The 288358-nt window shown below is 45.4% G+C and overlaps 1 long non-coding RNA gene across 1 annotated transcript; it reads right to left on the reverse strand.

Moving 5' to 3' along the window:
- Window positions 1-5023: 5023 nt before the first annotated feature.
- LOC309797314 lies at window positions 5024-209739 on the reverse strand. The gene is made up of 3 exons (XR_014292581.1): window positions 209621-209739; window positions 127761-127865; window positions 5024-5124 (listed from the first exon to the last, which is right to left on the reverse strand). It is a non-coding gene; the product is annotated as an uncharacterized lncRNA (long non-coding RNA).
- Window positions 209740-288358: the final 78619 nt, after the last annotated feature.

Genomic DNA, 288358 nt, shown 5'->3' on the forward strand with positions numbered 1-288358 from the left:
TCTATTTCTTCCCTGCAAACCAGTTCATCTGTACCATTTTTAGGCTCCACATATATGCATTAATATACAATATTTGTTTTCCTCTTTCTGACTTACTTCATTCTGTATGACAGTCTCTCGATCCATCGATGTCTCTACAAATGACCCAGTTTCATTCCTTTTTATGGCCGAGTAATATTCCATTTTATATATGTACCACATCTTTATCCATTCATCTGTCTGTGGGCATTTAGGTTGCTTCCATTACCTGGCTATTGTAAATAGTGCTGCAACGAACATTGTGCTGAATGTGCCTTTTTGAAATACGGTTTTCTCTGGGTATATGCCCAGAAGTGGGATTGCTGGATCGGATGGTAATTCTATTTCTAGTTTTTATAAGGAAACTCCATACTGTTCTCCATAGTGACTGTATCAATTTACATTCCCACCAATAGTGGAAGAGGGCTCCTTTTGTCCACACCCTCCCCAGAATTGGTTGTTTGTAGATTTTCTGATGATGCCGATTCTAACAGGTGTGAGGTGATACCTCATTGTAGTTTTGATTTGCATTTCTCCAATAATTAGTGCTGTTGAGCAGCTTTTCATGTGCGTCTTGGCCATCTCTGTGTCTCCTTTGAAGAAACGTCTCTTTAGATCTTCTGCCCATTTTCTTTTGGGTTGTTTGTTTTTTTAATATTAAGCTGCATGAGCTGTTTATATATATTGGAGATTAAACCTCTGTCCATTGATTCGTCTGCAACGATTTTCGCCCATTCTGAGGGATGCCTTTTTCCATTCCCGTGTTTTTTAACAAAAAAGGAAAGAAAGGAAAAGAAGCAGAACACTAATGTGCGTAAAATATGCCTTTTGAAACGGTCGTTTTCAAATATGGACGTCCTTTGAATTTTTTGGTCGATATGTGACCCCAGGATTTGTTTTCAGGGCAGGTGTCATTTACAGGCCTGCAATGATTTTGAATATCAACTGATCATTAGCATTGGGATTAAAGCTGCTGTTGTGTGAAACGGCCACAAGGTGGAAGCAGTTCACCCTTACCAAATCTGGTTACTAGGGCAAGAGAGCCTCAGTGGAAGTGGTGTTCTAGATTGGAGTTTAGAATGGAATGTGCCAGGAGAAAGCCCCTCACGTTTGTCTCACTACTTCTTGTTCGTGTTTTTAATTTAATTTTTTATTTTTTTATTACAGCAAGTTTGATTACAATGTTTGGCTTGTTGTAGGTGTGGAAGATGTGGTTCTTTTACACATATACAGATGTCTGTTCTTCCTGGGATCTTTTTCCCATGTACGTTATGACAGAATGTTGAGTAGTCCTCTCTTGGTATTCTGTAGGTCTTTGGTGATTATATATGTCACCTGTGTTTGTATATGTCTGTTAACCCCGATATCGTAATGAAACCAATCCTCACACCTTTCCATTGGTGAACCATAAGTTTGTTTAATGAATCTGTGATTGCCCTTCTCCGTGGAAATATCTGCCCTGGTATCCATTTTTAGGTAACACCTATAAGTGATATGATATGATATGTGTCTTTCACTTTCTGACTTACTACAAGTCACGTGATTACTTCTAGACTCATCTACGGTGCTGCAAATGGCATTGTGTCCTTTTTTCCCTTGGCTTCTCTTCTGCCTTAGCGGGGTCCATTTTCAACAATGTGATTCCCTGAGGGTTGTGGATTAGCTGACCTGGGCAGCCTTACCCTGCCGGCCCCCCCTCCCCAGGTGTGCCTCGTTGAGGTCAATATAAACAGCGCTCCAGGCAGCAATAGCCCGTGAAGCTGTGCCTGACTCCATATTCTCTGCCCCGTCAGCAGTCTCTGGGCTGTGCTGGTGGGAGGGAGTGAGGGGCCACAGTTTTGTGGGTGGCCCGGTGTGAGTGGGGTTCTGCTGGCCTTTCTGCAGGAGTTGCCAGGCTGCCGCCTGTAAAGAAGAGGATGTGTCACCCATACCTTCCGCTGGAATTTCTCTCCGGACAGAGGTGAGGAAGGAAAAAAGCAGTGGGGTCCGGGACAGGAGGGGTATCTCAGGCAGGGCAATGGAAAGCTTCTGGAAGAGCGCCCGGGGCCAGGACCACGCTGGCTGGCCTGCAGGCACCAAGTTGGCCTGCGTGCTGTCGCTGGTGTGGCTCCACGGTCCTTCCTCTAGGCTTTCAAGCCCTTGTACATATTCAGGTGTTTTACCTGGAAAGGGTGGGAACAGATCAGCAGCAGCTGGCCTGGGGCTCAGCTCACGTTTACTCACAGATGCCTAGGCACAGTCCCCCAGCTTTTCAATGAGGACGCTCCTTGTGTGGGGAGTGGGTGGCTGGCTGTATGGGAGATGGTTCCCCACCTCTGACCAATTTCATAATTGTTTACCGCTGGAGCAAGTGCCTTGATAGGGTTTTCCTCTGTATAACTCGTGGGTTCAATTTTTTTTTCTTTTATGGTTCAAGTTAGATTTTATTCCTCTTTTATGTATTTATAAATATAAGCATGGAAATAATTCATTCCTATAAATACATCTGTGTGACGGGAAGAATTTTTTCTGTTTTATTTTTAAATTTTATTTTTTAAAATTTTGAAATTTAATTTTATTTATGTTTTTATACAGCAGGTTATTATTAGTTATGTATTTTATTCATATACATGTATACAGGTCAATCCCAATCTCCCAACTCATCCCACCACCACCACCCCATGGCTTCCCACACTTGGTGTCCATACGTTTGTTCTCTACCTCTGTGTCTCTATTTCTTCCCTGCAAACCAGTTCATCTGTACCATTTTTAGGCTCCACATATATGCATTAATATACAATATTTGTTTTCCTCTTTCTGACTTACTTCATTCTGTATGACAGTCTCTCGATCCATCGATGTCTCTACAAATGACCCAGTTTCATTCCTTTTTATGGCCGAGTAATATTCCATTTTATATATGTACCACATCTTTATCCATTCATCTGTCTGTGGGCATTTAGGTTGCTTCCATTACCTGGCTATTGTAAATAGTGCTGCAACGAACATTGTGCTGAATGTGCCTTTTTGAAATACGGTTTTCTCTGGGTATATGCCCAGAAGTGGGATTGCTGGATCGGATGGTAATTCTATTTCTAGTTTTTTTAAGGAAACTCCATACTGTTCTCCATAGTGACTGTATCAATTTACATTCCCACCAATAGTGGAAGAGGGCTCCTTTTGTCCACACCCTCCCCAGAATTGGTTGTTTGTAGATTTTCTGATGATGCCGATTCTAACAGGTGTGAGGTGATACCTCATTGTAGTTTTGATTTGCATTTCTCCAATAATTAGTGCTGTTGAGCAGCTTTTCATGTGCGTCTTGGCCATCTCTGTGTCTCCTTTGAAGAAACGTCTCTTTAGATCTTCTGCCCATTTTCTTTTGGGTTGTTTGTTTTTTTAATATTAAGCTGCATGAGCTGTTTATATATATTGGAGATTAAACCTCTGTCCATTGATTCATCTGCAACGATTTTCGCCCATTCTGAGGGATGCCTTTTTCCATTCCCGTGTTTCTTAACAAAAAAGGAAAGAAAGGAAAAGAAGCAGAACACTAATGTGCGTAAAATATGCCTTTTGAAACGGTCGTTTTCAAATATGGACGTCCTTTGAATTTTTTGGTCGATATGTGACCCCAGGATTTGTTTTCAGGGCAGGTGTCATTTACAGGCCTGCAATGATTTTGAATATCAACTGATCATTAGCATTGGGATTAAAGCTGCTGTTGTGTGAAACGGCCACAAGGTGGAAGCAGTTCACCCTTACCAAATCTGGTTACTAGGGCAAGAGAGCCTCAGTGGAAGTGGTGTTCTAGATTGGAGTTTAGAATGGAATGTGCCAGGAGAAAGCCCCTCACGTTTGTCTCACTACTTCTTGTTCGTGTTTTTAATTTAATTTTTTATTTTTTTATTACAGCAAGTTTGATTACAATGTTTGGCTTGTTGTAGGTGTGGAAGATGTGGTTCTTTTACACATATACAGATGTCTGTTCTTCCTGGGATCTTTTTCCCATGTACGTTATGACAGAATGTTGAGTAGTCCTCTCTTGGTATTCTGTAGGTCTTTGGTGATTATATATGTCACCTGTGTTTGTATATGTCTGTTAACCCCGATATTGTAATGAAACCAATCCTCACACCTTTCCATTGGTGAACCATAAGTTTGTTTAATGAATCTGTGATTGCCCTTCTCCGTGGAAATATCTGCCCTGGTATCCATTTTTAGGTAACACCTATAAGTGATATGATATGATATGTGTCTTTCACTTTCTGACTTACTACAAGTCACGTGATTACTTCTAGACTCATCTACGGTGCTGCAAATGGCATTGTGTCCTTTTTTCCCTTGGCTTCTCTTCTGCCTTAGCGGGGTCCATTTTCAACAATGTGATTCCCTGAGGGTTGTGGATTAGCTGACCTGGGCAGCCTTACCCTGCCGGCCCGCCCTCCCCAGGTGTGCCTCGTTGAGGTCAATATAAACAGCTCTCCAGGCAGCAATAGCCCCTGAAGCTGTGCCTGACTCCATATTCTCTGCCCCGTCAGCAGTCTCGGGGCTGTGCTGGTGGGAGGGAGTGAGGGGCCACAGTTTTGTGGGTGGCCCGGTGTGAGTGGGGTTCTGCTGGCCTTTCTGCAGGAGTTGCCAGGCTGCCGCCTGTAAAGAAGAGGATGTGTCACCCATACCTTCCGCTGGAATTTCTCTCCGGACAGAGGTGAGGAAGGAAAAAAGCAGTGGGGTCCGGGACAGGAGGGGTATCTCAGGCAGGGCAATGGAAAGCTTCTGGAAGAGCGCCCGGGGCCAGGACCACGCTGGCTGGCCTGCAGGCACCAAGTTGGCCTGCGTGCTGTCGCTGGTGTGGCTCCACGGTCCTTCCTCTAGGCTTTCAAGCCCTTGTACATATTCAGGTGTTTTACCTGGAAAGGGTGGGAACAGATCAGCAGCAGCTGGCCTGGGGCTCAGCTCACGTTTACTCACAGATGCCTAGGCACAGTCCCCCAGCTTTTCAATGAGGACGCTCCTTGTGTGGGGGGTGGGTGGCTGGCTGTATGGGAGATGGTTCCCCACCTCTGACCAATTTCAGAATTGTTTACCACTGGAGCAAGTGCCTTGATAGGGTTTTCCTCTGTATAACTCGTGGGTTCAATTTTTTTTTCTTTTATGGTTCAAGTTAGATTTTATTCCTCTTTTATGTATTTATAAATATAAGCATGGAAATAATTCATTCCTATAAATACATCTGTGTGACGGGAAGAATTTTTTCTGTTTTATTTTTAAATTTTATTTTTTAAAATTTTGAAATTTAATTTTATTTATGTTTTTATACAGCAGGTTATTATTAGTTATGTATTTTATTCATATACATGTATACAGGTCAATCCCAATCTCCCAACTCATCCCACCACCACCACCCCATGGCTTCCCACACTTGGTGTCCATACGTTTGTTCTCTACCTCTGTGTCTCTATTTCTTCCCTGCAAACCAGTTCATCTGTACCATTTTTAGGCTCCACATATATGCATTAATATACAATATTTGTTTTCCTCTTTCTGACTTACTTCATTCTGTATGACAGTCTCTCGATCCATCGATGTCTCTACAAATGACCCAGTTTCATTCCTTTTTATGGCCGAGTAATATTCCATTTTATATATGTACCACATCTTTATCCATTCATCTGTCTGTGGGCATTTAGGTTGCTTCCATTACCTGGCTATTGTAAATAGTGCTGCAACGAACATTGTGGTGAATGTGCCTTTTTGAAATACGGTTTTCTCTGGGTATATGCCCAGAAGTGGGATTGCTGGATCGGATGGTAATTCTATTTCTAGTTTTTATAAGGAAACTCCATACTGTTCTCCATAGTGACTGTATCAATTTACATTCCCACCAATAGTGGAAGAGGGCTCCTTTTGTCCACACCCTCCCCAGAATTGGTTGTTTGTAGATTTTCTGATGATGCCGATTCTAACAGGTGTGAGGTGATACCTCATTGTAGTTTTGATTTGCATTTCTCCAATAATTAGTGCTGTTGAGCAGCTTTTCATGTGCGTCTTGGCCATCTCTGTGTCTCCTGTGAAGAAACGTCTCTTTAGATCTTCTGCCCATTTTCTTTTGGGTTGTTTGTTTTTTTAATATTAAGCTGCATGAGCTGTTTATATATATTGGAGATTAAACCTCTGTCCATTGATTCGTCTGCAACGATTTTCGCCCATTCTGAGGGATGCCTTTTTCCATTCCCGTGTTTTTTAACAAAAAAGGAAAGAAAGGAAAAGAAGCAGAACACTAATGTGCGTAAAATATGCCTTTTGAAACGGTCGTTTTCAAATATGGACGTCCTTTGAATTTTTTGGTCGATATGTGACCCCAGGATTTGTTTTCAGGGCAGGTGTCATTTACAGGCCTGCAATGATTTTGAATATCAACTGACCATTAGCATTGGGATTAAAGCTGCTGTTGTGTGAAACGGCCACAAGGTGGAAGCAGTTCACCCTTACCAAATCTGGTTACTAGGGCAAGAGAGCCTCAGTGGAAGTGGTGTTCTAGATTGGAGTTTAGAATGGAATGTGCCAGGAGAAAGCCCCTCACGTTTGTCTCACTACTTCTTGTTCGTGTTTTTAATTTAATTTTTTATTTTTTTATTACAGCAAGTTTGATTACAATGTTTGGCTTGTTGTAGGTGTGGAAGATGTGGTTCTTTTACACATATACAGATGTCTGTTCTTCCTGGGATCCTTTTCACATGTACGTTATGACAGAATGTTGAGTAGTCCTCTCTTGGTATTCTGTAGGTCTTTGGTGATTATATATGTCACCTGTGTTTGTATATGTCTGTTAACCCCGATATCGTAATGAAACCAATCCTCACACCTTTCCATTGGTGAACCATAAGTTTGTTTAATGAATCTGTGATTGCCCTTCTCCGTGGAAATATCTGCCCTGGTATCCATTTTTAGGTAACACCTATAAGTGATATGATATGATATGTGTCTTTCACTTTCTGACTTACTACAAGTCACGTGATTACTTCTAGACTCATCTACGGTGCTGCAAATGGCATTGTGTCCTTTTTTCCCTTGGCTTCTCTTCTGCCTTAGCGGGGTCCATTTTCAACAATGTGATTCGCTGAGGGTTGTGGATTAGCTGACCTGGGCAGCCTTACCCTGCCGGCCCGCCCTCCCCAGGTGTGCCTCGTTGAGGTCAATATAAACAGCTCTCCAGGCAGCAATAGCCCCTGAAGCTGTGCCTGACTCCATATTCTCTGCCCCGTCAGCAGTCTCTGGGCTGTGCTGGTGGGAGGGAGTGAAGGACCACAGTTTTGTGGGTGGCCCGGTGTGAGTGGGGTTCTGCTGGCCTTTCTGCAGGAGTTGCCAGGCTGCCGCCTGTAAAGAAGAGGATGTGTCACCCATACCTTCCGCTGGAATTTCTCTCCAGACAGAGGTGAGGAAGGAAAAAAGCAGTGGGGTCCGGGACAGGAGGGGTATCTCAGGCAGGGCAATGGAAAACTTCTGGAAGAGCACCCGGGGCCAGGACCACGCTGGCTGGCCTGCAGGCACCAAGTTGGCCTGCGTGCTGTCGCTGGTGTGGCTCCACGGTCCTTCCTCTAGGCTTTCAAGCCCTTGTACATATTCAGGTGTTTTACCTGGAAAGGGTGGGAACAGATCAGCAGCAGCTGTCCTGGGGCTCAGCTCACGTTTACTCACAGATGCCTAGGCACAGTCCCCCAGCTTTTCAATGAGGACGCTCCTTGTGTGGGGGGTGGGTGGCTGGCTGTATGGGAGATGGTTCCCCACCTCTGACCAATTTCAGAATTGTTTACCGCTGGAGCAAGTGCCTTGATAGGGTTTTCCTCTGTATAACTCGTGGGTTCAATTTTTTTTTCTTTTATGGTTCAAGTTAGATTTTATTCCTCTTTTATGTATTTATAAATATAAGCATGGAAATAATTCATTCCTATAATTACATCTGTGTGACGGGAAGAATTTTTTCTGTTTTATTTTTAAATTTTATTTTTTAAAATTTTGAAATTTAATTTTATTTATGTTTTTATACAGCAGGTTATTATTAGTTATGTATTTTATTCATATACATGTATACAGGTCAATCCCAATCTCCCAACTCATCCCACCACCACCACCCCATGGCTTCCCACACTTGGTGTCCATACGTTTGTTCTCTACCTCTGTGTCTCTATTTCTTCCCTGCAAACCAGTTCATCTGTACCATTTTTAGGCTCCACATATATGCATTAATATACAATATTTGTTTTCCTCTTTCTGACTTACTTCATTCTGTATGACAGTCTCTCGATCCATCGATGTCTCTACAAATGACCCAGTTTCATTCCTTTTTATGGCCGAGTAATATTCCATTTTATATATGTACCACATCTTTATCCATTCATCTGTCTGTGGGCATTTAGGTGGCTTCCATTACCTGGCTATTGTAAATAGTGCTGCAACGAACATTGTGGTGAATGTGCCTTTTTGAAATACGGTTTTCTCTGGGTATATGCCCAGAAGTGGGATTGCTGGATCAGATGGTAATTCTATTTCTAGTTTTTTTAAGGAAACTCCATACTGTTCTCCATAGTGACTGTATCAATTTACATTCCCACCAATAGTGGAAGAGGTCTCCTTTTGTCCACACCCCCCCCCAGAATTGGTTGTTTGTAGATTTTCTGATGATGCCGATTCTAACAGGTGTGAGGTGATACCTCATTGTAGTTTTGATTTGCATTTCTCCAATAATTAGTGCTGTTGAGCAGCTTTTCATGTGCGTCTTGGCCATCTCTGTGTCTCCTTTGAAGAAACGTCTCTTTAGATCTTCTGCCCATTTTCTTTTGGGTTGTTTGTGTTTTTAATATTAAGCTGCATGAGCTGTTTATATATATTGGAGATTAAACCTCTGTCCATTGATTCGTCTGCAACGATTTTCGCCCATTCTGAGGGATGCCTTTTTCCATTCCCGTGTTTTTTAACAAAAAAGGAAAGAAAGGAAAAGAAGCAGAACACTAATGTGCGTAAAATATGCCTTTTGAAACGGTCGTTTTCAAATATGGACGTCCTTTGAATTTTTTGGTCGATATGTGACCCCAGGATTTGTTTTCAGGGCAGGTGTCATTTACAGGCCTGCAATGATTTTGAATATCAACTGATCATTAGCATTGGGATTAAAGCTGCTGTTGTGTGAAACGGCCACAAGGTGGAAGCAGTTCACCCTTACCAAATCTGGTTACTAGGGCAAGAGAGCCTCAGTGGAAGTGGTGTTCTAGATTGGAGTTTAGAATGGAATGTGCCAGGAGAAAGCCCCTCACGTTTGTCTCACTACTTCTTGTTCGTGTTTTTAATTTAATTTTTTATTTTTTTATTACAGCAAGTTTGATTACAATGTTTGGCTTGTTGTAGGTGTGGAAGATGTGGTTCTTTTACACATATACAGATGTCTGTTCTTCCTGGGATCTTTTTCCCATGTACGTTATGACAGAATGTTGAGTAGTCCTCTCTTGGTATTCTGTAGGTCTTTGGTGATTATATATGTCACCTGTGTTTGTATATGTCTGTTAACCCCGATATCGTAATGAAACCAATCCTCACACCTTTCCATTGGTGAACCATAAGTTTGTTTAATGAATCTGTGATTGCCCTTCTCCGTGGAAATATCTGCCCTGGTATCCATTTTTAGGTAACACCTATAAGTGATATGATATGATATGTGTCTTTCACTTTCTGACTTACTACAAGTCACGTGATTACTTCTAGACTCATCTACGGTGCTGCAAATGGCATTGTGTCCTTTTTTCCCTTGGCTTCTCTTCTGCCTTAGCGGGGTCCATTTTCAACAATGTGATTCGCTGAGGGTTGTGGATTAGCTGACCTGGGCAGCCTTACCCTGCCGGCCCCCCCTCCCCAGGTGTGCCTCGTTGAGGTCAATATAAACAGCGCTCCAGGCAGCAATAGCCCCTGAAGCTGTGCCTGACTCCATATTCTCTGCCCCGTCAGCAGTCTCTGGGCTGTGCTGGTGGGAGGGAGTGAGGGGCCACAGTTTTGTGGGTGGCCCGGTGTGAGTGGGGTTCTGCTGGCCTTTCTGCAGGAGTTGCCAGGCTGCCGCCTGTAAAGAAGAGGATGTGTCACCCATACCTTCCGCTGGAATTTCTCTCCGGACAGAGGTGAGGAAGGAAAAAAGCAGTGGGGTCCGGGACAGGAGGGGTATCTCAGGCAGGGCAATGGAAAGCTTCTGGAAGAGCGCCCGGGGCCAGGACCACGCTGGCTGGCCTGCAGGCACCAAGTTGGCCTGCGTGCTGTCGCTGGTGTGGCTCCACGGTCCTTCCTCTAGGCTTTCAAGCCCTTGTACATATTCAGGTGTTTTACCTGGAAAGGGTGGGAACAGATCAGCAGCAGCTGGCCTGGGGCTCAGCTCACGTTTACTCACAGATGCCTAGGCACAGTCCCCCAGCTTTTCAATGAGGACGCTCCTTGTGTGGGGGGTGGGTGGCTGGCTGTATGGGAGATGGTTCCCCACCTCTGACCAATTTCAGAATTGTTTACCGCTGGAGCAAGTGCCTTGATAGGGTTTTCCTCTGTATAACTCGTGGGTTCAATTTTTTTTTCTTTTATGGTTCAAGTTAGATTTTATTCCTCTTTTATGTATTTATAAATATAAGCATGGAAATAATTCATTCCTATAAATACATCTGTGTGACGGGAAGAATTTTTTCTGTTGTATTTTTAAATTTTATTTTTTTAAATTTTGAAATTTAATTTTATTTATGTTTTTATACAGCAGGTTATTATTAGTTATGTATTTTATTCATATACATGTATACAGGTCAATCCCAATCTCCCAACTCATCCCACCACCACCACCCCATGGCTTCCCACACTTGGTGTCCATACGTTTGTTCTCTACCTCTGTGTCTCTATTTCTTCCCTGCAAACCAGTTCATCTGTACCATTTTTAGGCTCCACATATATGCATTAATATACAATATTTGTTTTCCTCTTTCTGACTTACTTCATTCTGTATGACAGTCTCTCGATCCATCGATGTCTCTACAAATGACCCAGTTTCATTCCTTTTTATGGCCGAGTAATATTCCATTTTATATATGTACCACATCTTTATCCATTCATCTGTCTGTGGGCATTTAGGTTGCTTCCATTACCTGGCTATTGTAAATAGTGCTGCAACGAACATTGTGGTGAATGTGCCTTTTTGAAATACGGTTTTCTCTGGGTATATGCCCAGAAGTGGGATTGCTGGATCGGATGGTAATTCTATTTCTAGTTTTTATAAGGAAACTCCATACTGTTCTCCATAGTGACTGTATCAATTTACATTCCCACCAATAGTGGAAGAGGGCTCCTTTTGTCCACACCCTCCCCAGAATTGGTTGTTTGTAGATTTTCTGATGATGCCGATTCTAACAGGTGTGAGGTGATACCTCATTGTAGTTTTGATTTGCATTTCTCCAATAATTAGTGCTGTTGAGCAGCTTTTCATGTGCGTCTTGGCCATCTCTGTGTCTCCTTTGAAGAAACGTCTCTTTAGATCTTCTGCCCATTTTCTTTTGGGTTGTTTGTTTTTTTAATATTAAGCTGCATGAGCTGTTTATATATATTGGAGATTAAACCTCTGTCCATTGATTCGTCTGCAACGATTTTCGCCCATTCTGAGGGATGCCTTTTTCCATTCCCGTGTTTTTTAACAAAAAAGGAAAGAAAGGAAAAGAAGCAGAACACTAATGTGCGTAAAATATGCCTTTTGAAACGGTCGTTTTCAAATATGGACGTCCTTTGAATTTTTTGGTCGATATGTGACCCCAGGATTTGTTTTCAGGGCAGGTGTCATTTACAGGCCTGCAATGATTTTGAATATCAACTGACCATTAGCATTGGGATTAAAGCTGCTGTTGTGTGAAACGGCCACAAGGTGGAAGCAGTTCACCCTTACCAAATCTGGTTACTAGGGCAAGAGAGCCTCAGTGGAAGTGGTGTTCTAGATTGGAGTTTAGAATAGAATGTGCCAGGAGAAAGCCCCTCACGTTTGTCTCACTACTTCTTGTTCGTGTTTTTTATTTAATTTTTTATTTTTTTATTACAGCAAGTTTGATTACAATGTTTGGCTTGTTGTAGGTGTGGAAGATGTGGTTCTTTTACACATATACAGATGTCTGTTCTTCCTGGGATCTTTTTCCCATGTACGTTATGACAGAATGTTGAGTAGTCCTCTCTTGGTATTCTGTAGGTCTTTGGTGATTATATATGTCACCTGTGTTTGTATATGTCTGTTAACCCCGATATCGTAATGAAACCAATCCTCACACCTTTCCATTGGTGAACCATAAGTTTGTTTAATGAATCTGTGATTGCCCTTCTCCGTGGAAATATCTGCCCTGGTATCCATTTTTAGGTAACACCTATAAGTGATATGATATGATATGTGTCTTTCACTTTCTGACTTACTACAAGTCACGTGATTACTTCTAGACTCATCTACGGTGCTGCAAATGGCATTGTGTCCTTTTTTCCCTTGGCTTCTCTTCTGCCTTAGCGGGGTCCATTTTCAACAATGTGATTCGCTGAGGGTTGTGGATTAGCTGACCTGGGCAGCCTTACCCTGCCGGCCCGCCCTCCCCAGGTGTGCCTCGTTGAGGTCAATATAAACAGCTCTCCAGGCAGCAATAGCCCCTGAAGCTGTGCCTGACTCCATATTCTCTGCCCCGTCAGCAGTCTCTGGGCTGTGCTGGTGGGAGGGAGTGAAGGACCACAGTTTTGTGGGTGGCCCGGTGTGAGTGGGGTTCTGCTGGCCTTTCTGCAGGAGTTGCCAGGCTGCCGCCTGTAAAGAAGAGGATGTGTCACCCATACCTTCCGCTGGAATTTCTCTCCAGACAGAGGTGAGGAAGGAAAAAAGCAGTGGGGTCCGGGACAGGAGGGGTATCTCAGGCAGGGCAATGGAAAACTTCTGGAAGAGCACCCGGGGCCAGGACCACGCTGGCTGGCCTGCAGGCACCAAGTTGGCCTGCGTGCTGTCGCTGGTGTGGCTCCACGGTCCTTCCTCTAGGCTTTCAAGCCCTTGTACATATTCAGGTGTTTTACCTGGAAAGGGTGGGAACAGATCAGCAGCAGCTGTCCTGGGGCTCAGCTCACGTTTACTCACAGATGCCTAGGCACAGTCCCCCAGCTTTTCAATGAGGACGCTCCTTGTGTGGGGGGTGGGTGGCTGGCTGTATGGGAGATGGTTCCCCACCTCTGACCAATTTCAGAATTGTTTACCGCTGGAGCAAGTGCCTTGATAGGGTTTTCCTCTGTATAACTCGTGGGTTCAATTTTTTTTTCTTTTATGGTTCAAGTTAGATTTTATTCCTCTTTTATGTATTTATAAATATAAGCATGGAAATAATTCATTCCTATAATTACATCTGTGTGACGGGAAGAATTTTTTCTGTTTTATTTTTAAATTTTATTTTTTAAAATTTTGAAATTTAATTTTATTTATGTTTTTATACAGCAGGTTATTATTAGTTATGTATTTTATTCATATACATGTATACAGGTCAATCCCAATCTCCCAACTCATCCCACCACCACCACCCCATGGCTTCCCACACTTGGTGTCCATACGTTTGTTCTCTACCTCTGTGTCTCTATTTCTTCCCTGCAAACCAGTTCATCTGTACCATTTTTAGGCTCCACATATATGCATTAATATACAATATTTGTTTTCCTCTTTCTGACTTACTTCATTCTGTATGACAGTCTCTCGATCCATCGATGTCTCTACAAATGACCCAGTTTCATTCCTTTTTATGGCCGAGTAATATTCCATTTTATATATGTACCACATCTTTATCCATTCATCTGTCTGTGGGCATTTAGGTGGCTTCCATTACCTGGCTATTGTAAATAGTGCTGCAACGAACATTGTGCTGAATGTGCCTTTTTGAAATACGGTTTTCTCTGGGTATATGCCCAGAAGTGGGATTGCTGGATCGGATGGTAATTCTATTTCTAGTTTTTTTAAGGAAACTCCATACTGTTCTCCATAGTGACTGTATCAATTTACATTCCCACCAATAGTGGAAGAGGGCTCCTTTTGTCCACACCCTCCCCAGAATTGGTTGTTTGTAGATTTTCTGATGATGCCGATTCTAACAGGTGTGAGGTGATACCTCATTGTAGTTTTGATTTGCATTTCTCCAATAATTAGTGCTGTTGAGCAGCTTTTCATGTGCGTCTTGGCCATCTCTGTGTCTCCTTTGAAGAAACGTCTCTTTAGATCTTCTGCCCATTTTCTTTTGGGTTGTTTGTTTTTTTAATATTAAGCTGCATGAGCTGTTTATATATATTGGAGATTAAACCTCTGTCCATTGATTCGTCTGCAACGATTTTCGCCCATTCTGAGGGATGCCTTTTTCCATTCCCGTGTTTTTTAACAAAAAAGGAAAGAAAGGAAAAGAAGCAGAACACTAATGTGCGTAAAATATGCCTTTTGAAACGGTCGTTTTCAAATATGGACGTCCTTTGAATTTTTTGGTCGATATGTGACCCCAGGATTTGTTTTCAGGGCAGGTGTCATTTACAGGCCTGCAATGATTTTGAATATCAACTGATCATTAGCATTGGGATTAAAGCTGCTGTTGTGTGAAACGGCCACAAGGTGGAAGCAGTTCACCCTTACCAAATCTGGTTACTAGGGCAAGAGAGCCTCAGTGGAAGTGGTGTTCTAGATTGGAGTTTAGAATGGAATGTGCCAGGAGAAAGCCCCTCACGTTTGTCTCACTACTTCTTGTTCGTGTTTTTAATTTAATTTTTTATTTTTTTATTACAGCAAGTTTGATTACAATGTTTGGCTTGTTGTAGGTGTGGAAGATGTGGTTCTTTTACACATATACAGATGTCTGTTCTTCCTGGGATCTTTTTCCCATGTACGTTATGACAGAATGTTGAGTTGTCCTCTCTTGGTATTCTGTAGGTCTTTGGTGATTATATATGTCACCTGTGTTTGTATATGTCTGTTAACCCCGATATCGTAATGAAACCAATCCTCACACCTTTCCATTGGTGAACCATAAGTTTGTTTAATGAATCTGTGATTGCCCTTCTCCGTGGAAATATCTGCCCTGGTATCCATTTTTAGGTAACACCTATAAGTGATATGATATGATATGTGTCTTTCACTTTCTGACTTACTACAAGTCACGTGATTACTTCTAGACTCATCTACGGTGCTGCAAATGGCATTGTGTCCTTTTTTCCCTTGGCTTCTCTTCTGCCTTAGCGGGGTCCATTTTCAACAATGTGATTCCCTGAGGGTTGTGGATTAGCTGACCTGGGCAGCCTTACCCTGCCGGCCCGCCCTCCCCAGGTGTGCCTCGTTGAGGTCAATATAAACAGCGCTCCAGGCAGCAATAGCCCCTGAAGCTGTGCCTGACTCCATATTCTCTGCCCCGTCAGCAGTCTCGGGGCTGTGCTGGTGGGAGGGAGTGAAGGGCCACAGTTTTGTGGGTGGCCCGGTGTGAGTGGGGTTCTGCTGGCCTTTCTGCAGGAGTTGCCAGGCTGCCGCCTGTAAAGAAGAGGATGTGTCACCCATACCTTCCGCTGGAATTTCTCTCCGGACAGAGGTGAGGAAGGAAAAAAGCAGTGGGGTCCGGGACAGGAGGGGTTTCTCAGGCAGGGCAATGGAAAGCTTCTGGAAGAGCGCCCGGGGCCAGGACCACGCTGGCTGGCCTGCAGGCACCAAGTTGGCCTGCGTGCTGTCGCTGGTGTGGCTCCACGGTCCTTCCTCTAGGCTTTCAAGCCCTTGTACATATTCAGGTGTTTTACCTGGAAAGGGTGGGAACAGATCAGCAGCAGCTGGCCTGGGGCTCAGCTCACGTTTACTCACAGATGCCTAGGCACAGTCCCCCAGCTTTTCAATGAGGACGCTCCTTGTGTGGGGAGTGGGTGGCTGGCTGTATGGGAGATGGTTCCCCACCTCTGACCAATTTCATAATTGTTTACCGCTGGAGCAAGTGCCTTGATAGGGTTTTCCTCTGTATAACTCGTGGGTTCAATTTTTTTTTCTTTTATGGTTCAAGTTAGATTTTATTCCTCTTTTATGTATTTATAAATATAAGCATGGAAATAATTCATTCCTATAAATACATCTGTGTGACGGGAAGAATTTTTTCTGTTTTATTTTTAAATTTTATTTTTTAAAATTTTGAAATTTAATTTTATTTATGTTTTTATACAGCAGGTTATTATTAGTTATGTATTTTATTCATATATATGTATACAGGTCAATCCCAATCTCCCAACTCATCCCACCACCACCACCCCATGGCTTCCCACACTTGGTGTCCATACGTTTGTTCTCTACCTCTGTGTCTCTATTTCTTCCCTGCAAACCAGTTCATCTGTACCATTTTTAGGCTCCACATATATGCATTAATATACAATATTTGTTTTCCTCTTTCTGACTTACTTCATTCTGTATGACAGTCTCTCGATCCATCGATGTCTCTACAAATGACCCAGTTTCATTCCTTTTTATGGCCGAGTCATATTCCATTTTATATATGTACCACATCTTTATCCATTCATCTGTCTGTGGGCATTTAGGTGGCTTCCATTACCTGGCTATTGTAAATAGTGCTGCAACGAACATTGTGGTGAATGTGCCTTTTTGAAATACGGTTTTCTCTGGGTATATGCCCAGAAGTGGGATTGCTGGATCAGATGGTAATTCTATTTCTAGTTTTTTTAAGGAAACTCCATACTGTTCTCCATAGTGACTGTATCAATTTACATTCCCACCAATAGTGGAAGAGGGCTCCTTTTGTCCACACCCTCCCCAGAATTGGTTGTTTGTAGATTTTCTGATGATGCCGATTCTAACAGGTGTGAGGTGATACCTCATTGTAGTTTTGATTTGCATTTCTCCAATAATTAGTGCTGTTGAGCAGCTTTTCATGTGCGTCTTGGCCATCTCTGTGTCTCCTTTGAAGAAACGTCTCTTTAGATCTTCTGCCCATTTTCTTTTGGGTTGTTTGTTTTTTTAATATTAAGCTGCATGAGCTGTTTATATATATTGGAGATTAAACCTCTGTCCATTGATTCGTCTGCAACGATTTTCGCCCATTCTGAGGGATGCCTTTTTCCATTCCCGTGTTTTTTAACAAAAAAGGAAAGAAAGGAAAAGAAGCAGAACACTAATGTGCGTAAAATATGCCTTTTGAAACGGTCGTTTTCAAATATGGACGTCCTTTGAATTTTTTGGTCGATATGTGACCCCAGGATTTGTTTTCAGGGCAGGTGTCATTTACAGGCCTGCAATGATTTTGAATATCAACTGATCATTAGCATTGGGATTAAAGCTGCTGTTGTGTGAAACGGCCACAAGGTGGAAGCAGTTCACCCTTACCAAATCTGGTTACTAGGGCAAGAGAGCCTCAGTGGAAGTGGTGTTCTAGATTGGAGTTTAGAATGGAATGTGCCAGGAGAAAGCCCCTCACGTTTGTCTCACTACTTCTTGTTCGTGTTTTTAATTTAATTTTTTATTTTTTTATTACAGCAAGTTTGATTACAATGTTTGGCTTGTTGTAGGTGTGGAAGATGTGGTTCTTTTACACATATACAGATGTCTGTTCTTCCTGGGATCTTTTTCCCATGTACGTTATGACAGAATGTTGAGTTGTCCTCTCTTGGTATTCTGTAGGTCTTTGGTGATTATATATGTCACCTGTGTTTGTATATGTCTGTTAACCCCGATATCGTAATGAAACCAATCCTCACACCTTTCCATTGGTGAACCATAAGTTTGTTTAATGAATCTGTGATTGCCCTTCTCCGTGGAAATATCTGCCCTGGTATCCAATTTTAGGTAACACCTATAAGTGATATGATATGATATGTGTCTTTCACTTTCTGACTTACTACAAGTCACGTGATTACTTCTAGACTCATCTACGGTGCTGCAAATGGCATTGTGTCCTTTTTTCCCTTGGCTTCTCTTCTGCCTTAGCGGGGTCCATTTTCAACAATGTGATTCCCTGAGGGTTGTGGATTAGCTGACCTGGGCAGCCTTACCCTGCCGGCCCGCCTTCCCCAGGTGTGCCTCGTTGAGGTCAATATAAACAGCTCTCCAGGCAGCAATAGCCCCTGAAGCTGTGCCTGACTCCATATTCTCTGCCCCGTCAGCAGTCTCGGGGCTGTGCTGGTGGGAGGGAGTGAAGGGCCACAGTTTTGTGGGTGGCCCGGTGTGAGTGGGGTTCTGCTGGCCTTTCTGCAGGAGTTGCCAGGCTGCCGCCTGTAAAGAAGAGGATGTGTCACCCATACCTTCCGCTGGAATTTCTCTCCAGACAGAGGTGAGGAAGGAAAAAAGCAGTGGGGGCCGGGACAGGAGGGGTATCTCAGGCAGGGCAATGGAAAGCTTCTGGAAGAGCACCCGGGGCCAGGACCACGCTGGCTGGCCTGCAGGCGCCAAGTTGGCCTGCGTGCTGTCGCTGGTGTGGCTCCACGGTCCTTCCTCTAGGCTTTCAAGCCCTTGTACATATTCAGGTGTTTTACCTGGAAAGGGTGGGTACAGATCAGAAGCAGCTGGCCTGGGGCTCAGCTCACGTTTACTCACAGATGCCTAGGCACAGTCCCCCAGCTTTTCAATGAGGACGCTCCTTGTGTGGGGAGTGGGTGGCTGGCTGTATGGGAGATGGTTCCCCACCTCTGACCAATTTCATAATTGTTTACCGCTGGAGCAAGTGCCTTGATAGGGTTTTCCTCTGTATAACTCGTGGGTTCAATTTTTTTTTTCTTTTATGGTTCAAGTTAGATTTTATTCCTCTTTTATATATTTATAAATATAAGCATGGAAATAATTCATTCCTATAAATACATCTGTGTGACGGGAAGAATTTTTTCTGTTTTATTTTTAAATTTTACTTTTTAAAATTTTGAAATTTAATTTTATTTATGTTTTTATACAGCAGGTTATTATTAGTTATGTATTTTATTCATATACATGTATACAGGTCAATCCCAATCTCCCAACTCATCCCACCACCACCACCCCATGGCTTCCCACACTTGGTGTCCATACGTTTGTTCTCTACCTCTGTGTCTCTATTTCTTCCCTGCAAACCAGTTCATCTGTACCATTTTTAGGCTCCACATATATGCATTAATATACAATATTTGTTTTCCTCTTTCTGACTTACTTCATTCTGTATGACAGTCTCTCGATCCATCGATGTCTCTACAAATGACCCAGTTTCATTCCTTTTTATGGCCGAGTAATATTCCATTTTATATATGTACCACATCTTTATCCATTCATCTGTCTGTGGGCATTTAGGTTGCTTCCATTACCTGGCTATTGTAAATAGTGCTGCAACGAACATTGTGGTGAATGTGCCTTTTTGAAATACGGTTTTCTCTGGGTATATGCCCAGAAGTGGGATTGCTGGATCGGATGGTAATTCTATTTCTAGTTTTTTTAAGGAAACTCCATACTGTTCTCCATAGTGACTGTATCAATTTACATTCCCACCAATAGTGGAAGAGGGCTCCTTTTGTCCACACCCTCCCCAGAATTGGTTGTTTGTAGATTTTCTGATGATGCCGATTCTAACAGGTGTGAGGTGATACCTCATTGTAGTTTTGATTTGCATTTCTCCAATAATTAGTGCTGTTGAGCAGCTTTTCATGTGCGTCTTGGCCATCTCTGTGTCTCCTTTGAAGAAACGTCTCTTTAGATCTTCTGCCCATTTTCTTTTGGGTTGTTTGTTTTTTTAATATTAAGCTGCATGAGCTGTTTATATATATTGGAGATTAAACCTCTGTCCATTGATTCGTCTGCAACGATTTTCGCCCATTCTGAGGGATGCCTTTTTCCATTCCCGTGTTTTTTAACAAAAAAGGAAAGAAAGGAAAAGAAGCAGAACACTAATGTGCGTAAAATATGCCTTTTGAAACGGTCGTTTTGAAATATGGACGTCCTTTGAATTTTTTGGACGATATGTGACCCCAGGATTTGTTTTCAGGGCAGGTGTCATTTACAGGCCTGCAATGATTTTGAATATCAACTGACCATTAACATTGGGATTAAAGCTGCTGTTGTGTGAAACGGCCACAAGGTGGAAGCAGTTCACCCTTACCAAATCTGGTTACTAGGGCAAGAGAGCCTCAGTGGAAGTGGTGTTCTAGATTGGAGTTTAGAATGGAATGTGCCAGGAGAAAGCCCCTCACGTTTGTCTCACTACTTCTTGTTCGTGTTTTTAATTTAATTTTTTATTTTTTATTACAGCAAGTTTGATTACAATGTTTGGCTTGTTGTAGGTGTGGAAGATGTGGTTCTTTTACACATATACAGATGTCTGTTCTTCCTGGGATCCTTTTCCCATGTACGTTATGACAGAATGTTGAGTAGTCCTCTCTTGGTATTCTGTAGGTCTTTGGTGATTATATATGTCACCTGTGTTTGTATATGTCTGTTAACCCCGATATCGTAATGAAACCAATCCTCACACCTTTCCATTGGTGAACCATAAGTTTGTTTAATGAATCTGTGATTGCCCTTCTCCGTGGAAATATCTGCCCTGGTATCCATTTTTAGGTAACACCTATAAGTGATATGATATGATATGTGTCTTTCACTTTCTGACTTACTACAAGTCACGTGATTACTTCTAGACTCATCTACGGTGCTGCAAATGGCATTGTGTCCTTTTTTCCCTTGGCTTCTCTTCTGCCTTAGCGGGGTCCATTTTCAACAATGTGATTCCCTGAGGGTTGTGGATTAGCTGACCTGGGCAGCCTTACCCTGCCGGCCCGCCCTCCCCAGGTGTGCCTCGTTGAGGTCAATATAAACAGCGCTCCAGGCAGCAATAGCCCCTGAAGCTGTACCTGACTCCATATTCTCTGCCCCGTCAGCAGTCTCTGGGCTGTGCTGGTGGGAGGGAGTGAGGGTCCACAGTTTTGTGGGTGGCCCGGTGTGAGTGGGGTTCTGCTGGCCTTTCTGCAGGAGTTGCCAGGCTGCCGCCTGTAAAGAAGAGGATGTGTCACCCATACCTTCCGCTGGAATTTCTCTCCGGACAGAGGTGAGGAAGGAAAAAAGCAGTGGGGTCCGGGACAGGATGGGTATCTCAGGCAGGGCAATGGAAAGCTTCTGGAAGAGCGCCCGTGGCCAGGACCACGCTGGCTGGCCTGCAGGCACCAAGTTGGCCTGCGTGCTGTCGCTGGTGTGGCTCCACGGTCCTTCCTCTAGGCTTTCAAGCCCTTGTACATATTCAGGTGTTTTACCTGGAAAGGGTGGGAACAGATCAGCAGCAGCTGTCCTGGGGCTCAGCTCACGTTTACTCACAGATGCCTAGGCACAGTCCCCCAGCTTTTCAATGAGGACGCTCCTTGTGTGGGGGGTGGGTGGCTGGCTGTATGGGAGATGGTTCCCCACCTCTGACCAATTTCATAATTGTTTACCGCTGGAGCAAGTGCCTTGATAGGGTTTTCCTCTGTATAACTCGTGGGTTCAATTTTTTTTTCTTTTATGGTTCAAGTTAGATTTTATTCCTCTTTTATGTATTTATAAATATAAGCATGGAAATAATTCATTCCTATAAATACATCTGTGTGACGGGAAGAATTTTTTCTGTTTTATTTTTAAATTTTATTTTTTAAAATTTTGAAATTTAATTTTATTTATGTTTTTATACAGCAGGTTATTATTAGTTATGTATTTTATTCATATACATGTATACAGGTCAATCCCAATCTCCCAACTCATCCCACCACCACCACCCCATGGCTTCCCACACTTGGTGTCCATACGTTTGTTCTCTACCTCTGTGTCTCTATTTCTTCCCTGCAAACCAGTTCATCTGTACCATTTTTAGGCTCCACATATATGCATTAATATACAATATTTGTTTTCCTCTTTCTGACTTACTTCATTCTGTATGACAGTCTCTCGATCCATCGATGTCTCTACAAATGACCCAGTTTCATTCCTTTTTATGGCCGAGTAATATTCCATTTTATATATGTACCACATCTTTATCCATTCATCTGTCTGTGGGCATTTAGGTTGCTTCCATTACCTGGCTATTGTAAATAGTGCTGCAACGAACATTGTGGTGAATGTGCCTTTTTGAAATACGGTTTTCTCTGGGTATATGCCCAGAAGTGGGATTGCTGGATCGGATGGTAATTCTATTTCTAGTTTTTTTAAGGAAACTCCATACTGTTCTCCATAGTGACTGTATCAATTTACATTCCCACCAATAGTGGAAGAGGGCTCCTTTTGTCCACACCCTCCCCAGAATTGGTTGTTTGTAGATTTTCTGATGATGCCGATTCTAACAGGTGTGAGGTGATACCTCATTGTAGTTTTGATTTGCATTTCTCCAATAATTAGTGCTGTTGAGCAGCTTTTCATGTGCGTCTTGGCCATCTCTGTGTCTCCTTTGAAGAAACGTCTCTTTAGATCTTCTGCCCATTTTCTTTTGGGTTGTTTGTTTTTTTAATATTAAGCTGCATGAGCTGTTTATATATATTGGAGATTAAACCTCTGTCCATTGATTCGTCTGCAACGATTTTCGCCCATTCTGAGGGATGCCTTTTTCCATTCCCATGTTTTTTAACAAAAAAGGAAAGAAAGGAAAAGAAGCAGAACACTAATGTGCGTAAAATATGCCTTTTGAAATTGTCGTTTTGAAATATGGACGTCCTTTGAATTTTTTGGTCGATATGTGACCCCAGGATTTGTTTTCAGGGCAGGTGTCATTTACAGGCCTGCAATGATTTTGAATATCAACTGACCATTAGCGTTGGGATTAAAGCTGCTGTTGTGTGAAACGGCCACAAGGTGGCAGCAGTTCACCCTTACCAAATCTGGTTACTAGGGCAAGAGAGCCTCAGTGGAAGTGGTGTTCTAGATTGGAGTTTAGAATGGAATGTGCCAGGAGAAAGCCCCTCACGTTTGTCTAAGTACATCTTGTTCGTGTTTTTAATTTAAGTTTTTATTTTTTATTACAGCAAGTTTGATTACAATGTTTGGCTTGTTGTAGGTGTGGAAGATGTGGTTCTTTTACACATATACAGATGTCTGTTCTTCCTGGGATCCTTTTCACATGTACGTTATGACAGAATGTTGAGTAGTCCTCTCTTGGTATTCTGTAGGTCTTTGGTGATTATATATGTCACCTGTGTTTGTATATGTCTGTTAACCCCGATATCGTAATGAAACCAATCCTCACACCTTTCCATTGGTGAACCATAAGTTTGTTTAATGAATCTGTGATTGCCCTTCTCCGTGGAAATATCTGCCCTGGTATCCATTTTTAGGTAACACCTATAAGTGATATGATATGATATGTGTCTTTCACTTTCTGACTTACTACAAGTCACGTGATTACTTCTAGACTCATCTACGGTGCTGCAAATGGCATTGTGTCATTTTTTCCCTTGGCTTCTCTTCTGCCTTAGCGGGGTCCATTTTCAACAATGTGATTCCCTGAGGGTTGTGGATTAGCTGACCTGGGCAGCCTTACCCTGCCGGCCCGCCCTCCCCAGGTGTGCCTCTTTGAGGTCAATATAAACAGCTCTCCAGGCAGCAATAGCCCCTGAAGCTGTGCCTGACTCCATATTCTCTGCCCCGTCAGCAGTCTCTGGGCTGTGCTAGTGGGAGGGAGTGAGGGGCCACAGTTTTGTGGGTGGCCCGGTGTGAGTGGGGTTCTGCTGGCCTTTCTGCAGGAGTTGCCAGGCTGCCGCCTGTAAAGAAGAGGATGTGTCACGCATACCTTCCGCTGGAATTTCTCTCCGGACAGAGGTGAGGAAGGAAAAAAGCAGTGGGGTCCGGGACAGGAGGGGTATCTCAGGCAGGGCAATGGAAAGCTTCTGGAAGAGCGCCCGGGGCCAGGACCACGCTGGCTGGCCTGCAGGCACCAAGTTGGCCTGCGTGCTGTCGCTGGTGTGGCTCCACGGTCCTTCCTCTAGGCTTTCAAGCCCTTGTACATATTCAGGTGTTTTACCTGGAAAGGGTGGGAACAGATCAGCAGCAGCTGGCCTGGGGCTCAGCTCACGTTTACTCACAGATGCCTAGGCACAGTCCCCCAGCTTTTCAATGAGGACGCTCCTTGTGTGGGGGGTGGGTGGCTGGCTGTATGGGAGATGGTTCCCCACCTCTGACCAATTTCATAATTGTTTACCGCTGGAGCAAGTGCCTTGATAGGGTTTTCCTCTGTATAACTCGTGGGTTCAATTTTTTTTTCTTTTATGGTTCAAGTTAGATTTTATTCCTCTTTTATGTATTTATAAATATAAGCATGGAAATAATTCATTCCTATAAATACATCTGTGTGACGGGAAGAATTTTTTCTGTTTTATTTTTAAATTTTATTTTTTAAAATTTTGAAATTTAATTTTATTTATGTTTTTATACAGCAGGTTATTATTAGTTATGTATTTTATTCATATACATGTATACAGGTCAATCCCAATCTCCCAACTCATCCCACCACCACCACCCCATGGCTTCCCACACTTGGTGTCCATACGTTTGTTCTCTACCTCTGTGTCTCTATTTCTTCCCTGCAAACCAGTTCATCTGTACCATTTTTAGGCTCCACATATATGCATTAATATACAATATTTGTTTTCCTCTTTCTGACTTACTTCATTCTGTATGACAGTCTCTCGATCCATCGATGTCTCTACAAATGACCCAGTTTCATTCCTTTTTATGGCCGAGTAATATTCCATTTTATATATGTACCACATCTTTATCCATTCATCTGTCTGTGGGCATTTAGGTTGCTTCCATTACCTGGCTATTGTAAATAGTGCTGCAACGAACATTGTGGTGAATGTGCCTTTTTGAAATACGGTTTTCTCTGGGTATATGCCCAGAAGTGGGATTGCTGGATCAGATGGTAATTCTATTTCTAGTTTTTTTAAGGAAACTCCATACTGTTCTCCATAGTGACTGTATCAATTTACATTCCCACCAATAGTGGAAGAGGGCTCCTTTTGTCCACACCCTCCCCAGAATTGGTTGTTTGTAGATTTTCTGATGATGCCGATTCTAACAGGTGTGAGGTGATACCTCATTGTAGTTTTGATTTGCATTTCTCCAATAATTAGTGCTGTTGAGCAGCTTTTCATGTGCGTCTTGGCCATCTCTGTGTCTCCTTTGAAGAAACGTCTCTTTAGATCTTCTGCCCATTTTCTTTTGGGTTGTTTGTTTTTTTAATATTAAGCTGCATGAGCTGTTTATATATATTGGAGATTAAACCTCTGTCCATTGATTCATCTGCAACGATTTTCGCCCATTCTGAGGGATGCCTTTTTCCATTCCCGTGTTTTTTAACAAAAAAGGAAAGAAAGGAAAAGAAGCAGAACACTAATGTGCGTAAAATATGCCTTTTGAAACGGTCGTTTTCAAATATGGACGTCCTTTGAATTTTTTGGTCGATATGTGACCCCAGGATTTGTTTTCAGGGCAGGTGTCATTTACAGGCCTGCAATGATTTTGAATATCAACTGATCATTAGCATTGGGATTAAAGCTGCTGTTGTGTGAAACGGCCACAAGGTGGAAGCAGTTCACCCTTACCAAATCTGGTTACTAGGGCAAGAGAGCCTCAGTGGAAGTGGTGTTCTAGATTGGAGTTTAGAATGGAATGTGCCAGGAGAAAGCCCCTCACGTTTGTCTCACTACTTCTTGTTCGTGTTTTTAATTTAATTTTTTATTTTTTTATTACAGCAAGTTTGATTACAATGTTTGGCTTGTTGTAGGTGTGGAAGATGTGGTTCTTTTACACATATACAGATGTCTGTTCTTCCTGGGATCTTTTTCCCATGTACGTTATGACAGAATGTTGAGTTGTCCTCTCTTGGTATTCTGTAGGTCTTTGGTGATTATATATGTCACCTGTGTTTGTATATGTCTGTTAACCCCGATATCGTAATGAAACCAATCCTCACACCTTTCCATTGGTGAACCATAAGTTTGTTTAATGAATCTGTGATTGCCCTTCTCCGTGGAAATATCTGCCCTGGTATCCATTTTTAGGTAACACCTATAAGTGATATGATATGATATGTGTCTTTCACTTTCTGACTTACTACAAGTCACGTGATTACTTCTAGACTCATCTACGGTGCTGCAAATGGCATTGTGTCCTTTTTTCCCTTGGCTTCTCTTCTGCCTTAGCGGGGTCCATTTTCAACAATGTGATTCCCTGAGGGTTGTGGATTAGCTGACCAGGGCAGCCTTACCCTGCCGGCCCGCCCTCCCCAGGTGTGCCTCGTTGAGGTCAATATAAACAGCTCTCCAGGCAGCAATAGCCCCTGAAGCTGTGCCTGACTCCATATGCTCTGCCCCGTCAGCAGTCTCGGGGCTGTGCTGGTGGGAGGGAGTGAGGGGCCACAGTTTTGTGGGTGGCCCGGTGTGAGTGGGGTTCTGCTGGCCTTTCTGCAGGAGTTGCCAGGCTGCCGCCTGTAAAGAAGAGGATGTGTCACCCATACCTTCCGCTGGAATTTCTCTCCGGACAGAGGTGAGGAAGGAAAAAAGCAGTGGGGTCCGGGACAGGAGGGGTATCTCAGGCAGGGCAATGGAAAGCTTCTGGAAGAGCGCCCGGGGCCAGGACCACGCTGGCTGGCCTGCAGGCACCAAGTTGGCCAGCGTGCTGTCGCTGGTGTGGCTCCACGGTCCTTCCTCTAGGCTTTCAAGCCCTTGTACATATTCAGGTGTTTTACCTGGAAAGGGTGGGAACAGATCAGCAGCAGCTGGCCTGGGGCTCAGCTCACGTTTACTCACAGATGCCTAGGCACAGTCCCCCAGCTTTTCAATGAGGACGCTCCTTGTGTGGGGGGTGGGTGGCTGGCTGTATGGGAGATGGTTCCCCACCTCTGACCAATTTCATAATTGTTTACCGCTGGAGCAAGTGCCTTGATAGGGTTTTCCTCTGTATAACTCGTGGGTTCAATTTTTTTTTCTTTTATGGTTCAAGTTAGATTTTATTCCTCTTTTATGTATTTATAAATATAAGCATGGAAATAATTCATTCCTATAAATACATCTGTGTGACGGGAAGAATTTTTTCTGTTTTATTTTTAAATTTTATTTTTTAAAATTTTGAAATTTAATTTTATTTATGTTTTTATACAGCAGGTTATTATTAGTTATGTATTTTATTCATATACATGTATACAGGTCAATCCCAATCTCCCAACTCATCCCACCACCACCACCCCATGGCTTCCCACACTTGGTGTCCATACGTTTGTTCTCTACCTCTGTGTCTCTATTTCTTCCCTGCAAACCAGTTCATCTGTACCATTTTTAGGCTCCACATATATGCATTAATATACAATATTTGTTTTCCTCTTTCTGACTTACTTCATTCTGTATGACAGTCTCTCGATCCATCGATGTCTCTACAAATGACCCAGTTTCATTCCTTTTTATGGCCGAGTAATATTCCATTTTATATATGTACCACATCTTTATCCATTCATCTGTCTGTGGGCATTTAGGTTGCTTCCATTACCTGGCTATTGTAAATAGTGCTGCAACGAACATTGTGGTGAATGTGCCTTTTTGAAATACGGTTTTCTCTGGGTATATGCCCAGAAGTGGGATTGCTGGATCAGATGGTAATTCTATTTCTAGTTTTTTTAAGGAAACTCCATACTGTTCTCCATAGTGACTGTATCAATTTACATTCCCACCAATAGTGGAAGAGGGCTCCTTTTGTCCACACCCTCCCCAGAATTGGTTGTTTGTAGATTTTCTGATGATGCCGATTCTAACAGGTGTGAGGTGATACCTCATTGTAGTTTTGATTTGCATTTCTCCAATAATTAGTGCTGTTGAGCAGCTTTTCATGTGCGTCTTGGCCATCTCTGTGTCTCCTTTGAAGAAACGTCTCTTTAGATCTTCTGCCCATTTTCTTTTCGGTTGTTTGTTTTTTTTAATATTAAGCTGCATGAGCTGTTTATATATATTGGAGATTACACCTCTGTCCATTGATTCATCTGCAACGATTTTCGCCCATTCTGAGGGATGCCTTTTTCCATTCCCGTGTTTTTTAACAAAAAAGGAAAGAAAGGAAAAGAAGCAGAACACTAATGTGCGTAAAATATGCCTTTTGAAACGGTCGTTTTCAAATATGGACGTCCTTTGAATTTTTTGGTCGATATGTGACCCCAGGATTTGTTTTCAGGGCAGGTGTCATTTACAGGCCTGCAATGATTTTGAATATCAACTGACCATTAGCATTGGGATTAAAGCTGCTGTTGTGTGAAACGGCCACTAGGTGGAAGCAGTTCACCCTTACCAAATCTGGTTACTAGGGCAAGAGAGCCTCAGTGGAAGTGGTGTTCTAGATTGGAGTTTAGAATGGAATGTGCCAGGAGAAAGCCCCTCACGTTTGTCTCACTACTTCTTGTTCGTGTTTTTAATTTAATTTTTTATTTTTTTATTACAGCAAGTTTGATTACAATGTTTGGCTTGTTGTAGGTGTGGAAGATGTGGTTCTTTTACACATATACAGATGTCTGTTCTTCCTGGGATCTTTTTCCCATGTACGTTATGACAGAATGTTGAGTAGTCCTCTCTTGGTATTCTGTAGGTCTTTGGTGATTATATATGTCACCTGTGTTTGTATATGTCTGTTAACCCCGATATCATAATGAAACCAATCCTCACACCTTTCCATTGGTGAACCATAAGTTTGTTTAATGAATCTGTGATTGCCCTTCTCCGTGGAAATATCTGCCCTGGTATCCATTTTTAGGTAACACCTATAAGTGATATGATATGATATGTGTCTTTCACTTTCTGACTTACTACAAGTCACGTGATTACTTCTAGACTCATCTACGGTGCTGCAAATGGCATTGTGTCCTTTTTTCCCTTGGCTTCTCTTCTGCCTTAGCGGGGTCCATTTTCAACAATGTGATTCCCTGAGGGTTGTGGATTATCTGACCTGGGCAGCCTTACCCTGCCGGCCCGCCCTCCCCAGGTGTGCCTCGTTGAGGTCAATATAAACAGCTCTCCAGGCAGCAATAGCCCCTGAAGCTGTGCCTGACTCCATATTCTCTGCCCCGTCAGCAGTCTCTGGGCTGTGCTGGTGGGAGGGAGTGAGGGGCCACAGTTTTGTGGGTGGCCCGGTGTGAGTGGGGTTCTGCTGGCCTTTCTGCAGGAGTTGCCAGGCTGCCGCCTGTAAAGAAGAGGATGTGTCACCCATACCTTCCGCTGGAATTTCTCTCCGGACAGAGGTGAGGAAGGAAAAAAGCAGTGGGGTCCGGGACAGGAGGGGTATCTCAGGCAGGGCAATGGAAAGCTTCTGGAAGAGCGCCCGGGGCCAGGACCACGCTGGCTGGCCTGCAGGCACCAAGTTGGCCTGCGTGCTGTCGCTGGTGTGGCTCCACGGTCCTTCCTCTAGGCTTTCAAGCCCTTGTACATATTCAGGTGTTTTACCTGGAAAGGGTGGGAACAGATCAGCAGCAGCTGGCCTGGGGCTCAGCTCACGTTTACTCACAGATGCCTAGGCACAGTCCCCCAGCTTTTCAATGAGGACGCTCCTTGTGTGGGGGGTGGGTGGCTGGCTGTATGGGAGATGGTTCCCCACCTCTGACCAATTTCATAATTGTTTACCGCTGGAGCAAGTGCCTTGATAGGGTTTTCCTCTGTATAACTCGTGGGTTCAATTTTTTTTTCTTTTATGGTTCAAGTTAGATTTTATTCCTCTTTTATGTATTTATAAATATAAGCATGGAAATAATTCATTCCTATAAATACATCTGTGTGACGGGAAGAATTTTTTCTGTTTTATTTTTAAATTTTATTTTTTAAAATTTTGAAATTTAATTTTATTTATGTTTTTATACAGCAGGTTATTATTAGTTATGTATTTTATTCATATACATGTATACAGGTCAATCCCAATCTCCCAACTCATCCCACCACCACCACCCCATGGCTTCCCACACTTGGTGTCCATACGTTTGTTCTCTACCTCTGTGTCTCTATTTCTTCCCTGCAAACCAGTTCATCTGTACCATTTTTAGGCTCCACATATATGCATTAATATACAATATTTGTTTTCCTCTTTCTGACTTACTTCATTCTGTATGACAGTCTCTCGATCCATCGATGTCTCTACAAATGACCCAGTTTCATTCCTTTTTATGGCCGAGTAATATTCCATTTTATATATGTACCACATCTTTATCCATTCATCTGTCTGTGGGCATTTAGGTTGCTTCCATTACCTGGCTATTGTAAATAGTGCTGCAACGAACATTGTGGTGAATGTGCCTTTTTGAAATACGGTTTTCTCTGGGTATATGCCCAGAAGTGGGATTGCTGGATCAGATGGTAATTCTATTTCTAGTTTTTTTAAGGAAACTCCATACTGTTCTCCATAGTGACTGTATCAATTTACATTCCCACCAATAGTGGAAGAGGGCTCCTTTTGTCCACACCCTCCCCAGAATTGGTTGTTTGTAGATTTTCTGATGATGCCGATTCTAACAGGTGTGAGGTGATACCTCATTGTAGTTTTGATTTGCATTTCTCCAATAATTAGTGCTGTTGAGCAGCTTTTCATGTGCGTCTTGGCCATCTCTGTGTCTCCTTTGAAGAAACGTCTCTTTAGATCTTCTGCCCATTTTCTTTTCGGTTGTTTGTTTTTTTTAATATTAAGCTGCATGAGCTGTTTATATATATTGGAGATTACACCTCTGTCCATTGATTCATCTGCAACGATTTTCGCCCATTCTGAGGGATGCCTTTTTCCATTCCCGTGTTTTTTAACAAAAAAGGAAAGAAAGGAAAAGAAGCAGAACACTAATGTGCGTAAAATATGCCTTTTGAAACGGTCGTTTTCAAATATGGACGTCCTTTGAATTTTTTGGTCGATATGTGACCCCAGGATTTGTTTTCAGGGCAGGTGTCATTTACAGGCCTGCAATGATTTTGAATATCAACTGACCATTAGCATTGGGATTAAAGCTGCTGTTGTGTGAAACGGCCACTAGGTGGAAGCAGTTCACCCTTACCAAATCTGGTTACTAGGGCAAGAGAGCCTCAGTGGAAGTGGTGTTCTAGATTGGAGTTTAGAATGGAATGTGCCAGGAGAAAGCCCCTCACGTTTGTCTCACTACTTCTTGTTCGTGTTTTTAATTTAATTTTTTATTTTTTTATTACAGCAAGTTTGATTACAATGTTTGGCTTGTTGTAGGTGTGGAAGATGTGGTTCTTTTACACATATACAGATGTCTGTTCTTCCTGGGATCTTTTTCCCATGTACGTTATGACAGAATGTTGAGTAGTCCTCTCTTGGTATTCTGTAGGTCTTTGGTGATTATATATGTCACCTGTGTTTGTATATGTCTGTTAACCCCGATATCATAATGAAACCAATCCTCACACCTTTCCATTGGTGAACCATAAGTTTGTTTAATGAATCTGTGATTGCCCTTCTCCGTGGAAATATCTGCCCTGGTATCCATTTTTAGGTAACACCTATAAGTGATATGATATGATATGTGTCTTTCACTTTCTGACTTACTACAAGTCACGTGATTACTTCTAGACTCATCTACGGTGCTGCAAATGGCATTGTGTCCTTTTTTCCCTTGGCTTCTCTTCTGCCTTAGCGGGGTCCATTTTCAACAATGTGATTCCCTGAGGGTTGTGGATTATCTGACCTGGGCAGCCTTACCCTGCCGGCCCGCCCTCCCCAGGTGTGCCTCGTTGAGGTCAATATAAACAGCTCTCCAGGCAGCAATAGCCCCTGAAGCTGTGCCTGACTCCATATTCTCTGCCCCGTCAGCAGTCTCTGGGCTGTGCTGGTGGGAGGGAGTGAGGGGCCACAGTTTTGTGGGTGGCCCGGTGTGAGTGGGGTTCTGCTGGCCTTTCTGCAGGAGTTGCCAGGCTGCCGCCTGTAAAGAAGAGGATGTGTCACCCATACCTTCCGCTGGAATTTCTCTCCGGACAGAGGTGAGGAAGGAAAAAAGCAGTGGGGTCCGGGACAGGAGGGGTATCTCAGGCAGGGCAATGGAAAGCTTCTGGAAGAGCGCCCGGGGCCAGGACCACGCTGGCTGGCCTGCAGGCACCAAGTTGGCCTGCGTGCTGTCGCTGGTGTGGCTCCACGGTCCTTCCTCTAGGCTTTCAAGCCCTTGTACATATTCAGGTGTTTTACCTGGAAAGGGTGGGAACAGATCAGCAGCAGCTGGCCTGGGGCTCAGCTCACGTTTACTCACAGATGCCTAGGCACAGTCCCCCAGCTTTTCAATGAGGACGCTCCTTGTGTGGGGGGTGGGTGGCTGGCTGTATGGGAGATGGTTCCCCACCTCTGACCAATTTCATAATTGTTTACCGCTGGAGCAAGTGCCTTGATAGGGTTTTCCTCTGTATAACTCGTGGGTTCAATTTTTTTTTCTTTTATGGTTCAAGTTAGATTTTATTCCTCTTTTATGTATTTATAAATATAAGCATGGAAATAATTCATTCCTATAAATACATCTGTGTGACGGGAAGAATTTTTTCTGTTTTATTTTTAAATTTTATTTTTTAAAATTTTGAAATTTAATTTTATTTATGTTTTTATACAGCAGGTTATTATTAGTTATGTATTTTATTCATATACATGTATACAGGTCAATCCCAATCTCCCAACTCATCCCACCACCACCACCCCATGGCTTCCCACACTTGGTGTCCATACGTTTGTTCTCTACCTCTGTGTCTCTATTTCTTCCCTGCAAACCAGTTCATCTGTACCATTTTTAGGCTCCACATATATGCATTAATATACAATATTTGTTTTCCTCTTTCTGACTTACTTCATTCTGTATGACAGTCTCTCGATCCATCGATGTCTCTACAAATGACCCAGTTTCATTCCTTTTTATGGCCGAGTAATATTCCATTTTATATATGTACCACATCTTTATCCATTCATCTGTCTGTGGGAATTTAGGTTGCTTCCATTACCTGGCTATTGTAAATAGTGCTGCAACGAACATTGTGGTGAATGTGCCTTTTTGAAATACGGTTTTCTCTGGGTATATGCCCAGAAGTGGGATTGCTGGATCAGATGGTAATTCTATTTCTAGTTTTTTTAAGGAAACTCCATACTGTTCTCCATAGTGACTGTATCAATTTACATTCCCACCAATAGTGGAAGAGGGCTCCTTTTGTCCACACCCTCCCCAGAATTGGTTGTTTGTAGATTTTCTGATGATGCCGATTCTAACAGGTGTGAGGTGATACCTCATTGTAGTTTTGATTTGCATTTCTCCAATAATTAGTGCTGTTGAGCAGCTTTTCATGTGCGTCTTGGCCATCTCTGTGTCTCCTTTGAAGAAACGTCTCTTTAGATCTTCTGCCCATTTTCTTTTGGGTTGTTTGTTTTTTTTAATATTAAGCTGCATGAGCTGTTTATATATATTGGAGATTAAACCTCTGTCCATTGATTCGTCTGCAACGATTTTCGCCCATTCTGAGGGATGCCTTTTTCCATTCCCGTGTTTTTTAACAAAAAAGGAAAGAAAGGAAAAGAAGCAGAACACTAATGTGCGTAAAATATGCCTTTTGAAACGGTCGTTTTGAAATATGGACGTCCTTTGAATTTTTTGGTCGATATGTGACCCCAGGATTTGTTTTCAGGGCAGGTGTCATTTACAGGCCTGCAATGATTTTGAATATCAACTGACCATTAACGTTGGGATTAAAGCTGCTGTTGTGTGAAACGGCCACAAGGTGGCAGCAGTTCACCCTTACCAAATCTGGTTACTAGGGCAAGAGAGCCTCAGTGGAAGTGGTGTTCTAGATAGGAGTTTAGAATGGAATGTGCCAGGAGAAAGCCCCTCACGTTTGTCTCACTACATCTTGTTCGTGTTTTTAATTTAAGTTTTTATTTTTTATTACAGCAAGTTTGATTACAATGTTTGGCTTGTTGTAGGTGTGCAAGATGTGGTTCTTTTACACATATACAGATGTCTGTTCTTCCTGGGATCCTTTTCACATGTACGTTATGACAGAATGTTGAGTAGTCCTCTCTTGGTATTCTGTAGGTCTTTGGTGATTATATATGTCACCTGTGTTTGTATATGTCTGTTAACCCCGATATCATAATGAAACCAATCCTCACACCTTTCCATTGGTGAACCATAAGTTTGTTTAATGAATCTGTGATTGCCCTTCTCCGTGGAAATATCTGCCCTGGTATCCATTTTTAGGTAACACCTATAAGTGATATGATATGATATGTGTCTTTCACTTTCTGACTTACTACAAGTCACGTGATTACTTCTAGACTCATCTACGGTGCTGCAAATGGCATTGTGTCCTTTTTTCCCTTGGCTTCTCTTCTGCCTTAGCGGGGTCCATTTTCAACAATGTGATTCCCTGAGGGTTGTGGATTAGCTGACCTGGGCAGCCTTACCCTGCCGGCCCGCCCTCCCCAGGTGTGCCTCGTTGAGGTCAATATAAACAGCTCTCCAGGCAGCAATAGCCCCTGAAGCTGTGCCTGACTCCATATTCTCTGCCCCATCAGCAGTCTCTGGGCTGTGCTGGTGGGAGGGAGTGAGGGGCCACAGTTTTGTGGGTGGCCCGGTGTGAGTGGGGTTCTGCTGGCCTTTCTGCAGGAGTTGCCAGGCTGCCGCCTGTAAAGAAGAGGATGTGTCACCCATACCTTCCGCTGGAATTTCTCTCCGGACAGAGGTGAGGAAGGAAAAAAGCAGTGGGGTCCGGGACAGGAGGGGTATCTCAGGCAGGGCAATGGAAAGCTTCTGGAAGAGCGCCCGGGGCCAGGACCACGCTGGCTGGCCTGCAGGCACCAAGTTGGCCTGCGTGCTGTCGCTGGTGTGGCTCCACGGTCCTTCCTCTAGGCTTTCAAGCCCTTGTACATATTCAGGTGTTTTACCTGGAATGGGTGGGAACAGATCAGCAGCAGCTGTCCTGGGGCTCAGCTCACGTTTACTCACAGATGCCTAGGCACAGTCCCCCAGCTTTTCAATGAGGACGCTCCTTGTGTGGGGGGTGGGTGGCTGGCTGTATGGGAGATGGTTCCCCACCTCTGACCAATTTCATAATTGTTTACCGCTGGAGCAAGTGCCTTGATAGGGTTTTCCTCTGTATAACTCGTGGGTTCAATTTTTTTTTCTTTTATGGTGCAAGTTAGATTTTATTCCTCTTTTATGTATTTATAAATATAAGCATGGAAATAATTCATTCCTATAAATACATCTGTGTGACGGGAAGAATTTTTTCTGTTTTATTTTTAAATTTTATTTTTTTAAATTTTGAAATTTAATTTTATTTATGTTTTTATACAGCAGGTTATTATTAGTTATGTATTTTATTCATATACATGTATACAGGTCAATCCCAATCTCCCAACTCATCCCACCACCACCACCCCATGGCTTCCCACACTTGGTGTCCATACGTTTGTTCTCTACCTCTGTGTCTCTATTTCTTCCCTGCAAACCAGTTCATCTGTACCATTTTTAGGCTCCACATATATGCGTTAATAGACAATATTTGTTTTCCTCTTTCTGACTTACTTCATTCTGTATGACAGTCTCTCGATCCATCGATGTCTCTACAAATGACCCAGTTTCATTCCTTTTTATGGCCGAGTAATATTGCATTTTATATATGTACCACATCTTTATCCATTCATCTGTCTGTGGGCATTTAGGTTGCTTCCATTACCTGGCTATTGTAAATAGTGCTGCAACGAACATTGTGGTGAATGTGCCTTTTTGAAATACGGTTTTCTCTGGGTATATGCCCAGAAGTGGGATTGCTGGATCAGATGGTAATTCTATTTCTAGTTTTTTTAAGGAAACTCCATACTGTTCTCCATAGTGACTGTATCAATTTACATTCCCACGAATAGTGGAAGAGGGCTCCTTTTGTCCACACCCTCCCCAGAATTGGTTGTTTGTAGATTTTCTGATGATGCCGATTCTAACAGGTGTGAGGTGATACCTCATTGTAGTTTTGATTTGCATTTCTCCAATAATTAGTGCTGTTGAGCAGCTTTTCATGTGCGTCTTGGCCATCTCTGTGTCTCCTGTGAAGAAACGTCTCTTTAGATCTTCTGCCCATTTTCTTTTGGGTTGTTTGTTTTTTTAATATTAAGCTGCATGAGCTGTTTATATATATTGGAGATTAAACCTCTGTCCATTGATTCGTCTGCAACGATTTTCGCCCATTCTGAGGGATGCCTTTTTCCATTCCCGTGTTTTTTAACAAAAAAGGAAAGAAAGGAAAAGAAGCAGAACACTAATGTGCGTAAAATATGCCTTTTGAAACGGTCGTTTTGAAATATGGACGTCCTTTGAATTTTTTGGTCGATATGTGACCCCAGGATTTGTTTTCAGGGCAGGTGTCATTTACAGGCCTGCAATGATTTTGAATACCAACTGATCATTAGCATTGGGATTAAAGCTGCTGTTGTGTGAAACGGCCACAAGGTGGAAGCAGTTCTCCGTTACCAAATCTGGTTACTAGGGCAAGGGAGCCTCAGTGGAAGTGGTGTTCTAGATTGGAGTTTAGAATGGAATGTGCCAGGAGAAAGCCCCTCACGTTTGTCTCACTACTTCTTGTTCGTGTTTTTAATTTAATTTTTTATTTTTTATTACAGCAAGTTTGATTACAATGTTTGGCTTGTTGTAGGTGTGGAAGATGTGGTTCTTTTACACATATACAGATGTCTGTTCTTCCTGGGATCCTTTTCACATGTACGTTATGACAGAATGTTGAGTAGTCCTCTCTTGGTATTCTGTAGGTCTTTGGTGATTATATATGTCACCTGTGTTTGTATATGTCTGTTAACCCCGATATCATAATGAAACCAATCCTCACACCTTTCCATTGGTGAACCATAAGTTTGTTTAATGAATCTGTGATTGCCCTTCTCCGTGGAAATATCTGCCCTGGTATCCATTTTTAGGTAACACCTATAAGTGATATGATATGATATGTGTCTTTCACTTTCTGACTTACTACAAGTCACGTGATTACTTCTAGACTCATCTACGGTGCTGCAAATGGCATTGTGTCCTTTTTTCCCTTGGCTTCTCTTCTGCCTTAACGGGGTCCATTTTCAACAATGTGATTCCCTGAGGGTTGTGGATTAGCTGACCTGGGCAGCCTTACCCTGCCGGCCCGCCCTCCCCAGGTGTGCCTCTTTGAGGTCAATATAAACAGCTCTCCAGGCAGCAATAGCCCCTGAAGCTGTGCCTGACTCCATATTCTCTGCCCCGTCAGCAGTCTCTGGGCTGTGCTGGTGGGAGGGAGTGAGGGGCCACAGTTTTGTGGGTGGCGCGGTGTGAGTGGGGTTCTGCTGGCCTTTCTGCAGGAGTTGCCAGGCTGCCGCCTGTAAAGAAGAGGATGTGTCACCCATACCTTCCGCTGGAATTTCTCTCCGGACAGAGGTGAGGAAGGAAAAAAGCAGTGGGGTCCGGGACAGGAGGGGTATCTCAGGCAGGGCAATGGAAAGCTTCTGGAAGAGCGCCCGGGGCCAGGACCACGCTGGCTGGCCTGCAGGCACCAAGTTGGCCTGCGTGCTGTCGCTGGTGTGGCTCCACGGTCCTTCCTCTAGGCTTTCAAGCCCTTGTACATATTCAGGTGTTTTACCTGGAATGGGTGGGAACAGATCAGCAGCAGCTGTCCTGGGGCTCAGCTCACGTTTACTCACAGATGCCTAGGCACAGTCCCCCAGCTTTTCAATGAGGACGCTCCTTGTGTGGGGGGTGGGTGGCTGGCTGTATGGGAGATGGTTCCCCACCTCTGACCAATTTCATAATTGTTTACCGCTGGAGCAAGTGCCTTGATAGGGTTTTCCTCTGTATAACTCGTGGGTTCAATTTTTTTTTCTTTTATGGTGCAAGTTAGATTTTATTCCTCTTTTATGTATTTATAAATATAAGCATGGAAATAATTCATTCCTATAAATACATCTGTGTGACGGGAAGAATTTTTTCTGTTTTATTTTTAAATTTTATTTTTTAAAATTTTGAAATTTAATTTTATTTATGTTTTTATACAGCAGGTTATTATTAGTTATGTATTTTATTCATATACATGTATACAGGTCAATCCCAATCTCCCAACTCATCCCACCACCACCACCCCATGGCTTCCCACACTTGGTGTCCATACGTTTGTTCTCTACCTCTGTGTCTCTATTTCTTCCCTGCAAACCAGTTCATCTGTACCATTTTTAGGCTCCACATATATGCGTTAATAGACAATATTTGTTTTCCTCTTTCTGACTTACTTCATTCTGTATGACAGTCTCTCGATCCATCGATGTCTCTACAAATGACCCAGTTTCATTCCTTTTTATGGCCGAGTAATATTCCATTTTATATATGTACCACATCTTTATCCATTCATCTGTCTGTGGGCATTTAGGTGGCTTCCATTACCTGGCTATTGTAAATAGTGCTGCAACGAACATTGTGCTGAATGTGCCTTTTTGAAATACGGTTTTCTCTGGGTATATGCCCAGAAGTGGGATTGCTGGATCAGATGGTAATTCTATTTCTAGTTTTTTTAAGGAAACTCCATACTGTTCTCCATAGTGACTGTATCAATTTACATTCCCACCAATAGTGGAAGAGGGCTCCTTTTGTCCACACCCTCCCCAGAATTGGTTGTTTGTAGATTTTCTGATGATGCCGATTCTAACAGGTGTGAGGTGATACCTCATTGTAGTTTTGATTTGCATTTCTCCAATAATTAGTGCTGTTGAGCAGCTTTTCATATGCGTCTTGGCCATCTCTGTGTCTCCTGTGAAGAAACGTCTCTTTAGATCTTCTGCCCATTTTCTTTTGGGTTGTTTGTTTTTTTAATATTAAGCTGCATGAGCTGTTTATATATATTGGAGATTAAACCTCTGTCCATTGATTCGTCTGCAACGATTTTCGCCCATTCTGAGGGATGCCTTTTTCCATTCCCGTGTTTTTTAACAAAAAAGGAAAGAAAGGAAAAGAAGCAGAACACTAATGTGCGTAAAATATGCCTTTTGAAACGGTCGTTTTGAAATATGGACGTCCTTTGAATTTTTTGGTCGATATGTGACCCCAGGATTTGTTTTCAGGGCAGGTGTCATTTACAGGCCTGCAATGATTTTGAATACCAACTGATCATTAGCATTGGGATTAAAGCTGCTGTTGTGTGAAACGGCCACAAGGTGGAAGCAGTTCTCCGTTACCAAATCTGGTTACTAGGGCAAGAGAGCCTCAGTGGAAGTGGTGTTCTAGATTGGAGTTTAGAATGGAATGTGCCAGGAGAAAGCCCCTCACGTTTGTCTCACTACTTCTTGTTCGTGTTTTTAATTTAATTTTTTATTTTTTATTACAGCAAGTTTGATTACAATGTTTGGCTTGTTGTAGGTGTGGAAGATGTGGTTCTTTTACACATATACAGATGTCTGTTCTTCCTGGGATCCTTTTCCCATGTACGTTATGACAGAATGTTGAGTAGTCCTCTCTTGGTATTCTGTAGGTCTTTGGTGATTATATATGTCACCTGTGTTTGTATATGTCTGTTAACCCCGATATCATAATGAAACCAATCCTCACACCTTTCCATTGGTGAACCATAAGTTTGTTTAATGAATCTGTGATTGCCCTTCTCCGTGGAAATATCTGCCCTGGTATCCATTTTTAGGTAACACCTATAAGTGATATGATATGATATGTGTCTTTCACTTTCTGACTTACTACAAGTCACGTGATTACTTCTAGACTCATCTACGGTGCTGCAAATGGCATTGTGTCCTTTTTTCCCTTGGCTTCTCTTCTGCCTTAGCGGGGTCCATTTTCAACAATGTGATTCCCTGAGGGTTGTGGATTAGCTGACCTGGGCAGCCTTACCCTGCCGGCCCGCCCTCCCCAGGTGTGCCTCGTTGAGGTCAATATAAACAGCTCTCCAGGCAGCAATAGCCCCTGAAGCTGTGCCTGACTCCATATTCTCTGCCCCGTCAGCAGTCTCTGGGCTGTGCTGGTGGGAGGGAGTGAGGGGCCACAGTTTTGTGGGTGGCCCGGTGTGAGTGGGGTTCTGCTGGCCTTTCTGCAGGAGTTGCCAGGCTGCCGCCTGTAAAGAAGAGGATGTGTCACCCATACCTTCCGCTGGAATTTCTCTCCGGACAGAGGTGAGGAAGGAAAAAAGCAGTGGGGTCCGGGACAGGAGGGGTATCTCAGGCAGGGCAATGGAAAGCTTCTGGAAGAGCGCCCGGGGCCAGGACCACGCTGGCTGGCCTGCAGGCACCAAGTTGGCCTGCGTGCTGTCGCTGGTGTGGCTCCACGGTCCTTCCTCTAGGCTTTCAAGCCCTTGTACATATTCAGGTGTTTTACCTGGAAAGGGTGGGAACAGATCAGCAGCAGCTCTCCTGGGGCTCAGATCACGTTTACTCACAGATGCCTAGGCACAGTCCCCCAGCTTTTCAATGAGGACGCTCCTTGTGTGGGGGGTGGGTGGCTGGCTGTATGGGAGATGGTTCCCCACCTCTGACCAATTTCATAATTGTTTACCGCTGGAGCAAGTGCCTTGATAGGGTTTTCCTCTGTATAACTCGTGGGTTCAATTTTTTTTTCTTTTATGGTTCAAGTTAGATTTTATTCCTCTTTTATGTATTTATAAATATAAGCATGGAAATAATTCATTCCTATAAATACATCTGTGTGACGGGAAGAATTTTTTCTGTTTTATTTTTAAATTTTATTTTTTAAAATTTTGAAATTTAATTTTATTTATGTTTTTATACAGCAGGTTATTATTAGTTATGTATTTTATTCATATACATGTATACAGGTCAATCCCAATCTCCCAACTCATCCCACCACCACCACCCCATGGCTTCCCACACTTGGTGTCCATACGTTTGTTCTCTACCTCTGTGTCTCTATTTCTTCCCTGCAAACCAGTTCATCTGTACCATTTTTAGGCTCCACATATATGCATTAATATACAATATTTGTTTTCCTCTTTCTGACTTACTTCATTCTGTATGACAGTCTCTCGATCCATCGATGTCTCTACAAATGACCCAGTTTCATTCCTTTTTATGGCCGAGTAATATTCCATTTTATATATGTACCACATCTTTATCCATTCATCTGTCTGTGGGCATTTAGGTTGCTTCCATTACCTGGCTATTGTAAATAGTGCTGCAACGAACATTGTGGTGAATGTGCCTTTTTGAAATACGGTTTTCTCTGGGTATATGCCCAGAAGTGGGATTGCTGGATCAGATGGTAATTCTATTTCTAGTTTTTTTAAGGAAACTCCATACTGTTCTCCATAGTGACTGTATCAATTTACATTCCCACCAATAGTGGAAGAGGGCTCCTTTTGTCCACACCCTCCCCAGAATTGGTTGTTTGTAGATTTTCTGATGATGCCGATTCTAACAGGTGTGAGGTGATACCTCATTGTAGTTTTGATTTGCATTTCTCCAATAATTAGTGCTGTTGAGCAGCTTTTCATGTGCGTCTTGGCCATCTCTGTGTCTCCTGTGAAGAAACGTCTCTTTAGATCTTCTGCCCATTTTCTTTTGGGTTGTTTGTTTTTTTAATATTAAGCTGCATGAGCTGTTTATATATATTGGAGATTAAACCTCTGTCCATTGATTCGTCTGCAACGATTTTCGCCCATTCTGAGGGATGCCTTTTTCCATTCCCGTGTTTTTTAACAAAAAAGGAAAGAAAGGAAAAGAAGCAGAACACTAATGTGCGTAAAATATGCCTTTTGAAACGGTCGTTTTGAAATATGGACGTCCTTTGAATTTTTTGGTCGATATGTGACCCCAGGATTTGTTTTCAGGGCAGGTGTCATTTACAGGCCTGCAATGATTTTGAATACCAACTGATCATTAGCATTGGGATTAAAGCTGCTGTTGTGTGAAACGGCCACAAGGTGGAAGCAGTTCTCCGTTACCAAATCTGGTTACTAGGGCAAGAGAGCCTCAGTGGAAGTGGTGTTCTAGATTGGAGTTTAGAATGGAATGTGCCAGGAGAAAGCCCCTCACGTTTGTCTCACTACTTCTTGTTCGTGTTTTTAATTTAATTTTTTATTTTTTATTACAGCAAGTTTGATTACAATGTTTGGCTTGTTGTAGGTGTGGAAGATGTGGTTCTTTTACACATATACAGATGTCTGTTCTTCCTGGGATCCTTTTCACATGTACGTTATGACAGAATGTTGAGTAGTCCTCTCTTGGTATTCTGTAGGTCTTTGGTGATTATATATGTCACCTGTGTTTGTATATGTCTGTTAACCCCGATATCGTAATGAAACCAATCCTCACACCTTTCCATTGGTGAACCATAAGTTTGTTTAATGAATCTGTGATTGCCCTTCTCCTTGGAAATATCTGCCCTGGTATCCATTTTTAGGTAACACCTATAAGTGATATGATATGATATGTGTCTTTCACTTTCTGACTTACTACAAGTCACGTGATTACTTCTAGACTCATCTACGGTGCTGCAAATGGCATTGTGTCCTTTTTTCCCTTGGCTTCTCTTCTGCCTTAGCGGGGTCCATTTTCAACAATGTGATTCCCTGAGGGTTGTGGATTAGCTGACCTGGGCAGCCTTACCCTGCCGGCCCGCCCTCCCCAGGTGTGCCTCGTTGAGGTCAATATAAACAGCTCTCCAGGCAGCAATAGCCCCTGAAGCTGTGCCTGACTCCATATTCTCTGCCCCGTCAGCAGTCTCTGGGCTGTGCTGGTGGGAGGGAGTGAGGGGCCACAGTTTTGTGGGTGGCCCGGTGTGAGTGGGGTTCTGCTGGCCTTTCTGCAGGAGTTGCCAGGCTGCCGCCTGTAAAGAAGAGGATGTGTCACCCATACCTTCCGCTGGAATTTCTCTCCGGACAGAGGTGAGGAAGGAAAAAAGCAGTGGGGTCCGGGACAGGAGGGGTATCTCAGGCAGGGCAATGGAAAGCTTCTGGAAGAGCGCCCGGGGCCAGGACCACGCTGGCTGGCCTGCAGGCACCAAGTTGGCCTGCGTGCTGTCGCTGGTGTGGCTCCACGGTCCTTCCTCTAGGCTTTCAAGCCCTTGTACATATTCAGTTGTTTTACCTGGAATGGGTGGGAACAGATCAGCAGCAGCTGTCCTGGGGCTCAGCTCACGTTTACTCACAGATGCCTAGGCACAGTCCCCCAGCTTTTCAATGAGGACGCTCCTTGTGTGGGGGGTGGGTGGCTGGCTGTATGGGAGATGGTTCCCCACCTCTGACCAATTTCAGAATTGTTTACCGCTGGAGCAAGTGCCTTGATAGGGTTTTCCTCTGTATAACTCGTGGGTTCAATTTTTTTTTCTTTTATGGTGCAAGTTAGATTTTATTCCTCTTTTATGTATTTATAAATATAAGCATGGAAATAATTCATTCCTATAAATACATCTGTGTGACGGGAAGAATTTTTTCTGTTTTATTTTTAAATTTTATTTTTTAAAATTTTGAAATTTAATTTTATTTATGTTTTTATACAGCAGGTTATTATTAGTTATGTATTTTATTCATATACATGTATACAGGTCAATCCCAATCTCCCAACTCATCCCACCACCACCACCCCATGGCTTCCCACACTTGGTGTCCATACGTTTGTTCTCTACCTCTGTGTCTCTATTTCTTCCCTGCAAACCAGTTCATCTGTACCATTTTTAGGCTCCACATATATGCGTTAATAGACAATATTTGTTTTCCTCTTTCTGACTTACTTCATTCTGTATGACAGTCTCTCGATCCATCGATGTCTCTACAAATGACCCAGTTTCATTCCTTTTTATGGCCGAGTAATATTCCATTTTATATATGTACCACATCTTTATCCATTCATCTGTCTGTGGGCATTTAGGTTGCTTCCATTACCTGGCTATTGCAAATAGTGCTGCAACGAACATTGTGGTGAATGTGCCTTTTTGAAATACGGTTTTCTCTGGGTATATGCCCAGAAGTGGGATTGCTGGATCAGATGGTAATTCTATTTCTAGTTTTTTTAAGGAAACTCCATACTGTTCTCCATAGTGACTGTATCAATTTACATTCCCACCAATAGTGGAATAGGGCTCCTTTTGTCCACACCCTCCCCAGAATTGGTTGTTTGTAGATTTTCTGATGATGCCGATTCTAACAGGTGTGAGGTGATACCTCATTGTAGTTTTGATTTGCATTTCTCCAATAATTAGTGCTGTTGAGCAGCTTTTCATGTGCGTCTTGGCCATCTCTGTGTCTCCTGTGAAGAAACGTCTCTTTAGATCTTCTGCCCATTTTCTTTTGGGTTGTTTGTTTTTTTAATATTAAGCTGCATGAGCTGTTTATATATATTGGAGATTAAACCTCTGTCCATTGATTCGTCTGCAACGATTTTCGCCCATTCTGAGGGATGCCTTTTTCCATTCCCGTGTTTTTTAACAAAAAAGGAAAGAAAGGAAAAGAAGCAGAACACTAATGTGCGTAAAATATGCCTTTTGAAACGGTCGTTTTGAAATATGGACGTCCTTTGAATTTTTTGGTCGATATGTGACCCCAGGATTTGTTTTCAGGGCAGGTGTCATTTACAGGCCTGCAATGATTTTGAATACCAACTGATCATTAGCATTGGGATTAAAGCTGCTGTTGTGTGAAACGGCCACAAGGTGGAAGCAGTTCTCCGTTACCAAATCTGGTTACTAGGGCAAGAGAGCCTCAGTGGAAGTGGTGTTCTAGATTGGAGTTTAGAATGGAATGTGCCAGGAGAAAGCCCCTCACGTTTGTCTCACTACTTCTTGTTCGTGTTTTTAATTTAATTTTTTATTTTTTATTACAGCAAGTTTGATTACAATGTTTGGCTTGTTGTAGGTGTGGAAGATGTGGTTCTTTTACACATATACAGATGTCTGTTCTTCCTGGGATCCTTTTCCCATGTACGTTATGACAGAATGTTGAGTAGTCCTCTCTTGGTATTCTGTAGGTCTTTGGTGATTATATATGTCACCTGTGTTTGTATATGTCTGTTAACCCCGATATCATAATGAAACCAATCCTCACACCTTTCCATTGGTGAACCATAAGTTTGTTTAATGAATCTGTGATTGCCCTTCTCCGTGGAAATATCTGCCCTGGGATCCATTTTTAGGTAACACCTATAAGTGATATGATATGATATGTGTCTTTCACTTTCTGACTTACTACAAGTCACGTGATTACTTCTAGACTCATCTACGGTGCTGCAAATGGCATTGTGTCCTTTTTTCCCTTGGCTTCTCTTCTGCCTTAGCGGGGTCCATTTTCAACAATGTGATTCCCTGAGGGTTGTGGATTAGCTGACCTGGGCAGCCTTACCCTGCCGGCCCACCCTCCCCAGGTGTGCCTCGTTGAGGTCAATATAAACAGCTCTCCAGGCAGCAATAGCCCCTGAAGCTGTGCCTGACTCCATATTCTCTGCCCCGTCAGCAGTCTCTGGGCTGTGCTGGTGGGAGGGAGTGAGGGGCCACAGTTTTGTGGGTGGCCCGGTGTGAGTGGGGTTCTGCTGGCCTTTCTGCAGGAGTTGCCAGGCTGCCGCCTGTAAAGAAGAAGATGTGTCACCCATACCTTCCGCTGGAATTTCTCTCCGGACAGAGGTGAGGAAGGAAAAAAGCAGTGGGGTCCGGGACAGGAGGGGTATCTCAGGCAGGGCAATGGAAAGCTTCTGGAAGAGCGCCCGGGGCCAGGACCACGCTGGCTGGCCTGCAGGCACCAAGTTGGCCTGCGTGCTGTCGCTGGTGTGGCTCCACGGTCCTTCCTCTAGGCTTTCAAGCCCTTGTACATATTCAGGTGTTTTACCTGGAAAGGGTGGGAACAGATCAGCAGCAGCTGTCCTGGGGCTCAGCTCACGTTTACTCACAGATGCCTAGGCACAGTCCCCCAGCTTTTCAATGAGGACGCTCCTTGTGTGGGGGGTGGGTGGCTGGCTGTATGGGAGATGGTTCCCCACCTCTGACCAATTTCATAATTGTTTACCGCTGGAGCAAGTGCCTTGATAGGGTTTTCCTCTGTATAACTCGTGGGTTCAATTTTTTTTTCTTTTATGGTTCAAGTTAGATTTTATTCCTCTTTTATGTATTTATAAATATAAGCATGGAAATAATTCATTCCTATAAATACATCTGTGTGACGGGAAGATTTTTTTCTGTTTTATTTTTAAATTTTATTTTTTAAAATTTTGAAATTTAATTTTATTTATGTTTTTATACAGCAGGTTATTATTAGTTATGTATTTTATTCATATACATGTATACAGGTCAATCCCAATCTCCCAACTCATCCCACCACCACCACCCCATGGCTTCCCACACTTGGTGTCCATACGTTTGTTCTCTACCTCTGTGTCTCTATTTCTTCCCTGCAAACCAGTTCATCTGTACCATTTTTAGGCTCCACATATATGCGTTAATAGACAATATTTGTTTTCCTCTTTCTGACTTACTTCATTCTGTATGACAGTCTCTCGATCCATCGATGTCTCTACAAATGACCCAGTTTCATTCCTTTTTATGGCCGAGTAATATTCCATTTTATATATGTACCACATCTTTATCCATTCATCTGTCTGTGGGCATTTAGGTTGCTTCCATTACCTGGCTATTGTAAATAGTGCTGCAACGAACATTGTGGTGAATGTGCCTTTTTGAAATACGGTTTTCTCTGGGTATATGCCCAGAAGTGGGATTGCTGGATCAGATGGTAATTCTATTTCTAGTTTTTTTAAGGAAACTCCATACTGTTCTCCATAGTGACTGTATCAATTTACATTCCCACCAATAGTGGAAGAGGGCTCCTTTTGTCCACACCCTCCCCAGAATTGGTTGTTTGTAGATTTTCTGATGATGCCGATTCTAACAGGTGTGAGGTGATACCTCATTGTAGTTTTGATTTGCATTTCTCCAATAATTAGTGCTGTTGAGCAGCTTTTCATGTGCGTCTTGGCCATCTCTGTGTCTCCTGTGAAGAAACGTCTCTTTAGATCTTCTGCCCATTTTCTTTTGGGTTGTTTGTTTTTTTAATATTAAGCTGCATGAGCTGTTTATATATATTGGAGATTAAACCTCTGTCCATTGATTCGTCTGCAACGATTTTCGCCCATTCTGAGGGATGCCTTTTTCCATTCCCGTGTTTTTTAACAAAAAAGGAAAGAAAGGAAAAGAAGCAGAACACTAATGTGCGTAAAATATGCCTTTTGAAACGGTCATATTGAAATATGGACGTCCTTTGAAATTTTTGGTCGATATGTGACCCCAGGATTTGTTTTCAGGGCAGGTGGCATTTACAGGCCTGCAATGATTTTGAATATCAACTGATCATTAGCATTGGGATTAAAGCTGCTGTTGTGTGAAACGGCCACAAGGTGGAAGCAGTTCACCCTTACCAAATCTGGTTACTAGGGCAAGAGAGCCTCAGTGGAAGTGGTGTTCTAGATTGGAGTTTAGAATGGAATGTGCCAGGAGAAAGCCCCTCACGTTTGTCTCAGTACTTCTTGTTCGAGTTTTTAATTTAATTTTTTATTTTTTTATTACAGCAAGTTTGATTACAATGTTTGGCTTGTTGTAGGTGTGGAAGATGTGGTTCTTTTACACATATACAGATGTCTGTTCTTCCTGGGATCTTTTTCCCATGTACGTTATGACAGAATGTTGAGTTGTCCTCTCTTGGTATTCTGTAGGTCTTTGGTGATTATATATGTCACCTGTGTTTGTATATGTCTGTTAACCCCGATATCGTAATGAAACCAATCCTCACACCTTTCCATTGGTGAACCATAAGTTTGTTTAATGAATCTGTGATTGCTCTTCTCCGTGGAAATATCTGCCCAGGTATCCATTTTTAGGTAACACCTATAAGTGATATGATATGATATGTGTCTTTCACTTTCTGACTTACTACAAGTCACGTGATTACTTCTAGACTCATCTACGGTGCTGCAAATGGCATTGTGTCCTTTTTTCCCTTGGCTTCTCTTCTGCCTTAGCGGGGTCCATTTTCAACGATGTGATTCCCTGAGGGTTGTGGATTAGCTGACCTGGGCAGCCTTACCCTGCCGGCCCACCCTCCCCAGGTGTGCCTCGTTGAGGTCAATATAAACAGCTCTCCAGGCAGCAATAGCCCCTGAAGCTGTGCCTGACTCCATATTCTCTGCCCCGTCAGCAGTCTCTGGGCTGTGCTGGTGGGAGGGAGTGAGGGGCCACAGTTTTGTGGGTGGCCCGGTGTGAGTGGAGTTCTGCTGGCCTTTCTGCAGGAGTTGCCAGGCTGCCGCCTGTAAAGAAGAGGATGTGTCACCCATACCTTCCGCTGGAATTTCTCTCCGGACAGAGGTGAGGAAGGAAAAAAGCAGTGGGGTCCGGGACAGGAGGGGTATCTCAGGCAGGGCAATGGAAAGCTTCTGGAAGAGCGCCCGGGGCCAGGACCACGCTGGCTGGCCTGCAGGCACCAAGTTGGCCTGCGTGCTGTCGCTGGTGTGGCTCCACGGTCCTTCCTCTAGGCTTTCAAGCCCTTGTACATATTCAGGTGTTTTACCTGGAAAGGGTGGGAACAGATCAGCAGCAGCTGTCCTGGGGCTCAGCTCACGTTTACTCACAGATGCCTAGGCACAGTCCCCCAGCTTTTCAATGAGGACGCTCCTTGTGTGGGGGGTGGGTGGCTGGCTGTATGGGAGATGGTTCCCCACCTCTGACCAATTTCATAATTGTTTACCGCTGGAGCAAGTGCCTTGATAGGGTTTTCCTCTGTATAACTCGTGGGTTCAATTTTTTTTTCTTTTATGGTTCAAGTTAGATTTTATTCCTCTTTTATGTATTTATAAATATAAGCATGGAAATAATTCATTCCTATAAATACATCTGTGTGACGGGAAGATTTTTTTCTGTTTTATTTTTAAATTTTATTTTTTAAAATTTTGAAATTTAATTTTATTTATGTTTTTATACAGCAGGTTATTATTAGTTATGTATTTTATTCATATACATGTATACAGGTCAATCCCAATCTCCCAACTCATCCCACCACCACCACCCCATGGCTTCCCACACTTGGTGTCCATACGTTTGTTCTCTACCTCTGTGTCTCTATTTCTTCCCTGCAAACCAGTTCATCTGTACCATTTTTAGGCTCCACATATATGCATTAATATACAATATTTGTTTTCCTCTTTCTGACTTACTTCATTCTGTATGACAGTCTCTCGATCCATCGATGTCTCTACAAATGACCCAGTTTCATTCCTTTTTATGGCCGAGTAATATTCCATTTTATATATGTACCACATCTTTATCCATTCATCTGTCTGTGGGCATTTAGGTTGCTTCCATTACCTGGCTATTGTAAATAGTGCTGCAACGAACATTGTGGTGAATGTGCCTTTTTGAAATACGGTTTTCTCTGGGTATATGCCCAGAAATGGGATTGCTGGATCAGATGGTAATTCTATTTCTAGTTTTTTTAAGGAAACTCCATACTGTTCTCCATAGTGACTGTATCAATTTACATTCCCACCAATAGTGGAAGAGGGCTCCTTTTGTCCACACCCTCCCCAGAATTGGTTGTTTGTAGATTTTCTGATGATGCCGATTCTAACAGGTGTGAGGTGATACCTCATTGTAGTTTTGATTTGCATTTCTCCAATAAATAGTGCTGTTGAGCAGCTTTTCATGTGCGTCTTGGCCATCTCTGTGTCTCCTTTGAAGAAACGTCTCTTTAGATCTTCTGCCCATTTTCTTTTGGGTTGTTTGTTTTTTAATATTAAGCTGCATGAGCTGTTTATATATATTGGAGATTAAACCTCTGTCCATTGATTCGTCTGCAACGATTTTCGCCCATTCTGAGGGATGCCTTTTTCCATTCCCGTGTTTTTTAACAAAAAAGGAAAGAAAGGAAAAGAAGCAGAACACTAATGTGCGTAAAATATGCCTTTTGAAACGGTCGTTTTGAAATATGGACGTCCTTTGAATTTTTTGGTTGATATGTGACCCCAGGATTTGTTTTCAGGGCAGGTGTCATTTACAGGCCTGCAATGATTTTGAATATCAACTGATCATTAGCATTGGGATTAAAGCTGCTGTTGTGTGAAACGGCCACAAGGTGGAAGCAGTTCACCCTTACCAAATCTGGTTACTAGGGCAAGAGAGCCTCAGTGGAAGTGGTGTTCTAGATTGGAGTTTAGAATGGAATGTGCCAGGAGAAAGCCCCTCACGTTTGTCTCAGTACTTCTTGTTCGAGTTTTTAATTTAATTTTTTATTTTTTTATTACAGCAAGTTTGATTACAATGTTTGGCTTGTTGTAGGTGTGGAAGATGTGGTTCTTTTACACATATACAGATGTCTGTTCTTCCTGGGATCTTTTTCCCATGTACGTTATGACAGAATGTTGAGTTGTCCTCTCTTGGTATTCTGTAGGTCTTTGGTGATTATATATGTCACCTGTGTTTGTATATGTCTGTTAACCCCGATATCGTAATGAAACCAATCCTCACACCTTTCCATTGGTGAACCATAAGTTTGTTTAATGAATCTGTGATTGCTCTTCTCCGTGGAAATATCTGCCCTGGTATCCATTTTTAGGTAACACCTATAAGTGATATGATATGATATGTGTCTTTCACTTTCTGACTTACTACAAGTCACGTGATTACTTCTAGACTCATCTACGGTGCTGCAAATGGCATTGTGTCCTTTTTTCCCTTGGCTTCTCTTCTGCCTTAGCGGGGTCCATTTTCAACAATGTGATTCCCTGAGGGTTGTGGATTAGCTGACCTGGGCAGCCTTACCCTGCCGGCCCGCCCTCCCCAGGTGTGCCTCGTTGAGGTCAATATAAACAGCTCTCCAGGCAGCAATAGCCCCTGAAGCTGTGCCTGACTCCATATTCTCTGCCCCGTCAGCAGTCTCTGGGCTGTGCTGGTGGGAGGGAGTGAGGGGCCACAGTTTTGTGGGTGGCCCGGTGTGAGTGGGGTTCTGCTGGCCTTTCTGCAGGAGTTGCCAGGCTGCCGCCTGTAAAGAAGAGGATGTGTCACCCATACCTTCCGCTGGAATTTCTCTCCGGACAGAGGTGAGGAAGGAAAAAAGCAGTGGGGTCCGGGACAGGAGGGGTATCTCAGGCAGGGCAATGGAAAGCTTCTGGAAGAGCGCCCGGGGCCAGGACCACGCTGGCTGGCCTGTAGGCACCAAGTTGGCCTGCGTGCTGTCGCTGGTGTGGCTCCACGGTCCTTGCTCTAGGCTTTCAAGCCCTTGTACATATTCAGGTGTTTTACCTGGAAAGGGTGGGAACAGATCAGCAGCAGCTGTCCTGGGGCTCAGCTCACGTTTACTCACAGAGGCCTAGGCACAGTCCCCCAGCTTTTCAATGAGGACGCTCCTTGTGTGGGGGGTGGGTGGCTGGCTGTATGGGAGATGGTTCCCCACCTCTGACCAATTTCATAATTGTTTACTGCTGGAGCAAGTGCCTTGATAGGGTTTTCCTCTGTATAACTCGTGGGTTCAATTTTTTTTTCTTTTATGGTTCAAGTTAGATTTTATTCCTCTTTTATGTATTTATAAATATAAGCATGGAAATAATTCATTCCTATAAATACATCTGTGTGACGGGAAGAATTTTTTCTGTTTTATTTTTAAATTTTATTTTTTAAAATTTTGAAATTTAATTTTATTTATGTTTTTATACAGCAGGTTATTATTAGTTATGTATTTTATTCATATACATGTATACAGGTCAATCCCAATCTCCCAACTCATCCCACCACCACCACCCCATGGCTTCCCACACTTGGTGTCCATACGTTTGTTCTCTACCTCTGTGTCTCTATTTCTTCCCTGCAAACCAGTTCATCTGTACCATTTTTAGGCTCCACATATATGCGTTAATAGACAATATTTGTTTTCCTCTTTCTGACTTACTTCATTCTGTATGACAGTCTCTCGATCCATCGATGTCTCTACAAATGACCCAGTTTCATTCCTTTTTATGGCCGAGTAATATTGCATTTTATATATGTACCACATCTTTATCCATTCATCTGTCTGTGGGCATTTAGGTTGCTTCCATTACCTGGCTATTGTAAATAGTGCTGCAACGAACATTGTGGTGAATGTGCCTTTTTGAAATACGGTTTTCTCTGGGTATATGCCCAGAAGTGGGATTGCTGGATCAGATGGTAATTCTATTTCTAGTTTTTTTAAGGAAACTCCATACTGTTCTCCATAGTGACTGTATCAATTTACATTCCCACCAATAGTGGAAGAGGGCTCCTTTTGTCCACACCCTCCCCAGAATTGGTTGTTTGTAGATTTTCTGATGATGCCGATTCTAACAGGTGTGAGGTGATACCTCATTGTAGTTTTGATTTGCATTTCTCCAATAATTAGTGCTGTTGAGCAGCTTTTCATGTGCGTCTTGGCCATCTCTGTGTCTCCTTTGAAGAAACGTCTCTTTAGATCTTCTGCCCATTTTTTTTTGGGTTGTTTGTTTTTTTTTTTAATATTAAGCTGCATGAGCTGTTTATATATATTGGAGATTAAACCTCTGTCCATTGATTCGTCAGCAACGATTTTCGCCCATACTGAGGGATACCTTTTTCCATTCCCGTGTTTTTTAACAAAAAAGGAAAGAAAGAAAAAGAAACAGAACACTAATGTGCGTAAAATATGCCTTTTGAAACGGTCGTTTTGAAATATGGACGTCCTTTGAATTTTTTGGTCGATATGTGACCCCAGGATTTGTTTTCAGGGCAGGTGTCATTTACAGGCCTGCAATGATTTTGAATATCAACTGACCATTAACGTTGGGATTAAAGCTGCTGTTGTGTGAAACGGCCACAAGATGGCAGCAGTTCACCCTTACCAAATCTGGTTACTAGGGCAAGAGAGCCTCAGTGGAAGTGGTGTTCTAGATTGGAGTTTAGAATGGAATGTGCCAGGAGAAAGCCCCTCACGTTTGTCTCAGTACTTCTTGTTCGTGTTTTTAATTTAATTTTTTATTTTTTTATTACAGCAAGTTTGATTACAATGTTTGGCTTGTTGTAGGTGTGGAAGATGTGGTTCTTTTACACATATACAGATGTCTGTTCTTTCTGGGATCTTTTTCCCATGTACGTTATGACAGAATGTTGAGTAGTCCTCTCTTGGTATTCTGTAGGTCTTTGGTGATTATATATGTCACCTGTGTTTGTATATGTCTGTTAACCCCGATATCGTAATGAAACCAATCCTCACACCTTTCCATTGGTGAACCATAAGTTTGTTTAATGAATCTGTGATTGCCCTTCTCCGTGGAAATATCTGCCCTGGTATCCATTTTTAGGTAACACCTATAAGTGATATGATATGATATGTGTCTTTCACTTTCTGACTTACTACAAGTCACGTGATTACTTCTAGACTCATCTACGGTGCTGCAAATGGCATTGTGTCCTTTTTTCCCTTGGCTTCTCTTCTGCCTTAGCGGGGTCCATTTTCAACAATGTGATTCCCTGAGGGTTGTGGATTAGCTGACCTGGGCAGCCTTACCCTGCCGGCCCACCCTCCCCAGGTGTGCCTCGTTGAGGTCAATATAAACAGCGCTCCAGGCAGCAGTAGCCCCTGAAGCTGTGCCTGACTCCATATTCTCTGCCCCGTCAGCAGTCTCTGGGCTGTGCCGGTGGGAGTGAGTGAGGGGCCACAGTTTTGTGGGTGGCCCGGTGTGAGTGGGGTTCTGCTGGCCTTTCTGCAGGAGTTGCCAGGCTGCCGCCTGTAAAGAAGAGGATGTGTCACCCATACCTTCCGCTGGAATTTCTCTCCGGACAGAGGTGAGGAAGGAAAAAAGCAGTGGGGTCCGGGACAGGAGGGGTATCTCAGGCAGGGCAATGGAAAGCTTCTGGAAGAGCGCCCGGGGCCAGGACCACGCTGGCTGGCCTGCAGGCACCAAGTTGGCCTGCGTGCTGTCGCTGGTGTGGCTCCACGGTCCTTCCTCTAGGCTTTCAAGCCCTTGTACATATTCAGGTGTTTTACCTGGAAAGGGTGGGAACAGATCAGCAGCAGCTGTCCTGGGGCTCAGCTCACGTTTACTTACAGATGCCTAGGCACAGTCCCCCAGCTTTTCAATGAGGACGCTCCTTGTGTGGGGGGTGGGTGGCTGGCTGTATGGGAGATGGTTCCCCACCTCTGACCAATTTCATAATTGTTTACCGCTGGAGCAAGTGCCTTGATAGGGTTTTCCTCTGTATAACTCGTGGGTTCAATTTTTTTTCTTTTATGGTTCAAGTTAGATTTTATTCCTCTTTTATGTATTTATAAATATAAGCATGGAAATAATTCATTCCTATAAATACATCTGTGTGACGGGAAGAATTTTTTCTGTTTTATTTTTAAATTTTATTTTTTAAAATTTTGAAATTTAATTTTATTTATGTTTTTATACAGCAGGTTATTATTAGTTATGTATTTTATTCATATACATGTATACAGGTCAATCCCAATCTCCCAACTCATCCCACCACCACCACCCCATGGCTTCCCACACTTGGTGTCCATACGTTTGTTCTCTACCTCTGTGTCTCTATTTCTTCCCTGCAAACCAGTTCATCTGTACCATTTTTAGGCTCCACATATATGCATTAATATACAATATTTCTTTTCCTCTTTCTGACTTACTTCATTCTGTATGACAGTCTCTCGATCCATCGATGTCTCTACAAATGACCCAGTTTCATTCCTTTTTATGGCCGAGTAATATTCCATTTTATATATGTACCACATCTTTATCCATTCATCTGTCTGTGGGCATTTAGGTTGCTTCCATTACCTGGCTATTGTAAATAGTGCTGCAACGAACATTGTGGTGAATGTGCCTTTTTGAAATACGGTTTTCTCTGGGTATATGCCCAGAAGTGGGATTGCTGGATCAGATGGTAATTCTATTTCTAGTTTTTTTAAGGAAACTCCATACTGTTCTCCATAGTGACTGTATCAATTTACATTCCCACCAATAGTGGAAGAGGGCTCCTTTTGGCCACACCCTCCCCAGAATTGGTTGTTTGTAGATTTTCTGATGATGCCGATTCTAACAGGTGTGAGGTGATACCTCATTGTAGTTTTGATTTGCATTTCTCCAATAATTAGTGCTGTTGAGCAGCTTTTCATGTGCGTCTTGGCCATCTCTGTGTCTCCTTTGAAGAAACATCTCTTTAGATCTTCTGCCCGTTTTTTTTGGGTTGTTTGTTTTTTTTAATATTAAGCTGCATGAGCTGTTTATATATATTGGAGATTAAACCTCTGTCCATTGATTCGTCTGCAACAATTTTCTCCCTTTCTGAGGGATGCCTTTTCCATTCCCGTGTTTTTTAACAAAAAAGGAAAGAAAGGAAAAGAAGCAGAACACTAATGTGCGTAAAATATGCCTTTTGAAACGGTCGTTTTGAAATATGGACGTCCTTTGAATTTTTTGGTCGATATGTGACCCCAGGATTTGTTTTCAGGGCAGGTGTCATTTACAGGCCTGCAATGATTTTGAATATCAACTGACCATTAGCGTTGGGATTAAAGCTGCTGTTGTGTGAAACGGCCACAAGGTGGCAGCAGTTCACCCTTACCAAATCTGGTTACTAGGGCAAGAGAGCCTCAGTGGAAGTGGTGTTCTAGATTGGAGTTTAGAATGGAATGTGCCAGGAGAAAGCCCCTCACGTTTGTCTCACTACTTCTTGTTCGTGTTTTTAATTTAATTTTTTATTTTTTATTACAGCAAGTTTGATTACAATGTTTGGCTTGTTGTAGGTGTGGAAGATGTGGTTCTTTTACACATATGCAGATGACTGTTCTTCCTGGGATCATTTTCCCATGTACGTTATGACAGAATGTTGAGTAGTCCTCTCTTGGTATTCTGTAGGTCTTTGGTGATTATATATGTCACCTGTGTTTGTATATGTCTGTTAACCCCAATATCGTAATGAAACCAATCCTCACACCTTTCCATTGGTGAACCATAAGTTTGTTTAATGAATCTGTGATTGCCCTTCTCCGTGGAAATATCTGCCCTGGTATCCATTTTTAGGTAACACCTATAAGTGATATGATAGGATATGTGTCTTTCACTTTCTGACTTACTACATGTCACGTGATTACTTCTAGACTCATCTACGGTGCTGCAAATGGCATTGTGTCCTTTTTTCCCTTGGCTTCTCTTCTGCCTTAGCGGGGTCCATTTTCAACAATGTGATTCCCTGAGGGTTGTGGATTAGCTGACCTGGGCAGCCTTACCCTGCCGGCCCGCCCTCCACAGGTGTGCCTCGTTGAGGTCAATATAAACAGTGCTTCAGGCAGCAATAGCCCCTGAAGCTGTGCCTGACTCCATATTCTCTGCCCCGTCAGCAGTCTCGGGGCTGTGCTGGTGGGAGGGAGTGAGGGGCCACAGCTTTGTGGGTGGCCCGGTGTGAGTGGGGTTCTGCTGGCCTTTCTGCAGGAGTTGCCAGGCTGCCGCCTGTAAAGAAGAGGTTGTGTCACCCATACCTTCCGCTGGAATTTCTCTCCGGACAGAGGTGAGGAAGGAAAAAAAAGCAGTGGGGGCCGGGACAGGAGTGGTATCTCAGGCAGGGCAATGGAAAGCTTCAGGAAGAGCGCCAGGGTCCAGGACCACGCTGGCTGGCCTGCAGGCACCAAGTTGGCCTGCGTGCTGTCGCTGGTGTGGCTCCACGGTCCTTCCTCTAGGCTTTCAAGCCCTTGTACATATTCAGGTGTTTTACCTGGAAAGGGTGGGAACAGTTCAGCAGCAGCTGGCCTGGGGCTCAGCTCACGTTTACTCACAGATGCCTCTGCACGGTCCCCCAGCTTTTCAATGAGGACGCTCCTTGCGTGGGTGGTGGGTTGCTGGCTGTATGGGAGATGGTTCCCCACCTCTGACCAATTTCAGAATTGTTTACCACTGGAGCAAGGGCCCTGATAGGGTTTTCCTCTGTATAACTCGTGGGTTCAGGATTTTTTTTTTCTTTTATGGTTCAAGTTAGATTTTATTCCTCTTTTATGTATTTATAGATATAAGCATGGAAATAATTCATTCCTATAAATACATCTGTGTGACGGGAAGAACTTTTTTCTGTTTTATTTTTAAATTTTATTTTTTAAAATTTTGAAATTTTATTTTATTTATGTTTTTATACAGCAGGTTATTATTAGTTATGTATTTTATTCATATACATATATACAGGTCAATCCCAAACTCCCAACTCATCCCACCACCACCACCCCATGGCTTCCCACACTTGGTGTCCATACGTTTGTTCTCTACCTCTGTGTCTCTATTTCTTCCCTGCAAACCAGTTCATCTGTACCATTTTTAGGCTCCACATATATGCATTAATATACAATATTTGTTTTCCTCTTTCTGACTTACTTCATTCTGTATGACAGTCTCTCGATCCATCGATGTCTCTACAAATGACCCAGTTTCATTCCTTTTTATGGCCGAGTAATATTCCATTTTATATATGTACCACATCTTTATCCATTCATCTGTCTGTGGGCATTTAGGTTGCTTCCATTACCTGGCTATTGTAAATAGTGCTGCAACGAACATTGTGGTGAATGTGCCTTTTTGAAATACGGTTTTCTCTGTGTATATGCCCAGAAGTGGGATTGCTGGATCAGATGGTAATTCTATTTCTAGTTTTTTTAAGGAAACTCCATACTGTTCTCCATAGGGACTGTATCAATTTACATTCCCACCAATAGTGGAAGAGGGCTCCTTTTGTCCACACCCTCCCCAGAATTGGTTGTTTGTAGATTTTCTGATGATGCCGATTCTAACAGGTGTGAGGTGAAACCTCATTGTACTTTTGATTTGCATTTCTCTAATAATTAGTGCTGTTGAGCAGCTTTTCATGTGTGTCTTGGCCATCTCTGTGTCTCCTTTGAAGAAACGTCTCTTTAGATCTTCTGCCCATTTTTTTGGGTTGTTTGTTTTTTTAATATTAAGCTGCATGAGCTGTTTATATATATTGGAGATTAAACCTCTGTCCATTGATTCGTCTGCAACGATTTTCGCCCATTCTGAGGGATGCCTTTTTCCATTCCCGTGTTTTTTAACAAAAAAGGAAAGAAAGGAAAAGAAGCAGAACACTAATGTGCGTAAAATATGCCTTTTGAAACGGTCGTTTTGAAATATGGACGTCCTTTGAAATTTTTGGTCGATATGTGACCCCAGGATTTGTTTTCAGGGCAGGTGTCATTTACAGGCCTGCAATGATTTTGAATATCAACTGACCATTAGCGTTGGGATTAAAGCTGCTGTTGTGTGAAACGGCCACAAGGTGGCAGCAGTTCACCCTTACCAAATCTGGTTACTAGGGCAAGAGAGCCTCAGTGGAAGTGGTGTTCTAGATTGGAGTTTAGAATGGAATGTGCCAGGAGAAAGCCCCTCACGTTTGTCTCACTACTTCTTGTTCGTGTTTTTAATTTAAGTTTTTATTTTATATTACAGCAAGTTTGATTACAATGTTTGGCTTGTTGTAGGTGTGGAAGATGTGGTTCTTTTACACATATACAGATGACTGTTCTTCTTGGGATCCTTTTCCCATGTACGTTATGACAGAATGTTGAGTAGTCCTCTCTTGGTATTCTGTAGGTCTTTGGTGATTATATATGTCACCTGTGTTTGTATATGTCTGTTAACCCCGATATCGTAATGAAACCAATCCTCACACCTTTCCATTGGTGAAGCATAAGTTTGTTTAATGAATCTGTGATTGCCCTTCTCCGTGGAAATATCTGCCCTGGTATCCATTTTTAGGTAACACCTATAAGTGATATGATATGATATGTGTCTTTCACTTTCTGACTTACTACAAGTCACGTGATTACTTCTAGACTCATCTACGGTGCTGCAAATGGCATTGTGTCCTTTTTTCCCTTGGCTTCTCTTCTGCCTTAGCGGGGTCCATTTTCAACAATGTGATTCCCTGAGGGTTGTGGATTAGCTGACCTGGGCAGCCTTACCCTGCCGGCCCACCCTCCCCAGGTGTGCCTCGTTGAGGTCAATATAAACAGAGCTCCAGGCAGCAATAGCCCCTGAAGCTGTGCCTGACTCCATAGTCTCTGTCCCGTCAGCAGTCTCGGGGCTGTGCTGGTGGGAGGGAGTGAGGGGCCACAGCTTTGTGGGTGGCCCGGTGTGAGTGGGGTTCTGCTGGCCTTTCTGCAGGAGTTGCCAGGCTGCCGCCTGTAAAGAAGAGGATGTGTCACCCATACCTTCCGCTGGAATTTCTCTCCGGACAGAGGTGAGGAAGGAAAAAAGCAGTGGGGGCCGGGACAGGAGGGGTATCTCAGGCAAGGCAATGGAAAGCTTCTGAAAGAGCGCCAGGGTCCAGGACCACGCTGGCTGGCCTGCAGGCACCAAGTTGGCCTGCGTGCTGTCGCTGGTGTGGCTCCACGGTCCTTCCTCTAGGCTTTCAAGCCCTTGTACATATTCAGGTGTTTTACCTGGAAAGGGTGGGAACAGTTCATCAGCAGCTGGCCTGTGGCTCAGCTCACGTTTACTCACATATGCCTCGGCACGGTCCCCCAGCTTTGCAATGAGGACGCTCCTTGCGTGGGGGTTGGGTTGCTGGCTGTATGGGAGATGGTTCCCCACATCTGACCAATTTCAGAATTGTTTACCGCTGGAGCAAGTGCCGTGATAGGGTTTTCCTCTGTATAACTCGTGGGTTCACTTTTTTTTCTTTTATGTTTCAAGTTAGATGTTATTCCTCTTTTATGTATTTATAGATATAAGCATGGAAATAATTCATTCCTATAAATACATCTGTGTGACGGGAAGAACTTTTTTCTGTTTTATTTTTAAATTTTATTTTTTAAAATTTTGAAATTTTATTTATTTTTTTATACAGCACGTTATTATTAGATATGTATTTTATGCATATACATGTATACAGGTCAATCCCAAACTCCCAACTCATCCCACCACCACCACCCCATGGCTTCCCACACTTGGTGTCCATACGTTTGTTCTCTACCTCTGTGTCTCTATTTCTTCCCTGCAAACCAGTTCATCTGTACCATTTTTAGGCTCCACATATATGCATTAATATACAATATTTGTTTTCCTCTTTCTGACTTACTTCATTCTGTATGACAGTCTCTCGATCCATCGATGTCTCTACAAATGACCCAGTTTCATTCCTTTTTATGGCCGAGTAATATTCCATTTTATATATGTACCACATCTTTATCCATTCATCCGTCTGTGGGCATTTAGGTTGCTTCCATTACCTGGCTATTGTAAATAGTGCTGCAACGAACATTGTGGTGAATGTGCCTTTTTGAAATACGGTTTTCTCTGGGTATATGCCCAGAAGTGGGATTGCTGGATCAGATGGTAATTCCATTTCTAGTTTTTTTAAGGAAACTCCATACTGTTCTCCATAGGGACTGTATCAATTTACATTCCCACCAATAGTGGAAGAGGGCTCCTTTTGTCCACACCCTCCCCAGAATTGGTTGTTTGTAGATTTTCTGATGATGCCGATTCTAACAGGTGTGAGGTGAAACCTCATTGTAGTTTTGATTTGCATTTCTCTAATAATTAGTGCTGTTGAGCAGCTTTTCATGTGTGTCTTGGCCATCTCTGTGTCTCCTTTGAAGAAACGTCTCTTTAGATCTTCTGCCCATTTTATTTGGGTTGTTTGTTTTTTTAATATTAAGCTGCATGAGCTGTTTATATATATTGGAGATTAAACCTCTGTCCATTGATTCGTCTGCAACGATTTTCGCCCATTCTGAGGGATGCCTTTTTCCATTCCCGTGTTTTTTAACAAAAAAGGAAAGAAAGGAAAAGAAGCAGAACACTAGTGTGCGTAAAATATGCCTTTTGAAACGGTCGTTTTGAAATATGGACGTCCTTTGAAATTTTTGGTCGATATGTGACCCCAGGATTTGTTTTCAGGGCAGGTGGCATTTACAGGCCTGCAATGATTTTGAATATCAACTGACCATTATCCTTGGGATTAAAGCTGCTGTTGTGTGAAACGGCCACAAGGTGGCAGCAGTTCACCCTTACCAAATCTGGTTACTAGAGCAAGAGAGCCTCAGTGGAAGTGGTGTTCTAGATTGGAGTTTAGAATGGAATGTGCCAGGAGAAAGCCCCTCACGTTTGTCTCACTACTTCTTGTTCGTGTTTTTAATTTAAGTTTTTATTTTTTATTACAGCAAGTTTGATTACAACGTTTGGCTTGTTGTAGGTGTGGAAGATGTGGTTCTTTTACACATATACAGATGACTGTTCTTCTTGGGATCCTTTTCCCATGTACGTTATGACAGAATGTTGAGTAGTCCTCTCTTGGTATTCTGTAGGTCTTTGGTGATTATATATGTCACCTGTGTTTGTATATGTCTGTTAACCCCGATATCGTAATGAAACAAATCCTCACACCTTTCCATTGGTGAACCATAAGTTTGTTTAATGAATCTGTGATTGCCCTTCTCCGTGGAAATATCTGCCCTGGTATCCATTTTTAGGTAACACCTATAAGTGATATGATATGATATGTGTCTTTCACTTTCTGACTTACTACAAGTCACGTGATTACTTCTAGACTCATCTACGGTGCTGCAAATGGCATTGTGTCCTTTTTTCCCTTGGCTTCTCTTCTGCCTTAGCGGGGTCCATTTTCAACAATGTGATTCCCTGAGGGTTGTGGATTAGCTGACCTGGGCAGCCTTACCCTGCCGGCCCGCCCTCCCCAGGTGTGCCTCGTTGAGGTCAATATAAACAGAGCTCCAGGCAGCAATAGCCCCTGAAGCTGTGCCTGACTCCATAGTCTCTGCCCCGTCAGCAGTCTCGGGGCTGTGCTGGTGGGAGGGAGTGAGGGGCCACAGCTTTGTGGGTGGCCCGGTGTGAGTGGGGTTCTGCTGGCCTTTCTGCAGGAGTTGCCAGGCTGCCGCCTGTAAAGAAGAGGATGTGTCACCCATACCTTCCGCTGGAATTTCTCTCCGGACAGAGGTGAGGAAGGAAAAAAGCAGTGGGGGCCGGGACAGGAGGGGTATCTCAGGCAAGGCAATGGAAAGCTTCTGAAAGAGCGCCAGGGTCCAGGACCACACTGGCTGGCCTGCAGGCACCAAGTTGGCCTGCGTGCTGTCGCTGGTGTGGCTCCACGGTCCTTCCTCTAGGCTTTCAAGCCCGTGTACATATTCAGGTGTTTTTCCTGGAAAGGGTGGGAACAGTTCAGCAGCAGCTGGCCTGGGGCTCAGCTCACGTTTACTCACAGATGCCTCGGCACGGGCCCCCAGCTTTGCAATGAGGACGCTCCTTGCGTGGGCGTTGGGTTGCTGGCTGTATGGGAGATGGTTCCCCACCTCTGACCAATTTCAGAATTGTTTACCACTGGAGCAAGTGCCGTGATAGGGTTTTCCTCTGTATAACTCGTGGGTTCACTTTTTTTTTCTTTTATGTTTCAAGTTAGATGTTATTCCTCTTTTATGTATTTATAGATATAAGCATGGAAATAATTCATTCCTATAAATACATCTGTGTGACGGGAAGAACTTTTTTCTGTTTTATTTTTAAATTTTATTTTTTAAAATTTTGAAATTTTATTTATTTTTTTATACAGCACGTTATTATTAGATATGTATTTTATGCATATACATGTATACAGGTCAATCCCAATCTCCCAACTCATCCCACCACCACCACCCCATGGCTTCCCACACTTGGTGTCCATACGTTTGTTTTCTACCTCTGTGTCTCTATTTCTTCCCTGCAAACCAGTTCATCTGTACCATTTTTAGGCTCCACATATATGCATTAATATACAATATTTGTTTTCCTCTTACTGACTTACTTCATTCTGTATGACAGTCTCTCGATCCATCGATGTCTCTACAAATGACCCAGTTTCATTCCTTTTTATGGCCGAGTAATATTCCATTTTATATACGTACCACATCTTTATCCATTCATCTGTCTGTGGGCATTTAGGTTGCTTCCATTACCTGGCTATTGTAAATAGTGCTGCAACGAACATTGTGGTGAATGTGCCTTTTTGAAATACGGTTTTCTCTGGGTATATGCCCAGAAGTGGGATTGCTGGATCAGATGGTAATTCTATTTCTAGTTTTTTTAAGGAAACTCCATACTGTTCTCCATAGTGACTGTATCAATTTACATTCCCACCAATAGTGGAAGAGGGCTCCTTTTGTCCACTCCCTCCCCAGAATTGGTTGTTTGTAGATTTTCTGATGATGCCGATTCTAACGGGTGTGAGGTGATACCTCATTGTAGTTTTGATTTGCATTTCTCTAATAATTAGTGCTGTTGAGCAGCTTTTCATGTGCGTCTTGGCCATCTCTGTGTCTCCTTTGAAGAAACGTCTCTTTAGATCTTCTGCCCATTTTTTTGGGTTGTTTGTTTTTTTAATATGAAGCTGCATGAGCTGTTTATATATATTGGAGATTAAACCTGTGTCCATTGATTCGTCTGCAACGATTTTCGCCCATTCTGAGGGATGCCTTTTTCCATTCCCGTGTTTTTTAACAAAAAAGGAAAGAAAGGAAAAGAAGCAGAACACTAATGTGCGTAAAATATGCCTTTTGAAACGGTCGTTTTGAAATATGGACGTCCTTTGAAATTTTTGGTCGATATGTGACCCCAGGATTTGTTTTCAGGGCAGGTGTCATTTACAGGCCTGCAATGATTTTGAATATCAACTGACCAATAGCGATGGGATTAAAGCTGCTGTTGTGTGAAACGGCCACAAGGTGGCAGCAGTTCACCCTTACCAAATCTGGTTACTAGGGCAAGAGAGCCTCAGTGGAAGTGGTGTTCTAGATTGGAGTTTAGAATGGAATGTGCCAGGAGAAAGCCCCTCACGTTTGTCTCACTACTTCTTGTTTGTGTTTTTAATTTATTTTTTTTATTTTTTATTACAGCAAGTTTGATTACAATGTTTGGCTTGTTGTAGGTGTGGAAGATGTGGTTCTTTTACACATATACAGATGACTGTTCTTCTTGGGATCCTTTTCCCATGTACGTTATGACAGAATGTTGAGTAGTCCTCTCTTGGTATTCTGTAGGTCTTTGGTGATTATATATGTCACCTGTGTTTGTATATGTCTGTTAACCCCGATATTGTAATGAAACCAATCCTCACACCTTTCCATTGGTGAACCATAAGTTTGTTTAATGCATCTGTGATTGCCCTTCTCCGTGGAAATATCTGCCCTGGTATCCATTTTTAGGTAACACCTATAAGTGATATGATATGATATGTGTCTTTCACTTTCTGACTTACTACAAGTCACGTGATTACTTCTAGACTCATCTACGGTGCTGCAAATGGCATTGTGTCCTTTTTTCCCTTGGCTTCTCTTCTGCCTTAGAGGGGTCCATTTTCAACAATGTGATTCCCTGAGGGTTGTGGATTAGCTGACCTGGGCAGCCTTACCCTGCCGGCCCGCCCTCCCCAGGTGTGCCTCGTTGAGGTCAATATAAACAGAGCTCCAGGCAGCAATAGCCCCTGAAGCTGTGCCTGACTCCATATTCTCTGCCCCGTCAGCAGTCTCGGGGCTCTGCTGATGGGTGGGAGTGAGGGGCCACAGCTTTGTGGGTGGCCCGGTGTGAGTGTGGTTCTGCTGGCCTTTCTGCAGGAGTTGCCAGGCTGCAGCCTGTAAAGAAGAGGATGTGTCACCCATACCTTCCGCTGGAATTTCTCTCCGGACAGAGGTGAGGAAGGAAAAAAGCAGTGGGGGCCGGGACTGGAGGGGTATCTCAGGCAAGGCAATGCAAAGCTTCTGAAAGAGCCCCAGGGTCCAGGACCACGCTGGCTGGCCTGCAGGCACCAAGTTGGCCTGCGTGCTGTCGCTGGTGTGGCTCCACGGTCCTTCCTCTAGGCTTTCAAGCCCGTGTACATATTCAGGTGTTTTACCTGGAAAGGGTGGGAACAGATCAGCAGCAGCTGGCCTGGGGCTCAGCTCACGTTTACTCACAGATGCCTCGGCACGGTCCCCCAGCTTTGCAATGAGGACGCTCCTTGCGTGGGGGTTGGGTTGCTGGCTGTATGGGAGATGGTTCCCCACCTCTGACCAATTTCAGAATTGTTTACCACTGGAGCAAGTGCTGTGATAGGGTTTTCCTCTGTATAACTCGTGGGTTCACTTTTTTTTTCTTTTATGTTTCAAATTAGATGTTATTCCTCTTTTATGTATTTATAGATATAAGCATGGAAATAATTCATTCCTATAAATACATCTGTGTGACGGGAAGAACTTTTTTCTGTTTTATTTTTAAATTTTATTTTTTAAAATTTTGAAATTTTATTTATTTTTTTATACAGCACATTATTATTAGTTATGTATTTTATGCATATACATGTATACAGGTCAATCCCAAACTCCCAACTCATCCCACCACCACCACCCCATGGCTTCCCACACTTGGTGTCCATACGTTTGTTCTCTACCTCTGTGTCTCTATTTCTTCCCTGCAAACCAGTTCATCTGTACCATTTTTAGGCTCCACATATATGCATTAATATACAATATTTGTTTTCCTCTTACTGACTTACTTCATTCTGTATGACAGTCTCTCGATCCATCGATGTCTCTACAAATGACCCAGTTTCATTCCTTTTTATGGCCGAGTAATATTCCATTTTATATACGTACCACATCTTTATCCATTCATCTGTCTGTGGGCATTTAGGTTGCTTCCATTACCTGGCTATTGTAAATAGTGCTGCAACGAACATTGTGGTGAATGTGCCTTTTTGAAATACGGTTTTCTCTGGGTATATGCCCAGAAGTGGGATTGCTGGATCAGATGGTAATTCTATTTCTAGTTTTTTTAAGGAAACTCCATAGTGTTCTCCATAGGGACTGTATCAATTTACATTCCCACCAATAGTGGAAGAGGGCTCCTTTTGTCCACACCCTCCCCAGAATTGGTTGTTTGTAGATTTTCTGATGATGCCGATTCTAACAGGTGTGAGGTGATACCTCATTGTAGTTTTGATTTGCATTTCTCTAATAATTAGTGCTGTTGAGCAGCTTTTCATGTGCGTCTTGGCCATCTCTGTGTCTCCTTTGAAGAAACGTCCCTTTAGATCTTCTGCCCATTTTTTTGGGTTGTTTGTTTTTTTAATATTAAGCTGCATGAGCTGTTTATATATATTGGAGATTAAACCTCTGTCCATTGATTCGTCTGCAACGATTTTCGCCCATTCTGAGGGATGCCTTTTTCCATTCCCGTGTTTTTTAACAAAAAAGGAAAGAAAGGAAAAGAAGCAGAACACTACTGTGCGTAAAATATGCCTTTTGAAACGGTCGTTTTGAAATATGGACGTCCTTTGAAATTTTTGTTCGATATGTGACCCCAGGATTTGTTTTCAGGGCAGGTGTCATTTACAGGCCTGCAATGATTTTGAATATCAACTGACCATTAGCGTTGGGATTAAAGCTGCTGTTGTGTGAAACGGCCACAAGGTGGCAGCAGTTCACCCTTACCAAATCTGTTTACTAGGGCAAGAGAGCCTCAGTGGAAGTGGTGTTCTAGATTGGAGTTTAGAATGGAATGTGCCAGGAGAAAGCCCCTCACGTTTGTCTCACTACTTCTTGTTCGTGTTTTTAATTTAATTTTTTTATTTTTTATTACAGCAAGTTTGATTACAATGTTTGGCTTGTTGTAGGTGTGGAAGATGTGGTTCTTTTACACATATACAGATGACTGTTCTTCTTGGGATCCTTTTCCCATGTACGTTATGACAGAATGTTGAGTAGTCCTCTCTTGGTATTCTGTAGGTCTTTGGTGATTATATATGTCACCTGTGTTTGTATATGTCTGTTAACCCCGATATCGTAATGAAACCAATCCTCACACCTTTCCATTGGTGAAGCATAAGTTTGTTTAATGAATCTGTGATTGCCCTTCTCCGTGGAAATATCTGCCCTGGTATCCATTTTTAGGTAACACCTATAAGTGATATGATATGATATGTGTCTTTCACTTTCTGACTTACTACAAGTCACGTGATTACTTCTAGACTCATCTACGGTGCTGCAAATGGCATTGTGTCCTTTTTTCCCTTGGCTTCTCTTCTGCCTTAGCGGGGTCCATTTTCAACAATGTGATTCCCTGAGGGTTGTGGATTAGCTGACCTGGGCAGCCTTACCCTGCCGGCCCGCCCTCCCCAGGTGTGCCTCGTTGAGGTCAATATAAACAGAGCTCCAGGCAGCAATAGCCCCTGCAGCTGTGCCTGACTCCATATTCTCTGCCCCGTCAGCAGTCTCGGGGCTCTGCTGGTGGGAGGGAGTGAGGGGCCACAGCTTTGTGGGTGGCCCGGTGTGAGTGGGGTTCTGCTGGCCTTTCTGCAGGAGTTGCCAGGCTGCCGCCTGTAAAGAAGAGGATGTGTCACCCATACCTTCCGCTGGAATTTCTCTCCGGACAGAGGTGAGGAAGGAAAAAAGCAGTGGGGGCCGGGACTGGAGGGGTATCTCAGGCAAGGCAATGGAAAGCTTCTGAAAGAGCCCCAGGGTCCAGGACCACGCTGGCTGGCCTGCAGGCACCAAGTTGGCCTGCGTGCTGTCGCTGGTGTGGCTCCACGGTCCTTCCTCTAGGCTTTCAAGCCCGTGTACATATTCAGGTGTTTTACCTGGAAAGGGTGGGAACAGATCAGCAGCAGCTGGCCTGGGGCTCAGCTCACGTTTACTCACAGATGCCTCGGCACGGTCCCCCAGCTTTGCAATGAGGACGCTCCTTGCGTGGGGGTTGGGTTGCTGGCTGTATGGGAGATGGTTCCCCACCTCTGACCAATTTCAGAATTGTTTACCACTGGAGCAAGTGCTGTGATAGGGTTTTCCTCTGTATAACTCGTGGGTTCACTTTTTTTTTCTTTTATGTTTCAAATTAGATGTTATTCCTCCTTTATGTATTTATAGATATAAGCATGGAAATAATTCATTCCTATAAATACATCTGTGTGACGGGAAGAACTTTTTTCTGTTTTATTTTTAAATTTTATTTTTTAAAATTTTGAAATTTTATTTATTTTTTTATACAGCACATTATTATTAGTTATGTATTTTATGCATATACATGTATACAGGTCAATCCCAAACTCCCAACTCATCCCACCACCACCACCCCATGGCTTCCCACACTTGGTGTCCATACGTTTGTTCTCTACCTCTGTGTCTCTATTTCTTCCCTGCAAACCAGTTCATCTGTACCATTTTTAGGCTCCACATATATGCATTAATATACAATATTTGTTTTCCTCTTACTGACTTACTTCATTCTGTATGACAGTCTCTCGATCCATCGATGTCTCTACAAATGACCCAGTTTCATTCCTTTTTATGGCCGAGTAATATTCCATTTTATATACGTACCACATCTTTATCCATTCATCTGTCTGTGGGCATTTAGGTTGCTTCCATTACCTGGCTATTGTAAATAGTGCTGCAACGAACATTGTGGTGAATGTGCCTTTTTGAAATACGGTTTTCTCTGGGTATATGCCCAGAAGTGGGATTGCTGGATCAGATGGTAATTCTATTTCTAGTTTTTTTAAGGAAACTCCATAGTGTTCTCCATAGGGACTGTATCAATTTACATTCCCACCAATAGTGGAAGAGGGCTCCTTTTGTCCACACCCTCCCCAGAATTGGTTGTTTGTAGATTTTCTGATGATGCCGATTCTAACAGGTGTGAGGTGATACCTCATTGTAGTTTTGATTTGCATTTCTCTAATAATTAGTGCTGTTGAGCAGCTTTTCATGTGCGTCTTGGCCATCTCTGTGTCTCCTTTGAAGAAACGTCCCTTTAGATCTTCTGCCCATTTTTTTGGGTTGTTTGTTTTTTTAATATTAAGCTGCATGAGCTGTTTATATATATTGGAGATTAAACCTCTGTCCATTGATTCGTCTGCAACGATTTTCGCCCATTCTGAGGGATGCCTTTTTCCATTCCCGTGTTTTTTAACAAAAAAGGAAAGAAAGGAAAAGAAGCAGAACACTACTGTGCGTAAAATATGCCTTTTGAAACGGTCGTTTTGAAATATGGACGTCCTTTGAAATTTTTGTTCGATATGTGACCCCAGGATTTGTTTTCAGGGCAGGTGTCATTTACAGGCCTGCAATGATTTTGAATATCAACTGACCATTAGCGTTGGGATTAAAGCTGCTGTTGTGTGAAACGGCCACAAGGTGGCAGCAGTTCACCCTTACCAAATCTGTTTACTAGGGCAAGAGAGCCTCAGTGGAAGTGGTGTTCTAGATTGGAGTTTAGAATGGAATGTGCCAGGAGAAAGCCCCTCACGTTTGTCTCACTACTTCTTGTTCGTGTTTTTAATTTAATTTTTTTATTTTTTATTACAGCAAGTTTGATTACAATGTTTGGCTTGTTGTAGGTGTGGAAGATGTGGTTCTTTTACACATATACAGATGACTGTTCTTCTTGGGATCCTTTTCCCATGTACGTTATGACAGAATGTTGAGTAGTCCTCTCTTGGTATTCTGTAGGTCTTTGGTGATTATATATGTCACCTGTGTTTGTATATGTCTGTTAACCCCGATATCGTAATGAAACCAATCCTCACACCTTTCCATTGGTGAAGCATAAGTTTGTTTAATGAATCTGTGATTGCCCTTCTCCGTGGAAATATCTGCCCTGGTATCCATTTTTAGGTAACACCTATAAGTGATATGATATGATATGTGTCTTTCACTTTCTGACTTACTACAAGTCACGTGATTACTTCTAGACTCATCTACGGTGCTGCAAATGGCATTGTGTCCTTTTTTCCCTTGGCTTCTCTTCTGCCTTAGCGGGGTCCATTTTCAACAATGTGATTCCCTGAGGGTTGTGGATTAGCTGACCTGGGCAGCCTTACCCTGCCGGCCCGCCCTCCCCAGGTGTGCCTCGTTGAGGTCAATATAAACAGAGCTCCAGGCAGCAATAGCCCCTGAAGCTGTGCCTGACTCCATATTCTCTGCCCCGTCAGCAGTCTCGGGGCTCTGCTGGTGGGAGGGAGTGAGGGGCCACAGCTTTGTGGGTGGCCCGGTGTGAGTGGGGTTCTGCTGGCCTTTCTGCAGGAGTTGCCAGGCTGCCGCCTGTAAAGAAGAGGATGTGTCACCCATACCTTCCGCTGGAATTTCTCTCCGGACAGAGGTGAGGAAGGAAAAAAGCAGTGGGGGCCGGGACAGGAGGGGTATCTCAGGCAAGGCAATGGAAAGCTTCTGAAAGAGCCCCAGGGTCCAGGACCACGCTGGCTGGCCTGCAGGCACCAAGTTGGCCTGCGTGCTGTCGCTGGTGTGGCTCCACGGTCCTTCCTCTAGGCTTTCAAGCCCGTGTACATATTCAGGTGTTTTACCTGGAAAGGGTGGGAACAGATCAGCAGCAGCTGGCCTGGGGCTCAGCTCACGTTTACTCACAGATGCCTCGGCACGGTCCCCCAGCTTTGCAATGAGGACGCTCCTTGCGTGGGGGTTGGGTTGCTGGCTGTATGGGAGATGGTTCCCCACCTCTGACCAATTTCAGAATTGTTTACCACTGGAGCAAGTGCTGTGATAGGGTTTTCCTCTGTATAACTCGTGGGTTCACTTTTTTTTTCATTTATGTTTCAAATTAGATGTTATTCCTCCTTTATGTATTTATAGATATAAGCATGGAAATAATTCATTCCTATAAATACATCTGTGTGACGGGAAGAACTTTTTTCTGTTTTATTTTTAAATTTTATTTTTTAAAATTTTGAAATTTTATTTATTTTTTTATACAGCACATTATTATTAGTTATGTATTTTATGCATATACATGTATACAGGTCAATCCCAAACTCCCAACTCATCCCACCACCACCACCCCATGGCTTCCCACACTTGGTGTCCATACGTTTGTTCTCTACCTCTGTGTCTCTATTTCTTCCCTGCAAACCAGTTCATCTGTACCATTTTTAGGCTCCACATATATGCATTAATATACAATATTTGTTTTCCTCTTACTGACTTACTTCATTCTGTATGACAGTCTCTCGATCCATCGATGTCTCTACAAATGACCCAGTTTCATTCCTTTTTATGGCCGAGTAATATTCCATTTTATATACGTACCACATCTTTATCCATTCATCTGTCTGTGGGCATTTAGGTTGCTTCCATTACCTGGCTATTGTAAATAGTGCTGCAACGAACATTGTGGTGAATGTGCCTTTTTGAAATACGGTTTTCTCTGGGTATATGCCCAGAAGTGGGATTGCTGGATCAGATGGTAATTCTATTTCTAATTTTTTTAAGGAAACTCCATACTGTTCTCCATAGTGACTGTATCAATTTACATTCCCACCAATAGTGGAAGAGGGCTCCATTTGTCCACTCCCTCCCCAGAATTGGTTGTTTGTCGATTTTCTGATGATGCCGATTCTAACGGGTGTGAGGTGATACCTCATTGTAGTTTTGATTTGCATTTCTCTAATAATTAGTGCTGTTGAGCAGCTTTTCATGTGCGTCTTGGCCATCTCTGTGTCTCCTTTGAAGAAACGTCTCTTTAGATCTTCTGCCCATTTTTTTTGGGTTGTTTGTTTTTTAATATTAAGCTGCATGAGCTGTTTATATATATTGGAGATTAAACCTCTGTCCATTGATTCGTCTGCAACGATTTTCGCCCATTCTGAGGGATGCCTTTTTCCATTCCCGTGTTTTTTAACAAAAAAGGAAAGAAAGGAAAAGAAGCAGAACACTACTGTGCGTAAAATATGCCTTTTGAAACGGTCGTTTTGAAATATGGACGTCCTTTGAAATTTTTGGTCGATATGTGACCCCAGGATTTGTTTTCAGGGCAGGTGTCATTTACAGGCCTGCAATGATTTTGAATATCAACTGACCATTAGCGTTGGGATTAAAGCTGCTGTTGTGTGAAACGGCCACAAGGTGGCAGCAGTTCACCCTTACCAAATCTGGTTACTAGGGCAAGAGAGCCTCAGTGGAAGTGGTGTTCTAGATTGGAGTTTAGAATGGAATGTGCCAGGAGAAAGACCCTCACGTTTGTCTCACTACTTCTTGTTCGTGTTTTTAATTTAAGTTTTTATTTTTTATTACAGCAAGTTTGATTACAATGTTTGGCTTGTTGTAGGTGTGGAAGATGTGGTTCTTTTACACATATAGAGATGACTGTTCTTCTTGGGATCCTTTTCCCATGTACGTTATGACAGAATGTTGAGTAGTCCTCTCTTGGTATTCTGTAGGTCTTTGGTGATTATATATGTCACCTGTGTTTGTATATGTCTGTTAACCCCGATATCGTAATGAAACCAATCCTCACACCTTTCCATTGGTGAAGCATAAGTTTGTTTAATGAATCTGTGATTGCCCTTCTCCGTGGAAATATCTGCCCTGGTATCCATTTCTAGGTAACACCTATAAGTGATATGATATGATATGTGTCTTTCACTTTCTGACTTACTACAAGTCACGAGATTACTTCTAGACTCATCTACGGTGCTGCAAATGGCATTGTGTCCTTTTTTCCCTTGGCTTCTCTTCTGCCTTAGCGGGGTCCATTTTCAACAATGTGATTCCCTGAGGGTTGTGGATTAGCTGACCTGGGCAGCCTTACCCTGCCGGCCCGCCCTCCCCAGGTGTGCCTCGTTGAGGTCAATATAAACAGAGCTCCAGGCAGCAATAGCCCCTGAAGCTGTGCCTGACTCCATATTCTCTGCCCCGTCAGCAGTCTCGGGGCTGTGCTGGTGGGAGGGAGTGAGGGGCCACAGCTTTGTGGGTGGCCCGGTGTGAGTGGGGTTCTGCTGGCCTTTCTGCAGTAGTTGCCAGGCTGCCGCCTGTAAAGAAGAGGATGTGTCACCCATACCTTCCGCTGGAATTTCTCTCCGGACAGAGGTGAGGAAGGAAAAAAGCAGTGGGGGCCGGGACTGGAGGGGTATCTCAGGCAAGGCAATGGAAAGCTTCTGAAAGAGCCCCAGGGTCCAGGACCACGCTGGCTGGCCTGCAGGCACCAAGTTGGCCTGCGTGCTGTCGCTGGTGTGGCTCCACGGTCCTTCCTCTAGGCTTTCAAGCCCTTGTACATATTCAGGTGTTTTACCTGGAAAGGGTGGGAACAGTTCAGCAGCAGCTGGCCTGGGGCTCAGCTCACGTTTACTCACAGATGCCTCGGCACGGTCCCCCAGCTTTGCAATGAGGACGCTCCTTGCGTGGGGGTTGGGTTGCTGGCTGTATGGGAGATGGTTCCCCACCTCTGACCAATTTCAGAATTGTTTACCACTGGAGCAAGTGCCGTGATAGGGTTTTCCTCTGTATAACTCGTGGGTTCACTTTTTTTTTTCTTTTATGTTTCAAGTTAGATGTTATTCCTCTTTTATGTATTTATAGATATAAGCATGGAAATAATACATTCCTATAAATACATCTGTGTGACGGGAAGAACTTTTTTCTGTTTTATTTTTAAATTTTATTTTTTAAAATTTTGAAATTTTATTTATTTTTTTATACAGCACATTATTATTAGTTATGTATTTTATGCATATACATGTATACAGGTCAATCCCAAACTCCCAACTCATCCCACCACCACCACCCCATGGCTTCCCACACTTGGTGTCCATACGTTTGTTCTCTACCTCTGTGTCTCTATTTCTTCCCTGCAAACCAGTTCATCTGTACCATTTTTAGGCTCCACATATATGCATTAATATACAATATTTGTTTTCCTCTTACTGACTTACTTCATTCTGTATGACAGTCTCTCGATCCATCGATGTCTCTACAAATGACCCAGTTTCATTCCTTTTTATGGCCGAGTAATATTCCATTTTATATACGTACCACATCTTTATCCATTCATCTGTCTGTGGGCATTTAGGTTGCTTCCATTACCTGGCTATTGTAAATAGTGCTGCAACGAACATTGTGGTGAATGTGCCTTTTTGAAATACGGTTTTCTCTGGGTATATGCCCAGAAGTGGGATTGCTGGATCAGATGGTAATTCTATTTCTAATTTTTTTAAGGAAACTCCATACTGTTCTCCATAGTGACTGTATCAATTTACATTCCCACCAATAGTGGAAGAGGGCTCCATTTGTCCACTCCCTCCCCAGAATTGGTTGTTTGTCGATTTTCTGATGATGCCGATTCTAACGGGTGTGAGGTGATACCTCATTGTAGTTTTGATTTGCATTTCTCTAATAATTAGTGCTGTTGAGCAGCTTTTCATGTGCGTCTTGGCCATCTCTGTGTCTCCTTTGAAGAAACGTCTCTTTAGATCTTCTGCCCATATTTTTGGGTTGTTTGTTTTTTTAATATTAAGCTGCATGAGCTGTTTATATATATTGGAGATTAAACCTCTGTCCATTGATTCGTCTGCAACGATTTTCGCCCATTTTGAGGGATGCCTTTTTCCATTCCCGTGTTTTTTAACAAAAAAGGAAAGAAAGGAAAAGAAGCAGAACACTAATGTGCGTAAAATATGCCTTTTGAAACGGTGGTTTTGAAATATGGACGTCCTTTGAAATTTTTGGTCGATATGTGACCCCAGGATTTGTTTTCAGGGCAGGTGTCATTTACAGGCCTGCAATGATTTTGAATATCAACTGACCATTAGCGTTGGGATTAAAGCTGCTGTTGTGTGAAACGGCCACAAGGTGGCAGCAGTTCACCCTTACCAAATCTGGTTACTAGGGCAAGAGAGCCTCAGTGGAAGTGGTGTTCTAGATTGGAGTTTAGAATGGAATGTGCCAGGAGAAAGCCCCTCACGTTTGTCTCACTACTTCTTGTTCGTGTTTTTAATTTAATTTTTTTATTTTTTATTACAGCAAGTTTGATTACAATGTTTGGCTTGTTGTAGGTGTGGAAGATGTGGTTCTTTTACACATATACAGATGACTGTTCTTCTTGGGATCCTTTTCCCATGTACGTTATGACAGAATGTTGAGTAGTCCTCTCTTGGTATTCTGTAGGTCTTTGGTGATTATATATGTCACCTGTGTTTGTATATGTCTGTTAACCCCGATATCGTAATGAAACCAATCCTCACACCTTTCCATTGGTGAACCATAAGTTTGTTTAATGAATCTGTGATTGCCATTCTCCGTGGAAATATCTGCCCTGGTATCCATTTTTAGGTAACACCTATAAGTGATACGATATGATATGTGTCTTTCACTTTCTGACTTACTACAAGTCACGTGATTACTTCTAGACTCATCTACGGTGCTGCAAATGGCATTGTGTCCTTTTTTCCCTTGGCTTCTCTTCTGCCTTAGCGGGGTCCATTTTCAACAATGTGATTCCCTGAGGGTTGTGGATTAGCTGACCTGGGCAGCCTTACCCTGCCGGCCCGCCCTCCCCAGGTGTGCCTCGTTGAGGTCAATATAAACAGAGCTCCAGGCAGCAATAGCCCCTGAAGCTGTGCCTGACTCCATATTCTCTGCCCCGTCAGCAGTCTCGGGGCTGTGATGGTGGGAGGGAGTGAGGGGCCACAGCTTTGTGGGTGGCCCGGTGTGAGTGGGGTTCTGCTGGCCTTTCTGCAGGAGTTGCCAGGCTGCCGCCTGTAAAGAAGAGGATGTGTCACCCATACCTTCCGCTGGAATTTCTCTCCGGACAGAGGTGAGGAAGGAAAAAAGCAGTGGGGGCCGGGACAGGAGGGGTATCTCAGGCAGGGCAATGGAAAGCTTCTGGAAGAGCGCCAGGGTCAAGGACCACGCTGGCTGGCCTGCAGGCACCAAGTTGGCCTGCGTGCTGTCGCTGGTGTGGCTCCACGGTCCTTCCTCTAGGCTTTCAAGCCCTTGTACATATTCAGGTGTTTTACCTGGAAAGGGTGGGAACAGTTCAGCAGCAGCTGGCCTGGGGCTCAGCTCACGTTTACTCACAGATGCCTCGGCACGGTCCGCCAGCTTTGCAATGAGGACGCTCCTTGCGTGGGTGTTGGGTTGCTGGCTGTATGGGAGATGGTTCCACACCTCTGACCAATTTCAGAATTGTTTACCACTGGAGCAAGTGCCGTGATAGGGTTTTCCTCTGTATAACTCGTGGGTTCACTTTTTTTTCTTTTATGTTTCAAGTTAGATGTTATTCCTCTTTTATGTATTTATAGATATAAGCATGGAAATAATTCATTCCTATAAATACATCTGTGTGACGGGAAGAACTTTTTTCTGTTTTATTTTTAAATTTTATTTTTTAAAATTTTGAAATTTTATTTATTTTTTTATACAGCACGTTATTATTAGTTATGTATTTTATGCATATACATGTATACAGGTCAATCCCAAACTCCCAACTCATCCCACCACCACCACCCCATGGCTTCCCACACTTGGTGTCCATACGTTTGTTCTCTACCTCTGTGTCTCTATTTCTTCCCTGCAAACCAGTTCATCTGTACCATTTTTAGGCTCCACATATATGCATTAATATACAATATTTGTTTTCCTCTTTCTGACTTACTTCATTCTGTATGACAGTCTCTCGATCCATCGATGTCTCTACAAATGACCCAGTTTCATTCCTTTTTATGGCCGAGTAATATTCCATTTTATATATGTACCACATCTTTATCCATTCATCTGTCTGTGGGCATTTAGGTTGCTTCCATTACCTGGCTATTGTAAATAGTGCTGCAACGAACATTGTGGTGAATGTGCCTTTTTGAAATACGGTTTTCTCTGGGTATATGCCCAGAAGTGGGATTGCTGGATCAGATGGTAATTCTATTTCTAATTTTTTTAAGGAAACTCCATACTGTTCTCCATAGGGACTGTATCAATTTACATTCCCACCAATAGTGGAAGAGGGCTCCTTTTGTCCACACCCTCCCCAGAATTGGTTGTTTGTAGATTTTCTGATGATGCCGATTCTAACAGGTGTGAGGTGATACCTCATTGTAGTTTTGATTTGCATTTCTCTAATAATTAGTGCTGTTGAGCAGCTTTTCATGTGCGTCTTGGCCATCTCTGTGTCTCCTTTGAAGAAACGTCTCTTTAGATCTTCTGCCCATTTTTTTGGGGTTGTTTGTTTTCTTAATATTAAGCTGCATGAGCTGTTTATATATATTGGAGATTAAACCTCTGTCCATTGATTCGTCTGCAATGATTTTCGCCCATTCTGAGGGATGCCTTTTTCCATTCCCGTGTTTTTTAACAAAAAAGGAAAGAAAGGAAAAGAAGCAGAACACTAATGTGCGTAAAATATGCCTTTTGAAACGGTCGTTTTGAAATATGGATGTCCTTTGAAATTTTTGGTCGATATGTGACCCCAGGATTTGTTTTCAGGGCAGGTGTCATTTACAGGCCTGCAATGATTTTGAATATCAACTGACCATTAGCGTTGGGATTAAAGCTGCTGTTGTGTGAAACGGCCACAAGGTGGCAGCAGTTCACCCTTACCAAATCTGGTTACTAGGGCAAGAGAGCCTCAGTGGAAGTGGTGTTCTAGATTGGAGTTTAGAATGGAATGTGCCAGGAGAAAGCCCCTCACGTTTGTCTCACTACTTCTTGTTCGTGTTTTTAATTTAATTTTTTTATTTTTTATTACAGCAAGTTTGATTACAATGTTTGGCTTGTTGTAGGTGTGGAAGATGTGGTTCTTTTACACATATACAGATGACTGTTCTTCTTGGGATCCTTTTCCCATGTACGTTATGACAGAATGTTGAGTAGTCCTCTCTTGGTATTCTGTAGGTCTTTGGTGATTATATATGTCACCTGTGTTTGTATATGTCTGTTAACCCCGATATCGTAATGAAACCAATCCTCACACCTTTCCATTGGTGAACCATAAGTTTGTTTAATGAATCTGTGATTGCCCTTCTCCGTGGAAATATCTGCCCTGGTATCCATTTTTAGGTAACACCTATAAGTGATACGATATGATATGTGTCTTTCACTTTCTGACTTACTACAAGTCACGTGATTACTTCTAGACTCATCTACGGTGCTGCAAATGGCATTGTGTCCTTTTTTCCCTTGGCTTCTCTTCTGCCTTAGCGGGGTCCATTTTCAACAATGTGATTCCCTGAGGGTTGTGGATTAGCTGACCTGGGCAGCCTTACCCTGCCGGCCCGCCCTCCCCAGGTGTGCCTCGTTGAGGTCAATATAAACAGAGCTCCAGGCAGCAATAGCCCCTGAAGCTGTGCCTGACTCCATATTCTCTGCCCCGTCAGCAGTCTCGGGGCTGTGCTGGTGGGAGGGAGTGAGGGGCCACAGCTTTGTGGGTGGCCCGGTGTGAGTGGGGTTCTGCTGGCCTTTCTGCAGGAGTTGCCAGGCTGCCGCCTGTAAAGAAGAGGATGTGTCACCCATACCTTCCGCTGGAATTTCTCTCCGGACAGAGGTGAGGAAGGAAAAAAGCAGTGGGGGCCGGGACAGGAGGGGTATCTCAGGCAGGGCAATGGAAAGCTTCTGGAAGAGCGCCAGGGTCAAGGACCACGCTGGCAGGCCTGCAGGCACCAAGTTGGCCTGCATGCTGTCGCTGGTGTGGCTCCACGGTCCTTCCTCTAGGCTTTCAAGCCCTTGTACATATTCAGGTGTTTTACCTGGAAAGGGTGGGAACAGTTCAGCAGCAGCTGGCCTGGGGCTCAGCTCACGTTTACTCACAGATGCCCAGGCACGGTCCCCCAGCTTTGCAATGAGGACGCTACTTGCGTGGGGGTTGGGTTGCTGGCTGTATGGGAGATGGTTCCCCACCTCTGACCAATTTCAGAATTGTTTACCACTGGAGCAAGTGCCGTGATAGGGTTTTCCTCTGTATAACTCGTGGGTTCACTTTTTGTTTCTTTTATGTTTCAAGTTAGATGTTATTCCTCTTTTATGTATTTATAGATATAAGCATGGAAATAATTCATTCCTATAAATACATCTGTGTGACGGGAAGAACTTTTTTCTGTTTTATTTTTAAATTTTATTTTTTAAAATTTTGAAATTTTATTTATTTTTTTATACAGCACGTTATTATTAGTTATGTATTTTATGCATATACATGTATACAGGTCAATCCCAAACTCCCAACTCATCCCACCACCACCACCCCATGGCTTCCCACACTTGGTGTCCATACGTTTGTTCTCTACCTCTGTGTCTCTATTTCTTCCCTGCAAACCAGTTCATCTGTACCATTTTTAGGCTCCACATATATGCATTAATATACAATATTTGTTTTCCTCTTTCTGACTTACTTCATTCTGTATGACAGTCTCTCGATCCATCGATGTCTCTACAAATGACCCAGTTTCATTCCTATTTATGGCCGAGTAATATTCCATTTTATATATGTACCACATCTTTATCCATTCATCTGTCTGTGGGCATTTAGGTTGCTTCCATTACCTGGCTATTGTAAATAGTGCTGCAACGAACATTGTGGTGAATGTGCCTTTTTGAAATACGGTTTTCTCTGGGTATATGCCCAGAAGTGGGATTGCTGGATCAGATGGTAATTCTATTTCTAGTTTTTTTAAGGAAACTCCATACTGTTCTCCATAGGGACTGTATCAATTTACATTCCCACCAATAGTGGAAGAGGGCTCCTTTTGTCCACACCCTCCCCAGAATTGGTTGTTTGTAGATTTTCTGATGATGCCGATTCTAACAGGTGTGAGGTGATACCTCATTGTAGTTTTGATTTGCATTTCTCTAATAATTAGTGCTGTTGAGCAGCTTTTCATGTGCGTCTTGGCCATCTCTGTGTCTCCTTTGAAGAAACGTCTCTTTAGATCTTCTGCCCATTTTTTTGGGGTTGTTTGTTTTTTTAATATTAAGCTGCATGAGCTGTTTATATATATTGGAGATTAAACCTCTGTCCATTGATTCGTCTGCAACGATTTTCGCCCATTCTGAGGGATGCCTTTTTCCATTCCCGTTTTTTTTAACAAAAAAGGAAAGAAAGGAAAAGAAGCAGAACACTAATGTGCGTAAAATATGCCTTTTGAAACGGTCGTTTTGAAATATGGACGTCCTTTGAATTTTTTGGTCGATATGTGACCCCAGGATTTGTTTTCAGGGCAGGTGTCATTTACAGGCCTGCAATGATTTTGAATATCAACTGACCATTAGCACTGGGATTAAAGCTGCTGTTGTGTGAAACGGCCACAAGGTGGCAGCAGTTCACCCTTACCAAATCTGGTTACTAGGGCAAGAGAGCCTCAGTGGAAGTGGTGTTCTAGATTGGAGTTTAGAATGGAATGTGCCAGGAGAAAGCCCCTCACGTTTGTCTCACTACTTCTTGTTCGTGTTTTTAATTTAATTTTTTTATTTTTTATTACAGCAAGTTTGATTACAATGTTTGGCTTGTTGTAGGTGTGGAAGATGTGGTTCTTTTACACATATACAGATGACTGTTCTTCTTGGGATCCTTTTCCCATGTACGTTATGACAGAATGTTGAGTAGTCCTCTCTTGGTATTCTGTAGGTCTTTGGTGATTATATATGTCACCTGTGTTTGTATATGTCTGTTAACCCCGATATCGTAATGAAACCAATCCTCACACCTTTCCATTGGTGAACCATAAGTTTGTTTAATGAATCTGTGATTGCCCTTCTCCGTGGAAATATCTGCCCTGGTATCCATTTTTAGGTAACACCTATAAGTGATACGATATGATATGTGTCTTTCACTTTCTGACTTACTACAAGTCACGTGATTACTTCTAGACTCATCTACGGTGCTGCAAATGGCATTGTGTCCTTTTTTCCCTTGGCTTCTCTTCTGCCTTAGCGGGGTCCATTTTCAACAATGTGATTCCCTGAGGGTTGTGGATTAGCTGACCTGGGCAGCCTTACCCTGCCGGCCCGCCCTCCCCAGGTGTGCCTCGTTGAGGTCAATATAAACAGAGCTCCAGGCAGCAATAGCCCCTGAAGCTGTGCCTGACTCCATATTCTCTGCCCCGTCAGCAGTCTCGGGGCTGTGCTGGTGGGAGGGAGTGAGGGGCCACAGCTTTGTGGGTGGCCCGGTGTGAGTGGGGTTCTGCTGGCCTTTCTGCAGGAGTTGCCAGGCTGCCGCCTGTAAAGAAGAGGATGTGTCACCCATACCTTCCGCTGGAATTTCTCTCCGGACAGAGGTGAGGAAGGAAAAAAGCAGTGGGGGCCGGGACAGGAGGGGTATCTCAGGCAGGGCAATGGAAAGCTTCTGGAAGAGCGCCAGGGTCAAGGACCACGCTGGCAGGCCTGCAGGCACCAAGTTGGCCTGCATGCTGTCGCTGGTGTGGCTCCACGGTCCTTCCTCTAGGCTTTCAAGCCCTTGTACATATTCAGGTGTTTTACCTGGAAAGGGTGGGAACAGTTCAGCAGCAGCTGGCCTGGGGCTCAGCTCACGTTTACTCACAGATGCCCAGGCACGGTCCCCCAGCTTTGCAATGAGGACGCTACTTGCGTGGGGGTTGGGTTGCTGGCTGTATGGGAGATGGTTCCCCACCTCTGACCAATTTCAGAATTGTTTACCACTGGAGCAAGTGCCGTGATAGGGTTTTCCTCTGTATAACTCGTGGGTTCACTTTTTGTTTCTTTTATGTTTCAAGTTAGATGTTATTCCTCTTTTATGTATTTATAGATATAAGCATGGAAATAATTCATTCCTATAAATACATCTGTGTGACGGGAAGAACTTTTTTCTGTTTTATTTTTAAATTTTATTTTTTAAAATTTTGAAATTTTATTTATTTTTTTATACAGCACGTTATTATTAGTTATGTATTTTATGCATATACATGTATACAGGTCAATCCCAAACTCCCAACTCATCCCACCACCACCACCCCATGGCTTCCCACACTTGGTGTCCATACGTTTGTTCTCTACCTCTGTGTCTCTATTTCTTCCCTGCAAACCAGTTCATCTGTACCATTTTTAGGCTCCACATATATGCATTAATATACAATATTTGTTTTCCTCTTTCTGACTTACTTCATTCTGTATGACAGTCTCTCGATCCATCGATGTCTCTACAAATGACCCAGTTTCATTCCTATTTATGGCCGAGTAATATTCCATTTTATATATGTACCACATCTTTATCCATTCATCTGTCTGTGGGCATTTAGGTTGCTTCCATTACCTGGCTATTGTAAATAGTGCTGCAACGAACATTGTGGTGAATGTGCCTTTTTGAAATACGGTTTTCTCTGGGTATATGCCCAGAAGTGGGATTGCTGGATCAGATGGTAATTCTATTTCTAGTTTTTTTAAGGAAACTCCATACTGTTCTCCATAGGGACTGTATCAATTTACATTCCCACCAATAGTGGAAGAGGGCTCCTTTTGTCCACACCCTCCCCAGAATTGGTTGTTTGTAGATTTTCTGATGATGCCGATTCTAACAGGTGTGAGGTGATACCTCATTGTAGTTTTGATTTGCATTTCTCTAATAATTAGTGCTGTTGAGCAGCTTTTCATGTGCGTCTTGGCCATCTCTGTGTCTCCTTTGAAGAAACGTCTCTTTAGATCTTCTGCCCATTTTTTTGGGGTTGTTTGTTTTTTTAATATTAAGCTGCATGAGCTGTTTATATATATTGGAGATTAAACCTCTGTCCATTGATTCGTCTGCAACGATTTTCGCCCATTCTGAGGGATGCCTTTTTCCATTCCCGTTTTTTTTAACAAAAAAGGAAAGAAAGGAAAAGAAGCAGAACACTAATGTGCGTAAAATATGCCTTTTGAAACGGTCGTTTTGAAATATGGACGTCCTTTGAATTTTTTGGTCGATATGTGACCCCAGGATTTGTTTTCAGGGCAGGTGTCATTTACAGGCCTGCAATGATTTTGAATATCAACTGACCATTAGCACTGGGATTAAAGCTGCTGTTGTGTGAAACGGCCACAAGGTGGCAGCAGTTCACCCTTACCAAATCTGGTTACTAGGGCAAGAGAGCCTCAGTGGAAGTGGTGTTCTAGATTGGAGTTTAGAATGGAATGTGCCAGGAGAAAGCCCCTCACGTTTGTCTCACTACTTCTTGTTCGTGTTTTTAATTTAATTTTTTTATTTTTTATTACAGCAAGTTTGATTACAATGTTTGGCTTGTTGTAGGTGTGGAAGATGTGGTTCTTTTACACATATACAGATGACTGTTCTTCTTGGGATCCTTTTCCCATGTACGTTATGACAGAATGTTGAGTAGTCCTCTCTTGGTATTCTGTAGGTCTTTGGTGATTATATATGTCACCTGTGTTTGTATATGTCTGTTAACCCCGATATCGTAATGAAACCAATCCTCACACCTTTCCATTGGTGAACCATAAGTTTGTTTAATGAATCTGTGATTGCCCTTCTCCGTGGAAATATCTGCCCTGGTATCCATTTTTAGGTAACACCTATAAGTGATATGATATGATATGTGTCTTTCACTTTCTGACTTACTACAAGTCACGTGATTACTTCGAGACTCTTCTACGGTGCTGCAAATGGCATTGTGTCCTTTTTTCCCTTGGCATCTCTTCTGCCTTAGCGGGGTCCATTTTCAACAATGTGATTCCCTGAGGGTTGTGGATTAGCTGACCTGGGCAGCCTTACCCTGCCGGCCCGCCCTCCCAAGGTGTGCCTCGTTGAGGTCAATATAAACAGAGCTCCAGGCAGCAATAGCCCCTGAAGCTGTGCCTGACTCCATATTCTCTGCCCCGTCAGCAGTCTCGGGGCTGTGCTGGTGGGAGGGAGTGAGGGGCCACAGCTTTGTGGGTGGCCCGGTGTGAGTGGGGTTCTGCTGGCCTTTCTGCAGGAGTTGCCAGGCTGCCGCCTGTAAAGAAGAGGATGTGTCACCCATACCTTCCGCTGGAATTTCTCTCCGGACAGAGGTGAGGAAGGAAAAAAGCAGTGGGGGCCGGGACAGGAGGGGTATCTCAGGCAGGGCAATGGAAAGCTTCTGGAAGAGCGCCAGGGTCCAGGACCACGCTGGCTGGCCTGCAGGCACCAAGTTGGCCTGCGTGCTGTCGCTGGTGTGGCTCCACGGTCCTTCCTCTAGGCTTTCAAGCCCTTGTACATATTCAGGTGTTTTACCTGGAAAGGGTGGGAACAGTTCAGCAGCAGCTGGCCTGGGGCTCAGCTCACGTTTACTCACAGATGCCTTGGCACGGTCCCCCAGCTTTGCAATGAGGACGCTCCTTGCGTGGGGGGTGGGTTGCTGGCTGTATGGGAGATGGTTCCCCACCTCTGACCAATTTCAGAATTGTTTACCACTGGAGCAAGTGCCCTGATAGGGTTTTCCTCTGTATAACTCCTGGGTTCATGTTTTTTTTTTTTCTTTTATGTTTCAAGTTAGATTTTATTCCCCTTTTATGTATTTATAGATATAAGCATGGAAATAATTCTTTCCTATAAATACATCTGTGTGATGGGAAGAATTTTTTCTGTTTTATTTATAAATTTTATTTTTTAAAATTTTGAAATTTTATTTTATTTATTTTTTTTATACAGCACGTTATTATTAGTTATGTATTTTATGTATATACCTGTATACAGGTCAATCCCAAACTCCCAACTCATCCCACCACCACCACCCCATGTCTTCCCACACTTGGTGTCCATACGTTTGTTCTCTACCTCTGTGTCTCTATTTCTTCCCTGCAAACCAGTTCATCTGTACCATTTTTAGGCTCCACATATATGCATTAATATACAATATTTGTTTTCCTCTTTCTGACTTACTTCATTCTGTATGACAGTCTCTCGATCCATCGATGTCTCTACAAATGAGCCAGTTTCATTCCTTTTTATGGCCGAGTAATATTCCATTTTATATATGTACCACATCTTTATCCATTCATCTGTCTGTGGGCATTTAGGTTGCTTCCATTACCTGGCTATTGTAAATAGTGCTGCAACGAACATTGTGGTGAATGTGCCTTTTTGAAATACGGTTTTCTCTGGGTATATGCCCAGAAGTGGGATTGCTGGATCAGATGGTAATTCTATTTCTAATTTTTTTAAGGAAACTCCATACTGTTCTCCATAGGGACTGTATCAATTTACATTCCCACCAATAGTGGAAGAGGGCTCCTTTTGTCCACACCCTCCCCAGAATTGGTTGTTTGTAGATTTTCTGATGATGCCGATTCTAACATGTGTGAGGTGATACCTCATTGTAGTTTTGATTTGCATTTCTCTAATAATTAGTGCTGTTGAGCAGCTTTTCATGTGCGTCTTGGCCATCTCTGTGTCTCCTTTGAAGAAACGTCTCTTTAGATCTTCTGCCCATTTTTTTTTGGGTTGTTTGTTTTCTTAATATTAAGCTGCATGAGCTGTTTATATATATTGGAGATTAAACCTCTGTCCATTGATTCGTCTGCAACGATTTTCGCCCATTCTGAGGGATGCCTTTTTCCATTCCCGTGTTTTTTAACAAAAAAGGAAAGAAAGGAAAAGAAGCAGAACACTAATGTGCGTAAAATATGCCTTTTGAAACGGTCGTTTTGAAATATGGACGTCCTTTGAAATTTTTGGTCGATATGTGACCCCAGGATTTGTTTTCAGGGCAGGTGTCATTTACAGGCCTGCAATGATTTTGAATATCAACTGACCATTAGCGTTGGGATTAAAGCTGCTGTTGTGTGAAACGGCCACAAGGTGGCAGCAGTTCACCCTTACCAAATCTGGTTACTAGGGCAAGAGAGCCTCAGTGGAAGTGGTGTTCTAGATTGGAGTTTAGAATGGAATGTGCCAGGAGAAAGCCCCTCACGTTTGTCTCACTACTTCTTGTTCGTGTTTTTAATTTAATTTTTTTATTTTTTATTACAGCAAGTTTGATTACAATGTTTGGATGTTGTAGGTGTGGAAGATGTGGTTCTTTTACACATATACAGATGACTGTTCTTCTTGGGATCCTTTTCCCATGTACGTTATGACAGAATGTTGAGTAGTCCTCTCTTGGTATTCTGTAGGTCTTTGGTGATTATATATGTCACCTGTGTTTGTATATGTCTGTTAACCCCGATATCGTAATGAAACCAATCCTCACACCTTTCCATTGGTGAACCATAAGTTTGTTTAATGAATCTGTGATTGCCCTTCTCCGTGGAAATATCTGCCCTGGTATCCATTTTTAGGTAACACCTATAAGTGATATGATATGATATGTGTCTTTCACTTTCTGACTTACTACAAGTCACGTGATTACTTCGAGACTCATCTACGGTGCTGCAAATGGCATTGTGTCCTTTTTTCCCTTGGCTTCTCTTCTGCCTTAGTGGGGTCCATTTTCAACAATGTGATTCCCTGAGGGTTGTGGATTAGCTGACCTGGGCAGCCTTACCCTGCCGGCCCGCCCTCCCCAGGTGTGCCTCGTTGAGGTCAATATAAACAGAGCTCCAGGCAGCAATAGCCCCTGAAGCTGTGCCTGACTCCATATTCTCTGCCCCGTCAGCAGTCTCGGGGCTGTGCTGGTGGGAGGGAGTGAGGGGCCACAGCTTTGTGGGTGGCCCGGTGTGAGTGGGGTTCTGCTGGCCTTTCTGCAGGAGTTGCCAGGCTGCCGCCTGTAAAGAAGAGGATGTGTCACCCATACCTTCCGCTGGAATTTCTCTCCGGACAGAGGTGAGGAAGGAAAAAAGCAGTGGGGGCCGGGACAGGAGGGGTATCTCAGGCAGGGCAATGGAAAGCTTCTGGAAGAGCGCCAGGGTCCAGGACCACGCTGGCTGGCCTGCAGGCACCAAGTTGGCCTGCGTGCTGTCGCTGGTGTGGCTCCACGGTCCTTCCTCTAGGCTTTCAAGCCCTTGTACATATTCAGGTGTTTTACCTGGAAAGGGTGGGAACAGTTCAGCAGCAGCTGGCCTGGGGCTCAGCTCACGTTTACTCACAGATGCCCAGGCACGGTCCCCCAGCTTTGCAATGAGGACGCTCCTTGCGTGGGGGTTGGGTTGCTGGCTGTATGGGAGATGGTTCCCCACCTCTGACCAATTTCAGAATTGTTTACCACTGGAGCAAGTGCCGTGATAGGGTTTTCCTCTGTATAACTCGTGGGTTCACTTTTTGTTTCTTTTATGTTTCAAGTTAGATGTTATTCCTCTTTTATGTATTTATAGATATAAGCATGGAAATAATTCATTCCTATAAATACATCTGTGTGACGGGAAGAACTTTTTTCTGTTTTATTTTTAAATTTTATTTTTTAAAATTTTGAAATTTTATTTATTTTTTTATACAGCACGTTATTATTAGTTATGTATTTTATGCATATACATGTATACAGGTCAATCCCAAACTCCCAACTCATCCCACCACCACCACCCCATGGCTTCCCACACTTGGTGTCCATACGTTTGTTCTCTACCTCTGTGTCTCTATTTCTTCCCTGCAAACCAGTTCATCTGTACCATTTTTAGGCTCCACATATATGCATTAATATACAATATTTGTTTTCCTCTTTCTGACTTACTTCATTCTGTATGACAGTCTCTCGATCCATCGATGTCTCTACAAATGACCCAGTTTCATTCCTATTTATGGCCGAGTAATATTCCATTTTATATATGTACCACATCTTTATCCATTCATCTGTCTGTGGGCATTTAGGTTGCTTCCATTACCTGGCTATTGTAAATAGTGCTGCAACGAACATTGTGGTGAATGTGCCTTTTTGAAATACGGTTTTCTCTGGGTATATGCCCAGAAGTGGGATTGCTGGATCAGATGGTAATTCTATTTCTAGTTTTTTTAAGGAAACTCCATACTGTTCTCCATAGGGACTGTATCAATTTACATTCCCACCAATAGTGGAAGAGGGCTCCTTTTGTCCACACCCTCCCCAGAATTGGTTGTTTGTAGATTTTCTGATGATGCCGATTCTAACAGGTGTGAGGTGATACCTCATTGTAGTTTTGATTTGCATTTCTCTAATAATTAGTGCTGTTGAGCAGCTTTTCATGTGCGTCTTGGCCATCTCTGTGTCTCCTTTGAAGAAACGTCTCTTTAGATCTTCTGCCCATTTTTTTGGGGTTGTTTGTTTTTTTAATATTAAGCTGCATGAGCTGTTTATATATATTGGAGATTAAACCTCTGTCCATTGATTCGTCTGCAACGATTTTCGCCCATTCTGAGGGATGCCTTTTTCCATTCCCGTGTTTTTTAACAAAAAAGGAAAGAAAGGAAAAGAAGCAGAACACTAATGTGCGTAAAATATGCCTTTTGAAATGGTCGTTTTGAAATATGGACGTCCTTTGAATTTTTTGGTCGATATGTGACCCCAGGATTTGTTTTCAGGGCAGGTGTCATTTACAGGCCTGCAATGATTTTGAATATCAACTGACCATTAGCACTGGGATTAAAGCTGCTGTTGTGTGAAACGGCCACAAGGTGGCAGCAGTTCACCCTTACCAAATCTGGTTACTAGGGCAAGAGAGCCTCAGTGGAAGTGGTGTTCTAGATTGGAGTTTAGAATGGAATGTACCAGGAGAAAGCCCCTCACGTTTGTCTCACTACTTCTTGTTCGTGTTTTTAATTTAAGTTTTTATTTTTTATTACAGCAAGTTTGATTACAATGTTTGGCTTGTTGTAGGTGTGGAAGATGTGGTTCTTTTACACATATACAGATGACTGTTCTTCTTGGGATCCTTTTCCCATGTACCTTATGACAGAATGTTGAGTAGTCCTCTCTTGGTATTCTGTAGGTCTTTGTTGATTATATATGTCACCTGTGTTTGTATATGTCTGTTAACCCCGATATCGTAATGAAACCAATCCTCACACCTTTCCATTGGTGAACCATAAGTTTGTTTAATGAATCTGTGATTGCCCTTCTCCGTGGAAATATCTGCCCTGGTATCCATTTTTAGGTAACACCTATAAGTGATATGATACGATATGTGTCTTTCACTTTCTGACTTACTACAAGTCACGTGATTACTTCGAGACTCTTCTACGGTGCTGCAAATGGCATTGTGTCCTTTTTTCCCTTGGCTTCTCTTCTGCCTTAGCGGGGTCCATTTTCAACAATGTGATTCCCTGAGGGTTGTGGATTAGCTGACCTGGGCAGCCTTACCCTGCCGGCCCGCCCTCCCCAGGTGTGCCTCGTTGAGGTCAATATAAACAGAGCTCCAGGCAGCAATAGCCCCTGAAGCTGTGCCTGACTCCATATTCTCTGCCCCGTCAGCAGTCTCGGGGCTGTGCTGGTGGGAGGGAGTGAGGGGCCACAGCTTTGTGGGTGGCCCGGTGTGAGTGGTGTTCTGCTGGCCTTTCTGCAGGAGTTGCCAGGCTGCCGCCTGTAAAGAAGAGGATGTGTCACCCATACCTTCCGCTGGAATTTCTCTCCGGACAGAGGTGAGGAAGGAAAAAAGCAGTGGGGGCCGGGACAGGAGGGGTATCTCAGGCAGGGCAATGGAAAGCTTCTGGAAGAGCGCCAGGGTCCAGGACCACGCTGGCTGGCCTGCAGGCACCAAGTTGGCCTGCGTGCTGTCGCTGGTGTGGCTCCACGGTCCTTCCTCTAGGCTTTCAAGCCCTTGTACATATTCAGGTGTTTTACCTGGAAAGGGTGGGAACAGTTCAGCAGCAGCTGGCCTGGGGCTCAGCTCACGTTTACTCACAGATGCCTCGGCACGGTCCCCCAGCTTTGCAATGAGGACGCTCCTTGCGTGGGGGTTGGGTTGCTGGCTGTATGGGAGATGGTTCCCCACCTCTGACCAATTTCAGAATTGTTTACCACTGGAGCAAGTGCCGTGATAGGGTTTTCCTCTGTATAACTCGTGGGTTCACTTTTTGTTTCTTTTATGTTTCAAGTTAGATGTTATTCCTCTTTTATGTATTTATAGATATAAGCATGGAAATAATTCATTCCTATAAATACATCTGTGTGACGGGAAGAACTTTTTTCTGTTTTATTTTTAAATTTTATTTTTTAAAATTTTGAAATTTTATTTATTTTTTTATACAGCACGTTATTATTAGTTATGTATTTTATGCATATACATGTATACAGGTCAATCCCAAACTCCCAACTCATCCCACCACCACCACCCCATGGCTTCCCACACTTGGTGTCCATACGTTTGTTCTCTACCTCTGTGTCTCTATTTCTTCCCTGCAAACCAGTTCATCTGTACCATTTTTAGGCTCCACATATATGCATTAATATACAATATTTGTTTTCCTCTTTCTGACTTACTTCATTCTGTATGACAGTCTCTCGATCCATCGATGTCTCTACAAATGAGCCAGTTTCATTCCTTTTTATGGCCGAGTAATATTCCATTTTATATATGTACCACATCTTTATCCATTCATCTGTCTGTGGGCATTTAGGTTGCTTCCATTACCTGGCTATTGTAAATAGTGCTGCAACGAACATTGTGGTGAATGTGCCTTTTTGAAATACGGTTTTCTCTGGGTATATGCCCAGAAGTGGGATTGCTGGATCAGATGGTAATTCTATTTCTAGTTTTTTTAAGGAAACTCCATACTGTTCTCCATAGGGACTGTATCAATTTACATTCCCACCAATAGTGGAAGAGGGCTCCTTTTGTCCACACCCTCCCCAGAATTGGTTGTTTGTAGATTTTCTGATGATGCCGATTCTAACAGGTGTGAGGTGATACCTCATTGTAGTTTTGATTTGCATTTCTCTAATAATTAGTGCTGTTGAGCAGCTTTTCATGTGCGTCTTGGCCATCTCTGTGTCTCCTTTGAAGAAACGTCTCTTTAGATCTTCTGCCCATTTTTTTGGGGTTGTTTGTTTTCTTAATATTAAGCTGCATGAGCTGTTTATATATATTGGAGATTAAACCTCTGTCCATTGATTCGTCTGCAACGATTTTCGCCCATTCTGAGGGATGCCTTTTTCCATTCCCGTGTTTTTTAACAAAAAAGGAAAGAAAGGAAAAGAAGCAGAACACTAATGTGCGTAAAATATGCCTTTTGAAACGGTCGTTTTGAAATATGGACGTCCTTTGAATTTTTTGGTCGATGTGTGACCCCAGGATTTGTTTTCAGGGCAGGTGTCATTTACAGGCCTGCAATGATTTTGAATATCAACTGACCATTAGCACTGGGATTAAAGCTGCTGTTGTGTGAAACGGCCACAAGGTGGCAGCAGTTCACCCTTACCAAATCTGGTTACTAGGGCAAGAGAGCCTCAGTGGAAGTGGTGTTCTAGATTGGAGTTTAGAATGGAATGTACCAGGAGAAAGCCCCTCACGTTTGTCTCACTACTTCTTGTTCGTGGTTTTAATTTAAGTTTTTATTTTTTATTACAGCAAGTTTGATTACAATGTTTGGCTTGTTGTAGGTGTGGAAGATGTGGTTCTTTTACACATATACAGATGACTGTTCTTCTTGGGATCCTTTTCCCATGTACCTTATGACAGAATGTTGAGTAGTCCTCTCTTGGTATTCTGTAGGTCTTTGTTGATTATATATGTCACCTGTGTTTGTATATGTCTGTTAACCCCGATATCGTAATGAAACCAATCCTCACACCTTTCCATTGGTGAACCATAAGTTTGTTTAATGAATCTGTGATTGCCCTTCTCCGTGGAAATATCTGCCCTGGTATCCATTTTTAGGTAACACCTATAAGTGATATGATACGATATGTGTCTTTCACTTTCTGACTTACTACAAGTCACGTGATTACTTCGAGACTCTTCTACGGTGCTGCAAATGGCATTGTGTCCTTTTTTCCCTTGGCTTCTCTTCTGCCTTAGCGGGGTCCATTTTCAACAATGTGATTCCCTGAGGGTTGTGGATTAGCTGACCTGGGCAGCCTTACCCTGCCGGCCCGCCCTCCCCAGGTGTGCCTCGTTGAGGTCAATATAAACAGAGCTCCAGGCAGCAATAGCCCCTGAAGCTGTGCCTGACTCCATATTCTCTGCCCCGTCAGCAGTCTCGGGGCTGTGCTGGTGGGAGGGAGTGAGGGGCCACAGCTTTGTGGGTGGCCCGGTGTGAGTGGTGTTCTGCTGGCCTTTCTGCAGGAGTTGCCAGGCTGCCGCCTGTAAAGAAGAGGATGTGTCACCCATACCTTCCGCTGGAATTTCTCTCCGGACAGAGGTGAGGAAGGAAAAAAGCAGTGGGGGCCGGGACAGGAGGGGTATCTCAGGCAGGGCAATGGAAAGCTTCTGGAAGAGCGCCAGGGTCTAGGACCACGCTGGCTGGCCTGCAGGCACCAAGTTGGCCTGCGTGCTGTCGCTGGTGTGGCTCCACGGTCCTTCCTCTAGGCTTTCAAGCCCTTGTACATATTCAGGTGTTTTACCTGGAAAGGGTGGGAACAGTTCAGCAGCAGCAGGCCTGGGGCTCAGCTCACGTTTACTCACAGATGCCTCGGCACGGTCCCCCAGCTTTGCAATGAGGACGCTCCTTGCGTGGGGGTTGGGTTGCTGGCTGTATGGGAGATGGTTCCCCACCTCTGACCAATTTCAGAATTGTTTACCACTGGAGCAAGTGCCGTGATAGGGTTTTCCTCTGTATAACTCGTGGGTTCACTTTTTGTTTCTTTTATGTTTCAAGTTAGATGTTATTCCTCTTTTATGTATTTATAGATATAAGCATGGAAATAATTCATTCCTATAAATACATCTGTGTGACGGGAAGAACTTTTTTCTGTTTTATTTTTAAATTTTATTTTTTAAAATTTTGAAATTTTATTTATTTTTTTATACAGCACGTTATTATTAGTTATGTATTTTATGCATATACATGTATACAGGTCAATCCCAAACTCCCAACTCATCCCACCACCACCACCCCTTGGCTTCCCACACTTGGTGTCCATACGTTTGTTCTCTACCTCTGTGTCTCTATTTCTTCCCTGCAAACCAGTTCATCTGTACCATTTTTAGGCTCCACATATATGCATTAATATACAATATTTGTTTTCCTCTTTCTGACTTACTTCATTCTGTATGACAGTCTCTCGATCCATCGATGTCTCTACAAATGAGCCAGTTTCATTCCTTTTTATGGCCGAGTAATATTCCATTTTATATATGTACCACATCTTTATCCATTCATCTGTCTGTGGGCATTTAGGTTGCTTCCATTACCTGGCTATTGTAAATAGTGCTGCAACGAACATTGTGGTGAATGTGCCTTTTTGAAATACGGTTTTCTCTGGGTATATGCCCAGAAGTGGGATTGCTGGATCAGATGGTAATTCTATTTCTAGTTTTTTTAAGGAAACTCCATACTGTTCTCCATAGGGACTGTATCAATTTACATTCCCACCAATAGTGGAAGAGGGCTCCTTTTGTCCACACCCTCCCCAGAATTGGTTGTTTGTAGATTTTCTGATGATGCCGATTCTAACAGGTGTGAGGTGATACCTCATTGTAGTTTTGATTTGCATTTCTCTAATAATTAGTGCTGGTGAGCAGCTTTTCATGTGCGTCTTGGCCATCTCTGTGTCTCCTTTGAAGAAACGTCTCTTTAGATCTTCTGCCCATTTTTTTGGGGTTGTTTGTTTTCTTAATATTAAGCTGCATGAGCTGTTTATATATATTGGAGATTAAACCTCTGTCCATTGATTCGTCTGCAACGATTTTCGCCCATTCTGAGGGATGCCTTTTTCCATTCCCGTGTTTTTTAACAAAAAAGGAAAGAAAGGAAAAGAAGCAGAACACTAATGTGCGTAAAATATGCCTTTTGAAACGGTCGTTTTGAAATATGGACGACCTTTGAATTTTTTGGTCGATATGTGACCCCAGGATTTGTTTTCAGGGCAGGTGTCATTTACAGGCCTGCAATGATTTTGAATATCAACTGACCATTAGCACTGGGATTAAAGCTGCTGTTGTGTGAAACGGCCACAAGGTGGCAGCAGTTCACCCTTACCAAATCTGGTTACTAGGGCAAGAGAGCCTCAGTGGAAGTGGTGTTCTAGATTGGAGTTTAGAATGGAATGTACCAGGAGAAAGCCCCTCACGTTTGTCTCACTACTTCTTGTTCGTGTTTTTAATTTAAGTTTTTATTTTTTATTACAGCAAGTTTGATTACAATGTTTGGCTTGTTGTAGGTGTGGAAGATGTGGTTCTTTTACACATATACAGATGACTGTTCTTCTTGGGATCCTTTTCCCATGTACGTTATGACAGAATGTTGAGTAGTCCTCTCTTGGTATTCTGTAGGTCTTTGGTGATTATATATGTCACCTGTGTTTGTATATGTCTGTTAACCCCGATATCGTAATGAAACCAATCCTCACACCTTTCCATTGGTGAACCATAAGTTTGTTTAATGAATCTGTGATTGCCCTTCTCCGTGGAAATATCTGCCCTGGTATCCATTTTTAGGTAACACCTATAAGTGATATGATACGATATGTGTCTTTCACTTTCTGACTTACTACAAGTCACGTGATTACTTCGAGACTCTTCTACGGTGCTGCAAATGGCATTGTGTCCTTTTTTTCCCTTGGCTTCTCTTCTGCCTTAGCGGGGTCCATTTTCAACAATGTGATTCCCTGAGGGTTGTGGATTAGCTGACCTGGGCAGCCTTACCCTGCCGGCCCGCCCTCCCCAGGTGTGCCTCGTTGAGGTCAATATAAACAGAGCTCCAGGCAGCAATAGCCCCTGAAGCTGTGCCTGACTCCATATTCTCTGCCCCGTCAGCAGTCTCGGGGCTGTGCTGGTGGGAGGGAGTGAGGGGCCACAGCTTTGTGGGTGGCCCGGTGTGAGTGGGGTTCTGCTGGCCTTTCTGCAGGAGTTGCCAGGCTGCCGCCTGTAAAGAAGAGGATGTGTCACCCATACCTTCCGCTGGAATTTCTCTCCGGACAGAGGTGAGGAAGGAAAAAAGCAGTGGGGGCCGGGACAGGAGGGGTATCTCAGGCAGGGCAATGGAAAGCTTCTGGAAGAGCGCCAGGGTCCAGGACCACGCTGGCTGGCCTGCAGGCACCAAGTTGGCCTGCGTGCTGTCGCTGGTGTGGCTCCACGGTCCTTCCTCTAGGCTTTCAAGCCCTTGTACATATTCAGGTGTTTTACCTGGAAAGGGTGGGAACAGTTCAGCAGCAGCTGGCCTGGGGCTCAGCTCACGTTTACTCACAGATGCCTCGGCACGGTCCCCCAGCTTTGCAATGAGGACGCTCCTTGCGTGGGGGTTGGGTTGCTGGCTGTATGGGAGATGGTTCCCCACCTGTGACCAATTTCAGAATTGTTTACCACTGGAGCAAGTGCCGTGATAGGGTTTTCCTCTGTATAACTCGTGGGTTCACTTTTTGTTTCTTTTATGTTTCAAGTTAGATGTTATTCCTCTTTTATGTATTTATAGATATAAGCATGGAAATAATTCATTCCTATAAATACATCTGTGTGACGGGAAGAACTTTTTTCTGTTTTATTTTTAAATTTTATTTTTTTAAAATTTTGAAATTTTATTTATTTTTTTATACAGCACATTATTATTAGTTATGTATTTTATGCATATACATGTATACAGGTCAATCCCAATCTCCCAACTCATCCCACCACCACCACCCCATGGCTTCCCACACTTGGTGTCCATACGTTTGTTCTCTACCTCTGTGTCTCTATTTCTTCGCTGCAAACCAGTTCATCTTTACCATTTTTTAGGTTCCACATATATGCCTTAATATACAGTATTTGGTTTCCTCTTTCTGACTTCATTCTGTATGACAGTCCCTTGATCCATCGATGTCTCTACAAATGACCCAGTTTCATTCCTTTTTATGGCCGAGTAATATTTCATTTTATATATGTACCACATCTTTATCCATTTATCTGTCTGTGGGTATTTAGGTGGCTTCTATTACCTGGCTATTGTAAATTGTGCTGCAACGAACTTTGTGGTGAATGTGCCTTTTTGATTTACGGTTTTCTCTGGGTATATGCCCAGAAGTGGGATTGCTGGATCAGATGGTAATTCTATTTCTAGTTTTTTTTAAGGAAACTCCATACTGTTCTCCATAGGGACTGTATCAATTTACATTCCCACCAATAGTGGAAGAGGGCTCCTTTTGTCCACACCCTCCCCAGAATTGGTTGTTTGTAGATTTTCTGATGATGCCGATTCTAACAGGTGTGAGGTGATACCTCATTGTAGTTTTGATTGGCATTTCTCTAATAATTAGTGCTGTTGAGCAGTTTTCATGGGCGTCTTGGCCATCTCTGTGTCTTCTTTGAAGAAACGCCTCTTTAGATCTTCTGCCCATTTTTGTATTGGGTTGTTTGATTTTTTAATATTAAGCTGCATGAGCTGTTTATATATATTGGAGATTAAACCTCTGTCCATTGATTCGTTTGCAACGATTTTTGCCCATTCTGAGGGATGCCTTTTTCCATTCCCGTTTTTTTTTAACAAAAAAGGAAAGAAAGGAAAAGAAGCAGAACACTAATGTGCGTAAAATATGCCTTTTGAAACGGTCGTTTTGAAATATGGACGTCCTTTGAATTTTTTGGTCGATATGTGACCCCAGGAATTGTGTTCAGGGCAGGTGTCATTTACAGGCCTGCAATGATTTTGAATATCAACTGACCATTAGCGCTGGGATTAAAGCTGCTGTTGTGTGAAACGGCCACAAGGTGGCAGCAGTTCACCCTTACCAAATCTGGTTACTAGGGCAAGAGAGCCTCAGTGGAAGTGGTGTTCTAGATTGGAATTTAGAATGGAATGTGCCAGGAGAAAGCCCCTCAAGTTTGTCTCACTACTTCTTGTTCGTGTTTTTAATTTAATTTTTTTATTTTTTATTACAGCAAGTTTGATTAGAATGTTTGGCTGGTTGTAGGTGTGGAAGATGTGGTTCTTTTACACATATACAGATGTCTGTTCTTCCTGGGATCCTTTTCCCATGTACGTTATGACAGAATGTTGAGTAGTCCTCTCTTGGTATTCTGTAGGTCTTTGGTGATTATATATGTCATCTGTGTTTGTATATGATTGTTAACCCCGATATCGTAATGAAACCAAACCTCACACCTTTCCTTTCGTGAACCATAAGTTTGTTTAATGAATCTGTGATTGCCCTTCTCCGTGGAAATATCTGCCCTGGTATCCATTTTTAGGTAACACCTATAAGTGATATGATATGGTATGTGTCTTTCACTTTCTGACTTACTACAAATCACGTGATTACTTCTAGACTCATTTACGGTGCTGCAAATGGCATTGTGTCCTTTTTTTCCTTGGCTTCTCTTCTGCCTTAGCGAGGTCCATTTTCAACAATGTGATTCCCTGAGGGTTGTGGATTAGCTGACCTGGGCAGCCTTACCCTGCCGGCCCGCCCTCCCCAGGTGTGCCTCGTTGAGGTCAATATAAACAGCGCTCCAGGCAGCAATAGCCCCTGAAGCTGTGCCTGACTCCATATTCTCTGCCCCGTCAGCAGTCTCGGGGCTGTGCTGGTGGGTGGGAGTGAGGGGCCACAGCTTTGTGGGTGGCCCGGTGTGAGTGGGGCTCTGCTGGCCTTTCTGCAGGAGTTGCCAGGCTGACACCTGTAAAGAAGAGGATGTGTCACCCATACCTTCCGCTGGAATTTCTCTCCGGACAGAGGTGAGGAAGGAAAAAAGCAGTGGGGGCCAGGACAGGAGGCGTATCTCAGGCAGGGCAATGGAAAGCTTCCGGAAGAGCGCCCGGGGCCAGGACAACCCTGGCTGGCCTGCAGGCACCAAGTTGGCCTGCGTGCTGTCGCTGGTGTGGCTCGACGACCCTTCCTCTAGGCTTTCAAGCCCTCGTACATATTCAGGTGTTTTACCTGGGAAGGGTGGGAACAGTTCAGCAGCAGCTGGCCTGGGGCTCAGCTCACGTTTACGCACAGATGTCTCGGCACAATCCCCCAGCTTTGCAATGAGGACGCTCCTTGCATGGGGGTTGGGGTGCTGGCTGTATGGGAGATGGTTCCCCACCTCTGACCAATTTCAGAATTGTTTACCGCTGGAGCAAGTGTCCAGATAGGGTTTTCCTCTGTATAAATGGTGGGTTCAGGGTTTTTTTTTCTTTTATGTTTCAAGTTAGATTTTATTCCTCTTTTATGTATTTATAGATATAAGCATGGAAATAATTCATTCCTATAAATACATCTGTGTGACGGGAAGAACTTTTTTCTCTCTTATTTTTAAATTTTATTTTTTAGAATTTTGAAATTAATTAATTTATTTTTTTATACAGCAGTTTATTATTAGTTATATATTTTATGCATATACATGTATACAGGTCAATCCCAATCTCCCAACTCATCCCACCACCACCACCCCATGGCTTCCCACACTTGGTGTCCATACGTTTGTTCTCTACCTCTGTGTCTCTATTTCTTCGCTGCAAACCAGTTCATCTGTACCATTTTTTAGGTTCCACATATATGCCTTAATATACAGTATTTGGTTTCCTTTTTCTGACTTCATTCTGTATGACAGTCTCTTGATCCATCGATGTCTCTACAAATGACCCAGTTTCATTCCTTTTTATGGCCGAGTAATATTTCATTTTATATATGTACCACATCTTTATCCATTCATCTGTCTGTGGGCATTTAGGTTGCTTCCATTACCTGGCTATTGTAAATAGTGCTGCAATGAATATTGTGGTGAATGTGCCTTTTTGATTTACGGTTTTCTCTGGGTATATGCCCAGAAGTGGGATTGTTGGATCAGATGGTAATTCTATTTCTAGTTTTTTTAAGGAAACTCCATACTGTTCTCCATAGTGACTGTATCAATTTACATTCCCACCAATAGTGGAAGAGGGCTCCTTTTGTCCACACCCTCCCCAGAATTGGTTGTTTGTAGATTTTCTGATGATGCCGATTCTAACAGGTGTGAGGTGATACCTCATTGTAGTTTTGATTTGCATTTCTCTAATAATTAGTGCTGTTGAGCAGCTTTTCATGGGCGTCTTGGCCATCTCTGTGTCTTCTTTGAAGAAACGCCTCTTTAGATCTTCTGCCCATTTTTGTATTGGGTTGTTTGATTTTTTAATATTAAGCTGCATGAGCTGTTTATATATATTGGAGATTAAACCTATGTCCATTGATTCGTTTGCAACGATTTTTGCCCATTCTGAGGGAGGCCTTTTTCCATTCCCGTTTTTTTTAACAAAAAAGGAAAGAAATTAAAAGAAGCAGAACACTAAAGTGCGTAAAATATGCCTTTTGAAACGGTCGTTTTGAAATATGGACGTCCTTTGAATTTTTTGGTCGATATGTGACCCCAGGAATTGTGTTCAGGGCAGGTGTCATTTACAGGCCTGCAATGATTTTGAATATCAACTGACCATTAGCGCTGGGATTAAAGCTGCTGTTGTGTGAAACGGCCACAAGGTGGCAGCAGTTCACCCTTACCAAATCTGGTTACTAGGGCAAGAGAGCCTCAGTGGAAGTGGTGTTCTAGATTGGAATTTAGAATGGAATGTGCCAGGAGAAAGCCCCTCAAGTTTGTCTCACTACTTCTTGTTCGTGTTTTTAATTTAATTTTTTTATTTTTTATTACAGCAAGTTTGATTACAATGTTTGGCTTGTTGTAGGTGTGGAAGATGTGGTTCTTTTACACATATACAGATGTCTGTTCTTCCTGGGATCCTTTTCCCATGTACGTTATGACAGAATGTTGAGTAGTCCTCTCTTGGTATTCTGTAGGTCTTTGGTGATTATATATGTCATCTGTGTTTGTATATGATTGTTAACCCCGATATCGTAATGAAACCAAACCTCACACCTTTCCTTTCGTGAACCATAAGTTTGTTTAATGAATCTGTGATTGCCCTTCTCCGTGGAAATATCTGCCCTGGTATCCATTTTTAGGTAACACCTATAAGTGATATGATATGGTATGTGTCTTTCACTTTCTGACTTACTACAAGTCACGTGATTACTTCTAGACTCATTTACGGTGCTGCAAATGGCATTGTGTCCTTTTTTTCCTTGGCTTCTCTTCTGCCTTAGCGAGGTCCATTTTCAACAATGTGATTCCCTGAGGGTTGTGGATTAGCTGACCTGGGCAGCCTTACCCTGCCGGCCCGCCCTCCCCAGGTGTGCCTCGTTGAGGTCAATATAAACAGCGCTCCAGGCAGCAATAGCCCCTGAAGCTGTGCCTGACTCCATATTCTCTGCCCCGTCAGCAGTCTCGGGGCTGTGCTGGTGGGTGGGAGTGAGGGGCCACAGCTTTGTGGGTGGCCCGGTGTGAGTGGGGCTCTGCTGGCCTTTCTGCAGGAGTTGCCAGGCTGACACCTGTAAAGAAGAGGATGTGTCACCCATACCTTCCGCTGGAATTTCTCTCCGGACAGAGGTGAGGAAGGAAAAAAGCAGTGGGGACCAGGACAGGAGGTGTATCTCAGGCAGGGCAATGGAAAGCTTCCGGAAGAGCGCCCGGGGCCAGGACCACTCTGGCTGGCCTGCAGGCACCAAGTTGGCCTGCGTGCTGTCGCTGGTGTGGCTCGACGGCCCTTCCTCTAGGCTTTCAAGCCCTTGTACATATTCAGGTGTTTTACCTGGGAAGGGTGGGAACAGTTCAGCAGCAGCTGGCTTGGGGCTCAGCTCACGTTTACGCACAGATGTCTCGGCACAATCCCCCAGCTTTGCAATGAGGACGCTCCTTGCGTGCGGGTTGGGGTGCTGGCTGTATGGGAGATGGTTCCCCACCTCTGACCAATTTCAGAATTGTTTACCGCTGGAGCAAGTGTCCAGATAGGGTTTTCCTCTGTATAAATGGTGGGTTCAGGGTTTTTTTTCTTTTATGTTTCAAGTTAGATTTTATTCCTCTTTTATGTATTTATAGATATAAGCATGGAAATAATTCATTCCTATAAATACATCTGTGTGACGGGAAGAACTTTTTTCTCTTTTATTTTTAAATTTTATTTTTTAGAATTTTGAAATTAATTTATTTTTTTATACAGCAGGTTATTATTAGTTATGTATTTTATGCATATACATGTATACAGGTCAATCCCAATCTCCCAACTCATCCCACCACCACCACCCCATGGCTTCCCACACTTGGTGTCCATACGTTTGTTCTCTACCTCTGTGTCTCTATTTCTTCGCTGCAAACCAGTTCATCTGTACCATTTTTTAGGTTCCACATATATGCCTTAATATACAGTATTTGGTTTCCTCTTTCTGACTTCATTCTGTATGACAGTCTCTTGATCCATCGATGTCTCTACAAATGACCCAGTTTCATTCCTTTTTATGGCCGAGTAATATTTCATTTTATATATGTACCACATCTTTATCCATTCATCTGTCTGTGGGCATTTAGGTTGCTTCCATTACCTGGCTATTGTAAATAGTGCTGCAATGAATATTGTGGTGAATGTGCCTTTTTGATTTACGGTTTTCTCTGGGTATATGCCCAGAAGTGGGATTGCTGGATCAGATGGTAATTCTATTTCTAGTTTTTTTAAGGAAACTCCATACTGTTCTCCATAGTGACTGTATCAATTTACATTCCCACCAATAGTGGAAGAGGGCTCCTTTTGTCCACACCCTCCCCAGAATTGGTTGTTTGTAGATTTTCTGATGATGCCGATTCTAACAGGTGTGAGGTGATACCTCATTGTAGTTTTGATTTGCATTTCTCTAATAATTAGTGCTGTTGAGCAGCTTTTCATGGGCGTCTTGGCCATCTCTGTGTCTTCTTTGAAGAAACGCCTCTTTAGATCTTCTGCCCATTTTTATATTGGGTTGTTTGATTTTTTAATATTAAGCTGCATGAGCTGTTTATATATATTGGAGATTAAACCTCTGTCCATTGATTCGTTTGCAACGATTTTTGCCCATTCTGAGGGATGCCTTTTTCCATTCCCGTTTTTTTTTAACAAAAAAGGAAAGAAAGGAAAAGAAGCAGAACACTAATGTGCGTAAAATATGCCTTTTGAAACGGTCGTTTTGAAATATGGACGTCCTTTGAATTTTTTGGTCGATATGTGACCCCAGGAATTGTGTTCAGGGCAGGTGTCATTTACAGGCCTGCAATGATTTTGAATATCAACTGACCATTAGCGCTGGGATTAAAGCTGCTGTTGTGTGAAACGGCCACAAGGTGGCAGCAGTTCACCCTTACCAAATCTGGTTACTAGGGCAAGAGAGCCTCAGTGGAAGTGGTGTTCTAGATTGGAATTTAGAATGGAATGTGCCAGGAGAAAGCCCCTCAAGTTTGTCTCACTACTTCTTGTTCGTGTTTTTAATTTAATTTTTTTATTTTTTATTACAGCAAGTTTGATTAGAATGTTTGGCTGGTTGTAGGTGTGGAAGATGTGGTTCTTTTACACATATACAGATGTCTGTTCTTCCTGGGATCCTTTTCCCATGTACGTTATGACAGAATGTTGAGTAGTCCTCTCTTGGTATTCTGTAGGTCTTTGGTGATTATATATGTCATCTGTGTTTGTATATGATTGTTAACCCCGATATCGTAATGAAACCAAACCTCACACCTTTCCTTTCGTGAACCATAAGTTTGTTTAATGAATCTGTGATTGCCCTTCTCCGTGGAAATATCTGCCCTGGTATCCATTTTTAGGTAACACCTATAAGTGATATGATATGGTATGTGTCTTTCACTTTCTGACTTACTACAAGTCACGTGATTACTTCTAGACTCATTTACGGTGCTGCAAATGGCATTGTGTCCTTTTTTTCCTTGGCTTCTCTTCTGCCTTAGCGAGGTCCATTTTCAACAATGTGATTCCCTGAGGGTTGTGGATTAGCTGACCTGGGCAGCCTTACCCTGCCGGCCCGCCCTCCCCAGGTGTGCCTCGTTGAGGTCAATATAAACAGCGCTCCAGGCAGCAATAGCCCCTGAAGCTGTGCCTGACTCCATATTCTCTGCCCCGTCAGCAGTCTCGGGGCTGTGCTGGTGGGTGGGAGTGAGGGGCCACAGCTTTGTGGGTGGCCCGGTGTGAGTGGGGCTCTGCTGGCCTTTCTGCAGGAGTTGCCAGGCTGACACCTGTAAAGAAGAGGATGTGTCACCCATACCTTCCGCTGGAATTTCTCTCCGGACAGAGGTGAGGAAGGAAAAAAGCAGTGGGGGCCAGGACAGGAGGCGTATCTCAGGCAGGGCAATGGAAAGCTTCCGGAAGAGCGCCCGGGGCCAGGACAACCCTGGCTGGCCTGCAGGCACCAAGTTGGCCTGCGTGCTGTCGCTGGTGTGGCTCGACGACCCTTCCTCTAGGCTTTCAAGCCCTCGTACATATTCAGGTGTTTTACCTGGGAAGGGTGGGAACAGTTCAGCAGCAGCTGGCCTGGGGCTCAGCTCACGTTTACGCACAGATGTCTCGGCACAATCCCCCAGCTTTGCAATGAGGACGCTCCTTGCATGGGGGTTGGGGTGCTGGCTGTATGGGAGATGGTTCCCCACCTCTGACCAATTTCAGAATTGTTTACCGCTGGAGCAAGTGTCCAGATAGGGTTTTCCTCTGTATAAATGGTGGGTTCAGGGTTTTTTTTTCTTTTATGTTTCAAGTTAGATTTTATTCCTCTTTTATGTATTTATAGATATAAGCATGGAAATAATTCATTCCTATAAATACATCTGTGTGACGGGAAGAACTTTTTTCTCTCTTATTTTTAAATTTTATTTTTTAGAATTTTGAAATTAATTAATTTATTTTTTTATACAGCAGTTTATTATTAGTTATATATTTTATGCATATACATGTATACAGGTCAATCCCAATCTCCCAACTCATCCCACCACCACCACCCCATGGCTTCCCACACTTGGTGTCCATACGTTTGTTCTCTACCTCTGTGTCTCTATTTCTTCGCTGCAAACCAGTTCATCTGTACCATTTTTTAGGTTCCACATATATGCCTTAATATACAGTATTTGGTTTCCTTTTTCTGACTTCATTCTGTATGACAGTCTCTTGATCCATCGATGTCTCTACAAATGACCCAGTTTCATTCCTTTTTATGGCCGAGTAATATTTCATTTTATATATGTACCACATCTTTATCCATTCATCTGTCTGTGGGCATTTAGGTTGCTTCCATTACCTGGCTATTGTAAATAGTGCTGCAATGAATATTGTGGTGAATGTGCCTTTTTGATTTACGGTTTTCTCTGGGTATATGCCCAGAAGTGGGATTGTTGGATCAGATGGTAATTCTATTTCTAGTTTTTTTAAGGAAACTCCATACTGTTCTCCATAGTGACTGTATCAATTTACATTCCCACCAATAGTGGAAGAGGGCTCCTTTTGTTCACACCCTCCCCAGAATTGGTTGTTTGTAGATTTTCTGATGATGCCGATTCTAACAGGTGTGAGGTGATACCTCATTGTAGTTTTGATTTGCATTTCTCTAATAATTAGTGCTGTTGAGCAGCTTTTCATGGGCGTCTTGGCCATCTCTGTGTCTTCTTTGAAGAAACGCCTCTTTAGATCTTCTGCCCATTTTTGTATTGGGTTGTTTGATTTTTTAATATTAAGCTGCATGAGCTGTTTATATATATTGGAGATTAAACCTATGTCCATTGATTCGTTTGCAACGATTTTTGCCCATTCTGAGGGAGGCCTTTTTCCATTCCCGTTTTTTTTAACAAAAAAGGAAAGAAATTAAAAGAAGCAGAACACTAAAGTGCGTAAAATATGCCTTTTGAAACGGTCGTTTTGAAATATGGACGTCCTTTGAATTTTTTGGTCGATATGTGACCCCAGGAATTGTGTTCAGGGCAGGTGTCATTTACAGGCCTGCAATGATTTTGAATATCAACTGACCATTAGCGCTGGGATTAAAGCTGCTGTTGTGTGAAACGGCCACAAGGTGGCAGCAGTTCACCCTTACCAAATCTGGTTACTAGGGCAAGAGAGCCTCAGTGGAAGTGGTGTTCTAGATTGGAATTTAGAATGGAATGTGCCAGGAGAAAGCCCCTCAAGTTTGTCTCACTACTTCTTGTTCGTGTTTTTAATTTAATTTTTTTATTTTTTATTACAGCAAGTTTGATTACAATGTTTGGCTTGTTGTAGGTGTGGAAGATGTGGTTCTTTTACACATATACAGATGTCTGTTCTTCCTGGGATCCTTTTCCCATGTACGTTATGACAGAATGTTGAGTAGTCCTCTCTTGGTATTCTGTAGGTCTTTGGTGATTATATATGTCATCTGTGTTTGTATATGATTGTTAACCCCGATATCGTAATGAAACCAAACCTCACACCTTTCCTTTCGTGAACCATAAGTTTGTTTAATGAATCTGTGATTGCCCTTCTCCGTGGAAATATCTGCCCTGGTATCCATTTTTAGGTAACACCTATAAGTGATATGATATGGTATGTGTCTTTCACTTTCTGACTTACTACAAGTCACGTGATTACTTCTAGACTCATTTACGGTGCTGCAAATGGCATTGTGTCCTTTTTTTCCTTGGCTTCTCTTCTGCCTTAGCGAGGTCCATTTTCAACAATGTGATTCCCTGAGGGTTGTGGATTAGCTGACCTGGGCAGCCTTACCCTGCCGGCCCACCCTCCCCAGGTGTGCCTCGTTGAGGTCAATATAAACAGCGCTCCAGGCAGCAATAGCCCCTGAAGCTGTGCCTGACTCCATATTCTCTGCCCCGTCAGCAGTCTCGGGGCTGTGCTGGTGGGTGGGAGTGAGGGGCCACAGCTTTGTGGGTGGCCCGGTGTGAGTGGGGCTCTGCTGGCCTTTCTGCAGGAGTTGCCAGGCTGACACCTGTAAAGAAGAGGATGTGTCACCCATACCTTCCGCTGGAATTTCTCTCCGGACAGAGGTGAGGAAGGAAAAAAGCAGTGGGGACCAGGACAGGAGGTGTATCTCAGGCAGGGCAATGGAAAGCTTCCGGAAGAGCGCCCGGGGCCAGGACCACCCTGGCTGGCCTGCAGGCACCAACTTGGCCTGCGTGCTGTCGCTGGTGTGGCTCGACGGCCCTTCCTCTAGGCTTTCAAGCCCTTGTACATATTCAGGTGTTTTACCTGGGAAGGGTGGGAACAGTTCAGCAGCAGCTGGCTTGGGGCTCAGCTCACGTTTACGCACAGATGTCTCGGCACAATCCCCCAGCTTTGCAATGAGGACGCTCCTTGCGTGCGGGTTGGGGTGCTGGCTGTATGGGAGATGGTTCCCCACCTCTGACCAATTTCAGAATTGTTTACCGCTGGAGCAAGTGTCCAGATAGGGTTTTCCTCTGTATAAATGGTGGGTTCAGGGTTTTTTTTCTTTTATGTTTCAAGTTAGATTTTATTCCTCTTTTATGTATTTATAGATATAAGCATGGAAATAATTCATTCCTATAAATACATCTGTGTGACGGGAAGAACTTTTTTCTCTTTTATTTTTAAATTTTATTTTTTAGAATTTTGAAATTAATTTATTTTTTTATACAGCAGGTTATTATTAGTTATGTATTTTATGCATATACATGTATACAGGTCAATCCCAATCTCCCAACTCATCCCACCACCACCACCCCATGGCTTCCCACACTTGGTGTCCATACGTTTGTTCTCTACCTCTGTGTCTCTATTTCTTCGCTGCAAACCAGTTCATCTGTACCATTTTTTAGGTTCCACATATATGCCTTAATATACAGTATTTGGTTTCCTCTTTCTGACTTCATTCTGTATGACAGTCTCTTGATCCATCGATGTCTCTACAAATGACCCAGTTTCATTCCTTTTTATGGCCGAGTAATATTTCATTTTATATATGTACCACATCTTTATCCATTCATCTGTCTGTGGGCATTTAGGTTGCTTCCATTACCTGGCTATTGTAAATAGTGCTGCAATGAATATTGTGGTGAATGTGCCTTTTTGATTTACGGTTTTCTCTGGGTATATGCCCAGAAGTGGGATTGCTGGATCAGATGGTAATTCTATTTCTAGTTTTTTTAAGGAAACTCCATACTGTTCTCCATAGTGACTGTATCAATTTACATTCCCACCAATAGTGGAAGAGGGCTCCTTTTGTCCACACCCTCCCCAGAATTGGTTGTTTGTAGATTTTCTGATGATGCCGATTCTAACAGGTGTGAGGTGATACCTCATTGTAGTTTTGATTTGCATTTCTCTAATAATAAGTGCTGTTGAGCAGCTTTTCATGGGCGTCTTGGCCATCTCTGTGTCTTCTTTGAAGAAACGCCTCTTTAGATCTTCTGCCCATTTTTGTATTGGGTTGTTTGATTTTTTAATATTAAGCTGCATGAGCTGTTTATATATATTGGAGATTAAACCTCTGTCCATTGATTCGTTTGCAACGATTTTTGCCCATTCTGAGGGATGCCTTTTTCCATTCCCGTTTTTTTTTTAACAAAAAAGGAAAGAAAGGAAAAGAAGCAGAACACTAATGTGCGTAAAATATGCCTTTTGAAACGGTCGTTTTGAAATATGGACGTCCTTTGAATTTTTTGGTCGATATGTGACCCCAGGAATTGTGTTCAGGGCAGGTGTCATTTACAGGCCTGCAATGATTTTGAATATCAACTGACCATTAGCGCTGGGATTAAAGCTGCTGTTGTGTGAAACGGCCACAAGGTGGCAGCAGTTCACCCTTACCAAATCTGGTTACTAGGGCAAGAGAGCCTCAGTGGAAGTGGTGTTCTAGATTGGAATTTAGAATGGAATGTGCCAGGAGAAAGCCCCTCAAGTTTGTCTCACTATTTCTTGTTCGTGTTTTTAATTTATTTTTTTTATTTTTTATTACAGCAAGTTTGATTAGAATGTTTGGCTTGTTGTAGGTGTGGAAGATGTGGTTCTTTTACACATATACAGATGTCTGTTCTTCCTGGGATCCTTTTCCCATGTACGTTATGACAGAATGTTGAGTAGTCCTCTCTTGGTATTCGGTAGGTCTTTGGTGATTATATATGTCATCTGTGTTTGTATATGATTGTTAACCCCGATATCGTAATGAAACCAAACCTCACACCTTTCCTTTCGTGAACCATAAGTTTGTTTAATGAATCTGTGATTGCCCTTCTCCGTGGAAATATCTGCCCTGGTATCCATTTTTAGGTAACACCTATAAGTGATATGATATGGTATGTGTCTTTCACTTTCTGACTTACTACAAGTCACGTGATTACTTCTAGACTCATTTACGGTGCTGCAAATGGCATTGTGTCCTTTTTTTCCTTGGCTTCTCTTCTGCCTTAGCGAGGTCCATTTTCAACAATGTGATTCCCTGAGGGTTGTGGATTAGCTGACCTGGGCAGCCTTACCCTGCCGGCCCGCCCTCCCCAGGGGTGCCTCGTTGAGGTCAATATAAACAGCGCTCCAGGCAGCAATAGCCCCTGAAGCTGTGCCTGACTCCATATTCTCTGCCCCGTCAGCAGTCTCGGGGCTGTGGTGGTGGGTGGGAGTGAGGGGCCACAGCTTTGTGGGTGGCCCGGTGTGAGTGGGGCTCTGCTGGCCTTTCTGCAGGAGTTGCCAGGCTGACACCTGTAAAGAAGAGGATGTGTCACCCATACCTTCCGCTGGAATTTCTCTCCGGACAGAGGTGAGGAAGGAAAAAAGCAGTGGGGGCCAGGACAGGAGGCGTATCTCAGGCAGGGCAATGGAAAGCTTCCGGAAGAGCGCCCGGGGCCAGGACCACCCTGGCTGGCCTGCAGGCACCAAGTTGGCCTGCGTGCTGTCGCTGGTGTGGCTCGACGGCCCTTCCTCTAGGCATTCAAGCCCTCGTACATATTCAGGTGTTTTACCTGGGAAGGGTGGGAACAGTTCAGCAGCAGCTGGCCTGGGGCTCAGCTCACGTTTACGCACAGATGTCTCGGCACAATCCCCCAGCTTTGCAATGAGGACGCTCCTTGCATGGGGGTTGGGGTGCTGGCTGTATGGGAGATGGTTCCCCACCTCTGACCAATTTCAGAATTGTTTACCGCTGGAGCAAGTGTCCAGATAGGGTTTTCCTCTGTATAAATGGTGGGTTCAGGGTTTTTTTTCTTTTATGTTTCAAGTTAGATTTTATTCCTCTTTTATGTATTTATAGATATAAGCATGGAAATAATTCATTCCTATAAATACATCTGTGTGACGGGAAGAACTTTTTTCTCTTTTATTTTTAAATTTTATTTTTTAGAATTTTGAAATTAATTTATTTTTTTATACAGCAGGTTATTATTAGTTATGTATTTTATGCATATACATGTATACAGGTCAATCCCAAACTCCCAACTCATCCCACCACCACCACCCCATGGCTTCCCACACTTGGTGTCCATACGTTTGTTCTCTACCTCTGTGTCTCTATTTCTTCGCTGCAAACCAGTTCATCTGTACCATTTTTTAGGTTCCACATATATGCCTTAATATACAGTATTTGGTTTCCTCTTTCTGACTTCATTCTGTATGACAGTCTCTTGATCCATCGATGTCTCTACAAATGACCCAGTTTCATTCCTTTTTATGGCCGAGTAATATTTCATTTTATATATGTACCACATCTTTATCCATTCATCTGTCTGTGGGCATTTAGGTTGCTTCCATTACCTGGCTATTGTAAATAGTGCTGCAATGAATATTGTGGTGAATGTGCCTTTTTGATTTACGGTTTTCTCTGGGTATATGCCCAGAAGTGGGATTGCTGGATCAGATGGTAATTCTATTTCTAGTTTTTTTAAGGAAACTCCATACTGTTCTCCATAGTGACTGTATCAATTTACATTCCCACCAATAGTGGAAGAGGGCTCCTTTTGTCCACACCCTCCCCAGAATTGGTTGTTTGTAGATTTTCTGATGATGCCGATTCTAACAGGTGTGAGGTGATACCTCATTGTAGTTTTGATTTGCATTTCTCTAATAATAAGTGCTGTTGAGCAGCTTTTCATGGGCGTCTTGGCCATCTCTGTGTCTTCTTTGAAGAAACGCCTCTTTAGATCTTCTGCCCATTTTTGTATTGGGTTGTTTGATTTTTTAATATTAAGCTGCATGAGCTGTTTATATATATTGGAGATTAAACCTCTGTCCATTGATTCGTTTGCAACGATTTTTGCCCATTCTGAGGGATGCCTTTTTCCATTCCCGTTTTTTTTTAACAAAAAAGGAAAGAAAGGAAAAGAAGCAGAACACTAATGTGCGTAAAATATGCCTTTTGAAACGGTCGTTTTGAAATATGGACGTCCTTTGAATTTTTTGGTCGATATGTGACCCCAGGAATTGTGTTCAGGGCAGGTGTCATTTACAGGCCTGCAATGATTTTGAATATCAACTGACCATTAGCGCTGGGATTAAAGCTGCTGTTGTGTGAAACGGCCACAAGGTGGCAGCAGTTCACCCTTACCAAATCTGGTTACTAGGGCAAGAGAGCCTCAGTGGAAGTGGTGTTCTAGATTGGAATTTAGAATGGAATGTGCCAGGAGAAAGCCCCTCAAGTTTGTCTCACTACTTCTTGTTCGTGTTTTTAATTTATTTTTTTTTATTTTTTATTACAGCAAGTTTGATTAGAATGTTTGGCTTGTTGTAGGTGTGGAAGATGTGGTTCTTTTACACATATACAGATGTCTGTTCTTCCTGGGATCCTTTTCCCATGTACGTTATGACAGAATGTTGAGTAGTCCTCTCTTGGTATTCGGTAGGTCTTTGGTGATTATATATGTCATCTGTGTTTGTATATGATTGTTAACCCCGATATCGTAATGAAACCAAACCTCACACCTTTCCTTTCGTGAACCATAAGTTTGTTTAATGAATCTGTGATTGCCCTTCTCCGTGGAAATATCTGCCCTGGTATCCATTTTTAGGTAACACCTATAAGTGATATGATATGGTATGTGTCTTTCACTTTCTGACTTACTACAAGTCACGTGATTACTTCTAGACTCATTTACGGTGCTGCAAATGGCATTGTGTCCTTTTTTTCCTTGGCTTCTCTTCTGCCTTAGCGAGGTCCATTTTCAACAATGTGATTCCCTGAGGGTTGTGGATTAGCTGACCTGGGCAGTCTTACCCTGCCGGCCCGCCCTCCCCAGGTTTGCCTCGTTGAGGTCAATATAAACAGAGCTCCAGGCAGCAATAGCCCCTGAAGCTGTGCCTGACTCCATATTCTCTGCCCCGTCAGCAGTCTCGGGGCTGTGCTGGTGGGTGGGAGTGAGGGGCCACAGCTTTGTGGGTGGCCCGGTGTGAGTGGGGCTCTGCTGGCCTTTCTGCAGGAGTTGCCAGGCTGACACCTGTAAAGAAGAGGATGTGTCACCCATACCTTCCGCTGGAATTTCTCTCCGGACAGAGGTGAGGAAGGAAAAAAGCAGTGGGGGCCAGGACAGGAGGCGTATCTCAGGCAGGGCAATGGAAAGCTTCCGGAAGAGCGCCCGGGGCCAGGACCACCCTGGCTGGCCTGCAGGCACCAAGTTGGCCTGCGTGCTGTCGCTGGTGTGGCTCGACGGCCCTTCCTCTAGGCTTTCAAGCCCTCGTACATATTCAGGTGTTTTACCTGGGAAGGGTGGGAACAGTTCAGCAGCAGCTGGCCTGGGGCTCAGCTCACGTTTACGCACAGATGTCTCGGCACAATCCCCCAGCTTTGCAATGAGGACGCTCCTTGCGTGGGGGTTGGGGTGCTGGCTGTATGGGAGATGGTTCCCCACCTCTGACCAATTTCAGAATTGTTTACCGCTGTAGCAAGTGTCCAGATAGGGTTTTCCTCTGTATAAATGGTGGGTTCAGGGTTTTTTTTTTCTTTTATGTTTCAAGTTAGATTTTATTCCTCTTTTCTGTATTTATAGATATAAGCATGGAAATAATTCATTCCTATAAATACATCTGTGTGACGGGAAGAACTTTTTTCTCTTTTATTTTTAAATTTTATTTTTTAGAATTTTGAAATTAATTAATTTATTTTTTTATACAGCAGGTTATTATTAGTTATGTAGTTTATGCATATACATGTATACAGTTCGATCCCAATCTCCCAACTCATCCGACCACCACCACCCCATGGCTTCCCACACTTGGTGTCCATACGTTTGTTCTCTACCTCTGTGTCTCTATTTCTTCGCTGCAAACCAGTTCATCTGTACCATTTTTTAGGTTCCACATATATGCCTTAATATACAGTATTTGGTTTCCTCTTTCTGACTTCATTCTGTATGACAGTCTCTTGATCCATCGATGTCTCTACAAATGACCCAGTTTCATTCCTTTTTATGGCCGAGTAATATTTCATTTTATATATGTACCACATCTTTATCCATTCATCTGTCTCTGGGCATTTAGGTGGCTTCCATTACCTGGCTATTGTAAATAGTGCTGCAATGAATATTGTGGTGAATGTGCCTTTTTGATTTACGGTTTTCTCTGGGTATATGCCCAGAAGTGGGATTGCTGGATCAGATGGTAATTCTATTTCTAGTTTTTTTAAGGAAACTCCATACTGTTCTCCATAGTGACTGTATCAATTTACATTCCCACCAATAGTGGAAGAGGGCTCCTTTTGTCCACACCCTCCCCAGAATTGGTTGTTTGTAGATTTTCTGATGATGCCGATTCTAACAGGTGTGAGGTGATACCTCATTGTAGTTTTGATTTGCATTTCTCTAATAATTAGTGCTGTTGAGCAGCTTTTCATGGGCGTCTTGGCCATCTCTGTGTCTTCTTTGAAGAAACGTCTCTTTAGATCTTCTGCCCATTTTTGTATTGGGTTGTTTGATTTTTTAATATTAAGCTGCATGAGCTGTTTATATATATTGGAGATTAAACCTCTGTCCATTGATTCGTTTGCAACGATTTTTGCCCATTCTGAGGGATGCGTTTTTCCATTCCCGTTTTTTTTTAACAAAAAAGGAAAGAAAGGAAAAGAAGCAGAACACTAATGTGCGTAAAATATGCCTTTTGAAACGGTCGTTTTGAAATATGGACGTCCTTTGAATTTTTTGGTCGATATGTGACCCCAGGAATTGTGTTCAGGGCAGGTGTCATTTACAGGCCTGCAATGATTTTGAATATCAACTGACCATTAGCGCTGGGATTAAAGCTGCTGTTGTGTGAAACGGCCACAAGGTGGCAGCAGTTCACCCTTACCAAATCTGGTTACTAGGGCAAGAGAGCCTCAGTGGAAGTGGTGTTCTAGATTGGAATTTAGAATGGAATGTGCCAGGAGAAAGCCCCTCAAGTTTGTCTCACTACTTCTTGTTCGTGTTTTTAATTTATTTTTTTTATTTTTTATTACAGCATGTTTGATTACAATGTTTGGCTTGTTGTAGGTGTGGAAGATGTGGTTCTTTTACACATATACAGATGTCTGTTCTTCCTGGGATCCTTTTCCCATGTACGTTATGACAGAATGTTGAGTAGTCCTCTCTTGGTATTCTGTAGGTCTTTGGTGATTATATATGTCATCTGTGTTTGTATATGATTGTTAACCCCGATATCGTAATGAAACCAAACCTCACACCTTTCCTTTCGTGAACCATAAGTTTGTTTAATGAATCTGTGATTGCCCTTCTCCGTGGAAATATCTGCCCTGGTATCCATTTTTAGGTAACACCTATAAGTGATATGATATGGTATGTGTCTTTCACTTTCTGACTTACTACAAGTCACGTGATTACTTCTAGACTCATTTACGGTGCTGCAAATGGCATTGTGTCCTTTTTTTCCTTGGCTTCTCTTCTGCCTTAGCGAGGTCCATTTTCAACAATGTGATTCCCTGAGGGTTGTGGATTAGCTGACCTGGGCAGCCATACCCTGCCGGCCCGCCCTCCCCAGGGGTGCCTCGTTGAGGTCAATATAAACAGCGCTCCAGGCAGCAATAGCCCCTGAAGCTGTGCCTGACTCCATATTCTCTGCCCCGTCAGCAGTCTCGGGGCTGTGCTGGTGGGTGGGAGTGAGGGGCCACAGCTTTGTGGGTGGCCCGTTGTGAGTGGGGCTCTGCTGGCCTTTCTGCAGGAGTTGCCAGGCTGACACCTGTAAAGAAGAGGATGTGTCACCCATACCTTCCGCTGGAATTTCTCTCCGGAGAGAGGTGAGGAAGGAAAAAAGCAGTGGGGGCCAGGACAGGAGGCGTATCTCAGGCAGGGCAATGGAAAGCTTCCGGAAGAGCGCCCGGGGCCAGGACCACCCTGGCTGGCCTGCAGGCACCAAGTTGGCCTGCGTGCTGTCGCTGGTGTGGCTCGACGGCCCTTCCTCTAGGCTTTCAAGCCCTCGTACATATTCAGGTGTTTTACCTGGGAAGGGTGGGAACAGTTCAGCAGCAGCTGGCCTGGGGCTCAGCTCACGTTTATGCACAGATGCCTCGGCACAATCCCCCAGCTTTGCAATGAGGCCGCTCCTTGCGTGGGGGGTGGGGTGCTGGCTGTATGGGAGATGGTTCCCCACCTCTGACCAATTTCAGAATTGTTTACCGCTGGAGCAAGTGTCCAGATAGGGTTTTCCTCTGTATAAATGGTGGGTTCAGGTTTTTTTTTCTTTTATGTTTCAAGTTAGATTTTATTCCTCTTTTATGTATTTATAGATATAAGCATGGAAATAATTCATTCCTATAAATACATCTGTGTGATGGGAAGAACTTTTTTCTCTCTTATTTTTAAATTTTATTTTTTAGAATTTTGAAATTAATTTATTTATTTTTTTATACAGCAGGTTATTATTAGTTATGTATTTTATGCATATACATGTATACAGGTCAATCCCAATCTCCCAACTCATCCCACCACCACCACCCCATGGCTTCCCACACTTGGTGTCCATACGTTTGTTCTCTACCTCTGTGTCTCTATTTCTTCGCTGCAAACCAGTTCATCTGTACCATTTTTTAGGTTCCACATATATGCATTAATATACAGTATTTGGTTTCCTCTTTCTGACTTCATTCTGTATGACAGTCCCTTGATCCATCGATGTCTCTACAAATGACTCAGTTTCATTCCTTTTTATGGCCGAGTAATATTTCATTTTATATATGTACCACATCTTTATCCATTTATCTGTCTGTGGGCATTTAGGTGGCTTCTATTACCTGGCTATTGTAAATTGTGCTGCAACGAACTTTGTGGTGAATGTGCCTTTTTGATTTACGGTTTTCTCTGGGTATATGCCCAGAAGTGGGATTGCTGGATCAGATGGTAATTCTATTTCTAGTTTTTTTAAGGAAACTCCATACTGTTCTTCTTAGTGACTGTATCAATTTACATTCCCACCAATAGTGGAAGAGGGCTCCTTTTGTCCACACCCTCCCCAGAATTGGTTGTTTGTAGATTTTCTGATGATGCCGATTCTAACAGGTGTGAGGTGATACCTCATTGTAGTTTTGATTTGCATGTCTCTAATAATTAGTGCTGTTGAGCAGCTTTTCATGGGCGTCTTGGCCATCTCTGTGTCTTCTTTGAAGAAACGCCTCTTTAGATCTTCTGCCCATTTTTGTATTGGGTTGTTTGATTTTTTAATATTAAGCTGCATGAGCTGTTTATATATATTGGAGATTAAACCTCTGTCCATTGATTCGTTTGCAACGATTTTTGCCCATTCTGAGGGATGCCTTTTTCCATTCCCGTTTTTTTTTAACAAAAAAGGAAAGAAAGGAAAAGAAGCAGAACACTAATGTGCGTAAAATATGCCTTTTGAAACGGTCGTTTTGAAATATGGACGTCCTTTGAATTTTTTGGTCGATATGTGACCCCAGGAATTGTGTTCAGGGCAGGTGTCATTTACAGGCCTGCAATGATTTTGAATATCAACTGACCATTAGCGCTGGGATTAAAGCTGCTGTTGTGTGAAACGGCCACAAGGTGGCAGCAGTTCACCCTTACCAAATCTGGTTACTAGGGCAAGAGAGCCTCAGTGGAAGTGGTGTTCTAGATTGGAATTTAGAATGGAATGTGCCAGGAGAAAACCCCTCAAGTTTGTCTCACTACTTCTTGTTCGTGTTTTTAATTTAATTTTTTTATTTTTTTATTACAGCAAGTTTGATTACAATGTTTGGCTTGTTGTAGGTGTGGAAGATGTGGTTCTTTTACACATATACAGATGTCTGTTCTTCCTGGGATCCTTTTCCCATGTACGTTATGACAGAATGTTGAGTAGTCCTCTCTTGGTATTCTGTAGGTCTTTGGTGATTATATATGTCATCTGTGTTTGTATATGATTGTTAACCCCGATATCGTAATGAAACCAAACCTCACACCTTTCCTTTCGTGAACCATAAGTTTGTTTAATGAATCTGTGATTGCCCTTCTCCGTGGAAATATCTGCCCTGGTATCCATTTTTAGGTAACACCTATAAGTGATATGATATGGTATGTGTCTTTCACTTTCTGACTTACTACAAGTCACGTGATTACTTCTAGACTCATTTACGGTGCTGCAAATGGCATTGTGTCCTTTTTTTCCTTGGCTTCTCTTCTGCCTTAGCGAGGTCCATTTTCAACAATGTGATTCCCTGAGGGTTGTGGATTAGCTGACCTGGGCAGTCTTACCCTGCCGGCCCGCCCTCCCCAGGTTTGCCTCGTTGAGGTCAATATAAACAGAGCTCCAGGCAGCAATAGCCCCTGAAGCTGTGCCTGACTCCATATTCTCTGCCCCGTCAGCAGTCTCGGGGCTGTGCTGGTGGGTGGGAGTGAGGGGCCACAGCTTTGTGGGTGGCCCGGTGTGAGTGGGGCTCTGCTGGCCTTTCTGCAGGAGTTGCCAGGCTGACACCTGTAAAGAAGAGGATGTGTCACCCATACCTTCCGCTGGAATTTCTCTCCGGACAGAGGTGAGGAAGGAAAAAAGCAGTGGGGGCCAGGACAGGAGGCGTATCTCAGGCAGGGCAATGGAAAGCTTCCGGAAGAGCGCCCGGGGCCAGGACCACCCTGGCTGGCCTGCAGGCACCAAGTTGGCCTGCGTGCTGTCGCTGGTGTGGCTCGACGGCCCTTCCTCTAGGCTTTCAAGCCCTCGTACATATTCAGGTGTTTTACCTGGGAAGGGTGGGAACAGTTCAGCAGCAGCTGGCCTGGGGCTCAGCTCACGTTTACGCACAGATGTCTCGGCACAATCCCCCAGCTTTGCAATGAGGACGCTCCTTGCGTGGGGGTTGGGGTGCTGGCTGTATGGGAGATGGTTCCCCACCTCTGACCAATTTCAGAATTGTTTACCGCTGTAGCAAGTGTCCAGATAGGGTTTTCCTCTGTATAAATGGTGGGTTCAGGGTTTTTTTTTTCTTTTATGTTTCAAGTTAGATTTTATTCCTCTTTTCTGTATTTATAGATATAAGCATGGAAATAATTCATTCCTATAAATACATCTGTGTGACGGGAAGAACTTTTTTCTCTTTTATTTTTAAATTTTATTTTTTAGAATTTTGAAATTAATTAATTTATTTTTTTATACAGCAGGTTATTATTAGTTATGTAGTTTATGCATATACATGTATACAGTTCGATCCCAATCTCCCAACTCATCCCACCACCACCACCCCATGGCTTCCCACACTTGGTGTCCATACGTTTGTTCTCTACCTCTGTGTCTCTATTTCTTCGCTGCAAACCAGTTCATCTGTACCATTTTTTAGGTTCCACATATATGCCTTAATATACAGTATTTGGTTTCCTCTTTCTGACTTCATTCTGTATGACAGTCTCTTGATCCATCGATGTCTCTACAAATGACCCAGTTTCATTCCTTTTTATGGCCGTGTAATATTTCATTTTATATATGTACCACATCTTTATCCATTCATCTGTCTCTGGGCATTTAGGTGGCTTCCATTACCTGGCTATTGTAAATAGTGCTGCAATGAATATTGTGGTGAATGTGCCTTTTTGATTTACGGTTTTCTCTGGGTATATGCCCAGAAGTGGGATTGCTGGATCAGATGGTAATTCTATTTCTAGTTTTTTTAAGGAAACTCCATACTGTTCTCCATAGTGACTGTATCAATTTACATTCCCACCAGTAGTGGAAGAGGGCTCCTTTTGTCCACACCCTCCCCAGAATTGGTTGTTTGTAGATTTTCTGATGATGCCGATTCTAACAGGTGTGAGGTGATACCTCATTGTAGTTTTGATTTGCATTTCTCTAATAATTAGTGCTGTTGAGCAGCTTTTCATGGGCGTCTTGGCCATCTCTGTGTCTTCTTTGAAGAAACGTCTCTTTAGATCTTCTGCCCATTTTTGTATTGGGTTGTTTGATTTTTTAATATTAAGCTGCATGAGCTGTTTATATATATTGGAGATTAAACCTCTGTCCATTGATTCGTTTGCAACGATTTTTGCCCATTCTGAGGGATGCCTTTTTCCATTCCCGTTTTTTTTTAACAAAAAAGGAAAGAAAGGAAAAGAAGCAGAACACTAATGTGCGTAAAATATGCCTTTTGAAACGGTCGTTTTGAAATATGGACGTCCTTTGAATTTTTTGGTCGATATGTGACCCCAGGAATTGTGTTCAGGGCAGGTGTCATTTACAGGCCTGCAATGATTTTGAATATCAACTGACCATTAGCGCTGGGATTAAAGCTGCTGTTGTGTGAAACGGCCACAAGGTGGCAGCAGTTCACCCTTACCAAATCTGGTTACTAGGGCAAGAGAGCCTCAGTGGAAGTGGTGTTCTAGATTGGAATTTAGAATGGAATGTGCCAGGAGAAAGCCCCTCAAGTTTGTCTCACTACTTCTTGTTCGTGTTTTTAATTTATTTTTTTTATTTTTTATTACAGCATGTTTGATTACAATGTTTGGCTTGTTGTAGGTGTGGAAGATGTGGTTCTTTTACACATATACAGATGTCTGTTCTTCCTGGGATCCTTTTCCCATGTACGTTATGACAGAATGTTGAGTAGTCCTCTCTTGGTATTCTGTAGGTCTTTGGTGATTATATATGTCATCTGTGTTTGTATATGATTGTTAACCCCGATATCGTAATGAAACCAAACCTCACACCTTTCCTTTCGTGAACCATAAGTTTGTTTAATGAATCTGTGATTGCCCTTCTCCGTGGAAATATCTGCCCTGGTATCCATTTTTAGGTAACACCTATAAGTGATATGATATGGTATGTGTCTTTCACTTTCTGACTTACTACAAGTCACGTGATTACTTCTAGACTCATTTACGGTGCTGCAAATGGCATTGTGTCCTTTTTTTCCTTGGCTTCTCTTCTGCCTTAGCGAGGTCCATTTTCAACAATGTGATTCCCTGAGGGTTGTGGATTAGCTGACCTGGGCAGCCATACCCTGCCGGCCCGCCCTCCCCAGGGGTGCCTCGTTGAGGTCAATATAAACAGCGCTCCAGGCAGCAATAGCCCCTGAAGCTGTGCCTGACTCCATATTCTCTGCCCCGTCAGCAGTCTCGGGGCTGTGCTGGTGGGTGGGAGTGAGGGGCCACAGCTTTGTGGGTGGCCCGGTGTGAGTGGGGCTCTGCTGGCCTTTCTGCAGGAGTTGCCAGGCTGACACCTGTAAAGAAGAGGATGTGTCACCCATACCTTCCGCTGGAATTTCTCTCCGGACAGAGGTGAGGAAGGAAAAAAGCAGTGGGGGCCAGGACAGGAGGCGTATCTCAGGCAGGGCAATGGAAAGCTTCCGGAAGAGCGCCCGGGGCCAGGACCACCCTGGCTGCCCTGCAGGCACCAAGTTGGCCTGCGTGCTGTCGCTGGTGTGGCTCGACGGCCCTTCCTCTAGGCTTTCAAGCCCTCGTACATATTCAGGTGTTTTACCTGGGAAGGGTGGGAACAGTTCAGCAGCAGCTGGCCTGGGGCTCAGCTCACGTTTACGCACAGATGCCTCGGCACAATCCCCCAGCTTTGCAATGAGGCCGCTCCTTTCGTGGGGGGTGGGGTGCTGGCTGTATGGGAGATGGTTCCCCACCTCTGACCAATTTCAGAATTGTTTACCGCTGGAGCAAGTGTCCAGATAGGGTTTTCCTCTGTATAAATGGTGGGTTCAGGTTTTTTTTTCTTTTATGTTTCAAGTTAGATTTTATTCCTCTTTTATGTATTTATAGATATAAGCATGGAAATAATTCATTCCTATAAATACATCTGTGTGATGGGAAGAACTTTTTTCTCTCTTATTTTTAAATTTTATTTTTTAGAATTTTGAAATTAATTTATTTATTTTTTTATACAGCAGGTTATTATTAGTTATGTATTTTATGCATATACATGTATACAGGTCAATCCCAATCTCCCAACTCATCCCACCACCACCACCCCATGGCTTCCCACACTTGGTGTCCATACGTTTGTTCTCTACCTCTGTGTCTCTATTTCTTCGCTGCAAACCAGTTCATCTGTACCATTTTTTAGGTTCCACATATATGCATTAATATACAGTATTTGGTTTCCTCTTTCTGACTTCATTCTGTATGACAGTCCCTTGATCCATCGATGTCTCTACAAATGACTCAGTTTCATTCCTTTTTATGGCCGAGTAATATTTCATTTTATATATGTACCACATCTTTATCCATTTATCTGTCTGTGGGCATTTAGGTGGCTTCTATTACCTGGCTATTGTAAATTGTGCTGCAACGAACTTTGTGGTGAATGTGCCTTTTTGATTTACGGTTTTCTCTGGGTATATGCCCAGAAGTGGGATTGCTGGATCAGATGGTAATTCTATTTCTAGTTTTTTTAAGGAAACTCCATACTGTTCTTCTTAGTGACTGTATCAATTTACATTCCCACCAATAGTGGAAGAGGGCTCCTTTTGTCCACACCCTCCCCAGAATTGGTTGTTTGTAGATTTTCTGATGATGCCGATTCTAACAGGTGTGAGGTGATACCTCATTGTAGTTTTGATTTGCATTTCTCTAATAATTAGTGCTGTTGAGCAGCTTTTCATGGGCGTCTTGGCCATCTCTGTGTCTTCTTTGAAGAAACGCCTCTTTAGATCTTCTGCCCATTTTTGTATTGGGTTGTTTGTTTTTTTAATATTAAGCTGCATGAGCTGTTTATATATATTGGAGATTAAACCTATGTCCATTGATTCGTTTGCAACGATTTTTGCCCATTCTGAGGGATGCCTTTTTCCATTCCCGTTTTTTTTTAACAAAAAAGGAAAGAATGGAAAAGAAGCAGAACACTAAAGTGCGTAAAATATGCCTTTTGAAACGGTCGTTTTGAAATATGGACGTCCTTTGAAATTTTTGGTCGATATGTGACCCCAGGAATTGTGTTCAGGGCAGGTGTCATTTACAGGCCTGCAATGATTTTGAATATCAACTGACCATTAGCGCTGGGATTAAAGCTGCTGTTGTGTGAAACGGCCACAAGGTGGCAGCAGTTCACCCTTACCAAATCTGGTTACTAGGGCAAGAGAGCCTCAGTGGAAGTGGTGTTCTAGATTGGAATTTAGAATGGAATGTGCCAGGAGAAAGCCCCTCAAGTTTGTCTCACTACTTCTTGTTCGTGTTTTTAATTTATTTTTTTCATTTTTTATTACAGCATGTTTGATTACAATGTTTGGCTTGTTGTAGGTGTGGAAGATGTGGTTCTTTTACACATATACAGATGTCTGTACTTCCTGGGATCCTTTTCCCATGTACGTTATGACAGAATGTTGAGTAGTCCTCTCTTGGTATTCTGTAGGTCTTTGGTGATTATATATGTCATCTGTGTTTGTATATGATTGTTAACCCCGATATCATAATGAAACCAAACCTCACACCTTTCCTTTCGTGAACCATAAGTTTGTTTAATGAATCTGTGATTGCCCTTCTCCGTGGAAATATCTGCCCTGGTATCCATTTTTAGGTAACACCTATAAGTGATATGATATGGTATGTGTCTTTCACTTTCTGACTTACTACAAGTCACGTGATTACTTCTAGACTCATTTACGGTGCTGCAAATGGCATTGTGTCCTTTTTTTCCTTGGCTTCTCTTCTGCCTTAGCGAGGTCCATTTTCAACAATGTGATTCCCTGAGGGTTGTGGATTAGCTGACCTGGGCAGCCTTACCCTGCCGGCCCGCCCTCCCCAGGGGTGCCTCGTTGAGGTCAATATAAACAGCGCTCCAGGCAGCAATAGCCCCTGAAGCTGTGCCTGACTCCATATTCTCTGCCCCGTCAGCAGTCTCGGGGCTGTGCTGGTGGGTGGGAGTGAGGGGCCACAGCTTTGTGGGTGGCCCGGTGTGAGTGGGGCTCTGCTGGCCTTTCTGCAGGAGTTGCCAGGCTGACACCTGTAAAGAAGAGGATGTGTCACCCATACCTTCCGCTGGAATTTCTCTCCGGACAGAGGTGAGGAAGGAAAAAAGCAGTGGGTGCCAGGACAGGAGGGGTATCTCAGGCAGGGCAATGGAAAGCTTCCGGAAGAGTGCCCGGGGCCAGGACCACCCTGGCTGGCCTGCAGGCACCAAGTTGGCCTGCGTGCTGTCGCTGGTGTGGCTCGACGGCCCTTCCTCTAGGCTTTCAAGCCCTTGTACATATTCAGGTGTTTTACCTGGGAAGGGTGGGAAAAGTTCAGCAGCAGCTGGCCTGGGGCTCAGCTCACGTTTACGCACAGATGTCTCGGCACAATCCCCCAGCTTTGCAATGAGGACGCTCCTTGCGTGGGGGTTGGGGTGCTGGCTGTATGGGAGATGGTTCCCCACCTCTGACCAATTTCAGAATTGTTTACCGCTGTAGCAAGTGTCCAGATAGGGTTTTCCTCTGTATAAATGGTGGGTTCAGGGTTTTTTTTTTCTTTTATGTTTCAAGTTAGATTTTATTCCTCTTTTATGTATTTATAGATATAAGCATGGAAATAATTCATTCCTATAAATACATCTGTGTGACGGGAAGAACTTTTTTCTCTTTTATTTTTAAATTTTATTTTTTAGAATTTTGAAATTAATTAATTTATTTTTTTATACAGCAGGTTATTATTAGTTATGTAGTTTATGCATATACATGTATACAGGTCGATCCCAATCTCCCAACTCATCCCACCACCACCACCCCATGGCTTCCCACACTTGGTGTCCATACGTTTGTTCTCTACCTCTGTGTCTCTATTTCTTCGCTGCAAACCAGTTCATCTGTACCATTTTTTAGGTTCCACATATATGCCTTAATATACAGTATTTGGTTTCCTCTTTCTGACTTCATTCTGTATGACAGTCTCTTGATCCATCGATGTCTCTACAAATGACCCAGTTTCATTCCTTTTTATGGCCGAGTAATATTTCATTTTATATATGTACCACATCTTTATCCATTCATCTGTCTGTGGGCATTTAGGTTGCTTCCATTACCTGGCTATTGTAAATAGTGCTGCAATGAATATTGTGGTGAATGTGCCTTTTTGATTTACGGTTTTCTCTGGGTATATGCCCAGAAGTGGGATTGCTGGATCAGATGGTAATTCTATTTCTAGTTTTTTTAAGGAAACTCCATACTGTTCTCCATAGTGACTGTATCAATTTACATTCCCACCAATAGTGGAAGAGGGCTCCTTTTGTCCACACCCTCCCCAGAATTGGTTGTTTGTAGATTTTCTGATGATGCCGATTCTAACAGGTGTGAGGTGATAACTCATTGTAGTTTTGATTTGCATGTCTCTAATAATTAGTGCTGTTGAGCAGCTTTTCATGGGCGTCTTGGCCATCTCTGTGTCTTCTTTGAAGAAACGCCTCTTTAGATCTTCTGCCCATTTTTGTATTGGGTTGTTTGATTTTTTAATATTAAGCTGCATGAGCTGTTTATATATATTTGAGATTAAACCTCTGTCCATTGATTCGTTTGCAACGATTTTTGCCCATTCTGAGGGATGCCTTTTTCCATTCCCGTTTTTTTTTAACAAAAAAGGAAAGAAAGGAAAAGAAGCAGAACACTAATGTGCGTAAAATATGCCTTTTGAAACGGTCGTTTTGAAATATGGACGTCCTTTGAATTTTTTGGTCGATATGTGACCCCAGGAATTGTGTTCAGGGCAGGTGTCATTTACAGGCCTGCAATGATTTTGAATATCAACTGACCATTAGCGCTGGGATTAAAGCTGCTGTTGTGTGAAACGGCCACAAGGTGGCAGCAGTTCACCCTTACCAAATCTGGTTACTAGGGCAAGAGAGCCTCAGTGGAAGTGGTGTTCTAGATAGGAATTTAGAATGGAATGTGCCAGGAGAAAGCCCCTCAAGTTTGTCTCACTACTTCTTGTTCGTGTTTTTAATTTAATTTTTTTATTTTTTATTACAGCAAGTTTGATTAGAATGTTTGGCTTGTTGTAGGTGTGGAAGATGTGGTTCTTTTACACATATACAGATGTCTGTTCTTCCTGGGATCCTTTTCCCATGTACGTTATGACAGAATGTTGAGTAGTCCTCTCTTGGTATTCTGTAGGTCTTTGGTGATTATATATGTCATCTGTGTTTGTATATGATTGTTAACCCCGATATCGTAATGAAACCAAACCTCACACCTTTCCTTTCGTGAACCATAAGTTTGTTTAATGAATCTGTGATTGCCCTTCTCCGTGGAAATATCTGCCCTGGTATCCATTTTTAGGTAACACCTATAAGTGATATGATATGGTATGTGTCTTTCACTTTCTGACTTACTACAAGTCACGTGATTACTTCTAGACTCATTTACGGTGCTGCAAATGGCATTGTGTCCTTTTTTTCCTTGGCTTCTCTTCTGCCTTAGCGAGGTCCATTTTCAACAATGTGATTCCCTGAGGGTTGTGGATTAGCTGACCTGGGCAGCCTTACCCTGCCGGCCCGCCCTCCCCAGGGGTGCCTCGTTGAGGTCAATATAAACAGCGCTCCAGGCAGCAATAGCCCCTGAAGCTGTGCCTGACTCCATATTCTCTGCCCCGTCAGCAGTCTCGGGGCTGTGCTGGTGGGTGGGAGTGAGGGGCCACAGCTTTGTGGGTGGCCCGGTGTGAGTGGGGCTCTGCTGGCCTTTCTGCAGGAGTTGCCAGGCTGACACCTGTAAAGAAGAGGATGTGTCACCCATACCTTCCGCTGGAATTTCTCTCCGGACAGAGGTGAGGAAGGAAAAAAGCAGTGGGGGCCAGGACAGGAGGCGTATCTCAGGCAGGGCAATGGAAAGCTTCCGGAAGAGTGCCCGGGGCCAGGACCACCCTGGCTGGCCTGCAGGCACCAACTTGGCCTGCGTGCTGTCGCTGGTGTGGCTCGACGGCCCTTCCTCTAGGCTTTCAAGCCCTTGTACATATTCAGGTGTTTTACCTGGGAAGGGTGGGAACAGTTCAGCAGCAGCTGGCCTGGGGCTCAGCTCACGTTTACGCACAGATGTCTCGGCACAATCCCCCAGCTTTGCAATGAGGCCGCTCCTTGCGTGGGGGGTGGGGTGCTGGCTGTATGGGAGATGGTTCCCCACCTCTGACCAATTTCAGAATTGTTTACCGCTGGAGCAAGTGTCCAGATAGGGTTTTCCTCTGTATAAATGGTGGGTTCAGGTTTTTTTTTCTTTTATGTTTCAAGTTAGATTTTATTCCTCTTTTATGTATTTATAGATATAAGCATGGAAATAATTCATTCCTATAAATACATCTGTGTGATGGGAAGAACTTTTTTCTCTCTTATTTTTAAATTTTATTTTTTAGAATTTTGAAATTAATTAATTTATTTTTTTATACAGCACGTTATTATTAGTTATGTATTTTATGCATATACATGTATACAGGTCAATCCCAATCTCCCAACTCATCCCACCACCACCACCCCATGGCTTCCCACACTTGGTGTCCATACGTTTGTTCTCTACCTCTGTGTCTCTATTTCTTCCCTGCAAACCAGTTCATCTGTACCATTTTTTAGGCTCCACATATATGCATTAATATACAATATTTGTTTTCCTCTTTCTGACTTACTTCATTCTGTATGACAGTCTCTCGATCCATCGATGTCTCTACAAATAACCCAGTTTCATTCCTTTTTATGGCCGAGTAATATTCCATTTTATATATGTACCACATCTTTATCCATTCATCTGTCTGTGGGCATTTAGTTTGCTTCCATTACCTGGCTATTGTAAATAGTGCTGCAACGAACATTGTGGTGAATGTGCCTTTTTGATTTACGGTTTTCTCTGGGTATATGCCCAGAAGTGGGATTGCTGGATCAGATGGTAATTCTATTTCTAGTTTTTTTAAGGAAACTCCATACTGTTCTCCATAGTGACTGTATCAATTTACATTCCCACCAGTAGTGGAAGAGGGCTCCTTTTGTCCACACCCTCCCCAGAATTGGTTGTTTGTAGATTTTCTGATGATGCCGATTCTAACAGGTGTGAGGTGATACCTCATTGTAGTTTTGATTTGCATTTCTCTAAAAATTAGTGCTGTTGAGCAGCTTTTCATGTGCGTCTTGGCCATCTCTGTGTCTCCTTTGAAGAAACGTCTCTTTAGATCTTCTGCCCATTTTTGTATCGGTTGTTTTTTTTTTTTTAATATTAAGCTGCATGAGCTGTTTAATTATATTGGAGATTAAACCTCTGTCCATTGATTCGTTTGCAACGATTTTTGCCCATTCTGAGGGATGCCTTCTTCCATTCCCGTTTTTTTTTTTAACAAAAAAGGAAAGAAAGGAAAAGAAGCAGAACACTAATGTGCGTAAAATATGCCTTTTGAAACGGTCGTTTTGAAATATGGACGTCCTTTGAATTTTTTGGTCGATATGTGACCCCAGGATTTGTTTTCAGGGCAGGTGTCATTTACAGGCCTGCAATGATTTTGAATATCAACTGACCATTAGCGCTGGGATTAAAGCTGCTGTTGTGTGAAACGGCCACAAGGTGGCAGCAGTTCACCCTTACCAAATCTGGTTACTAGGGCAAGAGAGCCTCAGTGGAAGTGGTGTTCTAGATTGGAGTTTAGAATGGAATGTGCCAGGAGAAAGCCCCTCACGTTTGTCTCACTACTTCTTGTTCGTGTTTTTAATTTAATTTTTTATTTTTTATTACCGCAAGTTTGATTACAATGTTTGGCTTGTTGTAGGTGTGGAAGATGTGGTTCTTTTACACATATACAGATGACTGTTCTTCTTGGGATCCTTTTCCCATGTACGTTATGACAGAATGTTGAGTAGTCCTCTCTTGGTAGTCTGTAGGTCTTTGGTGATTATATATGTCACCTGTGTTTGTATATGTCTGTTAACCCTGATATCGTAATGAAACCAATCCTCACACCTTTCCATTGGTGAACCATAAGTTTGTTTAATGAATCTGTGATTGCCCTTCTCCGTGGAAATATCTGCCCTGGTATCCATTTTTAGGTAACACCTATAAGTGATATGATATATGTGTCTTTCACTTTCTGAGTTACTACAAGTCACGTGATTACTTCTAGACTCATCTACGGTGCTGCAAATGGCATTGTGTCCTTTTTTCCCTTGGCTTCTCTTCTGCCTTAGCGGGGTCCATTTTCAAAAATGTGATTCCCTGAGGGTTGTGGATTAGCTGACCTGGGCAGCCTTACCCTGCCGGCCCGCCCTCCCCAGGTGTGCCTCGTTGAGGTCAATATAAACAGAGCTCCAGGCAGCAATAGCCCCTGAAGCTGTGCCTGACTCCATATTCTCTGCCCCATCAGCAGTCTCGGGGCTGTGCTGGTGGGAGGGAGTGAGGGGCCACAGCTTTGTGGGTGGCCCGGTGTGAGTGGGGTTCTGCTGGCCTTTCTGCAGGAGTTGCCAGGCTGCCGCCTGTAAAGAAGAGGATGTGTCACCCATACCTTCAGCTGGAATTTCTCTCCGGACAGAGGTGAGGAAGGAAAAATGCAGTGGGGGCCGGGACAGGAGGGGTATCTCAGGCAGGGCAATGGAAAGCTTCTGGAAGAGCGCCAGGGTCCAGGACCACGCTGGCTGGCCTGCAGGCACCAAGTTGGCCTGCGTGCTGTCGCTGGTGTGGCTCCACGGTCCTTCCTCTAGGCTTTCAAGCCCTTGTACATATTCAGGTGTTTTACCTGGAAAGGGTGGGAACAGTTCAGCAGCAGCTGGCCTGGGGCTCAGCTCATGTTTACTCACAGATGCCTCGGCACGGTCCCCCAGCTTTGCAATGAGGATGCTCCTTGCGTGGGGGTTGGGTTGCTGGCTGTATGGGAGATGGTTCCCCACCTCTGACCAATTTCAGAATTGTTTACCACTGGAGCAAGTGCCGTGATAGGGTTTTCCTCTGTATAACTCGTGGGTTCACTTTTTTTTTGTTTTATGTTTCAAGTTAGATGTTATTCCTCTTTTATGTATTTATAGATATAAGCATGGAAATAATTCATTCTTATAAATACATCTGTGTGATGGGAAGAACTTTTTTCTGTTTTATTTTTAAATTTTATTTTTTAAAATTTTGAAATTTTATTTATTTTTTTTATACAGCACGTTATTATTAGTTATGTATTTTATGCATATACATGTATACAGGTCAATCCCAAACTCCCAACTCATCCCACCACCACCACCCCATGGCTTCCCACACTTGGTGTCCATACGTTTGTTCTCTACCTCTGTGTCTCTATTTCTTCCCTGCAAACCAGTTCATCTGTACCATTTTTAGGCTCCACATATATGCATTAATATACAATATTTGATTTCCTCTTTCTGACTTACTTCATTCTGTATGACAGTCTCTCGATCCATCGATGTCTCTACAAATGACCCAGTTTCATTCCTATTTATGGCCGAGTAATATTCCATTTTATATATGTACCACATCTTTATCCATTCATCTGTCTGTGGGCATTTAGGTTGCTTCCATTACCTGGCTATTGTAAATAGTGCTGCAACGAACATTGTGGTGAATGTGCCTTTTTGAAATACGGTTTTCTCTGGGTATATGCCCAGAAGTGGGATTGCTGGATCACATGGTAATTCTATTTCTAGTTTTTTTAAGGAAACTCCATACTGTTCTCCATAGGGACTGTATCAATTTACATTCCCACCAATAGTGGAAGAGGGCTCCTTTTGTCCACACCCTCCCCAGAATTGGTTGTTTGTAGATTTTCTGATGATGCCGATTCTAACAGGTGTGAGGTGATACCTCATTGTAGTTTTGATTTGCATTTCTCTAATAATTAGTGCTGTTGAGCAGCTTTTCATGTGCGTCTTGGCCATCTCTGTGTCTCCTTTGAAGAAACGTCTCTTTAGATCTTCTGCCCATTTTTTTGGGTTGTTTGTTTTTTTAATATTAAGCTGCATGAGCTGTTTTTATATATTGGAGATTAAACCTCTGTCCATTGATTCGTCTGCAACGATTTTCGCCCATTCTGAGGGATGCCTTTTTCCATTCCCGTGTTTTTTAACAAAAAAGGAAAGAAAGGAAAAGAAGCAGAACACTAATGTGCGTAAAATATGCCTTTTGAAATGGTCGTTTTGAAATATGGACGTCCTTTGAATTTTTTGGTCGATATGTGACCCCAGGATTTGTTTTCAGGGCAGGTGTCATTTACAGGCCTGCAATGATTTTGAATATCAACTGACCATTAGCGCTGGGATTAAAGCTGCTGTTGTGTGAAACGGCCACAAGGTGGCAGCTGTTCTCCCTTACCAAATCTGGTTACTAGGGCAAGAGAGCCTCAGTGGAAGTGGTGTTCTAGATTGGAGTTTAGAATGGAATGTGCCAGGAGAAAGCCCCTCACGTTTGTCTCACTACTTCTTGTTCGTGTTTTTAATTTAATTTTTTATTTTTTATTACAGCAAGTTTGATTACAATGTTTGGCTTGTTGTAGGTGTGGAAGATGTGGTTCTTTTACACATATACAGATGACTGTTCTTCTTGGGATCCTTTTCCCATGTACGTTATGACAGAATGTTGAGTAGTCCTCTCTTGGTATTCTGTAGGTCTTTGGTGATTATATATGTCACCTGTGTTTGTATATGTCTGTTAACCCCGATATCGTAATGAAACCAATCCTCACACCTTTCCATTGGTGAACCATAAGTTTGTTTAATGAATCTGTGATTGCCCTTCTCCGTGGAAATATCTGCCCTGGTATCCATTTTTAGGTAACACCTATAAGTGATATGATATGATATGTGTCTTTCACTTTCTGACTTACTACAAGTCACGTGATTACTTCTAGACTCATCTACGGTGCTGCAAATGGCATTGTGTCCTTTTTTCCCTTGGCTTCTCTTCTGCCTTAGCGGAGTCCATTTTCAAAAATGTGATTCCCTGAGGGTTGTGGATTAGCTGACCTGGGCAGCCTTACCCTGCCGGCCCGCCCTCCCCAGGTGTGCCTCGTTGAGGTCAATATAAACAGAGCTCCAGGCAGCAATAGCCCCTGAAGCTGTGCCTGACTCCATATTCTCTGCCCCGTCAGCAGTCTCGGGGCTGTGCTGGTGGGAGGGAGTGAGGGGCCACAGCTTTGTGGGTGGCCCGGTGTGAGTGGGGTTCTGCTGGCCTTTCTGCAGGAGTTGCCAGGCTGCCGCCTGTAAAGAAGAGGATGTGTCACCCATACCTTCCGCTGGAATTTCTCTCTGGACAGAGGTGAGGAAGGAAAAAAGCAGTGGAGGCCGGGACAGGAGGGGTATCTCAGGCAGGGCAATGGAAAGCTTCTGGAAGAGCGCCAGGGTCCAGGACCACGCTGGCTGGCCTGCAGGCACCAAGTTGGCCTGCGTGCTGTCGCTGGTGTGGCTCCACGGTCCTTCCTCTAGGCTTTCAAGCCCTTGTACATATTCAGGTGTTTTACCTGGAAAGGGTGGGAACAGTTCAGCAGCAGCTGGCCTGGGGCTCAGCTCACGTTTACTCACAGATGCCTCGGCACGGTCCCCCAGCTTTGCAATGAGGACGCTCCTTGCGTGGGGGTTGGGTTGCTGGCTGTATGGGAGATGGTTCCCCACCTCTGACCAATTTCAGAATTGTTTACCACTGGAGCAAGTGCCGTGATAGGGTTTTCCTCTGTATAACTCGTGGGTTCACTTTTTTTTTTCTTTTATGTTTCAAGTTAGATGTTATTCCTCTTTTATGTATTTATAGATATAAGCATGGAAATAATTCATTCCTATAAATGCATCTGTGTGAAGGGAAGAACTTTTTTCTGTTTTATTTTTAAATTTTATTTTTTAAAATTTTGAAATTTTATTTTATTTATTTTTTTATACAGCACGTTATTATTAGTTATGTATTTTATGCATATACATGTATACAGGTCAATCCCAAACTCCCAACTCATCCCACCACCACCACCCCATGGCTTCCCACACTTGGTGTCCATACGTTTGTTCTCTACCTCTGTGTCTCTATTTCTGCCCTGCCAACCAGTTCATCTGTACCATTTTTAGGCTCCACATATATGCGTTAATAGACAATATTTGTTTTCCTCTTTCTGACTTACTTCATTCTGTATGACAGTCTCTCGATCCATCGATGTCTCTACAAATGACCCAGTTTCATTCCTTTTTATGGCCGAGTAATATTCCATTTTATATATGTACCACATCTTTATCCATTCATCTGTCTGTGGGCATTTAGGTTGCTTCCATTACCTGGCTATTGTAAATAGTGCTGCAACGAACATTGTGGTGAATGTGCCTTTTTGAAATACGGTTTTCTCTGGGTATATGCCCAGAAGTGGGATTGCTGGATCAGATGGTAATTCTATTTCTAGTTTTTTTAAGGAAACTCCATACTGTTCTCCATAGGGACTGTATCAATTTACATTCCCACCAATAGTGGAAGAGGGCTCCTTTTGTCCACACCCTCCCCAGAATTGGTTGTTTGTAGATTTTCTGATGATGCCGATTCTAACAGGTGTGAGGTGATACCTCATTGTAGTTTTGATTTGCATTTCTCTAATAATTAGTGCTGTTGAGCAGCTTTTCATGTGCGTCTTGGCCATCTCTGTGTCTCCTTTGAAGAAACGTCTCTTTAGATCTTCTGCCCATTTTTTTTGGGTTGTTTGTTTTTTTAATATTAAGCTGCATGAGCTGTTTATATATATTGGAGATTAAACCTCTGTCCATTGATTCGTCTGCAATGATTTTCGCCCATTCTGAGGGATGCCTTTTTCCTTTCCCGTGTTTTTTAACAAAAAAGGAAAGAAAGGAAAAGAAGCAGAACACTAATGTGCGTAAAATATGCCTTTTGAAACGGTCGTTTTGAAATATGGACGTCCTTTGAATTTTTTGGTCGATATGTGACCCCAGGATTTGTTTTCAGGGCAGGTGTCATTTACAGGCCTGCAATGATTTTGAATATCAACTGACCATTAGCGCTGGGATTAAAGCTGCTGTTGTGTGAAACGGCCACAAGGTGGCAGCAGTTCACCCTTACCAAATCTGGTTACTAGGGCAAGAGAGCCTCAGTGGAAGTGGTGTTCTAGATTGGAGTTTAGAATGGAATGTGCCAGGAGAAAGCCCCTCACGTTTGTCTCACTACTTCTTGTTCGTGTTTTTAATTTAATTTTTTATTTTTTATTACAGCAAGTTTGATTACAATGTTTGGCTTGTTGTAGGTGTGGAAGATGTGGTTCTTTTACACATATACAGATGACTGTTCTTCTTGGGATCCTTTTCCCATGTACGTTATGACAGAATGTTGAGTAGTCCTCTCTTGGTAGTCTGTAGGTCTTTGGTGATTATATATGTCACCTGTGTTTGTATATGTCTGTTAACCCTGATATCTTAATGAAACCAATCCTCACACCTTTCCATTGGTGAACCATAAGTTTGTTTAATGAATCTGTGATTGCCCTTCTCCGTGGAAATATCTGCCCTGGTATCCATTTTTAGGTAACACCTATAAGTGATATGATATATGTGTCTTTCACTTTCTGAGTTACTACAAGTCACGTGATTACTTCTAGACTCATCTACGGTGCTGCAAATGGCATTGTGTCCTTTTTTCCCTTGGCTTCTCTTCTGCCTTAGCGGGGTCCATTTTCAAAAATGTGATTCCCTGAGGGTTGTGGATTAGCTGACCTGGGCAGCCTTACCCTGCCGGCCCGCCCTCCCCAGGTGTGCCTCGTTGAGGTCAATATAAACAGAGCTCCAGGCAGCAATAGCCCCTGAAGCTGTGCCTGACTCCATATTCTCTGCCCCATCAGCAGTCTCGGGGCTGTGCTGGTGGGAGGGAGTGAGGGGCCACAGCTTTGTGGGTGGCCCGGTGTGAGTGGGGTTCTGCTGGCCTTTCTGCAGGAGTTGCCAGGCTGCCGCCTGTAAAGAAGAGGATGTGTCACCCATACCTTCTGCTGGAATTTCTCTCCGGACAGAGGTGAGGAAGGAAAAATGCAGTGGGGGCCGGGACAGGAGGGGTATCTCAGGCAGGGCAATGGAAAGCTTCTGGAAGAGCGCCAGGGTCCAGGACCACGCTGGCTGGCCTGCAGGCACCAAGTTGGCCTGCGAGCTGTCGCTGGTGTGGCTCCACGGTCCTTCCTCTAGGCTTTCAAGCCCTTGTACATATTCAGGTGTTTTACCTGGAAAGGGTGGGAACAGTTCAGCAGCAGCTGGCCTGGGGCTCAGCTCACGTTTACTCACAGATGCCTCGGCACGGTCCCCCAGCTTTGCAATGAGGACGCTCCTTGCGTGGGGGTTGGGTTGCTGGCTGTATGGGAGATGGTTCCCCACCTCTGACCAATTTCAGAATTGATTACCACTGGAGCAAGTGCCGTGATAGGGTTTTCCTCTGTATAACTCGTGGGTTCACTTTTTTTTTGTTTTATGTTTCACGTTAGATGTTATTCCTCTTTTATGTATTTATAGATATAAGCATGGAAATAATTCATTCCTATAAATACATCTGTGTGATGGGAAGAACTTTTTTCTGTTTTATTTTTAAATTTTATTTTTTAAAATTTTGAAATTTTATTTATTTTTTTTATACAGCACGTTATTATTAGTTATGTATTTTATGCATATACATGTATACAGGTCAATCCCAAACTCCCAACTCATCCCACCACCACCACCCCATGGCTTCCCACACTTGGTGTCCATACGTTTGTTCTCTACCTCTGTGTCTCTATTTCTTCCCTGCAAACCAGTTCATCTGTACCATTTTTTAGGCTCCACATATATGCATTAATATACAATATTTGATTTCCTCTTTCTGACTTACTTCATTCTGTATGACAGTCTCTCGATCCATCGATGTCTCTACAAATGACCCAGTTTCATTCCTATTTATGGCCGAGTAATATTCCATTTTATATATGTACCACATCTTTATCCATTCATCTGTCTGTGGGCATTTAGGTTGCTTCAATTACCTGGCTATTGTAAATAGTGCTGCAACGAACATTGTGGTGAATGTGCCTTTTTGAAATACGGTTTTCTCTGTGTATATGCCCAGAAGTGGGATTGCTGGATCAGATGGTAATTCTATTTCTAGTTTTTTTAAGGAAACTCCATACTGTTCTCCATAGTGACTGTATCAATTTACATTCCCACCAATAGTGGAAGAGGGCTCCTTTTGTCCACACCCTCCCCAGAATTGGTTGTTTGTAGATTTTCTGATGATGCCGATTCTAACAGGTGTGAGGTGATACCTCATTGTAGTTTTGATTTGCATTTCTCTAATAATTAGTGCTGTTGAGCAGCTTTTCATGTGCGTCTTGGCCATCTCTGTGTCTCCTTTGAAGAAACGTCTCTTTAGATCTTCTGCCCATTTTTTTGGGTTGTTTGTTTTTTTAATATTAAGCTGCATGAGCTGTTTTTATATATTGGAGATTAAACCTCTGTCCATTGATTCGTCTGCAACGATTTTCGCCCATTCTGAGGGATGCCTTTTTCCATTCCCGTGTTTTTTAACAAAAAAGGAAAGAAAGGAAAAGAAGCAGAACACTAATGTGCGTAAAATATGCCTTTTGAAATGGTCGTTTTGAAATATCGACGTCCTTTGAAATTTTTGGTCGATATGTGAACCCAGGATTTGTTTTCAGGGCAGGTGTCATTTACAGGCCTGCAATGATTTTGAATATCAACTGACCATTAGCGCTGGGATTAAAGCTGCTGTTGTGTGAAACGGCCACAAGGTGGCAGCTGTTCTCCCTTACCAAATCTGGTTACTAGGGCAAGAGAGCCTCAGTGGAAGTGGTGTTCTAGATTGGAGTTTAGAATGGAATGTGCCAGGAGAAAGCCCCTCACGTTTGTCTCACTACTTCTTGTTCGTGTTTTTAATTTAATTTTTTATTTTTTATTACAGCAAGTTTGATTACAATGTTTGGCTTGTTGTAGGTGTGGAAGATGTGGTTCTTTTACACATATACAGATGACTGTTCTTCTTGGGATCCTTTTCCCATGTACGTTATGACAGAATGTTGAGTACTCCTCTCTTGGTATTCTGTAGGTCTTTGGTGATTATATATGTCACCTGTGTTTGTATATGTCTGTTAACCCCGATATCGTAATGAAACCAATCCTCACACCTTTCCATTGGTGAACCATAAGTTTGTTTAATGAATCTGTGATTGCCCTTCTCCGTGGACATATCTGCCCTGGTATCCATTTTTAGCTAACACCTATAAGTGATATGATATGATATGTGTCTTTCACTTTCTGACTTACTACAAGTCACGTGATTACTTCTAGACTCATCTACGGTGCTGCAAATGGCATTGTGTCCTTTTTTCCCTTGGCTTCTCTTCTGCCTTAGCGGGGTCCATTTTCAAAAATGTGATTCCCTGAGGGTTGTGGATTAGCTGACCTGGGCAGCCTTACTCTGCCGGCCCGCCCTCCCCAGGTGTGCCTCGTTGAGGTCAATATAAACAGAGCTCCAGGCAGCAATAGCCCCTGAAGCTGTGCCTGACTCCATATTCTCTGCCCCGTCAGCAGTCTCGGGGCTGTGCTGGTGGGAGGGAGTGAGGGGCCACAGCTTTGTGGGTGGCCCGGTGTGAGTGGGGTTCTGCTGGCCTTTCTGCAGGAGTTGCCAGGCTGCCGCCTGTAAAGAAGAGGATGTGTCACCCATACCTTCCGCTGGAATTTCTCTCCGGACAGAGGTGAGGAAGGAAAAAAGCAGTGGAGGCCGGGACAGGAGGGGTATCTCAGGCAGGGCAATGGAAAGCTTCTGGAAGAGCGCCAGGGTCCAGGACCATGCTGGCTGGCCTGCAGGCACCAAGTTGGCCTGCGTGCTGTCGCTGGTGTGGCTCCACGGTCCTTCCTCTAGGCTTTCAAGCCCTTGTACATATTCAGGCGTTTTACCTGGAAAGGGTGGGAACAGTTCAGCAGCAGCTGGCCTGGGGCTCAGCTCACGTTTACTCACAGATGCCTCGGCACGGTCCCCCAGCTTTGCAATGAGGACGCTCCTTGCGTGGGGGTTGGGTTGCTGGCTGTATGGGAGATGGTTCCCCACCTCTGACCAATTTCAGAATTGTTTACCACTGGAGCAAGTGCCGTGATAGGGTTTTCCTCTGTATAACTCGTGGGTTCACTTTTTTTTTCTTTTATGTTTCAAGTTAGATGTTATTCCTCTTTTATGTATTTATAGATATAAGCATGGAAATAATTCATTCCTATAAATGCATCTGTGTGAAGGGAAGAACTTTTTTCTGTTTTATTTTTAAATTTTATTTTTTAAAATTTTGAAATTTTATTTTATTTATTTTTTTATACAGCACGTTATTATTAGTTATGTATTTTATGCATATACATGTATACAGGTCAATCCCAAACTCCCAACTCATCCCACCACCACCACCCCATGGCTTCCCACACTTGGTGTCCATACGTTTGTTCTCTACCTCTGTGTCTCTATTTCTGCCCTGCCAACCAGTTCATCTGTACCATTTTTAGGCTCCACATATATGCGTTAATAGACAATATTTGTTTTCCTCTTTCTGACTTACTTCATTCTGTATGACAGTCTCTCGATCCATCGATGTCTCTACAAATGACCCAGTTTCATTCCTTTTTATGGCCGAGTAATATTCCATTTTATATATGTACCACATCTTTATCCATTCATCTGTCTGTGGGCATTTAGGTTGCTTCCATTACCTGGCTATTGTAAATAGTGCTACAACGAACATTGTGGTGAATGTGCCTTTTTGAAATACGGTTTTCTCTGAGTATATACCCAGAAGTGGGATTGCTGGATCAGATGGTAATTCTATTTCTAGTTTTTTTAAGGAAACTCCATACTGTTCTCCATAGTGACTGTATCAATTTACATTCCCATCAATAGTGGAAGAGGGCTCCTTTTGTCCACACCCTCCCCAGAATTTGTTGTTTGTAGATTTTCTGATGATGCCGATTCTAAAAGGTGTGAGGTGATACCTCATTGTAGTTTTGATTTGCATTTCTCTAATAATTAGTGCTGTTGAGCAGCTTTTCATGTGCACCTTGGCCATCTCTGTGTCTTCTTTGAAGAAACGTCTCTTTAGAACTTCTGACCATTTTTTTATTGGGTTGTTTGTTTTTTTAATATTAAGCTGCATGAGCTGTTTTTATATATTGGAGATTAAACCTCTGTCCATTGATTCGTCTGCAACGATTTTCGCCCATTCTGAGGGATGCCTTTTTCCATTCCCGTGTTTTTTAACAAAAAAAGGAAAGAAAGGAAAAGAAGCAGAACACTAATGTGCGTAAAATATGCCTTTTGAAACGGTCGTTTTGAAATATGGACGTCCTTTGAATTTTTTGGTCGATATGTGACCCCAGGATTTGTTTTCAGGGCAGGTGTCATTTACAGGCCTGCAATGATTTTGAATATCAACTGACCATTAGCGCTGGGATTAAAGCTGCTGTTGTGTGAAACGGCCACAAGGTGGCAGCAGTTCACCCTTACCAAATCTGGTTACTAGGGCAAGAGAGCCTCAGTGGAAGTGGTGTTCTAGATTGGAGTTTAGAATGGAATGTGCCAGGAGAAAGCCCCTCACGTTTGTCTCACTACTTCTTGTTCGTGTTTTTAATTTAATTTTTTATTTTTTATTACAGCAAGTTTGATTACAATGTTTGGTTTGTTGTAGGTGTGGAAGATGTGGTTCTTTTACACATATACACATGTCTGTTCTTCCTGGGATCCTTTTCCCATGTACGTTATGACAGAATGTTGAGTAGTCCTCTCTTGGTATTCTGTAGGTCTTTGGTGATTATATATGTCACCTGTGTTTGTATATGTCTGTTAACCCCGATATCGTAATGAAACCAATCCTCACACCTTTCCATTGGTGAACCATAAGTTTGTTTAATGAATCTGTGATTGCCCTTCTCCGTGGACATATCTGCCCTGGTATCCATTTTTAGGTAACGCCTATAAGTGATATGATATGATATGTGTCTTTCACTTTCTGACTTACTACAAGTCACGTGATTACTTCTAGACTCATCTACGGTGCTGCAAATGGCATTGTGTCCTTTTTTCCCTTGGCTTCTCTTCTGCCTTAGCGGGGTCCATTTTCACCAATGTGATTCCCTCAGGGTTGTGGATTAGCTGACCTGGGCAGCCTTACCCTGCCGGCCCGCCCTCCCCAGGTGTGCCTCGTTGAGGTCAATATAAACAGAGCTCCAGGCAGCAATAGCCCCTGAAGCTGTGCCTGACTCCATATTCTCTGCCCCGTCAGCAGTCTCGGGGCTGTGCTGGTGGGAGGGAGTGAGGGGCCACAGCTTTGTGGGTGGCCCGGTGTGAGTGGGGTTCTGCTGGCCTTTCTGCAGGAGTTGCCAGGCTGCCGCCTGTAAAGAAGAGGATGTGTCACCCATACCTTCCGCTGGAATTTCTCTCTGGACAGAGGTGAGGAAGGAAAAAAGCAGTGGGGGCCGGGACAGGAGGGGTATCTCAGGCAGGGCAATGGGAAGCTTCTGGAAGAGCGCCAGGCTCCAGGACCACCCTGGCTGGCCTGCAGGCACCAAGTTGGCCTGCGTGCTGTCGCTGGTGTGGCTCCACGGTCCTTCCTCTAGGCTTTCAAGCCCTTGTACATATTCAGGTGTTTTACCTGGAAAGGGTGGGAACAGTTCAGCAGCAGCTGGCCTGGGGCTCAGCTCACGTTTACTCACAGATGCCTCGGCACTGTCCCCCAGCTTTGCAATGAGGACGCTCCTTGCGTGGGGTGTGGGTTGCTGGCTATATGGGAGATGGTTCCCCACCTCTGACCAATTTCAGAATTGTTTACCGCTGGAGCAAGGGCCCTGATAGGGTTTTCCTCTGTATAACTAGTGGGTTTACTTTTTTTTTTCTTTTATGGTTCAAGTTAGATTTTATTCCTCTTTTATGTATTTATAAATATAAGCATGGAAATAATTCATTCCTATAAATACATCTGTGTGACGGGAAGAATTTTTTCTGTTTTATTTTTAAATTTTATTTTTTAAAATTTTGAAATTTTATTTTATTTATGTTTTTATACAGCAGGTTATTATTAGTTATGTATTTTATGCATATACATTTATACAGGTCAATCCCAATCTCCCAACTCATCCCACCACCAGCACCCCATGTCTTCCCACAATTGTTGTCCATATGTTTGTTCTCTACCTCTGTGTCTCTATTTCTTCCCTGCAAACCAGTTCAACCGTACCATTTTTTTAGTTTCCACATATATGCATTAATATACAATATTTGTTTTCCTCTTTCTGACTTACTTCATTCTGCATGACAGTCTCTCGATCCATCGATGTCTCTACAAATAACCCAGTTTCATTCCTTTTTATGGCCGAATAATATTCCATTTCATATATGTACCACATCTTTATCCATTCATCTGTCTCTGGGCATTTAGGTTGCTTCCATTACCTTGCTATTGTAAATAGTGCTGCAACGAACATTGTGGTGAATGTGCCTTTTTGAAATTCGGTTTTCTCTGGGTATATGCGCAGAAGTGGGATTGCTTGATCAGATGGTAATTCTATTTCTAGTTTTTTTAAGGAAACTCCATACTGTTCTCCATAGAGACTCTATCAATTTACATTCCCACCAAGAGTGGAAGAGGGCTCCTTTTGTCCACACCCTCCGCAGAATTGGTTGTTTGTAGATTTTCAGATGATGCCGATTCTAACAGGTGTGAGGTGATACCTCATTGTAGTTTTCTCCTGAATATATTCAGGAGAAAACGCATACGCCCTTTTTGGCCAAGTGCATCATTGTCGAAGTTGTGCCCCTCTTCCTGTGCTTTACAGGCGATTCTAACGTACCTCTTGAAATCTGTTTCCTGCTATTCTGCCTCGCATTCAAGTCCGCCTCGTTGCCTTCCCTCCACAGATTTTTGGACGATAGTTGGCCTTGATTACTCTGCCAGTTTGTGAATTGCTGTGCCCCTGAGCTCCATTTTTCAACTCGTTTTTTGTGAGCTGAACGCAAGTCCAAACATTTGGTTCAGGACCTATACTGGTTCCCGGTGGGTGGCTGAGACTTTGGTTAATTCTTCTTCCTGCCGGGAAATTAGAGTGACATGTGCCCATCCAAATGCCTAACAGCTACTCTCTCATTGGTTCTCCCTCTTCCCTTTCCTCCTCTGCCAAATGGGCAACCTGTGTGAACCAGGAGCTTAAAGGGGCTGTCTCTCCAAGTTGGGAGATTGATAGTAAAGCTGTTGGAAAGTCAAACCGGAGCACCAGGAGAGGGACTCTTCGTTGAGTTTTAGAAACCTTTCGTATTCACAGTGTGTCCATTCTCTAGGTTTCCCGTACATGTTATAGCTGTAGTAATATTCCCTTCAACCTGGAGAGGTGGGACCCATGGAATGGTTGCCATGCATTATTGCTTTAAAGGGTCTGCATTTGCTCACCCAATCTCACCAATCCTCTCAGTCCCAAGTGTCCAGCCTCATGCCACATCCAGCTGTCATCGTAGATAGGGTCATTCCAGGTTGCATCAGAGACCCTGAAGGAATTGTAAAGAATTTCCCTGTTTCTTTGTTCTGTTTTTGAAATTCCTTTTTAGAGTGGGTTTGAGCTGATTCTCGCTGCCATGTTTATGCCAGTCTAGACACACTTGATTCCCTTACGGAGACATATCAATACATAGGTTTTAAGATTCTTACTAGTCAGATCTATTCCTCTGCGGGAAATATGGGGTTTTGAGTCCCTTTCACTGAGGAAGGTGTAGGTCTTGTCTATTCCATAGTTGGTTTTTGGAACAGTACCTGTGCTTATATCAAACTCTGGTTTGATGCATCACCCCACCTCTCCTTCCCCCTTAAGCAGGCATAAGAGTGTTTTCTAAATGTGAGACTCTGTTCTCTTTCCTAACTCAGTTCATGTGTTGCCATGTTTACAGAATCTTCCTAAGTGATATCTTATGATAAGTTTCTTTTTCTGTGTGACTTCTTTCACTTAGAATCATCGTACCTGAATCCACTCATTTTGCTGCTACTGGTCTTATGACATGGATTTCATGGCTGAGGGATATTCCATCGTGCGTAAGTTCCACGATGTTTTGAACCATTTTTATATTTCCTGGGATATTTCAGGTGTACCCAGGTTGAGGTTCTTGTAAGCAGTGCAGCCCTCAATTTGGGGGTGGCTCTGTCTTATGGATTTTCAGTTTTCCCAAGGTATATTCCCTAGACTGGAAGTGCCCTTGGCTCTGTAGCTCTGTTGTTTACTTGTTTTAGGGAACACAATGCACTCCTCCAGTGAGGCAGTTGGCAACTTACATCCCGCCCATCAGCATAACAAGGCTCCCTGTTCTCCAGGGCCTGTCTTGCCTTTCTGGTTTTTACACATTTTGTGGATGTCCCTTTTGACCGTTGGGAAGTGATACTTCTTTGTAGTGCAGATTTGCATTGCCCGCTTGCTTGCTTGGCCAAAAAGGGCGTATGCGTTTTCTCCTGAATATATTCAGGAGAAAACGGATACGCCCTTTTTGGCCAAGTGCATCATTGTCGAAGTTGTGCCCCTCTTCCTGTGCTTTACAGGCGATTCTAACGTACCTCTTGAAATCTGTTTCCTGCTATTCTGCCTCGCATTCAAGTCCGCCTCGTTGCCTTCCCTCAACAGATTTTTGGACGATAGTCGGCCTTGATTACTCTGCCAGTTTGTGAATTGCTGTGCCCCTGAGCTCCATTTTTCAACTCGTTTTTTGTGAGCTGAACGCAAGTCCAAACATTTGGTTCAGGACCTATACTGGTTCCCGGTGGGTGGCTGAGACTTTGGTTAATTCTTCTTCCTGCCGGGAAATTAGAGTGACATGTGCCCATCCAAATGCCTAACAGCTACTCTCTCATTGGTTCTCCCTCTTCCCTTTCCTCCTCTGCCAAATGGGCAACCTGTGTGAACCAGGAGCTTAAAGGGGCTGTCTCTCCAAGTTGGGAGATTGATAGTAAAGCTGTTGGAAAGTCAAACCGGAGCACCAGGAGAGGGACTCTTCGTTGAGTTTTAGAAACCTTTCGTATTCACAGTGTGTCCATTCTCTAGGTTTCCCGTACATGTTATAGCTGTAGTAATATTCCCTTCAACCTGGAGAGGTGGGACCCATGGAATGGTTGCCATGCATTATTGCTTTAAAGGGTCTGCATTTGCTCACCCAATCTCAACAATCCTCTCAGTCCCAAGTGTCCAGCCTCATGCCACATCCAGCTGTCATCGTAGATAGGGTCATTCCAGGTTGCATCAGAGACCCTGAAGGAATTGTAAAGAATTTCCCTGTTTCTTTGTTCTGTTTTTGAAATTCCTTTTTAGAGTGGGTTTGAGCTGATTCTCGCTGCCATGTTTATGCCAGTCTAGACACACTTGATTCCCTTACGGAGACATATCAATACATAGGTTTTAAGATTCTTACTAGTCAGATCTATTCCTCTGCGGGAAATATGGGGTTTTGAGTCCCTTTCACTGAGGAAGGTGTAGGTCTTGTCTATTCCATAGTTGGTTTTTGGAACAGTACCTGTGCTTATATCAAACTCTGGTTTGATGCATCACCCCACCTCTCCTTCCCCCTTAAGCAGGCATAAGAGTGTTTTCTAAATGTGAGACTCTGTTCTCTTTCCTAACTCAGTTCATGTGTAGCCATGTTTACAGGATCTTCCTAAGTGATATCTTATGATAAGTTTCTTTTCCTGTGTGACTTCTTTCCCATAGAATCATCGTACCTGAATCCACTCATTTTGCTGCTACTGGTCTTATGACATTGATTTCATGGCTGAGGGATATTCCATCGTACGTAAGTTCCACAATGTTTGGAACCATTTTTATATTTCCTGGGATATTTCAGGTGTACCCAGGTTGAGGTTCTTGTAAGCAGTGCAGCCCTCAATTTGGGGGTGGCTCTGTCTTATGGATTTTCAGTTTTCCCAAGGTATATTCCCTAGACTGGAAGTGCCCTTGGCTCTGTAGCTCTGTTGTTTACTTGTTTTAGGGAACACAATGCACTCCTCCAGTGAGGCAGTTGGCAACTTACATCCCGCCCATCAGCATAACAAGGCTCCCTGTTCTCCAGGGCCTGTCTTGCCTTTCTGGTTTTTACACATTTTGTGGATGTCCCTTTTGACCGGTGGGAAGTGATACTTCTTTGTAGTGCAGATTTGCATTGCCCGCTTGCTTGCTTGGCCAAAAAGGGCGTATGCGTTTTCTCCTGAATATATTCAGGAGAAAACGCATACGCCCTTTTTGGCCAAGTGCATCATTGTCGAAGTTGTGCCCCTCTTCCTGTGCTTTACAGGCGATTCTAACGTACCTCTTGAAATCTGTTTCCTGCTATTCTGCCTCGCATTCAAGTCCGCCTCGTTGCCTTCCCTCAACAGATTTTTGGACGATAGTTGGCCTTGATTACTCTGCCAGTTTGTGAATTGCTGTGTCCCTGAGCTCCATTTTTCAACTCGTTTTTTGTGAGCTGAACGCAAGTCCAAACATTTGGTTCAGGACCTATACTGGTTCCCGGTGGGTGGCTGAGACTTTGGTGAATTCTTCTTCCTGCCGGGAAATTAGAGTGACATGTGCCCATCCAAATGCCTAACAGCTACTCTCTCATTGGTTCTCCCTCTTCCCTTTCCTCCTCTGCCAAATGGGCAACCTGTGTGAACCAGGAGCTTAAAGGGGCTGTCTCTCCAAGTTGGGAGATTGATAGTAAAGCTGTTGGAAAGTCAAACCGGAGCACCAGGAGAGGGACTCTTCGTTGAGTTTTAGAAACCTTTCGTATTCACAGTGTGTCCATTCTCTAGGTTTCCCGTACATGTTATAGCTGTAGTAATATTCCCTTCAACCTGGAGAGGTGGGACCCATGGAATGGTTGCCATGCATTATTGCTTTAAAGGGTCTGCATTTGCTCACCCAATCTCACCAATCCTCTCAGTCCCAAGTGTCCAGCCTCATGCCACATCCAGCTGTCATCGTAGATAGGGTCATTCCAGGTTGCATCAGAGACCCTGAAGGAATTGTAAAGAATTTCCCTGTTTCTTTGTTCTGTTTTTGAAATTCCTTTTTAGAGTGGGTTTGAGCTGATTCTCGCTGCCATGTTTATGCCAGTCTAGACACACTTGATTCCCTTACGGAGACATATCAATACATAGGTTTTAAGATTCTTACTAGTCAGATCTATTCCTCTGCGGGAAATATGGGGTTTTGAGTCCCTTTCACTGAGGAAGGTGTAGGTCTTGTCTATTCCATAGTTGGTTTTTGGAACAGTACCTGTGCTTATATCAAACTCTGGTTTGATGCATCACCCCACCTCTCCTTCCCCCTTAAGCAGGCATAAGAGTGTTTTCTAAATGTGAGACTCTGTTCTCTTTCCTAACTCAGTTCATGTGTAGCCATGTTTACAGGATCTTCCTAAGTGATATCTTATGATAAGTTTCTTTTCCTGTGTGACTTCTTTCCCTTAGAATCATCGTACCTGAATCCACTCATTTTGCTGCTACTGGTCTTATGACATGGATTTCGTGGCTGAGGGATATTCCATCGTACGTAAGTTCCACAATGTTTGGAACCATTTTTATATTTCCTGGGATATTTCAGGTGTACCCAGGTTGAGGTTCTTGTAAGCAGTGCAGCCCTCAATTTGGGGGTGGCTCTGTCTTATGGATTTTCAGTTTTCCCAAGGTATATTCCCTAGACTGGAAGTGCCCTTGGCTCTGTAGCTCTGTTGTTTACTTGTTTTAGGGAACACAATGCACTCCTCCAGTGAGGCAGTTGGCAACTTACATCCCGCCCATCAGCATAACAAGGCTCCCTGTTCTCCAGGGCCTGTCTTGCCTTTCTGGTTTTTACACATTTTGTGGATGTCCCTTTTGACCGTTGGGAAGTGATACTTCTTTGTAGTGCAGATTTGCATTGCCCGCTTGCTTGCTTGGCCAAAAAGGGCGTATGCGTTTTCTCCTGAATATATTCAGGAGAAAACGCATACGCCCTTTTTGGCCAAGTGCATCATTGTCGAAGTTGTGCCCCTCTTCCTGTGCTTTACAGGCGATTCTAACGTACCTCTTGAAATCTGTTTCCTGCTATTCTGCCTCGCATTCAAGTCCGCCTCGTTGCCTTCCCTCCACAGATTTTTGGACGATAGTTGGCCTTGATTACTCTGCCAGTTTGTGAATTGCTGTGCCCCTGAGCTCCATTTTTCAACTCGTTTTTTGTGAGCTGAACGCAAGTCCAAACATTTGGTTCAGGACCTATACTGGTTCCCGGTGGGTTGCTGAGACTTTGGTTAATTCTTCTTCCTGCCGGGAAATTAGAGTGACATGTGCCCATCCAAATGCCTAACAGCTACTCTCTCATTGGTTCTCCCTCTTCCCTTTCCTCCTCTGCCAAATGGGCAACCTGTGTGAACCAGGAGCTTAAAGGGGCTGTCTCTCCAAGTTGGGAGATTGATAGTAAAGCTGTTGGAAAGTCAAACCGGAGCACCAGGAGAGGGACTCTTCGTTGAGTTTTAGAAACCTTTCGTATTCACAGTGTGTCCATTCTCTAGGTTTCCCGTACATGTTATAGCTGTAGTAATATTCCCTTCAACCTGGAGAGGTGGGACCCATGGAATGGTTGCCATGCATTATTGCTTTAAAGGGTCTGCATTTGCTCACCCAATCTCACCAATCCTCTCAGTCCCAAGTGTCCAGCCTCATGCCACATCCAGCTGTCATCGTAGATAGGGTCATTCCAGGTTGCATCAGAGACCCTGAAGGAATTGTAAAGAATTTCCCTGTTTCTTTGTTCTGTTTTTGAAATTCCTTTTTAGAGTGGGTTTGAGCTGATTCTCGCTGCCATGTTTATGCCAGTCTAGACACACTTGATTCCCTTACGGAGACATATCAATACATAGGTTTTAAGATTCTTACTAGTCAGATCTATTCCTCTGCGGGAAATATGGGGTTTTGAGTCCCTTTCACTGAGGAAGGTGTAGGTCTTGTCTATTCCATAGTTGGTTTTTGGAACAGTACCTGTGCTTATATCAAACTCTGGTTTGATGCATCACCCCACCTCTCCTTCCCCCTTAAGCAGGCATAAGAGTGTTTTCTAAATGTGAGACTCTGTTCTCTTTCCTAACTCAGTTCATGTGTAGCCATGTTTACAGGATCTTCCTAAGTGATATCTTATGATAAGTTTCTTTTCCTGTGTGACTTCTTTCCCTTAGAATCATCGTACCTGAATCCACTCATTTTGCTGCTACTGGTCTTATGACATTGATTTCGTGGCTGAGGGATATTCCATCGTACGTAAGTTCCACAATGTTTGGAACCATTTTTATATTTCCTGGGATATTTCAGGTGTACCCAGGTTGAGGTTCTTGTAAGCAGTGCAGCCCTCAATTTGGGGGTGGCTCTGTCTTATGGATTTTCAGTTTTCCCAAGGTATATTCCCTAGACTGGAAGTGCCCTTGGCTCTGTAGCTCTGTTGTTTACTTGTTTTAGGGAACACAATGCACTCCTCCAGTGAGGCAGTTGGCAACTTACATCCCGCCCATCAGCATAACAAGGCTCCCTGTTCTCCAGGGCCTGTCTTGCCTTTCTGGTTTTTACACATTTTGTGGATGTCCCTTTTGACCGTTGGGAAGTGATACTTCTTTGTAGTGCAGATTTGCATTGCCCGCTTGCTTGCTTGGCCAAAAAGGGCGTATGCGTTTTCTCCTGAATATATTCAGGAGAAAACGCATACGCCCTTTTTGGCCAAGTGCATCATTGTCGAAGTTGTGCCCCTCTTCCTGTGCTTTACAGGCGATTCTAACGTACCTCTTGAAATCTGTTTCCTGCTATTCTGCCTCGCATTCAAGTCCGCCTCGTTGCCTTCCCTCCACAGATTTTTGGACGATAGTTGGCCTTGATGACTCTGCCAGTTTGTGAATTGCTGTGCCCCTGAGCTCCATTTTTCAACTCGTTTTTTGTGAGCTGAACGCAAGTCCAAACATTTGGTTCAGGACCTATACTGGTTCCCGGTGGGTGGCTGAGACTTTGGTGAATTCTTCTTCCTGCCGGGAAATTAGAGTGACATGTGCCCATCCAAATGCCTAACAGCTACTCTCTCATTGGTTCTCCCTCTTCCCTTTCCTCCTCTGCCAAATGGGCAACCTGTGTGAACCAGGAGCTTAAAGGGGCTGTCTCTCCAAGTTGGGAGATTGATAGTAAAGCTGTTGGAAAGTCAAACCGGAGCACCAGGAGAGGGACTCTTCGTTGAGTTTTAGAAACCTTTCGTATTCACAGTGTGTCCATTCTCTAGGTTTCCCGTACATGTTATAGCTGTAGTAATATTCCCTTCAACCTGGAGAGGTGGGACCCATGGAATGGTTGCCATGCATTATTGCTTTAAAGGGTCTGCATTTGCTCACCCAATCTCACCAATCCTCTCAGTCCCAAGTGTCCAGCCTCATGCCACATCCAGCTGTCATCGTAGATAGGGTCATTCCAGGTTGCATCAGAGACCCTGAAGGAATTGTAAAGAATTTCCCTGTTTCTTTGTTCTGTTTTTGAAATTCCTTTTTAGAGTGGGTTTGAGCTGATTCTCGCTGCCATGTTTATGCCAGTCTAGACACACTTGATTCCCTTACGGAGACATATCAATACATAGGTTTTAAGATTCTTACTAGTCAGATCTATTCCTCTGCGGGAAATATGGGGTTTTGAGTCCCTTTCACTGAGGAAGGTGTAGGTCTTGTCTATTCCATAGTTGGTTTTTGGAACAGTACCTGTGCTTATATCAAACTCTGGTTTGATGCATCACCCCACCTCTCCTTCCCCCTTAAGCAGGCATAAGAGTGTTTTCTAAATGTGAGACTCTGTTCTCTTTCCTAACTCAGTTCATGTGTAGCCATGTTTACAGGATCTTCCTAAGTGATATCTTATGATAAGTTTCTTTTCCTGTGTGACTTCTTTCCCTTAGAATCATCGTACCTGAATCCACTCATTTTGCTGCTACTGGTCTTATGACATTGATTTCGTGGCTGAGGGATATTCCATCGTACGTAAGTTCCACAATATTTGGAACCATTTTTATATTTCCTGGGATATTTCAGGTGTACCCAGGTTGAGGTTCTTGTAAGCAGTGCAGCCCTCAATTTGGGGGTGGCTCTGTCTTATGGATTTTCAGTTTTCCCAAGGTATATTCCCTAGACTGGAAGTGCCCTTGGCTCTGTAGCTCTGTTGTTTACTTGTTTTAGGGAACACAATGCACTCCTCCAGTGAGGCAGTTGGCAACTTACATCCCGCCCATCAGCATAACAAGGCTCCCTGTTCTCCAGGGCCTGTCTTGCCTTTCTGGTTTTTACACATTTTGTGGATGTCCCTTTTGACCGGTGGGAAGTGATACTTCTTTGTAGTGCAGATTTGCATTGCCCGCTTGCTTGCTTGGCCAAAAAGGGCGTATGCGTTTTCTCCTGAATATATTCAGGAGAAAACGCATACGCCCTTTTTGGCCAAGTGCATCATTGTCGAAGTTGTGCCCCTCTTCCTGTGCTTTACAGGCGATTCTAACGTACCTCTTGAAATCTGTTTCCTGCTATTCTGCCTCGCATTCAAGTCCGCCTCGTTGCCTTCCCTCCACAGATTTTTGGACGATAGTTGGCCTTGATGACTCTGCCAGTTTGTGAATTGCTGTGCCCCTGAGCTCCATTTTTCAACTCGTTTTTTGTGAGCTGAACGCAAGTCCAAACATTTGGTTCAGGACCTATACTGGTTCCCGGTGGGTGGCTGAGACTTTGGTGAATTCTTCTTCCTGCCGGGAAATTAGAGTGACATGTGCCCATCCAAATGCCTAACAGCTACTCTCTCATTGGTTCTCCCTCTTCCCTTTCCTCCTCTGCCAAATGGGCAACCTGTGTGAACCAGGAGCTTAAAGGGGCTGTCTCTCCAAGTTGGGAGATTGATAGTAAAGCTGTTGGAAAGTCAAACCGGAGCACCAGGAGAGGGACTCTTCGTTGAGTTTTAGAAACCTTTCGTATTCACAGTGTGTCCATTCTCTAGGTTTCCCGTACATGTTATAGCTGTAGTAATATTCCCTTCAACCTGGAGAGGTGGGACCCATGGAATGGTTGCCATGCATTATTGCTTTAAAGGGTCTGCATTTGCTCACCCAATCTCACCAATCCTCTCAGTCCCAAGTGTCCAGCCTCATGCCACATCCAGCTGTCATCGTAGATAGGGTCATTCCAGGTTGCATCAGAGACCCTGAAGGAATTGTAAAGAATTTCCCTGTTTCTTTGTTCTGTTTTTGAAATTCCTTTTTAGAGTGGGTTTGAGCTGATTCTCGCTGCCATGTTTATGCCAGTCTAGACACACTTGATTCCCTTACGGAGACATATCAATACATAGGTTTTAAGATTCTTACTAGTCAGATCTATTCCTCTGCGGGAAATATGGGGTTTTGAGTCCCTTTCACTGAGGAAGGTGTAGGTCTTGTCTATTCCATAGTTGGTTTTTGGAACAGTACCTGTGCTTATATCAAACTCTGGTTTGATGCATCACCCCACCTCTCCTTCCCCCTTAAGCAGGCATAAGAGTGTTTTCTAAATGTGAGACTCTGTTCTCTTTCCTAACTCAGTTCATGTGTAGCCATGTTTACAGGATCTTCCTAAGTGATATCTTATGATAAGTTTCTTTTCCTGTGTGACTTCTTTCCCTTAGAATCATCGTACCTGAATCCACTCATTTTGCTGCTACTGGTCTTATGACATGGATTTCGTGGCTGAGGGATATTCCATCGTACGTAAGTTCCACAATGTTTGGAACCATTTTTATATTTCCTGGGATATTTCAGGTGTACCCAGGTTGAGGTTCTTGTAAGCAGTGCAGCCCTCAATTTGGGGGTGGCTCTGTCTTATGGATTTTCAGTTTTCCCAAGGTATATTCCCTAGACTGGAAGTGCCCTTGGCTCTGTAGCTCTGTTGTTTACTTGTTTTAGGGAACACAATGCACTCCTCCAGTGAGGCAGTTGGCAACTTACATCCCGCCCATCAGCATAACAAGGCTCCCTGTTCTCCAGGGCCTGTCTTGCCTTTCTGGTTTTTACACATTTTGTGGATGTCCCTTTTGACCGTTGGGAAGTGATACTTCTTTGTAGTGCAGATTTGCATTGCCCGCTTGCTTGCTTGGCCAAAAAGGGCGTATGCGTTTTCTCCTGAATATATTCAGGAGAAAACGCATACGCCCTTTTTGGCCAAGTGCATCATTGTCGAAGTTGTGCCCCTCTTCCTGTGCTTTACAGGCGATTCTAACGTACCTCTTGAAATCTGTTTCCTGCTATTCTGCCTCGCATTCAAGTCCGCCTCGTTGCCTTCCCTCCACAGATTTTTGGACGATAGTTGGCCTTGATGACTCTGCCAGTTTGTGAATTGCTGTGCCCCTGAGCTCCATTTTTCAACTCGTTTTTTGTGAGCTGAACGCAAGTCCAAACATTTGGTTCAGGACCTATACTGGTTCCCGGTGGGTGGCTGAGACTTTGGTTAATTCTTCTTCCTGCCGGGAAATTAGAGTGACATGTGCCCATCCAAATGCCTAACAGCTACTCTCTCATTGGTTCTCCCTCTTCCCTTTCCTCCTCTGCCAAATGGGCAACCTGTGTGAACCAGGAGCTTAAAGGGGCTGTCTCTCCAAGTTGGGAGATTGATAGTAAAGCTGTTGGAAAGTCAAACCGGAGCACCAGGAGAGGGACTCTTCGTTGAGTTTTAGAAACCTTTCGTATTCACAGTGTGTCCATTCTCTAGGTTTCCCGTACATGTTATAGCTGTAGTAATATTCCCTTCAACCTGGAGAGGTGGGACCCATGGAATGGTTGCCATGCATTATTGCTTTAAAGGGTCTGCATTTGCTCACCCAATCTCACCAATCCTCTCAGTCCCAAGTGTCCAGCCTCATGCCACATCCAGCTGTCATCGTAGATAGGGTCATTCCAGGTTGCATCAGAGACCCTGAAGGAATTGTAAAGAATTTCCCTGTTTCTTTGTTCTGTTTTTGAAATTCCTTTTTAGAGTGGGTTTGAGCTGATTCTCGCTGCCATGTTTATGCCAGTCTAGACACACTTGATTCCCTTACGGAGACATATCAATACATAGGTTTTAAGATTCTTACTAGTCAGATCTATTCCTCTGCGGGAAATATGGGGTTTTGAGTCCCTTTCACTGAGGAAGGTGTAGGTCTTGTCTATTCCATAGTTGGTTTTTGGAACAGTACCTGTGCTTATATCAAACTCTGGTTTGATGCATCACCCCACCTCTCCTTCCCCCTTAAGCAGGCATAAGAGTGTTTTCTAAATGTGAGACTCTGTTCTCTTTCCTAACTCAGTTCATGTGTAGCCATGTTTACAGGATCTTCCTAAGTGATATCTTATGATAAGTTTCTTTTCCTGTGTGACTTCTTTCCCTTAGAATCATCGTACCTGAATCCACTCATTTTGCTGCTACTGGTCTTATGACATGGATTTCGTGGCTGAGGGATATTCCATCGTACGTAAGTTCCACAATGTTTGGAACCATTTTTATATTTCCTGGGATATTTCAGGTGTACCCAGGTTGAGGTTCTTGTAAGCAGTGCAGCCCTCAATTTGGGGGTGGCTCTGTCTTATGGATTTTCAGTTTTCCCAAGGTATATTCCCTAGACTGGAAGTGCCCTTGGCTCTGTAGCTCTGTTGTTTACTTGTTTTAGGGAACACAATGCACTCCTCCAGTGAGGCAGTTGGCAACTTACATCCCGCCCATCAGCATAACAAGGCTCCCTGTTCTCCAGGGCCTGTCTTGCCTTTCTGGTTTTTACACATTTTGTGGATGTCCCTTTTGACCGGTGGGAAGTGATACTTCTTTGTAGTGCAGATTTGCATTGCCCGCTTGCTTGCTTGGCCAAAAAGGGCGTATGCGTTTTCTCCTGAATATATTCAGGAGAAAACGCATACGCCCTTTTTGGCCAAGTGCATCATTGTCGAAGTTGTGCCCCTCTTCCTGTGCTTTACAGGCGATTCTAACGTACCTCTTGAAATCTGTTTCCTGCTATTCTGCCTCGCATTCAAGTCCGCCTCGTTGCCTTCCCTCCACAGATTTTTGGACGATAGTTGGCCTTGATGACTCTGCCAGTTTGTGAATTGCTGTGCCCCTGAGCTCCATTTTTCAACTCGTTTTTTGTGAGCTGAACGCAAGTCCAAACATTTGGTTCAGGACCTATACTGGTTCCCGGTGGGTGGCTGAGACTTTGGTTAATTCTTCTTCCTGCCGGGAAATTAGAGTGACATGTGCCCATCCAAATGCCTAACAGCTACTCTCTCATTGGTTCTCCCTCTTCCCTTTCCTCCTCTGCCAAATGGGCAACCTGTGTGAACCAGGAGCTTAAAGGGGCTGTCTCTCCAAGTTGGGAGATTGATAGTAAAGCTGTTGGAAAGTCAAACCGGAGCACCAGGAGAGGGACTCTTCGTTGAGTTTTAGAAACCTTTCGTATTCACAGTGTGTCCATTCTCTAGGTTTCCCGTACATGTTATAGCTGTAGTAATATTCCCTTCAACCTGGAGAGGTGGGACCCATGGAATGGTTGCCATGCATTATTGCTTTAAAGGGTCTGCATTTGCTCACCCAATCTCACCAATCCTCTCAGTCCCAAGTGTCCAGCCTCATGCCACATCCAGCTGTCATCGTAGATAGGGTCATTCCAGGTTGCATCAGAGACCCTGAAGGAATTGTAAAGAATTTCCCTGTTTCTTTGTTCTGTTTTTGAAATTCCTTTTTAGAGTGGGTTTGAGCTGATTCTCGCTGCCATGTTTATGCCAGTCTAGACACACTTGATTCCCTTACGGAGACATATCAATACATAGGTTTTAAGATTCTTACTAGTCAGATCTATTCCTCTGCGGGAAATATGGGGTTTTGAGTCCCTTTCACTGAGGAAGGTGTAGGTCTTGTCTATTCCATAGTTGGTTTTTGGAACAGTACCTGTGCTTATATCAAACTCTGGTTTGATGCATCACCCCACCTCTCCTTCCCCCTTAAGCAGGCATAAGAGTGTTTTCTAAATGTGAGACTCTGTTCTCTTTCCTAACTCAGTTCATGTGTAGCCATGTTTACAGGATCTTCCTAAGTGATATCTTATGATAAGTTTCTTTTCCTGTGTGACTTCTTTCCCTTAGAATCATCGTACCTGAATCCACTCATTTTGCTGCTACTGGTCTTATGACATTGATTTCGTGGCTGAGGGATATTCCATCGTACGTAAGTTCCACAATGTTTGGAACCATTTTTATATTTCCTGGGATATTTCAGGTGTACCCAGGTTGAGGTTCTTGTAAGCAGTGCAGCCCTCAATTTGGGGGTGGCTCTGTCTTATGGATTTTCAGTTTTCCCAAGGTATATTCCCTAGACTGGAAGTGCCCTTGGCTCTGTAGCTCTGTTGTTTACTTGTTTTAGGGAACACAATGCACTCCTCCAGTGAGGCAGTTGGCAACTTACATCCCGCCCATCAGCATAACAAGGCTCCCTGTTCTCCAGGGCCTGTCTTGCCTTTCTGGTTTTTACACATTTTGTGGATGTCCCTTTTGACCGGTGGGAAGTGATACTTCTTTGTAGTGCAGATTTGCATTGCCCGCTTGCTTGCTTGGCCAAAAAGGGCGTATGCGTTTTCTCCTGAATATATTCAGGAGAAAACGCATACGCCCTTTTTGGCCAAGTGCATCATTGTCGAAGTTGTGCCCCTCTTCCTGTGCTTTACAGGCGATTCTAACGTACCTCTTGAAATCTGTTTCCTGCTATTCTGCCTCGCATTCAAGTCCGCCTCGTTGCCTTCCCTCAACAGATTTTTGGACGATAGTTGGCCTTGATGACTCTGCCAGTTTGTGAATTGCTGTGCCCCTGAGCTCCATTTTTCAACTCGTTTTTTGTGAGCTGAACGCAAGTCCAAACATTTGGTTCAGGACCTATACTGGTTCCCGGTGGGTGGCTGAGACTTTGGTGAATTCTTCTTCCTGCCGGGAAATTAGAGTGACATGTGCCCATCCAAATGCCTAACAGCTACTCTCTCATTGGTTCTCCCTCTTCCCTTTCCTCCTCTGCCAAATGGGCAACCTGTGTGAACCAGGAGCTTAAAGGGGCTGTCTCTCCAAGTTGGGAGATTGATAGTAAAGCTGTTGGAAAGTCAAACCGGAGCACCAGGAGAGGGACTCTTCGTTGAGTTTTAGAAACCTTTCGTATTCACAGTGTGTCCATTCTCTAGGTTTCCCGTACATGTTATAGCTGTAGTAATATTCCCTTCAACCTGGAGAGGTGGGACCCATGGAATGGTTGCCATGCATTATTGCTTTAAAGGGTCTGCATTTGCTCACCCAATCTCACCAATCCTCTCAGTCCCAAGTGTCCAGCCTCATGCCACATCCAGCTGTCATCGTAGATAGGGTCATTCCAGGTTGCATCAGAGACCCTGAAGGAATTGTAAAGAATTTCCCTGTTTCTTTGTTCTGTTTTTGAAATTCCTTTTTAGAGTGGGTTTGAGCTGATTCTCGCTGCCATGTTTATGCCAGTCTAGACACACTTGATTCCCTTACGGAGACATATCAATACATAGGTTTTAAGATTCTTACTAGTCAGATCTATTCCTCTGCGGGAAATATGGGGTTTTGAGTCCCTTTCACTGAGGAAGGTGTAGGTCTTGTCTATTCCATAGTTGGTTTTTGGAATAGTACCTGTGCTTATATCAAACTCTGGTTTGATGCATCACCCCACCTCTCCTTCCCCCTTAAGCAGGCATAAGAGTGTTTTCTAAATGTGAGACTCTGTTCTCTTTCCTAACTCAGTTCATGTGTAGCCATGTTTACAGGATCTTCCTAAGTGATATCTTATGATAAGTTTCTTTTCCTGTGTGACTTCTTTCCCTTAGAATCATCGTACCTGAATCCACTCATTTTGCTGCTACTGGTCTTATGACATTGATTTCGTGGCTGAGGGATATTCCATCGTACGTAAGTTCCACAATGTTTGGAACCATTTTTATATTTCCTGGGATATTTCAGGTGTACCCAGGTTGAGGTTCTTGTAAGCAGTGCAGCCCTCAATTTGGGGGTGGCTCTGTCTTATGGATTTTCAGTTTTCCCAAGGTATATTCCCTAGACTGGAAGTGCCCTTGGCTCTGTAGCTCTGTTGTTTACTTGTTTTAGGGAACACAATGCACTCCTCCAGTGAGGCAGTTGGCAACTTACATCCCGCCCATCAGCATAACAAGGCTCCCTGTTCTCCAGGGCCTGTCTTGCCTTTCTGGTTTTTACACATTTTGTGGATGTCCCTTTTGACCGGTGGGAAGTGATACTTCTTTGTAGTGCAGATTTGCATTGCCCGCTTGCTTGCTTGGCCAAAAAGGGCGTATGCGTTTTCTCCTGAATATATTCAGGAGAAAACGCATACGCCCTTTTTGGCCAAGTGCATCATTGTCGAAGTTGTGCCCCTCTTCCTCTGCTTTACAGGCGATTCTAACGTACCTCTTGAAATCTGTTTCCTGCTATTCTGCCTCGCATTCAAGTCCGCCTCGTTGCCTTCCCTCCACAGATTTTTGGACGATAGTTGGCCTTGATGACTCTGCCAGTTTGTGAATTGCTGTGCCCCTGAGCTCCATTTTTCAACTCGTTTTTTGTGAGCTGAACGCAAGTCCAAACATTTGGTTCAGGACCTATACTGGTTCCCGGTGGGTGGCTGAGACTTTGGTGAATTCTTCTTCCTGCCGGGAAATTAGAGTGACATGTGCCCATCCAAATGCCTAACAGCTACTCTCTCATTGGTTCTCCCTCTTCCCTTTCCTCCTCTGCCAAATGGGCAACCTGTGTGAACCAGGAGCTTAAAGGGGCTGTCTCTCCAAGTTGGGAGATTGATAGTAAAGCTGTTGGAAAGTCAAACCGGAGCACCAGGAGAGGGACTCTTCGTTGAGTTTTAGAAACCTTTCGTATTCACAGTGTGTCCATTCTCTAGGTTTCCCGTACATGTTATAGCTGTAGTAATATTCCCTTCAACCTGGAGAGGTGGGACCCATGGAATGGTTGCCATGCATTATTGCTTTAAAGGGTCTGCATTTGCTCACCCAATCTCACCAATCCTCTCAGGCCCAAGTGTCCAGCCTCATGCCACATCCAGCTGTCATCGTAGATAGGGTCATTCCAGGTTGCATCAGAGACCCTGAAGGAATTGTAAAGAATTTCCCTGTTTCTTTGTTCTGTTTTTGAAATTCCTTTTTAGAGTGGGTTTGAGCTGATTCTCGCTGCCATGTTTATGCCAGTCTAGACACACTTGATTCCCTTACGGAGACATATCAATACATAGGTTTTAAGATTCTTACTAGTCAGATCTATTCCTCTGCGGGAAATATGGGGTTTTGAGTCCCTTTCACTGAGGAAGGTGTAGGTCTTGTCTATTCCATAGTTGGTTTTTGGAACAGTACCTGTGCTTATATCAAACTCTGGTTTGATGCATCACCCCACCTCTCCTTCCCCCTTAAGCAGGCATAAGAGTGTTTTCTAAATGTGAGACTCTGTTCTCTTTCCTAACTCAGTTCATGTGTAGCCATGTTTACAGGATCTTCCTAAGTGATATCTTATGATAAGTTTCTTTTCCTGTGTGACTTCTTTCCCTTAGAATCATCGTACCTGAATCCACTCATTTTGCTGCTACTGGTCTTATGACATTGATTTCGTGGCTGAGGGATATTCCATCGTACGTAAGTTCCACAATGTTTGGAACCATTTTTATATTTCCTGGGATATTTCAGGTGTACCCAGGTTGAGGTTCTTGTAAGCAGTGCAGCCCTCAATTTGGGGGTGGCTCTGTCTTATGGATTTTCAGTTTTCCCAAGGTATATTCCCTAGACTGGAAGTGCCCTTGGCTCTGTAGCTCTGTTGTTTACTTGTTTTAGGGAACACAATGCACTCCTCCAGTGAGGCAGTTGGCAACTTACATCCCGCCCATCAGCATAACAAGGCTCCCTGTTCTCCAGGGCCTGTCTTGCCTTTCTGGTTTTTACACATTTTGTGGATGTCCCTTTTGACCGTTGGGAAGTGATACTTCTTTGTAGTGCAGATTTGCATTGCCCGCTTGCTTGCTTGGCCAAAAAGGGCGTATGCGTTTTCTCCTGAATATATTCAGGAGAAAACGGATACGCCCTTTTTGGCCAAGTGCATCATTGTCGAAGTTGTGCCCCTCTTCCTGTGCTTTACAGGCGATTCTAACGTACCTCTTGAAATCTGTTTCCTGCTATTCTGCCTCGCATTCAAGTCCGCCTCGTTGCCTTCCCTCCACAGATTTTTGGACGATAGTTGGCCTTGATGACTCTGCCAGTTTGTGAATTGCTGTGCCCCTGAGCTCCATTTTTCAACTCGTTTTTTGTGAGCTGAACGCAAGTCCAAACATTTGGTTCAGGACCTATACTGGTTCCCGGTGGGTGGCTGAGACTTTGGTGAATTCTTCTTCCTGCCGGGAAATTAGAGTGACATGTGCCCATCCAAATGCCTAACAGCTACTCTCTCATTGGTTCTCCCTCTTCCCTTTCCTCCTCTGCCAAATGGGCAACCTGTGTGAACCAGGAGCTTAAAGGGGCTGTCTCTCCAAGTTGGGAGATTGATAGTAAAGCTGTTGGAAAGTCAAACCGGAGCACCAGGAGAGGGACTCTTCGTTGAGTTTTAGAAACCTTTCGTATTCACAGTGTGTCCATTCTCTACGTTTCCCGTACATGTTATAGCTGTAGTAATATTCCCTTCAACCTGGAGAGGTGGGACCCATGGAATGGTTGCCATGCATTATTGCTTTAAAGGGTCTGCATTTGCTCACCCAATCTCACCAATCCTCTCAGTCCCAAGTGTCCAGCCTCATGCCACATCCAGCTGTCATCGTAGATAGGGTCATTCCAGGTTGCATCAGAGACCCTGAAGGAATTGTAAAGAATTTCCCTGTTTCTTTGTTCTGTTTTTGAAATTCCTTTTTAGAGTGGGTTTGAGCTGATTCTCGCTGCCATGTTTATGCCAGTCTAGACACACTTGATTCCCTTACGGAGACATATCAATACATAGGTTTTAAGATTCTTACTAGTCAGATCTATTCCTCTGCGGGAAATATGGGGTTTTGAGTCCCTTTCACTGAGGAAGGTGTAGGTCTTGTCTATTCCATAGTTGGTTTTTGGAACAGTACCTGTGCTTATATCAAACTCTGGTTTGATGCATCACCCCACCTCTCCTTCCCCCTTAAGCAGGCATAAGAGTGTTTTCTAAATGTGAGACTCTGTTCTCTTTCCTAACTCAGTTCATGTGTAGCCATGTTTACAGGATCTTCCTAAGTGATATCTTATGATAAGTTTCTTTTCCTGTGTGACTTCTTTCCCTTAGAATCATCGTACCTGAATCCACTCATTTTGCTGCTACTGGTCTTATGACATTGATTTCGTGGCTGAGGGATATTCCATCGTACGTAAGTTCCACAATGTTTGGAACCATTTTTATATTTTCTGGGATATTTCAGGTGTACCCAGGTTGAGGTTCTTGTAAGCAGTGCAGCCCTCAATTTGGGGGTGGCTCTGTCTTATGGATTTTCAGTTTTCCCAAGGTATATTCCCTAGACTGGAAGTGCCCTTGGCTCTGTAGCTCTGTTGTTTACTTGTTTTAGGGAACACAATGCACTCCTCCAGTGAGGCAGTTGGCAACTTACATCCCGCCCATCAGCATAACAAGGCTCCCTGTTCTCCAGGGCCTGTCTTGCCTTTCTGGTTTTTACACATTTTGTGGATGTCCCTTTTGACCGTTGGGAAGTGATACTTCTTTGTAGTGCAGATTTGCATTGCCCGCTTGCTTGCTTGGCCAAAAAGGGCGTATGCGTTTTCTCCTGAATATATTCAGGAGAAAACGCATACGCCCTTTTTGGCCAAGTGCATCATTGTCGAAGTTGTGCCCCTCTTCCTGTGCTTTACAGGCGATTCTAACGTACCTCTTGAAATCTGTTTCCTGCTATTCTGCCTCGCATTCAAGTCCGCCTCGTTGCCTTCCCTCCACAGATTTTTGGACGATAGTTGGCCTTGATGACTCTGCCAGTTTGTGAATTGCTGTGCCCCTGAGCTCCATTTTTCAACTCGTTTTTTGTGAGCTGAACGCAAGTCCAAACATTTGGTTCAGGACCTATACTGGTTCCCGGTGGGTGGCTGAGACTTTGGTGAATTCTTCTTCCTGCCGGGAAATTAGAGTGACATGTGCCCATCCAAATGCCTAACAGCTACTCTCTCATTGGTTCTCCCTCTTCCCTTTCCTCCTCTGCCAAATGGGCAACCTGTGTGAACCAGGAGCTTAAAGGGGCTGTCTCTCCAAGTTGGGAGATTGATAGTAAAGCTGTTGGAAAGTCAAACCGGAGCACCAGGAGAGGGACTCTTCGTTGAGTTTTAGAAACCTTTCGTATTCACAGTGTGTCCATTCTCTAGGTTTCCCGTACATGTTATAGCTGTAGTAATATTCCCTTCAACCTGGAGAGGTGGGACCCATGGAATGGTTGCCATGCATTATTGCTTTAAAGGGTCTGCATTTGCTCACCCAATCTCACCAATCCTCTCAGTCCCAAGTGTCCAGCCTCATGCCACATCCAGCTGTCATCGTAGATAGGGTCATTCCAGGTTGCATCAGAGACCCTGAAGGAATTGTAAAGAATTTCCCTGTTTCTTTGTTCTGTTTTTGAAATTCCTTTTTAGAGTGGGTTTGAGCTGATTCTCGCTGCCATGTTTATGCCAGTCTAGACACACTTGATTCCCTTACGGAGACATATCAATACATAGGTTTTAAGATTCTTACTAGTCAGATCTATTCCTCTGCGGGAAATATGGGGTTTTGAGTCCCTTTCACTGAGGAAGGTGTAGGTCTTGTCTATTCCATAGTTGGTTTTTGGAACAGTACCTGTGCTTATATCAAACTCTGGTTTGATGCATCACCCCACCTCTCCTTCCCCCTTAAGCAGGCATAAGAGTGTTTTCTAAATGTGAGACTCTGTTCTCTTTCCTAACTCAGTTCATGTGTAGCCATGTTTACAGGATCTTCCTAAGTGATATCTTATGATAAGTTTCTTTTCCTGTGTGACTTCTTTCCCTTAGAATCATCGTACCTGAATCCACTCATTTTGCTGCTACTGGTCTTATGACATTGATTTCGTGGCTGAGGGATATTCCATCGTACATAAGTTCCACAATGTTTGGAACCATTTTTATATTTCCTGGGATATTTCAGGTGTACCCAGGTTGAGGTTCTTGTAAGCAGTGCAGCCCTCAATTTGGGGGTGGCTCTGTCTTATGGATTTTCAGTTTTCCCAAGGTATATTCCCTAGACTGGAAGTGCCCTTGGCTCTGTAGCTCTGTTGTTTACTTGTTTTAGGGAACACAATGCACTCCTCCAGTGAGGCAGTTGGCAACTTACATCCCGCCCATCAGCATAACAAGGCTCCCTGTTCTCCAGGGCCTGTCTTGCCTTTCTGGTTTTTACACATTTTGTGGATGTCCCTTTTGACCGTTGGGAAGTGATACTTCTTTGTAGTGCAGATTTGCATTGCCCGCTTGCTTGCTTGGCCAAAAAGGGCGTATGCGTTTTCTCCTGAATATATTCAGGAGAAAACGCATACGCCCTTTTTGGCCAAGTGCATCATTGTCGAAGTTGTGCCCCTCTTCCTGTGCTTTACAGGCGATTCTAACGTACCTCTTGAAATCTGTTTCCTGCTATTCTGCCTCGCATTCAAGTCCGCCTCGTTGCCTTCCCTCAACAGATTTTTGGACGATAGTTGGCCTTGATTACTCTGCCAGTTTGTGAATTGCTGTGCCCCTGAGCTCCATTTTTCAACTCGTTTTTTTGTGAGCTGAACGCAAGTCCAAACATTTGGTTCAGGACCTATACTGGTTCCCGGTGGGTGGCTGAGACTTTGGTTAATTCTTCTTCCTGCCGGGAAATTAGAGTGACATGTGCCCATCCAAATGCCTAACAGCTACTCTCTCATTGGTTCTCCCTCTTCCCTTTCCTCCTCTGCCAAATGGGCAACCTGTGTGAACCAGGAGCTTAAAGGGGCTGTCTCTCCAAGTTGGGAGATTGATAGTAAAGCTGTTGGAAAGTCAAACCGGAGCACCAGGAGAGGGACTCTTCGTTGAGTTTTAGAAACCTTTCGTATTCACAGTGTGTCCATTCTCTAGGTTTCCCGTACATGTTATAGCTGTAGTAATATTCCCTTCAACCTGGAGAGGTGGGACCCATGGAATGGTTGCCATGCATTATTGCTTTAAAGGGTCTGCATTTGCTCACCCAATCTCACCAATCCTCTCAGTCCCAAGTGTCCAGCCTCATGCCACATCCAGCTGTCATCGTAGATAGGGTCATTCCAGGTTGCATCAGAGACCCTGAAGGAATTGTAAAGAATTTCCCTGTTTCTTTGTTCTGTTTTTGAAATTCCTTTTTAGAGTGGGTTTGAGCTGATTCTCGCTGCCATGTTTATGCCAGTCTAGACACACTTGATTCCCTTATGGAGACATATCAATACATAGGTTTTAAGATTCTTACTAGTCAGATCTATTCCTCTGCGGGAAATATGGGGTTTTGAGTCCCTTTCACTGAGGAAGGTGTAGGTCTTGTCTATTCCATAGTTGGTTTTTGGAACAGTACCTGTGCTTATATCAAACTCTGGTTTGATGCATCACCCCACCTCTCCTTCCCCCTTAAGCAGGCATAAGAGTGTTTTCTAAATGTGAGACTCTGTTCTCTTTCCTAACTCAGTTCATGTGTAGCCATGTTTACAGGATCTTCCTAAGTGATATCTTATGATAAGTTTCTTTTCCTGTGTGACTTCTTTCCCTTAGAATCATCGTACCTGAATCCACTCATTTTGCTGCTACTGGTCTTATGACATTGATTTCGTGGCTGAGGGATATTCCATCGTACGTAAGTTCCACAATGTTTGGAACCATTTTTATATTTCCTGGGATATTTCAGGTGTACCCAGGTTGAGGTTCTTGTAAGCAGTGCAGCCCTCAATTTGGGGGTGGCTCTGTCTTATGGATTTTCAGTTTTCCCAAGGTATATTCCCTAGACTGGAAGTGCCCTTGGCTCTGTAGCTCTGTTGTTTACTTGTTTTAGGGAACACAATGCACTCCTCCAGTGAGGCAGTTGGCAACTTACATCCCGCCCATCAGCATAACAAGGCTCCCTGTTCTCCAGGGCCTGTCTTGCCTTTCTGGTTTTTACACATTTTGTGGATGTCCCTTTTGACCGTTGGGAAGTGATACTTCTTTGTAGTGCAGATTTGCATTGCCCGCTTGCTTGCTTGGCCAAAAAGGGCGTATGCGTTTTCTCCTGAATATATTCAGGAGAAAACGCATACGCCCTTTTTGGCCAAGTGCATCATTGTCGAAGTTGTGCCCCTCTTCCTGTGCTTTACAGGCGATTCTAACGTACCTCTTGAAATCTGTTTCCTGCTATTCTGCCTCGCATTCAAGTCCGCCTCGTTGCCTTCCCTCCACAGATTTTTGGACGATAGTTGGCCTTGATGACTCTGCCAGTTTGTGAATTGCTGTGCCCCTGAGCTCCATTTTTCAACTCGTTTTTTGTGAGCTGAACGCAAGTCCAAACATTTGGTTCAGGACCTATACTGGTTCCCGGTGGGTGGCTGAGACTTTGGTTAATTCTTCTTCCTGCCGGGAAATTAGAGTGACATGTGCCCATCCAAATGCCTAACAGCTACTCTCTCATTGGTTCTCCCTCTTCCCTTTCCTCCTCTGCCAAATGGGCAACCTGTGTGAACCAGGAGCTTAAAGGGGCTGTCTCTCCAAGTTGGGAGATTGATAGTAAAGCTGTTGGAAAGTCAAACCGGAGCACCAGGAGAGGGACTCTTCGTTGAGTTTTAGAAACCTTTCGTATTCACAGTGTGTCCATTCTCTAGGTTTCCCGTACATGTTATAGCTGTAGTAATATTCCCTTCAACCTGGAGAGGTGGGACCCATGGAATGGTTGCCATGCATTATTGCTTTAAAGGGTCTGCATTTGCTCACCCAATCTCACCAATCCTCTCAGTCCCAAGTGTCCAGCCTCATGCCACATCCAGCTGTCATCGTAGATAGGGTCATTCCAGGTTGCATCAGAGACCCTGAAGGAATTGTAAAGAATTTCCCTGTTTCTTTGTTCTGTTTTTGAAATTCCTTTTTAGAGTGGGTTTGAGCTGATTCTCGCTGCCATGTTTATGCCAGTCTAGACACACTTGATTCCCTTACGGAGACATATCAATACATAGGTTTTAAGATTCTTACTAGTCAGATCTATTCCTCTGCGGGAAATATGGGGTTTTGAGTCCCTTTCACTGAGGAAGGTGTAGGTCTTGTCTATTCCATAGTTGGTTTTTGGAACAGTACCTGTGCTTATATCAAACTCTGGTTTGATGCATCACCCCACCTCTCCTTCCCCCTTAAGCAGGCATAAGAGTGTTTTCTAAATGTGAGACTCTGTTCTCTTTCCTAACTCAGTTCATGTGTAGCCATGTTTACAGGATCTTCCTAAGTGATATCTTATGATAAGTTTCTTTTCCTGTGTGACTTCTTTCCCTTAGAATCATCGTACCTGAATCCACTCATTTTGCTGCTACTGGTCTTATGACATTGATTTCGTGGCTGAGGGATATTCCATCGTACGTAAGTTCCACAATGTTTGGAACCATTTTTATATTTCCTGGGATATTTCAGGTGTACCCAGGTTGAGGTTCTTGTAAGCAGTGCAGCCCTCAATTTGGGGGTGGCTCTGTCTTATGGATTTTCAGTTTTCCCAAGGTATATTCCCTAGACTGGAAGTGCCCTTGGCTCTGTAGCTCTGTTGTTTACTTGTTTTAGGGAACACAATGCACTCCTCCAGTGAGGCAGTTGGCAACTTACATCCCGCCCATCAGCATAACAAGGCTCCCTGTTCTCCAGGGCCTGTCTTGCCTTTCTGGTTTTTACACATTTTGTGGATGTCCCTTTTGACCGTTGGGAAGTGATACTTCTTTGTAGTGCAGATTTGCATTGCCCGCTTGCTTGCTTGGCCAAAAAGGGCGTATGCGTTTTCTCCTGAATATATTCAGGAGAAAACGCATACGCCCTTTTTGGCCAAGTGCATCATTGTCGAAGTTGTGCCCCTCTTCCTGTGCTTTACAGGCGATTCTAACGTACCTCTTGAAATCTGTTTCCTGCTATTCTGCCTCGCATTCAAGTCCGCCTCGTTGCCTTCCCTCCACAGATTTTTGGACGATAGTTGGCCTTGATGACTCTGCCAGTTTGTGAATTGCTGTGCCCCTGAGCTCCATTTTTCAACTCGTTTTTTGTGAGCTGAACGCAAGTCCAAACATTTGGTTCAGGACCTATACTGGTTCCCGGTGGGTGGCTGAGACTTTGGTGAATTCTTCTTCCTGCCGGGAAATTAGAGTGACATGTGCCCATCCAAATGCCTAACAGCTACTCTCTCATTGGTTCTCCCTCTTCCCTTTCCTCCTCTGCCAAATGGGCAACCTGTGTGAACCAGGAGCTTAAAGGGGCTGTCTCTCCAAGTTGGGAGATTGATAGTAAAGCTGTTGGAAAGTCAAACCGGAGCACCAGGAGAGGGACTCTTCGTTGAGTTTTAGAAACCTTTCGTATTCACAGTGTGTCCATTCTCTAGGTTTCCCGTACATGTTATAGCTGTAGTAATATTCCCTTCAACCTGGAGAGGTGGGACCCATGGAATGGTTGCCATGCATTATTGCTTTAAAGGGTCTGCATTTGCTCACCCAATCTCACCAATCCTCTCAGTCCCAAGTGTCCAGCCTCATGCCACATCCAGCTGTCATCGTAGATAGGGTCATTCCAGGTTGCATCAGAGACCCTGAAGGAATTGTAAAGAATTTCCCTGTTTCTTTGTTCTGTTTTTGAAATTCCTTTTTAGAGTGGGTTTGAGCTGATTCTCGCTGCCATGTTTATGCCAGTCTAGACACACTTGATTCCCTTACGGAGACATATCAATACATAGGTTTTAAGATTCTTACTAGTCAGATCTATTCCTCTGCGGGAAATATGGGGTTTTGAGTCCCTTTCACTGAGGAAGGTGTAGGTCTTGTCTATTCCATAGTTGGTTTTTGGAACAGTACCTGTGCTTATATCAAACTCTGGTTTGATGCATCACCCCACCTCTCCTTCCCCCTTAAGCAGGCATAAGAGTGTTTTCTAAATGTGAGACTCTGTTCTCTTTCCTAACTCAGTTCATGTGTAGCCATGTTTACAGGATCTTCCTAAGTGATATCTTATGATAAGTTTCTTTTCCTGTGTGACTTCTTTCCCTTAGAATCATCGTACCTGAATCCACTCATTTTGCTGCTACTGGTCTTATGACATTGATTTCGTGGCTGAGGGATATTCCATCGTACGTAAGTTCCACAATGTTTGGAACCATTTTTATATTTCCTGGGATATTTCAGGTGTACCCAGGTTGAGGTTCTTGTAAGCAGTGCAGCCCTCAATTTGGGGGTGGCTCTGTCTTATGGATTTTCAGTTTTCCCAAGGTATATTCCCTAGACTGGAAGTGCCCTTGGCTCTGTAGCTCTGTTGTTTACTTGTTTTAGGGAACACAATGCACTCCTCCAGTGAGGCAGTTGGCAACTTACATCCCGCCCATCAGCATAACAAGGCTCCCTGTTCTCCAGGGCCTGTCTTGCCTTTCTGGTTTTTACACATTTTGTGGATGTCCCTTTTGACCGTTGGGAAGTGATACTTCTTTGTAGTGCAGATTTGCATTGCCCGCTTGCTTGCTTGGCCAAAAAGGGCGTATGCGTTTTCTCCTGAATATATTCAGGAGAAAACGCATACGCCCTTTTTGGCCAAGTGCATCATTGTCGAAGTTGTGCCCCTCTTCCTGTGCTTTACAGGCGATTCTAACGTACCTCTTGAAATCTGTTTCCTGCTATTCTGCCTCGCATTCAAGTCCGCCTCGTTGCCTTCCCTCCACAGATTTTTGGACGATAGTTGGCCTTGATGACTCTGCCAGTTTGTGAATTGCTGTGCCCCTGAGCTCCATTTTTCAACTCGTTTTTTGTGAGCTGAACGCAAGTCCAAACATTTGGTTCAGGACCTATACTGGTTCCCGGTGGGTGGCTGAGACTTTGGTTAATTCTTCTTCCTGCCGGGAAATTAGAGTGACATGTGCCCATCCAAATGCCTAACAGCTACTCTCTCATTGGTTCTCCCTCTTCCCTTTCCTCCTCTGCCAAATGGGCAACCTGTGTGAACCAGGAGCTTAAAGGGGCTGTCTCTCCAAGTTGGGAGATTGATAGTAAAGCTGTTGGAAAGTCAAACCGGAGCACCAGGAGAGGGACTCTTCGTTGAGTTTTAGAAACCTTTCGTATTCACAGTGTGTCCATTCTCTAGGTTTCCCGTACATGTTATAGCTGTAGTAATATTCCCTTCAACCTGGAGAGGTGGGACCCATGGAATGGTTGCCATGCATTATTGCTTTAAAGGGTCTGCATTTGCTCACCCAATCTCACCAATCCTCTCAGTCCCAAGTGTCCAGCCTCATGCCACATCCAGCTGTCATCGTAGATAGGGTCATTCCAGGTTGCATCAGAGACCCTGAAGGAATTGTAAAGAATTTCCCTGTTTCTTTGTTCTGTTTTTGAAATTCCTTTTTAGAGTGGGTTTGAGCTGATTCTCGCTGCCATGTTTATGCCAGTCTAGACACACTTGATTCCCTTACGGAGACATATCAATACATAGGTTTTAAGATTCTTACTAGTCAGATCTATTCCTCTGCGGGAAATATGGGGTTTTGAGTCCCTTTCACTGAGGAAGGTGTAGGTCTTGTCTATTCCATAGTTGGTTTTTGGAACAGTACCTGTGCTTATATCAAACTCTGGTTTGATGCATCACCCCACCTCTCCTTCCCCCTTAAGCAGGCATAAGAGTGTTTTCTAAATGTGAGACTCTGTTCTCTTTCCTAACTCAGTTCATGTGTAGCCATGTTTACAGGATCTTCCTAAGTGATATCTTATGATAAGTTTCTTTTCCTGTGTGACTTCTTTCCCTTAGAATCATCGTACCTGAATCCACTCATTTTGCTGCTACTGGTCTTATGACATTGATTTCGTGGCTGAGGGATATTCCATCGTACGTAAGTTCCACAATGTTTGGAACCATTTTTATATTTCCTGGGATATTTCAGGTGTACCCAGGTTGAGGTTCTTGTAAGCAGTGCAGCCCTCAATTTGGGGGTGGCTCTGTCTTATGGATTTTCAGTTTTCCCAAGGTATATTCCCTAGACTGGAAGTGCCCTTGGCTCTGTAGCTCTGTTGTTTACTTGTTTTAGGGAACACAATGCACTCCTCCAGTGAGGCAGTTGGCAACTTACATCCCGCCCATCAGCATAACAAGGCTCCCTGTTCTCCAGGGCCTGTCTTGCCTTTCTGGTTTTTACACATTTTGTGGATGTCCCTTTTGACCGTTGGGAAGTGATACTTCTTTGTAGTGCAGATTTGCATTGCCCGCTTGCTTGCTTGGCCAAAAAGGGCGTATGCGTTTTCTCCTGAATATATTCAGGAGAAAACGCATACGCCCTTTTTGGCCAAGTGCATCATTGTCGAAGTTGTGCCCCTCTTCCTGTGCTTTACAGGCGATTCTAACGTACCTCTTGAAATCTGTTTCCTGCTATTCTGCCTCGCATTCAAGTCCGCCTCGTTGCCTTCCCTCCACAGATTTTTGGACGATAGTTGGCCTTGATGACTCTGCCAGTTTGTGAATTGCTGTGCCCCTGAGCTCCATTTTTCAACTCGTTTTTTGTGAGCTGAACGCAAGTCCAAACATTTGGTTCAGGACCTATACTGGTTCCCGGTGGGTGGCTGAGACTTTGGTGAATTCTTCTTCCTGCCGGGAAATTAGAGTGACATGTGCCCATCCAAATGCCTAACAGCTACTCTCTCATTGGTTCTCCCTCTTCCCTTTCCTCCTCTGCCAAATGGGCAACCTGTGTGAACCAGGAGCTTAAAGGGGCTGTCTCTCCAAGTTGGGAGATTGATAGTAAAGCTGTTGGAAAGTCAAACCGGAGCACCAGGAGAGGGACTCTTCGTTGAGTTTTAGAAACCTTTCGTATTCACAGTGTGTCCATTCTCTAGGTTTCCCGTACATGTTATAGCTGTAGTAATATTCCCTTCAACCTGGAGAGGTGGGACCCATGGAATGGTTGCCATGCATTATTGCTTTAAAGGGTCTGCATTTGCTCACCCAATCTCACCAATCCTCTCAGTCCCAAGTGTCCAGCCTCATGCCACATCCAGCTGTCATCGTAGATAGGGTCATTCCAGGTTGCATCAGAGACCCTGAAGGAATTGTAAAGAATTTCCCTGTTTCTTTGTTCTGTTTTTGAAATTCCTTTTTAGAGTGGGTTTGAGCTGATTCTCGCTGCCATGTTTATGCCAGTCTAGACACACTTGATTCCCTTACGGAGACATATCAATACATAGGTTTTAAGATTCTTACTAGTCAGATCTATTCCTCTGCGGGAAATATGGGGTTTTGAGTCCCTTTCACTGAGGAAGGTGTAGGTCTTGTCTATTCCATAGTTGGTTTTTGGAACAGTACCTGTGCTTATATCAAACTCTGGTTTGATGCATCACCCCACCTCTCCTTCCCCCTTAAGCAGGCATAAGAGTGTTTTCTAAATGTGAGACTCTGTTCTCTTTCCTAACTCAGTTCATGTGTAGCCATGTTTACAGGATCTTCCTAAGTGATATCTTATGATAAGTTTCTTTTCCTGTGTGACTTCTTTCCCTTAGAATCATCGTACCTGAATCCACTCATTTTGCTGCTACTGGTCTTATGACATTGATTTCGTGGCTGAGGGATATTCCATCGTACGTAAGTTCCACAATGTTTGGAACCATTTTTATATTTCCTGGGATATTTCAGGTGTACCCAGGTTGAGGTTCTTGTAAGCAGTGCAGCCCTCAATTTGGGGGTGGCTCTGTCTTATGGATTTTCAGTTTTCCCAAGGTATATTCCCTAGACTGGAAGTGCCCTTGGCTCTGTAGCTCTGTTGTTTACTTGTTTTAGGGAACACAATGCACTCCTCCAGTGAGGCAGTTGGCAACTTACATCCCGCCCATCAGCATAACAAGGCTCCCTGTTCTCCAGGGCCTGTCTTGCCTTTCTGGTTTTTACACATTTTGTGGATGTCCCTTTTGACCGGTGGGAAGTGATACTTCTTTGTAGTGCAGATTTGCATTGCCCGCTTGCTTGCTTGGCCAAAAAGGGCGTATGCGTTTTCTCCTGAATATATTCAGGAGAAAACGCATACGCCCTTTTTGGCCAAGTGCATCATTGTCGAAGTTGTGCCCCTCTTCCTGTGCTTTACAGGCGATTCTAACGTACCTCTTGAAATCTGTTTCCTGCTATTCTGCCTCGCATTCAAGTCCGCCTCGTTGCCTTCCCTCCACAGATTTTTGGACGATAGTTGGCCTTGATGACTCTGCCAGTTTGTGAATTGCTGTGCCCCTGAGCTCCATTTTTCAACTCGTTTTTTGTGAGCTGAACGCAAGTCCAAACATTTGGTTCAGGACCTATACTGGTTCCCGGTGGGTGGCTGAGACTTTGGTTAATTCTTCTTCCTGCCGGGAAATTAGAGTGACATGTGCCCATCCAAATGCCTAACAGCTACTCTCTCATTGGTTCTCCCTCTTCCCTTTCCTCCTCTGCCAAATGGGCAACCTGTGTGAACCAGGAGCTTAAAGGGGCTGTCTCTCCAAGTTGGGAGATTGATAGTAAAGCTGTTGGAAAGTCAAACCGGAGCACCAGGAGAGGGACTCTTCGTTGAGTTTTAGAAACCTTTCGTATTCACAGTGTGTCCATTCTCTAGGTTTCCCGTACATGTTATAGCTGTAGTAATATTCCCTTCAACCTGGAGAGGTGGGACCCATGGAATGGTTGCCATGCATTATTGCTTTAAAGGGTCTGCATTTGCTCACCCAATCTCACCAATCCTCTCAGTCCCAAGTGTCCAGCCTCATGCCACATCCAGCTGTCATCGTAGATAGGGTCATTCCAGGTTGCATCAGAGACCCTGAAGGAATTGTAAAGAATTTCCCTGTTTCTTTGTTCTGTTTTTGAAATTCCTTTTTAGAGTGGGTTTGAGCTGATTCTCGCTGCCATGTTTATGCCAGTCTAGACACACTTGATTCCCTTACGGAGACATATCAATACATAGGTTTTAAGATTCTTACTAGTCAGATCTATTCCTCTGCGGGAAATATGGGGTTTTGAGTCCCTTTCACTGAGGAAGGTGTAGGTCTTGTCTATTCCATAGTTGGTTTTTGGAACAGTACCTGTGCTTATATCAAACTCTGGTTTGATGCATCACCCCACCTCTCCTTCCCCCTTAAGCAGGCATAAGAGTGTTTTCTAAATGTGAGACTCTGTTCTCTTTCCTAACTCAGTTCATGTGTAGCCATGTTTACAGGATCTTCCTAAGTGATATCTTATGATAAGTTTCTTTTCCTGTGTGACTTCTTTCCCTTAGAATCATCGTACCTGAATCCACTCATTTTGCTGCTACTGGTCTTATGACATTGATTTCGTGGCTGAGGGATATTCCATCGTACGTAAGTTCCACAATGTTTGGAACCATTTTTATATTTCCTGGGATATTTCAGGTGTACCCAGGTTGAGGTTCTTGTAAGCAGTGCAGCCCTCAATTTGGGGGTGGCTCTGTCTTATGGATTTTCAGTTTTCCCAAGGTATATTCCCTAGACTGGAAGTGCCCTTGGCTCTGTAGCTCTGTTGTTTACTTGTTTTAGGGAACACAATGCACTCCTCCAGTGAGGCAGTTGGCAACTTACATCCCGCCCATCAGCATAACAAGGCTCCCTGTTCTCCAGGGCCTGTCTTGCCTTTCTGGTTTTTACACATTTTGTGGATGTCCCTTTTGACCGTTGGGAAGTGATACTTCTTTGTAGTGCAGATTTGCATTGCCCGCTTGCTTGCTTGGCCAAAAAGGGCGTATGCGTTTTCTCCTGAATATATTCAGGAGAAAACGCATACGCCCTTTTTGGCCAAGTGCATCATTGTCGAAGTTGTGCCCCTCTTCCTGTGCTTTACAGGCGATTCTAACGTACCTCTTGAAATCTGTTTCCTGCTATTCTGCCTCGCATTCAAGTCCGCCTCGTTGCCTTCCCTCAACAGATTTTTGGACGATAGTTGGCCTTGATTACTCTGCCAGTTTGTGAATTGCTGTGCCCCTGAGCTCCATTTTTCAACTCGTTTTTTTGTGAGCTGAACGCAAGTCCAAACATTTGGTTCAGGACCTATACTGGTTCCCGGTGGGTGGCTGAGACTTTGGTTAATTCTTCTTCCTGCCGGGAAATTAGAGTGACATGTGCCCATCCAAATGCCTAACAGCTACTCTCTCATTGGTTCTCCCTCTTCCCTTTCCTCCTCTGCCAAATGGGCAACCTGTGTGAACCAGGAGCTTAAAGGGGCTGTCTCTCCAAGTTGGGAGATTGATAGTAAAGCTGTTGGAAAGTCAAACCGGAGCACCAGGAGAGGGACTCTTCGTTGAGTTTTAGAAACCTTTCGTATTCACAGTGTGTCCATTCTCTAGGTTTCCCGTACATGTTATAGCTGTAGTAATATTCCCTTCAACCTGGAGAGGTGGGACCCATGGAATGGTTGCCATGCATTATTGCTTTAAAGGGTCTGCATTTGCTCACCCAATCTCACCAATCCTCTCAGTCCCAAGTGTCCAGCCTCATGCCACATCCAGCTGTCATCGTAGATAGGGTCATTCCAGGTTGCATCAGAGACCCTGAAGGAATTGTAAAGAATTTCCCTGTTTCTTTGTTCTGTTTTTGAAATTCCTTTTTAGAGTGGGTTTGAGCTGATTCTCGCTGCCATGTTTATGCCAGTCTAGACACACTTGATTCCCTTACGGAGACATATCAATACATAGGTTTTAAGATTCTTACTAGTCAGATCTATTCCTCTGCGGGAAATATGGGGTTTTGAGTCCCTTTCACTGAGGAAGGTGTAGGTCTTGTCTATTCCATAGTTGGTTTTTGGAACAGTACCTGTGCTTATATCAAACTCTGGTTTGATGCATCACCCCACCTCTCCTTCCCCCTTAAGCAGGCATAAGAGTGTTTTCTAAATGTGAGACTCTGTTCTCTTTCCTAACTCAGTTCATGTGTAGCCATGTTTACAGGATCTTCCTAAGTGATATCTTATGATAAGTTTCTTTTCCTGTGTGACTTCTTTCCCTTAGAATCATCGTACCTGAATCCACTCATTTTGCTGCTACTGGTCTTATGACATTGATTTCGTGGCTGAGGGATATTCCATCGTACGTAAGTTCCACAATGTTTGGAACCATTTTTATATTTCCTGGGATATTTCAGGTGTACCCAGGTTGAGGTTCTTGTAAGCAGTGCAGCCCTCAATTTGGGGGTGGCTCTGTCTTATGGATTTTCAGTTTTCCCAAGGTATATTCCCTAGACTGGAAGTGCCCTTGGCTCTGTAGCTCTGTTGTTTACTTGTTTTAGGGAACACAATGCACTCCTCCAGTGAGGCAGTTGGCAACTTACATCCCGCCCATCAGCATAACAAGGCTCCCTGTTCTCCAGGGCCTGTCTTGCCTTTCTGGTTTTTACACATTTTGTGGATGTCCCTTTTGACCGTTGGGAAGTGATACTTCTTTGTAGTGCAGATTTGCATTGCCCGCTTGCTTGCTTGGCCAAAAAGGGCGTATGCGTTTTCTCCTGAATATATTCAGGAGAAAACGCATACGCCCTTTTTGGCCAAGTGCATCATTGTCGAAGTTGTGCCCCTCTTCCTGTGCTTTACAGGCGATTCTAACGTACCTCTTGAAATCTGTTTCCTGCTATTCTGCCTCGCATTCAAGTCCGCCTCGTTGCCTTCCCTCAACAGATTTTTGGACGATAGTTGGCCTTGATTACTCTGCCAGTTTGTGAATTGCTGTGCCCCTGAGCTCCATTTTTCAACTCGTTTTTTTGTGAGCTGAACGCAAGTCCAAACATTTGGTTCAGGACCTATACTGGTTCCCAGTGGGTGGCTGAGACTTTGGTTAATCCTTCTTCCTGCTGGGAAATTAGAGTGACATGTGCCCATCCAAATGCCTAACAGCTACTCTCTCATTGGTTCTCCCTCTTCCCTTTCCTCCTCTGCCAAATGGGCAACCTGTGTGAACCAGGAGCTTAAAGGGGCTGTCTCTCCAAGTTGGGAGATTGATAGTAAAGCTGTTGGAAAGTCAAACCGGAGCACCAGGAGAGGGACTCTTCGTTGAGTTTTAGAAACCTTTCGTATTCACAGTGTGTCCATTCTCTAGGTTTCCCGTACATGTTATAGCTGTAGTAATATTCCCTTCAACCTGGAGAGGTGGGACCCATGGAATGGTTGCCATGCATTATTGCTTTAAAGGGTCTGCATTTGCTCACCCAATCTCACCAATCCTCTCAGTCCCAAGTGTCCAGCCTCATGCCACATCCAGCTGTCATCGTAGATAGGGTCATTCCAGGTTGCATCAGAGACCCTGAAGGAATTGTAAAGAATTTCCCTGTTTCTTTGTTCTGTTTTTGAAATTCCTTTTTAGAGTGGGTTTGAGCTGATTCTCGCTGCCATGTTTATGCCAGTCTAGACACACTTGATTCCCTTACGGAGACATATCAATACATAGGTTTTAAGATTCTTACTAGTCAGATCTATTCCTCTGCGGGAAATATGGGGTTTTGAGTCCCTTTCACTGAGGAAGGTGTAGGTCTTGTCTATTCCATAGTTGGTTTTTGGAACAGTACCTGTGCTTATATCAAACTCTGGTTTGATGCATCACCCCACCTCTCCTTCCCCCTTAAGCAGGCATAAGAGTGTTTTCTAAATGTGAGACTCTGTTCTCTTTCCTAACTCAGTTCATGTGTAGCCATGTTTACAGGATCTTCCTAAGTGATATCTTATGATAAGTTTCTTTTCCTGTGTGACTTCTTTCCCTTAGAATCATCGTACCTGAATCCACTCATTTTGCTGCTACTGGTCTTATGACATTGATTTCGTGGCTGAGGGATATTCCATCGTACGTAAGTTCCACAATGTTTGGAACCATTTTTATATTTCCTGGGATATTTCAGGTGTACCCAGGTTGAGGTTCTTGTAAGCAGTGCAGCCCTCAATTTGGGGGTGGCTCTGTCTTATGGATTTTCAGTTTTCCCAAGGTATATTCCCTAGACTGGAAGTGCCCTTGGCTCTGTAGCTCTGTTGTTTACTTGTTTTAGGGAACACAATGCACTCCTCCAGTGAGGCAGTTGGCAACTTACATCCCGCCCATCAGCATAACAAGGCTCCCTGTTCTCCAGGGCCTGTCTTGCCTTTCTGGTTTTTACACATTTTGTGGATGTCCCTTTTGACCGTTGGGAAGTGATACTTCTTTGTAGTGCAGATTTGCATTGCCCGCTTGCTTGCTTGGCCAAAAAGGGCGTATGCGTTTTCTCCTGAATATATTCAGGAGAAAACGCATACGCCCTTTTTGGCCAAGTGCATCATTGTCGAAGTTGTGCCCCTCTTCCTGTGCTTTACAGGCGATTCTAACGTACCTCTTGAAATCTGTTTCCTGCTATTCTGCCTCGCATTCAAGTCCGCCTCGTTGCCTTCCCTCAACAGATTTTTGGACGATAGTTGGCCTTGATTACTCTGCCAGTTTGTGAATTGCTGTGCCCCTGAGCTCCATTTTTCAACTCGTTTTTTTGTGAGCTGAACGCAAGTCCAAACATTTGGTTCAGGACCTATACTGGTTCCCAGTGGGTGGCTGAGACTTTGGTTAATCCTTCTTCCTGCTGGGAAATTAGAGTGACATGTGCCCATCCAAATGCCTAACAGCTACTCTCTCATTGGTTCTCCCTCTTCCCTTTCCTCCTCTGCCAAATGGGCAACCTGTGTGAACCAGGAGCTTAAAGGGGCTGTCTCTCCAAGTTGGGAGATTGATAGTAAAGCTGTTGGAAAGTCAAACCGGAGCACCAGGAGAGGGACTCTTCGTTGAGTTTTAGAAACCTTTCGTATTCACAGTGTGTCCATTCTCTAGGTTTCCCGTACATGTTATAGCTGTAGTAATATTCCCTTCAACCTGGAGAGGTGGGACCCATGGAATGGTTGCCATGCATTATTGCTTTAAAGGGTCTGCATTTGCTCACCCAATCTCACCAATCCTCTCAGTCCCAAGTGTCCAGCCTCATGCCACATCCAGCTGTCATCGTAGATAGGGTCATTCCAGGTTGCATCAGAGACCCTGAAGGAATTGTAAAGAATTTCCCTGTTTCTTTGTTCTGTTTTTGAAATTCCTTTTTAGAGTGGGTTTGAGCTGATTCTCGCTGCCATGTTTATGCCAGTCTAGACACACTTGATTCCCTTACGGAGACATATCAATACATAGGTTTTAAGATTCTTACTAGTCAGATCTATTCCTCTGCGGGAAATATGGGGTTTTGAGTCCCTTTCACTGAGGAAGGTGTAGGTCTTGTCTATTCCATAGTTGGTTTTTGGAACAGTACCTGTGCTTATATCAAACTCTGGTTTGATGCATCACCCCACCTCTCCTTCCCCCTTAAGCAGGCATAAGAGTGTTTTCTAAATGTGAGACTCTGTTCTCTTTCCTAACTCAGTTCATGTGTAGCCATGTTTACAGGATCTTCCTAAGTGATATCTTATGATAAGTTTCTTTTCCTGTGTGACTTCTTTCCCTTAGAATCATCGTACCTGAATCCACTCATTTTGCTGCTACTGGTCTTATGACATTGATTTCGTGGCTGAGGGATATTCCATCGTACGTAAGTTCCACAATGTTTGGAACCATTTTTATATTTCCTGGGATATTTCAGGTGTACCCAGGTTGAGGTTCTTGTAAGTAGTGCAGCCCTCAATTTGGGGGTGGCTCTGTCTTATGGATTTTCAGTTTTCCCAAGGTATATTCCCTAGACTGGAAGTGCCCTTGGCTCTGTAGCTCTGTTGTTTACTTGTTTTAGGGAACACAATGCACTCCTCCAGTGAGGCAGTTGGCAACTTACATCCCGCCCATCAGCATAACAAGGCTCCCTGTTCTCCAGGGCCTGTCTTGCCTTTCTGGTTTTTACACATTTTGTGGATGTCCCTTTGTACCGTTGGGCAGTGATACTTCTTTGTAGTGCAGATTTGCATTGCCCGCTTGCTTGCTTGGCCAAAAAGGGCGTATGCGTTTTCTCCTGAATATATTCAGGAGAAAACGCATACGCCCTTTTTGGCCAAGTGCATCATTGTCGAAGTTGTGCCCCTCTTCCTGTGCTTTACAGGCGATTCTAACGTACCTCTTGAAATCTGTTTCCTGCTATTCTGCCTCGCATTCAAGTCCGCCTCGTTGCCTTCCCTCAACAGATTTTTGGACGATAGTTGGCCTTGATGACTCTGCCAGTTTGTGAATTGCTGTGCCCCTGAGCTCCATTTTTCAACTCGTTTTTTGTGAGCTGAACGCAAGTCCAAACATTTGGTTCAGGACCTATACTGGTTCCCGGTGGGTGGCTGAGACTTTGGTTATTTCTTCTTCCTGCCGGGAAATTAGAGTGACATGTGCCCATCCAAATGCCTAACAGCTACTCTCTCATTGGTTCTCCCTCTTCCCTTTCCTCCTCTGCCAAATGGGCAACCTGTGTGAACCAGGAGCTTAAAGGGGCTGTCTCTCCAAGTTGGGAGATTGATAGTAAAGCTGTTGGAAAGTCAAACCGGAGCACCAGGAGAGGGACTCTTCGTTGAGTTTTAGAAACCTTTCGTTTTCACAGTGTGTCCATTCTCTAGGTTTCCCGTACATGTTATAGCTGTAGTAATATTCCCTTCAACCTGGAGAGGTGGGACCCATGGAATGGTTGCCATGCATTATTGCTTTAAAGGGTCTGCATTTGCTCACCCAATCTCACCAATCCTCTCAGTCCCAAGTGTCCAGCCTCATGCCACATCCAGCTGTCATCGTAGATAGGGTCATTCCAGGTTGCATCAGAGACCCTGAAGGAATTGTAAAGAATTTCCCTGTTTCTTTGTTCTGTTTTTGAAATTCCTTTTTAGAGTGGGTTTGAGCTGATTCTCGCTGCCATGTTTATGCCAGTCTAGACACACTTGATTCCCTTACGGAGACATATCAATACATAGGTTTTAAGATTCTTACTAGTCAGATCTATTCCTCTGCGGGAAATATGGGGTTTTGAGTCCCTTTCACTGAGGAAGGTGTAGGTCTTGTCTATTCCATAGTTGGTTTTTGGAACAGTACCTGTGCTTATATCAAACTCTGGTTTGATGCATCACCCCACCTCTCCTTCCCCCTTAAGCAGGCATAAGAGTGTTTTCTAAATGTGAGACTCTGTTCTCTTTCCTAACTCAGTTCATGTGTAGCCATGTTTACAGGATCTTCCTAAGTGATATCTTATGATAAGTTTCTTTTCCTGTGTGACTTCTTTCCCTTAGAATCATCGTACCTGAATCCACTCATTTTGCTGCTACTGGTCTTATGACATTGATTTCGTGGCTGAGGGATATTCCATCGTACGTAAGTTCCACAATGTTTGGAACCATTTTTATATTTCCTGGGATATTTCAGGTGTACCCAGGTTGAGGTTCTTGTAAGCAGTGCAGCCCTCAATTTGGGGGTGGCTCTGTCTTATGGATTTTCAGTTTTCCCAAGGTATATTCCCTAGACTGGAAGTGCCCTTGGCTCTGTAGCTCTGTTGTTTACTTGTTTTAGGGAACACAATGCACTCCTCCAGTGAGGCAGTTGGCAACTTACATCCCGCCCATCAGCATAACAAGGCTCCCTGTTCTCCAGGGCCTGTCTTGCCTTTCTGGTTTTTACACATTTTGTGGATGTCCCTTTTGACCGTTGGGAAGTGATACTTCTTTGTAGTGCAGATTTGCATTGCCCGCTTGCTTGCTTGGCCAAAAAGGGCGTATGCGTTTTCTCCTGAATATATTCAGGAGAAAACGCATACGCCCTTTTTGGCCAAGTGCATCATTGTCGAAGTTGTGCCCCTCTTCCTGTGCTTTACAGGCGATTCTAACGTACCTCTTGAAATCTGTTTCCTGCTATTCTGCCTCGCATTCAAGTCCGCCTCGTTGCCTTCCCTCAACAGATTTTTGGACGATAGTTGGCCTTGATGACTCTGCCAGTTTGTGAATTGCTGTGCCCCTGAGCTCCATTTTTCAACTCGTTTTTTGTGAGCTGAACGCAAGTCCAAACATTTGGTTCAGGACCTATACTGGTTCCCGGTGGGTGGCTGAGACTTTGGTGAATTCTTCTTCCTGCCGGGAAATTAGAGTGACATGTGCCCATCCAAATGCCTAACAGCTACTCTCTCATTGGTTCTCCCTCTTCCCTTTCCTCCTCTGCCAAATGGGCAACCTGTGTGAACCAGGAGCTTAAAGGGGCTGTCTCTCCAAGTTGGGAGATTGATAGTAAAGCTGTTGGAAAGTCAAACCGGAGCACCAGGAGAGGGACTCTTCGTTGAGTTTTAGAAACCTTTCGTATTCACAGTGTGTCCATTCTCTAGGTTTCCCGTACATGTTATAGCTGTAGTAATATTCCCTTCAACCTGGAGAGGTGGGACCCATGGAATGGTTGCCATGCATTATTGCTTTAAAGGGTCTGCATTTGCTCACCCAATCTCACCAATCCTCTCAGTCCCAAGTGTCCAGCCTCATGCCACATCCAGCTGTCATCGTAGATAGGGTCATTCCAGGTTGCATCAGAGACCCTGAAGGAATTGTAAAGAATTTCCCTGTTTCTTTGTTCTGTTTTTGAAATTCCTTTTTAGAGTGGGTTTGAGCTGATTCTCGCTGCCATGTTTATGCCAGTCTAGACACACTTGATTCCCTTACGGAGACATATCAATACATAGGTTTTAAGATTCTTACTAGTCAGATCTATTCCTCTGCGGGAAATATGGGGTTTTGAGTCCCTTTCACTGAGGAAGGTGTAGGTCTTGTCTATTCCATAGTTGGTTTTTGGAACAGTACCTGTGCTTATATCAAACTCTGGTTTGATGCATCACCCCACCTCTCCTTCCCCCTTAAGCAGGCATAAGAGTGTTTTCTAAATGTGAGACTCTGTTCTCTTTCCTAACTCAGTTCATGTGTAGCCATGTTTACAGGATCTTCCTAAGTGATATCTTATGATAAGTTTCTTTTCCTGTGTGACTTCTTTCCCTTAGAATCATCGTACCTGAATCCACTCATTTTGCTGCTACTGGTCTTATGACATGGATTTCGTGGCTGAGGGATATTCCATCGTACGTAAGTTCCACAATGTTTGGAACCATTTTTATATTTCCTGGGATATTTCAGGTGTACCCAGGTTGAGGTTCTTGTAAGCAGTGCAGCCCTCAATTTGGGGGTGGCTCTGTCTTATGGATTTTCAGTTTTCCCAAGGTATATTCCCTAGACTGGAAGTGCCCTTGGCTCTGTAGCTCTGTTGTTTACTTGTTTTAGGGAACACAATGCGCTCCTCCAGTGAGGCAGTTGGCAACTTACATCCCGCCCATCAGCATAACAAGGCTCCCTGTTCTCCAGGGCCTGTCTTGCCTTTCTGGTTTTTACACATTTTGTGGATGTCCCTTTTGACCGGTGGGAAGTGATACTTCTTTGTAGTGCAGATTTGCATTGCCCGCTTGCTTGCTTGGCCAAAAAGGGCGTATGCGTTTTCTCCTGAATATATTCAGGAGAAAACGCATACGCCCTTTTTGGCCAAGTGCATCATTGTCGAAGTTGTGCCCCTCTTCCTGTGCTTTACAGGCGATTCTAACGTACCTCTTGAAATCTGTTTCCTGCTATTCTGCCTCGCATTCAAGTCCGCCTCGTTGCCTTCCCTCCACAGATTTTTGGACGATAGTTGGCCTTGATGACTCTGCCAGTTTGTGAATTGCTGTGCCCCTGAGCTCCATTTTTCAACTCGTTTTTTGTGAGCTGAACGCAAGTCCAAACATTTGGTTCAGGACCTATACTGGTTCCCGGTGGGTGGCTGAGACTTTGGTGAATTCTTCTTCCTGCCGGGAAATTAGAGTGACATGTGCCCATCCAAATGCCTAACAGCTACTCTCTCATTGGTTCTCCCTCTTCCCTTTCCTCCTCTGCCAAATGGGCAACCTGTGTGAACCAGGAGCTTAAAGGGGCTGTCTCTCCAAGTTGGGAGATTGATAGTAAAGCTGTTGGAAAGTCAAACCGGAGCACCAGGAGAGGGACTCTTCGTTGAGTTTTAGAAACCTTTCGTATTCACAGTGTGTCCATTCTCTAGGTTTCCCGTACATGTTATAGCTGTAGTAATATTCCCTTCAACCTGGAGAGGTGGGACCCATGGAATGGTTGCCATGCATTATTGCTTTAAAGGGTCTGCATTTGCTCACCCAATCTCACCAATCCTCTCAGTCCCAAGTGTCCAGCCTCATGCCACATCCAGCTGTCATCGTAGATAGGGTCATTCCAGGTTGCATCAGAGACCCTGAAGGAATTGTAAAGAATTTCTCTGTTTCTTTGTTCTGTTTTTGAAATTCCTTTTTAGAGTGGGTTTGAGCTGATTCTCGCTGCCATGTTTATGCCAGTCTAGACACACTTGATTCCCTTACGGAGACATATCAATACATAGGTTTTAAGATTCTTACTAGTCAGATCTATTCCTCTGCGGGAAATATGGGGTTTTGAGTCCCTTTCACTGAGGAAGGTGTAGGTCTTGTCTATTCCATAGTTGGTTTTTGGAACAGTACCTGTGCTTATATCAAACTCTGGTTTGATGCATCACCCCACCTCTCCTTCCCCCTTAAGCAGGCATAAGAGTGTTTTCTAAATGTGAGACTCTGTTCTCTTTCCTAACTCAGTTCATGTGTAGCCATGTTTACAGGATCTTCCTAAGTGATATCTTATGATAAGTTTCTTTTCCTGTGTGACTTCTTTCCCTTAGAATCATCGTACCTGAATCCACTCATTTTGCTGCTACTGGTCTTATGACATTGATTTCGTGGCTGAGGGATATTCCATCGTACGTAAGTTCCACAATGTTTGGAACCATTTTTATATTTCCTGGGATATTTCAGGTGTACCCAGGTTGAGGTTCTTGTAAGCAGTGCAGCCCTCAATTTGGGGGTGGCTCTGTCTTATGGATTTTCAGTTTTCCCAAGGTATATTCCCTAGACTGGAAGTGCCCTTGGCTCTGTAGCTCTGTTGTTTACTTGTTTTAGGGAACACAATGCACTCCTCCAGTGAGGCAGTTGGCAACTTACATCCCGCCCATCAGCATAACAAGGCTCCCTGTTCTCCAGGGCCTGTCTTGCCTTTCTGGTTTTTACACATTTTGTGGATGTCCCTTTTGACCGGTGGGAAGTGATACTTCTTTGTAGTGCAGATTTGCATTGCCCGCTTGCTTGCTTGGCCAAAAAGGGCGTATGCGTTTTCTCCTGAATATATTCAGGAGAAAACGCATACGCCCTTTTTGGCCAAGTGCATCATTGTCGAAGTTGTGCCCCTCTTCCTGTGCTTTACAGGCGATTCTAACGTACCTCTTGAAATCTGTTTCCTGCTATTCTGCCTCGCATTCAAGTCCGCCTCGTTGCCTTCCCTCAACAGATTTTTGGACGATAGTTGGCCTTGATGACTCTGCCAGTTTGTGAATTGCTGTGCCCCTGAGCTCCATTTTTCAACTCGTTTTTTGTGAGCTGAACGCAAGTCCAAACATTTGGTTCAGGACCTATACTGGTTCCCGGTGGGTGGCTGAGACTTTGGTGAATTCTTCTTCCTGCCGGGAAATTAGAGTGACATGTGCCCATCCAAATGCCTAACAGCTACTCTCTCATTGGTTCTCCCTCTTCCCTTTCCTCCTCTGCCAAATGGGCAACCTGTGTGAACCAGGAGCTTAAAGGGGCTGTCTCTCCAAGTTGGGAGATTGATAGTAAAGCTGTTGGAAAGTCAAACCGGAGCACCAGGAGAGGGACTCTTCGTTGAGTTTTAGAAACCTTTCGTATTCACAGTGTGTCCATTCTCTAGGTTTCCCGTACATGTTATAGCTGTAGTAATATTCCCTTCAACCTGGAGAGGTGGGACCCATGGAATGGTTGCCATGCATTATTGCTTTAAAGGGTCTGCATTTGCTCACCCAATCTCACCAATCCTCTCAGTCCCAAGTGTCCAGCCTCATGCCACATCCAGCTGTCATCGTAGATAGGGTCATTCCAGGTTGCATCAGAGACCCTGAAGGAATTGTAAAGAATTTCCCTGTTTCTTTGTTCTGTTTTTGAAATTCCTTTTTAGAGTGGGTTTGAGCTGATTCTCGCTGCCATGTTTATGCCAGTCTAGACACACTTGATTCCCTTACGGAGACATATCAATACATAGGTTTTAAGATTCTTACTAGTCAGATCTATTCCTCTGCGGGAAATATGGGGTTTTGAGTCCCTTTCACTGAGGAAGGTGTAGGTCTTGTCTATTCCATAGTTGGTTTTTGGAACAGTACCTGTGCTTATATCAAACTCTGGTTTGATGCATCACCCCACCTCTCCTTCCCCCTTAAGCAGGCATAAGAGTGTTTTCTAAATGTGAGACTCTGTTCTCTTTCCTAACTCAGTTCATGTGTAGCCATGTTTACAGGATCTTCCTAAGTGATATCTTATGATAAGTTTCTTTTCCTGTGTGACTTCTTTCCCTTAGAATCATCGTACCTGAATCCACTCATTTTGCTGCTACTGGTCTTATGACATGGATTTCGTGGCTGAGGGATATTCCATCGTACGTAAGTTCCACAATGTTTGGAACCATTTTTATATTTCCTGGGATATTTCAGGTGTACCCAGGTTGAGGTTCTTGTAAGCAGTGCAGCCCTCAATTTGGGGGTGGCTCTGTCTTATGGATTTTCAGTTTTCCCAAGGTATATTCCCTAGACTGGAAGTGCCCTTGGCTCTGTAGCTCTGTTGTTTACTTGTTTTAGGGAACACAATGCGCTCCTCCAGTGAGGCAGTTGGCAACTTACATCCCGCCCATCAGCATAACAAGGCTCCCTGTTCTCCAGGGCCTGTCTTGCCTTTCTGGTTTTTACACATTTTGTGGATGTCCCTTTTGACCGGTGGGAAGTGATACTTCTTTGTAGTGCAGATTTGCATTGCCCGCTTGCTTGCTTGGCCAAAAAGGGCGTATGCGTTTTCTCCTGAATATATTCAGGAGAAAACGCATACGCCCTTTTTGGCCAAGTGCATCATTGTCGAAGTTGTGCCCCTCTTCCTGTGCTTTACAGGCGATTCTAACGTACCTCTTGAAATCTGTTTCCTGCTATTCTGCCTCGCATTCAAGTCCGCCTCGTTGCCTTCCCTCCACAGATTTTTGGACGATAGTTGGCCTTGATTACTCTGCCAGTTTGTGAATTGCTGTGCCCCTGAGCTCCATTTTTCAACTCGTTTTTTGTGAGCTGAACGCAAGTCCAAACATTTGGTTCAGGACCTATACTGGTTCCCGGTGGGTGGCTGAGACTTTGGTGAATTCTTCTTCCTGCCGGGAAATTAGAGTGACATGTGCCCATCCAAATGCCTAACAGCTACTCTCTCATTGGTTCTCCCTCTTCCCTTTCCTCCTCTGCCAAATGGGCAACCTGTGTGAACCAGGAGCTTAAAGGGGCTGTCTCTCCAAGTTGGGAGATTGATAGTAAAGCTGTTGGAAAGTCAAACCGGAGCACCAGGAGAGGGACTCTTCGTTGAGTTTTAGAAACCTTTCGTATTCACAGTGTGTCCATTCTCTAGGTTTCCCGTACATGTTATAGCTGTAGTAATATTCCCTTCAACCTGGAGAGGTGGGACCCATGGAATGGTTGCCATGCATTATTGCTTTAAAGGGTCTGAATTTGCTCACCCAATCTCACCAATCCTCTCAGTCCCAAGTGTCCAGCCTCATGCCACATCCAGCTGTCATCGTAGATAGGGTCATTCCAGGTTGCATCAGAGACCCTGAAGGAATTGTAAAGAATTTCCCTGTTTCTTTGTTCTGTTTTTGAAATTCCTTTTTAGAGTGGGTTTGAGCTGATTCTCGCTGCCATGTTTATGCCAGTCTAGACACACTTGATTCCCTTACGGAGACATATCAATACATAGGTTTTAAGATTCTTACTAGTCAGATCTATTCCTCTGCGGGAAATATGGGGTTTTGAGTCCCTTTCACTGAGGAAGGTGTAGGTCTTGTCTATTCCATAGTTGGTTTTTGGAACAGTACCTGTGCTTATATCAAACTCTGGTTTGATGCATCACCCCACCTCTCCTTCCCCCTTAAGCAGGCATAAGAGTGTTTTCTAAATGTGAGACTCTGTTCTCTTTCCTAACTCAGTTCATGTGTAGCCATGTTTACAGGATCTTCCTAAGTGATATCTTATGATAAGTTTCTTTTCCTGTGTGACTTCTTTCCCTTAGAATCATCGTACCTGAATCCACTCATTTTGCTGCTACTGGTCTTATGACATTGATTTCGTGGCTGAGGGATATTCCATCGTACGTAAGTTCCACAATGTTTGGAACCATTTTTATATTTCCTGGGATATTTCAGGTGTACCCAGGTTGAGGTTCTTGTAAGCAGTGCAGCCCTCAATTTGGGGGTGGCTCTGTCTTATGGATTTTCAGTTTTCCCAAGGTATATTCCCTAGACTGGAAGTGCCCTTGGCTCTGTAGCTCTGTTGTTTACTTGTTTTAGGGAACACAATGCACTCCTCCAGTGAGGCAGTTGGCAACTTACATCCCGCCCATCAGCATAACAAGGCTCCCTGTTCTCCAGGGCCTGTCTTGCCTTTCTGGTTTTTACACATTTTGTGGATGTCCCTTTTGACCGTTGGGAAGTGATACTTCTTTGTAGTGCAGATTTGCATTGCCCGCTTGCTTGCTTGGCCAAAAAGGGCGTATGCGTTTTCTCCTGAATATATTCAGGAGAAAACGCATACGCCCTTTTTGGCCAAGTGCATCATTGTCGAAGTTGTGCCCCTCTTCCTGTGCTTTACAGGCGATTCTAACGTACCTCTTGAAATCTGTTTCCTGCTATTCTGCCTCGCATTCAAGTCCGCCTCGTTGCCTTCCCTCAACAGATTTTTGGACGATAGTTGGCCTTGATGACTCTGCCAGTTTGTGAATTGCTGTGCCCCTGAGCTCCATTTTTCAACTCGTTTTTTGTGAGCTGAACGCAAGTCCAAACATTTGGTTCAGGACCTATACTGGTTCCCGGTGGGTGGCTGAGACTTTGGTGAATTCTTCTTCCTGCCGGGAAATTAGAGTGACATGTGCCCATCCAAATGCCTAACAGCTACTCTCTCATTGGTTCTCCCTCTTCCCTTTCCTCCTCTGCCAAATGGGCAACCTGTGTGAACCAGGAGCTTAAAGGGGCTGTCTCTCCAAGTTGGGAGATTGATAGTAAAGCTGTTGGAAAGTCAAACCGGAGCACCAGGAGAGGGACTCTTCGTTGAGTTTTAGAAACCTTTCGTATTCACAGTGTGTCCATTCTCTAGGTTTCCCGTACATGTTATAGCTGTAGTAATATTCCCTTCAACCTGGAGAGGTGGGACCCATGGAATGGTTGCCATGCATTATTGCTTTAAAGGGTCTGCATTTGCTCACCCAATCTCACCAATCCTCTCAGTCCCAAGTGTCCAGCCTCATGCCACATCCAGCTGTCATCGTAGATAGGGTCATTCCAGGTTGCATCAGAGACCCTGAAGGAATTGTAAAGAATTTCCCTGTTTCTTTGTTCTGTTTTTGAAATTCCTTTTTAGAGTGGGTTTGAGCTGATTCTCGCTGCCATGTTTATGCCAGTCTAGACACACTTGATTCCCTTACGGAGACATATCAATACATAGGTTTTAAGATTCTTACTAGTCAGATCTATTCCTCTGCGGGAAATATGGGGTTTTGAGTCCCTTTCACTGAGGAAGGTGTAGGTCTTGTCTATTCCATAGTTGGTTTTTGGAACAGTACCTGTGCTTATATCAAACTCTGGTTTGATGCATCACCCCACCTCTCCTTCCCCCTTAAGCAGGCATAAGAGTGTTTTCTAAATGTGAGACTCTGTTCTCTTTCCTAACTCAGTTCATGTGTAGCCATGTTTACAGGATCTTCCTAAGTGATATCTTATGATAAGTTTCTTTTCCTGTGTGACTTCTTTCCCTTAGAATCATCGTACCTGAATCCACTCATTTTGCTGCTACTGGTCTTATGACATGGATTTCGTGGCTGAGGGATATTCCATCGTACGTAAGTTCCACAATGTTTGGAACCATTTTTATATTTCCTGGGATATTTCAGGTGTACCCAGGTTGAGGTTCTTGTAAGCAGTGCAGCCCTCAATTTGGGGGTGGCTCTGTCTTATGGATTTTCAGTTTTCCCAAGGTATATTCCCTAGACTGGAAGTGCCCTTGGCTCTGTAGCTCTGTTGTTTACTTGTTTTAGGGAACACAATGCACTCCTCCAGTGAGGCAGTTGGCAACTTACATCCCGCCCATCAGCATAACAAGGCTCCCTGTTCTCCAGGGCCTGTCTTGCCTTTCTGGTTTTTACACATTTTGTGGATGTCCCTTTTGACCGTTGGGAAGTGATACTTCTTTGTAGTGCAGATTTGCATTGCCCGCTTGCTTGCTTGGCCAAAAAGGGCGTATGCGTTTTCTCCTGAATATATTCAGGAGAAAACGCATACGCCCTTTTTGGCCAAGTGCATCATTGTCGAAGTTGTGCCCCTCTTCCTGTGCTTTACAGGCGATTCTAACGTACCTCTTGAAATCTGTTTCCTGCTATTCTGCCTCGCATTCAAGTCCGCCTCGTTGCCTTCCCTCAACAGATTTTTGGACGATAGTTGGCCTTGATGACTCTGCCAGTTTGTGAATTGCTGTGCCCCTGAGCTCCATTTTTCAACTCGTTTTTTGTGAGCTGAACGCAAGTCCAAACATTTGGTTCAGGACCTATACTGGTTCCCGGTGGGTGGCTGAGACTTTGGTGAATTCTTCTTCCTGCCGGGAAATTAGAGTGACATGTGCCCATCCAAATGCCTAACAGCTACTCTCTCATTGGTTCTCCCTCTTCCCTTTCCTCCTCTGCCAAATGGGCAACCTGTGTGAACCAGGAGCTTAAAGGGGCTGTCTCTCCAAGTTGGGAGATTGATAGTAAAGCTGTTGGAAAGTCAAACCGGAGCACCAGGAGAGGGACTCTTCGTTGAGTTTTAGAAACCTTTCGTATTCACAGTGTGTCCATTCTCTAGGTTTCCCGTACATGTTATAGCTGTAGTAATATTCCCTTCAACCTGGAGAGGTGGGACCCATGGAATGGTTGCCATGCATTATTGCTTTAAAGGGTCTGCATTTGCTCACCCAATCTCACCAATCCTCTCAGTCCCAAGTGTCCAGCCTCATGCCACATCCAGCTGTCATCGTAGATAGGGTCATTCCAGGTTGCATCAGAGACCCTGAAGGAATTGTAAAGAATTTCCCTGTTTCTTTGTTCTGTTTTTGAAATTCCTTTTTAGAGTGGGTTTGAGCTGATTCTCGCTGCCATGTTTATGCCAGTCTAGACACACTTGATTCCCTTACGGAGACATATCAATACATAGGTTTTAAGATTCTTACTAGTCAGATCTATTCCTCTGCGGGAAATATGGGGTTTTGAGTCCCTTTCACTGAGGAAGGTGTAGGTCTTGTCTATTCCATAGTTGGTTTTTGGAACAGTACCTGTGCTTATATCAAACTCTGGTTTGATGCATCACCCCACCTCTCCTTCCCCCTTAAGCAGGCATAAGAGTGTTTTCTAAATGTGAGACTCTGTTCTCTTTCCTAACTCAGCTCATGTGTAGCCATGTTTACAGGATCTTCCTAAGTGATATCTTATGATAAGTTTCTTTTCCTGTGTGACTTCTTTCCCTTAGAATCATCGTACCTGAATCCACTCATTTTGCTGCTACTGGTCTTATGACATTGATTTCGTGGCTGAGGGATATTCCATCGTACGTAAGTTCCACAATGTTTGGAACCATTTTTATATTTCCTGGGATATTTCAGGTGTACCCAGGTTGAGGTTCTTGTAAGCAGTGCAGCCCTCAATTTGGGGGTGGCTCTGTCTTATGGATTTTCAGTTTTCCCAAGGTATATTCCCTAGACTGGAAGTGCCCTTGGCTCTGTAGCTCTGTTGTTTACTTGTTTTAGGGAACACAATGCACTCCTCCAGTGAGGCAGTTGGCAACTTACATCCCGCCCATCAGCATAACAAGGCTCCCTGTTCTCCAGGGCCTGTCTTGCCTTTCTGGTTTTTACACATTTTGTGGATGTCCCTTTTGACCGTTGGGAAGTGATACTTCTTTGTAGTGCAGATTTGCATTGCCCGCTTGCTTGCTTGGCCAAAAAGGGCGTATGCGTTTTCTCCTGAATATATTCAGGAGAAAACGCATACGCCCTTTTTGGCCAAGTGCATCATTGTCGAAGTTGTGCCCCTCTTCCTGTGCTTTACAGGCGATTCTAACGTACCTCTTGAAATCTGTTTCCTGCTATTCTGCCTCGCATTCAAGTCCGCCTCGTTGCCTTCCCTCAACAGATTTTTGGACGATAGTTGGCCTTGATTACTCTGCCAGTTTGTGAATTGCTGTGCCCCTGAGCTCCATTTTTCAACTCGTTTTTTGTGAGCTGAACGCAAGTCCAAACATTTGGTTCAGGACCTATACTGGTTCCCGGTGGGTGGCTGAGACTTTGGTGAATTCTTCTTCCTGCCGGGAAATTAGAGTGACATGTGCCCATCCAAATGCCTAACAGCTACTCTCTCATTGGTTCTCCCTCTTCCCTTTCCTCCTCTGCCAAATGGGCAACCTGTGTGAACCAGGAGCTTAAAGGGGCTGTCTCTCCAAGTTGGGAGATTGATAGTAAAGCTGTTGGAAAGTCAAACCGGAGCACCAGGAGAGGGACTCTTCGTTGAGTTTTAGAAACCTTTCGTATTCACAGTGTGTCCATTCTCTAGGTTTCCCGTACATGTTATAGCTGTAGTAATATTCCCTTCAACCTGGAGAGGTGGGACCCATGGAATGGTTGCCATGCATTATTGCTTTAAAGGGTCTGCATTTGCTCACCCAATCTCACCAATCCTCTCAGTCCCAAGTGTCCAGCCTCATGCCACATCCAGCTGTCATCGTAGATAGGGTCATTCCAGGTTGCATCAGAGACCCTGAAGGAATTGTAAAGAATTTCCCTGTTTCTTTGTTCTGTTTTTGAAATTCCTTTTTAGAGTGGGTTTGAGCTGATTCTCGCTGCCATGTTTATGCCAGTCTAGACACACTTGATTCCCTTACGGAGACATATCAATACATAGGTTTTAAGATTCTTACTAGTCAGATCTATTCCTCTGCGGGAAATATGGGGTTTTGAGTCCCTTTCACTGAGGAAGGTGTAGGTCTTGTCTATTCCATAGTTGGTTTTTGGAACAGTACCTGTGCTTATATCAAACTCTGGTTTGATGCATCACCCCACCTCTCCTTCCCCCTTAAGCAGGCATAAGAGTGTTTTCTAAATGTGAGACTCTGTTCTCTTTCCTAACTCAGTTCATGTGTAGCCATGTTTACAGGATCTTCCTAAGTGATATCTTATGATAAGTTTCTTTTCCTGTGTGACTTCTTTCCCTTAGAATCATCGTACCTGAATCCACTCATTTTGCTGCTACTGGTCTTATGACATGGATTTCGTGGCTGAGGGATATTCCATCGTACGTAAGTTCCACAATGTTTGGAACCATTTTTATATTTCCTGGGATATTTCAGGTGTACCCAGGTTGAGGTTCTTGTAAGCAGTGCAGCCCTCAATTTGGGGGTGGCTCTGTCTTATGGATTTTCAGTTTTCCCAAGGTATATTCCCTAGACTGGAAGTGCCCTTGGCTCTGTAGCTCTGTTGTTTACTTGTTTTAGGGAACACAATGCACTCCTCCAGTGAGGCAGTTGGCAACTTACATCCCGCCCATCAGCATAACAAGGCTCCCTGTTCTCCAGGGCCTGTCTTGCCTTTCTGGTTTTTACACATTTTGTGGATGTCCCTTTTGACCGTTGGGAAGTGATACTTCTTTGTAGTGCAGATTTGCATTGCCCGCTTGCTTGCTTGGCCAAAAAGGGCGTATGCGTTTTCTCCTGAATATATTCAGGAGAAAACGCATACGCCCTTTTTGGCCAAGTGCATCATTGTCGAAGTTGTGCCCCTCTTCCTGTGCTTTACAGGCGATTCTAACGTACCTCTTGAAATCTGTTTCCTGCTATTCTGCCTCGCATTCAAGTCCGCCTCGTTGCCTTCCCTCAACAGATTTTTGGACGATAGTTGGCCTTGATGACTCTGCCAGTTTGTGAATTGCTGTGCCCCTGAGCTCCATTTTTCAACTCGTTTTTTGTGAGCTGAACGCAAGTCCAAACATTTGGTTCAGGACCTATACTGGTTCCCGGTGGGTGGCTGAGACTTTGGTGAATTCTTCTTCCTGCCGGGAAATTAGAGTGACATGTGCCCATCCAAATGCCTAACAGCTACTCTCTCATTGGTTCTCCCTCTTCCCTTTCCTCCTCTGCCAAATGGGCAACCTGTGTGAACCAGGAGCTTAAAGGGGCTGTCTCTCCAAGTTGGGAGATTGATAGTAAAGCTGTTGGAAAGTCAAACCGGAGCACCAGGAGAGGGACTCTTCGTTGAGTTTTAGAAACCTTTCGTATTCACAGTGTGTCCATTCTCTAGGTTTCCCGTACATGTTATAGCTGTAGTAATATTCCCTTCAACCTGGAGAGGTGGGACCCATGGAATGGTTGCCATGCATTATTGCTTTAAAGGGTCTGCATTTGCTCACCCAATCTCACCAATCCTCTCAGTCCCAAGTGTCCAGCCTCATGCCACATCCAGCTGTCATCGTAGATAGGGTCATTCCAGGTTGCATCAGAGACCCTGAAGGAATTGTAAAGAATTTCCCTGTTTCTTTGTTCTGTTTTTGAAATTCCTTTTTAGAGTGGGTTTGAGCTGATTCTCGCTGCCATGTTTATGCCAGTCTAGACACACTTGATTCCCTTACGGAGACATATCAATACATAGGTTTTAAGATTCTTACTAGTCAGATCTATTCCTCTGCGGGAAATATGGGGTTTTGAGTCCCTTTCACTGAGGAAGGTGTAGGTCTTGTCTATTCCATAGTTGGTTTTTGGAACAGTACCTGTGCTTATATCAAACTCTGGTTTGATGCATCACCCCACCTCTCCTTCCCCCTTAAGCAGGCATAAGAGTGTTTTCTAAATGTGAGACTCTGTTCTCTTTCCTAACTCAGCTCATGTGTAGCCATGTTTACAGGATCTTCCTAAGTGATATCTTATGATAAGTTTCTTTTCCTGTGTGACTTCTTTCCCTTAGAATCATCGTACCTGAATCCACTCATTTTGCTGCTACTGGTCTTATGACATTGATTTCGTGGCTGAGGGATATTCCATCGTACGTAAGTTCCACAATGTTTGGAACCATTTTTATATTTCCTGGGATATTTCAGGTGTACCCAGGTTGAGGTTCTTGTAAGCAGTGCAGCCCTCAATTTGGGGGTGGCTCTGTCTTATGGATTTTCAGTTTTCCCAAGGTATATTCCCTAGACTGGAAGTGCCCTTGGCTCTGTAGCTCTGTTGTTTACTTGTTTTAGGGAACACAATGCACTCCTCCAGTGAGGCAGTTGGCAACTTACATCCCGCCCATCAGCATAACAAGGCTCCCTGTTCTCCAGGGCCTGTCTTGCCTTTCTGGTTTTTACACATTTTGTGGATGTCCCTTTTGACCGTTGGGAAGTGATACTTCTTTGTAGTGCAGATTTGCATTGCCCGCTTGCTTGCTTGGCCAAAAAGGGCGTATGCGTTTTCTCCTGAATATATTCAGGAGAAAACGCATACGCCCTTTTTGGCCAAGTGCATCATTGTCGAAGTTGTGCCCCTCTTCCTGTGCTTTACAGGCGATTCTAACGTACCTCTTGAAATCTGTTTCCTGCTATTCTGCCTCGCATTCAAGTCCGCCTCGTTGCCTTCCCTCAACAGATTTTTGGACGATAGTTGGCCTTGATGACTCTGCCAGTTTGTGAATTGCTGTGCCCCTGAGCTCCATTTTTCAACTCGTTTTTTGTGAGCTGAACGCAAGTCCAAACTTTTGGTTCAGGACCTATACTGGTTCCCGGTGGGTGGCTGAGACTTTGGTGAATTCTTCTTCCTGCCGGGAAATTAGAGTGACATGTGCCCATCCAAATGCCTAACAGCTACTCTCTCATTGGTTCTCCCTCTTCCCTTTCCTCCTCTGCCAAATGGGCAACCTGTGTGAACCAGGAGCTTAAAGGGGCTGTCTCTCCAAGTTGGGAGATTGATAGTAAAGCTGTTGGAAAGTCAAACCGGAGCACCAGGAGAGGGACTCTTCGTTGAGTTTTAGAAACCTTTCGTATTCACAGTGTGTCCATTCTCTAGGTTTCCCGTACATGTTATAGCTGTAGTAATATTCCCTTCAACCTGGAGAGGTGGGACCCATGGAATGGTTGCCATGCATTATTGCTTTAAAGGGTCTGCATTTGCTCACCCAATCTCACCAATCCTCTCAGTCCCAAGTGTCCAGCCTCATGCCACATCCAGCTGTCATCGTAGATAGGGTCATTCCAGGTTGCATCAGAGACCCTGAAGGAATTGTAAAGAATTTCCCTGTTTCTTTGTTCTGTTTTTGAAATTCCTTTTTAGAGTGGGTTTGAGCTGATTCTCGCTGCCATGTTTATGCCAGTCTAGACACACTTGATTCCCTTACGGAGACATATCAATACATAGGTTTTAAGATTCTTACTAGTCAGATCTATTCCTCTGCGGGAAATATGGGGTTTTGAGTCCCTTTCACTGAGGAAGGTGTAGGTCTTGTCTATTCCATAGTTGGTTTTTGGAACAGTACCTGTGCTTATATCAAACTCTGGTTTGATGCATCACCCCACCTCTCCTTCCCCCTTAAGCAGGCATAAGAGTGTTTTCTAAATGTGAGACTCTGTTCTCTTTCCTAACTCAGTTCATGTGTAGCCATGTTTACAGGATCTTCCTAAGTGATATCTTATGATAAGTTTCTTTTCCTGTGTGACTTCTTTCCCTTAGAATCATCGTACCTGAATCCACTCATTTTGCTGCTACTGGTCTTATGACATGGATTTCGTGGCTGAGGGATATTCCATCGTACGTAAGTTCCACAAAGTTTTGAACCATTTTTATATTTCCTGGGATATTTCAGGTGTACCCAGGTTGAGGTTCTTGTAAGCAGTGCAGCCCTCAATTTGGGGGTGGCTCTGTCTTATGGATTTTCAGTTTTCCCAAGGTATATTCCCTAGACTGGAAGTGCCCTTGGCTCTGTAGCTCTGTTGTTTACTTGTTTTAGGGAACACAATGCACTCCTCCAGTGAGGCAGTTGGCAACTTACATCCCGCCCATCAGCATAACAAGGCTCCCTGTTCTCCAGGGCCTGTCTTGCCTTTCTGGTTTTTACACATTTTGTGGATGTCCCTTTTGACCGGTGGGAAGTTATACTTCTTTGTAGTGCAGATTTGCATTGCCCGCTTGCTTGCTTGGCCAAAAAGGGCGTATGCGTTTTCTCCTGAATATATTCAGGAGAAAACGCATACGCCCTTTTTGGCCAAGTGCATCATTGTCGAAGTTGTGCCCCTCTTCCTGTGCTTTACAGGCGATTCTAACGTACCTCTTGAAATCTGTTTCCTGCTATTCTGCCTCGCATTCAAGTCCGCCTCGTTGCCTTCCCTCAACAGATTTTTGGACGATAGTTGGCCTTGATGACTCTGCCAGTTTGTGAATTGCTGTGCCCCTGAGCTCCATTTTTCAACTCGTTTTTTGTGAGCTGAACGCAAGTCCAAACATTTGGTTCAGGACCTATACTGGTTCCCGGTGGGTGGCTGAGACTTTGGTTAATTCTTCTTCCTGCCGGGAAATTAGAGTGACATGTGCCCATCCAAATGCCTAACAGCTACTCTCTCATTGGTTCTCCCTCTTCCCTTTCTTCCTCTGCCAAATGGGCAACCTGTGTGAACCAGGAGCTTAAAGGGGCTGTCTCTCCGAGTTGGGAGATTGATAGTTAAGCTGTTGGAAAGTCAAACCGGAGCACCAGGAGAGGGACTCTTCGTTGAGTTTTAGAAACCTTTCATATTCACAGTGTGTCCATTCTCTAGGTTTCCCGTACATGTTATAGCTGTAGTAATATTCCCTTCAACCTGGAGAGTTGGGACCCATGGAATGGTTGCCATGCATTATTGCTATAAAGGGTCTGCCTTTGCTCACCCAATCTCTCCAATCCTCTCAGTCCCAAGTGTCCAGCCTCATGCCGCATACAGCTGTCATTGTAGATAGGGTCATTCCAGGTTCCATCAGAGACCCTGAAGGAATTGTTAAGAATTTCCCTGATTCTTTGTTCTGTTTTTGAAATTCCTTTTTAGAGTGGGTTTGAGCTGATTCTCGCTGCCATATTTATGCCAGTCTAGACACACTTGATTCCCTTACGGAGACATATCAATACATAGGTTTTAAGATTCTTACTAGTCATATCTATTCCTCTGCGGGAAATATGGGGTTTTGAGTCCCTTTCACTGAGGAAGGTGTAGGTCTTGTCTATTCCATAGTTGGTTTTTGGAACAGTACCTGTGCTTATATCAAACTCTGGTTTGATGCATCACCCCACCTCTCCTTCCCCCTTAAGCAGGCATAAGAGTGTTTTCTAAATGTGAGACTCTGTTCTCTTTCCTAACTCAGTTCATGTGTAGCCATGTTTATAGGATCTTCCTAAGTGATATCTTATGATAAGTTTCTTTTTCTGTGTGACTTCTTTCACTTAGAATCATCGTACCTGAATCCAATCATTTTGCTGCTACTGGTCTTATGACATTGATTTCGTGGCTGAGGGATATTCCATCGTACGTAAGTTCCACAAAGTTTTGAACCATTTTTATATTTCCTGGGATATTTCAGGTGTACCCAGGTTGAGGTTCTTGTAAGCAGTGCAGCCCTCAATTTGGGGGTGGCTCTGTCTTATGGATTTTCAGTTTTCCCAAGGTATATTCCCTAGACTGGAAGTGCCCTTGGCTCTGTAGCTCTGTTGTTTACTTGTTTTAGGGAACACAATGCACTCCTCCAGTGAGGCAGTTGGCAACTTACATCCCGCCCATCAGCATAACAAGGCTCCCGGTTCTCCAGGGCCTGTCTTGCCTTTCTGGTTTTTACACATTTTGTGGATGTCCCTTTTGACCGGTGGGAAGTTATACTTCTTTGTAGTGCAGATTTGCATTGCCCGCTTGCTTGCTTGGCCAAAAAGGGCGTATGCGTTTTCTCCTGAATATATTCAGGAGAAAACGCATACGCCCTTTTTGGCCAAGTGCATCATTGTCGAAGTTGTGCCCCTCTTCCTGTGCTTTACAGGCGATTCTAACGTACCTCTTGAAATCTGTTTCCTGCTATTCTGCCTCGCATTCAAGTCCGCCTCGTTGCCTTCCCTCAACAGATTTTTGGACGATAGTTGGCCTTGATTACTCTGCCAGTTTGTGAATTGCTGTGCCCCTGAGCTCCATTTTTCAACTCGTTTTTTGTGAGCTGAACGCAAGTCCAAACATTTGGTTCAGGACCTATACTGGTTCCCGGTGGGTGGCTGAGACTTTGGTTAATTCTTCTTCCTGCCGGGAAATTAGAGTGACATGTGCCCATCCAAATGCCTAACAGCTACTCTCTCATTGGTTCTCCCTCTTCCCTTTCTTCCTCTGCCAAATGGGCAACCTGTGTGAACCAGGAGCTTAAAGGGGCTGTCTCTCCGAGTTGGGAGATTGATAGTTAAGCTGTTGGAAAGTCAAACCGGAGCACCAGGAGAGGGACTCTTCGTTGAGTTTTAGAAACCTTTCATATTCACAGTGTGTCCATTCTCTAGGTTTCCCGTACATGTTATAGCTGTAGTAATATTCCCTTCAACCTGGAGAGTTGGGACCCATGGAATGGTTGCCATGCATTATTGCTATAAAGGGTCTGCCTTTGCTCACCCAATCTCTCCAATCCTCTCAGTCCCAAGTGTCCAGCCTCATGCCGCATACAGCTGTCATTGTAGATAGGGTCATTCCAGGTTCCATCAGAGACCCTGAAGGAATTGTTAAGAATTTCCCTGATTCTTTGTTCTGTTTTTGAAATTCCTTTTTAGAGTGGGTTTGAGCTGATTCTCGCTGCCATATTTATGCCAGTCTAGACACACTTGATTCCCTTACGGAGACATATCAATACATAGGTTTTAAGATTCTTACTAGTCATATCTATTCCTCTGCGGGAAATATGGGGTTTTGAGTCCCTTTCACTGAGGAAGGTGTAGGTCTTGTCTATTCCATAGTTGGTTTTTGGAACAGTACCTGTGCTTATATCAAACTCTGGTTTGATGCATCACCCCACCTCTCCTTCCCCCTTAAGCAGGCATAAGAGTGTTTTCTAAATGTGAGACTCTGTTCTCTTTCCTAACTCAGTTCATGTGTAGCCATGTTTATAGGATCTTCCTAAGTGATATCTTATGATAAGTTTCTTTTTCTGTGTGACTTCTTTCACTTAGAATCATCGTACCTGAATCCAATCATTTTGCTGCTACTGGTCTTATGACATTGATTTCGTGGCTGAGGGATATTCCATCGTACGTAAGTTCCACAAAGTTTTGAACCATTTTTATATTTCCTGGGATATTTCAGGTGTACCCAGGTTGAGGTTCTTGTAAGCAGTGCAGCCCTCAATTTGGGGGTGGCTCTGTCTTATGGATTTTCAGTTTTCCCAAGGTATATTCCCTAGACTGGAAGTGCCCTTGGCTCTGTAGCTCTGTTGTTTACTTGTTTTAGGGAACACAATGCACTCCTCCAGTGAGGCAGTTGGCAACTTACATCCCGCCCATCAGCATAACAAGGCTCCCGGTTCTCCAGGGCCTGTCTTGCCTTTCTGGTTTTTACACATTTTGTGGATGTCCCTTTTGACCGGTGGGAAGTTATACTTCTTTGTAGTGCAGATTTGCATTGCCCGCTTGCTTGCTTGGCCAAAAAGGGCGTATGCGTTTTCTCCTGAATATATTCAGGAGAAAACGCATACGCCCTTTTTGGCCAAGTGCATCATTGTCGAAGTTGTGCCCCTCTTCCTGTGCTTTACAGGCGATTCTAACGTACCTCTTGAAATCTGTTTCCTGCTATTCTGCCTCGCATTCAAGTCCGCCTCGTTGCCTTCCCTCAACAGATTTTTGGACGATAGTTGGCCTTGATTACTCTGCCAGTTTGTGAATTGCTGTGCCCCTGAGCTCCATTTTTCAACTCGTTTTTTGTGAGCTGAACGCAAGTCCAAACATTTGGTTCAGGACCTATACTGGTTCCCGGTGGGTGGCTGAGACTTTGGTTAATTCTTCTTCCTGCCGGGAAATTAGAGTGACATGTGCCCATCCAAATGCCTAACAGCTACTCTCTCATTGGTTCTCCCTCTTCCCTTTCTTCCTCTGCCAAATGGGCAACCTGTGTGAACCAGGAGCTTAAAGGGGCTGTCTCTCCAAGTTGGGAGATTGATAGTTAAGCTGTTAGAAAGTCAAACCGGAGCACTAGGAGAGGGACTCTTCGTTGAGTTTTAGAAACCTTTCATATTCACAGTGTGTCCATTCTCTAGGTTTCCCGTACATGTTATAGCTGTAGTAATATTCCCTTCAACCTGGAGAGTTGGGACCCATGGAATGGTTGCCATGCATTATTGCTTTAAAGGGTCTGCATTTGCTCACCCAATCTCACCAATCCTCTCAGTCCCAAGTGTCCAGCCTCATGCCACATCCAGCTGTCATCGTAGATAGGGTCATTCCAGGTTGCATCAGAGACCCTGAAGGAATTGTAAAGAATTTCCCTGTTTCTTTGTTCTGTTTTTGAAATTCCTTTTTAGAGTGGGTTTGAGCTGATTCTCGCTGCCATGTTTATGCCAGTCTAGACACACTTGATTCCCTTACGGAGACATATCAATACATAGGTTTTAAGATTCTTACTAGTCAGATCTATTCCTCTGCGGGAAATATGGGGTTTTGAGTCCCTTTCACTGAGGAAGGTGTAGGTCTTGTCTATTCCATAGTTGGTTTTTGGAACAGTACCTGTGCTTATATCAAACTCTGGTTTGATGCATCACCCCACCTCTCCTTCCCCCTTAAGCAGGCATAAGAGTGTTTTCTAAATGTGAGACTCTGTTCTCTTTCCTAACTCAGTTCATGTGTAGCCATGTTTACAGGATCTTCCTAAGTGATATCTTATGATAAGTTTCTTTTTCTGTGTGACTTCTTTCACTTAGAATCATCGTACCTGAATCCACTCATTTTGCTGCTACTGGTCTTATGACATTGATTTCATGGCTGAGGGATATTCCATCGTACGTAAGTTCCACAAAGTTTTGAACCATTTTTATATTTCCTGGGATATTTCCGGTGTACCCAGGTTGAGGTTCTTGTAAGCAGTGCAGCCCTCAATTTGGGGGTGGCTCTGTCTTATGGATTTTCAGTTTTCCCAAGGTATATTCCCTAGACTGGAAGTGCCCTTGGCTCTGTAGCTCTGTTGTTTACTTGTTTTAGGGAGCACAATGCACTCCTCCAGTGAGGCAGTTGGCAACTTACATCCCGCCCATCAGCATAACAAGGCTCCCTGTTCTCCAGGGCCTGTCTTGCCTTTCTGGTTTTTACACATTTTGTGGATGTCCCTTTTGACCGTTGGGAAGTGATACTTCTTTGTAGTGCAGATTTGCATTGCCCGCTTGCTTGCTTGGCCAAAAAGGGCGTATGCGTTTTCTCCTGAATATATTCAGGAGAAAACGCATACGCCCTTTTTGGCCAAGTGCATCATTGTCGAAGTTGTGCCCCTCTTCCTGTGCTTTACAGGCGATTCTAACGTACCTCTTGAAATCTGTTTCCTGCTATTCTGCCTCGCATTCAAGTCCGCCTCGTTGCCTTCCCTCCACAGATTTTTGGACGATAGTTGGCCTTGATGACTCTGCCAGTTTGTGAATTGCTGTGCCCCTGAGCTCCATTTTGCAACTCGTTTTTTGTGAGCTGAACGCAAGTCCAAACATTTGGTTCAGGACCTATACTGGTTCCCAGTGGGTGGCTGAGACTTTGGTTAATTCTTCTTCCTGCCGGGAAATTAGAGTGACATGTGCCCATCCAAATGCCTAACAGCTACTCTCTCATTGGTTCTCCCTCTTCCCTTTCTTCCTCTGCCAAATGGGCAACCTGTGTGAACCAGGAGCTTAAAGGGGCTGTCTCTCCAAGTTGGGAGATTGATAGTTAAGCTGTTGGAAAGTCAAACCGGAGCACCAGGAGAGGGACTCTTCATTGAGTTTTAGAAACCTTTCGTATTCACAGTGTGTCCATTCTCTAGGTTTCCCGTACATGTTATAGCTGTAGTAATATTCCCTTCAACCTGGAGAGTTGGGACCCATGGAATGGTTGCCATGCATTATTGCTTTAAAGGGTCTGCATTTGCTCACCCAATCTCACCAATCCTCTCAGTCCCAAGTGTCCAGCCTCATGCCACATCCAGCTGTCATCGTAGATAGGGTCATTCCAGGTTGCATCAGAGACCGTGAAGGAATTGTAAAGAATTTCCCTGTTTCTTTGTTCTGTTTTTGAAATTCCTTTTTAGAGTGGGTTTGAGCTGATTCTCGCTGCCATGTTTATGCCAGTCTAGACACACTTGATTCCCTTACGGAGACATATCAATACATAGGTTTTAAGATTCTTACTAGTCAGATCTATTCCTCTGCGGGAAATATGGGGTTTTGAGTCCCTTTCACTGAGGAAGGTGTAGGTCTTGTCTATTCCATAGTTGGTTTTTGGAACAGTACCTGTGCTTATATCAAACTCTGGTTTGATGCATCACCCCACCTCTCCTTCCCCCTTAAGCAGGCATAAGAGTGTTTTCTAAATGTGAGACTCTGTTCTCTTTCCTAACTCAGTTCATGTGTAGCCATGTTTACAGGATCTTCCTAAGTGATATCTTATGATAAGTTTCTTTTTCTGTGTGACTTCTTTCACTTAGAATAATCGTACCTGAATCCACTCATTTTGCTGCTACTGGTCTTATGACATTGATTTCATGGCTGAGGGATATTCCATCGTACGTAAGTTCCACAATGTTTTGAACCATTTTTATATTTCCTGGGATATTTCAGGTGTACCCAGGTTGAGGTTCTTGTAAGCAGTGCAGCCCTCAATTTGGGGGTGGCTCTGTCTTATGGATTTTCAGTTTTCCCAAGGTATATTCCCTAGACTGGAAGTGCCCTTGGCTCTGTAGCTCTGTTGTTTACTTGTTTTAGGGAACACAATGCACTCCTCCAGTAAGGCAGTTGGCAACTTACATCCCGCCCATCAGCATAACAAGGCTCCCTGTTCTCCAGGGCCTGTCTTGCCTTTCTGGTTTTTACACATTTTGTGGATGTCCCTTTTGACCGTTGGGAAGTGATACTTCTTTGTAGTGCAGATTTGCATTGCCCGCTTGCTTGCTTGGCCAAAAAGGGAATATGCGTTTTCTCCTGAATATATTCAGGAGAAAACGCATACGCCCTTTTTGGCCAAGTGCATCATTGTCGAAGTTGTGCCCCTCTTCCTGTGCTTTACAGGCGATTCTAACGTACCTCTTGAAATCTGTTTCCTGCTATTCTGCCTCGCATTCAAGTCCGCCTCGTTGCCTTCCCTCCACAGATTTTTGGACGATAGTTGGCCTTGATTACTCTGCCAGTTTGTGAATTGCTGTGCCCCTGAGCTCCATTTTTCAACTCGTTTTTTGTGAGCTGAACGCAAGTCCAAACATTTGGTTCAGGACCTATACTGGTTCCCGGTGGGTGGCTGAGACTTTGGTTAATTCTTCTTCCTGCCGGGAAATTAGAGTGACATGTGCCCATCCAAATGCCTAACAGCTACTCTCTCATTGGTTCTCCCTCTTCCCTTTCTTCCTCTGCCAAATGGGCAACCTGTGTGAACCAGGAGCTTAAAGGGGCTGTCTCTCCAAGTTGGGAGATTGATAGTTAAGCTGTTAGAAAGTCAAACCGGAGCACCAGGAGAGGGACTCTTCGTTGAGTTTTAGAAACCTTTCATATTCACAGTGTGTCCATTCTCTAGGTTTCCCGTACATGTTATAGCTGTAGTAATATTCCCTTCAACCTGGAGAGTTGGGACCCATGGAATGGTTGCCATGCATTATTGCTTTAAAGGGTCTGCATTTGCTCACCCAATCTCACCAATCCTCTCAGTCCCAAGTGTCCAGCCTCATGCCACATCCAGCTGTCATCGTAGATAGGGTCATTCCAGGTTGCATCAGAGACCCTGAAGGAATTGTAAAGAATTTCCCTGTTTCTTTGTTCTGTTTTTGAAATTCCTTTTTAGAGTGGGTTTGAGCTGATTCTCGCTGCCATGTTTATGCCAGTCTAGACACACTTGATTCCCTTACGGAGACATATCAATACATAGGTTTTAAGATTCTTACTAGTCAGATCTATTCCTCTGCGGGAAATATGGGGTTTTGAGTCCCTTTCACTGAGGAAGGTGTAGGTCTTGTCTATTCCATAGTTGGTTTTTGGAACAGTACCTGTGCTTATATCAAACTCTGGTTTGATGCATCACCCCACCTCTCCTTCCCCCTTAAGCAGGCATAAGAGTGTTTTCTAAATGTGAGACTCTGTTCTCTTTCCTAACTCAGTTCATGTGTAGCCATGTTTACAGGATCTTCCTAAGTGATATCTTATGATAAGTTTCTTTTTCTGTGTGACTTCTTTCACTTAGAATCATCGTACCTGAATCCACTCATTTTGCTGCTACTGGTCTTATGACATTGATTTCATGGCTGAGGGATATTCCATCGTACGTAAGTTGCACAATGTTTTGAACCATTTTTATATTTCCTGGGATATTTCAGGTGTACCCAGGTTGAGGTTCTTGTAAGCAGTGCAGCCCTCAATTTGGGGGTGGCTCTGTCTTATGGATTTTCAGTTTTCCCAAGGTATATTCCCTAGACTGGAAGTGCCCTTGGCTCTGTAGCTCTGTTGTTTACTTGTTTTAGGGAACACAATGCACTCCTCCAGTGAGGCAGTTGGCAACTTACATCCCGCCCATCAGCATAACAAGGCTCCCTGTTCTCCAGGGCCTGTCTTGCCTTTCTGGTTTTTACACATTTTGTGGATGTCCCTTTTGACCGTTGGGAAGTGATACTTCTTTGTAGTGCAGATTTGCATTGCCCGCTTGCTTGCTTGGCCAAAAAGGGAATATGCGTTTTCTCCTGAATATATTCAGGAGAAAACGCATACGCCCTTTTTGGCCAAGTGCATCATTGTCGAAGTTGTGCCCCTCTTCCTGTGCTTTACAGGCGATTCTAACGTACCTCTTGAAATCTGTTTCCTGCTATTCTGCCTCGCATTCAAGTCCGCCTCGTTGCCTTCCCTCCACAGATTTTTGGACGATAGTTGGCCTTGATGACTCTGCCAGTTTGTGAATTGCTGTGCCCCTGAGCTCCATTTTTCAACTCGTTTTTTGTGAGCTGAACGCAAGTCCAAACATTTGGTTCAGGACCTATACTGGTTCCCGGTGGGTGGCTGAGACTTTGGTTAATTCTTCTTCCTGCCGGGAAATTAGAGTGACATGTGCCCATCCAAATGCCTAACAGCTACTCTCTCATTGGTTCTCCCTCTTCCCTTTCTTCCTCTGCCAAATGGGCAACCTGTGTGAACCAGGAGCTTAAAGGGGCTGTCTCTCCAAGTTGGGAGATTGATAGTTAAGCTGTTAGAAAGTCAAACCGGAGCACCAGGAGAGGGACTCTTCGTTGAGTTTTAGAAACCTTTCATATTCACAGTGTGTCCATTCTCTAGGTTTCCCGTACATGTTATAGCTGTAGTAATATTCCCTTCAACCTGGAGAGTTGGGACCCATGGAATGGTTGCCATGCATTATTGCTTTAAAGGGTCTGCATTTGCTCACCCAATCTCACCAATCCTCTCAGTCCCAAGTGTCCAGCCTCATGCCACATCCAGCTGTCATCGTAGATAGGGTCATTCCAGGTTGCATCAGAGACCCTGAAGGAATTGTAAAGAATTTCCCTGTTTCTTTGTTCTGTTTTTGAAATTCCTTTTTAGAGTGGGTTTGAGCTGATTCTCGCTGCCATGTTTATGCCAGTCTAGACACACTTGATTCCCTTACGGAGACATATCAATACATAGGTTTTAAGATTCTTACTAGTCAGATCTATTCCTCTGCGGGAAATATGGGGTTTTGAGTCCCTTTCACTGAGGAAGGTGTAGGTCTTGTCTATTCCATAGTTGGTTTTTGGAACAGTACCTGTGCTTATATCAAACTCTGGTTTGATGCATCACCCCACCTCTCCTTCCCCCTTAAGCAGGCATAAGAGTGTTTTCTAAATGTGAGACTCTGTTCTCTTTCCTAACTCAGTTCATGTGTAGCCATGTTTACAGGATCTTCCTAAGTGATATCTTATGATAAGTTTCTTTTTCTGTGTGACTTCTTTCACTTAGAATCATCGTACCTGAATCCACTCATTTTGCTGCTACTGGTCTTATGACATTGATTTCATGGCTGAGGGATATTCCATCGTACGTAAGTTGCACAATGTTTTGAACCATTTTTATATTTCCTGGGATATTTCAGGTGTACCCAGGTTGAGGTTCTTGTAAGCAGTGCAGCCCTCAATTTGGGGGTGGCTCTGTCTTATGGATTTTCAGTTTTCCCAAGGTATATTCCCTAGACTGGAAGTGCCCTTGGCTCTGTAGCTCTGTTGTTTACTTGTTTTAGGGAACACAATGCACTCCTCCAGTGAGGCAGTTGGCAACTTACATCCCGCCCATCAGCATAACAAGGCTCCCTGTTCTCCAGGGCCTGTCTTGCCTTTCTGGTTTTTACACATTTTGTGGATGTCCCTTTTGACCGGTGGGAAGTGATACTTCTTTGTAGTGCAGATTTGCATTGCCCGCTTGCTTGCTTGGCCAAAAAGGGCGTATGCGTTTTCTCCTGAATATATTCAGGAGAAAACGCATACGCCCTTTTTGGCCAAGTGCATCATTGTCGAAGTTGTGCCCCTCTTCCTGTGCTTTACAGGCGATTCTAACGTACCTCTTGAAATCTGTTTCCTGCTATTCTGCCTCGCATTCAAGTCCGCCTCGTTGCCTTCCCTCCACAGATTTTTGGACGATAGTTGGCCTTGATGACTCTGCCAGTTTGTGAATTGCTGTGCCCCTGAGCTCCATTTTTCAACTCGTTTTTTGTGAGCTGAACGCAAGTCCAAACATTTGGTTCAGGACCTATACTGGTTCCCGGTGGGTGGCTGAGACTTTGGTTAATTCTTCTTCCTGCCGGGAAATTAGAGTGACATGTGCCCATCCAAATGCCTAACAGCTACTCTCTCATTGGTTCTCCCTCTTCCCTTTCCTCCTCTGCCAAATGGGCAACCTGTGTGAACCAGGAGCTTAAAGGGGCTGTCTCTCCAAGTTGGGAGATTGATAGTAAAGCTGTTGGAAAGTCAAACCGGAGCACCAGGAGAGGGACTCTTCGTTGAGTTTTAGAAACCTTTCGTATTCACAGTGTGTCCATTCTCTAGGTTTCCCGTACATGTTATAGCTGTAGTAATATTCCCTTCAACCTGGAGAGGTGGGACCCATGGAATGGTTGCCATGCATTATTGCTTTAAAGGGTCTGCATTTGCTCACCCAATCTCACCAATCCTCTCAGTCCCAAGTGTCCAGCCTCATGCCACATCCAGCTGTCATCGTAGATAGGGTCATTCCAGGTTGCATCAGAGACCCTGAAGGAATTGTAAAGAATTTCCCTGTTTCTTTGTTCTGTTTTTGAAATTCCTTTTTAGAGTGGGTTTGAGCTGATTCTCGCTGCCATGTTTATGCCAGTCTAGACACACTTGATTCCCTTACGGAGACATATCAATACATAGGTTTTAAGATTCTTACTAGTCAGATCTATTCCTCTGCGGGAAATATGGGGTTTTGAGTCCCTTTCACTGAGGAAGGTGTAGGTCTTGTCTATTCCATAGTTGGTTTTTGGAACAGTACCTGTGCTTATATCAAACTCTGGTTTGATGCATCACCCCACCTCTCCTTCCCCCTTAAGCAGGCATAAGAGTGTTTTCTAAATGTGAGACTCTGTTCTCTTTCCTAACTCAGTTCATGTGTTGCCATGTTTACAGGATCTTCCTAAGTGATATCTTATGATAAGTTTCTTTTTCTGTGTGACTTCTTTCACTTAGAATCATCGTACCTGAATCCACTCATTTTGCTGCTACTGGTCTTATGACATTGATTTCATGGCTGAGGGATATTCCATCGTACGTAAGTTCCACAATGTTTTGAACCATTTTTTTATTTCCTGGGATATTTCAGGTGTACCCAGGTTGAGGTTCTTGTAAGCAGTGCAGCCCTCAATTTGGGGGTGGCTCTGTCTTATGGATTTTCAGTTTTCCCAAGGTATATTCCCTAGACTGGAAGTGCCCTTGGCTCTGTAGCTCTGTTGTTTACTTGTTTTAGGGAACACAATGCACTCCTCCAGTAAGGCAGTTGGCAACTTACATCCCGCCCATCAGCATAACAAGGCTCCCTGTTCTCCAGGGCCTGTCTTGCCTTTCTGGTTTTTACACATTTTGTGGATGTCCCTTTTGACCGTTGGGAAGTGATACTTCTTTGTAGTGCAGATTTGCATTGCCCGCTTGCTTGCTTGGCCAAAAAGGGAATATGCGTTTTCTCCTGAATATATTCAGGAGAAAACGCATACGCCCTTTTTGGCCAAGTGCATCATTGTCGAAGTTGTGCCCCTCTTCCTCTGCTTTACAGGCGATTCTAACGTACCTCTTGAAATCTGTTTCCTGCTATTCTGCCTCGCATTCAAGTCCGCCTCGTTGCCTTCCCTCCACAGATTTTTGGACGATAGTTGGCCTTGATGACTCTGCCAGTTTGTGAATTGCTGTGCCCCTGAGCTCCATTTTTCAACTCGTTTTTTGTGAGCTGAACGCAAGTCCAAACATTTGGTTCAGGACCTATACTGGTTCCCGGTGGGTGGCTGAGACTTTGGTTAATTCTTCTTCCTGCCGGGAAATTAGAGTGACATGTGCCCATCCAAATGCCTAACAGCTACTCTCTCATTGGTTCTCCCTCTTCCCTTTCTTCCTCTGCCAAATGGGCAACCTGTGTGAACCAGGAGCTTAAAGGGGCTGTCTCTCCAAGTTGGGAGATTGATAGTTAAGCTGTTAGAAAGTCAAACCGGAGCACCAGGAGAGGGACTCTTCGTTGAGTTTTAGAAACCTTTCATATTCACAGTGTGTCCATTCTCTAGGTTTCCCGTACATGTTATAGCTGTAGTAATATTCCCTTCAACCTGGAGAGTTGGGACCCATGGAATGGTTGCCATGCATTATTGCTTTAAAGGGTCTGCATTTGCTCACCCAATCTCACCAATCCTCTCAGTCCCAAGTGTCCAGCCTCATGCCACATCCAGCTGTCATCGTAGATAGGGTCATTCCAGGTTGCATCAGAGACCCTGAAGGAATTGTAAAGAATTTCCCTGTTTCTTTGTTCTGTTTTTGAAATTCCTTTTTAGAGTGGGTTTGAGCTGATTCTCGCTGCCATGTTTATGCCAGTCTAGACACACTTGATTCCCTTACGGAGACATATCAATACATAGGTTTTAAGATTCTTACTAGTCAGATCTATTCCTCTGCGGGAAATATGGGGTTTTGAGTCCCTTTCACTGAGGAAGGTGTAGGTCTTGTCTATTCCATAGTTGGTTTTTGGAACAGTACCTGTGCTTATATCAAACTCTGGTTTGATGCATCACCCCACCTCTCCTTCCCCCTTAAGCAGGCATAAGAGTGTTTTCTAAATGTGAGACTCTGTTCTCTTTCCTAACTCAGTTCATGTGTAGCCATGTTTACAGGATCTTCCTAAGTGATATCTTATGATAAGTTTCTTTTTCTGTGTGACTTCTTTCACTTAGAATCATCGTACCTGAATCCACTCATTTTGCTGCTACTGGTCTTATGACATTGATTTCATGGCTGAGGGATATTCCATCGTACGTAAGTTGCACAATGTTTTGAACCATTTTTATATTTCCTGGGATATTTCAGGTGTACCCAGGTTGAGGTTCTTGTAAGCAGTGCAGCCCTCAATTTGGGGGTGGCTCTGTCTTATGGATTTTCAGTTTTCCCAAGGTATATTCCCTAGACTGGAAGTGCCCTTGGCTCTGTAGCTCTGTTGTTTACTTGTTTTAGGGAGCACAATGCACTCCTCCAGTGAGGCAGTTGTCAACTTACATCCTGCCCATCAGCATAACAAGGCTCCCATTTCGCCACGGCCTGTCTTGCCTTTCTGGTTTTTACACATTTTGTGGATGTCCCTTTTGACCCGTGGGAAGTGATACTTCTTTGTAGTGCAGATTTGCATTGCCCGCTTGCTTGCTTGGCCAAAAGGGCGTATGCGTGTTCTCCTGAATATATTCAGGAGAAAACGCATACGCCCTTTTTGGCCAAGTGCATCATTGTCGAAGTTGTGCCCCTCTTCCTGTGCTTTACAGGTGATTCCAACGTACCTCTTGAAATCTGTTTCCTGCTATTCTGCCTCGATTTCAAGTCCGCCTCGTTGCCTTCCCTCAACAGATTTTTGGACGATTGTTGGCCTTGATTACTCTGCCTGTTTGTGAATTGCTGTGCCCCTGAGCTCCATTTTCAAACTCGTTTTTTGTGAGCTGAACGCAAGTCCAAACATTTGGTTCAGGACCTATACTGGTTCCCGGTGGGTGGCTGAGACTTTGGTTAATTCTTCTTCCTGCCGGGAAATTAGAGTGACATGTGCCCATCCAAATGCCTAACAGCGACTCTCTCATTGGTTCTCCCTCTTCCCTTTCATCCTCTGCCAAATGGGCAACCTGTGTGAACCAGGAGCTTAAAGGGGCTGTCTCTCCAAGTTGGGAGATTGATAGTAAAGCAGTTGGAAAGTCAAACCAGAGCACCAGGAGAGGGACTCTTCTTTGAGTTTTAGAAACCTTTCGTATTCACAGTGTGTCCATTCTCTAGGTTTCCCGTACATGTTAAAGCTGTAGTAATATTCCCTTCAACCTGGAGAGTTGGGAATCATGGAATGGTTGCCATGCATTATTGCTATAAAGGGTCTGCCTTTGCTCACCCAATCTCACCAATCCTCTCAGTCCCAAGTGTCCAGCCTCATGCCGCATCCAGCTGTCATTGTAGATAGGGTCATTCCAGGTTGCATCAGAGACCCTGAAGGAATTGTTAAGAATTTCCCTATTTCTTTGTTTTGTTTTTGAAATTCCTTTTTATCGTGGGTTTGAGCTGATTCTCGCTGCCCTGTTTATCCCAGTCTAGACACAATTGATCCCCTTATGGAGACATATCAATACATAGGTTTTAAGATTCTTACTAGTCAGATCTATTCCTCTGTGGGAAATATGGGGTTTTGAGTCCCTTTCACTGAGGAAGGTGTAGGTCTTGTCTATTCCATAGTTGGTTTTTGGAATGGTACCTGTGCTTATATCAAACTATGGTTTGATGCATCACCCTACCTCTCCTTCCCCCTTAAGCAGGAATAAGAGTGTTTTCTAAATGTGAGACTCTGTTCTCTTTCCTAACTCAGTTCATGTGTAGCCATGTTTACAGGATCTTCCTAAGTGATATCTTATGATAAGTTTCTTTTTCTGTGTGACTTCTTTCACTTAGAATCATCGTACCGGAATCCACTCATTTTGCTGCTACTGGTCTTATGACATTCATTTCATGGCTGAGGGATATTCCATCGTTCGTAAGTTCCACAATGTTTTGAACCATTTTTATATTTCCTGGGATATTTCAGGTGTACCCAGGTTGAGGTTCTTGTAAGCAGTGCAGCCCTCAATTTGGGGGTGGCTCTGTCTTATGGATTTTCAGTTTTCCCAAGGTATATTCCCTAGACTGGAAGTGCCCTTGGCTCTGTAGCTCTGTTGTTTACTTGTTTTAGGGAACACAATGCACTCCTCCAGTGAGGCAGTTGGCAACTTACATCCCGCCCATCAGCATAACAAGGCTCCCTGTTCTCCAGGGCCTGTCTTGTCTTTCTGGTTTTTACACATTTTGTGGATATCCCTTTTGAACCGTGGGAAGTGATACTTCTTTGTAGTGCAGATTTGCATTGCCCGCTTGCTTTCTTGGACAAAAAGGGCGTATGCGTTTTCTCCTTAATATATTTAGGAGAAAACGCATACGCCCTTTTTGGCCAAGTGCATCATTGTCGAAGTTGTGCCCCTCTTACTGTGCTTTACATGCGACGACCACCTTGGCTGGCCTGCAGGCACCAAGTTGGCCTGCGTGCTGTCGCTGGTGTGGCTCCACGGTCCTTCCTCTAGGCTTTCAAGCCCTTGTACATATTCAGGTGTTTTACCTGGAAAGGGTGGGAAAAGTTCAGCAGCAGCTGGCCTGGGGCTCAGCTCACGTTTACTCACAGATGCCTCGGCACGGTCCCCCAGCTTTGCAATGAGGACGCTCGTAGCGTGGGGGGTGGGTTGCTGGCTGTATGGGAGATGGTTCCCCACCTCTGACCAATTTCAGAATTGTTTACCGTTGGAGCAAGTGCCGTGATAGGGATTTCCTCTGTATAACTCGTGGGTTCACTTTTTTTTTTCTTTTATGGTTCAATTTAGATATTATTCCTCTTTTATGTATTTATAGATATAAGCATGGAAATAATTCATTCGTATAAATACATCTGTGTGACGAGAAGAATTTTTTTCTGTTTTATTTTTAAATTTTATTTTTTAAAATTTTGAAATTTAATTTTATTTATGTTTTTAAACAGCACATTATTATAAGTTATGTATTTTATGAATATACATGTATACAGGTCAATCCCAAACTCCCAACTCATCCCACCACCACCACCCCATGGCTTCCCACACTTGGTGTCCATACGTTTGTTCTCTACCTCTGTGTCTCTATTTCTTCCCTGCAAACCAGTTCATCTGTACCATTTTTAGGCTCCACATATATGCATTAATATACAATATTTGTTTTCCTCTTTCTGACTTACTTCATTCTGTATGACAGTCTCTCGATCCATCAATGTCTCTACAAATGACCCAGTTTCATTCCTTTTAATGGCCGAGTAATATTCCATTTTATATATGTACCACATCTTTATCCATTCATCTGTCTGTGGGCATTTAGGTTGCTTCCATTACCTGGCTATTGTAAATAGTGCTGCAACGAACATTGTGGTGAATGTGCCTTTTTGAAATACGGTTTTCTCTGGGTATATGCCCAGAAGTGGGATTGCTGGATCAGATGGTAATTCGATTTCTAATATTTTTAAGGAAACTCCATACTGTTCTCCATAGTGACTGTATCAATTTACATTCCCACCAATAGTGGAAGAGGGTTCCTTTTGTCCACAACATCCCCAGAATTGGTTGTTTGTAGATTTTCTGATGATGCCGATTCTAACAGGTGTGAGGTGATACCTCATTGTAGTTTTGATTTGCATTTCTCTAATAATTAGTGCTGTTGAGCAGCTTTTCATGTGCGTCTTGGCCATCTCTGTGTCTCCTTTGAAGAAACGTCTCTTTAGATCTTCTGCCCATTTTTTTTTGGGTTGTTTGTTTTTTTAATATTAAGCTGCATGAGCTGTTTATATATATTGGAGATTAAACCTCTGTCCATTGATTCGTCTGCAACGATTTTCGCCCATTCTGAGGGATGCCTTTTTCCATTCCCGTGTTTTTTAACAAAAAAGGAAAGAAAGGAAAAGAAGCAGAACACTAATGTGCGTAAAATATGCCTTTTGAAACGGTCGTTTTGAAATATGGACGTCCTTTGAATTTTTTGGTCGATATGTGACCCCAGGATTTGTTTTCAGGGCAGGTGTCATTTACAGGCCTGCAATGATTTTGAATATCAACTGACCATTAGCGTTGGGATTAAAGCTGCTGTTGTGTGAAACGGCCACAAGGTGGCAGCAGTTCACCCTTACCAAATCTGGTTACTAGGGCAAGAGAGCCTCAGTGGAAGTGGTGTTCTAGATTGGAGTTTAGAATGGAATGTGCCAGGAGAAAGCCCCTCACGTTTGTCTCACTACTTCTTGTTCGTGTTTTTAATTTAATTTTTTTATTTTTTATTACAGCAAGTTTGATTACAATGTTTGGCTTGTTGTAGGTGTGGAAGATGTGGTTCCTTTACACATATACAGATGACTGTTCTTCTTGGGATCCTTTTCCCATGTACGTTATGACAGAATGTTGAGTAGTCCTCTCTTGGTATTCTGTAGGTCTTTGGTGATTATATATGTCACCTGGGTTTGTATATGTCTGTTAACCCCGATATCGTAATGAAACCAATCCTCACACCTTTCCATTGGTGAACCATAAGTTTGTTTAATGAATCTGTGATTGCCCTTCTCCGTGGAAATATCTGCCCTGGTATCCATTTTTAGGTAACACCTATAAGTGATATGATATGATATGTGTCTTTCACTTTCTGACTTACTACAAGTCACGTGATTACTTCTAGACTCATCTACGGTGCTGCAAATGGTATTGTGTCCTTTTTTCCCTTGGCTTCTCTTCTGCCTTAGCGGGGTCCATTTTCAACAATGTGATTCCCTGAGGGTTGTGGATTAGCTGACCTGGGCAGCCTTACCCTGCCGGCCTGCCCTCCCCAGGTGTGCCTCATTGAGGTCAATATAAACAGAGCTCCAGGCAGCAATAGCCCCTGAAGCTGTGCCTGACTCCATATTCTCTGCCCCGTCAGCAGTCTCGGGGCTGTGCTGGTGGGAGGGAGTGAGGGGCCACAGCTTTGTGGGTGGCCCGGTGTGAGTGGGGTTCTGCTGGCCTTTCTGCAGGAGTTGCCAGGCTGCCGCCTGTAAAGAAGAGGATGTGTCACCCATACCTTCCGCTGGAATTTCTCTCCGGACAGAGGTGAGGAAGGAAAAAAGCAGTGGGGGCCGGGACAGGAGGGGTATCTCAGGCAGGGCAATGGAAAGCTTCTGGAAGAGCGCCAGGGTCCAGGACCACGCCGGCTGGCCTGCAGGCACCAAGTTGGCCTGCGTGCTGTCGCTGGTGTGGCTCCACGGTCCTTCCTCTAGGCTTTCAAGCCCTTGTACATATTCAGGTGTTTTACCTGGAAAGGGTGGGAACAGTTCAGCAGCAGCTGGCCTGGGGCTCAGCTCACGTTTACTCACAGATGCCTCGGCACGGTCCCCCAGCTTTGCAATGAGGACGCTCCTTGCGTGGGGGTTGGGTTGCTGGCTGTATGGGAGATGGTTCCCCACCTCTGACCAATTTCAGAATTGTTTACCACTGGAGCAAGTGCCGTGATAGGGTTTTCCTCTGTATAACTCGTGGGTTCACTTTTTTTTTCTTTTATGTTTCAAGTTAGATGTTATTCCTCTTTTATGTATTTATAGATATAAGCATGGAAATAATTCATTCCTATAAATACATCTGTGTGACGGGAAGAACTTTTTTCTGTTTTATTTTTAAATTTTATTTTTTAAAATTTTGAAATTTTATTTATTTTTTTATACAGCACGTTATTATTAGTTATGTATTTTATGCATATGCAGGTATACAGGTCAATCCAAAACTCCCAACTCATCCCACCACCACCACCCCATGGCTTCCCACACTTGGTGTCCATACGTTTGTTCTCTACCTCTGTGTCTCTATTTCTTCCCTGCAAACCAGTTCATCTGTACCATTTTTAGGCTCCACATATATGCATTAATATACAATATTTGTTTTCCTCTTTCTGACTTACTTCATTCTGTATGACAGTCTCTCGATCCATCGATGTCTCTACAGATGACCCAGTTTCATTCCTTTTTATGGCCGAGTCATATTCCATTTTATATATGTACCACATCTTTATCCATTCATCTGTCTGTGGGCATTTAGGTTGCTTCCATTACCTGGCTATTGTAAATAGTGCTGCAACGAACATTGTGGTGAATGTGCCTTTTTGAAATACGGTTTTCTCTGGGTATATGCCCAGAAGTGGGATTGCTGGATCAGATGTTAATTCTATTTCTAGTTTTTTTAAGGAAACTCCATACTGTTCTCCATAGTGACTGTATCAATTTACATTCCCACCAATAGTGGAAGAGGGCTCCTTTTGTCCACACCCTCCCCAGAATTGGTTGTTTGTAGATTTTCTGATGATGCCGATTCTAACAGGTGTGAGGTGATACCTCATTGTAGTTTTGATTTGCATTTCTCTAATAATTAGTGCTGTTGAGCAGCTTTTCATGTGCGTCTTGGCCATCTCTGTGCCTCCTTTGAAGAAACGTCTCTTTAGATCTTCTGCCCATTTTTTTTTGGGTTGTTTGTTTTTTTTAATATTAAGCTGCATGAGCTGTTTATATATATTGGAGATTAAACCTCTGTCCATTGATTCGTCTGCAACGATTTTCGCCCATTCTGAGGGATGCCTTTATCCATTCCCGTGTTTTTTAACAAAAAAGGAAAGAAAGGAAAAGAAGCAGAACACTAATGTGCGTAAAATATGCCTTTTGAAACGGTCGTTTTGAAATATGGACGTCCTTTGAATTTTTTGGTCGATATGTGACCCCAGGATTTGTTTTCAGGGCAGGTGTCATTTACAGGCCTGCAATGATTTTGAATATCAACTGACCATTAGCGTTGGGATTAAAGCTGCTGTTGTGTGAAACGGCCACAAGGTGGCAGCAGTTCACCCTTACCAAATCTGGTTACTAGGGCAAGAGAGCCTCAGTGGAAGTGGTGTTCTAGATTGGAGTTTAGAATGGAATGTACCAGGAGAAAGCCCCTCACGTTTGTCTCACTACTTCTTGTTCGTGTTTTTAATTTAATTTTTTTATTTTTTATTACAGCAAGTTTGATTACAATGTTTGGCTTGTTGTAGGTGTGGAAGATGTGGTTCCTTTACACATATACAGATGACTGTTCTTCTTGGGATCCTTTTCCCATGTACGTTATGACAGAATGTTGAGTAGTCCTCTCTTGGTATTCTGTAGGTCTTTGGTGATTATATATGTCACCTGTGTTTGTATATGTTTGTTAACCCCGATATCGTAATGAAACCAATCCTCACACCTTTCCATTGGTGAACCATAAGTTTGTTTAATGAATCTGTGATTGCCCTTCTCCGTGGAAATATCTGCCCTGGTATCCATTTTTAGGTAACACCTATAAGTGATATGATATGATATGTGTCTTTCACTTTCTGACTTACTACAAGTCACGTGATTACTTCTAGACTCATCTACGGTGCTGCAAATGGCATTGTGTCCTTTTTTCCCTTGGCTTCTCTTCTGCCTTAGCGGGGTCCATTTTCAACAATGTGATTCCCTGAGGGTTGTGGATTAGCTGACCTGTGCAGCCTTACCCTGCCGGCCCGCCCTCCCCAGGTGTGCCTCGTTGAGGTCAATATAAACAGAGCTCCAGGCAGCAATAGCCCCTGAAGCTGTGCCTGACTCCATATTCTCTGCCCCGTCAGCAGTCTCGGGGCTGTGCTGGTGGGAGGAGGGAGTGAGGGGCCACAGCTTTGTGGGTGGCCCGGTGTGAGTGGGGTTCTGCTGGCCTTTCTGCAGGAGTTGCCAGGCTGCCGCCTGTAAAGAAGAGGATGTGTCACCCATACCTTCCGCTGGAATTTCTCTCCGGACAGAGGTGAGGAAGGAAAAAAGCAGTGGGGGCCGGGACAGGAGGGGTATCTCAGGCAGGGCAATGGAAAGCTTCTGGAAGAGCGCCAGGGTCCAGGACCACGCTGGCTGGCCTGCAGGCACCAAGTTGGCCTGCGTGCTGTCGCTGGTGTGGCTCCACGGTCCTTCCTCTAGGCTTTCAAGCCCTTGTACATATTCAGGTGTTTTACCTGGAAAGGGTGGGAACAGTTCAGCATCAGCTGGCCTGGGGCTCAGCTCACGTTTACTCACAGATGGCTCGGCACGGTCCCCCAGCTTTGCAATGAGGACGCTCCTTGCGTGGGGGTTGGGTTGCTGGCTGTATGGGAGATGGTTCCCCACCTCTGACCAATTTCAGAATTGTTTACCACTGGAGCAAGTGCCGTGATAGGGTTTTCCTCTGTATAACTCGTGGGTTCACTTTTTTTTTCTTTTATGTTTCAAGTTAGATGTTATTCCTCTTTTATGTATTTATAGATATAAGCATGGAAATAATTCATTCCTATAAATACATCTGTGTGACGGGAAGAACTTTTTTCTGTTTTATTTTTAAAATTTTGAAATTTTATTTATTTTTTTATACAGCACGTTATTATTAGTTATGTATTTTATGCATATACATGTATACAGGTCAATCCCAAACTCCCAACTCATCCCACCACCACCACCCCATGGCTTCCCACACTTGGTGTCCATACGTTTCTTCTCTACCTCTGTGTCTCTATTTCTTCCCTGCAAACCAGTTCATCTGTACCATTTTTAGGCTCCACATATATGCATTAATATACAATATTTGTTTTCCTCTTTCTGACTTACTTCATTCTGTATGACAGTCTCTCGATCCATCGATGTCTCTACAGATGACCCAGTTTCATTCCTTTTTATGGCCGAGTCATATTCCATTTTATATATGTACCACATCTTTATCCATTCATCTGTCTGTGGGCATTTAGGTTGCTTCCATTACCTGGCTATTGTAAATAGTGCTGCAACGAACATTGTGGTGAATGTGCCTTTTTGAAATACGGTTTTCTCTGGGTATATGCCCAGAAGTGGGATTGCTGGATCAGATGGTAATTCTATTTCTAGTTTTTTTAAGGAAACTCCATACTGTTCTCCATAGGGACTGTATCAATTTACATTCCCACCAATAGTGGAAGAGGGCTCCTTTTGTCCACACCCTCCCCAGAATTGGTTGTTTGTAGATTTTCTGATGATGCCGATTCTAACAGGTGTGAGGTGATACCTCATTGTAGTTTTGATTTGCATTTCTCTAATAATTAGTGCTGTTGAGCAGCTTTTCATGTGCGTCTTGGCCATCTCTGTGCCTCCTTTGAAGAAACGTCTCTTTAGATCTTCTGCCCATTTTTTTGGGTTGTTTGTTTTTTTAATATTAAGCTGCATGAGCTGTTTATATATATTGGAGATTAAACCTCTGTCCATTGATTCGTCTGCAACGATTTTCGCCCATTCTGAGGGATGCCTTTTTCCATTCCCGTGTTTTTTAACAAAAAATGAAAGAAAGGAAAAGAAGCAGAACACTAATGTGCGTAAAATATGCCTTTTGAAACGGTCGTTTTGAAATATGGACGTCCTTTGAATATTTTGGTCGATATGTGACCCCAGGATTTGTTTTCAGGGCAGGTGTCATTTACAGGCCTGCAAAGATTTTGAATATCAACTGACCATTAGCGTTGGGATTAAAGCTGCTGTTGTGTGAAACGGCCACAAGGTGGCAGCAGTTCACCCTTACCAAATCTGGTTACTAGGGCAAGAGAGCCTCAGTGGAAGTGGTGTTCTAGATTGGAGTTTAGAATGGAATGTGCCAGGAGAAAGCCCCTCACGTTTGTCTCACTACTTCTTGTTCGTGTTTTTAATTTAATTTTTTTATTTTTTATTACAGCAAGTTTGATTACAATGTTTGGCTTGTTGTAGGTGTGGAAGATGTGGTTCTTTTACACATATACAGATGACTGTTCTTCTTGGGATCCTTTTCCCATGTACGTTATGACAGAATGTTGAGTAGTCCTCTCTTGGTATTCTGTAGGTCTTTGGTGATTATATATGTCACCTGTGTTTGTATATGTCTGTTAACCCCGATATCGTAATGAAACCAATCCTCACACCTTTCCATTGGTGAACCATAAGTTTGTTTAATGAATCTGTGATTGCCCTTCTCCCTGGAAATATCTGCCCTGGTATCCATTTTTAGGTAACACCTATAAGTGATATGATATGATATGTGTCTTTCACTTTCTGACTTACTACAAGTCACGTGATTACTTCTAGACTCATCTACGGTGCTGCAAATGGCATTGTGTCCTTTTTTCCCTTGGCTTCTCTTCTGCCTTAGCGGGGTCCATTTTCAACAATGTGATTCCCTGAGGGTTGTGGATTAGCTGACCTGGGCAGCCTTACCCTGCCGGCCCGCCCTCCCCAGGTGTGCCTCGTTGAGGTCAATATAAACAGAGCTCCAGGCAGCAATAGCCCCTGAAGCTGTGCCTGACTCCATATTCTCTGCCCCGTCAGCAGTCTCGGGGCTGTGCTGGTGGGAGGAGGGAGTGAGGGGCCACAGCTTTGTGGGTGGCCCGGTGTGAGTGGGGTTCTGCTGGCCTTTCTGCAGGAGTTGCCAGGCTGCCGCCTGTAAAGAAGAGGATGTGTCACCCATACCTTCCGCTGGAATTTCTCTCCGGACAGAGGTGAGGAAGGAAAAAAGCAGTGGGGGCCGGGACAGGAGGGGTATCTCAGGCAGGGCAATGGAAAGCTTCTGGAAGAGCGCCAGGGTCCAGGACCACGCCGGCTGGCCTGCAGGCACCAAGTTGGCCTGCGTGCTGTCGCTGGTGTGGCTCCACGGTCCTTCCTCTAGGCTTTCAAGCCCTTGTACATATTCAGGTGTTTTACCTGGAAAGGGTGGGAACAGTTCAGCAGCAGCTGGCCTGGGGCTCAGCTCACGTTTACTCACAGATGCCTCGGCACGGTCCCCCAGCTTTGCAATGAGGACGCTCCTTGCGTGGGGGTTGGGTTGCTGGCTGTATGGGAGATGGTTCCCCACCTCTGACCAATTTCATAATTGTTTACCACTGGAACAAGTGCCGTGATAGGGTTTTCCTCTGTATAACTCGTGGGTTCACATTTATTTTTCTTTTATGTTTCAAGTTAGATGTTATTCCTCTTTTATGTATTTATAGATATAAGCATGGAAATAATTCATTCCTATAAATACATCTGTGTGAAGGGAAGAACTTTTTTCTGTTTTATTTTTAAATTTTATTTTTTAAAATTTTGAAATTTTATTTATTTTTTTATACAGCACGTTATTATTAGTTATGTATTTTATGCATATACATGTATACAGGTCAATCCCAAACTCCCAACTCATCCCACCACCACCACCCCATGGCTTCCCACACTTGGTGTCCATACGTTTGTTCTCTACCTCTGTGTCTCTATTTCTTCCCTGCAAAACAGTTCATCTGTACCATTTTTAGGCTCCACATATATGCATTAATATACAATATTTGTTTTCCTCTTTCTGACTTACTTCATTCTGTATGACAGTCTCTCGATCCATCGATGTCTCTACAGATGACCCAGTTTCATTCCTTTTTATGGCCGAGTCATATTCCATTTTATATATGTACCACATCTTTATCCATTCATCTGTCTGTGGGCATTTAGGTTGCTTCCATTACCTGGCTATTGTAAATAGTGCTGCAACGAACATTGTGGTGAATGTGCCTTTTTGAAATACGGTTTTCTCTGGGTATATGCCCAGAAGTGGGATTGCTGGATCAGATGGTAATTCTATTTCTAGTTTTTTTAAGGAAACTCCATACTGTTCTCCATAGGGACTGTATCAATTTACATTCCCACCAATAGTGGAAGAGGGCTCCTTTTGTCCACACCCTCCCCAGAATTGGTTGTTTGTAGATTTTCTGATGATGCCGATTCTAACAGGTGTGAGGTGATACCTCATTGTAGTTTTGATTTGCATTTCTCTAATAATTAGTGCTGTTGAGCAGCTTTTCATGTGCGTCTTGGCCATCTCTGTGTCTCCTTTGAAGAAACGTCTCTTTAGATCTTCTGCCCATTTTTTTTTGGGTTGTTTGTTTTTTTAATATTAAGCTGCATGAGCTGTTTATATATATTGGAGATTAAACCTCTGTCCATTGATTCGTCTGCAACGATTTTCGCCCATTCTGAGGGATGCCTTTTTCCATTCCCGTGTTTTTTAACAAAAAAGGAAAGAAAGGAAAAGAAGCAGAACACTAATGTGCGTAAAATATGCCTTTTGAAACGGTCGTTTTGAAATATGGACGTCCTTTGAATTTTTTGGTCGATATGTGACCCCAGGATTTGTTTTCAGGGCAGGTGTCATTTACAGGCCTGCAATGATTTTGAATATCAACTGACCATTAGCGTTGGGATTAAAGCTGCTGTTGTGTGAAACGGCCACAAGGTGGCAGCAGTTCACCCTTACCAAATCTGGTTACTAGGGCAAGAGAGCCTCAGTGGAAGTGGTGTTCTAGATTGGAGTTTAGAATGGAATGTGCCAGGAGAAAGCCCCTCACGTTTGTCTCACTACTTCTTGTTCGTGTTTTTAATTTAATTTTTTTATTTTTTATTACAGCAAGTTTGATTACAATGTTTGGCTTGTTGTAGGTGTGGAAGATGTGGTTCCTTTACACATATACAGATGACTGTACTTCTTGGGATCCTTTTCCCATGTACGTTATGACAGAATGTTGAGTAGTCCTCTCTTGGTATTCTGTAGGTCTTTGGTGATTATATATGTCACCTGTGTTTGTATATGTCTGTTAACCCCGATATCGTAATGAAACCAATCCTCACACCTTTCCATTGGTGAACCATAAGTTTGTTTAATGAATCTGTGATTGCCCTTCTCCGTGGAAATATCTGCCCTGGTATCCATTTTTAGGTAACACCTATAAGTGATATGATATTATATGTGTCTTTCACTTTCTGACTTACTACAAGTCACGTGATTACTTCTAGACTCATCTACGGTGCTGCAAATGGCATTGTGTCCTTTTTTCCCTTGGCTTCTCTTCTGCCTTAGCGGGGTCCATTTTCAACAATGTGATTCCCTGAGGGTTGTGGATTAGCTGACCTGGGCAGCCTTACCCTGCCGGCCCGCCCTCCCCAGGTGTGCCTCATTGAGGTCAATATAAACAGAGCTCCAGGCAGCAATAGCCCCTGAAGCTGTGCCTGACTCCATATTCTCTGCCCCGTCAGCAGTCTCGGGGCTGTGCTGGTGGGAGGGAGTGAGGGGCCACAGCTTTGTGGGTGGCCCGGTGTGAGTGGGGTTCTGCTGGCCTTTCTGCAGGAGTTGCCAGGCTGCCGCCTGTAAAGAAGAGGATGTGTCACCCATACCTTCCGCTGGAATTTCTCTCCGGACAGAGGTGAGGAAGGAAAAAAGCAGTGGGGGCCGGGACAGGAGGGGTATCTCAGGCAGGGCAATGGAAAGCTTCTGGAAGAGCGCCAGGGTCCAGGACCACGCTGGCTGGCCTGCAGGCACCAAGTTGGCCTGCGTGCTGTCGCTGGTGTGGCTCCACGGTCCTTCCTCTAGGCTTTCAAGCCCTTGTACATATTCAGGTGTTTTACCTGGAAAGGGTGGGAACAGTTCAGCATCAGCTGGCCTGGGGCTCAGCTCACATTTACTCACAGATGGCTCGGCACGGTCCCCCAGCTTTGCAATGAGGACGCTCCTTGCGTGGGGGTTGGGTTGCTGGCTGTATGGGAGATGGTTCCCCACCTCTGACCAATTTCAGAATTGTTTACCACTGGAGCAAGTGCCGTGATAGGGTTTTCCTCTGTATAACTCGTGGGTTCACTTTTTTTTTCTTTTATGTTTCAAGTTAGATGTTATTCCTCTTTTATGTATTTATAGATATAAGCATGGAAATAATTCATTCCTATAAATACATCTGTGTGACGGGAAGAACTTTTTTCTGTTTTATTTTTAAAATTTTGAAATTTTATTTATTTTTTTATACAGCACGTTATTATTAGTTATGTATTTTATGCATATACATGTATACAGGTCAATCCCAAACTCCCAACTCATCCCACCACCACCACCCCATGGCTTCCCACACTTGGTGTCCATACGTTTGTTCTCTACCTCTGTGTCTCTATTTCTTCCCTGCAAACCAGTTCATCTGTACCATTTTTAGGCTCCACATATATGCATTAATATACAATATTTGTTTTCCTCTTTCTGAATTACTTCATTCTGTATGACAGTCTCTCGATCCATCGATGTCTCTACAGATGACCCAGTTTCATTCCTTTTTATGGCCGAGTCATATTCCATTTTATATATGTACCACATCTTTATCCATTCATCTGTCTGTGGGCATTTAGGTTGCTTCCATTACCTGGCTATTGTAAATAGTGCTGCAACGAACATTGTGGTGAATGTGCCTTTTTGAAATACGGTTTTCTCTGGGTATATGCCCAGAAGTGGGATTGCTGGATCAGATGGTAATTCTATTTCTAGTTTTTTTAAGGAAACTCCATACTGTTCTCCATAGGGACTGTATCAATTTACATTCCCACCAATAGTGGAAGAGGGCTCCTTTTGTCCACACCCTCCCCAGAATTGGTTGTTTGTAGATTTTCTGATGATGCCGATTCTAACAGGTGTGAGGTGATACCTCATTGTAGTTTTGATTTGCATTTCTCTAATAATTAGTGCTGTTGAGCAGCTTTTCATGTGCGTCTTGGCCATCTCTGTGTCTCCTTTGAAGAAACGTCTCTTTAGATCTTCTGCCCATTTTTTTTGGGTTGTTTGTTTTTTAATATTAAGCTGCATGAGCTGTTTATATATATTGGAGATTAAACCTCTGTCCATTGATTCGTCTGCAACGATTTTCGCCCATTCTGAGGGATGCCTTTTTCCATTCCCGTGTTTTTTAACAAAAAAGGAAAGAAAGGAAAAGAAGCAGAACACTAATGTGCGTAAAATATGCCTTTTGAAACGGTCGTTTTGAAATATGGACGTCCTTTGAATTTTTTGGTCGATATGTGACCCCAGGATTTGTTTTCAGGGCAGGTGTCATTTACAGGCCTGCAATGATTTTGAATATCAACTGACCATTAGCGTTGGGATTAAAGCTGCTGTTGTGTGAAACGGCCACAAGGTGGCAGCAGTTCACCCTTACCAAATCTGGTTACTAGGGCAAGAGAGCCTCAGTGGAAGTGGTGTTCTAGATTGGAGTTTAGAATGGAATGTGCCAGGAGAAAGCCCCTCACGTTTGTCTCACTACTTCTTGTTCGTGTTTTTAATTTAATTTTTTTATTTTTTATTACAGCAAGTTTGATTACAATGTTTGGCTTGTTGTAGGTGTGGAAGATGTGGTTCCTTTACACATATACAGATGACTGTTCTTCTTGGGATCCTTTTCCCATGTACGTTATGACAGAATGTTGAGTAGTCCTCTCTTGGTATTCTGTAGGTCTTTGGTGATTATATATGTCACCTGTGTTTGTATATGTCTGTTAACCCCGATATCGTAATGAAACCAATCCTCACACCTTTCCATTGGTGAACCATAAGTTTGTTTAATGAATCTGTGATTGCCCTTCTCCGTGGAAATATCTGCCCTGGTATCCATTTTTAGGTAACACCTATAAGTGATATGATATGATATGTGTCTTTCACTTTCTGACTTACTACAAGTCACGTGATTACTTCTAGACTCATCTACGGTGCTGCAAATGGCATTGTGTCCTTTTTTCCCTTGGCTTCTCTTCTGCCTTAGCGGGGTCCATTTTCAACAATGTGATTCCCTGAGGGTTGTGGATTAGCTGACCTGGGCAGCCTTACCCTGCCGGCCCGCCCTCCCCAGGTGTGCCTCGTTGAGGTCAATATAAACAGAGCTCCAGGCAGCAATAGCCCCTGAAGCTGTGCCTGACTCCATATTCTCTGCCCCGTCAGCAGTCTCGGGGCTGTGCTGGTGGGAGGGAGTGAGGGGCCACAGCTTTGTGGGTGGCCCGGTGTGAGTGGGGTTCTGCTGGCCTTTCTGCAGGAGTTGCCAGGCTGCCGCCTGTAAAGAAGAGGATGTGTCACCCATACCTTCCGCTGGAATTTCTCTCCGGACAGAGGTGAGGAAGGAAAAAAGCAGTGGGGGCCAGGACAGGAGGGGTATCTCAGGCAGGGCAATGGAAAGCTTCTGGAAGAGCGCCAGGGTCCAGGACCACGCTGGCTGGCCTGCAGGCACCAAGTTGGCCTGCGTGCTGTCGCTGGTGTGGCTCCACGGTCCTTCCTCTAGGCTTTCAAGCCCTTGTACATATTCAGGTGTTTTACCTGGAAAGGGTGGGAACAGTTCAGCATCAGCTGGCCTGGGGCTCAGCTCACGTTTACTCACAGATGGCTCGGCACGGTCCCCCAGCTTTGCAATGAGGACGCTCCTTGCGTGGGGGTTGGGTTGCTGGCTCTATGGGAGATGGTTCCCCACCTCTGACCAATTTCAGAATTGTTTACCACTGGAGCAAGTGCCGTGATAGGGTTTTCCTCTGTATAACTCGTGGGTTCACTTTTTTTTTCTTTTATGTTTCAAGTTAGATGTTATTCCTCTTTTATGTATTTATAGATATAAGCATGGAAATAATTCATTCCTATAAATACATCTGTGTGACGGGAAGAACTTTTTTCTGTTTTATTTTTAAATTTTATTTTTTAAAATTTTGAAATTTTATTTATTTTTTTATACAGCACGTTATTATTAGTTATGTATTTTATGCATATGCAGGTATACAGGTCAATCCCAAACTCCCAACTCATCCCACCACCACCACCCCATGGCTTCCCACACTTGGTGTCCATACGTTTGTTCTCTACCTCTGTGTCTCTATTTCTTCCCTGCAAACCAGTTCATCTGTACCATTTTTAGGCTCCACATATATGCATTAATATACAATATTTGTTTTCCTCTTTCTGAATTACTTCATTCTGTATGACAGTCTCTCGATCCATCGATGTCTCTACAGATGACCCAGTTTCATTCCTTTTTATGGCCGAGTCATATTCCATTTTATATATGTACCACATCTTTATCCATTCATCTGTCTGTGGGCATTTAGGTTGCTTCCATTACCTGGCTATTGTAAATAGTGCTGCAACGAACATTGTGGTGAATGTGCCTTTTTGAAATACGGTTTTCTCTGGGTATATGCCCAGAAGTGGGATTGCTGGATCAGATGTTAATTCTATTTCTAGTTTTTTTAAGGAAACTCCATACTGTTCTCCATAGTGACTGTATCAATTTACATTCCCACCAATAGTGGAAGAGGGCTCCTTTTGTCCACACCCTCCCCAGAATTGGTTGTTTGTAGATTTTCTGATGATGCCGATTCTAACAGGTGTGAGGTGATACCTCATTGTAGTTTTGATTTGCATTTCTCTAATAATTAGTGCTGTTGAGCAGCTTTTCATGTGCGTCTTGGCCATCTCTGTGCCTCCTTTGAAGAAACGTCTCTTTAGATCTTCTGCCCATTTTTTTTTTGGGTTGTTTGTTTTTTTAATATTAAGCTGCATGAGCTGTTTATATATATTGGAGATTAAACCTCTGTCCATTGATTCGTCTGCAACGATTTTCGCCCATTCTGAGGGATGCCTTTATCCATTCCCGTGTTTTTTAACAAAAAAGGAAAGAAAGGAAAAGAAGCAGAACACTAATGTGCGTAAAATATGCCTTTTGAAACGGTCGTTTTGAAATATGGACGTCCTTTGAATTTTTTGGTCGATATGTGACCCCAGGATTTGTTTTCAGGGCAGGTGTCATTTACAGGCCTGCAATGATTTTGAATATCAACTGACCATTAGCGTTGGGATTAAAGCTGCTGTTGTGTGAAACGGCCACAAGGTGGCAGCAGTTCACCCTTACCAAATCTGGTTACTAGGGCAAGAGAGCCTCAGTGGAAGTGGTGTTCTAGATTGGAGTTTAGAATGGAATGTACCAGGAGAAAGCCCCTCACGTTTGTCTCACTACTTCTTGTTCGTGTTTTTAATTTAATTTTTTTATTTTTTATTACAGCAAGTTTGATTACAATGTTTGGCTTGTTGTAGGTGTGGAAGATGTGGTTCCTTTACACATATACAGATGACTGTTCTTCTTGGGATCCTTTTCCCATGTACGTTATGACAGAATGTTGAGTAGTCCTCTCTTGGTATTCTGTAGGTCTTTGGTGATTATATATGTCACCTGTGTTTGTATATGTTTGTTAACCCCGATATCGTAATGAAACCAATCCTCACACCTTTCCATTGGTGAACCATAAGTTTGTTTAATGAATCTGTGATTGCCCTTCTCCGTGGAAATATCTGCCCTGGTATCCATTTTTAGGTAACACCTATAAGTGATATGATATGATATGTGTCTTTCACTTTCTGACTTACTACAAGTCACGTGATTACTTCTAGACTCATCTACGGTGCTGCAAATGGCATTGTGTCCTTTTTTCCCTTGGCTTCTCTTCTGCCTTAGCGGGGTCCATTTTCAACAATGTGATTCCCTGAGGGTTGTGGATTAGCTGACCTGGGCAGCCTTACCCTGCCGGCCCGCCCTCCCCAGGTGTGCCTCGTTGAGGTCAATATAAACAGAGCTCCAGGCAGCAATAGCCCCTGAAGCTGTGCCTGACTCCATATTCTCTGCCCCGTCAGCAGTCTCGGGGCTGTGCTGGTGGGAGGAGGGAGTGAGGGGCCACAGCTTTGTGGGTGGCCCGGTGTGAGTGGGGTTCTGCTGGCCTTTCTGCAGGAGTTGCCAGGCTGCCGCCTGTAAAGAAGAGGATGTGTCACCCATACCTTCCGCTGGAATTTCTCTCCGGACAGAGGTGAGGAAGGAAAAAAGCAGTGGGGGCCGGGACAGGAGGGGTATCTCAGGCAGGGCAATGGAAAGCTTCTGGAAGAGCGCCAGGGTCCAGGACCACGCTGGCTGGCCTGCAGGCACCAAGTTGGCCTGCGTGCTGTCGCTGGTGTGGCTCCACGGTCCTTCCTCTAGGCTTTCAAGCCCTTGTACATATTCAGGTGTTTTACCTGGAAAGGGTGGGAACAGTTCAGCAGCAGCTGGCCTGGGGCTCAGCTCACGTTTACTCACAGATGCCTCGGCACGGTCCCCCAGCTTTGCAATGAGGACGCTCCTTGCGTGGGGGTTGGGTTGCTGGCTGTATGGGAGATGGTTCCCCACCTCTGACCAATTTCAGAATTGTTTACCACTGGAGCAAGTGCCGTGATAGGGTTTTCCTCTGTATAACTCGTGGGTTCACTTTTTTTTTCTTTTATGTTTCAAGTTAGATGTTATTCCTCTTTTATGTATTTATAGATATAAGCATGGAAATAATTCATTCCTATAAATACATCTGTGTGACGGGAAGAACTTTTTTCTGTTTTATTTTTAAAATTTTGAAATTTTATTTATTTTTTTATACAGCACGTTATTATTAGTTATGTATTTTATGCATATACATGTATACAGGTCAATCCCAAACTCCCAACTCATCCCACCACCACCACCCCATGGCTTCCCACACTTGGTGTCCATACGTTTGTTCTCTACCTCTGTGTCTCTATTTCTTCCCTGCAAACCAGTTCATCTGTACCATTTTTAGGCTCCACATATATGCATTAATATACAATATTTGTTTTCCTCTTTCTGAATTACTTCATTCTGTATGACAGTCTCTCGATCCATCGATGTCTCTACAAATGACCCAGTTTCATTCCTTTTTATGGCCGAGTCATATTCCATTTTATATATGTACCACATCTTTATCCACTCATCTGTCTGTGGGCATTTAGGTTGCTTCCATTACCTGGCTATTGTAAATAGTGCTGCAACGAACATTGTGGTGAATGTGCCTTTTTGAAATACGGTTTTCTCTGGGTATATGCCCAGAAGTGGGATTGCTGGATCAGATGTTAATTCTATTTCTAGTTTTTTTAAGGAAACTCCATACTGTTCTCCATAGTGACTGTATCAATTTACATTCCCACCAATAGTGGAAGAGGGCTCCTTTTGTCCACACCCTCCCCAGAATTGGTTGTTTGTAGATTTTCTGATGATGCCGATTCTAACAGGTGTGAGGTGATACCTCATTGTAGTTTTGATTTGCATTTCTCTAATAATTAGTGCTGTTGAGCAGCTTTTCATGTGCGTCTTGGCCATCTCTGTGCCTCCTTTGAAGAAACGTCTCTTTAGATCTTCTGCCCATTTTTTTTTTGGGTTGTTTGTTTTTTTAATATTAAGCTGCATGAGCTGTTTATATATATTGGAGATTAAACCTCTGTCCATTGATTCGTCTGCAACGATTTTCGCCCATTCTGAGGGATGCCTTTATCCATTCCCGTGTTTTTTAACAAAAAAGGAAAGAAAGGAAAAGAAGCAGAACACTAATGTGCGTAAAATATGCCTTTTGAAACGGTCGTTTTGAAATATGGACGTCCTTTGAATTTTTTGGTCGATATGTGACCCCAGGATTTGTTTTCAGGGCAGGTGTCATTTACAGGCCTGCAATGATTTTGAATATCAACTGACCATTAGCGTTGGGATTAAAGCTGCTGTTGTGTGAAACGGCCACAAGGTGGCAGCAGTTCACCCTTACCAAATCTGGTTACTAGGGCAAGAGAGCCTCAGTGGAAGTGGTGTTCTAGATTGGAGTTTAGAATGGAATGTACCAGGAGAAAGCCCCTCACGTTTGTCTCACTACTTCTTGTTCGTGTTTTTAATTTAATTTTTTTATTTTTTATTACAGCAAGTTTGATTACAATGTTTGGCTTGTTGTAGGTGTGGAAGATGTGGTTCCTTTACACATATACAGATGACTGTTCTTCTTGGGATCCTTTTCCCATGTACGTTATGACAGAATGTTGAGTAGTCCTCTCTTGGTATTCTGTAGGTCTTTGGTGATTATATATGTCACCTGTGTTTGTATATGTTTGTTAACCCCGATATCGTAATGAAACCAATCCTCACACCTTTCCATTGGTGAACCATAAGTTTGTTTAATGAATCTGTGATTGCCCTTCTCCGTGGAAATATCTGCCCTGGTATCCATTTTTAGGTAACACCTATAAGTGATATGATATGATATGTGTCTTTCACTTTCTGACTTACTACAAGTCACGTGATTACTTCTAGACTCATCTACGGTGCTGCAAATGGCATTGTGTCCTTTTTTCCCTTGGCTTCTCTTCTGCCTTAGCGGGGTCCATTTTCAACAATGTGATTCCCTGAGGGTTGTGGATTAGCTGACCTGGGCAGCCTTACCCTGCCGGCCCGCCCTCCCCAGGTGTGCCTCGTTGAGGTCAATATAAACAGAGCTCCAGGCAGCAATAGCCCCTGAAGCTGTGCCTGACTCCATATTCTCTGCCCCGTCAGCAGTCTCGGGGCTGTGCTGGTGGGAGGAGGGAGTGAGGGGCCACAGCTTTGTGGGTGGCCCGGTGTGAGTGGGGTTCTGCTGGCCTTTCTGCAGGAGTTGCCAGGCTGCCGCCTGTAAAGAAGAGGATGTGTCACCCATACCTTCCGCTGGAATTTCTCTCCGGACAGAGGTGAGGAAGGAAAAAAGCAGTGGGGGCCGGGACAGGAGGGGTATCTCAGGCAGGGCAATGGAAAGCTTCTGGAAGAGCGCCAGGGTCCAGGACCACGCTGGCTGGCCTGCAGGCACCAAGTTGGCCTGCGTGCTGTCGCTGGTGTGGCTCCACGGTCCTTCCTCTAGGCTTTCAAGCCCTTGTACATATTCAGGTGTTTTACCTGGAAAGGGTGGGAACAGTTCAGCAGCAGCTGGCCTGGGGCTCAGCTCACGTTTACTCACAGATGCCTCGGCACGGTCCCCCAGCTTTGCAATGAGGACGCTCCTTGCGTGGGGGTTGGGTTGCTGGCTGTATGGGAGATGGTTCCCCACCTCTGACCAATTTCAGAATTGTTTACCACTGGAGCAAGTGCCGTGATAGGGTTTTCCTCTGTATAACTCGTGGGTTCACTTTTTTTTTCTTTTATGTTTCAAGTTAGATGTTATTCCTCTTTTATGTATTTATAGATATAAGCATGGAAATAATTCATTCCTATAAATACATCTGTGTGACGGGAAGAACTTTTTTCTGTTTTATTTTTAAAATTTTGAAATTTTATTTATTTTTTTATACAGCACGTTATTATTAGTTATGTATTTTATGCATATACATGTATACAGGTCAATCCCAAACTCCCAACTCATCCCACCACCACCACCCCATGGCTTCCCACACTTGGTGTCCATACGTTTGTTCTCTACCTCTGTGTCTCTATTTCTTCCCTGCAAACCAGTTCATCTGTACCATTTTTAGGCTCCACATATATGCATTAATATACAATATTTGTTTTCCTCTTTCTGAATTACTTCATTCTGTATGACAGTCTCTCGATCCATCGATGTCTCTACAAATGACCCAGTTTCATTCCTTTTTATGGCCGAGTCATATTCCATTTTATATATGTACCACATCTTTATCCATTCATCTGTCTGTGGGCATTTAGGTTGCTTCCATTACCTGGCTATTGTAAATAGTGCTGCAACGAACATTGTGGTGAATGTGCCTTTTTGAAATACGGTTTTCTCTGGGTATATGCCCAGAAGTGGGATTGCTGGATCAGATGGTAATTCTATTTCTAGGTTTTTTAAGGAAACTCCATACTGTTCTCCATAGTGACTGTATCAATTTACATTCCCACCAATAGTGGAAGAGGGCTCCTTTTGTCCACACCCTCCCCAGAATTGGTTGTTTGTAGATTTTCTGATGATGCCGATTCTAACAGGTGTGAGGTGAAACCTCATTGTAGTTTTGATTTGCATTTCTCTAATAATTAGTGCTGTTGAGCAGCTTTTCTCTGCGTCTTGGCCATCTCTGTGTCTCCTTTGAAGAAACGTCTCTTTAGATCTTCTGCCCATTTTTTGGGGTGTTGTTTGTTTTTTAATATTAAGCTGCATGAGCTGTTCATATATATTGGAGTTTAAACCTCTGTCCATTGATTCGTCTGCAACCATTTTCGCCCATTCTGAGGGATGCCTTTTTCCATTCCCGTGTTTTTTAACAAAAAAGGAAAGAAAGGAAAAGAAGCAGAACACTAATGTGCGTAAAATATGCCTTTTGAAATGGTCGTTTTGAAATATGGACGTCCTTTGAATTTTTTGGTCGATATGTGACCCCAGGATTTGTTTTCAGGGCAGGTGTCATTTACAGGCCTGCAATGATTTTGAATATCAACTGACCATTAGTGCTGGGATTAAAGCTGCTGTTGTGTGAAACGGCCACAAGCTGGCAGCAGTTCTCCCTTACCAAATTGGTTACTAAGGCAAGAGAGCCTCAGTGGAAGTGGTGTTCTAGATTGGAATTTAGAATGGAATGTGCCAGGAGAAAGCCCCTCACGTTTGTCTCACTACTTCTTGTTCGTGTTTTTAATTTAAGTTTTTATTTTTTATTACAGCAAGTTTGATTACAATGTTTGGCTTGCTGTAGGTGTGGAAGATGTGGTTCTTTTACACATATACAGATGTCTGTTCTTCCTGGGATCCTTTTCCCATGTACGTTATGACAGAATGTTGAGTAGTCCTCTCTTGGTATTCTGTAGGTCTTTGGTGATTATATATGTCACCTGTGTTTGTATATGTCTGTTAACCCGGATATCGTAATGAAAGCAATCCTCACACCTTTCCATTGGTGAACCATAAGTTTTTTTAATGAATCTGTGATTGCCCTTCTCCGTGGAAATATCTGCCCTGGTATCCATTTTTAGGTAACACCTATAAGTGATATGATATGATATGTGTCTTTCACTTTCTGACTTACTACAAGTCACGTAATTACTTCTAGACTCTTCTACGGTGCTGCACATGGCATTGTGTCCTTTTTTTCCTTGGCTTCTCTTCTGCCTTAGCGGGGTCCATTTTCAACAATGTGATTCCCTGAGGGTTGTGGATTAGCTGACCTGGGCAGCCTTACCCTGCCGGTCCGCCCTCCCCAGGTGTGCATTTTTGTGGTCAATATAAACAGCGCTCCAGGCAGCAATAGCCCCTGAAGCTGTGCCTGACTCCATATTCTCTGCCCCGTCAGCAGGTTCGGGGCTGTGCTGGTGGGAGGGAGTGAGGGGCCACAGCTTTGTGGGTGGCCCGGTGTGAGTGGGGTTCTGCTGGCCTTTCTGTAGGAGTTGCCAGGCTGCCGCCTGTAAAGAAGAGGATGTGTCACCCATACCTTCCGCTGGAATTTCTCTCCGGACAGAGGTGAGGAAGGAAAAAAGCAGTGGGGGCCGGGACAGGACGGGTATCTCAGGCAGGGCAATGGAAAGCTTCTGGAAGAGCGCCCAGGCCCAGGACCACCCTGGCTGGCCTGCAGGCACCAAGTTGGCCTGCGTGCTGTCGCTGTTGTGGCTCCACCTTCCTTCCTCTAGGCTTTCACGCCCTTGTACATATTCAGGTGTTTTACCTGGAAAGGGTGGGAACAGTTCAGCAGCAGCTGGCCTGGGGCTCAGCTCACGTTTACTCACAGATGCCTTGGCACGGTCCCCCAGCTTTGCAATGAGGACGCTCCTTGCATGGGGGGGTGGGTTGCTGGCTGTATGGGAGATGGTTCCCCACCTCTGACCAATTTCAGAATTGATTACCGCTGGAGCAAGTGCCGTGATAGGGTTTTCCTCTGTATAACTCGTGGGGTCACTTTATTTTCTTTTATGGTTCAAGTTAAACTTTATTCCTCTTTTATGTATTTATAAATATAAGCATGGAAATAATTCATTCCTATAAATACATCTGTGTGACGGGAAGAATTTTTTCTGTTCTATTTTTAAATTTTATTTTTTAAAATTTTGAAATTTAATTTTATTTATTTTTTTTATACAGCACGTTATTATTAGTTATGTATTTTATGCATATACATGTATACAGGTCAATCCCAATCTCCCAACTCATCCCACCACCACCACCCCATGGCTTCCCGCACTTGGTGTCCATACGTTTGTTCTCTACCTCTGTGTCTCTATTTCTTCCCTGCAAACCAGTTCATCTGTACCATTTTTAGGCTCCACATATATGCATTAATATACAATATTTGTTTTCCTCTTTCTGACTTACTTCATTCTGTATGACAGTCTCTCGATCCATCGATGTCTCTACAAATGACCCAGTTTCATTCCTTTTTATGGCCGAGTCATATTCCATTTTATATATGTACCACATCTTTATCCATTCATCTATCTGTGGGCATTTAGGTTGCTTCCATTACCTGGCTATTGTAAATAGTGCTGCAACGAACATTGTGGTGAATGTGCCTTTTTGAAATACGGTTTTCTCTGGGTATATGCCCAGAAGTGGGATTGCTGGATCAGATGGTAATTCTATTTCTAGGTTTTTTAAGGAAACTCCATACTGTTCTCCATAGTGACTGTATCAATTTACATTCCCACCAATAGTGGAAGAGGGCTCCTTTTGTCCACACCCTCCCCAGAATTGGTTGTTTGTAGATTTTCTGATGATGCCGATTCTAACAGGTGTGAGGTGAAACCTCATTGTAGTTTTGATTTGCATTTCTCTAATAATTAGTGCTGTTGAACAGCTTTTCTGTGTGTCTTGGCCATCTCTGTGTCTCCTTTGAAGAAACGTCTCTTTAGATCTTCTGCCCATTTTTTTGGGGTGTTGTTTGTTTTTTAATATTAAGCTGCATGAGCTGTTCATATATATTGGAGATTAAACCTCTGTCCATTGATTCGTCTGGAACGATTTTCGCCCATTCTGAGGGATGCCTTTTTCCATTCCCGTGTTTTTTAACAAAAAAGGAAAGAAAGGAAAAGAAGCAGAACACTAATGTGCGTAAAATATGCCTTTTGAAACGGTCCTTTTGAAATATGGACGTCCTTTGAATTTTTTGGTCGATATGTGACCCCAGGATTTGTTTTCAGGGCAGGTGTCATTTACAGGCCTGCAATGATTTTGAATATCAACTGACCATTAGTGCTGGGATTAAAGCTGCTGTTGTGTGAAACGGCCACAAGCTGGCAGCAGTTCTCCCTTACCAAATTGGTTACTAAGGCAAGAGAGCCTCAGTGGAAGTGGTGTTCTAGATTGGAATTTAGAATGGAATGTGCCAGGAGAAAGCCCCTCACGTTTGTCTCACTACTTCTTGTTCGTGTTTTTAATTTAATTTTTTTATTTTTTATTACAGCAAGTTTGATTACAATGTTTGGCTTGTTGTAGGTGTGGAAGATGTGGTTCCTTTACACATATACAGATGACTGTTCTTCTTGGGATCCTTTTCCCATGTACGTTATGACAGAATGTTGAGTAGTCCTCTCTTGGTATTCTGTAGGTCTTTGGTGATTATATATGTCACCTGTGTTTGTATATGTCTGTTAACCCCGATATCGTAATGAAACCAATCCTCACACCTTTCCATTGGTGAACCATAAGTTTGTTTAATGAATCTGTGATTGCCCTTCTCCGTGGAAATATCTGCCCTGGTATCCATTTTTAGGTAACACCTATAAGTGATATGATATGATATGTGTCTTTCACTTTCTGACTTACTACAAGTCACGTGATTACTTCTAGTCTCATCTACGGTGCTGCAAATCGCATTGTGTCCGTTTTTCCCTTGGCTTCTATTCTGCCTTAGCGAGGTCCATTTTCAACAATGTGATTCCCTGAGGGTTGTGGATTAGCTGACCTGGGCAGCCTTACCCTGCCGTCCCGCCCTCCCCAGGTGTGCCTCGTTGAGGTCAATATAAACAGAGCTCCAGGCAGCAATAGCCCCTGAAGCTGTGCCTGACTCCATATTCTCTGCCCCGTCAGCAGTCTCGGGGTTGGGCTGGTGTGAGCGAGTGAGGGGCCACAGCTTTGTGTGTGGCCCGGTGTGAGTGGGGCTCTGCTGGCCTTTCTGCAGGAGTTGCCAGGCTGCCGCCTGTAAAGAAGAGGATGTGTCACCCATACCTTCCGCTGGAATTTCTCTCCGGACAGAGGTGAGGAAGGAAAAAAGCAGTGGGTGCCGGCAGAGTAGGGGTATCTCAGGCAGGACAATGGAAATCTTCCGGAAGAGATCCCGGGGCCAGGACCACCCTGGCTGGCCTGCAGGCACCAAGTTGGCCTGCGTGCTGTCGCTGGTGTGGCTCCACGGCCCTTCCTCTAGGCTTTCAAGCCCTTGTACATATTCAGGTGTTTTAGCTGGAAAGGGTGGGAACAGTTCAGCAGCAGCTGGCCTGGGGCTCAGCTCACGTTTACTCACAGATGCCTCGGCACGGTCCCCCAGCTTTGCAATGAGGACGCTCCTTACGTGGGGGGTGGGTTGCTGGCTGTATGGGAGATGGTTCCCCAACTCTGACCAATTTCAGAATTGTTTACCACTGGAGCAAGTGCCCTGATAGGGATTTCCTCTGTATAACTCGTGGGTTCAGGTTTTTTTTTCTTTTATGGTTCAAGTTAGATTTTATTCCTCTTTTATGTGTTTATAGATATAAGCATGGAAATAATTCGTTCCTATAAATACATCTGTGTGACGGGAAGAACTTTTTTTCTGTTTTATTTTTAAATTTTATTTTTTAAAATTTTGAAATTTAATTGTATTTATTTTTTTATACAGCACGTTATTATTAGTTATGTATTTTATGCATATACATGTATACAGGTCAATCCCAAACTCCCAACTCATCCCACCACCACCACCCCATGGCTTCCCACACTTGGTGTCCATACGTTTGTTCTCTACCTCTGTGTCTCTATTTCTTCCCTGCAAACCAGTTCATCTGTACCATTTTTAGGCTCCACATATATGCATTAATATACAATATTTGTTTTCCTCTTTCTGACTTACTTCATTCTGTATGACAGTCTCTCGATCCATCGATGTCTCTACAAATGACCCAGTTTCATTCCTTTTTATGGCCGAGTCATATTCCATTTTATATATGTACCACATCTTTATCCATTCATCTGTCTGTGGGCATTTAGGTTGCTTGAATTACCTGGCTATTGTAAATAGTGCTGCAACGAACATTTTGGTGAATGTGCACTTTTGAAATACGGTTATCTCTGGGTATATGCCCAGAAGTGGGATTGCGGGATCTGATGGTAATTCTATTTCTAGTTTTTTTTAAGGAAACTCCATACTGTTCTCCATAGTGACTGTATCAATTTACATTCCCACCAATAGTGGAAGAGGGCTCCTTTTGTCCACACCCTCCCCAGAATTGGTTGTTTGTAGATTTTCTGATGATGCCGATTCTAACAGGTGTGAGGTGATACCTCATTGTAGTTTTGATTTGCATTTCTCTAATAATTCTGTTGAGCAGCTTTTCATGTGCGACTTAGCCATCTCTGTGTCTCCTTTGAAGAAACGTCTCTTTAGATCTTCTGCCCATTTATTTTGGGTTGTTTTTTTTTTTTAATATTAAGCTGCATGAGCTGTTTATATATATTGGAGATTAAACCTCTGTCCATTGATTCGTCTGCAACGATTTTCGCCCATCCTGAGGGATGCCTTTTTCCATTCCCGTGTTTTATAACAAAAAAGGAAAGAAAGGAAAAGAAGCAGAACAGTAATGTGCGTAAAATATGCCTTTTGAAACGGTCGTTTTGAAATATGGACGTCCTTTGAATTTTTTGGTCGATATGTGACCCCAGGATATGTTTTCAGGGCAGGTGTCATTTACAGGCCTGCAATGATTTTGAATATCAACTGACCATTAGCGTTGGGATTAAAGCTGCTGTTGTGTGAAACGGTCACAAGGTGGCAGCAGTTCACCCTTACCAAATCTGGTTACTAGGGCAAGAGAGCCTCAGTGGAAGTGGTGTTCTAGATTGGAGTTTAGAATGGAATGTGCCAGGAGAAAGCCCCTCACGTTTGTCTCACTACTTGTTGTTCGTGTATGTAATTTAATTTAATATTTTTTATTACAGCAAGTTTGATTACAATGTTTGGCTTGTTGTAGGTGTGGAAGATGTGGTTCTTTTACACATATACAGATGACTGTTCTTCCTGGGATCCTTTTCTCATGTACGTTATGACAGAATGTTGAGTAGTCCTCTCTTGGTATTCTGTAGGTCTTTGGTGATTATATATGTCACCTGTGTTTGTATATGTCTGTTAACCCCGATATCATAATGAAACCAATCCTCACACCTTACCATTGGTGAACCATAAGTTTGTTTAATGAATCTGTGATTGCCCTTCTCCGTGGAAATATCTGCCCTGGTATCCATTTTTAGGTAACACCTATAAGTGATATGATATGATATGTGTCTTTCACTTTCTGACTTACTACAAGTCACGTGATTACTTCTAGATTCATCTACGGTGCTGCAAATGGCATTGTGTCCTTTTTTCCCTTGGCTTCTATTCTGCCTTAGCGAGGTCCATTTTCAACAATGTGATTCCCTGAGGGTTGTGGATTAGCTGACCTGGGCAGCCTTACCCTGCCGTCCCGCCCTCCCCAGGTGTGCCTCGTTGAGGTCAATATAAACAGAGCTCCAGGCAGCAATAGCCCCTGAAGCTGTGCCTGACTCCATATTCTCTGCCCCGTTAGCAGTCTCGGGGTTGGGCTGGTGAGATCGAGTGAGGGGTTACAGCTTTGTGTGTGGCCCGGTGTGAGTGGGGCTCTGCTGGCCTTTCTGCAAGAGTTGCCAGGCTGCCGCCTGTAAAGAAGAGGATGTGTCACCCATACCTTCCGCTGGAATTTCTCTCCGGACAGAGGTGAGGAAGGAAAAAAGCAGTGGTGGCCGGGACAGGAGGGGTATCTCAGGCAGGGCAATGGAAAGCTTCTGGAAGAGCGCCAGGGTCCAGGACCACGCTGGCTGGCCTGCAGGCACCAAGTTGGCCTGCGTGCTGTCGCTGGTGTGGCTCCACGGTCCTTCCTCTAGGCTTTCAAGCCCTTGTACATATTCAGGTGTTTTAGCTGGAAAGGGTGGGAACAGTTCAGCAGCAGCTGGCCTGGGGCTCAGCTCACGTTTACTCACAGATGCCTCGGCACGGTCCCCCAGCTTTGCAATGAGGACGCTCCTTACGTGGGGGGTGGGTTGCTGGCTGTATGGGAGATGGTTCCCCAACTCTGACCAATTTCAGAATTGTTTACCACTGGAGCAAGTGCCCTGATAGGGATTTCCTCTGTATAACTCGTGGGTTCAGGTTTTTTTTTCTTTTATGGTTCAAGTTAGATTTTATTCCTCTTTTATGTGTTTATAGATATAAGCATGGAAATAATTCGTTCCTATAAATACATCTGTGTGACGGGAAGAACTTTTTTTCTGTTTTATTTTTAAATTTTATTTTTTAAAATTTTGAAATTTAATTGTATTTATTTTTTTATACAGCACGTTATTTTTAGTTATGTATTTTATGCATATACATGTATACAGGTCAATCCCAAACTCCCAACTCATCCCACCACCACCACCCCATGGCTTCCCACACTTGGTGTCCATACGTTTGTTCTCTACCTCTGTGTCTCTATTTCTTCCCTGCAAACCAGTTCATCTGTACCATTTTTAGGCTCCATATATATGCATTAATATACAATATTTGTTTTCCTCTTTCTGACTTACTTCATTCTGTATGACAGTCTCTCGATCCATCGATGTCTCTACAAATGACCCAGTTTCATTCCTTTTTATGGCCGAGTCATATTCCATTTTATATATGTACCACATCTTTATCCATTCATCTGACTGTGGGCATTTAGGTTGCTTCCATTACCTGGCTATTGTAAATAGTGCTGCAACGAACATTGTGGTGAATGTGCACTTTTGAAATACGGTTATCTCTGGGTATATGCCCAGAAGTGGGATTGCGGGATCTGATGGTAATTCTATTTCTAGTTTTTTTTAAGGAAACTCCATACTGTTCTCCATAGTGACTGTATCAATTTACATTCCCACCAATAGTGGAAGAGGGCTCCTTTTGTCCACACCCTCCCCAGAATTGGTTGTTTGTAGATTTTCTGATGATGCCGATTCTAACAGGTGTGAGGTGATACCTCATTGTAGTTTTGATTTGCATTTCTCTAATAATTCTGTTGAGCAGCTTTTCATGTGCGTCTTGGCCATCTCTGTGTCTCCTTTGAAGAAACGTCTCTTTAGATCTTCTGCCCTTTTTTTTGGGTTGTTTGTTTGTTTAATATTAAGCTGCATGAGCTGTTTATATATATTGGAGATTAAACCTCTGTCCATTGATTCGTCTGCAACGATTTTCGCCCATTCTGAGGGATGCCTTTTTCCATTCCCGTGTTTTTTAACAAAAAAGGAAAGAAAGGAAAAGAAGCAGAACACTAATGTGCGTAAAATATGCCTTTTGAAACGGTCCTTTTGAAATATGGACGTCCTTTGAATTTTTTGGTCGATATGTGAACCCAGGATTTCTTTTCAGGGCAGGTGTCATTTACAGGCCTGCAATGATTTTGAATATCAACTGACCATTAGTGCTGGGATTAAAGCTGCTGTTGTGTGAAACGGCCACAAGCTGGCAGCAGTTCTCCCTTACCAAATTGGTTACTAAGGCAAGAGAGCCTCAGTGGAAGTGGTGTTCTAGATTGGAATTTAGAATGGAATGTGCCAGGAGAAAGCCCCTCACGTTTGTCTCACTACTTCTTGTTCGTGTTTTTAATTTAATTTTTTATTTTTTATTACAGCAAGTTTGATTACAATGTTTGGCTTGTTGTAGGTGTGGAAGATGTGGTTCTTTTACACATATACAGATGACTGTTCTTCCTGGGATCCTTTTCCCATGTACGTTATGACAGAATGTTGAGTAGTCCTCTCTTGGTATTCTGTAGGTCTTTGGTGATTATATATGTCACCTGTGTTTGTATATGTCTGTTAACCCCGATATCGTAATGAAACCAATCTTCACACCTTTCCATTGGTGAACCATAAGTTTGTTTAATGAATCTGTGATTGCCCTTCTCCGTGGAAATATCTGCCCTGGTATCCATTTTTAGGTAACACCTATAAGTGATATGATATGATATGTGTCTTTCACTTTCTGACTTACTACAAGTCACGTGATTACTTCTAGTCTCTTCTACGGTGCTGCAAATCGCATTGTGTCCGTTTTTCCCTTGGCTTCTATTCTGCCTTAGCGAGGTCCATTTTCAACAATGTGATTCCCTGAGGGTTGTGGATTAGCTGACCTGGGCAGCCTTACCCTGCCGTCCCGCCCTCCCCAGGTGTGCCTCGTTGAGGTCAATATAAACAGAGCTCCAGGCAGCAATAGCCCCTGAAGCTGTGCCTGACTCCATATTCTCTGCCCCGTCAGCAGTCTCGGGGTTGGGCTGGTGTGAGCGAGTGAGGGGCCACAGCTTTGTGTGTGGCCCGGTGTGAGTGGGGCTCTGCTGGCCTTTCTGCAGGAGTTGCCAGGCTGCCGCCTGTAAAGAAGAGGATGTGTCACCCATACCTTCCGCTGGAATTTCTCTCCGGACAGAGGTGAGGAAGGAAAAAAGCAGTGGGTGCCGGCAGAGTAGGGGTATCTCAGGCAGGGCAATGGAAATCTTCCGGAAGAGATCCCGGGGCCAGGACCACCCTGGCTGGCCTGCAGGCACCAAGTTGGCCTGCGTGCTGTCGCTGGTGTGGCTCCACGGCCCTTCCTCTAGGCTTTCAAGCCCTTGTACATATTCAGGTGTTTTAGCTGGAAAGGGTGGGAACAGTTCAGCAGCAGCTGGCCTGGGGCTCAGCTCACGTTTACTCACAGATGCCTCGGCACGGTCCCCCAGCTTTGCAATGAGGACGCTCCTTACGTGGGGGGTGGGTTGCTGGCTGTATGGGAGATGGTTCCCCAACTCTGACCAATTTCAGAATTGTTTACCACTGGAGCAAGTGCCCTGATAGGGATTTCCTCTGTATAATTCGTGGGTTCAGGTTTTTTTTTTCTTTTATGGTTCAAGTTAGATTTTATTCCTCTTTTATGTGTTTATAGATATAAGCATGGAAATAATTCGTTCCTATAAATACATCTGTGTGACGGGAAGAACTTTTTTTCTGTTTTATTTTTAAATTTTATTTTTTAAAATTTTGAAATTTAATTGTATTTATTTTTTTATACAGCACGTTATTATTAGTTATGTATTTTATGCATATACATGTATACAGGTCAATCCCAAACTCCCAACTCATCCCACCACCACCACCCCATGGCTTCCCACACTTGGTGTCCATACGTTTGTTCTCTACCTCTGTGTCTCTATTTCTTCCCTGCAAACCAGTTCATCTGTACCATTTTTAGGCTCCACATATATGCATTAATATACAATATTTGTTTTCCTCTTTCTGACTTACTTCATTCTGTATGACAGTCTCTCGATCCATCGATGTCTCTACAAATGACCCAGTTTCATTCCTTTTTATGGCCGAGTCATATTCCATTTTATATATGTACCACATCTTTATCCATTCATCTGTCTGTGGGCATTTAGGTTGCTTCCATTACCTGGCTATTGTAAATAGTGCTGCAACGAACATTGTGGTGAATGTGCACTTTTGAAATACGGTTATCTCTGGGTATATGCCCAGAAGTGGGATTGCGGGATCTGATGGTAATTCTATTTCTAGTTTTTTTTAAGGAAACTCCATACTGTTCTCCATAGTGACTGTATCAATTTACATTCCCACCAATAGTGGAAGAGGGCTCCTTTTTTCCACACCCTCCCCAGAATTGGTTGTTTGTAGATTTTCTGATGATGCCGATTCTAACAGGTGTGAGGTGATACCTCATTGTAGTTTTGATTTGCATTTCTCTAATAATTCTGTTGAGCAGCTTTTCATGTGCGACTTAGCCATCTCTGTGTCTCCTTTGAAGAAACGTCTCTTTAGATCTTCTGCCCATTTTTTTTGGGTTGTTTGTTTTTTTAATATTAAGCTGCATGAGCTGTTTATATATATTGGAGATTAAACCTCTGTCCATTGATTCGTCTGCAACGATTTTCGCCCATCCTGAGGAATGCCTTTTTCCATTCCCGTGTTTTTTAACAAAAAAGGAAAGAAAGGAAAAGAAGCAGAACACTAATGTGCGTAAAATATGCCTTTTGAAACGGTCGTTTTGAAATATGGACGTCCTTTGAATTTTTTGGTCGATATGTGACCCCAGGATATGTTTTCAGGGCAGGTGTCATTTACAGGCCTGCAATGATTTTGAATATCAACTGACCATTAGCGTTGGGATTAAAGCTGCTGTTGTGTGAAACGGCCACAAGGTGGCAGCAGTTCACCCTTACCAAATCTGGTTACTAGGGCAAGAGAGCCTCAGTGGAAGTGGTGTTCTAGATTGGAGTTTAGAATGGAATGTGCCAGGAGAAAGCCCCTCACGTTTGTCTCACTACTTGTTGTTCGTGTATGTAATTTAATTTAATATTTTTTATTACAGCAAGTTTGATTACAATGTTTGGCTTGTTGTAGGTGTGGAAGATGTGGTTCTTTTACACATATACAGATGACTGTTCTTCCTGGGATCCTTTTCTCATGTACGTTATGACAGAATGTTGAGTAGTCCTCTCTTGGTATTCTGTAGGTCTTTGGTGATTATATATGTCACCTGTGTTTGTATATGTCTGTTAACCCCGATATCATAATGAAACCAATCCTCACACCTTACCATTGGTGAACCATAAGTTTGTTTAATGAATCTGTGATTGCCCTTCTCCGTGGAAATATCTGCCCTGGTATCCATTTTTAGGTAACACCTATAAGTGATATGATATGATATGTGTCTTTCACTTTCTGACTTACTACAAGTCACGTGATTACTTCTAGATTCATCTACGGTGCTGCAAATGGCATTGTGTCCTTTTTTCCCTTGGCTTCTATTCTGCCTTAGCGAGGTCCATTTTCAACAATGTGATTCCCTGAGGGTTGTGGATTAGCTGACCTGGGCAGCCTTACCCTGCCGTCCCGCCCTCCCCAGGTGTGCCTCGTTGAGGTCAATATAAACAGAGCTCCAGGCAGCAATAGCCCCTGAAGCTGTGCCTGACACCATATTCTCTGCCCCGTCAGCAGTCTCGGGGTTGGGCTGGTGGGAGCGAGTGAGGGGTTACAGCTTTGTGTGTGGCCCGGTGTGAGTGGGGCTCTGTTGGCCTTTCTGCAGGAGTTGCCAGGCTGCCGCCTGTAAAGAAGAGGATGTGTCACCCATACCTTCCGCTGGAATTTCTCTCCGGACAGAGGTGAGGAAGGAAAAAAGCAGTGGGTGCCGGCAGAGTAGGGGTATCTCAGGCAGGGCAATGGAAATCTTCCGGAAGAGATCCCGGGGCCAGGACCACCCTGGCTGGCCTGCAGGCACCAAGTTGGCCTGCGTGCTGTCGCTGGTGTGGCTCCACGGTCCTTCCTCTAGGCTTTCAAGCCCGTGTACATATTCAGGTGTTTTACGTGGAAAGGGTGGGAACAGTTCAGCAGCAGCTGGCCTGGGGCTCAGCTCACGTTTACTCACAGATGCCTCGGCACGGTCCCCCAGCTTTGCAATGAGGACGCTCCTTGCGTGGGGAGTGGTTTGCTGGCTGTATGGGAGATGGTTCCCCACCTCTGACCAATTTCAGAATTGTTAACCGCTGGAGCAATTGCCGTTATAGGGTTTTCCTCTGTATAACTCGTGGGTTCAATTTTTTTCTCTTTTATGGTTCAAGTTAGATTTTATTCCTCTTTTATGTAATTATAGATATAAGCATGGAAATAATTCATTCCTATAAATACATCTGTGTGACAGGAAGAACATTTTTCTGCTTTATTTTTAAATTTTAATTTTTAAAATTTTGAAATTTAATTTTATTTATTTTTTATACAGCACGTTATTATTAGCTATGTATTTTATGCATATACATGTATACAGGTCAATCCTAATCTCCCAACTCATCCCACCACCACCACCCCATGGCTTCCCACACTTGGTGTCCATACGTTTGTTCTCTACCTCTGTGTCTCTATTTCTTCCCTGCAAACCAGTTCATCTGTACCATTTTTTTAGGTTCCACATATATGCATTAATATACAATATTTGTTTTCCTCTTTCTGACTTACTTCATTCTGTATGACAGTCTCTCGATCCATCGATGTCTCTACAAATGACCCAGTTTCATTCCTTTTTATGGCCGAGTAATATTCCATTTTATATATGTACCACATCTTTATCCATTCATCTGTCTGTGGGCATTTAGGTTGCTTCCATTACCTGGCTATTGTAAATAGTGCTGCAACGAACATTGTGGTGAATGTGCCTTTTTGAAATACGGTTTTCTCTGGGTATATGCCCAGAAGTGGAATTGCTGAATCAAATGGTAATTCTATTTCTAATTTTTTTTAAGGAAACTCCATACTGTTCTCCATAGTGACTGTATCAATTTACATTCCCACCAATAGTGGAAGAGGGCTCCTTTTGTCCACACCCTCCCCAGAATTGGTGGTTTGTAGATTTTCTGATGATGCCGATTCTAACAGGTGTGAGGTGATACCTCATTGTAGTTTTGATTTGCATTTCTCTAATAATTAGTTCTGTTGAGCAGCTTTTCATGTGTGTCTTGGCCATCTCTTTGTCTCCTTTGAAGAAACGTCTCTTTAGATCTTCGGCCCATTTTTTTTTGGGTTGTTTGTTTTTTTAATATTTAGCTGCATGAGCTGTTTATATATATTGGAGATTAAACCTCTGTCCATTGATTCGTCTGCAACGATTTTCGCCCATTCTGTGGGATGCCATTTTCCATTCCCGTGTTTTTTAACAAAAAAGGAAAGAAAGGAAAAGAAGCAGAACACTAATGTGCGTAAAATATGCCTTTTGAAATGGTCGTTTTGAAATATGGACGGCCTTTGAATTTTTTGGTCGATATGTGAACCCAGGATTTGTTTTCAGGGCAGGTGTCATTTACAGGCCTGCAATGATTTTGAATATCAACTGACCATTAGCGTTGGGATTAAAGCTGCTGTTGTGTGAAACGGCCACAAGGTGGCAGCAGTTCACCCTTACCAAATCTGGTTACTAGGGCAAGAGAGCCTCAGTGGAAGTGGTGTTCTAGATTGGAGTTTAGAATGGAATGTGCCAGGAGAAAGCCCCTCAAGTTTGTCTCACTACTTCTTGTTCGTGTTTTTAATTTAATTTTTTATTTTTTAATACAGCAAGTTTGATTACAATGTTTGGCTTGTTGTAGGTGTGGAAGATGTGGTTCTTTTACACATATACAGATGTCTGTTCTTCCTGGGATCCTTTTCCCATGTACGTTATGACAGAATGTTGAGTAGTCCACTCTTGGTATTCTGTAGGTCTTTGGTGATTATATATGTCACCTGTGTTTGTATATGTCTGTTAAACCCTATATCGTAATGAAACCAATCCTCACACCTTTCCATTGGTGAACCATAAGTTTGTTTAATGAATCTGTGATTGCCCTTCTCCGTGGAAATATCTGCCCTGGTATCCATTTTTAGGTAACACCTATAAGTGATATGATATGATATGTGTCTTTCACTTTCTGACTTACTACATGTCACGTGATTAATTCTAGACTCATCTACGGTGCTGCAAATAGCATTGTGTCCTTTTTTCCCTTGGCTTCTCTTCTGCCTTAGCGGGGTCCATTTTCAACAATGTGATTCCCTGAGGGTTGTGGATTAGCTGATCTGGGCAGCCTTACCCTGCCGGCACGCCCTCCCCAGGTGTGCCTCTTTGAGGTCAATATAAACAGTGCTCCAGGCAGCAATAGCCCCTGAAGCTGTGCCTGACTCCATATTCTCTGCCCCGTCAGCAGTCTCGGGGCTGTGCTGGTGGGAGGGAGTGAGGGGCCACAGCTTTGTGGGTGGCCCGGTGTGAGTGGCGTTCTGTTGGCCTTTCTGCAGGAGTTGCCAGGCTGCCGCCTGTAAAGAAGAGGATGTGTCACCCATACCTTCCGCTGGAATTTCTCTCCGGACAGAGGTGAGGAAGGAAAAATGAAGTGGGGGCCGGGACAGGAGGGGTATCTCAGGCAGGGCAATGGAACGCTTCTGGAAGAGCGCCAGGGTCCAGGACCACCCTGGCTGGCCTGCAGGCACCAAGTTGGCCTGCGTGCTGTCGCTGGTGTGGCTCCACGGTCCTTCCTCTAGGCTTTCAAGCCCGTGTACATATTCAGGTGTTTTACGTGGAAAGGGTGGGAACAGTTCAGCAGCAGCTGGCCTGGGGCTCAGCTCACGTTTACTCACAGATGCCTCGGCACGGTCCCCCAGCTTTGCAATGAGGACGCTCCTTGCGTGGGGAGTGGTTTGCTGGCTGTATGGGAGATGGTTCCCCACCTCTGACCAATTTCAGAATTGTTAACCGCTGTAGCAATTGCCGTTATAGGGTTTTCCTCTGTATAACTCGTGAGTTCAATTTTTTTCTCTTTTATGGTTCAAGTTAGATTTTATTCCTCTTTTATGTAATTATAGATATAAGCATGGAAATAATTCATTCCTATAAATACATCTGTGTGACAGGAAGAACATTTTTCTGCTTTATTTTTAAATTTTAATTTTTAAAATTTTGAAATTTAATTTTATTTATTTTTTATACAGCACGTTATTATTAGCTATGTATTTTATGCATATACATGTATACAGGTCAATCCTAATCTCCCAACTCATCCCACCACCACCACCCCATGGCTTCCCACACTTGGTGTCCATACGTTTGTTCTCTACCTCTGTGTCTCTATTTCTTCCCTGCAAACCAGTTCATCTGTACCATTTTTTTAGGTTCCACATATATGCATTAATATACAATATTTGTTTTCCTCTTTCTGACTTACTTCATTCTGTATGACAGTCTCTCGATCCATCGATGTCTCTACAAATGACCCAGTTTCATTCCTTTTTATGGCCGAGTAATATTCCATTTTATATATGTACCACATCTTTATCCATTCATCTGTCTGTGGGCATTTAGGTTGCTTCCATTACCTGGCTATTGTAAATAGTGCTGCAACGAACATTGTGGTGAATGTGCCTTTTTGAAATACGGTTTTCTCTGGGTATATGCCCAGAAGTGGAATTGCTGAATCAAATGGTAATTCTATTTCTAATTTTTTTTAAGGAAACTCCATACTGTTCTCCATAGTGACTGTATCAATTTACATTCCCACCAATAGTGGAAGAGGGCTCCTTTTGTCCACACCCTCCCCAGAATTGGTGGTTTGTAGATTTTCTGATGATGCCGATTCTAACAGGTGTGAGGTGATACCTCATTGTAGTTTTGATTTGCATTTCTCTAATAATTAGTTCTGTTGAGCAGCTTTTCATGTGTGTCTTGGCCATCTCTTTGTCTCCTTTGAAGAAACGTCTCTTTAGATCTTCGGCCCATTTTTTTTTGGGTTGTTTGTTTTTTTAATATTTAGCTGCATGAGCTGTTTATATATATTGGAGATTAAACCTCTGTCCATTGATTCGTCTGCAACGATTTTCGCCCATTCTGTGGGATGCCATTTTCCATTCCCGTGTTTTTTAACAAAAAAGGAAAGAAAGGAAAAGAAGCAGAACACTAATGTGCGTAAAATATGCCTTTTGAAATGGTCGTTTTGAAATATGGACGGCCTTTGAATTTTTTGGTCGATATGTGAACCCAGGATTTGTTTTCAGGGCAGGTGTCATTTACAGGCCTGCAATGATTTTGAATATCAACTGACCATTAGCGTTGGGATTAAAGCTGCTGTTGTGTGAAACGGCCACAAGGTGGCAGCAGTTCACCCTTACCAAATCTGGTTACTAGGGCAAGAGAGCCTCAGTGGAAGTGGTGTTCTAGATTGGAGTTTAGAATGGAATGTGCCAGGAGAAAGCCCCTCAAGTTTGTCTCACTACTTCTTGTTCGTGTTTTTAATTTAATTTTTTATTTTTTAATACAGCAAGTTTGATTACAATGTTTGGCTTGTTGTAGGTGTGGAAGATGTGGTTCTTTTACACATATACAGATGTCTGTTCTTCCTGGGATCCTTTTCCCATGTACGTTATGACAGAATGTTGAGTAGTCCACTCTTGGTATTCTGTAGGTCTTTGGTGATTATATATGTCACCTGTGTTTGTATATGTCTGTTAAACCCTATATCGTAATGAAACCAATCCTCACACCTTTCCATTGGTGAACCATAAGTTTGTTTAATGAATCTGTGATTGCCCTTCTCCGTGGAAATATCTGCCCTGGTATCCATTTTTAGGTAACACCTATAAGTGATATGATATGATATGTGTCTTTCACTTTCTGACTTACTACATGTCACGTGATTAATTCTAGACTCATCTACGGTGCTGCAAATAGCATTGTGTCCTTTTTTCCCTTGGCTTCTCTTCTGCCTTAGCGGGGTCCATTTTCAACAATGTGATTCCCTGAGGGTTGTGGATTAGCTGATCTGGGCAGCCTTACCCTGCCGGCACGCCCTCCCCAGGTGTGCCTCTTTGAGGTCAATATAAACAGTGCTCCAGGCAGCAATAGCCCCTGAAGCTGTGCCTGACTCCATATTCTCTGCCCCGTCAGCAGTCTCGGGGCTGTGCTGGTGGGAGGGAGTGAGGGGCCACAGCTTTGTGGGTGGCCCGGTGTGAGTGGCGTTCTGTTGGCCTTTCTGCAGGAGTTGCCAGGCTGCCGCCTGTAAAGAAGAGGATGTGTCACCCATACCTTCCGCTGGAATTTCTCTCCGGACAGAGGTGAGGAAGGAAAAATGAAGTGGGGGCCGGGACAGGAGGGGTATCTCAGGCAGGGCAATGGAACGCTTCTGGAAGAGCGCCAGGGTCCAGGACCACCCTGGCTGGCCTGCAGGCACCAAGTTGGCCTGCGTGCTGTCGCTGGTGTGGCTCCACGGTCCTTCCTCTAGGCTTTCAAGCCCGTGTACATATTCAGGTGTTTTACGTGGAAAGGGTGGGAACAGTTCAGCAGCAGCTGGCCTGGGGCTCAGCTCACGTTTACTCACAGATGCCTCGGCACGGTCCCCCAGCTTTGCAATGAGGACGCTCCTTGCGTGGGGAGTGGTTTGCTGGCTGTATGGGAGATGGTTCCCCACCTCTGACCAATTTCAGAATTGTTAACCGCTGTAGCAATTGCCGTTATAGGGTTTTCCTCTGTATAACTCGTGAGTTCAATTTTTTTCTCTTTTATGGTTCAAGTTAGATTTTATTCCTCTTTTATGTAATTATAGATATAAGCATGGAAATAATTCATTCCTATAAATACATCTGTGTGACAGGAAGAACATTTTTCTGCTTTATTTTTAAATTTTAATTTTTAAAATTTTGAAATTTAATTTTATTTATTTTTTATACAGCACGTTATTATTAGCTATGTATTTTATGCATATACATGTATACAGGTCAATCCTAATCTCCCAACTCATCCCACCACCACCACCCCATGGCTTCCCACACTTGGTGTCCATACGTTTGTTCTCTACCTCTGTGTCTCTATTTCTTCCCTGCAAACCAGTTCATCTGTACCATTTTTTTAGGTTCCACATATATGCATTAATATACAATATTTGTTTTCCTCTTTCTGACTTACTTCATTCTGTATGACAGTCTCTCGATCCATCGATGTCTCTACAAATGACCCAGTTTCATTCCTTTTTATGGCCGAGTAATATTCCATTTTATATATGTACCACATCTTTATCCATTCATCTGTCTGTGGGCATTTAGGTTGCTTCCATTACCTGGCTATTGTAAATAGTGCTGCAACGAACATTGTGGTGAATGTGCCTTTTTGAAATACGGTTTTCTCTGGGTATATGCCCAGAAGTGGAATTGCTGAATCAAATGGTAATTCTATTTCTAATTTTTTTTAAGGAAACTCCATACTGTTCTCCATAGTGACTGTATCAATTTACATTCCCACCAATAGTGGAAGAGGGCTCCTTTTGTCCACACCCTCCCCAGAATTGGTGGTTTGTAGATTTTCTGATGATGCCGATTCTAACAGGTGTGAGGTGATACCTCATTGTAGTTTTGATTTGCATTTCTCTAATAATTAGTTCTGTTGAGCAGCTTTTCATGTGTGTCTTGGCCATCTCTTTGTCTCCTTTGAAGAAACGTCTCTTTAGATCTTCGGCCCATTTTTTTTTTGGGTTGTTTGTTTTTTTTAATATTTAGCTGCATGAGCTGTTTATATATATTGGAGATTAAACCTCTGTCCATTGATTCGTCTGCAACGATTTTCGCCCATTCTGTGGGATGCCATTTTCCATTCCCGTGTTTTTTAACAAAAAAGGAAAGAAAGGAAAAGAAGCAGAACACTAATGTGCGTAAAATATGCCTTTTGAAATGGTCGTTTTGAAATATGGACGGCCTTTGAATTTTTTGGTCGATATGTGAACCCAGGATTTGTTTTCAGGGCAGGTGTCATTTACAGGCCTGCAATGATTTTGAATATCAACTGACCATTAGCGTTGGGATTAAAGCTGCTGTTGTGTGAAACGGCCACAAGGTGGCAGCAGTTCACCCTTATCAATTCTGGTTACTAGGGCAAGAGAGCCTCAGTGGAAGTGGTGTTCTAGATTGGAGTTTAGAATGGAATGTGCCAGGAGAAAGCCCCTCAAGTTTGTCTCACTACTTCTTGTTCGTGTTTTTAATTTAATTTTTTATTTTTTAATACAGCAAGTTTGATTACAATGTTTGGCTTGTTGTAGGTGTGGAAGATGTGGTTCTTTTACACATATACAGATGTCTGTTCTTCCTGGGATCCTTTTCCCATGTACGTTATGACAGAATGTTGAGTAGTCCACTCTTGGTATTCTGTAGGTCTTTGGTGATTATATATGTCACCTGTGTTTGTATATGTCTGTTAACCCCTATATCGTAATGAAACCAATCCTCACACCTTTCCATTGGTGAACCATAAGTTTGTTTAATGAATCTGTGATTGCCCTTCTCCGTGGAAATATCTGCCCTGGTATCCATTTTTAGGTAACACCTATAAGTGATATGATATGATATGTGTCTTTCACTTTCTGACTTACTACAAGTCACGTGATTAATTCTAGACTCATCTACGGTGCTGCAAATAGCATTGTGTCCTTTTTTCCCTTGGCTTCTCTTCTGCCTTAGCGGGGTCCATTTTCAACAATGTGATTCCCTGAGGGTTGTGGATTAGCTGATCTGGGCAGCCTTACCCTGCCGGCCCGCCCTCCCCAGGTGTGCCTCTTTGAGGTCAATATAAACAGCGCTCCAGGCAGCAATAGCCCCTGAAGCTGTGCCTGACTCCATATTCTCTGCCCCGTCAGCAGTCTCGGGGCTGTGCTGGTGGGAGGGAGTGAGGGGCCACAGCTTTGTGGGTGGCCCGGTGTGAGTGGCGTTCTGTTGGCCTTTCTGCAGGAGTTGCCAGGCTGCCGCCTGTAAAGAAGAGGATGTGTCACCCATACCTTCCGCTGGAATTTCTCTCCGGACAGAGGTGAGGAAGGAAAAACGAAGTGGGGGCCGGGACAGGAGGGGTATCTCAGGCAGGGCAATGGAACGCTTCTGGAAGAGCGCCAGGGTCCAGGACCACCCTGGCTGGCCTGCAGGCACCAAGTTGGCCTGCGTGCTGTCGCTGGTGTGGCTCCACGGGCCTTCCTCTAGGATTTCAAGCCCTTGTACATATTCAGGTGTTTTACCTGGAAAGGGTGGGAACAGTTCAGCAGCAGCTGGCCTGGGGCTCAGCTCACGTTTACTCACAGATGCCTCGGCACGGTCCCCCAGCTTTGCAATGAGGACGCTCCTTGCGTGGGGAGTGGTTTGCTGGCTGTATGGGAGATGGTTCCCCACCTCTGACCAATTTCAGAATTGTTAACCGCTGGAGCAAGTGCCGTGATAGGGTTTTCCTCTGTATAACTCGTGGGTTCAATTTTTTTCTCTTTTATGGTTCAAGTTAGATTTTATTCCTCTTTTATGTAATTATAGATATAAGCATGGAAATAATTCATTCCTATAAATACATCTGTGTGACGGGAAGAACTTTTTTCTGCTTTATTTTTAAATTTTATTTTTTAAAATTTTGAAATTTAATTTTATTTATTTTTTATACAGCACGTTATTATTAGCTATGTATTTTATGCATATACATGTATACAGGTCAATCCTAATCTCCCAACTCATCCCACCACCACCACCCCATGGCTTCCCACACTTGGTGTCCATACGTTTGTTCTCTACCTCTGTGTCTCTATTTCTTCCCTGCAAACCAGTTCATCTGTACCATTTTTTTAGGTTCCACATATATGCATTAATATACAATATTTGTTTTCCTCTTTCTGACTTACTTCATTCTGTATGACAGTCTCTCGATCCATCGATGTCTCTACAAATGACCCAGTTTCATTCCTTTTTATGGCCGAGTCATATTCCATTTTATATATGTACCACATCTTTATCCATTCATCTGTCTGTGGGCATTTAGGTTGCTTCCATTACCTGGCTATTGTAAATAGTGCTGCAACGAACATTGTGGTGAATGTGCCTTTTTGAAATACGGTTTTCTCTGGGTATATGCCCAGAAGAGGAATTGCTGGATCAGATGGTAATTCTATTTCTAATTTTTTTAAGGAAACTCCATACTGTTCTCCATAGTGACTGTATCAATTTACATTCCCACCAATAGTGGAAGAGGGCTCCTTTTGTCCACACCCTCCCCAGAATTGGTGGTTTGTAGATTTTCTGATGATGCCGATTCTAACAGGTGTGAGGTGATACCTCATTGTAGTTTTGATTTGCATTTCTCTAATAATTAGTTCTGTTGAGCAGCTTTTCATGTGCGTCTTGGCCATCTCTTTGTCTCCTTTGAAGAAACGTCTCTTTAGATCTTCGGCCCATTTTTTTTTTGGGTTGTTTGTTTTTTTAATATTAAGCTGCATGAGCTGTTTATATATATTGGAGATTAAACCTCTGTCGATTGATTCGTCTGCAACGATTTTCGCCCATTCTGTGGGATGCCATTTTCCATTCCCGTGTTTTTTAACAAAAAAGGAAAGAAAGGAAAAGAAGCAGAACACTAATGTGCGTAAAATATGCCTTTTGAAATGGTCGTTTTGAAATATGGACGGCCTTTGAATTTTTTGGTCGATATGTGAACCCAGGATTTGTTTTCAGGGCAGGTGTCATTTACAGGCCTGCAATGATTTTGAATATCAACTGACCATTAGCGTTGGGATTAAAGCTGCTGTTGTGTGAAACGGCCACAAGGTGGCAGCAGTTCCCCCTTACCAAATCTGGTTACTAGGGCAAGAGAGCCTCAGTGGAAGTGGTGTTCTAGATTGGAGTTTAGAATGGAATGTGCCAGGAGAAAGCCCCTCACGTTTGTCTCACTACTTCTTGTTCGTGTTTTTAATTTAATTTTTCATTTTTTATTACAGCAAGTTTGATTACAATGTTTGGCTTGTTGTAGGTGTGGAAGATGTGGTTCTTTTACACATATACAGATGTCTGTTCTTCCTGGGATCCTTTTCCCATGTACGTTATGACAGAATGTTGAGTAGTCCACTCTTGGTATTCTGTAGGTCTTTGGTGATTATATATGTCACCTGTGTTTGTATATGTCTGTTAACCCCTATATCGTAATGAAACCAATCCTCACACCTTTCCATTGGTGAACCATAAGTTTGTTTAATGAATCTGTGATTGCCCTTCTCCGTGGAAATATCTGCCCTGGTATCCGTTTTTAGGTAACACCTATAAGTGATATGATATGATATGTGTCTTTCACTTTCTGACTTACTACAAGTCACGTGATTACTTCTAGACTCATCTACGGTGCTGCAAATGGCATTGTGTACTTTTTTCCCTTGGCTTCTATTCTGCCTTAGCGAGGTCCATTTTCAACAATGTGATTCCCTGAGGGTTGTGGCTTAGCTGACCTGGGCAGCCTTACCCTGCCGGCCCGCCCTCCCCAGGTGTGCCTCGTTGAGGTCAATATAAACAGAGCTCCAGGCAGCAATAGCCCCTGAAGCTCTGCCTGACTCCATATTCTCTGCCCTGTCAGCTGTCTCGGGGCTGTGCTGGTGGGAGGGAGTGAGGAGCCACAGCTTTGTGGGTGGCCCGGTGTGAGTGGGGCTCTGCTGGCCTTTCTGCAGGAGTTGCGAAGCAGCCGCCTGTAAAGAATAGGTTGTGTCACCCATACATTCCGCTGGAATTTCTCTCCGGACAGAGGTGAGGAAGGAAAAAAAGCAGTGGGGGCCGGGACTGGAGGGGTATCTCAGGCAGGGCAATGGAAAGCTTCTGCAAGAGCGCCCGGGTCCAGGACCACCCTGGCTGGCCTGCAGGCACCAAGTTGGCCTGTGTGCTGTCAGTGGTGTGGCTCCACGGTCCTTCCTCTAGGCTTTCAAGCCCTTGTACATATTCAGGTGTTTTACCTGGAAAGATTCGGAACAGTTCTGCAGCAGCTGGCCTGGGGCTCAACTCACGTTTACTCACAGATGCCTCGGCACGGTCCCCCAGCTTGGCAATGAGGACGCTCCTTGCGTGGGGGGTGGGTTGCTGGCTGTATGGGAGATGGTTCCCCACCTCTGACCAATTTCAGAATTGTTTACCGCTGGAGCAATTGCCCAGATAGGATTTTCCTCTGTAAAACTCGTGAGTTCAGGTTTTTTTTTTTCTTTTATGGTTCAAGTTAGATTTTATTCCTCTTTTATGTATTTATAGATATAAGCATGGAAATAATTCATTCCTATAAATACATCTGTGTGACGGGAAGAACTTTTTTCTGTTTTATTTTTAAATTTTATTCTTTTAAATTTTGTAATACAATTTTATTTATGTTTTTATACAGCAGGTTTTTATTAGTTATGTATTTTATGCATATACATGTATACAGGTCAATCCCAATCTCCCAACTCATCCCACCAGCACCACCCCATGCCTTCCCACACTTGGTGTCCATTCGTTTGTTATCTACCTCTGTGTCTCTATTTCTTCCCTGCAAACCAGTTCATCTGTACGGTTTTTTAGGCTCCACATATATGCATTAATATACAATATTTGTTTTCCTCTTTCTGAATTACTTCATTCTGTATGACAGTCTCTCCATCCATCGATGTCTCTACAAATGACTAAGTTTCATTCCTTTTTATGGCCGAGTCATATTCCATTTTATATATGTACCACATCTTTATCCATTCATCTGTCTGTGGGCATTTAGGTTGCTTCCATTACCTGGCTATTGTAAATAGTGCTGAAATGAACATTGTGGTGAATGTGCCTTTTAGATTTACGGTTTTATCTGGGTATATGCCCAGAAGTGGGATTGCTGGATCAGATGGTAATTCTATTTCTAATTTTCTTAAGGAAACTCCATACTGTTCTCCATAGTGACTGTATCAATTTACATTCCCACCAATAGTGGAAGAGGGCTCCTTTTGTCCACACCCTCCCCAGAATTTGTTGTTTGTAGATTTTCTGATGATGCCGATTCTAACAGGTGTGAGGTGATACCTCATTGTAGTTTTGATTTGCATTTCTCTAATAATTAGTGCTGTTGAGCAGCTTTTCTGTGCGTCTTGGCCATCTCTGTGTCTCCTTTGAAGAAACGTCTCTTTAGATCTTCTGCACATTTTTTTTTGGGTTGTTTGTTTTTTTTAATATTAAGCTGCATGAGCTGTTTATATATATTGGAGATTAAACCTCTGTCCATTGATTCGTTTGCAACGATTTTCGCCCATTCTGAGGGATGCCTTTTTCCATTCCCGTTTTTTTTAACAAAAAAGGAAAGAAAGGAAAAGAAGCAGAACACTACTGTGCGTAAAATATGCCTTTTGAAATGGTCGTTTTGAAATATGGACGTCCTTTGAATTTTTTGGTCGATATGTGACCCCAGGATTTGTTTTCAGGGCAGGTGTGATTTACAGGCCTGCAATGATTTTGAATATCAACTGACCATAAGTGCTGGGATTAAAGCTGCTGTTGTGTGGAACGGCCACAAGGTGGCAGCAGTTCTCCCTTACCAAATCTGGTTACTAGGGCAAGACAGCCTCAGTGGAAGTGGTGTTCTAGATTGCAATTTAGAATGGAATGTGCAAGGAGAAAGCCCCTCAAGTTTGTCTCACTACTTCTTGTTCGTGTTTTTAATTTATTTTTTTTTTATTTTTTATTACAGCAAGTTTGGTTACAATGTTTGGCTTGTTGTAGGTGTGGAAGATGTGGTTCTTTTACACATATACAGATGTCTGTTCTTCCTGGGATCCTTTTCCCATGTACGTTATGACAGAATGTTGAATAGTCCACTCTTGGTATTCTGTAGGTCTTTGGTGATTATATATGTCACCTGTGTTTGTATATGTCTCTTAACCCCGATATTGTAATGAAACCAATCCTCACACCTTTCCATTGGTGAACCATAAGTTTGTTTAATGAATCTGTGTTTGCCCTTCTCCGTGGAAATATCTGCCCTGGTATCCGTTTTTAGGTAACACCTATAAGTGATATGATATGATATGTGTCTTTCACTTTCTGACTTACTACAAGTCACGTGATTACTTCTAGACTCATCTACGGTGCTGCAAATGGCACCGTGTCCTTTTTTCCCTTGGCTTCTCTTCTGCCTTAGCGAGGTCCATTTTCCCCAATGTGATTCCCTGAGGGTTGTGGATTAGCTGACCTGGGCAGCCTTACCCTGCCGGCCCGCCCTCCCCTGGTGTGCCTCGTCAGGCTATATGCTGACACACCGGTCATTGCCAGCGTATGGGCCAGGAGTAGGCTATGTCTTGGGGGTAAGCTGTAGGGCTGGTGGTGGGTTTCTGTTCTGGACTAGGGTTAGGGTTAGGGAACGGCAAGGGTTAGGGCACAGGTGAGTGTATGGAAACGTGTGAGGGTCCGGCTACGTGCTGACGCACGGGTCAGTGCCCGCGTACGGGCCAGGAGTAGGCTGCGGCGTAGGGTAAGGTATAGGGCTTGTGGTGGATTTCCATTCCGGGATGGGATTAGGGTTAGGGAACCGCAAGGCTTAGGGCACAGGTGAGGGTACCGAAACGTGGGAGGGTCAGGCTACATGCTGACGCACGGGTCATTGCTAGCATATGGGCCAGGATTAGGCTTCAGCTTGGGGGTAAGTTGTAGGGCTGGTGGTAGGTTTCCGTTCCGGGCTAGGGTTAGGGTTACGGAACGGCAAGGCTTAGGGCACAGGTGATGGTACGGAAACGTGTGAGGGTCAAGCTACGTGCTGACGCACTGGTCAGTGACAGCGTATGGGCCAGGAGTAGGATACGGCGTAGGGTAAGGTTTAGGGCTGGTGGTGGGTTTCATTTCCGGGTTAGCGTTAGGGTGAGGAAACGGCAAGGCTAGGGCACAGGTGAGGGTACGGAAAAGTGGGATGGTCAGGCTACGTGCTGACGCACGGGTCAGTGCCAGCGTACGTGCCAGGAGTAGGCTACGGCTAGGGGATAAGTTGTAGGGCTGGTGGTGAGTTTCCGTTCCGGGCTAGGGTTAGTGTTAGGGAACGGCAAGTCTTAGGGCACAGGTGAGTGTACGGAAACGTGGGAGGGTCAGCCTAAGTACTGACGCACGGGTCAGTGCCAGCGTACCGGCCAGGAGTAGACTATGGCTTGGGGGTAAGCTGTAGGGCTGGTGGTGTGTTTCCTTTCCGGACTAGGGTTAGGGTTAGGGAATGGCAAGGCTTAGGGCACAGGTGAGGGTAAGGAAACGTGGGAGGATCAGGCTACGTGCTGACGCACGGGTCAGTGCCAGCGTACGGGCCAGGAATAGGCTACTGCTTGGAGGTAAGGTTTAGGGCTGGTGGTGGGTTTCCGTTCAGGGTTAGGGTTAGTGTTAGGGAACGTCAAGGTTTAGGGCACAGGTGAGGGTACTGAAACGTGGGAGGGTCAGGCTACGTGCTGACGCACGGGTCAGTGCCAGCGTACGGACCAGGTGTAGGCTACAGCTTGGGGGTAAGGTGTAGGGCTGATGGTGGGTTTCCGTTCCGGTGTAGGGTAAGGGTTATGGAACCACAAGACTTAGGGCCCACGTGAGGGTACGGAAACGTGGGAGGGTCAGGCTACGTGCTGACGCACGGGTCAGTGCCAGCGTACGGGCCAGGAGTAGGCTACAGCTTGCAGGTAAGTTGTAGGGATGGTGATGGGTTTCGGTTCCGGGCTAGGGTTAGTGTTAGGGAATGGCAAGGCTTACGGCACAGGTGAGAGTACGGAAATGTGGGAAGGTCAGGCTACGTGCTGACGCACAGGTCAGTGCCAGCGTACGGGCCAGGATCAGGCTACGGCATAGGGTAAGGCTTAGGGCTGGTTGTGGGTTTCCGTTCGGGCTAGGGTTAGGTTGAGGGAACTGCAATGCTTAAGGCACAGGTGAGGGAACGGAAACGTGGGTGGGTCAGGCTACGTGCTGATTCACGGGTCAGTGCCAGTGTACGGGCCAGGAGTAGGCTACGGCGTAGGGTAAGGTGTGGGGCTGGTGGTGGTTTTCCGTTCCATGCTAGTGTTAGGGTTAGGGAACGGCAAGGCTTAGGGCACAGGTGAGGGTATGGAAACGTGGGACGGTCAGGCTACGTGCTGACGCACGGGTCAGTGCCAGCGTATGGACCAGGAGTAGGCTACGGCTTGTGGGTAAGGTGTAGGGCTGGTGGTGGGTTTCCGTTCGGGTCTAGGGTTAGGGTTAGGGAACGGCAAGGCTTATGGCACACGTGAGGGTACGGAAACTGGGGAGGTTCAGGCTACGTGCTGACGCACGGGTCAGTGCCAGCGTATGCACCAGGAGTAGGCTACAGCTTGTGTGTAAGTTGTTGGGCTGATGATGGGTTTCTGTTCCGGGCTAGGGTTAGGGTTAGGGAACGGCATGGCTTAGGGCACAGGTGAGTGTACAGAAACGTGGGAGGGTCAGGATAAGTGCTGACGCACGGGTCAGTGCCAGCGTACGGACCAGGAGTAGGCTACGGCATACGGTAAAGTTTAGGGCTGGTGGTGGGTTTCCGTTCCAGGCTAGGGTTAGGGTTAGGGAACGGCATGGCTTAGGGCACAAGTGAGGGTTCGGAAACGTGGGAGGGTCAGGCTACGTGCTGACGCACGGGTCAGTGCCAGCGTACCGGCCAGGAGTAGGCTACGGCTTGGGGGTTAGGTGTAGGGCTGGTTGTGCGTTTCCCTTCCTTACTAGGTTTAGGGTTAGGGAACGGCAAGGCTTAGGGCAGAGGTGAGGGTACGGAAATGTGGAAAGTTCAGGCTACGTGCTGACGCACAGGTCAGTGCCAGTCACGGGCCAGGAGTAGGCTACGGCGTAGAGTAAGGTGTATGGATGGTGGTGGGTTTCCGTTCCGGGCTAGGGTTAGGGTTAGGGAATGGCAAGGCTTAGGGCACAGGTGAGGGTACGGAAACGTGGGAGGGTCAGGCTACGTGCTGACGCACGGGTCAGTGCCAGCGTATGGGCCAGGAGTAGGCTACGGCTTGGGTGTAAGTTGTAGGCCTGGTGGTGGGTTTCCGTTCCGGGCGAGGGTTAGGGTTAGGGAACGGCAAGGCTTAGGGCAGAGGTGAGGTTACGGAAACGTGGGAGGGTCAGGCTACGTGCTGACGCACAAGTCAGTGCCAGCGTACCGGCCAGGAGTAGGCTACGGCTTGGGGGTAAGGTGTAGGGCTGCTGGTGGGTTTCCGTTCCGGGTTAGGGTTAGTGTTAGGGAACAGGAAGGCTTAGGGCATAGGTGAGGGTACGGAAACTTGGGAGGGTCAGGCTATGTGCTGACGCACGGTTCAGTGCCAGTGTACGGGCCAGGAGTATGCTATGGCTTGGTGGTTAGGTGTAGGGCTTGTGGTGTGTTTCCGTCCCGTACTAGGGTTAGGGTTAGGGAACGGCAAGGCTTAGGGCACAGGTGACGTTACGGTAACGTGGGAATGTCAGGCTACGTGCTGACGCAGATGTCAGTGCCAGCGTACGGGCCAGGAGTAGGCTACGGCTTGGTGGTTAGGTGTAGGGCTGGTGGTGGGTTTCCGTTATGGGCTAGGGTTAGGGTTAGGGAATGGCAAGGCTTAGGGCACAGGTGAGGGTCCGCAAACTTGGGAGGGTCAGGCTATGTGCTGACGCACGGGTCAATGCCAGCATAAGGTCCAGGAATAGGCTACGGATTTGGGGTAAGTTATTGGGCTGGTGGTGGGTTTCCGTTCTGGGCTAGGGTTAGGGATAGGGAACGGCAAGGCTTAGGGCACAGGTGAGGGTACGGAAACGTGGGAGGGTCAGGCTACGTGCTGATGCACGGGTCAGTGCCAGCGTACCAGCCAGGAGTAGGCTACGGCTTGGGGGTTAGGTGTAGGGCTGGTGGTGGGTTTCCGTTCCGGGCTAGGGTTAGGGTTAGGGAACGGCAAGGCTTAGGGCACAGGTGAGGGTACGGAAACGTGGGAGGGTCAGGCTACATGCTGAAGCACGGGTGAGTGCCAGCGTACGGACCAGGAATAGGCTATGGATTGGGGGTAAGCTGTAGGGCTGGTGGTGGGTTTCCGTTCCGGACTAGGGTTAGGGTTAGGGAACGACAAGGCTTAAGGCACAGGTGAGGGTACGAAAACGTGTGAGGGTCAGGCTACGTGCTGATGCACGGGTCAGTGCCAGGGTACGGGCCAGGAGTAGGCTATGGTGTAGGGTAAGGTTTAGGGCTGCTGCTGGGTTTCCGTTCTTGGCTAGGGTTAGGGTGAGGAAACGGCAAGGCTTAGGGCACAGGTGAGGGTACAGAAACGTGAGAGGGTCAGTCTACGTGCTGACTCACGGGTCAGTGTCAGCGTACGGGCCAGGAATAGGCTACGGCGTATGGTAAGGTGTAGGGATTGTGGTGGGTTTCCGTTCCGGGCTAGGGTAAGGGTTAGGGAACGGCAAGGCTTAGGGCACAGGTGAGGGTACGGAAACGTGGGAGGGTCAGGCTACATGCTGACGCACAGGTCAGTGCCAGCGTACGGGCCAGGAGTAGGCTACGGCATACGATAAGGTGTAGGGCTGGTGGTGGGATTCCGTGCCGGGCTCGTGTTAGGGTTAGGGAACGGCAAGGCTTAGGGCACAGGTGAGGGTACAGTAACATGGGAGGGTCAGGCTACGTGCTGAAGCACAGGTCAGTGCCCGCGTACGGGCCAGGTGTAGTCTACGGCATAGAGTAAGGTTTAGGGCTGGTGGTGGGTTTCCGTTCCGGGCTAGGGTTAGGGATAGGGAATGGCAAGGCTTAGGGCACATGTAAGGTTACGGAAACGTGGGAGGGTCAGGCTACATGCTGACGCACGGGTCAGTGCCAGCATATGGGCCAGGAGTAGGCTACGGCGTGGTGGTAAGGTGTAGGGCTGTTGGTGGGTTTCTGTTCCGGGCTAGGGTTAGGGTTAGGGAACGGCAAGGCTTAGGGCGCAGGTGAGGGTACGGAAACGTGTGAGGGTCAGGCTACGTGCTCACGCACGTGTCATGGCCAGCGTACCGGCCAGGAGTAGGCTACGGCTTGGGGGTAAGGTGTAGGGCTGGAGGTGGGTTTCCGTTCCGGGCTAGGGTTAGGGTTAGTGAACGGCAAGGCTTAGGGCACAGGTGAGAGTACGTCAACGTGGGAGGGTCAGGCTACGTGCTGATGAAAGGGTCAGTGCCTGCGTACGAGCTTGGAATAGGCTACGGCGTACGGAAAGGTGTAGGGCTGCTGGTGGGTTTCTGTTCATGGCTAGGGTGAGGGTGAGGGAACGGCAAGGCTTAGGGCACAGGTGATGGTACAGAAACGTGGGAGGGTCAGGCTACGTGCTGACGCACGGGTCAGTGCAAGCGTACGGGCCAGGAGTAGGCTACGGCTTGAGGGTAAGTTTTAGGGCTGGTGGTGGGTTTCAGTTCAGGACTAGGGTTAGGGTTAGGGAACGGCAAGGCTTAGGGCACAGGTGAGGGTACGGTAACATGGGAGGTTCAGGCTACGTTCTGAAGCACAGGTCAGTGCCCGTGTACGGGCCAGGTGTAGGCTACGGCATAGGGTAAGGTGTAGGGCTGGTGGTGGGTTTTCGTTCCGGGCTAGGGTTAAGGTTAGGAAACGGCAAGGCTTAGGGCACAGGTGAGGGTACGGAAACGTGGGAGGGTCAGGCTACGTGCTGACACCCGGCTCAGTGCCAGCGTACGGGCCAGGAATAAGCTATGGCGTAGGGTAGAGTGTAGGGATGGTGGTGGGTTTCTGTTCCGGGCTAGGGTTAGGGTTAGGAAACGGCAAGGCTTAGGGCACAGGTGAGGGTACGGAAACGTGGGAGGGTCAGGCTACATGGTGATGCACGGGTCAGTGCCAGCATATGGGCCAGGAGTAGGCTACGGCGTGGTGGTAAGGTGTAAGGCTGGTGGTGGGTTTCTGTTCCGGGCTAGGGTTAGGGTTAGGGAACGTCAAGACTTAGGGCACAGGTGATGGTACAGAAACGTGGGAAGGTCAGGCTACGTGCTGACGCATGGCTAAGTGCCAGCGTACGGGCCAGGAATAGGCTATGGCGTAGGGTAGAGTGTAGGGCTGGTGGTGGGTTTCTGTTCCGGGCTAGGGTTAGGGTTAGGAAACGGCAAGGATTAGGGAACGGGTGAGGGTACGGAAACGTGTGAGGGTCAGGCTACGTGCTGACGCACGTGTCAGTACCAGCGTACGGGCCAGGAGTAGGCTACGGCTTGGGGGTAAGTTGTAGGGTTGGTGGTGTGTTTCCGTTCCGGGCTAGGGTTAGGGTTAGTGAACGGCAAGGATTAGGGCACAGGTGAGGGTACAGAAACATGGGAGGGTCAGGCTACGTGCTGATGAAACGGTGAGTGCCTGCGTACGAGCCAGGAATAGGCTACGGCGTTGGGAAAGGTGTAGGGCTGGTGGTGGGTTTCCGTTCCGGGCTAGGGTTAGGGTTAGGGAACGGCAAGGCTTAGGGCTCAGGTGAGGGTCCGAAAACGTGGGAGGGTCAGGCTACGTGCTGAAGCACAGGTCAGTGCCCGCGTATGGACCAGGTGTAGGCTACGGCATAGGGTAAGGTGTAGGACTCGTGGTGGGTTTCCGTTCCGGGCTAGGGTTAGTGTTAGGGAATGGCAAGGCTTAGGGCACAGGTGAGGGTACGGAAACGTGGGAGGGTCAAACTCCATGCTGACGCACGGGTCAGTGCGAGCGTACGGGCGAGGAGTAGGCTACCCAGTAGGGAAAGGTTTAGGGATGGTGGTGGGTTTCCCTTCCGGGTTAGGGTTAGGGTTAGGGAACGGCAAGGCTTAGGGCACAGGTGAGGGTACGGAAACGTGGGAGGGTCAGGCTACGTGCTGACGCACGGGTCAGTGACAGCGTACGGGCCAGGATTAGGCTACGGCGTAGGGAATGGTGTAGGCCTGGTGGTGGGTTTTCGTTCCGGTCTATGGTTAGGGTTAGGGAATGGCAAGGCTTAGGGCACAGGTGATGGTACGGAAACGTGGGAGGGTCTGGCTACGTGCTGACGCACGGGTCAGTGCCAGGGTACAGGCAAGGAGTAGGCTACGGCATAGGCTAAGGAGTAGGGCTGGTCGTGGGTTTCCGTTCAGGGCTAGGGCTAGGGTAAGGGAACGGCAAGGCTTAGGGCACAGGTGAGGGTACGGAAAAGTGGGAGGGTCAGGCTACGTGTTGACGCACGGTTCAGTGCCAGCGTACGGGCCAGGAGTAGGCTGTGGTGTAGGGTATGGTGTAGGGCTGGTGGAGGGTTTCCGTCCAGGCTAGGGTTAGTGTTAGGGAACGGCAAGGCTTAGGGCACAGGTGATGATACGGAAACGTGGGAGGGTCAGGCTACGTGCTGACGCACGGGTCACTGCCAGCGTACAGGCCAGGAGTGGGCTAAGGCTTGTGGCTAAGTTTTAGGGGTGGTGGTGTCTTTCCGTTTCGGGCTAGGGTTAGGGTTAGAGAACGGCAAGGCTTAGGGCACAGGTGAGGGTACAGAAACGTGGGAGGTTCAGGCTACGTGCTGACGCACGCGTCAGTGCGCGCATATGGGCCAGGTGTAGGCTACAGCATAGGGTAAGGTGTAGGGCTGGTGGTGGGTTTCCGTTCCGGGCTAGGGTTAGGGTTAGGGAACGGCAAGGCTTAGTGCACGGGTGAGGGTACAGGAACGTGGGAGGTTCAGGCTGCTTGCTGATGCACGGGTTAGTGCCACCAAACGGGCCAGGTGTAGGCTACGGCTTGGGGGTAAGGTGTAGGGCTGGTGGTGGGTTTGCGTTCCGGGCTCGGGTTAGGGTTATGGAACGGCAAGGCTTAGGGCACAGGTGAGGGTACGGAAACGTGGGAGGGTCAGGCTACATGCTGACGCAAGGGTCATTGCCACCGTACAGGCCAGGAGTAGGCTACGGCATGGGGGTAAGTTGTAGGGCTGATGGTGGGTTCCCGTTCCTTGCTAGGGATAGGGTTAGGGAACGGCAAGGCGTAGGGCACAGCTGAGGGTACGGAAACGTGGGAGGGTCAGGCTACGTGCTGATGCACGGCTCAGTGGCAGCGTACCGGGCAGGAGTAGGCTACGGCATATGGTAAGGTGTAGGGCTGGTGCTGGGATTCTGTTCCGGGCTAGGGTTAGGGTTAGGGAATGGCAAGGCTTAGGGCTCAGGTAAGGGTACAGAAAAGTGGGAGGGTCAGGCTACGTGCCGACGCACGGGTCAGTGCCAGTATACGGGCCACGAGTAGGCTACGGCTTGTGGGTAAGGTTTAGGGCTGGTGGTGGGTTTCCATTCCGGGCTAGGGTAAGGGTTAGGGAACGGCAAGGCTTAGGGCACAGGTGAGGGTACGGAAACGTGGGAGGGTCAGGCTACGTGCTGATGAAAGGGTCAGTGCCTGTGTACGGGCCAGGAATAGGCTACGGCGTAGGGAAAGGTATAGGGCTGGTGGTGGGTTTCTGTTCCGGGCTAGGGTTAGGGTTAGGGAACGGCAAGGCTTAGGGCACAGGTGAGGTTACGGAAACGTGGGAGGGTCAAGCTACATGCTGACGCACGGGTCAGTGCCAGCGTACGGGCCAGGACTAGGCTACGGCATACGATAAGGTGTAGGGCTAGTGGTGGATTTCCGTTCCGGGCTAGGGTTAGGGTTAGGGAACGGCAAGGCTTAGGGCACAGGTGAGGGTACGGAAACGTCGGAAGGTCAGGCTACGTGCTGTCGCACCTATCAGTGCCAGCGTACCGGCCAGGAGTAGGCTACGGCTTGGAGGTTAGGTGTAGGGCTGATGGTGTGTTTCCGTTCCGGGCTAGGGTTAGTGTTAGGGAACAGCAAGTCTTAGGGCACAGGTGAGGGTACGGAAACGTGGGAGGGTCAGGCTACGTGCTGACGCACGGGTCAGTGCCAGCGTACGGGCCAGGAGTAGGCTGTGGCTTGGGGGTTAGGTGTAGGGCTTGTGGTGTGTTTCCGTTCCATACTAGGGTTAGGGTTAGGGAACGGCAAGGCTTAGGGCACAGGTGAGGGTACGGTAATGTGGGAAGTTCAGGCTACGTGCTGACGCACAGGTCATTGCCAGCATATGGACCAGGAGTAGGCTACGGCTTGGGGGTAAGGTTTAGGGCTGGTGGTGTGTTTCCGTTCCGGGCTAGGGTTAGGGTTAGGGAACGGCAAGGCTTAGGGCACAGGTGAGGGTACAGAAACGTGGGAGGGTCAGGCTACGTGCTGACGCACGGGTCAGTGCCAGCATAAGGTATAGGAATAGGCTACGGCTTTGGGGTAAGTTGTAGGGCTGCTGGTGGGTTTCCGTTCCGGTCTAGGCTTAGGGTTAGGGAACGGCAAGGCTTAGGGCACAGGTGAGGGTCCACAAACGTGGGAGTGTCAGGCTTCTTGCTGACGCACGGGTCTGTGCCAGCGTATGGGCCAGGAGTAGGCTACGGCTTGGGGGTAAGATTTAGGGCTTGTGGTGGGTTTCCGTTCCGGGCTACGGTTAGGTTTAGGGAACGGCAAGGCTTAGGGCACAGGTGAGGGTACGGAAACGTGGGAGCGTCAGGCTACGTGATGATGCACGTGTCAGTGCCAGCGTACTGGCCAGGAGTAAGCTACGGCTTGGGGGTTAGGTGTAGGGCTGGTGGTGGGTTTCCGTTCCACGCTAGGGTTAGGGTTAGGGAACGGCAAGGCTTAGGGCACAGGTGAGGGTACGGAAACGTGGGAGAGTCAGGCTACATGCTGACGCACGGGTCAGTGCCAGCGTACGGGCCAGGAATTGGCTATGGCTTGGGGGTAAGCTGTAGGGCTGGTGGTGGGTTTCCGTTCCGGACTAGGGTTAGGGTTAGGGAACGGCAAGGCTTAGGGCACAGGTGAGGGTACGGAGACGTGTGAGGGTCAGGCTACGTGCTGAGGCACGTGTCAGTGCCAGCGTACGTGCCAGGAGTAGGCTACGGCGTAGGGTAAGGTTTAGGGCTGCTGATGGGTTTCTGTTCCTGGCTAGGGTGAGGGTGAGGGAACGGCAAGGCTTAGGGCACAGGTGATTGTACGGAAACGTGGGAAGGTCAGGCTAAGTGCTGACGCACGGGTCAGTGCCAGCGTACGGGCCAGGAATAGGCTATGGCCTAGGGTAGAGTGTAGGGCTGGTGGTGGGTTTCTTTTCCGGGCTAGGGTTAGGGTTAGGAAACGGCAAGGCTTAGGGCACAGGTGAGGGTACGGAAACGTGTGAGGGTCAGGCTACGTGCTGATGCACGTGTCAGTGCCAGCGTACCGGCCAAGTGTAAGCTACGCCTTGGGGGTAAGGTGTAGGGCTGGTGGTGGGTTTCCGCTCCGGGCTAGGGTTAGGGTTAGTGAACGGCAAGGCTTAGGGCACAGGTGAGGGTACAGAAACGTGGGAGGGTCAGGCTACGTGCTGATGAATCGGTGAGTGCTGGCGTACGAGCCAGGAATAGGCTACGGCGTTGGGAAAGGTGTAGGGCTGTTGCTGGGTTTCGTTCCGGGCTAGGGTTAGGGTTAGGGAACGGCAAGCCTTAGGGCACATGTGAGGGTCCGCAAACGTGGGAGGGTCAGGCTACGTGCAGAAGCACAGGTCAGTGCCCACGTATGGGCCAGGTGTAGGCTACAGCATAGGGTAATGTGTAGGGCTGGTGGTGGGTTTCCGTTCCGGGCTAGGGTTAGGTTTAGGGAATGGCATGTCTTAGGGCCCAGGTGAGGGTACGGAAACCTGGGAGGGTCAAACTCCATGCTGACACACGGGTCAGTGCGAGCGTACTGGCGAGGAGTAGGCTACCCAGTAGGGAAAGGTTTAGGGATGGTGGTGGGTTTCCGTTCTGGGTTAGGTTTAGGGTTAGGGAACGGCAAGGCTTAGGGCAAAGGTGAGGGTACGGAAACGTGGGAGGGTCAGGCTACATGCTGACGCACGGGTCAGTGCCAGCGTACGGGCCAGGAATAGGCTATGGCTTGGGGGTAAGCTGTAGGGCTGGTGGTGGGTTTCCGTTCATGACTAGGGTTAGGGTTAGGGAACGGCAAGGCTTAGGGCACAGGTGAGAGTACGGAAACGTGTGAGGGTCAGGCTACGTGCTGAGGCACGTGTCAGTACCAGCGTTCGTGCCAGGAGTAGGCTACGGCGTAGGGTAAGGTGTAGGGCTGCTGATGGGTTTCTGTTCCTGGCTAGGGTGAGGGTGAGGGAACGGCAAGGCTTAGGGCACAGGTGATGTTACGGAAAAGTGGGAAGGTCAGGCTACGTGCTGACGCATGGGTCAGTGCCAGCGTACGGGCCAGGAGTAGGCTACGGCGTGTGGGTAAGTTTTAGGGCTGGTGGTGTGTTTCCGTTCCGGGCTAGGGGTAGGGTTAGGGAACGGCAAGGCTTAGGGCACAGGTGAGGGTACGGTAACATGGGAGGGTCAGGCTACGTGCTGAAGCACAGGTCAGTGCCCGCGAACGGGCCAGGTGTAGGCTACGGCATAGGGTAAGGTGTAGGGTTGGTGGTGGGTTTCCGTTCCGGGCTAGGGTTAAGGTTAGGGAACGGCAAGGCTTAGGGCACAGGTGAGGTTACGGAAACGTGGGAGGGTCAGGCTACGTGGTGACGCACGGGTCAGTGCCAGCATATGGGCCAGGAATAGGCTACGGCTTTGGGGTAAGTTGTAGGGCTGGTGGTGTGTTTCCGTTCCTGGCTAGTGTTAGGGTTAGGGAACGGCAAGGCTTAGGGCACAGGTGAGGGTCCACAAACGTGGGAGGGTCAGGCTTCGTGCTGACGCAGGGGTCTGTGCCAGCGTACGGGCCAGGAGAAGGATACGGCTTGGGGGTAAGGTGTAGGGCTGGTGGTGGGTTTCCGTTCCGGGCTACGGTTAGGGTTAGGGAAAGGCAAGGCTTAGGGCACAGGTGAGGGTACAGAAACTTGGGGGGGTCAGGCTACGTGCTGATGCACGGCTCAGTGGCAGTATACCGGGCAGGAGTAGTCTACGGCATATGGTAAGCTGTAGGGCTGGTGGTGGGATTCCGTTCTGGGCTAGGGTTAGGGTTAGGGAACGGCAAGGCTTAGGGCTCAGGTAAGGGTACAGAAAAGTGGGAGGGTCAGGCTACGTGCTGACGCACGGGTCAGTGCCAGTGTACGGGCCAGGAGTAGGCTACGGCTTGTGGGTAAGGTATAGGGCTGGTGGTGGGTTTCCATTCCGGGCTAGGGTAAGGGTTAGGGAACGGCAAGTCTTAGGGCACAGGTGAGTTTACGGAAACTTGGGAGGGTCAGGCTACATGCTGACGCAAGGGTCTGTGCCAGCGTACGGGCCAGGACTAGACTAAGGCATACGATAACGTGTAGGGATGGTGGAGGGATTCCGTGCCGGGCTAGGGTAAGGGCTAGGGAACGGCAAGGCTTAGGGCACAGGTGAGTGTACGGTAACATGGGAGGGTCAGGCTACGTGCTGAAGCACAGGTCAGTGCCCGCCTACGGGCCAGGTGTAGGCTACGGCATAGAGTAAGGTGTATGGCTGGTGGTGGGTTTCCGTTCCGGGCTAGGGTTAGGGTTAGTGAACGGCAAGGCTTAGGGCACAGGTGAGGGTACGGAAACGTGGGAGGGTCAGGCTACTTGCTGATGAAAGGGTCAGTGCCTGCGTATGAGCCAGGAATAGGCTACGGCAAAGGGAAAAGTGTAGGGCTGGTGGTGGGTTTCCGTTCCGGTCTAGGGTTAGTGTTAGGGAACGGCAAGGCTTAGGGCACAGGTGAGGCTCAGCAAACGTGGGAGGGTCAGGCTTCGTGCTCACGCACGGGTCTGTGCCAGCGTACGGGCCAGGAGTAGGCTACGGCGTAGGGCAAGGTGTGGGGCTGGTAGTGCGTTTCCGTTCCGGGCTTGGGTTAGGGTTAGGGAAAGGCAAAGTTTAGGGCACAGGTGAGGGTCCGCAAACGTGGGAGGGTCAGGCTACGTGCTGACGCACAGGTCAGTGCCAGCGTAATGTCCAGGAGTAGCCTACGGCTTTGGGGTTAGTTGTAGGGCTGGTGGTGGGTTTCCATTCCTGGCTAGGATTAGGGTTAGGGAACGGCAAGGCTTAGGGCACAGGTGAGGGTACAGAAACGTGGGAGGGTCAGGCTATGTGTCGATGCACGGGTCAGTGCCAGCGTACCAGCCAGGAGTAGGCTACGGCTTGGGGGTTAGGTGTAGGGCTGTTGGTGGGTTTCCGTTCCGGGCTAGTGTTAGGGTTAGGGAACGGCAAGGCTTAGGGCACAGGTGAGGGTACGGAAACGTGGGAGATTCAGGCTACATGCTGACACACGGATCAGTGCCAGCGTACGGGCCAGGAGTAGGCTATGGCTTGGTGGTAAGCTGTAGGGCTGGTGGTGGGTTTCCGTTCCGGACTAGGGTTAGGGTTAGGGAACGGCAACGCTTAGGGCACAGGTGAGGGTACGGAAACGTGTGAGGGTCAGGCTACGTGCTGACCCACGGGTCAGTGCCAGCGTACGGGCCAGGAGTAGGCTACGGCGTAGGGTAAGGTGTAGGGCTGCTGGTGGGTTTCCCTGCAGGGATAGGGTTAGGGTTAGGGAACGGCAAGGTTTAGGGCCCAGGTGAGGGTATGGAAACGTGGGTGGGTCAGTCTACATGCTGACGCACGGGTCAGTGCCAGCATACGGGCCAGGATTAGGCTACGGCGTAGGGAAAGGTTTAGGGCTGGTGGTGGGTTTCCGTTCCGGTCTAGGGTTAGGGTTAGGGAACGGCAAAGCTTAGGGCACAGGTGAGGGTACGGAAACGTGGGAGGGTCAGGCTACGTGCTGATGCACGTGTCAGTGCCAGCGTACGGGCCACGAGTAGGCTATGGCGTATGGTAAGGTGTAGGGCTTTTGGTGGGATTCCGTTCCGGGCTAGTGTTAGGGTTAGGGAACGGCAAGGCTTAGGGCACAGGTGAGGGTACGGAAACGTGGGAGGGTCAGGGTACATGCTGATGCACGTGTCAGTGCCAGCGTACCGGCCAGGAGTAGGCTACGGTGTAGGGTAAGGTGTAGGGCTGTTTCCCTTTCGGTCTACAGTTAGGGTTAGGGAATGGCAAAGCGTAGGGCACAGGTGAGGTTACAGAAACGTGGGAGGGTCAGGCTACATGCTGATGCACGTGTCAGTGCCAGCGTACCGGCCAGGAGTAGGCTACGGCTTGGTGGTTAGGTGTAGGGTTGGTGGTGTGTTTCCATTCCAGGCTAGGGTTAGTGTTAGGGAACAGCAAGGCTTAGGGCACAGGTGAGGGTACGGAAATGTGGGAGGGTCAGGCTACGTGCTGACGCACGGGTCAGTGCCATCGTACGGGCCAGGAGTAGGCTATGGCTTGGGGGTTAGGTGTAGGGCTGGTGGTGTGTTTCCGTTCCGTACTAGGGTTAGGGTTAGGGAACGGCAAGGTTTAGGGCACAGGTGAGGTTACGGTAATGTGGGAATTTCAGGCTACGTGCTGACGCACAGGTCAGTGCCAGCGTATGGACCAGGAGTAGGCTACGGCTTGGGGGTAAGTTGTAGGGCTGGTGGTGGGTTTCCGTTCCGGGCTGGGGTTAGGGTTAGGGAACGGCAAGGCTTAGGGCACAGGTGAGTGTACGGAAACATGGGAGGGTCAGGCTACGTGCTGATGAAAGGATCAATGCCTGCGTACGGGCCAGGTATAGGCTACGGCGTAGGGAAAGGTGTAGGGCTGGTGTTGGGTTTCCGTTCCGGGCTAGGGATAGGGTTAGGGAATGGCAAGGCTTAGGGCACAGGTGAGGGTCCGCAAACGTGGGAGGGTCAGGCTACGTGCTGACGCACAGGTCAGTGCCAGCGTAATGTCCAGGAGTAGCCTACGGCTTGGGGGTTAGTTGTAGGGCTGGTGGTGGGTTTCCGTTCCTGGCTAGGATTAGGGTTAGGGAACGGCAAGGCTTAGGGCACAGGTGAGGGTACCTAAACGTGGGAGGGTCAGGCTATGTGTCGATGCACGGGTCAGTGCCAGCGTACCAGCCAGGAGTAGGCTACGGCTTGGGGGTTAGGTGTAGGGCTGTTGGTGGGTTTCCGTTCCGGGCTAGTGTTAGGGTTAGGGAACGGCAAGGCTTAGGGCACAGGTGAGGGTACGGAAACGTGGGAGGGTCAGGCTACATGCTGACGCACGTGTCAGTGCCAGCGTATGGGCCAGGAATAGGCTACGGCATACTGTAAGGTGTAGGGCTGGTGGTGGGATTCCGTTCCGGCTTGGGTTAGGGTTAGGGAACGGCAAGGCTTAGGGCACAGGTGAGGGTACGGAAACGTGGGAGGGTCAGGGTACATGCTGATGCACGTGTCAGTGCCAGCGTACCGGCCAGGAGTAGGCTACGGCGTAGGGTAAGGTGTAGGGCTGTTTCCCTTTCGGGCTACAGTTAGGGTTAGGGAATGGCAAAGCGTAGGGAACAGGTGAGGTTACGGAAACGTGGGAGGGTCAGGCTACATGCTGATGCACGTGTCACTGCCAGCGTACCGGCCAGGAGTAGGCTACGGCTTGGTGGTTAGGTGTAGGGTTGGTGGTGTGTTTCCATTCCAGGCTAGGGTTAGTGTTAGGGAACAGCAAGGCTTAGGGCACAGGTGAGGGTACGGAAATGTGGGAGGGTCAGGCTACGTGCTGACGCACGGGTCAGTGCCATCGTACGGGCCAGGAGTAGGCTATGGCTTGGGGGTTAGGTGTAGGGCTGGTGGTGTGTTTCCGTTCCGTACTAGAGTTAGGGTTAGGGAACGGCAAGGTTTAGGGCACAGGTGAGGTTACGGTTATGTGGGAATTTCAGGCTACGTGCTGACGCACAGGTCAGTGCCAGCGTATGGACCAGGAGTAGGCTACGGCTTGGGGGTATGTTGTAGGGCTGGTGGTGGGTTTCCGTTCCGGGCTGGGGTTAGGGTTAGGGAACGGCAAGGCTTAGGGCACAGGTGAGGGTACGGAAACATGGGAGGGTCAGGCTACGTGCTGATGAAAGGATCAATGCCTGCGTACGGGCCAGGTATAGGCTACGGCGTAGGGAAAGGTGTAGGGCTGGTGTTGGGTTTCCGTTCCGGGCTAGGGATAGGGTTAGGGTACGGCAACGCTTAGGGCACAGGTGAGGGTACGGAAACGTGTGAGTGTCAGGCTACGTGCTGATGCACGTGTCAGTGCCAGCGTACCGGCCAGGAGTAGGCTACGGCGTAGGGTAAGGTGTAGGGCTGCTGGTGGGTTTCCCTGCAGGGCTAGGGTTAGGGTTAGGGAACGGCAAGGTTTAGGGCCCAGGTGAGGGTATGGAAACGTGGGTGGGTCAGTCTACATGCTGACGCACGGGTCAGTGCCAGCATACGGGCCAGGATTAGGCTACGGCGTAGGGAAAGGTTTAGGGCTGGTGGTGGGTTTCCGTTCCGGTCTAGGGTTAGGGTTAGGGAACGGCAAAGCTTAGGGCACAGGTGAGGGTACGGAAACGTGGGAGGGTCAGGCTACGTGCTGACGCACGTGTCAGTGTCAGCGTACAGGCCAGGAGTAGTCAACGCCATAGGGTAATGTCTAGGGCTGGTGGTGGGTTTCCGTTCTGGGCTAGGGTTAGGGTTAGGGAACGTCAAGGCTTAGGGCACAGGTGAGGGTACAGGAACGTGGGAGGGTCAGGCTACGTGTTTACGCATGGGTCAGTGCCAGCATACGGGCCAGCTGTAGGCTACAGCATAGGGTAAGGTATAGGGCTGGAGGTGGGTTTCCGTTCTGTGCTAGGGTTAGGGTTAGGGAACGGCAAGGCATAGGGCACAGGGGAGGGTACGGAAACGTGGGAGGGTCAGGCTACGTGCTGACGCACGGGTCAGTGCCAGCATACGGGCCAGGAGTAGGCTACAGCTTGGGGGTAAGGTTTAGGGCTGGTGGTGGGTTTCCGTTCTGGGCTAGGGTTAGGGTAAGGGAACGGCAAGGCTTAGGGCACAGGTGAGGGTACGGAAACGTGGGCCGTTTAGGCTACGAGCTTAACCACGGGTCAGTGCCAACGTACGGGCCAGGTGTAGGCTACGGCATAGGGTAAGGTGTAGGGCTGGAAGTGGGTTTCCGTTCTGTGCTAGGGTTAGGGTTAGGGAACGGCAAGGCATAGGGCACAGGTGAGGGTACGGAAACGTGGGAGGGTCAGGCTATGTGCTGACGCAAGGGTCAGTGCCAGCGTACGGGCCAGGAGTAGGCTACGGCGTAGGGAATGGTCTAGGGCTGGTGGTGGGTTTCCGTTCCGGGCTAGGGTTAGGGTTAGGGAAAGGCAAGGCTTAGGGTACAGGTGAGGGTACGGAAAGGTGGGAGGGTCAGGCTACATGCTGACACACGGGTCAGTGCCAGTGTACGGACCAGGAGTAGGCTACGGCTTGGGGGTAAGGTGTAGGGCTGGTGGTGGTTTTCCGTTTCGGGCTAGGGTTAGGGTTAGGCAACGGCAAGGTTTAGGGCACAGGTGAGGGTACGGAAACGTGAGAGGGTCAGGCTACGTGCTGCCGCATGGGTCAGTGCCAGCGTACGGGCCAGGACTAGTCTATGGCTTGGGTGTTAGTTGTAGGGCTGCTGGTGGGTTTCCGTTCCGGGCTAGGGTTAGGGTTAGGGAACAGCAAGGTTTAGGGCCCAGGTGAGGGTATGGAAACTTGGGGGTGTCTGTCCACATGCTGACGCACGGGTCAGTGCCAGCGTACGGGCCAGGAGTAGGCTACGGCGTTGGGTAAGGTGTAGGGCAGGTGGTGGGTTTCCGTTCAGGGCTAGGTTTAGGGTTAGGGAACGGCAAGGCTTAGGGCCCAGGTGAGGGTACGGCAACGTGGCAGTGTCAGGATACGTTCTGGCGCACGGGTCAGTGCCAGCGTATTGACCAGGAGTAGGCTACGGCTTGGGGGTAAGGTTTAGGGCTGGTGGTGGGTTTCCGTTCTGGGCTAGGTTTAGGGTTAGTGAACTGCAAGTCTTAGGGCACAGGTGAGGTAACGGAAACGTGGGAAGGTCAGGCTACGTGCTGATGAAAGGGTCAGTGCCTGCGTACAAGCCCGGAATACGCTGCGGCTTAGGGAAAGGTGTAGGGCTGGTGGTGGGTTTCCGTTCAGGGCTAGGGTTAGGGTTAGGGAACGGCAAGCATTAGGGCACAGGTGAGGTTCCGCAAACGTTGGAGGGTCAGGTTACGTGCTGACGCACAGGTCAGTTCCAGCGTACGGGCCAGGAGTAGGCTACGGCTTGGGAGTAAGTTGTAGGGCTGGTGGTGGGTTTCCGTTCCGGGCTAGGGTTAGGTTTAGGGAACGGCAAGGCTTATAGCACAGGTGAGGGTACGGAAAGGTGGGAGTTTCAGGCTACGTGCTGATGCATGGGTCAGTGCCAGCGTACGGGCCAGGAGTAGGCTACGGCTTGGGGGTAAGTTTCAGGGCTGGTGGTGGGTTTCCGTTCCGGGCTAGGGTTAGGGTTAGGGAACGGCAATGCTTAGGGCACAGTTGAGGTTACGGAAACGTGGGAGGGTCAGGCTACGTGCTGATGCACGGGTCACTGCCAGCGTACGGGCCAGGAGTAGGCTACGGCGTAGGGTAAAGTGTAGGGCTGGTGCTGGGTTTCCCTTCCGGGCTAGGGTTAGGGTTAGGGAACAGCAAGACTTAGGGCACAGGTGAGGGTACTGAAACGTGGGAGGGTCAGGCTACGTGGTGACGCACGGGTCAGTGCCACCGTACCGGCCAGGAGTAGGCTACGGCTTGGGGGTTAGGTGTAGGGCTGGTGGTGGGTTTCCTTTCCGGGCTAGGGTTAGGGTTAGGGAACGGCAAGGCTTAGGGCACAGGTGAGGGTACGGAAACGTGGGAGGGTGAGGCTACATGCTGACGCACGGGTCAGTGCCAGCGTATGGGCCATGAGTAGGCTATGGCGTGGAGGTTAGGTGTAGGGCTGGTGGTAGTTTTCCGTTCCGTACTAGCGTTAGGGTAAGGGAACGGCAAGGCTTAGGGCACAGGTGAGGGTACGGAAATGTGGGAAGATCAGGCTACGTGCTGATGCACGTGTCAGTGCCAGCGTACGGGCCAGGAGTAGGCTACGGCATAGGGTAAGGTGTAGGGCTGGTGGTGGGTTTCCGTTCCAGGCTAGGGTTAGGGTTAGGGAACGGCAAGACTTAGGGCACAGGTGAGGGTACGGAAACGTGGTAGGGTCAGGCTACGTGCTGACACACGAGTCAGTGCCAGCGTTCGGGCCAGGAGTAGGCTACGGCGTAGGGTAAGGTGTAGGGCTGGTGGTGGGTTTCCGTTCTGGGCTAGGGTTAGAGTTAGGGAACGGCAAGGCTTAGGGCCCAGGTGAGGGTACGGAAACGTGTGGGGGTCTGACTACATGCTGACGCACGGGTCAGTGCCAGCGTACGGGCCAGAAGTAGGCTACGGCGTAGGGAAAGGTTTCAGGCTGGTGGTGGGTTTCCTTTCCGGGCTAGGGTTAGGGAACTGCAAGGCTTAGGGCACAGGTGAGGGTACGGAAACGTGGGAGGGTCAGGCTACGTGCTGATGCACGTGTCAGTGCCAGCGTACCGGCCAGGAGTAGGCTATGGCTTGGGGGTAAGCTGTAGGGCTGGTGGTGTGTTTCCGTTCTGGGCTAGGGTTAGCGTTAGGGTACGGCAAGGGTTAGGGCACAGGTGAGGTTACGGAAACGTGGGAGTGTCAGGCTACGTGCTGACGCACGTGTCAGTGCCAGCGTACCGGCCAAGAGTAGGCTACGGCTTGGGGGTTAGTTGTAGGGCTGTTGGTGGGTTTCCGTTCCGGGCTAGGGTTAGGGTTAGGGAACGGCAAGGCTTAGGGCACTGGTGAGGGTACAGAAATGTGAGAAGGACAGGCTACGTGCTGACGCACGTGTCAGTGCCAGCGTACGGGCCAGGAGTAGTCTACGGCATAGGGTAAGGTGTAGGGCTGCTGGTGGGTTTCCTTTCCGGGCTAGGTTTAGGGTTAGGGAACGGCAAGACTTAGGGCACAGGTGAGGGTATGGAAACGTTGTAGGGACAGGCTACGTGCTGACGCATTGGTCAGTGCCAGCGTTCGGGCCAGGAGTAGGCTACGGCGTAGGGTAAGGTGTAGGACTGGTGGTGGGTTTCCGTTCCGGGCTAAGGTTAGTGTTAGGGAACGGCAAGGCTTCGGGCCCCGGTGTGGGTACGGAAACGTGGGGTGGTCAGATTACACACTGACGCACGGGTCAGTGCCAGCATACAGGCCAGGAGTAGGCTACGCCAGAGGGTAATGTCTAGGGCTGGTGGTGGTTTATGTTCCGGACTAGGGTTAGGGTTAGGGAACGTCAAGGCTTAGGGCACAGGTGAGGGTACGGAAACGTGGGGGGGTCAGGCTACGTGCTGACGCATGGGCCAGTGCCAGCGTACCGGCCAGGAGTAGGCTACGGCTTGGGGGTTAGTTGTAGGGCTGGTGGTTGTTTTCCGTTCCAGGCTAGGGTTAGTGTTAGGGAACAGCAAGGCTTAGGGCACAGGGGAGGGTACGGAAACGTGGGAGGGTCAGGCTACATGCTGACGCATGGGTCAGTGCCAGCGTACGGGCGAGGAGTAGGCTATGGCTTGGGGGTTAGGTGTAGGGCTTGTGTTGTGTTTCCCTTCCGTACTAGTGTTAGGGTTAAAGAACGGCAAGGCTTAGGGCACAGGTGACGTTACGATAATATGGGAAGTTCACGCTACGTGCTGACGCACATGTCAGTGCCAGCGTATGGACCAGGAGTAGGCTACGGCTTGGGGGTATGGTGTAGGGCTGGTGGTGGGTTTCCGTTCCGGGCTAGGGTTAGAGTTAGGGAACGGCAAGGCTTAGGGCAGAGGTGACGGTACGGTAACATGGGAGGGTCAGGCTACGTGCTGAAGCACATGTCAGTGCCAGCGTACGGGCCAGGAGTAGGCTACGGCTTGTGGGTAAGCTTAAGGGCTGGTGGTGGGTTTCCGTTCTGGGCTAGGGTTAGAGTTAGGGAACGGCAAGTCTTACGGCACAGTTGAGGGTACGGAATCGTGGGATGGTCAGGCTACGTTCTGACGCACGGGTCAGTGCCCGTGTACGGGCCAGGTGTAGGCTACGACATATGGTGAGGTGTAGGGATGGTGGTGGTTTTCCGTTCCGGCTAGGGTTAGGGTTAGGGAACGGCAAGGCTTAGGGGACAGGTGAGGGTACGGAAACATGGGAGGGTAAGGCTACGTCCTGACGCATGGGTCATTGTCAGCATACGGGGGAGGAGTAGGCTACGGCTTGTGGGTAAGATGTAGAGCTGGTGGTGGGTTTCCGTTCTGGGCTAGGGTTAGTGTTAGGAACGGCCAGGCTTAGGGCACAGTTGAGGGTCCTGAAACGTGGGAGGGTCAGGCTACTTGCTGACGCACGTGTCAGTGCCAGAGTACGGGCCAGGAGTAGGCTACGGCTTGGGGTTAAGTTGTAGGGCTGGTGGTGGGTTTCCATTCCGGGCTAGGTTTAGGGTTACAGAACGGCAAGGCTTAGTGCTCAGGTGAGGGTACGGAAACGTGGGAGGGTCAGGCTACGTGCTGACGCACGGGTCAGTGCCAGCATACAGGCCAGCAGTAGGCTACGCCGGAGGGTAATGTCTACGGCTGGTGGTGGGTTTCTGTTCTGGGCTAGGGTTAGGGTTAGGGAACGTCAAGGCTTAAGGCACAGGTGAGGGTACGGAAACGTGGGAGGGTCAGGCTACGTGCTGACACACTGGTCAGTGCCAGTGTACAGGCCAGGAGTAGGCTACGGCGTAGGGTAAGCTGTAGGGTTCGTGGTGGGTTTCCGTTCCGGACTAGGGTTAGGGTTATGGAAAGGCAAGGCTTAGGGCACATGTGAGGTTACAGAAACGTGGGAGGGTCAGGCTATGTGGTGACGCACGTGTCAGTGCCAGCATACGGGCCAGGAGTAGGCTACGGCTTGGGGGTAACGTGTAGGCCTGGTGGTGGGTTTCCGTTCCGGGCTAGGGTTAGGGTTAGGGAACGGCAAGGCTTAGGGCACAGGTGAGGGTACGGAAACGTGGGAGGGTCAGGCTACATGCTGACGCACGTGTCAGTGCCAGCGTACGGGCCAGGAGTAGGCTACGGCGTAGGGTATGGTGTACGGCTGCTGGTGGGTTTCCGTTTCGGGCTAGGGTTAGGGTTAGGAAACGGCAAGGCTTAGGGCACAGGTGAAGGTACGGAAACGAGGGAGGGTCAGGCTACGTGCTGAGGCACGGGTCTGTGCCAGCGTACGGGTCAGGAGTAGGCTACGGCTTGTGGCTAAGCTATAGGGCTGGTGGTGGCTTTCCGTTCCGGGGTAGGGTTAGGGTTAGAGAACGGCAAGGCTTAGGGCACAAGTGAGGTTACGGAAACGTGGGAGGGTCAGGCTACGTGCTGACACATGGGTCAGTGCCCACGTACGGGCCAGGTGTAGGCTACAGCATAGGGTAAGTTGTAGGGCTGGTGGTGGGTTTCCGTTCCTCGCTAGGGTTAGGGTGAGGGAACGGCAAGGCTTAGGACACAGGTAAGGGTACGGAAACGTGGGAGTGTCAGGCTACGTGATGACGCACGTGTCAGTGCCAGCGTACAGGCCAGGAGTACGCTACGGCGTAGGGTAATGTCTAGGGATGGTGGTGGGTTTCCGTTCCTGGCTAGGGTTAGGTTTAGGGAACGTCAAGGCTTAGGGCACAGGTGAGGGTAAGGAAACGTGGGAGGGTCAGGCTACGTACTGATGCATGGATCAGTGCCAGCGTACGGGCCAGGAGTAGGCTACGGTGTAGGGTAACGTGTAGGGCTGTTGGTGGGTTTTCATTGCGGGGTACGGTTAGGGTTAGGGAACGGCAAGGCTTAGGGCACAGGTGAGGGAACGGAAACGTGGGAGTGTCAGGCTACGTGCTGACACACGGGTCAGTGCCAGCGTATGGGCAAGGAGTAGGCTACGGGGTTTGGTAAGGTCTAGGGCTGGTGGTTTGTTTCCATTCCGGGCTAGGGTTAGTGTTAGGGAACGGCAAGGCTTAAGGCACAGGTGAGGGTACAGAAAAGTTGGAGGTTCAGGCTACGTGCTAAAGCACGTGTCAATGCCAGCGTATGGGCCAGGAGTAGGCTACGTCGTAGAGAAAGGTGTATGGCTGGTGGTGTGTTTCCGTTCTGGGCTAGGGTTAGGGATAGGGAACGGCAAGGCTTAGGGCACAGGTGAGGGTACGGAAACGTGGGAGGGTCAGGCTACGTGCTGATGCATGGGTCAGTGCCAGCGTACAGGCCAGGAGTAGGCTATGGCTTGGGTGTTAGGTGTAGGGCTGGTGGTGTGTTTCCGTTCCGTACTAGGGTTAGGGTTAGGGAACGGCAAGTCATAGGGCACAGATGAGGGTACGGAAATGTGGGAAGGTCAGGCTACGTGCTGACACACGGGTCAGTGCCAGCGTACGGGCCAGGAGTAGGCTACGGCATAGGGTAAGGTGTAGGGTTGGTGGTGGGTTTCCATTCCGTGCTATAGTTAGGGTTAGTGAAAGGCAAGGCTTAGGGCACAGGTGAGGATACTGAAACGTGGGAGGGTCAGGCTACCTGCTGACGCACGTGTCAGTGCCAGAATACGGGCCAGGAGTAGGCTACGGCTTGGGGGTAATGTGTAGGGCTGGTAGTGGGTTTCCGTTGGGGGCTAGGGTTAGGGTTAGGGAACGGCAAGGCTTAGGGCACAGGTGAGGGTACGGAAACGTGGGAGGGACAGACAACGTGCTGACGGACGGGTCAGTGCCAGCGTACGGGCCAGGAGTAGGCTACGTCGTAGGGTAAAGTGTAGGGCTGGTGGTGGGTTTCCGTTCCGGGCTAGGGTTAGGGTTAGGGAACGGCAAGGCTTAGGGTGCAGGTGAGGTTACGGAAACTTGGGAGGGTCAGGCTACGTGCTGACACACGGGTCAGTGCCAGCGTACGGGCCATGAGTAGGCTATGGCTTGGAGGTTAGGTGTAGGGCTGGTAGTGGGTTTCCGTTGGGGGCTAGGGTTAGGGTAAGGGAACGGCAAGGCTTAGGGCACAGGTGAGGGTACGGAAATGTGGGAAGGTCAGGCTACGTGCTGACGCACGTGTCAGTGCCTGCGTACGGGCCAGGAGTAGGCTACGGCATAGGGTAAGGTTTAGGGCTGGTGGTGGGTTTCCGCTCCAGGCTAGGGTTAGGGTTAGGGAACGGCAAGACTTAGGGCACAGGTGAGGGTACGGAAACGTGGTAGGGCCAGGCTACGTGCTGACGCACGGGTCAGTGCCAGCGTTTGGGCCAGGAGTAGGCTACGGCGTAGGGTAAGGTGCAGGGCTGGTGGTGGGTTTCCGTTCCCGGCTAGGGTTAGGGTTAGGGAACGGCAAGGCTTAGGGCCCAGGTGAGGGTACGGAAACGTGTGGGGGTCAGACTACATGCTGACGCACGGGTCAGTGCCAGCGTACGGGCCAGAAGTAAACTACGGCGTAGGGAAATGTTTCAGGCTGGTGGTGGGTTTCCGTTCCGGGCTAGGGTTAGGGTTAGGGAACTGCAAGGCTTAGGGCACAGGTGAGGGTACGGAAACGTGGGAGGGTCAGGCTACGTGCTGATGCATGTGTCAGTGCCAGCGTACCGGCCAGGAGTAGGCTATGGCTCGGGGGTAAGCTGTAGCGATGGTGGTGTGTATCCGTTCTGGGCTAGGGTTAGCGTTAGGGTACGGCAAGGCTTAGGGCACAGGTGAGGTTACGGAAACGTGGGAGGGTCAGGCTACGTGCTGACGCACGTGTCAGTGCCAGCGTACTGGCCAAGAGTAGGCTACGGCTTGGGGGTTAGTTGTAGGGCTGGTGGTGGGTTTCCGTTCCGGGCTAGGGTTAGGGTTAGGGAACGGCAAGGCTTAGGGCACAGGTGAGGGTACGGAAATGTGAGAAGGTCAGGCTACGTGTTGACGCACGTGTCAGTGCCAGCGTACGGGCCAGGAGTAGGCTACGGCGTAGGGTAAGGTGTAGGGCTGGTGGTGGGTTTCCTTTCCGGGCTAGGTTTAGGGTTAGGGAACGGCAAGGCTTAGGGCACAGGTGAGGGTACGGAAACGTGGTAGGGTCAGGCTACGTGCTGACGCATGGGTCAGTGCCAGCGTTCGGGCCAGGAGTAGGCTACGGCGTAGTGTAAGGTGTAGGACTGGTGGTGTGTTTCCGTTCAGGGCTAGGGTTAGTGTTAGGGAACGGCAAGGCTTCGGGCCCCGGTGTGGGTACGGAAACGTGGGGTGGTCAGATTACATGCTGACGCACGGGCCAGTACCAGCATACCGGCCCGGAGTAGGCTACGGCTTAGGGGTTAGGTGTAGGGCTGGTGGTTGTTTTCCGTTCCAGGCTAGGGTTAGTGTTAGGGAATAGCAAGTCTTAGGGCACAGGGGAGGGTACGGAAACGTGGGAGGGTCAGGCTACGTGCTGACGCACGGGCCAGTGCCAGCGTACCGGCCAGGAGTAGGCTATGGCTTAGGGGTTAGTTGTAGGGCTGGTGGTGTGTTTCCCTTCCGTACTAGTGTTAGGGTTAAAGAACGGCAAGGCTTAGGGCACAGGTGACGTTACGATAATGTGGGAAGGTCAGGCTACGTGCTGACGCACATGTCAGTGCCAGCGTATGGACCAGGAGTAGGCTACGGCTTGGGGGTAAGGTGTAGGGCTGGTGGTGGGTTTCCGTTGGGGGCAAGGGTTAGGGTTAGGGAACGGCAAGGCTTAGGGCACAGGTGAGGGTACGGAAACGTTGGAGGGTCAGGCTACATGCTGACGCATGGGTCAGTGCCAGCGTACGGGCCAGGAGTAGGCTACGGCTTGTGGGTAAGGTTTAGGGCTGGTGGTGGGTTTCCGTTCCGGGCTAGGGTTAGAGTTAGGGAACGGCAAGGCTTAGGGCAGAGGTGACGGTACGGTAACATGGGAGGGTCAGGCTACGTGCTGAAGCACATGTCAGTGCCCACGTACGGGCCAGGTGTAGGCTACGTCATAGGGTAAGGTTTAGGGCTGGTGGTCGGTTTTCGTACTGGGCTAGGGTTAGGGTTACGGAACGGCAAGACTTAGGGCACAGGTGAGGGTACGGAAACGTGGGAGGGTCAGGCTACATGCTGACTCAAGTTTCAGTGCCACCGTACAGTCCAGGAGTAGGCTACGGTGTAGGTTAAGGTGTAGGGCTGGTGGTGGGCTTCCGTTCAGGGCTAGGGTTAGGGTTAGGGAACGTCAAGGCTTAGGGCACAGGTGAGGGTACGGAAACATGGGAGGGTCAGGCTACGTACTGACGCACGGGTCAGTGCCAGCGTACGGGCCAGGAGTAGGTTACGGCGTAGGGTAAGGTGTAGGGCTGGTTGTGGGTTGCCGTTCCGGGCTACGTTTAGGGTTAGGGAACGGCAAAGCTTAGGGCACATGTGAGGGTACGGAAACGTGGGAGGGTCAGGCTACGTGCTGACGCACGGGTCAGTGCCAGTGTACGGGCCAGGAGTAGGCTACGGCTTGTGGGTAAGGTTTAGAGCTGGTGGTGGGTTTCCGTTCGGGGCTAGGGTTAGGGTTACGGAACGGCAAGGCTTACGGCACAGGTGAGGGTACGGAAACGTGGGAGGGTCAGGCTACGTGCTGACGCACGGGTCAGTGCCCGCATACGGGCCAGGTGTAGGCTACGACATATGGTGAGGTGTAGGGCTGGTGGTGGTTTTCCGTTCCGACTAGGGTTAGGGTTAGGGAACGGCAAGGCTTAGGGGACAGGTGAGGTTACGGAAACTTGGGAGGGTCAGGCTACGTGCTGACACACGGGTCAGTGCCAGCGTACGGGCCATGAGTAGGCTATGGCTTGGAGGTTAGGTGTAGGGCTGGTAGTGGGTTTCCGTTGGGGGCTAGGGTTAGGGTAAGGGAACGGCAAGGCTTAGGGCACAGGTGAGGGTACGGAAATGTGGGAAGGTCAGGCTACGTGCTGACACACGGGTCAGTGCCAGCGTACGGGCCAGGAGTAGGCTACGGCATAGGGTAAGGTGTAGGGTTGGTGGTGGGTTTCCATTCCGTGCTATAGTTAGGGTTAGTGAAAGGCAAGGCTTAGGGCACAGGTGAGGATACTGAAACGTGGGAGGGTCAGGCTACCTGCTGACGCACGTGTCAGTGCCAGAATACGGGCCAGGAGTAGGCTACGGCTTGGGGGTAATGTGTAGGGCTGGTAGTGGGTTTCCGTTGGGGGCTAGGGTTAGGGTTAGGGAACGGCAAGGCTTAGGGCACAGGTGAGGGTACGGAAACGTGGGAGGGACAGACAACGTGCTGACGGACGGGTCAGTGCCAGCGTACGGGCCAGGAGTAGGCTACGTCGTAGGGTAAAGTGTAGGGCTGGTGGTGGGTTTCCGTTCCGGGCTAGGGTTAGGGTTAGGGAACGGCAAGGCTTAGGGTGCAGGTGAGGTTACGGAAACTTGGGAGGGTCAGGCTACGTGCTGACACACGGGTCAGTGCCAGCGTACGGGCCATGAGTAGGCTATGGCTTGGAGGTTAGGTGTAGGGCTGGTAGTGGGTTTCCGTTGGGGGCTAGGGTTAGGGTAAGGGAACGGCAAGGCTTAGGGCACAGGTGAGGGTACGGAAATGTGGGAAGGTCAGGCTACGTGCTGACGCACGTGTCAGTGCCTGCGTACGGGCCAGGAGTAGGCTACGGCATAGGGTAAGGTTTAGGGCTGGTGGTGGGTTTCCGCTCCAGGCTAGGGTTAGGGTTAGGGAACGGCAAGACTTAGGGCACAGGTGAGGGTACGGAAACGTGGTAGGGCCAGGCTACGTGCTGACGCACGGGTCAGTGCCAGCGTTTGGGCCAGGAGTAGGCTACGGCGTAGGGTAAGGTGCAGGGCTGGTGGTGGGTTTCCGTTCCCGGCTAGGGTTAGGGTTAGGGAACGGCAAGGCTTAGGGCCCAGGTGAGGGTACGGAAACGTGTGGGGGTCAGACTACATGCTGACGCACGGGTCAGTGCCAGCGTACGGGCCAGAAGTAAACTACGGCGTAGGGAAATGTTTCAGGCTGGTGGTGGGTTTCCGTTCCGGGCTAGGGTTAGGGTTAGGGAACTGCAAGGCTTAGGGCACAGGTGAGGGTACGGAAACGTGGGAGGGTCAGGCTACGTGCTGATGCATGTGTCAGTGCCAGCGTACCGGCCAGGAGTAGGCTATGGCTCGGGGGTAAGCTGTAGCGATGGTGGTGTGTATCCGTTCTGGGCTAGGGTTAGCGTTAGGGTACGGCAAGGCTTAGGGCACAGGTGAGGTTACGGAAACGTGGGAGGGTCAGGCTACGTGCTGACGCACGTGTCAGTGCCAGCGTACTGGCCAAGAGTAGGCTACGGCTTGGGGGTTAGTTGTAGGGCTGGTGGTGGGTTTCCGTTCCGGGCTAGGGTTAGGGTTAGGGAACGGCAAGGCTTAGGGCACAGGTGAGGGTACGGAAATGTGAGAAGGTCAGGCTACGTGTTGACGCACGTGTCAGTGCCAGCGTACGGGCCAGGAGTAGGCTACGGCGTAGGGTAAGGTGTAGGGCTGGTGGTGGGTTTCCTTTCCGGGCTAGGTTTAGGGTTAGGGAACGGCAAGGCTTAGGGCACAGGTGAGGGTACGGAAACGTGGTAGGGTCAGGCTACGTGCTGACGCATGGGTCAGTGCCAGCGTTCGGGCCAGGAGTAGGCTACAGCGTAGTGTAAGGTGTAGGACTGGTGGTGTGTTTCCGTTCAGGGCTAGGGTTAGTGTTAGGGAACGGCAAGGCTTCGGGCCCCGGTGTGGGTACGGAAACGTGGGGTGGTCAGATTACATGCTGACGCACGGGCCAGTACCAGCATACCGGCCCGGAGTAGGCTACGGCTTAGGGGTTAGGTGTAGGGCTGGTGGTTGTTTTCCGTTCCAGGCTAGGGTTAGTGTTAGGGAATAGCAAGTCTTAGGGCACAGGGGAGGGTACGGAAACGTGGGAGGGTCAGGCTACGTGCTGACGCACGGGCCAGTGCCAGCGTACCGGCCAGGAGTAGGCTATGGCTTAGGGGTTAGTTGTAGGGCTGGTGGTGTGTTTCCCTTCCGTACTAGTGTTAGGGTTAAAGAACGGCAAGGCTTAGGGCACAGGTGACGTTACGATAATGTGGGAAGGTCAGGCTACGTGCTGACGCACATGTCAGTGCCAGCGTATGGACCAGGAGTAGGCTACGGCTTGGGGGTAAGGTGTAGGGCTGGTGGTGGGTTTCCGTTGGGGGCAAGGGTTAGGGTTAGGGAACGGCAAGGCTTAGGGCACAGGTGAGGGTACGGAAACGTTGGAGGGTCAGGCTACATGCTGACGCATGGGTCAGTGCCAGCGTACGGGCCAGGAGTAGGCTACGGCTTGTGGGTAAGGTTTAGGGCTGGTGGTGGGTTTCCGTTCCGGGCTAGGGTTAGAGTTAGGGAACGGCAAGGCTTAGGGCAGAGGTGACGGTACGGTAACATGGGAGGGTCAGGCTACGTGCTGAAGCACATGTCAGTGCCCACGTACGGGCCAGGTGTAGGCTACGTCATAGGGTAAGGTTTAGGGCTGGTGGTCGGTTTTCGTACTGGGCTAGGGTTAGGGTTACGGAACGGCAAGACTTAGGGCACAGGTGAGGGTACGGAAACGTGGGAGGGTCAGGCTACATGCTGACTCAAGTTTCAGTGCCACCGTACAGTCCAGGAGTAGGCTACGGTGTAGGTTAAGGTGTAGGGCTGGTGGTGGGCTTCCGTTCAGGGCTAGGGTTAGGGTTAGGGAACGTCAAGGCTTAGGGCACAGGTGAGGGTACGGAAACATGGGAGGGTCAGGCTACGTACTGACGCACGGGTCAGTGCCAGCGTACGGGCCAGGAGTAGGTTACGGCGTAGGGTAAGGTGTAGGGCTGGTTGTGGGTTGCCGTTCCGGGCTACGTTTAGGGTTAGGGAACGGCAAAGCTTAGGGCACATGTGAGGGTACGGAAACGTGGGAGGGTCAGGCTACGTGCTGACGCACGGGTCAGTGCCAGTGTACGGGCCAGGAGTAGGCTACGGCTTGTGGGTAAGGTTTAGAGCTGGTGGTGGGTTTCCATTCGGGGCTAGGGTTAGGGTTACGGAACGGCAAGGCTTACGGCACAGGTGAGGGTACGGAAACGTGGGAGGGTCAGGCTACGTGCTGACGCACGGGTCAGTGCCCGCATACGGGCCAGGTGTAGGCTACGACATATGGTGAGGTGTAGGGCTGGTGGTGGTTTTCCGTTCCGACTAGGGTTAGGGTTAGGGAACGGCAAGGCTTAGGGGACAGGTGAGGTTACGGAAACTTGGGAGGGTCAGGCTACGTGCTGACACACGGGTCAGTGCCAGCGTACGGGCCATGAGTAGGCTATGGCTTGGAGGTTAGGTGTAGGGCTGGTAGTGGGTTTCCGTTGGGGGCTAGGGTTAGGGTAAGGGAACGGCAAGGCTTAGGGCACAGGTGAGGGTACGGAAATGTGGGAAGGTCAGGCTACGTGCTGACACACGGGTCAGTGCCAGCGTACGGGCCAGGAGTAGGCTACGGCATAGGGTAAGGTGTAGGGTTGGTGGTGGGTTTCCATTCCGTGCTATAGTTAGGGTTAGTGAAAGGCAAGGCTTAGGGCACAGGTGAGGATACTGAAACGTGGGAGGGTCAGGCTACCTGCTGACGCACGTGTCAGTGCCAGAATACGGGCCAGGAGTAGGCTACGGCTTGGGGGTAATGTGTAGGGCTGGTAGTGGGTTTCCGTTGGGGGCTAGGGTTAGGGTTAGGGAACGGCAAGGCTTAGGGCACAGGTGAGGGTACGGAAACGTGGGAGGGACAGACAACGTGCTGACGGACGGGTCAGTGCCAGCGTACGGGCCAGGAGTAGGCTACGTCGTAGGGTAAAGTGTAGGGCTGTTGGTGGGTTTCCGTTCCGGGCTAGGGTTAGGGTTAGGGAACGGCAAGGCTTAGGGTGCAGGTGAGGTTACGGAAACTTGGGAGGGTCAGGCTACGTGCTGACACACGGGTCAGTGCCAGCGTACGGGCCATGAGTAGGCTATGGCTTGGAGGTTAGGTGTAGGGCTGGTAGTGGGTTTCCGTTGGGGGCTAGGGTTAGGGTAAGGGAACGGCAAGGCTTAGGGCACAGGTGAGGGTACGGAAATGTGGGAAGGTCAGGCTACGTGCTGACGCACGTGTCAGTGCCTGCGTACGGGCCAGGAGTAGGCTACGGCATAGGGTAAGGTTTAGGGCTGGTGGTGGGTTTCCGCTCCAGGCTAGGGTTAGGGTTAGGGAACGGCAAGACTTAGGGCACAGGTGAGGGTACGGAAACGTGGTAGGGCCAGGCTACGTGCTGACGCACGGGTCAGTGCCAGCGTTTGGGCCAGGAGTAGGCTACGGCGTAGGGTAAGGTGCAGGGCTGGTGGTGGGTTTCCGTTCCCGGCTAGGGTTAGGGTTAGGGAACGGCAAGGCTTAGGGCCCAGGTGAGGGTACGGAAACGTGTGGGGGTCAGACTACATGCTGACGCACGGGTCAGTGCCAGCGTACGGGCCAGAAGTAAACTACGGCGTAGGGAAATGTTTCAGGCTGGTGGTGGGTTTCCATTCCGGGCTAGGGTTAGGGTTAGGGAACTGCAAGGCTTAGGGCACAGGTGAGGGTACGGAAACGTGGGAGGGTCAGGCTACGTGCTGACGCATGGGTCAGTGCCAGCGTTCGGGCCAGGAGTAGGCTACGGCGTAGTGTAAGGTGTAGGACTGGTGGTGTGTTTCCGTTCAGGGCTAGGGTTAGTGTTAGGGAACGGCAAGGCTTCGGGCCCCGGTGTGGGTACGGAAACGTGGGGTGGTCAGATTACATGCTGACGCACGGGCCAGTACCAGCATACCGGCCCGGAGTAGGCTACGGCTTAGGGGTTAGGTGTAGGGCTGGTGGTTGTTTTCCGTTCCAGGCTAGGGTTAGTGTTAGGGAATAGCAAGTCTTAGGGCACAGGGGAGGGTACGGAAACGTGGGAGGGTCAGGCTACGTGCTGACGCACGGGCCAGTGCCAGCGTACCGGCCAGGAGTAGGCTATGGCTTAGGGGTTAGTTGTAGGGCTGGTGGTGTGTTTCCCTTCCGTACTAGTGTTAGGGTTAAAGAACGGCAAGGCTTAGGGCACAGGTGACGTTACGATAATGTGGGAAGGTCAGGCTACGTGCTGACGCACATGTCAGTGCCAGCGTATGGACCAGGAGTAGGCTACGGCTTGGGGGTAAGGTGTAGGGCTGGTGGTGGGTTTCCGTTGGGGGCAAGGGTTAGGGTTAGGGAACGGCAAGGCTTAGGGCACAGGTGAGGGTACGGAAACGTTGGAGGGTCAGGCTACATGCTGACGCATGGGTCAGTGCCAGCGTACGGGCCAGGAGTAGGCTACGGCTTGTGGGTAAGGTTTAGGGCTGGTGGTGGGTTTCCGTTCCGGGCTAGGGTTAGAGTTAGGGAACGGCAAGGCTTAGGGCAGAGGTGACGGTACGGTAACATGGGAGGGTCAGGCTACGTGCTGAAGCACATGTCAGTGCCCACGTACGGGCCAGGTGTAGGCTACGTCATAGGGTAAGGTTTAGGGCTGGTGGTCGGTTTTCGTACTGGGCTAGGGTTAGGGTTACGGAACGGCAAGACTTAGGGCACAGGTGAGGGTACGGAAACGTGGGAGGGTCAGGCTACATGCTGACTCAAGTTTCAGTGCCACCGTACAGTCCAGGAGTAGGCTACGGTGTAGGTTAAGGTGTAGGGCTGGTGGTGGGCTTCCGTTCAGGGCTAGGGTTAGGGTTAGGGAACGTCAAGGCTTAGGGCACAGGTGAGGGTACGGAAACATGGGAGGGTCAGGCTACGTACTGACGCACGGGTCAGTGCCAGCGTACGGGCCAGGAGTAGGTTACGGCGTAGGGTAAGGTGTAGGGCTGGTTGTGGGTTGCCGTTCCGGGCTACGTTTAGGGTTAGGGAACGGCAAAGCTTAGGGCACATGTGAGGGTACGGAAACGTGGGAGGGTCAGGCTACGTGCTGACGCACGGGTCAGTGCCAGTGTACGGGCCAGGAGTAGGCTACGGCTTGTGGGTAAGGTTTAGAGCTGGTGGTGGGTTTCCGTTCGGGGCTAGGGTTAGGGTTACGGAACGGCAAGGCTTACGGCACAGGTGAGGGTACGGAAACGTGGGAGGGTCAGGCTACGTGCTGACGCACGGGTCAGTGCCCGCATACGGGCCAGGTGTAGGCTACGACATATGGTGAGGTGTAGGGCTGGTGGTGGTTTTCCGTTCCGACTAGGGTTAGGGTTAGGGAACGGCAAGGCTTAGGGGACAGGTGAGGTTACGGAAACTTGGGAGGGTCAGGCTACGTGCTGACACACGGGTCAGTGCCAGCGTACGGGCCATGAGTAGGCTATGGCTTGGAGGTTAGGTGTAGGGCTGGTAGTGGGTTTCCGTTGGGGGCTAGGGTTAGGGTAAGGGAACGGCAAGGCTTAGGGCACAGGTGAGGGTACGGAAATGTGGGAAGGTCAGGCTACGTGCTGACACACGGGTCAGTGCCAGCGTACGGGCCAGGAGTAGGCTACGGCATAGGGTAAGGTGTAGGGTTGGTGGTGGGTTTCCATTCCGTGCTATAGTTAGGGTTAGTGAAAGGCAAGGCTTAGGGCACAGGTGAGGATACTGAAACGTGGGAGGGTCAGGCTACCTGCTGACGCACGTGTCAGTGCCAGAATACGGGCCAGGAGTAGGCTACGGCTTGGGGGTAATGTGTAGGGCTGG

Source organism: Mesoplodon mirus, assembly GCF_964341445.2.
Source record: "Mesoplodon mirus genome assembly, contig: HAP1_SCAFFOLD_80, whole genome shotgun sequence".
Lineage (NCBI taxonomy): Eukaryota > Metazoa > Chordata > Mammalia > Artiodactyla > Ziphiidae > Mesoplodon > Mesoplodon mirus.